This window comes from Pinus tabuliformis, chromosome 7 (assembly GCF_031772625.1).
Source record: "Pinus tabuliformis cultivar Carrire ecotype Pingquan chromosome 7, CPIR1, whole genome shotgun sequence".
Taxonomy (NCBI): Eukaryota; Viridiplantae; Streptophyta; class Pinopsida; order Pinales; family Pinaceae; genus Pinus; species Pinus tabuliformis.
In genome coordinates this window covers 472,614,447-472,902,804 of record NC_142293.1, presented here as the reverse complement: position 1 = coordinate 472,902,804, position 288,358 = coordinate 472,614,447, and the positions used below count along the sequence as shown (strand labels likewise).

The 288,358-nt window shown below is 38.6% G+C and overlaps 2 protein-coding genes across 2 annotated transcripts; both read right to left on the bottom strand.

Moving 5' to 3' along the window:
- Positions 1-102,508: 102,508 nt before the first annotated feature.
- On the bottom strand, positions 102,509-202,402 carry LOC149248001 (soluble inorganic pyrophosphatase-like). The gene is made up of 9 exons (XM_089458327.1): positions 202,201-202,402; positions 192,677-192,830; positions 152,391-152,419; positions 151,437-151,502; positions 151,055-151,162; positions 150,896-150,961; positions 149,837-149,957; positions 103,115-103,196; positions 102,509-102,925 (listed from the first exon to the last, which is right to left on the bottom strand). Exons 2-9 carry the CDS (start codon positions 192,801-192,803, stop codon positions 102,883-102,885), a joined length of 642 nt encoding a protein of 213 aa, XP_089314453.1. The 5' UTR covers positions 192,804-192,830; positions 202,201-202,402; the 3' UTR covers positions 102,509-102,882.
- A 7,398-nt stretch (positions 202,403-209,800) lies between these two features.
- On the bottom strand, positions 209,801-210,268 carry LOC149248000 (uncharacterized). The gene has a single exon (XM_089446900.1). The coding sequence runs from the start codon at positions 210,266-210,268 to the stop codon at positions 209,801-209,803; it is 468 nt and encodes a 155-aa protein (XP_089303026.1).
- Between the last annotated feature and the right edge of the window lie 78,090 nt (positions 210,269-288,358).

Here is a 288,358-nt window from a genome sequence, read left to right as displayed (position 1 = left end):
TTGAAATACACAGTAAAAACTTGAAATTTACAGTAAAAGTATAAAAGCACAGTAAAGGATATTGACAGGTCAACAAGGTTAAAGAGTATCAGATGAAAGGTCATAAGTAAAAAACAACATCCAATGTGAAGACCAAACAACCAAGTAGCTTAAAGGGAAAAAAATCAAAGTCTAAAGGACAGCAGAAGCTAAATAAAAGGAATAGTCACCAACAAAACAGCATCAAAATAGTGACAGATCAGCTAGCACTCTTTATTTTGATTTCATAATAATCTATTTTTGTAAAAATAGTTTAGGATATTTTCTTAGTTCTATTGTTGTATAAATAACTCTCTCTACGAGTTATTATGGGTTCATTGTTCGCCATTGAACCAGGTTGACCACTAAAGAAGGGTTGCACTCTTGAAGAAAGGTTGCACCTTGATGAAGCATTTGTAAACATTTGATGTACTTAGCTTTTCTGGGCCCTTAATACAAAGCAAAGGATTCTGAATTCAGTTTTACACAGTTTGTGTTTCCTGTAAGTTTTTCCAGTGTTACACATTATGTTTTTCTTCATATTCTTATGTCTTATAAAAATAACTAGGTAGGAAAAATTGTGTTTCAATCTATTCCTATAAGCTTTCTGAAGTGATAATATATAAAGAGAATGGATTAATGGACCGTCTCTTTAATTAATTCCCTCTAAATCAATAAATCATCAGCATCTTGTTGTAAGCATAAGCATATTCTCTTGAACCTTCTGAACATCGGTCAGAGGTTTTCATACTTATGATTGTTTAATTTTCTGTCTGAAAACTGTAATAATCATATTATTTTTTGTTTCTGCTCACCACTATTCAAGCTTTATCACTGTGTGAAATTTTATAACAGCCCTCTGCTTTGGGATTAATATTATTCAAAAGGTTAGGCATTACAGTGTTATATATGTTTCATTCATTGGTCCTCCAAATTAAAACAAAACCCCAAAACAATTATCTTAGATGCTTTGGCTTGATAGCTGACCATTATCAACTCAGAGGTACAACAGGAGGCTAAATTGTAGGGTTGCCATAGCAGGTACAAAAATCCCTAACTAGGGTCGAAGCTTCAGGGATATGTGCATGGACCAAAGTATAATTAAGGGAAAAATCATGGTGTCCTTTAGAGGTATGTGATTATATTTTATGTTGATGAATTTTCTAAGTGTTGAGGTCCAGTTTGGACAGTTTTCATAGCAGCTTATGTACGGGAGTAATGGGTTGTTAGAAGATTCTTGAATAATCCCTTAATATAGTCTCTTGTGAAGGATAACAGGGCAAATGGTTTGGGCTCTAGATCACTAATCTCGAGAATGAAATATTGAAGGTAAGAGGGTTGTCATTAGTTCCCTATTTCATTGAGTTGCATAGGTTATCTTCTATGATGTATGGCAGTGATATGATAATGATATGATAGTGATGTATAGTAGTGATATGACAGTGATATATGGAAGTGATATGACGGTGATATGGAGGTAACACTTGTGGTTTCATCTGTTGATCGATAGGAGACCTATCATAGGTATTGTGGAGGTCTTGTGAATGCCTCCTTGACAAATATTTCTAATGCCATCTTATGAGGATCTAGTATGATCCAGCGTTAGCCCTAGGAGGCCTAATTTGATTGATGTTAAAATGCTTTTGTATCATTATAATTGTACATTGTATCTCGATTGAACATTTGATGAATATATAAGAAGAAAAAGAATTGATTTTGGGTTTCCCCCTTCTGGGGTTTTTCCCTAGTCACTAACTAAAATCCTAGTGTCTCTATTTTGTATGATTTTATTCTAATGTTCCTTATTGTTCTGCTACATTTTTAATGTTGATGTTCTCTCTATATAATTTCTTATGATGATATTGGAGTGAATGTAATGTGAAAATGTTGAAATTTTTTAAATTCAATTATCTACAACAGAGAACTATATAGCCCTAAAATTAACATGGTATTAGAGTTGGGTTGAAGAAAAGTCATTCAGATCACCCTTGTGTAGACACCTATGATGAATTTCTTGATCAATAAAATTGAAAGAGATGAAGATGTTGGAGACCTAAAATAATGTTATGGTTTGAAGGAAACCCTAGGAGTGGCCTTGGATATGGAAAAGGCTTAGGTCCTATAGCAATGGAATCCTAGTGTGATTTTATATGATCAATGAGAAGCTATTGACTTATTCAAGTGGTAGATTAGTACCTATGACAGATTCAAAGTAACCATAGTTGGGCATGTCTCCTACCCAATAGGAGATGGTATGTTGCAGATTCAATAGTCATCTTGCACACTGATAGTTGGGCTTGGTTGCCCAAGAAAGAGATTAAGGATCTGGAAATGAGAATGCATGTGGTGCTCAAGAGGAAGCATGCCTTCTTTTTCATAAAAAAATTACATATGATTGATGGATAGTGATGATTCGTGTCTTAGAAGGAGGAAGGATCAAGAGGGAGCTAATTTCTTCCTACTATCCTCATTAAATATTAGTACTTTCAAGTTTTATGTTATTTATTTATGACATTGTTCTTGTTTTGATTTATCTTTTTAGACTAATATTTATTCTTCCTGCATGAGTAATTATCTAACCAAATGCTTATTTCCCTGACTTATTGGATCAAGGAAAGGAGATCCATATTGATGGCCATCAAGATGAAGAGTAATGTAGGAAGCACTAGCTCCAAGAGGGAGCTTGTGCATGAGAATGAAGGAGCCACTCAAGAATAAATTCAATAGTACCTTATGAAAGAACCTTGTAAAATATGATGACAACATGAAGAAGCTCAAAATGTAGAGGATTCTCCTGATAGAAAGATTGGACTATGAAAATTATTACTTCATCATCAAGTACACCTTCATTATGTTTATTTAGTTTGTTATTATCGATCTTGCTCTTGTTCTGGGGTCAACAGGTACATAAGATAGATATAAGGACCAATCCTCAATATAGAGATTTAGGAGGATGTAGAGCAACCTCATGATTAGAGTGGCTCTTGAAAAATAGACAAGAGCTCAAACCTCGAAGGAAGGATTGTAGTCTCCCTAGTTGATTACTATGACTGAAGAGGCTTCCTATTCAGAGGGAGTAGACTGTCATTTTGGATGTATCAGTCAAATGTGATTCTCTAAGATAAGAAGTCTCCAGAAGCAAGATGCCCATCATGAAAGGACCATACTAGAGGACAAATATGTTTCATTATCAAATGCACTATTATCAGATATATGTGAAGATGGATTCCTCCATGATGTATTTAAGGAAGAAGCATACTTGGAGCTACCTCAAGGTTTTGAGGTACATGAGAAGGAGACTCATGATTTCAAAAAGCCCCATATGGACTCAAGAAAGTCCCCTGGGTTTGGTATGCTTGGATTGATGGTTATATGTTGTAGGAACCAATCTCTCTTCTAGGCTAAATATATGTCTTTGATATTTGGTTTTATATGCTCATCTCATCATTCAGTACCAGAGGGAGTTGACCTCTGAGCCCAAGGTGATCTACTTCTTAAGATTAGAAGTATAATAGAGAGATGATGATGACTTCCTTATTAAGGAAAGTATGTTGTCAACTACTTGACATGAAGGATTACACTAAAGAATTTGAGAGACTCCTCTTTAGGTTTAAATTTTGGTGGATCCCACAATGAGCAGGCATACAGATGGATTCTTGCTTTACAATGTATACCCTGAGCTAGATAGAGCCAAGACATGTATATTGGGATGCTACAAAGTTTGTATTGATATAGTCAGTCATGGATTGAGATAGTGTTGTGACTAAAGAGATATGTTGATGCCAAGAAATCCAGGAGCTTTGTGAATAGGAAGAACACATTGAGTATGGGTATTGCTTTGATTTTCTAGATGAGTAGGTCGCAGACTTCCATTGCAAGTAGTGTGGCTTGAAAATCTATCCATGGGATTGTTAGACATGGTGTCACTAATGGAGCATTGAGGCTCCAACACAAAGGGAGAAATGAAGCTGCAACATAAAGGGAGCATTGAGGCTCTAGAATAGAGGGAGAAGTGAGGCTACGAAAGTGACTTATTGCAGAACTAAAACAATGAGGTTTTAACAAATGAGCAGGGTGCATACATTCTCTCCAAGCCTTTTCAGAGAGCATCTTGGAGTGTAGGAGAATGCATCATTCCCTGAAAGGGAACACTGTTGATCGATAACACTGAGCATATGCATTCCCCCTTCTTTATGTCTAGCCATGGACTTGGTGAAGGGAGATGAGCAGTGAGGCTCCTAGGTAAGGGTACTCCTTAGAGCCATTACTTGGCAGAGTACATACCCCAGTATGCATCCTATCCACAAGTCACCTTCATGTATTTATTAACCAAGGTCAATATTGAGATGGTTAAGCTTGCTAGGATTGCCACCCATATGGCCAGCGAGTGAGGAAACTTAGGTGTGTGTCATATTTACCTAATTTCATACTCGGCTACGATGGAATTGGTTATGGTAAATTGATCCCCCTAAGTATTGGATGTAGGTTTTCTTCCACTTTATCATTGAGGATCAAGTTGGGTGAGGATAAGCCAGTGGACAAAGGGTTTGGATGATCTTTACCAAGGTCATTTTATGAATTCCATGGACTTGGTTGTGGTAAATTGATCTCCCCTAGTGTCGTGTGGATCGTTCTTCTTCTTATATGGATTGCGACATCATTTTTCATCTACTATGAGCTCATGGAGCTTGACCTAGAGACCAATAGGGTGTGTGTTATCTTTACCAAGGTCAAATATGACTACCATGTACTTGGTTGTGGTAAATCAATCTCCCCTACTATCGATTGTGGATCATTCTTCTTCTATCAGATGAGAAGAGATGAGATGAGCTTCTATTATGTTGAGACATGTACATTCGAAGATGAGACTTATGGTGCAGACATAAATTCCTCCCTAGCTGAGAGGGAGTGTTGAAATTTGGGTAACTCGGGATGAATTTCCCTAAGAGAAATCCAGTTACCCCAAAGAGAAGCCCAACTTCACCAAGAGAAGCCATCTTGTCCCAAAGAGAGAATTAAAATTGGTTAAAGGGAAATTATTATTATTGATGAGTTTAAATCAACTTGGTACTCATCTACCTATTATTTAATGTGGCATAAATTTATTTGGGCAAGCATCGATGTTGGCTCCAATATCAAGGAACTAATGATCAAATTACAAGGGTCCTCCTCCAGTAAACCTCTCTAAATGAATGGTCACAATGGCACAAAGGTACCCCTTGACTCCTCCATCCATTAGTATAAATAAGAAACCCTTGGAGCTCATTCATGAGTCATCTTAAGTGCAACGCATTTTTGGAGAAAGGAAACTTGAAGCAGTCGCAGACCTAGAGGAGACATTCCAACAGTAGAAAGGACGAAGTTTCATCTATTTTATTTATTTTTGTTTGATGTGATTAGGAGCTTGCTAGTCGAGTTTGGAGAAGACCTCAAGGAATATTTCTATGTAAATTTTTATTGTGCTAATCTTTGTGAACAGGTCACATATGGTTTTGTGTAATTTCAGGTACGATCAAGCTCTTTTATATTTGTTTGAATTTCTCATGTAACCATAGATAGTGCAGTAAAGGGTGGTCAAGTTCCCTTGAAATATAGTGCAGGAAAAAGGGTTGGTTACAATAGGGTTAGCACAGGTATATAAGTGTTTAGAGAGTGAATTGTAAGGTTTTGATAGTAGCTAAAGAAATCCCTAACCAGGGTCGAAGCTTAAGGTATATGTGCATAGGCTGAAGTGTAATTAAAGGAAAAACCATGATTTCCTTCAAAGATATGTGATTATCTTTTGTGTTGATGAATTTTCTAGGAGTTGAGCTCTAGTTTGGACAGTTTTCATAGCATCTTACGTAAAGGTGTAATAGGTTGTTAGAAGCTTCTTGGAAAATCCCTTAATATAGTCTCTTGTGAAGGAAAATAAGGGAAGATGGTTTGGGCTCTAGATCATTGATATCAGGAGACAAATATTGATGGTAAGAGGGTTGTCATCAATGCCTTAGTTCATTGAGTTGCAGAGGTTATCTTCAATGACGTATGGCAATGATATGATATTGATATGCGAGTGATATGGCAATGATGTACAACAGTGATATGATAGAGATATGAAAGTGGTGTACATCAGTAATATGATAGTGATATGGAGGGAACACTTATGCTTTCACATTTTGATAAATAGGAGACATATCTAAGGTCTTGTGGAGGGCTTGTGAATGCCTCGTTGACAAATATGTTTGTTGCCATATTATGGGGATATAGTATGATCCAAGGTTGGCCCTATGATGCCTAATGTGATTTATGTTGAAATACCTGTGTCTCATTATAATTGTACATTATATCTCATTTGAACATTTGATGCATATCTAAGAAGAAGAAGAATGGATTCTGGGTTTTCCCTCTTGTGGGGTTTTTCCATAGTCTCCAACCAAAATCCTGGTGTCTCTATTGTGTATGATTTTCCTCTAATGTTTTTTACTACTCCAATGCATTGTTAATGTTAATGTTATCTCTATATAATTCCTTATGATGATATTAGGGTGAATATAATGTCAAAATGTCGAAAAAAAAATAAAATTCAATTATCTATAATAGAGAACTATCTAGCCCTAAAATTAACAAATAGTCCCTCATTTTTGTCACATCTTCAAGAGAATTTATTCCTTCAAATATTAGTGATTTGAGTCGCTTATCCCCTATCAAATATTGGATCTAATAAATGGTTATTTTTCTAGTAATGAACATGGGTGTGCATGCTTTTCTATTTTGTATATTTGATTGGACTTGTCTCTTTCGTGGAGAAGTGTGCCCTACCCTTGATTCCAATGGGCTAAGCATCAAGAGATGATCATTCTCTATCAATCACATCCCTAGCCAATTAATATATATCTCTCCCCCCTAATATGGTATGTGGTGGTATGTGTTGTTGAGCTCATACTTAGGGAAAGGTATCTCACCCCATAAACGAACATTGTGAACACTCTAGTGCAGATGGTAAGCACTTAGGGCTACCTAGAGGCTCCTGTAGCTTGTATCCAATTGAACAGACTTCACACTATAGGTGGCTTCATCAATGTTATGGTTTACTTATTAGTCTACTCACAACAGGTGGAAGCTCATACACCAAACTCTTAGGTCATAGAATCTCGAGGTGATAATGTATAGCATACTCAACAAACCACTGCGGGTTATAAGAATACCCACAAAAGATGGGGCAAGAATCGAGTTGATTTATTATGATGCTTCATATAAGGCAGTGATTTGATTATCAATGGAATTTCAAAGCAACTTTACTTTGACAACAAAAGTAAGAAGAGGAATACGAAAATATTCTATGCTACCATTACCATAGCATCAATGTCAGAGGGCTTGAAGTCTTTAGGTATTCTATGGCACCTATTGAACACATACCTCAATGCTCTCGTGATCTCGACACAATGGATTTTATATGTTACCATTACCATATCAGAAGCATCAAAGGGCTTGATGTCTTCAAGTATTCTATGGAACGTGCAAAACACCTACCTCAATTCTCTTGTGGTTTCGAATGGACTCGACAAAATAGATGAAATATATCTCTCATGGTTTCGAATGGACTCAACACAATGGATGAAACAAAGATATTGTGGTTTCGAATGGTTCGACACAATGGATGAAACAGATCTATTATATATATATATATATATATTATATATTATATATTATATAGTATATATAAATATTTGAAATTTAAATAATAAATTTAATTTTTATTTTAAGTAAATTTTTACTTTATTTTTATAATTACAATTTTTATTTTATTTTTATAAGTGGTACCCCATCCTTGAATTTAGAAGTGGTAGGGATTTAGTATTAGGAGGGCCCAAGAAAGATAAAGAGGTATAAATATATCAAAAGATGTAAGAGGCCATTAACTTGAATCTTAGAAAGAGAGAAAAAAATTGGTTGACGTCATGGAAATTAGGGTTGAGGTGTTGGTTGGATGTTTTCTTAGGAATAGAATGAGTAATGAAGAGCTAAAGAATTGGACCATGCTTAATTTATAGTTAGTGGTGGAGGCCTCTCCATGCATTCAGATTCTAAAAAAAACGGTCATTTTGTGTTTTTAGTTATAACATTAACAAAGCATAGAAAAATATGGCACTAGAATCGGAAGTGGGCATCTCAATCCTTGTTCTTGAATAAATGGCACGTAGAGTTTGATTCTCGGTGAATTTGTATGGGTATTCTTCTAGTTTGGGTTCATATTCCAAGACTACAATTAATTTCGTGGTCCAAGGGGGTGTTTAAAAAAATGGGAACACTTTGAGTACCTTTTACTCAACAAACTTATCTTTCCAAGAGATTGGGCATTATGACATGGCCCAAATCTTGGTAATGATGGAGGACAACAAATATCTATCAATGTTAATAGATATCAAAACATGGGTAAATATTAATCTAGAGTAAGAAGGGATACCTTTTAAATGTGTACACTTCTATTGTTATGGGCACCTTTCTACATAATGCAAGTATCCAAGTATGCAAAAGAATTGGGTGTTGAGGAAGAATATAAGGATTGAGAGGTCCAAAGGCATTGGGATTAGAAACAACCTAGATAGTGAGAAATAAAGATTAAGGGTTTAAAGGACCTAACCAAGACATATTCAATGACAACAATGAAATTCTAGGTAGGAATCACGAGTATCACTTTATGAATAGAAGTATTTCCTTGGAAAAAAAAATTATGGGACATGGGGAAATGAATTTGGATCCAAAAAATCAAAATACCTAAGTGATTTCCTACCTATTTATTCAATATAAAAGCCATTACCCACCACCCCTTACACCCCATCCTAGAATTATGGGTGTGGATGTTGGACAATTTCCAAAATATTCCATAGCAAACCCTAATTTATGCCTCTCTCTGTATGAAAAGGAACATAAGAATCCAAACCCCTGGAACCGGTGAAGTACAATTTAATATCTAAAAGCAAAATCATGCTTGATTTTTTAAGGAAGGTGACAGGGGTTTTAGAATTTTTGAAGAAAAAAAATTATTTGAAACAAAATAAATGGGAAGGAAATATTTCATGTCTATGGCCCATAAAAAACACACTCAAAAATTAGGTGTGGTAAAAAACTATCTTTAATTGAGGCTTTTAGAGAGAATGCCCTTTAGAGAAGGTTCCAAATGAACTTTTTGACTCTTAATTGTAGACGGATGATCAAACCCTTAAAGAAGTTTCCCATAAAGAGTATAAGATACACCAAACCTTCTAGTATTCTACTATAAGAGAAAATGACAAATGGGGAGAAAATCACCCAAGAACTCTCTAAACTACTTAGGAATTGGGACTTATGTTATATTGATGCATTGGGAGATTGGGTGGGAATATGGCTAGATGGAATTAATGTTGCTACACTCTCCAAAAATCATGGGATTTCACAATAGGACATGGACCTCATTTTTCTGTTTGGACATGGGGAAAGATATCATAGTGCTAAATGTTTATGGTTCTTATATAGACAAGATGAACTACTAGGATAGATTTTTCAAAATGTATAGTGTTCTAAATGGTCTAGTTATGATAGGGAGGGACATTAATTTTACTTAAGGAGCTAAAGGGACATAGGGATTCACTAATCAACTAGATCCTTCAAGATATTTATATTAGAAATAAAAATAAATTGGTATTTTGAATATTAAAACAACCAATTTGTCTCCCACTTGGAGAAACAAGAGAGTTGGGGAAGCTATAATTGCTAAGGGACTCAACATAGTTTAAATTTTTGAAACCTTCTCATATGAACTCATTATAATCAAACAATGGGTCACTATTTTTTGTTTTTGATAAAAAGAAGTTCTAGAAGTGATTTTAGCCTACTAGATATCACTTCCCTAGGTCCTAGAAGGTGTTCTAGAAATGATTAGGAAACTTTGATACAAATTTATTTGGTCCATATACCAAAAACTAAAATAGTTGGTACTAGTCCCTCGGAAAATGTTGGTAATACCAAAAGGTATTAGAGTATCGGGCCTCAATAATCTCTTTTGTATTTTCAAAGGCTCTACCTATAAAAATGTATGGAGTATAATTCAAGGAACATATTTATGGGTTTAATTAGTAAGAGCTAAGTATATGGCCCATAATACAATGGAGGATTAGATTAAAAATCCCCTCAAACAATAAAATAATGCCTCAATAATTTGGAAAAATTTCAACGTTGGCCCTATTCAACTGGGAAAAATATAATAAATAAAAATAAAAAAATTAATTAAATAACAATAAAAAATTAAAAAATAATATATATATATATAATATAATATATATATATAATATATATATATATATATATAATATATATATATATATATATATATATATATAATATATATATATATATATATATATATATATCTATATATAATATAATAAATATAATAATATGAAATAAATAAATAAAAAATGAAATGAAATAAAAAATAAAATAACATAAAATAAAAATAAAAATAAATAAATAATGTTGACCCCATTCACAACCTCCTCTATGCAAGTTCTATTAATTAAAACATAATTTCCACGGATTACTAAATGTTAAGTGAATTGAATATTTACCTAACCTCAAAATCGTCGACTATATAATTTATCTTGTGACCTCTCAATAGAAAATTAAGGTGCTTCGATGATAAGTACTTGACTAATTGAGCTAACCCTCGAGGCTAAATACATACCATGATAAGGACACTAAAAAATAATAAATAATTTCATCTCCTTAACATTTATGTTATAATTTTTTCATTTGATTGTTGAATTCTTTGTGTGAGTCATATTTGAGTCTCGAAACCCTCCCATACTGTCAATGCATGCATCTACTATAACCATGTCAAATTTCAATGCATACAAGCACAACTCTGGGAAAAAAAATAAAAATAATAATAATAATAATAATAATAAATTAAAATTAAAATTAAAAAAAAAATAAAATAAAATAAATAAATATAAAATATAAATAAAAATAAAAATATAAATAAATAAATAATAATAAAATAATAAAATAAAATAAAAATAAAAAAAAAAATAAATTAAAATTAAATTAAATTAAATAATAATAATAATAATAAAATAAAAATAAAAATAAAAATAAAATAAATAAATTAATAAAAATTAATTAATTAATTAATTAATTAAAAATTAAAAAAAATAAATAAATAAAATAATAATAATAATAATAATAATAAATAAAAATAAAAATAAATAAAATAAAATAAAAAATTAATTAATTAATTAATTGAAAATAAATAAATAAAAAATAAAATAAAATAAATCAATGTTGGCCTCATTCACAACCCCCTCTGTGCGAGGTCAATTAATTAAATCATAATTTCCACTGATTACTAAATGTTAATTGAATTGAACATTTACCTGGCCCCAAGAGCATGAAGTGAATTAAGTCCATGACCTCTCAATAGAAAATTAAGGTGCTTTGATGATGGGTACTTGACCAATCTAGCTAACCCTTAAGGCTAAATAAATACCATGACAAGGACACTAAAAATAATAAATAATTTCATCTCCTTGGCAATTTTGTTAAAATTTGTCTTTGGATTGTCTAATTCTTTGTGTGAGTGATGGTTGAGCCTTGAAATCCTCCAATGTCATCAACACATGCATCTACTATAAACATGTCATATTTAAATGCATACAAGAACAAATTGAAAAAATATCAATGTTAGCCCCATTCACAACCCCCTCTATGTGGGGTTAATTAATTAAATAATAATTCCCACTTGTTACTAAATGTTAAGTGAATTGAAAATTTACCTAACCTTGAATGTGTTGAGAGAATTTAACATGTGATTTCTCAATAGAAAATCAAGGTGCTTTGACAATGGGTACTCAACTAATTGAGTTAACCCTGGGGCTAAATACATACCATTATAAGGACACTAAAAAATAATAAATAATTTCATCTCCATGACATTTATGTTATAATTTTTTCAGATTATTTGTGTGAGACATATTTGAGTCTCGAAACCCTCTCATACCATCAACGCATGCATCTACTATAACCATGTCAAATTTCAGTGCATACAAGCACAAACTAAGAAAAATTCAATGTTGGCCCCATTCACAAACCCCTTGGTGTGGGGTCGATTAATTAAATCATAATTTCCACTAATTACTAAATTTTAAGTGAATTGAACATTTACGTGACTCCGAAAGTGTCGAGAAAATTGAACCTGTGACCTCTCAATAGCAAATTAAGGTGCTTTGACGATGGGTACTTGACCAATTGAGCTAATCCTTGGGCTAAATGCATACCATGATAAGGACATTAAAAAATATTAAATAATTAATAAACATTTTTATATGAATTGGAAGGTGTCTCAAGAAAAAAACACACTTTCATTCACATTAATAATTTATAAAATAACTTAATAAAATATTGCAGGGTGAAAATGCATGCTTGCATGTTTATCTTTCAAACCATTTACTAAATCAATTTCCCTCTGCGTAAGATTGGTATATCCTTTACGATGAGTTTTTATAACCAATGTAGACACCCCTTCCCATGATAACCTACCATCATGTTATATACATCTTTCAATCCATATCTTCATCTAGTCAAGATTGTTTGCAATATACATATGTAGTGCATCCCACTCTCGCCAAACTTTATTAGAAAATCATAATTCACCAATAAATATTAGTTACCATGGTAAATATTAATCATTGACGAAAGAATAATATTTAAATAAGTATGATATAAACAAAAATGAAATTTTATATGTATTATAAATCTCCACAAATATTTAATTACCTCTCGCTTTCCTTATTCTACATTTCCCCAATTGGTGCTCCCCTTCAAATTTTTTGATGGTGTTCACATCCTAAATGTGATCCACATGCATATTTTCTGCTAATTTAGGGAGATACTAACTAATGTACACCATGGATTTATACACCATATATCTCTCTACCATAGAACCCTCAAGACGTGCTCTTTGTCTAACCAAAGCCTTCATTGATTTCACGTGCCTATCCACCATCCACATTGAACGTGTATGCACAATTCCACACAATTCAATCTCCTCAAATTAGTGTATGAGTTAGTGTTATTGTGCATTGAAAAATGTCAGAGGTAGATACTTTTGCATTTCACACATTAGTTGATGAATTTCTCTCTTCCAATACTTTATATATTCTTTATGAATTTGTTTCAATGACAACTATCTACAGATGATGCAAGAAAATAGCATGTTTTAAAAAAACATAATACATTGCATTACAAGTAAAACGTGTGTCATTAAGTTGAACAACAAATTGAAAAAGCACATTGCCTATAAATCACTACTTACCTCATGTATTTTCCAAGATCATTTATAAGTAGTTTGACGTTGTTTCCAAAGTCATTTGGGAGAGATAGAGGTAGAATATACAGTAACAATAAAAATCAATCGTTGTTTGTAATCCAAAGCAGACAAAAAAAAACCTATGAATATGTATACCAATATAGAAATATATATAACAAAATAATTACCTTAATGAAGGTATGTCAATCGTGTGTTTTTACCCCATCAAAATCACCTTTCTTTATTAATATATTATTTATGTTTGAAGGAAAAACCTATGGGAAATTTAATTCTTCAAATGACCTCTTTTACATCATTATTTTGTTTCTTTTTTAATAACAATGGAAGGTTATTTCAGTCTCCATTTCTATTTGATTAGATCTCACTTTACATTGCATGATTGGCTTCCTGAATGCCACTACAAATTTTGATGATTTTTACTTTATCCCTTCTACCATCTATGATTCTCCATAGCATTTCTATCACATTCTTCCCAATATGCATTGTATTAAACAAATGAACTATTCTTATGTCCTCATAGTATGGAAACCTCATTAATTGTGTGGGATAACTTTTCATTCCTTGTGAAAGCCCATTATTAATACCTTCATGATGAAGCATAGAAGAAATCACAACAATAATTATCAAATATGGTAAAATAAATTATATAAAAATAAAAACTCAAAACATTACATATATGATACATAAAAAAATTGCAAACCTTAACGATTTTTGTTATATTCCAGCTTTCAAAGGTGACATGTCATTCTTCATGGTTTTAATCCAGACTCTTTTTCCCCACTGAAAATATGTTTTTCGGTAGTGCAATACCAATGGTTCTTAGAGAGGAGGTGCCTATACTCATCAAACACCTCCTTTCCTAAAAAAATTGAATGACAAGATTTTGTCTTAGGAGCACATACTGAACATGCAAATTTACCCTTTGTTTGAAGACCTACAAGAGATGGATTAACGTTAATTATACGAAGGGATTGTTTAAAAACATGCATGGTACCTTCAAATAATTATATACTATTAAAGTGCAATGTCCATAAAAGTATTCCATGGAATTGAAATTTCCTCTACCTTATTGGTTTACAAATGTCATACATAGTGATGTCGACCCATAAATTTAGTAACTCATCGATAAGAGGCTCGATATATACATTCATATCTTTAACTTGGTACTTACCTAATTGTTTGAAATTACACATAATTACTACCATGATATGTATATATATAAGTAAATAAACAAATATAACATATTATGCAACAAACAAGACAAATGAAAATGTTACATTCAAAAAATTAATGTAAACAAATACCTGGAACAATCATTGTCAACATTATGTGCTCCCTCTTTATTGGCATCCAAGGAGGAAAGTTATTGTGATAAAAAAAATGGCCACACTAAGTAGATAGACATGAACTTTCCAAATGGATTAACATCGTTAGCTACTAATGAAAGCCTAACATTACGAGGTTCATCTTTAAAATGTGGCCATTTTTCCTCAATTTATCTAAATGCATAACCATATTCGGGTATTCAAAGAACACCATCTCCACTTCTCTTACGTGTATGTTAATCCATAAACTGTGCTATGCTTTCACACTTGAACAATCACTGCAAATGTGGAATTATGGGAATATGACGAACAACCTTTTGAGGCAACTTTTTTTTTTTTTTTGATCGGTTTGATATTTATTGCTCTGACATTGCAGACAATTTTTTTCAATGCATGGTGTCCATATAATATGATCATTAGGACATGCATATATAGTTTGATACTCTATTCCAATTTCTTTGATCATGGCATAATCTCAGTATATGCGAGGTAAAATATTTGATGATGGTAACATAATTTCACCTAACAATCTATAACATAAAAAATCACTAGTTAGTGTAAGTAATATTAATCGTAAATATTTCATTCTTATTTTACACATTAATTAACACAAAGAAAGGGAAAAAATCAACCTTTATGTAAAATATGTGATAAAACATATTACATACCTTAGGATCTATGTCATACAAGTGTTTGACAAACCATTCAAAACCTTTAAGTTCACCAACATTAATGTAGCAAGAGAATATTTTCTCTTTAGCCTTCATAAAGTGGTGTATTTTATTTTTCTAGTAGAGGATCATCAAGAATATTATCATCATTGTCCTCATCTTGATCATTGACTAGTCAAGTGAACAAGTCTTGGATCAATTCATTTGTCCCATCATATTGAACTATGTTATTATTGTCATCTTCTTCCATAGGATCATTAACTTGATCTTCAATATTTGCTCCATGTTCCTTAGCTTGTACAACATCATTTCTACTACTACTTGGGGCATTCGGACACCAACTAGGGGGGCAACTTGACTTTATAATTACAAACAATCATGCAAAATTAGTATGCATAACAAATATTATAACAATATAAAATTTTACAAATATGATTAATATAAACACAATAAATAATGAATATATAGCTTACCAAGGTGTTATCACTCAGAAGTCTTCCCTAGAAGTTATAAAAACAAGGAATAATCCAAGGTAACCAAAAACCTAATCTTTTAGACTCGGGTTCTTCTCAACCTAAGTCCAAAGAGGGCTCTCTCTTTATAATTTAACTTTGTTTTGGGTGGGATTTCAGGCTAGTTCTTAGTGCTCATGATGTTGTGGTTTTGATTGTTGGTAAGGTAACAGATGGACAGATCAAGTATTCAGTCCATTGGGCTATGGAGTTAATCAAAGAGTGGCTTAACTAGAGCAGATCAATTAGTAAAGGAGGAGTTCACCGGGCAGGCTAGCACAGCAAAAAGCAAATATGTAGGTTCAAAATGGATGAGGTAGTCCTAACCATGGTAAAAGGGCAATGAAGAATCCTTAAATCGGGATTAAGATGATGAAAAGAATGAGATCAGTAGCAAAGGGCAACTAAGCATCCTTTACTATGGACCTAAGGGGGGAAACTACAGAAGTAAGGGAGCAATTAAGAATTCCCATACTAAAATAGTTTAGCAGAAAACAGGGAGAAAGTAAACAATCAAGACAGAGAGCATTAAAGCTAATTCTGAAATATCATTCCTTGTTTACTATTCAGATTTCATAGAGAAACATGTGAATGTTTATAAGCATGATGAGAAAACAATAATAAACATGAAAAGATAATACTTATTTGGTTTCCATTGTGCACAAGAATCCTGTGAAATGTCTTTAGCTTTATTTCATGATCCAGCAAGCCAGTCTAGTCTTGATTACAATAGCTCCTTAACTTGATATGAAATGTCTACAGAAATGTCTTTTAATCCACACTAATTACTTCGAAATGTGAAGTATTTATACAAAAAATGTTACAAAATATCTCATAACAGTATGAGAATTATTCTAGGAAATCAAAAATATCTCCAAGCATGAAGATAGAGACAAATGGAAAATTGCCTTCTCACTGTCCCTTTTATTGTGATTGTGCTAGCTATTGTAAATCGAATTTGGCTCTTTCAGTTGCTTGATATATGTGTGCTGGAATCACTTCATGCCTTCAACCTACTGATACTCTTTATCTGCTAAACTTAGACCCTGTTTTACCAGGCCGCTATATGGATTTACTGCAATAACTTTATAGTAAATCTGTTAATTTTGTCCACCATTCACCTTCAGGTGATTTCATCTTTAGCATCTTTCTATATATCTCATCATCTTTGGTGTACTTGGAAAAATTTGGCTTGTTGACAAACAGGTGCTTTACCTCATGCTCTAGGAAAAATAGATTTTCCAGATTATCATACAATACCTTTCCTGTGGGCAGAGCTTTTACCCCTGAAGTACTAGCTTGGTTGTTGGCCAACTTGTTTAGTATTTCAACGTAGTCCTCTTGGGTCATAAGCTTGTCATGGATGACCATAGGACTGGGGAGGCCCTTTTCCCTCAAAATGCCAAACTTTGTCATGAATCTATCAATATCCGTTTGGGTGCTTTGGCATTTCTTCTCAAGATTGAGCATAAGGTTCCTTTTAGTAAGAATCTTCTTGATTTCTATGATGGTCCCTGTCCTATCTTCTATGCCCAGTTCATCCAGCTGATACCTGTTCTTGCTGTTCAAGAGTGTTATCAGTTGGTTGGCCTCTTCAGGCTTGTCTCCCAGCTCTTCTCTTGTCTTGTGAATTGCTTCGGTGGCCACTTTCACCAGTTCAGTCTGCTCAAAAATTACTTGAATTGATGGCCAAACATCATTGGCAGAGTCAATGATGTTGGCCCAGAGCATTTCCTTTATATCTCCTAGTGGTTGTTGCAATGTCAAGTCCTTTTCAAGGATTTTTATCCTTTCATTCATTCTTTGACTCTTCTGAGCTTCTTCTTTCTACTGTATTTATGCAAGTTTGCAGTCAGATTCCAAACTTGACACTTTTTCTCTAAGCTTTTTAAGCTCAGTAGCCTGGATGGTCATTTCCTCCATGGCTTTTACTAATTCAGTTGTCCTCTCTGTGGAAGTACCTGCGCTTGTAGATGTACTTGTGACTGGCATGGTTGTAGCTAGTGGAACTATTGGTGCTAAGGAACCAGCCAATGTAGAGGGCACTGTTATAGAGACTGTAAGAATGACAGTCTGTGGAGTGGTGGCCAACTCACTCTGTTTAGACTGAATCAATTTGTCTAGTTCTTTCTATGTTTCCTTTAATTGATCATTCGGCTTAAGGACTAAGTCCATAAGATCTCCCTGTTCCTTCTGTGTTTCTAGTACTTCAGCTCTTTGTGGATGATATAGATGAGGGATTTTGAGTTGCTTTTTCAAGGTAGCTATGTCATCATTTTTCTTTTTGATTAGATTTTCTGCAGCCCTTACATCCTTGGGATCATGCCCCAACTCTATGATTAAGTCCTCTAAGGACTTTATCCTGGTATCCTTGGCCTGTGAAGAGGCCTTTTCTAGTTGGAATTGCGCTGATATATTATTCAGCGAATTTTGTAGCTGATGTGATGTAATGGCCTTGTTGGTCAATGTGGAATAGACCATTTCTGCGGTCTGTTTGTGAAATTCTATTTGGTCTATAGGATGTATATCCTTCACTGGCACCTCAAAATCTGTCTTCAAGTAATCTGCTATAGACATGGGTTGTTGTGTGGTGGGCTTCATGAAAGTCATTTGCATATTACCTTCTTTTACATCAAAGGCTGACATTAGCCTTGTTTGATTAGTGGGAGCCATTTTAAGGTATTGTGCATAGCTCTGGGCCTTCAACCTTTCATTTCTGGCCTTTATCTCTTTGTATTTCTCTCTAATGTCCTGGTCCTAGCCAATTGGAGCCCTGAATGAGGATACTTCCACGCTCTATTGTCTTTCCAAAATTTGAGCCTATGTAGTGGAAGGTTCTTGTGTTCCTCCAGAGGGAGTGGCCTTCCTACTCTCTGTTCTTTCTATACCTGTGATTCCAGTTGTTTCCTCTGTGAACTCTTGCTCTGAAAAAGGATTTAACCTTTGCCTTTTGACATAAGTCTGTGCAATAGGTATACTAGAAGGAGTGGCTTCCTCCCTGTCTCTTTTGGGATTCTTTTCCTCATTTAGAGGAGTCTATACAATAGGAGGAGTACTCATGATGTGTTCTAGCTGAGCCAGCTCTTCTGATATGTCTGGTTGCTCTGATTCTTCTTGCTCTTGAGGTCCTTCTTCTGCTTGTTGCTCACTATGTTCTTGTGTTTCCCTTTGGGATTGGGATTCTCTTGGCACCTGTACAAAGGAATCTTCATCAAGTCTTCTTTCTAGATCAATCAACACATTATTGACAGCAACTTCTGTGTTATCTCTATCTACTAGAGTGTTCTCCACCCATTCTAGTTGATTTCCATATTGTTCTATCTCAGGAATTTTGTGGTGGATATAGGGAAACAATTTGTTCTTTTGTCTTTTGTTGTAGATGAAATCAAAAGGGTCATATCTCCATATGAAGCTTTGTTTCAATTTTAGACTTTGAAGGATTTCTTCTGCTTCCTTTCCAACTTCCCTACTGTTTGATATAAAGGGGCCAAGCTGGTCTTTTATTTTGAGTTGAGTTTTCTTCTTGGACTTTACAAAATGTACCTCATCTGAATTAATCATTTGCCTGTAGTACTCCAGAGCAAACAATCTCATGGGGAGGTATCTTGGTAGTTTGTAGGGTGCTAACTCACAGTCGTATATTCTGATTTCAGTGTGATTTTGATACAAGTACCAATCTCCCACTCTTTATTGTTTGGACAGCTGTAGGACCCTCCTAATATCTGCACTAATTCTGGGGGGAGGACTTCCTAACAACATAGTTGCCACTGGGTGCACAAAAAGATCTATGAAATCTGTATAAGTATATGGAGAGTCATATTGGTGGATTAATGGGGTCCAGAAGACTACTAATCTAGGGTTGCCTCTGGTATCAAGATTTTGAAGTGTAAATGGAAATTTATCAGCTTGATAGTGTAGGAAAAGATGATAAAACCGATGAGTACTTGGATACTCTTTCATTGTCCATTCTCATGAATTGATCATGCATTTTATCTTCAATGAATTTGGCATAATTAAACATGATGACAGGGGGCTGTCCAGGAATGTAAATGGACATGAAGGCTATAATAATCTCATCAACAAACTCACTGGTAGTTTGGCCTAACACACTAGATATCATTGCTATGATGTCTCGACCAAGTTCAGAGAATACGGTCCACATGTATGGGGGAGGGTCCTTTGGAATGTATTTCTCTTCCCTAATGAAGGTCTGGAATAACTGAGCAAGTTTGATGGAGGTGATTGTAGGGAATCTGTTAAGTAGGTCTCCAACAGAAATAGGGGTCAAGTTTTGCCTTGGTTGCAACTGCAGTATTTCATTGATGGATTCAGCAGTGATGGTGAATAATACAGAATGGTTAGGAGTCATCACTGCTCTTTGGCTGGGACTGTAGTTCATATGACAATAGTGGACAATTTCAGGGAATATATGAACTCTAGGGAATTGATACTTGGGCAAACCTGATTCCCAAAGACCTATTTTTTCTACATGATTTAAGTACTGGTTTTTGTACCTACAGTATAACTTCAATGGGGATTAATGGACAAAGGTGTCTTTGATTTGAAAGTCTTTGTCTACCAAAGGGAGATGGTCTAAGTCCTGGTGGGAAGTAGTAATTGGTAGGACATTCAATGCAACTGGAGCAGCCATCCTTTGTTCTTGTGGATTCAAGGATTGGGGTGAAAGGTTTTCAGTCAAATTGGGGGCAAATTGGTTCAATTCAGAGTAGTTTAGGATTGTGGGCAATTGTTTTACTTAATTACTTAATAACTTAAAGAAATTGAGTAACATGTTTGGGAATTAAACAAGGTTTCTCAATGATTTTGGGTAAATACGTGGTTTTGGCTCTGAACGGGTTGATGGGCGACTATGCATGGTTTGCAGGAGGCGTACGTGACTGAAGAGTGGTCTGGAAGTTCAGCAGCTTCAGCAGGTTAGTAGTTGGATGTGGGTTGATGATTGCACGTACTCTGGTGCTTGCATGGAGGTCTGAGCGTATTTTTCATGATAAAACTAAAAACAATGAGTTTTTTTAGTTTTATTTGTAAAGTCAACCAATTTGGCGAGTACACGAGGAAAGGTACGTTTGGCATTAAGCGGGGGATGAGACGTTTTGTCGTCTAGCAGGAGGTGGTAAGCAGGTTTGGATCGCACCGCTTTTGGGCTGGAGTGGTTTCGAGGAAGGTCATCCAATGCCATTCATCGGGCACCATGTAGCATCGGGGTCCAAATTGAAACCACCCATATCGGGCGGGTAAAGTTCGACCTTCGAAGGCTGCCCAATATGATCGTCAACCGTCGGATCAAATGGGGCCTAATCGTATGGTGATCAGGGTGGGGTTTTGACATGAGGTTTAATGGAGGGGCCCGATGGAGGTTTAAGAGTGGCGGGATTAAGTTAATCAATGGATTATGGCAGATTAAGGGCATCGGGGGTGATTTCATTGGCGGAGGTCGATTATTAATTAACCGTAGATTGGTTAATTAATTCGTTTTATCAGGGTAGGGGTTTATTATAAAGTTTATGTTTCAAACTTCGGGACAGGATATCAATATTAAGCGGTTTTAATAAATACATGGGGAAAAGGGTTATTTTCTCTAGAGTTAATATAGAAATAAAGTTAAAAGTTAATATGAACGAAGGCTGAGAATTTTTTAGCGCTAAGTGTAAAATGAATTCTTTGCAATTTGTTTTTTCTTTTCACATAGAAAACATAAAAACTTAGGCTAAATGTATATTTGTGGGTTTTTGTGAAAAAGGGGTTTTTATGGGGGTAATGGCTTTTCCTTGGGAAAAATAGTGTTTAAACCTTAGGAAAAGGGGTTTTGTCAGGGAAAATGAGGTGAATTGAAGAAGGGTAATGTTTGTGAGGGGTATTTTAGTACTTAGGATCTATAAGTCATTAGGCCGAGGGTCCAGTCCCTCCAGAAGTTAGAGAAATTCTCTGAGCCCCTTTGACTTAAGATTTTGGGTACTTTAAGACTTTTCTCGGAAATTAGTTAAGTGGAAAACTTAATGAATGAGGGAGGTTAATCAATTGATTTTGTGTACTTTGGTAAATGCTCAATTTTCATCCATACCTAGAAATTTGATGATGAAGGTGCATAATGTGATATTATCTAATCAATCATCACAATTCTGCAACCATTCTTCTACTTACCCATCTACTCATCCTACCATTTTTACTTCTCTTTATTAGGGTGCACTTAAGCTGGCAAACCCTTTATCAAAACTTTTCTTTTCTTTTACAAAAGTAATCTATCTAATTCTAACCTTATTACATCCAAGGGCTCAGATTAAATAGTTGAGCTCCTTTTACTTAATCTGCATATCTACTTATCTACCAATATTAAACAGTTTGGTCAGATTTTATTCTCTATCTCTAAGAATAAAATTGAAAACATGAAATAGCCAAGTTTAAACATTTTGACCATCCATGGATTGTGGCAAAGGTAACAAGCTGGACACAATCTTTTATTTTGCATCAAAAGTAAATAGTAGTGGCATTTTGACTTGCACACTTTCATGGTCTTTTTTCTTTCTTGGGGTTCATCTTTTTTGACCTTTTTTATTCTTTTTGTCCTTTGATTTTTCTTTTAATACGTACCCTCTTTACATTTTTTAATTTTTTTGATTTTTTGAATATGGAAAACATTTACAGAAAGCAAAAGTATGTACATATTATAGATTTTACCTCAGCCATTCAAAAATTATGACTCCTATTGGTATAGGAACATAACACAAGGGACGATATTCATTCGGCCCCCCTTCAATGTGCCCATGTTTCCCTACAATGTATTTTAGTTGTTTCTTTTAAAACTCTTACATGATGTAAGCCCACACATTTAGAATAAGGGAAATAACATCTCCCATCATCCCCTTGATTTTTTTCCCTACTAATGTTTGTTGACATTTTTCCCCACAAAAAAAGTTATGCGATGATTATGTTATAAAATTGAGTGGTGTACTAGATCTATTATATTTTGTAATGAAATTGATATATATATATAAATCATTTTTTTGATCGACAAGGAGATCTTATGACCTTTTAGAATTGTTGCAGTTATAGTAAAAATGTTGCAACGTCTCTTAAGAGAAACATATTTATAAATTTACATACCATCAAAATTTTGACGATAGTTGACAAAGTCAAAATTGACTAGTCAAAAAGTGACCCATCATTCCATTAATAACTCAGCAGATAGAAGTGATTGGTAAAAAAAAGGGATTTACGTCAGTATTGCAATGATCATCGGATACTATCATCCTTATGATGATATGGAGAATTCCATCATAATTACGACAATGTGGATATATGCCATCACAACACTAACGGAATGCAGGCTGATTAAAAAAAAATGAAGAAATTTGACATTAATTCTTATAATTTTCGACGATACATCCAATTTTAGTTGTACCTTCATACTATTTCATCGAAATCTATTACTATATATAGTAGTGTTTGGACTTTATGCATTCTAATGTTTGTGGTCCTATGTTAATGGAGTCTCTAACTGCATACTGCTATCATGTGATATTTATAGACAATTTCTGTAGGGGGGCATGGATATACTTCCTAAAGAACAAGGATGAGGTGTTGAGTCAGTTCCAAGAGTTTATAGATCTTGTGGATAACCAAACAGGGAAGAAGATGAAAGTTCTTATATTATAGAATGGGGTGAGCACATATCTGACGAGTTTAAGAATTTCTACAAGGAGACAGGAATAAAAAAAGGAGTTAACAATGCCATATCATCCATAACATAATGGAGTGGCAAGAAAAATAATAATGTTATTATTAGAGCATCCAAAGATATGATCCATGATAATAATATTCCTATGTTCTTGTGCATAGATGCGTGTAATAAAATCATGTTTTTGGATAATAGGAGTCATCACAATGCATTGAGGAACATGAATCCTAAGGAGACTTTCACAAGAGTGAAACCATAGTTAAGCCACTTTAGCAATTGGTAGTCTATTTTATGTCCACATACCATTATAAAAAGGGAATAAGCTAAATCCCTCAACTAAAAAGGCATATTGTTTGGATACAATGATACTTCATAGGCATTCAGGTTATAATTTCCAACATAGAGGAAGATAGTGGTCAACAAGGATGTCAGAATCGAAGAGAATATGACGTTTAGAAGGTTACATGGGTCAAATCCAATAACAAAAAAGTATCAAGAGCAAGAGGCTCCAAAAATTTAGGTACCAACAACACCAATAGGAGGAAATATTCTTCCGATCAGGAGAAGGAACGAGATATTCCTTCAAGCTTTGTCGGAAGGAGGCAAAGACGGGTCGATCAAACTTTGAAGGATGTCAAGGACCATGTGGAGGCTCTTAGAAACACTTTAGAGGAGACAATAACACCAAGGATATGTTCCAACTACATGGCCTTGATGAGCAACATCAATGATTCTAATCCGTCTACTTTTGAAGAGGAAGATGATGCAAGAGCATCTGCAAGCTAAGACCATTTTTAACCTCTTGGGTCAAAAATCATTTACTAAGGAAGTTGGTTCGCTAATTTGCTTGCCAAGGGAATTTGGGTTCCCTAAGTCATTTCCTTTATAATATTTAGCTATAGTCTAGAAATATTTTAATTTATTAAGAATTTAATTGATTGTAACTTTATTTATGTGTAAAAGGGATAAAATAGCTAAATCATGGATTTTTTAGATAATTTATGAACTAGGTTGAATTTGTTGGATTTGTATGAGAACTCTATGAAAAAAGAGTTATCATATTGTTGTAGCGGCTACAACCACCCTCCAAAATTTTTCCTTAGCTTCGTTTTGGAGCCTCCCTACCAACCTTTCACAGCAGAATGTCATTCTTCGTCAAGTACACAAGCTTCAGTGGTTTTCCTACAGAAAGGCAGTTTGTCTATTAGAGCTTGATGCATTCCCCTCAACAAGTTGTTTCTCTGGACTCGGTCCAGTTGCAGGCTGAGAATCTCCTTCAAGAAATTGTGTAATTCTAAAGGGCAACCAGCCTTCCCTCTAGAAATCGCGCAATTTAGTCTGGCAGCCTGCTAGACTCCAGAATTGCGCAATTCTGCCAGTCAGGCTTCATCCAGAAAATTGTGCAATTATTCCTAGTAGGGCTGCTCATCCCAGGAATTGCGCAATCCTGGGTAGCAGTCAGCTGCTCTGCCCAAATATTGCGCAAATCTCCTGGGAATGCAGTCCAGCTCCCATCCAGAAATGCGCATTTTCTCCCAGCAGTTGAGCAACCCCTTGCATGTGTAGTTGGGTTGACCAGTTCCACCCGGGACCAAGGAAACTTGACTTGCATGCATGGCTTTCTTTTTCCTGGAATATCAAAAGGAAACGTGCAAAAAGAATCCCTTTATTTAGGGATATATTTTTAGTAGCCGCATGCAAAGATCGTTTTGGAATCTTTCCGCCAAGTGTCGCTTTTTCCTAGATCTGTGGCATGCACGTCATGAGCCCAAACTTATTTATTTGATGCATCAGAGCACATTCTTTCACATCGATCTTGGATCTATGACATCCCACAACCCATCCAAGACTCTTTGACACATCTGACTCAGCTATTCATGGGTAAGTGGTCTCAACTTATCTTTTTTAGCATTTCTGTCACTTTTTTTGTTTTCTCTTGTGTGAGTGTTGTTTTATTGATTTATTTGAATGCTTGTTGTCATTTTCATGCATACTAGCTTGTACTAGCACCGTTTCAGTTTTGTTGCCGTCTCAATGCTGTCACGTGCATGAAACTATTTTGCACGAACGGTCGTCAATTCGGCGACTCACTTCACCCACATGCATGTTGTTCCATTTTCTGAATATTTCATTCACTATTTTCATGCACGATCATTTGCTTCTACTTACACTCAGTATCACTATGCATTCACTTTCACATTTGCTTTCAGTTGCCCGTCAGCAGGTCTGGGCAGCCTTGGCCCGGACTCTGCCTCACCAAGAGAGCATTGCACAATCCTGAGAGGGAAGGCTTTGCCTTCCTCTCCAGAAATGCGCATCTATGCCCAGTTGTTATTCCCCAGGCCTTCTTTACGCAATCCTGAGGGACAGTGACTGCTGGCCCAGAAAAATATGCAATGCAGTCACTGAGCCTGCGGCCATTGCCAGCTAGAATTGCACATTATGCAATTCCAGTAGTCAACAGTCAGTCTGGATTGTGAATTGCGCAATTCCAGCAGCCAATCTTGCCTCCCAGACAGCCTAGACTACATTTTGCACAGTTCTGGCACCCAGTCACCCAACCTCCCATAGGAAATTGTGTGATCTTTGCCTATCAATCCCCAGGTATGTGTTATGTCATTCCTCTAATTTTCTTTGGTTTTCGCTGACAGATTTCTTGCCATGCATGTCATTTTGTCTCCAGATCTGGCAGGTATTCAGCGGCCTCTTGACATTTTAAGATCAATGGCCTCCAAGAGAGTAGGTTCAAAGGACATTGATGGAAGTGCAACTGGAGCAGCGGTTGAACGAGCGTCCGCAAGTCTACCGATCTATGAAGATACCAAGGTGATTCTAGACAAGGACATCAAGCTAAAATGGCAAGAGGTCAATGATGCATTTACAGGAACATTTATGGAAGACCTCAAAGACTGCCAGGTGTACGTGAACATTCACAAGTTCGGCTTTTACCAGATTGCATGCAGATACTTGATGCTCCCATGTGCATACATGATACATTGGATCGTCTCACACATTGATCCCAAGACGATGACCTTAAGCAGTGTAAGGGGGACGAAGATTGCAACCTTCAAGGCAGAGGATTATGATGAGATGTATCAGATGTTGGAGCCGTAACTATCGTGGAGACTCCCTTCATCTTACCCAGCAACAATGCCAACTCCAGAGACATTCTGAAGAACTGGGTAAAGGAGTTGTCTAGATTCAGGATGACACCCAACCAGCTCTACAAGACGAAGATACTGCTGAAGTTGTATCAATACTTGGTCATCTTTGCATGTCAACTGTATGGCCACGAAAGCACGAAAACCTTCCCACAGGGTTAGGTGATCATGTTGGATCAACTGGCTAGAGAGGGAAAACCATGCAACTGGTCTGGCATGTTGGCTCATCAATTGAAGGAACAAGTCACGAGGGCTCGACAGCTGCCCAAAGGTTTGCAAGAAGAAATCTACATGCCTTCCTATATCTTGGATGCACTATGTTCCCAACAGGAGTTCCCGGGTTTGAAATGGGAATAGTCACCAACAGAGACTGCACTGAACACTTATTGTAAGTTGTTGTCCCAATACAGCTTTAGAGGAGTTATCACACGGTTGTCCGATCATTTTGTCACCTCGGTTTACAAGATGATATTCAAACAAGATCCACCCTGCATGTCGAAGGCAGAAATGGAGGCACTGACAGACATAGCTGATTGGTATGCCTCACCATCCGGCACCTTCCTATGTATGTACAGCACGGAGAAGCCTTCGCATGTCCTACCGAAGTTTTCCTTGGACATACTTGTCATGTAGGAAGTAGCATATCACATCTCTTCAGGATTGACAGCTAGGCTGCACCAGAAGAAGAAGGCACATTGGCCCACTCTTCCGTTGTGCATTGGGTTATATGAGATCTGAAGTTTCAAGCATGTGGATGTCGAAGCAGAAAAGATGAAGAAGTATCCATTCGACCTCCAAAGTTACAATCCGTATAACCCACATTGTCTTGTGAAAGATCACTGTGCGAGAGTACAATTCAATTAGATCCACGGGGCATTTCATTGGGCAGAGGAGGACCCATGGAGATATTTCTACAGTTTCTCCAAACCCAATGAACAAGTCGGCTTCGTTGTGGAGTGGTTAACGAAGAAACGTGACGCAACATCTCGGAGAGCACCAGAAGTAGCAGCAGCAGTAGAAGTGAACATACTAGTGCACGACAAGCGCAAGAGGAAGATTGTCGATCGCATGGAGGAAGAGCAAAGCTGCAAGTTCTGAACAGATCCACTTGTAGAGAAAGCAGCTATGGATATAGAGGTGAAGAGGCAACATCACGATAAGTGAATTGCGCAAAGGCAGAGGGAGAAACGACGGATGGAAGAAACAGAGAAGGAGTTGCATGAGTTGAAGGAGCAACTCCGAAAGGAACAAGAGTTGTGCAAACAGGAGAGGAAAGCACAGTACAAACAAGTACACCAGGGGTCACAACATGTGCAAACAGATGAAACAACACCCGTACAGGTAGTGGACTCATCAGAACAACTAGCATCAGGCAGATAGGGTGAACCATTACAGGAGCAGGACTTCGCTCGTGAGATAGAGCAAGCACTTCAACAGTTGGATATGGATATGGAGCAACAGGAATTGGAACAGGACATCAACCTTATGCCTCATCACCAAGAGGTCGACTTACCTGCTTCACTGCATCCAGAAGATGAGAAAGTCTCAAGCGACCAAGGAGGCACTGAGATCCTTGGAGATCATCCGGAAGGAGAGATGCACAACATCTCATTCGACGAGTCTCAACATAGAGTTGTGCAATCTCACAGAGTGTTGACTCTGGATGATCATACATCTCCTGAACAAGTTGAGGAATGAGTGATCGTGTATGACATGCGCAAATATCCAACAGCCTTGTCCGATGCTACTAGAGTGTATGTCGAAGCCACTAGCTCAAGTGTTTGCTTTCTGATAGCTGAGAATGAGTGAATGGCTAAGGAACTACAAACGGCCAAGCAAGGAGGAGAGTTGGTTACAGAATCTTCCCGGGCAGAACTAAAGAAGGCAATACTAGATGAAGTGTTGTCCCTTGACATAGTCATGTGGGCATTGTATTCCAAGTTTGGTACCATGAACAAGGCAGTCGTTCATCTCAACAAATGGCAGCAATGATGTGTTAGAAGAGCACATATCTTGGTGAACATGCATGTTATTGTTGATTACATGCAAACATGGACGATGAGATACAAGGGAGACCCGCTTCACTTGCCTAAGATGATAAAGCCCAGATCGATCGAGCTGAAGGAACGTATCCGGAGTCAGATCCAAAACTATAAAGAGCTCTCGTGGCTCATCACTAGTATACAGGCTTCCCATGAACATGTATTCAAGAGTATGGATGTTGTGGTGTGCGCACATGCGATCCCATCTATCAGGACTCTCACCCAAGTGAAGACAAAGGCACAGGTCTGACTAGAGCTTGACTTGTACTTTGATGAGTTGATGTGCATTGCTAAGAGCCCAGACTTGACCATCAACATAGACATCATGCACAAGTATGTTGTTGGTCCGACCGCATTGAAGACAATGATGCGCATGCTTTCAGGCGGGTTGGACAGGGGAGCCCGAGCAGTGTACCCAGATGCTATGGAGGCAAGAGTCAGGTTCCAGAAAGATGTCACCTTGGAGCACAACAACACCATCACGGACTACCAGTATTGGCATTAGTACGCTGCTGTCAACCACAATGAAGATGTCGAAGAGTTGGTCTTCCAACAGTTGTCTGAGTCATAATTATCTGAGTCATAATGACGTCTATCATGGCTTGCTCAAGCAATTTTGCCTCAAATGGGTACATGTGCATTGTAATGTAACGTCTTGTCAAGTGTAAGTTCAAGTGTCGATAGTTGGATGTAACAGTCATAGAGTAGATGAAAATTCATGAGGGTAGATGAACTGTCATAAAGGGGAATGTCAAGGGTCACCCTACCCTTTGCTATAAATAGTCCCTCATAACTCATTGTATGGCCTTTTGGTCAGCCAAGCTTTCAATAAGTCTATCTTGGAGAGAGCTTGGACAGTATTGTAATGAACCTTGGCTTCTCCACTACGCAGAGCTAGTACATCTCTTTCGAGGAGCAGGCCATTGTGGTTGTAATGTTCCATTGTCAAAACTAGCGGTTGGACATGGTTGTATTGTATGACTAGAACTTACACTTCTTAATATAACAAGAGCCAGCACATTTCATGCATATATTTTATTGTATTCTACGATATCTGGTTTACTCTAAACGATATATGTATATGTTTGCTTACGCATGCATGTATAGCTTTCTATGTATGTATGTATGAATCTTTCTTAAATGTGTTGTTGGTTTAACCATCACTTTGGATTATTAGCTAACTTTCCTTCCATGTTGTGATGCATATTTGCTCGTGTGTTCCCTTCTTAACTCCATGCTATCACAAGTTTCCAAGGGGTGTAGTTATCTCAACCCCCGTGTGTTAGAACCTCTCATGCACCTTCCTTGGCTCACTGCATATGTCAAACCCTTGCTACCAACAGAGTTATCTTACTTGCCTCTGTGCAAAATCACGGTCAAGGCATTACCATACGACCCACTACTAGGACTCCTACACCAAATGGTCTGAGGTCTAATTGGGACTTCTTACCGGGGAAATCCCCTGACATGTTGGCGAGTCTAGCACCATCAACATTTTTGGTACTAGAAGGAGGGCTAGATGGCAAGTTGTGTCCTCTCATCTTGCTTTGAACCTTTGCATATCTATCATGGATTCTTGCACTCTTATCCCTCTGCGATGTTTTTCGAATCACGAAGATGTCACCATCACGAGGGAGTTCTTTGATCTCTTGTCCACTTACACATATGACAGTGAAGGCGAAGTGGCATGGCCTGAGTTCTTACATGACTTTCTTTCCAGGCTTCATGAGGAAGATGGATGTTCTGACGAACAAGCCAGCTTGCTACTTGCATACACACTTCGCAAATCTCCACATCAGTGGTTGTGCAACCTACCCACTGACAGCGTGCACTCAATTGAGCACTTTTGTGATCTCATTGAAGACACTTTATATCATTTTGATCCAAACCATCTTAACAAAAAACGGTTGCAACAAAGGAAGGCTCTGCTTGAATCGATTATGGATTTTTGGCAGTGCTTCCGTGATTTGTAGTTTCAAGCTCCGAAGAGCCAGATGAAATTTTTTTGTCTTTGGGTCCAATTCGAGTATTGCGTTAAGAAATTTTCTCGTCCTAAGTAGAAGTTTGAAATCAATCTTCACTCAGCATTCTTCAATGATGGAGTTGTGCAATCACAGACATATTTCATCATTATCATAAGTGACTGTCCTCCATCCCCTCATCAAACAGATCCACCACTGCAGAGTGATGCAGGAGAACATGCTCGCACATCCGTTCAGCTGTCACATTCTCCCAACATCACTCCGCTTAATTTTCGCGCAGATTTGGTTGTGAGTCCATTGAGTTGTCACATGTATTTTGTTCCACAACCTCCATTTGCGTACTTGGTTAATCCTTCGGATGATATTGTCTTGTGTTCTTCCATTCCGGACCCCGCACTTATTGTGAATGAGGATCAAGCCACTAACGGAGTTGGTGTTTTACAACCAACATGCACTATCTTTCATGAAGAGTATGACTGGGAGCTTGAGTATCAACGCTCGGCGAAGGATGACTTCCTTCCGTCTGAGCCTGTTTTGTTCTTTCCTGACATATTTGGTGAACCTGCCATCCATGATTTCACATGTGTATCTTCATCTACGGATGCACCCATTGTTGATCACTCACAGGACACACCGGATGTCATTCCATCATCCAACAATGGAGAGGATAAGTTATTCATTAAAAATCCACTTGATTTTTCATCTGCCTTTTCCAGAAACACAGAGGATGAATTTGTCCACTTTTCATCTACCCCTCTGTTTGATTCATCAGATCATGAGGATGCCAATGAAATCATTGATTTTTATGATCGTGGCTGTCGTGATCCATTTACTCCCATATTCGATCACGATCATGATTCTATCGTAGTTGATTTTTCGAAGCCACTGGTTTATGATGATGTATCTAACGATGAAGTTGAAACACCCCAGACCATTGAGACACTTCAGCCCGAGCTAATGGTTATGTCAGGCCCTCTTTATCTTGGGGTTAGTTTCACTTCCGATTAGGAAATTTTTCAATCACCCAAGGCTCCTCATCACTCATCTGCATGCATTGAAGATCAATCTTACACAAAGATCATGCTTCTTCCACTCGAACTGCACGATCCTATCACTCATGCATTGGAGGAATCTTACATTGCAATCACGCGTGCACGACACAAGTTGTCTTTGTTTCTTTCATTTGCTTGCATGTCACAATCAAGAGTGTGCATATGCTTCAAAGATGCACGCATTGTTAAACAACACCATGATAAGTCCACGGACTGCTCGTCATACACTTGCACTCACTTATTTCCTGTGGACACTTTTAAACATGAAGTGTGTTTGTCTTCATTGTTATATCTTTCTTGCTTGTTGGTCCGCACAACCAGGTTGCTCACAGACCAAGCCTTCACCAACATGGGTCAACCAATGCGTCGGTGGCTGCATTGGAAATATCACTTCACGTGATTAGGCCCATGCACCGTTAGCTTAGGAGTAGGAGTAGTGTTTGCTTTCAGTTGGTTTGCTTGCATGCTTGTTTGCTTACTTGTTTTGTTTGTTTGTTTGCTTGCTTGCTTGTTTGCTTACTCACTTTGCTTTCGCATTTGCTTTTGCTTCTGCTTTGCTTTGTTGTTTGTTTGCTTGTTTTGTTCGTAGGTTAGTTTCGCATGAAACCATGTATGACTCTTGAAACAAGCTGGGTAAAGTACAAGAGGCCTTGTACTACTATCACTACTTGGTTATATGTAATTTTGCCTCTTTATGATGAACTTGTTATATTTAGTCCATGATACGTCGAAGGAAAATACATACTGTTCAAGGTGAACCTTGGTGAAAACACAATGCCTACGCGCTAGCTAGTGTCACCTACTCTAGTCGATTGTTTTTGGGTTAATCCTTGTCATCTCAGTCAAGTAGAGTAAGGTGAGGGGGAAAAACTTAACAAGCACGTCAGAGGTATATAATAAACTACTTATCTGAAGGAACAACCTCTTCTGCTCTTAATAAGTCGGGATCCCTCTTCCGCCTCTGAAATGAATAAGTGCTATGTAAAGTTGTGAAAAATGAAAAAAAAAATGAAAAGTGAAAATTTCAAAAATGAAAAATGAATAAGGCGAAAGAAGAGAAAGGCTTCGTGCACAGAGAGGTGATGCAAGTAACTTTGTCGGGTACTGACCAGGCTCGCTGGCAGTGGAGCAATGCTTGTGTTCCTACGTGACTCCGTCAAGGTACTGTCCATGCCTGCTGGCAGCAGAGCAACACCAGAGATGAAACTAAGACTCTAATGACTATACTGTTTGTGCACCAATATACCCCTCAACCCCAATCGAAACAATTGTGTTGCCTTGGCTTGGAATGTGTGTCAATCGACTAAGAGTTTGGCAGATGCTACATATTACAATCAGGCTAGTGTGAAACCAAGACGAACTAAGAACTGAACAATACTTCCGGAGGTGTTAGACTTGTTTTTCACGAACAAGGTCCATTCAGAGAACTGGAGTTCTACCAGTGTGTCACCAAGTGTTGTAGCGGCTACAACCACCCTCCAAAATTTTTCCTTAGCTTCGTTTTGGAGCCTCCCTACTAACCTTTCACAGTAGCATGTCTTGTTTCGTCAAGTACACAAGCTCCAGTGGTTTTCTTGCAGAAAGGTAGTATGTCTATCAGAGCTTGATGCACTCCCCTCACAAGTTTTTTCTTTGGACTTGGTCTAGCTTCAAGTTGAGCAACTCCTTCAATAAATTGCGTAATCCTAGAGGGCAACAAGCCTTCCCTCTAGAAATTGCGCAATTAAGTCTGGCAGCCTATTGGGCTCCAGAATTACGCAATTCTGCCAATCAGGCTACATCCAGAAAATTACCCAATTCTTCCGAGCAGGGCTAATCAACCCAGGAATTGCGCAATCATGGGTAGCAGTCAGCTGCTCTGCCTAGAAATTGCGTAAATCTCCTGGATAGTCAACCCAACTCCCATCTAGAAATGCGCATTTTCTCCTAGCAGTTGAGCAGCCTCTTGCATGTGCAATTGGGTTGATCAGTTCCACCTGGGACCAAGGAAACTTGACTTGCATGCGTGGCTTGATTTTTGCCGAAATAGTAAAAGGAAACATGCAAAAAGCATCCCTTGATTCAGGGAGCTATTTTTAGCAGCCAGAGGTTACATGAAAAGATCGTTTTTGAATCTTTCCAAGTGTCGCTTTTTCCTAGATCTATGGCATGCGCGTCATGAGCCCAAAATTATTTATTCAATGCATTAGAGCTCATTCTTTCACATCGATCTTGGAGCTATAACATCCCACATCCCATCCATGACTCTTCGACACATCCGGCTCAGCTATTCACGGGTAAGTGGTCTCAACTTGTCTTTTTCAGTATTTCTGTCGCTTTTTGTGTTTTTTCTTGTATGAGTGTTGTTTGCTTGATTTCTTTGAATGCTTTCTGTCGTTTTCATGCATACTAGCTTGTACTGGCACCATTTCATTTTTCATTGCCATCTCATTTTTGTCGCATGCATGAAACTATTTTTCACAAACGGTCGTCGATTCAGTGACTCACTTCACCCACATGCATGTTGTTCTGTTTTCTAAATATTTCATTCACTATTTGTATGCACAATCATTTGCTTTTGCTTACACTCAGTATGACCATGCATTCACTTTCACATTTGCTTTCAGTTTCCCATTGGCGGGTCTGGGCAACCTTGGCTTAGACTCTGCCTCACCAAGACAGCGTTGCACAATCCTGAGAGGGAAGGCTCTACCTTCCTCTCTAGAATTGCGCATTTATGCCCAGTAGTTGTTACCAAGGCCTGCTTTACGCAATTCTGGGGGACAGTGATTGTTGGCCCAGAAAATTATGCAATGCAGTCACGGAGCCTGCAGTCATTGCCAGCAGGAATTGCACATTGCGCAATTCTCGCAGTAAACAATCAGCCTAGATTACGCATTGCACAATTCCAGCAGCCAGTCTTGTCTCCTAGACAGCCCAGACTACCTTTTGCGCAGTTTTGGCACCCAGTCACCCAGCCTCCCAGAGGAAATTGCACAATCTTTTCCTATCAATCCCTAGGTATGTGTTATGTTGTTCCTCCAATTTTCTTTGGTTTTCGCGGACAGATTTCTTGCCATGCATGTCACTTTGTCTCCAGATCTAGCAAGTGTTTGTTTGCCTCTTGACAGTTCAGGATCAATGGCCTCCAAGAGTGCAAGGTCAAAGGACACTAATGGAAGTGCAACTGGAGCAACGGTTGAACGAGTGTCCGCATCTATGAAGATACCAAGCTGATTCTAGATAAGGACATCAAGCTGAAATGGAAAGAGGTCAATGATGCATTTATAGGAACATTTGGGGAATACCTTGAAGGCTTCCAGGTGCACGTGAACATTCACAAGTCGCGCTTGTACTGGATTGCATGCAGATACCCCGTGCTCCCATGAACATACATGATACATTGGATTGTCTCACACACTAATCCTGAGACGATGACCTTGAGCAGTGTTAGCGAGACAAAGATTGCAACCTTTAGGGAAGAGGAATATGATGAGATGTACCAGATGTCAGAGCCCATAACTATCATGGAGACTCCCTTCATATTAACCAGCAACAATGCCAACTCTAGAGACATTCTGAAGAACTGAGTAAAGGAGCCGGCTAGATTCAGGATGACACCCAACCAGGTCTACAAGACGAAGATACTACAGAAGGTGTATCAATACTTGGTCATCTTTGCATGTCGACTGTATGGCCAAGAAAGCACGGAAACCTTCCTACAGATTTGGGTGATCGTGCTGGACCAACTGGCGAGAGAGGTAAAACCATGCAACTGGTTTGACATGTTGGCTCATCAGCTAAAGGAATAGGTAACGAGGGCTAGACATCCACCCAAAGGTATGCAAGCAGAAATCTACATGTTCACCTACATCTTGGATGAAATTTGTGCCCGACATGAGTTCCCGGGTTTGAAGTGGGCATGGTCACCGGTGGAGACCATTGTGAACACTTATTGTAAGTTGTTGTCCAAATGAGTTATCACACGGTTGTCCAATCATTTTTTCACCCCAGTTTACAAGATGATATTCGAACAGGATCCACCCTGCATGTCGAAGGCAGCAATAGAGGCACTAACGGACATAGTTGATTGGTATGCCTCACTGTCTGGAAACTTCCTACGTATGTACAGCATGGAGAATCCTTTGCATGTCCTACCAAAGTTTTCCTTGGACATACTCATCATGGAGGAAGTAGCATATCACATCTCATCAGGATTTATAGCTAGGTTGCACCAGGAGAAGAAGGCACCTTGGCCCGCTCTTCCACTACGCATTGGGTTATATGAGATCCAAAGTTTCAAGCATGTATATGTCGAAGTATAGCAGATGAAGAAGTATCCATTCGACCTCCAAAGTTACAATACGTATGACTCACATTTTCTTGTGAAAAATTGTTGCGAGTGTAGAGTTCAATTGGATCCATGGGGAATTTCATTGGGTGGAGGAGGACCCATGGAGATATTGCTACAGTTTCTCCAGACCCAATGAATAGGTCGAATTCAATGTGGAGTGGTTAACGAAGAAACGTGAAGCAACATCCCGAAGAGCACCAGAAGCAGCACCATCAGTAGAAATGAACATACTAATGCACGACAAGGGCAAGAGGAAGATTGTCAATCGCGTGGAGGAAGAGCAAAGCTACAAGTTATGAGCATATCCACTTGTAGAGAAAGCAGTGATGGCTATAAAGGCAAAGAGGCAACAACGCGATAAGCGAATCGCACAAAGGCAGAGGGAGAAACGAAGGATGGAAGAAATAGAGGAGTTGCATGAGTTGAAGGAGAAACTTCGAAAGGAACAAGAGTTGCGCAAACAGAAGAGGGAAGCGCAGCAGAAACAGGTACAGTAGGGGGCACAACATGTGTAAACAAATGAAACAGTGTCTGTATAACTAGTGGACTCATCAGAACAGCTGACATCAGGCAGACAGGGTGAACCATCGCAGGAGCAGGACTTCGCTCATGAGATAGAGCAAGCACTTCAACAGTTGGATATGGATATGGAGCAACAGGAATTGGAACAAGACATTGACCTCATGCCTCATCACCAAGAGGTCGACTTACCTACTTCACCACATCCAGAAGAGAAATTCTCAAGCGACCAAGGAGGCATTGAGATCCTTGGAGATCAGCTGGAAGGAGAGATGCACAACATCTCATTCGACGAGTCTCAACATAGAGTTGTGCAGTCTCGTAGAGTGTCGACTTCGAATGATCATACATCTCCTACGCAAGTTGAGGAATGAGTGATCGTGTCTAACGTGTGCAAACATCCAGCAGCTTAGCCGATGCTACCAAAGTGTATGCCGAAGCCACTAGCTCAAGTGTTCGCTTTATAATAGCTGAGAATGAGCGAATAGCTAAGGAACTACAGACGGCCAAGCAAGGAGGATATTTTGTTACAGCATCTGCCCGGGCATAACTAAAGAAGGAAATACTAGATGAAGTGTTGTCCCTTGACATAGTCATGCGGGCATTGTATTCCATGTTTGGTACCATGCACAAGGCAGTCATCCATCTCAACAGATGGTAGCAACGATGTGTTAGAAGAGAACGTATCTTGGGGAATGTGCATGTTGTTGTTGATTACATTCAAACATGGACGATGAGATACAAGGGAGCCCCACTTCAGTTGCCTAAGATGACGAAGCCCAGAGTGGTCGAGATGAAGGCACGTATCCGGAGTCAGATTCGTAACTATGAAGATCTCCCACAGCTCATCACTAGTATACAGGCTTCCCATGCACGTGTATTGAAGAGTATGGATGTTGTGGTGCGTGCACATGTGATCCCATCTATTGGGACTCTCACCCAAGTGAGACAAAGGCACAGGTCCAACTAGAGCTTGACTCATACTTTGACGAGTTGATGCGCATTGCCACCATCCCAGACTTGCCCATCAGCACAGACACCATGCACAAGTATGTTGCTGGTTCGACTACATTGAAGACAATTGTAGTGCCCCGCTCTAGTTGACTGGCAATGATATGCCATTAACATTTATTTAGCCCTAAGGCCCACACTTTATTCTTTGAGGACCTCAGGTTGAGGATCCAGAAATATGACTCTATTATAAGTGGTTGTGATGTTTATGTATGTTCTCCATTGATATTATGATGAAGATAGAATTAATGGTTATGTATGTATCTATTGGTATTATGATGATTGTAGCATTTATGGTTATGAATGTTCTCTATTGATACTATGATGATTGTAGCATAAATGGTTATGTTTGGTCTCTATTGAATTTATGATGATGATAGCAGTAAAGGATATGTATGCTCTCTACTGATATCATGATGATGATAGCTTTGATGGATAGGTATGTTTCCATTGATGTTATGATGATGATAGCCATGATGGATGTGCCCCCATGTTACCTACTTGCATTAGTTTTGGTTCACAATGAGCAATGATGTGAATGACTAGGTGAGGTTAATGATGCTATTATGACAATGAATAACACTGAGAAACCTTGTTACTGATGATTATTGAGTATGGCAGGAAACCATCAGAGGCACTCGCATATGACGAGTTGATGACACCTGGTTTGATGAAAATTTATATTATTTTATCTTTGAAATTCTAAGTCGATTTTGAAACCTGCTATATATGTTTATCTATATTCTGATGATATGTTAATGGTTGCAGGCACAGATTAGTTGCTTGATCGAATGACTCACATATGGGTTATGGGGTTGTACAAGTGAATGGAACTACATGGGAGGGGTGGGACAGTGTCCCTGATCTCATCCACGAGCACTCCCGCCGTGACTTGGGCTGGAAAGGTTGAAACACTTTCGCCTTGAAGATCACGATGTCATGAGGGCAGGTCCCAAAGTTGGGTCGCTCATGAGGATTTTACCAGGGGGTGCGCATCAAGGCGGATTCCTTGATCCCCGACACCATTAGTCTCACTATAGCAAGCAACATAAGAGATGATAGTGGTTTATGTCGTTGCACCTATACTTTCCCCTCATAGTCATTGAATGCTTGAAGGGCAAGTGGTGTGGCACCCTTGGCACTTCAAGGGAATTTCTTGAAGGGCATGACCAACTTGGCACCCTTGGCATCACAAATAAACTATTAGGTGTGGCACCCTTGGAACTTCAAGGGAAGTTCTTGAAGGGCACGACCAAACTTGGCACCCTTGGAATCATTAAAAATAAATTAATTGATAAATATAATCAAGAAATGAAAACTAGGTAAATTTACATCAAGGGTAAATGATGTTAGAAACCGAGGTAATTAAACCAAAAATAAAACTTGGGTTAAGAGGATCATAGGAATAAATGAAATAGGTTACCTTAAAAACTCTACCCTTCCCATGTTGAAAAATATTAGGTAGATTATGTAGTTTAATTAGGTAAAAAGGGGAAAGAGGGACATAATTGCAAGGATAAAGATTAATCCTAAAATAGTTAAACCTAATTAAGAGAAGAGGATGGTGAATTAAAATAAGATTAATAAATTAAATTTTAGAGAAATGTAGAGAACCTCCATGTGGCAACAACCAACATAAGAATATCCATCTAAGAGATAACTTGAGTTAAAATAGGGAGTAGATAGGGTATCAAATCTTGACCCATTAATTAACTTTAGTAATGAACACAAATTAACGAGTAACAAGGGGGATCAGGAGGCAACTAAGAGAAGAAATAGGAATCTTGTTGAGGTGAGGAAAATATTAGTTTTAAATTAAAATTTAATTAAATAATTTTGGAGACCGTTGATGAGAGAGTGACACATGGGTGGGTGAATAATCAAACAATTGAATTATAAAAACATAATTAATTATGCATGACATGCCAAGTGTCACTTATGAGGACTCCTATAAAAGAAGGGACAAGCCATGGGAGAGGGGACTTTTGGGAACCCTATTGTTGGATGGATGAGGCTATGTCAAAGTAGTGATTACGAGACTATAGTGAGTTTGGTGAGGTAGAGGATTTTAGAGAGGGGACTCTTGAGCCAATGAGTGCTCTCCTCTATCAGCTATTTCATTCCTCCATTGTACAACCACATTGCAGCTCAGGGGTCCGCGAGGAAGAAGAGTACCCAAGGAGTACGATGGGAGGTTAACCGGTGGGTCATCGCATTCATATCAAGTACGTCGTCATTCACTCGCGGAGGTGACCGACAACAAGGGAAGACAAGTAACGGAAAATCAAGTGGAGTCTCGTCTTCTGGTGAACGGTACATATGTGTTGCAATATTATTTTGTGTGATTTCTTTATGGCCTTAGTTAAATATATGTAAATTTTATGATATGTTCAGTGAAATGAAATTCAAGAATGTGTTAGATAGTGCTAAATAAATTTGAATTCCCAATGTTTTTCTCTTCTGGTTGTATTTTATTGTGATTTATTTTAAAAAGAAAAAAAAAAAAAAAAAAATATATATATATATATATATATATATATATATATATATATATAGTATAGAACTGGTCCTTACACTTGGTATCAAAGCTAAGTTGAACCCTTGAGACCTATAGGCCCATGCATGCATGACTAGTTTTGTTAAACATGATTGTTGAATTTTTTTAGCTATGAAGAATGTGTAATGATTTCCTGTTGTTTTCTTTTGGTTGGCACTGGAGTCTGAGATTTATATGTGAAAGACTTCACCTGTTATTTGTAAGTAAGTTCTAAATAAATTAAATTTCATGGAGAAATTATTAGTAGATATACGGGTTTGGGGTGTTGGGCAGACTCCCATTTTTCTGGTTTAGGAAAGTGCCAATGGAGAGCTAAAAGTCTCGGTCAATGAAGATGATATTTGCAACCAGTTCATGGCTCAGCCTTTCCTTGCTTACCATCCGGATGAAGCGAAAATCTCGTTCTCGCATACAAAAATAGCTCAATCTAAGCAACTGACTAAGGATATAGAAGCTGGGGTAGAAAAAAACTAGGTCTAACTCCTATACCCAAACTAGCCTGCATTATCCTCTCTCCAGGACTCGTAGTGCTTGTGGTTCTTTTATCAGGGGTTCTTGTTCCTTTTATCCTTGCTTCCATAATTTACTTCTTTTGTAATTCCCCCCTTCTGGATTATTTCTATGGCATTCAGTGTTCTCATTATCTTCACGTTCACTCGTCTACATGTCGTGCGTTGTCTCTTTTCTGCAACTTACTTGCAGATGTGAATGGAGTCTACCTAGCTCGAATGCTGGCTTTGCCTCTCCCCTTGAAAATTCTATCCAATGATCTCATTCACTGGAATTATCCTCCTCCAGGTTTTTCGCTCTGATATCATATTCAATAGCAAAGAACCCGCTCAAATACTCTTAAGAGTACAAAGTAATAATTAGAAAGAATGTTATGAAACCAGCTCAAGAAAATATAGAAAAGATAGATCAACGCCTTAGAATTCAACCTCTTCGAGGGGGCAACCTCCTTTACATTACATAAGTGAACAATTCTTTGATGATTCAAATGACAAAACCTCCTTTCTATATATAGGAGTCTAAGGAGTCACAATATAACCCAGCCGACCTAACAATAATAATATAAAGCCACAAAAATAACAATAGAGGGATTCTATGGGGCACAGCAATAACAATATGGGGATAATAGGGGCACAACAATATTAATAAGGGATGCAACTACAATATTAATGGGATAATCACTAGTATTATAGGGACCCAACATGCCCCTCTCCTTCAAAAAAGTGTTGTCCTCAACGCTTGAGTAGTTCTGGATGCTTCTGTATAAAATTCTCATCCTCCCATGTAGAATCTTCAGCGGATAAGTTCTTCCACTTGATAAGATACTCCGAAATTGATCGATTTCGTAGCTCTCGAGTTCTTGTTTCTGTGACTGCTTCCGGTTCTAATATAATTTTTCCTTCCTCGTCAAGTTCTGGCAATATTGTTTGAATTGGGAGCTTGTCGCCTATAACCTTCTTTAAACATGAAATATGGAAAACTGGGTGCAATCGAGAAGTTGCAGGAAGCTGCAATTTGTATGCCATAGTACCAATCTTTTGCAACACCTTGTATGGACCATAATACTTTGGTGATAATTTATTATCCTTCTTAGCTTGCTTGAGGGACATTTTCTTATATGGTTGTAGCCGTAGGAATACCCCATCACCTACATCAAAACTTCTTTCGTTGCGATGTTGATCTGGCTGTTGTTTCATTCTATTATGTGCCAACACAAGGTTATCCTTTAAGAGTTGGAGGACTTGTTGTTGATGTTCGATGTGATGTTCCACAGCTTGAACCTTAGAATTTTCTCTTAAATATGATGTGATGGATGGTGGTTGATATCCATAAAGTGCCATAAATGGGGTCATTTTTGTTGTTGTATGGAAGGAAGTGTTATACCACCATTCAGCTAGAGGCAACCATTTGACCCATTGTGTCTGTTTATCAGATACAAAGCAATGAAGATATCCTTCCAAAAATTTGTTTACTATCTCAGTTTTCCCATCAGATTGAGGATGATAAGATGAGCTATGAGCTAATTGAGTACCAAGACAAGAAAATAATTATGTCCAAAAATTTCCAGTGAAAATGGGATCTCTGTCACTTACAATAATCTTTGGGTTTCCATGTAGCTTTTGAATTGTTTCCATAAATGCAGTAGAAACTGTACTGGCTCTAAATGGATGTGATAATGCACAAAAGTGTGCATACTTGGTAAGTCTGTCAACTACCACTATGATGACACTCTTTCCCTCAGACTTGGGTAAACCTGTGATAAAATCCATTGAAACCTCCTCCCAACGTTGGCTTGGAATGGATAAAGGTTGTAATAGACCCGGTGTCTTAATTGTTTCAACTTTATTTTGTTGGCAAACCAAACATTCCGCCACAAATTTTTGAATATCTGATTTAAGACCATCCCAAAAAATTCCTTCTTAACCCTGTGGTAAGTTTTTAAAAATCCTGAGTGCCCTCCTAAGGGAGAAGTGTGCAATTCCATAAGAATATTTTGTTTTAGTTGGGAATTCTTACAGAGGTATAAGCGATCTTTGTACCATAAAGAATCATTTCGCCAGCTAAATGTATCAGACGTACTGGAATCTTGTTGTAACTTTCGAATAAGTTCCCACACTTCTTCATCATTCTTCCATTCCTCCCTTGCTTCGTTTATCCAATCTGGTTGGATAATAGAAATGGCACACAACAATGCTTCCACATCCTCATCCTTTCTTGAGAGTGCATCTACCACCACATTTTGCTTCCCTTTTTTGTAGATGATTTCAAAGTCATAACCCAACATCTTTGTGACCCACTTTTGTTGCTCTTCAGAGGATAATCTTTGTTCTAAAAAGTATTTAAGGCTATCATGATCCGTTTTTACCTTGAAGTGTCTTCCCATTAGGTAGGGTCGCCATTTCTTAAGCGCATGGAGTATTGCCAACATTTCCTTCTCATAAATAGCTTTGTGTAAAAACTTTCCCTTGATTGGATGACTTTCAAAAGCAATGGGTCTTTCATCTTGCATTAAAACAGCACCAATTCCATTTCCTGAAGCATCACATTCCACAATAAACGTTTTTGTGAAGTCCGGTGTAGCTAAGACCGGTGCTTGGCACATTGCCTCTTTAAGATGTTCGAAGGCCTTTGTTGCTTCTGGAGTCCATGAAAATGAATCTTTCTTCAATAATGTTGTTAGAGGTGCTGCTATTCTCCCATAATTCTTAACAAACTTGCGATAATACCCTGTCAACCCGCGAAATCCTCGCAGATGCTTTATGGATGTGGGGATTTTCCATTCCTTAATGGCTTTAATTTTGCTAGGGTCTACCTTAACTCCTTCATGAGATATAATATGACCCAGATATTCCACCTCTTCTACTCCAAAGAAACATTTGGATCTTTTTGCATATAATTGTTTCTCCTCCAATAGTTGTAGCACCCTTTCAACATGTTCAACATGATCCTTCCAAGACTTGTTGTAGATTAGTATATCATCAAAAAATACTAACACAAATTTTCTAAGGAATGGTTTGAAAATGGAATTCATCAAACCTTGAAATGTTGAAGGTGCATTGGTAAGGCCAAAAGGCATGACCAAAAATTCATAATGACCCTCATAGGTTCTAAATGTTGTTTTTGGAATGTCTTCAGCCTTCATTCTGATTTGATGATATCCTGATCGAAGATCCAACTTGGTGAAGTAAATTGATCCATGCAATTCATCCAGTAATTCATCAATGACAGGAATGGGAAACTTATCTTTAATAGTGAGCTTGTTGAGCTCCCTATAATCCGGACACATGCGCCATGATCCATCCTTCTTGTGCACTAATACTACTGAAGCAAAGAAAGAACTTTGACTCGGTTGAATTATACCAGCCTCTAGCATTTCTGCAACCATACATTCAATTTCACTTTTTTGGGCATAGGGATATCTGTACGGCCTGATGTTTGGAGGAACACTTCCTGGAATCAGATGAATAGCATGATCATGATCACGAATGGGTGGGAGACCTTTGGGAGTCTCAAATACCTTGGAATGATTGTCCAAGACTTTTTGGAGATCTGGAGAAATAGATGATTGCAATGTGGAAACATCTAGCGAACATAATTGTGCAATTACACCCCTTTGTTCCTTTTTTAGAAGCTTTGTCATACCGTTAGAGCTGATTATCTTTCCTGGTTTCCCTGCAATACCCCTTAATTCAACTTCCTTTCCTTCCACAAAAAAATTCATGAAAATTCTTGAAAATTAAAAGCTATTGTACCCAAGGATTGTAGCCATTGGACTCCTAGTACAACATCAGCACCTCCCATTGGAATGGAAAGCATTGGGCTAGTCAATACATATTCTCCCATGGATAGCTTGATATTATGGCACTTTCCAGAGCAATTTATTATTCCTCCATTTGCAACCATCACTTGACACTCTGGTGCTGGATATAAGAAGCAATTCAATTCTTTTGCTACCTTACAATGAATAAAATTGTGGGTACTTCCTGAATCAATCAACACTATTACCTTTTTCTTCTTGATTTGTCCTTCTATCTTGATGGTTTGAGGAGTGGTAATTCCCGCCAATGCATTACAAGATATGGTTGGATTCATTTCTTCTTTATCTAGGCTTTGTTCCTGGAGTATATCCTCTTCTTTTGACCTTTCTTGCTCCTTTTCTTCTTCCTCTTCACAATCTATGTAGAATAATTTCTTCTCAGCACACTTATGACCTTTAGTGTATTTGCTATCACAACTGTAACAAAGCCCTTTTGCTCTTTTTTCTTCCAATTGTTGTGGTGTCAACCTTATAGGTTGTGGAAGATTAGGGGCAACAACACTTCCATCTTTATAGTTGTGAGTGGTATGCTTCCTGGTTGCCATAATTTTGCTTTCCATTTTTCTTGCTAACTTGAATGCCTTCTCTAATGAATCAGGTTCCCAAAGGTGAACATAATGTTGGATATTATCCTTTAAAGTCCCTATGAACACATCAATCCTATGCTCCTCTGGAATATTTTTTACCCTTATGTTCAATTTTTGGAACTCCTCAATGTGCTCCATTATTGAACCCTTTTGTTTGAGACTTATCAATTGGCTAAAAAAAGTGTTGCTTTTTGTATCCTCATAATGCGCTGTCAGTTCTTCCGTAAAAATTGTCCAAGTGATAATTTGTTTACGAGAGCAAAGCCATTGATACCATACAAACTGATTTGGTTCCAAATATAAAGTTGCAATATATACCTTTTGTGTGTTTTGCACATTATTGAGATCGAAAAATTGCTCCATCTGTAATATCCATGTTGCAGGATCCTTGCCATCAAACTTCCTCATATTGATTTTTGGGATATGGTGGGTCTTTGATCCCACATTAGAGTCTAAGAAATCATGATTAAAATTTCTTTTGTTCGCATCATGAGTTTCCTTTACTACCTTTTCACCATTAGTAAGTATTTCTTGTAGAAAATTTGTCAAATCTGTCTTCAAATCTGTCATGTCTGTCTTCAAATCTGCCATGTCTCTCTTCAAATCTGTCTTCAAATCTATCTTCAAATCATCCATCTTAGCTTCCACGCCCTTTATCTTAGATTCCACGCCATTTATATTAGCTTCTGTTAGCTTTTGTGAGAGTGACATTTGTTGCACTTGTTCTTGTAATTTTGATATATCATGTAGCATTTCTTCCTCTTCTTCATGAGTCATGCTAGAGATTTCAGGTTTCTTACTAGGTGTTTGCATTTTCTTTCCTCAGGACATCATTTATTGATAATAATTCTCTACTATGCCCTTTGAATTCCTTCAAAATAAATTTTCAAACCAAGCTTAAGCAAAACTTTAAAAAAATCTACACACTTTTTTTCACTTTGTAGGAGCTCGATATTGCCTTTGATGTATCTTTGTACTTTCTTATCATCCAGTTCTAAAATTGCGACCTGTAGTAGCCCTCTGTGCCCTCTTTCTAATGCCACTAGTCTGACCCAAATTGGATTCTCCAAGGAAGAGTTATGCGAAATCTCCCACAGTGACTTGATTATAGACTAGTTCAGTAGAGTGAACTTGTACGACGTGCCACGAGTCACTGTTTTGACCTTTGGCTCTGAAAAATATCTACAAGAAACTACAGTCCGTCCTCTTTCTGTAACTTCTTACGAAATTTCAATCCGATGCTCAGAGAGAAAGTTATGATGATTTTCCCCAGGTCACCTGTTTGGAATGTAATTCAAGAGTCTGCAAAAAGACCAACTTCCTCAGATCATATCTCCGCAAATATAGCGCGAAAAGCTCTGAAATTCGGATCCGAGGTTCAGCACGATGTCTTCTCAAATGGGTTTTTTTTTAGCTTCTGAAACGTCGTAGAAAAAAATTTATAGCGAAAATTCCACGATGACCTATTTGGAGCAGCGAAACCCTAGAATCCAAAGCTCTGATACCAAATGTTATGAAACCAGCTCAAAAAAATATAGAAAAGATAGATCAACGCCTTAGAATTCAGCCTCTTCGAGGGGGCAACCTCCTTTACATTACATAAGTGAACAATTTTTCAATGATTCAAATGACAAAACCTCCTTTCTATATATAGGAGTCTAAGGAGTCACAATATAACCCAGCCGACCTAACAATAATAATATAAAGCCACAAAAATAACAATAGAGGGATTCTATGGGGAACAGTAATAACAATATGGGGATAATAGGGGCACAAAAATATTAATAAGGGATGCAACTACAATAGTAATGGGGTAATCACTAGTATTATAGGGACCCAACAAAGAACCAGTGCAATAGCCAACAGAATGGAGATCGAAACAACAACAACAATTTCAATTTATTTGCATGAGAGAATTCAAAATAGAAAATTGAAATTATGAAATGGCTATATACTTATTTCCAACAATTGATTTCAATCTTTTTCACCATAGATGTGGATCTCTCATAAGAAATGTGATCTCTTCTTTGCAATTACCTTCGATCAATGCCCAGCTCTGCCATACACCAGCTGCCTCAGGGAATCTGAGTCATCCTCAAAGAACTTGACGTTTAAAACAAAATTTCACCCCTGCTCTGCCAGCGTCTGCAGGGAAATTCGATCTCTCGTAGGAAATTTGATTTCCTTGTTCTCATTCTCTTCTAATCAGTGGATTAATGCCCAGCAACTCTTCAATCGCTCAACGACACAGGAGTTCACTGTTGTCTGCCCACGAGTCTTCTCAATTGCAACCCCGGAATTCGCTCCTCCCTGCCAATGATTTCTGCTGCCTTTTTAATGATCCCCTTTCACCAGCAAATTTTCCTCTCGTATATCCCAGCGGGCTTCCCTTTCCCCTGCTCCAATGCTCTTCCTCAATTATCAGCCTCAGCTGTAAATGATTTTCTCAATTGAATCACAGTTTAGTGATTCTCCACTCAGAGAACTTCATTCTCCTTTAGTGCATGCAACTTGCTCACTTCCAACTAGGTCCTGACTTTCCATGCCATCATTCAACAAGCCATAACTCAAGCAATCTCGATCCTCTTTTTGCTGTCTCATTTTGTCTTTATTCCCTTCCCAGCAATGCACCAACAGCTACCTGTCATATCTGCTAGAGGCTGGACTTGTTTTACTTTCCACCATGGGTCCACGCCTTTCTTGTCAGATCTGTCCAAAAATTTCCTTTCCTAAAGTCAAAGTCAGTGAAAACAAGTGCGACCTCTTGTGGGCTCACATAAATCTCGCGGAGATTGTCCAGATTAGAAAACTCGAGCAGAAACAACAAAGTTAAGTAAACACAGATGGATGCCTGGATTTAAACATGTGTTTTTTATTATGCATGACTGCCAGTGGATCAGGGATTCTCCTGCAGCAGAAACCTTGCGGAGCATATGCAATGTTACAAATGTCATCCAATAACAATTCAAAAAAAAAATGCAGCAAAGTAGATTAAAAAATCAGAAAGTGCTCAAGTAAACATTGAAAACAACCTATGTCTGCACAAATGGATCACTAATCTAAGATAAAATTCACCGTCTTACTAATTTCAATTGTTTTGCGAATGAGGTCATGGTTCAGCACTGGAGATGGCAGTATGTCAAGCACCAACCAAGGTTCAATTCCCCTTAAGGCATCAATAAGCAAATGATGCTAGGTACAAGTCTTGGGTGATTTTGACAGAAGAGCACCTCCCCCTATTGTGGCGACTTAGCCAACTCTAAGTGCTTATGCTTACTAGTTTGTCCCTCAAGAGCTATTTACACTGTGCAAGTGGGAAGCTTGTGCAGCGTGCCTGTCATATTCTTCGCATCTAAGGTTTTGGAGTTGGAAATTTTATAATTTTCCTTGTAAATTTCTTCATCTCCAACCTGGTCATTGCAGAATATATATTTCCAAGCTCCCCAGACAAGCACAGAACTAATCAGTACAACAAATCCAATTTTATAAGTCTTGAGTACAGGAGAAGGATGATCAATCACGGAACTAGCTTGATTGAGGATCCCCAGAAAGCAAGGTTTCCATGTGAAGAGCCATGCATCGTTATGGTGGAATAATTTTGGTTGGATCAACAGAAGAAAGGAAAAGAAAATTCGGATTCGGGACTGGATGCTTGTGTCGATTAATTGCTAAATTTACTAGCGAGGTTGCAAGATTTGAAGAAGATGGAGATGTTGGTAAAGGACTACACAAAAGAGTTTTTCTCGCCATCCAGAATGAGAAGAGCCTTGAATTTATTGCCCAGTATGTGAATGGACTATGCTCTGCCATTGAAGATGAGTTTGTTGTTAGATGAGACCTATCTACTAGCCTCGAGGGTTGAAGAGAAGTTGGCTAGGAAGCAATAGAGTTTGAAAGAAATAAGAAGTCAAGTGGCTGAAAGAGAACAGTCCAGAGAGAGGAGATATGAAGATAGTAGACTATGAATCAATTTACTGGAGAAAGATTTGACGCTGATAGAGGAAAGAGCTCAATGAGAGGAAGAGGCAGAAGGGTAGATTCATTGGAACCTATTCTGAATGTGGAGAACAAGGACACTGAGATATGATCATATGAGTGTCTAGAGAGGTTGAATAAGTGCCAAAGGCAAGATGCAAGCACGCACATTACAGACACAGTAGAGTTAGTGTTTGTGAAAGAAGCTTTCCTAGTGGAGGCTGAGCACAGAGAGAATTTGATGCTACAGAAAGTGTTGCTGCAACCCAAGAAGCATATTAAAAGGAACGAGCTCAGTGTAAGAGTATCTTGAAGATCAAGTACGAAGTGGGAGGTAAGTGTTGCACTTTGATTGTAGACAGAGGTTGTACCAAGAACCCGGTTTCCATCGAGGTCCTCCAGAAACTAAATTTGAATTTTTCCCCTCGTTTCAATGCATACCAGGTGTATTTGGTTGAAAAATTAGGCATAAGGCCCCTCTGTTGGAGCAGTATATGGTTAACTTCATATCAAAAGTTAAAATTACCAGGTGTTGTCCGATGTGTTGCCGAGTGATGCCTGTCATAGTTTGTGGGAAAGACCATAAATCAAGCTAACTTAGAGAAACTGAAAATGAATCAGAAGAGCAGGTTTCAAATACAAATGCTTTGGAATTTGTGTCACCAAAGCATTTGGAAACTGCTCAAGATAAGGCAATGATGGATAGTGGAAATAAAAAGGGTACAGGATTGGAAACTGGGCCGGAAACTGTTATACAGGATGGAAACCATGATTTGCACAGGACGCAGAGGAGTTGGAATCGATGACGGATGAGGTTTTGAGGAAAATCATTCTGAAGGTTTTGAAGAATGAAAAAGCTGGAAGAGAGCCAATGCATGGTTTAGAGAGAATGAAAAGATTGAAAGCTTTATCAGCAAGTCCCTTCTTTCCATACGCAGATATCATGATGTTCCACAAGACTGTCTCGTTTAGACATTCTGTCAAACAATTCTCGAGCCTTGTCTATTCTCCCACACTTTGCATACAAATCCACTAGGGCACTCTCTACAAAACCATCAATCTGGCACTAGCTTCTAACTATTTCTTGGTGAATCTCGATGCCCTGTTCTAGAGCTCCCAGCTTAGCACAAACCGAGAGAACGTTGGCATAAGTGAAGTGGTCAAGCCGGAAAATCGATCTCTGCATCGGGTGAAAGAGTTTCAATGCTTCTTTTGCCAGCCTGTGGGGAGAATATGATGTGATTAGTGTATTCCTAGAGCAGACATCTCGATAAAGCATTTCGTCGAACGATTCATGTGCGTCTGCCAAGCTCCCCAACTTCGCATACATGTTCATAAGGGTGTTGGTCAGAAATCTGATTGGCACAATTCCATTTTTATTCATGTGGGCATGGATTGATTTACCTAAAAATCATAGTGCCTCTCTAATTTGGCCCTGATTACGCAGTTTTTTTTACGATCTCGGGAATGCCGTTATAAGCAATGGCTTTTCTGGTCACAATGCAACTGTCTTGGTTAGCAGCTCCTCCTTGAAGCTAAAGTGATCGCAATAGCCTCGCTTTTCTCTTGCTTGCATCGTCTGATCGAAAATCAAGCGAAGCAAATGGAAATGGCTGCATTATAGCCATCGTCAGGGCCATTACAATGAGGATTTTATATATATCTCATCTTTTTTTTCTTTTTTTTGCAGTAGCCACCATCTAGGGTTTGAATTTTTGTTTTGGGCTTTATTAACCTCTATAACCTTTGTATCTACGCATAAATGAAACTTTAGTTGGAACTGAACGAGGGGCATGTCCATGTCTTCAATTACAGATCCAACTAAGAATCATTTCTTCATTGTTCAGTGTGTTAACACAAGTCATAATACAGCGAGCCTCTCCACGTGTTTCCGTTTGTTAAAAAAAAAATGAATAATGGTGGGCAATAACTATGGGTAAATATGCTTTACCTAAACGTAAATAATAACTCTCTTGCATTATTCTATTCATTTACGCTTCTTGGTTGTGCTAGTTTAACATTGTGAGAACCATTACATTATTTTCATTATTTAATTATTTTTCCATATAAATAATGGAATTTATTATTATATATGATTTCATTATTAATACTTTTTCTTAGATATCTTATATACCAAAGTATATCATTGTGTCATATCATACACTTTTATCTATATAATAACTTATATATTATATCATTAATGTAAGCCCAGATTAATTATTGCTTCGAATTGGTATCCCTATCATACATGCATGTAATATAATAATTACCCTATTCTAGTGGTATGTTATATAACACAATATTTACCTAATCTTAGTATTAATATTAGGGTTTTTGGTACTTCCATTATTAAAATCATAAAACATTAGAAACTTACTCTCTCTCTCTTTTTACTATTGACAATCTCAGTTTATGTTATGATAATGCTACCAACCACCCTACCATTTACATGACATAATGTAGTCTAAGCCTACTATGCTGAGTAGATTGAATGTATTCTTTTGATTAAATCTTATAGGAATATTTGAAATTGATAGGTGAATTATATAATCAAGAACCTATAAATACATAAATTGTTCCTTTGGAAGTATATTACCAAGCTCCAAAGAAAGAACAAAAAATTCATTTGGACTGAAAAATGTGAAGAGATATTTCAAAGGTTAAAGGTGTTATTAACGACAACACCAACTTTGAAGGTGCCGGATATGGAATAAGAAATTTTTGGTTTGTACTGATGCCTCCGAGGAAGGGTTGGGTTGTGTGTTGATGCAAGAAGGAAGAGTCATAGCTTATGCATCAAGGAAACTTAGAAACCACAAAGAAAACTACGCAACCCATGATCTACAAATGGCAGCAATTGTTTATGCACAAAATATTGGAGACACTACCTTTTAGGAAGGAAGTTTGATCTTAGGACTGACCATGGTGGGCTACAACGCATATTCCCTCAAGACCACTTAAATGCAAGACAAAGACGATGGTCTGAGCTAATTAGTAAATATGATTTTGATATCACTTACATAAAATGAACGATAAATAGGGTGGTTTATGCTTTAAGTAGGAGGCCTCAGATATTTTCAGTGATTCCCTTAAAGACAAATTTGAGGGAGAAACTGCTTCATTTACAATTTAAAGACACCTGGTATCAGGAGGTTAACAAAAGTTTGAGGGAGGATGAAATGAGGGTCCCAAAATATGAAGAATGATCCCTTGATAACGATGGGCTACTACGATTTTGGGGAAGGATATATGTACCACCGAATGAAGATATACGCCAGTTAATCATGAATGAAGCATATCGCATAGTATACATGGCACACCCTGCTGTTAAGAAGATGAGTGCAGACCTGAAACCACTCTTCTTTTGGAAAGGGATGAAGAAGGACATCGTGAACTGGGTAGCAAGGTGCTTAGAGTGTCAACGAGTAAAAGCTGAACATAGACATCCAACAGGGTTATTGAAACCCCATGAGATACCAAAATCTAAATGGGAAGTTACATCAATGGACTTCATTGTGGGACCTTTTGAAATCTTAGAAAGGAAAGGGTCGGTGGCATATAGGCTTGCCTTACCTCCATCTTTAGCGCGTATGCATGATGTGTTTCATGTTTCTGTTTTGCGTCATTATATTGCAGGATCCTTCGCATGTTATTAACTTTGGTCATTTCAGGTTTCGGACGAGGGCGAACAATTCACATATTGGATCAATGAACTTTGCAACTTAGACGATTGTTAGTGGACCAGGTTAAGGTCTAGTGCGACAACTATAGTCCCAATTGAGCTACTTTGGAGGACACAGAAGAGATGCGTCACCATTTTCCTTACCTATTCCAAGGACTTCGACATGAAGACCATTATTAAGAGGGGGTGTATGTAGTGCCCCGCTCTAGTTAACTGGCAATGATATGTCATTAACATTTATTTAGCCCTAAGGCCCACACTTTATTCTTTGAGGATCTGGACATATGAGTCTATTATTAGTGGTTGTGATTTTTATGTATGTTCTCCATTGATATTATGATGAAGATAGCTTTAATGGTTATGTATGTATTTATTGGTATTATGATGATTGTAGCATTAATGGTTATGAATGTTCTCTATTGATACTATGATGATTGTAGCATAAATGGTTATGTTTGGTCTCTATTGAATTTATGATGATGATAGCAGTAAAGGCTATGTATGCTCTCTACTGATATCATGATGATGATAGCTTTGATGGATAGGTATGTTTCCATTGATGTTATGATGATAATAACCATGATGGATGTGCCCCCATGTTACCTACTTGCATTAGTTTTGGTTCACAATGAGCAATAATGTGAATGACTAGATGAGATTAATGATGCTATTATGACAATGACTAACACTGAGAAACCTTGTTACTGGTGATTATTGAGTATGGCAGGAAACCATCAGAGGCACTCGCATATGACGAGTTGTTGACACCTGGTTTGATGAAAATTTATATTATTTTATCTTTGAAATTCTAAGTCAATTTTGAAACCTGCTATATATGTTTATCTATATTCTGATGATATGTTAATGGTTGCAGGCACAGATTAGTTGCTTGATCGAATGACTCACATATGCGGGATGGGGTTGTACAAGTGGATGGAACTACATGGGAGGGGTGGGACAGTGTTCCTGATCTCACCCACTAGCACTCCCGCCGTGACTTGGGCTGGAAAGGCTGAAACACCTTCGCCTTGAAGATCACGATGTCATGAGGGCAGGTCCCAAAGTTTGGTCGCTCATGAGGATTTTACCGGGGGGCGCGCATCAAGGCGAATTCCTTGATCCCCGACACCATTAGTCTCACTATAGCAGGCAACATAAGAGATGATAGTGGTATATGTCATTGCACCTATACTTTCCCCTCGTAGTCACTGAATTCTTGAAGGGAAAGCGGTGTGGCACCCTTGGAACTTCAAGGGAATTTCTTGAAGGGCACGACCAACTTGGCACCCCTAGCATCACAAATAAACTATTAGGCGTGGCACCCTTTGAACTTCAAAGGAAGTTCTTGAAGGGCTCGACCAAACTTGGCACCCTTGGAATCATTAAAAATAAATTAATTGATAAATATAATCAAGAAATTAAAACTAGGTAAATTTACATTAAGGGTAAATGATGTTAGAAACCGAGGTAATTAAACCAAAAATAAAACTTGGGTTAAGAGGATCATGAGAAGAAATAAAATAGGTTACCTTAAAAAATCTACCCTTCCCATGTTGGAAAATATTAGGTAGATTATGTAGTTTAATTAGGTAAAAAGGCGAAAGAGGGACATAATTGTAAGGATAAAGATTAATCCTAAAATAGTTAAACCTAATTAAGAGAAGAGGATGGTGAAATAAAATAAGATTAATAAATTAAATTTTAGAGAAATGTAGAGAACCTCCATGTGGCAACAACCAACATAAGAATATCCATCTAAGAGATAATTTGAGTCAAATTAGGGAGTAGATAGGGGATAAAATCTTGACTCATTAATTGACTTTAGTAATGAACACAAATTAAGGAGTAACAAGGGGGGTCAAGAGGCAACTAGGAGAAGAAATAGGAATCTTGTTGAGGTGAGGAAAATATTAGTTTTAAATTAAAATTTAAGTAAATAATTTTGGAGACCCTTGATGAGAGAGTGACATGTGGGTGGGTGAATAATCAAACAATTGAATTATAAAAAAATAATTAATTATGCATGACATGCCAAGTCTCACCTATGAGGACTCCTATAAAAGAATGGGCAAGCCATGGGAGAGGGGACTTTTGGGAACCCTATTGTTGGATGGATGAGGCTATGTCAGAGCAGTGATTACGAAACTATAGTGAGTTTATGAGGTAGAGGATTTTAGAGAGGGAACTTTTGAGCCAAGGAGTGCTCTCCTCTACCAGCTATTGCATTCCTCCATTGTACAACTCCATTGCAGCTCGGGGGTCCGCGGGGAAGAATAGTACCCAAGGAGTAGGCTGGGAGGTTAACCGGTGGGTCATCGCATTCAGATCAAGTACGTCGTCATTCACTCTCGGAGGTGACCGACAATAAGGTAAGACAAGTAACGACAAATCAAGTGGAGTCTCATCTTCTGGTGAACGGTACATATGTGTTTCAATATTATTTTGTGTGATTTCTTTGTGGCCTTAGTTAAATATGTGTAAATTTTATGATATGTTCAGTGAAATGAGATTCAGGAATGTTTTAGAAAGTGTTGAATAAGTTTGAATTCCCAATGTTTTTCTCTTTTGGTTGTATTTTATTGTGATTTATTTTAAAAAGAAAAAAAGAAAAATATATAGTATAGAAATGGTCCTTACAACAATGATGTGCATGCTTTCATATGAGTTGGACAGAGGAGCCCGAGCAGTATACCCGGATGCTATGGAGGCAAGTGTCAAGTTCTAGAAAGATGTCACCTTGGAGCACACGGACACCATCACAGACTACCGATATTGGCATCAGTATGCTACTATCAACCACAATGAAGATGTCGAAGAGTTGGTCTTCCAATAGTTGTCCGAGTCATAGTGATGTCTAGCATTGCTTGCTCAAGCCATTTTGTCTCCTATGGGTACATGTGCATTGTAATGTAATGTCTTGTCAAGTGTAAGTTCAAGTGTCAATAGTTGGATGTAACAGTCATAGAGTAGATGAAGAGTCATGAGGGTAGATGAATTGTCACAAAGGGGAATGTCAAGGGTCACCCCACCCTTTGCTATAAATAGTCCCTCATAACTCATTGTATGGCCTTTTGGTCATCCAAGCTTTCGATAAGACTATCTTGGAGAGAGATTGGACAGTATTGTAACGAGCCTTGGCTTCTCCACTATGCAGAGCTAGTACATCTCTTTGGAGGAGCAGGCGGTTGTGGTTGTAACGTGTCGCTGTCGGAACTAGCGTTTGGACATGGATGTATTGTATGATTGAAACTTACACTTCTTAATATAACAAGAGGCAGCACATTTCATGCATATGTTGTATTGTATTCTATGTTATCTAGTTTACTATAAATGATATATGTATCTATTTTCTTACGCATGCATGTATAGCTTTCTATGTATGTATGTATGAATCTTTCTAAAATGTGTTGTTGGTTTAACCGTCACTTTGGATTGCTAGCTAACTTTCCTTCCATGTTGTGATGCATCTTTGCTCGTGTGTTCCCTCCTTAACTCCATGCTATCACAGATCAAGGGGCGCAGTTATCTCAACCCCCGTGTGTTAGAACATATCATGCACCTTCCTTGGCTCACTGCATATGTCACACCCTTGCTACCAACAGAGTTATCTTACTTGCCTCTGTGAAAAATTGCGGTCAAGGCATTACCATATGACCCAGTGTTGGGACTCCTACACCAAATGGTCTGAGGTCTAATTGGGACTTCTTATCGGGGAGATCCCCTAACATGTTGGCGGGTCCAACACCATCAACACATATGTAATTAAAAAAAAATACAAAGAGAGAGAGAGAGAGAGAGACATAGAATGAGATATTGATTCTGACATATGAAGGAAATCTATGCAGAATTGTGTAATTGTTAATTTCATTTTATTTTAGAAATAGCGTTAAAAATAAATTCCTCTTGGTGTCGAAGCATACCTGTGTATGCATTAGATTGTGCAAAACAACTAGATCAACTTCATTTGTAGGTTAACTAGATGGAGCAGAGCGGCAAGTTTCTAGCACAATGATAAAGGCTCAACAAACAAACACTTAACCAATTTCAGACTTTTCCCAGCCTTTCATGAGTTGACAATGATCGTAATCATTCTCGTCAACCCTTTTCTACATATCATCCATCGTCCATAAGGGTTAATGAAGTCTTAGTGCATACAAACCTTTCTAACGCTAATTCGACAGTCATTTGGAAGTCACACTAACTAACAAACATTTTCCTATATTTTTTTCCCATCTATGGGCCATCAATCATCGAACGACAACAAGATTTAGTAAAACAACTTTTCCAGCCCAATCCAATAAGCCTTGGGAACTTCTGTCAACTAACAAGCCCAGAAAGAAAAACATTTCATGTTTGTTGTAGTTTCTTCTGCTGCCATTGCCTTATCGAAAAAGTCCCAAAGGTTGAAGATAATTCAATGATGCATCCCTTTTGGCTACTCTCATAATTCCATCCTGTTGATATTGTTGGGCCTGCCAACATGTCAGGGGATCTCCCCGGTAAGAATTCCCAACTAGACCTCAGACTGTTTGGAGTAGGATTCCCAGTAATGGGTAGTAAAGTTATGCATTGATTGTGATAGCGCGCAGAGGTAAGCAAGATATCCTTGTCGAAAGCAAGTGCATGGGGAGGTTCTAATGCACAAAGGGGGAAAAGAAGTGTATCCCTTAGAAGCCTGTAATAGTAGGCAGTCTAAAAGGAACACACTAGTTGAATCACATCACAAACTGGAAAGAAGAATAGATGAAAATACAAAGTGATGAGTTAAACCAACAGCACGCTTAAATAAAATTCATACAATCACATATGGAATAGTCCATACACAAATGCGTAGGTTAAAACTACATACATTGCTAAAGTAATTAGAATAGTCGAACTACAATAACAACATATGCATGAAACGTGTTGGTTCTGTTATATTATATAAAGTGAAAGTTCCATCCATACATACAACCATGACAGCCACTAGCCCCAATAGTGGAATGTTACAGTCAACACCGCCTGCTCCTCCAAAGGGACGTACTCGCTCTTCATTATGGAGAAGCCAAGGCTCGTCACAATACTCTCCAAGCCCTCTCTAAGAAATGCCTAGAAAAATATTGGCTCCCAAAAGCCTGTTCTATGAGTTATGAGGTTCTATTTATAACAAAGGGTGGGTTGACCCATGACATTCCCCTTTGTGACTCTTGGACTACCCTCATGACTCTTCAAACTTCATTACATAACTCTCTATATTACATATGACTGTTTGAATTCCACTAATGGCACTTGGAATTTTCACTTCACATCATGTTTACAAAAATGATACATTCTCCACATATACCAATGTGGGAAAAAATTGGCTTGAGTCAGCCAAACAAGACAACACTAAGACTCGGACAGTTGTGGGAAGACCAACTCATCAACCTCCTCCCCGTGATCCTCAGTGATGAACTAATGCCATGCTTGGTAATGTGCAATGGTGTTTGTGTGCTCCTTGATGATGTATTTCTAGAAACGAACTCTTTCATCCATTGCTTCCAAGTATACTGATTTGGAACCTTTGTCCAACTCGTCATGTAACATGCGCAGCTTAGTCCTGAGCAAGGTCGGACCGACGATGTACATATGCATGTTATCTACGCTGACTTGTAAATCTGCGCTGGTGGTTGTGAGCATCAACTGATCAAAGTACACGTTGAGCTCTAGTCTGACTTGATTTTTCTCTTTGGCCTCAATGACTGTACCAATCGACAGGGTGCTATACCTTCTCACATGACATCCAAACTCCTGTACAACCGTGCATACGAAGCCTCAACATTGGTGATGAGAGGTGAGAGTTCCTCATAGTTTCGGATCAAACTCTGGATGTGTGCTTTGTCCAAATCTACCTGCGGCTTCATCATCTTGTGCAAGTGAAGCAGGGCTCCCTTGTACCTCATTGTCCATGTTTATACATGATTAACTGCGGCATGTATATGTGTGAGAGTTCACGCTATCTTGGTACAACGTTGTTGATGATCATGTAGGTGGGCAACTACCTTGTGCACAATGACAAATCTGTCATACAGTCTCTGTGTGACTTTCTCAAGAGCCGATACTTCAGTGAGTATGGAGTTGTTCATCTCTGCTCTAGCGGATCCTGTTGATTATTCCTCTCTCTGCCTGGTTGCTTGCAACTCCTTATCCATGTGCTCATTTTTTTCTATCAAGAACTTAACACTCAAGCTCATGGATTCGGAAAGGCCTTTGTAGCATTGACCAAGGCAGTTGTATATCTTCGCACATCTGACACAATCACCCGTTCTTCAAAGTGCACAGGTGAATGCTCATCCTGGGTGTACTCTCTATGTGTTTATACAACTCTGCGTTGTGACTCATCATAGGTTATGTTGTACACATATGTTCTCGGATTATCCTTAAGGAGAATGGTATCCTCTTATTTGTTGGATACTTTCTTTGTTTTTGGAGATGATCAAGCATGTGGAGTGACCTCGGTTGATTTTGGCATGAGGTCGATGTATTGATCCTGTTACGGTTGCTCCATCTCCATGTCCATTTGTTCTACTATCGGTTCATCGTACAGAGAAAGTTCTTGTTCCTGCAACTGATCACCCTGTTCCTAATTTGTTGTTGGTTCAGAGTCTTCAACCTGTATCGGCGCAGTTTGCATTGTCTGTGCGCCTTGCACTTCCTCCTGTTCTTGTTCCTATTCCTGTTCATGTCCCACTTCCTTCTCTCTTCTGCACAGCTCTTGTTCTTCTTTGAGCTTCTGCTAGACTTCCTGCAACTTCCTCTCTTCATATTCCAGTCTTTGCTTCTCCCTCTTTCTTTGTGTTATCCTTCGGTCGTGTTGTCACCTCTTTGCATCTATCTCCAAAGCTACCTTTTCCACAAGTGGGTCTTCCTTAAACTTGTAGCTTTGCTCCGTCTCTGTGCTTTCGACAATCTTCCTCTTGCCTTTGTCTTGCACAGGTTTGCTACTTGTTGTTGTTGTTCTTGTTGCTACTCCCTGTGGTGTTGCTACCTTGAGTGTTGTTAGCCACTCTACTTCCATGATGACTGGTTCATTGAGCTTAGAATAGTTATAACAATATCTCCATGGCTCTTCCTCTGTCCAATGACACACCCCGTGGATCCAAAAATAGTACATCCTTGCACAGTTGTCCCTGAATAAACTATGTGGATCGTACGTATTGAAACTCTTGGTGCCGAACTTAAACTTCTTGAAGTCTCTGACCTCGACATCCGCTTTTTTCAAACTCTCAATCGCGTACAACCCAATTCGCATAGGAAGCGTAGGCCATGGTGCCTTCTTATTCCTATGAATTCCAGCTGATAACCCTGTCGAGATGCGGTATGCAACCTCCTACATGACCAACTTGTCTATGGAAAACCTCGGCAACACATGTAGATCTTTCTCCATGTTGTACATCCTGATGAAGGTTCCACCATGTGAGACATACCAATCTGCAATGTTCAGCAATGCCTCCATTGTTTCCTAGGACATGCAGGGTGGATCTTGTTCAAAGATCATCGTGTACAAAGGGGCGATGAAATGGTCAGATATTCTAGCCATTACTCCTCGGTAGTTGTAGTCTGAGAGAAACTTGCAATATACGTTCACAACACTCTCTGAAGGTGTCCATGCCCAACCCATGCCAAGAAACTGTTGACAGGCATAGATTGCATCGAGCAAGTAGGCAGACATGAAGAATATTTCTTGTTGATCCTTGGGCAAACTCCGGGCATTGGATACATGCACTTTCAACTGGAGAGCCAACATGTCCAACCAATTGAATAGTTTTCCTTCACTTGCCAGTTGATCAAACATAGCAACCCAACTTTGTAGGAAGGTCTGTGTACTCCCTTGGTCATACAAGCGGCATGCAAAGATGACCAAGAATTGGTAAGCCTTCCTAAGTGTATTCGTCCTATACATCTGGTTGGGTGTCATCCTGAACTTTGTTGGCTCCCTTACCCAACGCTTCAATATGTCTCTCGTGCTCATGCTGTTGTTAAGAGTGTAGAACGGTGCATCCATCTTGCTCATCGACAGTGGAAAATGATACATCTGTTGATAATCTTTCATCCTAAAGGAAGCAAGCTTTTCTCCACTGGCACTGCTCAGTATCATCGTCTTAGGATCAGTGTGTGAGACAATCCAGTGGATCACATCTGTGCATAGGAACACGGGAAACCTACATGCAACCTTATACAATCCTGACTCATGGATGTTTACATAGACTTATCAGTTCTCCATGTTCTCCTTAACGCTACCTGAGAAGATAGTATTGTTAAGTTTAGGTATGTTCTATGTTAGAGCAATTTATTTGAATTTTCACAGTTAGCAATCACATCAACATTAAGATAAACTGCAGATAGAACATAAATATAAATCACAGAAGACATGCCAACACAAGAGGACACAAGATGTGGCGCAAGCCAGGGACAAACCCCACAATGTGTGGGGAAACCCATTGATCAAATCTTCTTTTCTTCAAAGTTTAGCAGAGAAAGAGAGAGAGAGTACATTTACAACAGAAGTCAACACTTTGACTTATCTAGATCTAGCATAGATAATTTCGTATAACGATGAGATCAGTTGAAGACATTCTGCTTCAACTAATTCTCAAGGTGACTCCTTCACCTATCATTGTGCTGCATCTGGTCCTCTTGCTGCACCACTGCATACTGCACCATGCTGCACTAATCATGATAATCACCATGCTGCCCATGTCCATGATCTTATCATGCTGCCCTTCATGTTCATGATCTTATCATGCTGCCCATACTAATATGCATCATCATCATGTTGTTGTCCTTACAAATGTGTGTTATCATTATGTTGCTGCCCATGCTGATGTGCATAATTATCATGCTACCCTTGTCATAATACATTGAGTTTTATATCTCAGGATGTTGTGTGTAACGTAATCCCTTCATCCAAGATTTTCATCTTCATATCACTATTGTATTACACTATCCAATATGATTAGAAAGATTGCTTCTTTCACAACCTTGGATTTACCACGCTGTCACCTACAGCTTTGTATATCTGTGGCTTCACTTCCATGCTAGTTTATGACTTGCGTATTATGCTACAGGTTTGCGTATATATGTTTTATTTACCTGAGCATATATATATATATATGTGTGTGTGTGTGTGTGTGTGTGTGTGTGTGTGTGTGTGTGTGTGTATCTTGTTGCGTAAGCTATCTCAATGACTAGCATATATATAATTGCTCTGTTCATTGCCTGAGTATATATGATTGCATGATATTCATGACAGCGTATCTATGTTTTATTGAATACAAAGGGTATCATTGTTTCATTGACCACCGTATAGTCCCATTGACCTGCGTATGGGTGCTTCATGAAGATCGTAGCTAGGTCCTGCGGCTATGGTTATGACTGCGGCTAGGTCTTCAATGAGCAGCATAGTTCCATATGCTTTGACTGCGTTTTACTTATGGATAGTGTATTGTATGTGACTGCGTTCCATACATCATGAAGTGTATAAATATGACAGTCTATATGACTGTGTTCCATACAGCATGAAGTGTATAAATATGACAGTCTATATGACTCTGTTCCATACAGCATGAAGAATATATATATATATATATATATATATATATATATATATATATATATATATATATATATATATATATATATATATATATATATATATATATATATTGCTTATGTTGTGCATGACAGTTTATGTGTTTCCACCTGCGTGTATATATATCCATGAATAATGTGTGATTCCTTCGACCACATACATTTGTTGCGTATGACAACATATATGTTTCCACCTGCGTATATTATATGGCCAGCATAATGCTATGCGTATGGCCAGCGTAATGCCATGCGAATATGTATGAAGTGTTTCCATGAACGGCGTAGGGTTTCACTTATATTATATGGCCAGCATAATGCTATGCGTATGGCCAGCGTAATGCCATGCGAATATGTATGAAGTGTTTCCATGAACGGCGTACTGACTGTAATTTAGGGCATCATCTACGTGTGAGCTAGGGCATCATCTAGGCCAGCATATTCTATGTTCTCTGCTTCTCAAAAAACCCAAGACGTGGAGAGGAGATCACCTCAAGAATACATGTGTGAAATGACTTCAAGTCCTTGCCAATTTATACTAAAATGTAAGTGATGAATAAACATGACGTTTGGGCTTCTAGAGCCTACATAAGAGCTGGTCGGCTTGATAATAATTACATAAACAAAATAAATTCATGTCTCCATAAATACTTATCGGAATCGGATGATCTTTGGATCAATCCTACACCTCTCGACGAGAGGGATCCAATAAAATATCAGCTGCCATAAATAAGCTGACCCACATGGAGTTTGGCCGTAGTTTCCAATTTAACACTCCCTCTCAACTAGGGAGAACTCCATCCATTGATCCATAAGTCTGACTGTACTATCTTTTCCATCAATGCCCTGCACTGCTTTGCCCAGCTCTGCTGGCTCTACTAGCCCTGCTCAGCTCTGCTGGCTCTACTAGTTTTTCTTAGCTCTGCTCAACTCTGTTGGCTCTGTTAGCTCTACTCAGCTCTGTTGGCTCTACTGGCTCTGGCTCTGCTCAACTAGCTCTGCTGATCTATGAAGAAGAAGAATTGATCGAGAATGTCTCATACCATTCTCCACTGACCCAAATTCAGTCTCAGAGTGCGTACCACTAGTCCCAGACCAGTCTCAACTGACCCAAAGTCAGCGTCATAGTGGGTACCACTCTTACCACTGGTCCTAGACTAGTATCGTAGTCTCAGAGAGTGTACCACTGGTCCCAGACCAGTCTCAACTGACCCGAAGTCAGCATCATAGTATGTACCACTCTCACTGGTCCCAGACCAATCCTGCACTAACACAAAGTCAGTCTCGGAGTATGTACCACTGGTCCCAGACCAGTATCGCAGGCTCAGAGAGTGTACCACTGGTCCCAGACCAGTATCAACCGACCCGAAGTTAGCGTCATAGTATGTACCACTCTCACTGGTCCCAGACCAGTCCTGCACTGACACGAAGTCAGTCTTAGAGTATGTACCACTGGTCCCAGACCAGTCTCAACCAACCCGAAGTTAGCGTCATAGTAGGTACAACTCCTACCACTGGTCCCAGACCAATATCATTGATCCCAGATCAATGGAGGTCATCCTAGCATAAGGAGTGCGATAGATACAGCGATGCGTCCATCAGTACTACTATGGTCCCTAACTTCATTTCCCTGCTCATTGATCAGATGAGAGGTACTTCCCATCAGTCCCAGACTGCATGGGTAGGATGCCTCGACAGGAGAACTAATCAATCCTGTCCTCACAGGAGAAAACATCAATCATGCTACAATCACCATGGAGAACACATCAATCCAGGCCTCACAGGAGAACTAATCATCCTGCTACACAGGAGCGAATCATCCTATTCCACAAGAGAGCGAATCATCTTGTTCCAATACGCACCACCGGGGGAGGGTGAGTCACCCTGTGGTCGTATGTTGCTCCAATAAGAACCGCAAGCCCACAGAGCTCCCAGATCTCAATGTATACAACATGCAGGACCCTTGTACAAGGGTCTCTTGACGACTCCAAATCGTTCAGGAAAATCACAGATTTGATCTTTCCTCTGGGACTTTAGCGACCTATACATCATCTCAGTGCGATGGAGCTTCCTTGCTCATTGACTTACCATATCCTAGATAAGGTAGTATCTGATGTCTATCTTTTGGAGCAATCGTCGAATACGGGATTCCTCAATAATCGAGTCCCACCTCTGGTTGTTACAGAGAATCACAGTGGTATTCATCATGTGTACAAACATCTCACTGAAGATCTTCCCCAACCAGGCAGCTTCATACCAGATCATACTCGTAGATATGTATCTGGTACTGCCGGTGCTTATAACAACCAACTTCTGCTTCCTGCTCATCCATGATATCAAAGCAGAATCCAAAGAGAAACGGCACTAAGAAGTGCTCCAGTGATCCTCCACACTACCTGCCCAATTAGCATTCGATAATCATGCAATTTCATATTTCCGGCAGTGTATCTCAATCCATGAGAGATTGTTTCTTGAAGACATCTCAGAAGATTCTTGGCACCAATCTAGTGAGGCTCAACCAAATATGAGCTCACCATGCTAACTGTAGCGCATGTGTCCGGACGAAGGTTCTCTAAGAACATCAACGTGAATGAGTTTATGAAACTCAAAGGCATTTCCCAAATCTGGTCCGACATTACTACCATATAACTTCTTGAAAGTTGAGATCCTCGAGGTAGTCACAGGCTTGCAATTTATCTTTCCACATTCGAAATCCAACTCCCTCTGTCTTCTACAAATGAGAGGATCTGCACCTGTCAGATATAGGTGCCAGTATGAGAGGTCTGTCATCCACAACGTTCGGATGGTTTGGATCGATTTCACTCCTAGGGAATCTCAGCTTCATCAGACAGCTGTTGATCCTCTCATACTATGCCCGAGGTGTCTTGCTTTAAGCCATAGAGGACTCTCTATCACCTGCATGCATGAGATTCCCGATCATGAATCAAACTCCTCGGGTTGATCCAAACCTGTGGACTTGTGGCATGAGGGGGATGGTCCCCTTATAAGATTTTCCTTCGGTACATCTCAGACATGTACTTTCATGCTCTTTTTGAATTCAGGCTTCCCTGTCACCATCTGACTTAAAGACCTCTAGTGCTATGTGTCAATGGACATGGTCCCCTAGTGAACTTCTTGTAACTTAATGCAACCCTGAACTCAAAATCATTTTTGAAAATTCTATTTTCAAACACGTACCTTTCCATAGACGAATGCCACCTTAAAAACTTTCGACTTCCATTCCTGGGGTTCCTTGCTTCCTTGAAGATTCGGTTGTGTCCTAGATGATCTTCATCTCTGCCATTCGGACACTCCTTCGCATAAGGGCCGAACTTATAACCAATACATCTACCTTTCCTTCCACCCTTAGATCCGAACTTCCCAATGAAGTGATCTTTAGATGGGCCATCAGAAACTTTCGCTGCGCCATTCTCTGCTTCGACTTCACCCTGGGTGAATTATGAGGAACCCATTGATCCTTTTGACTTGTCCCAACTGTCTTTGGTGATTGCTCTTTCACTCTTGCTTGGGCATTGTCTTCACCTCAGCTCTGATACCATGTTAAGTTTAGGTATGTTCTATGCTAGAGCAATTTATTTGAATTTTCACAGTTAGCAATCACATCAGCATTAGGATAAATTGTAGATAGAACATAAATATAAATCACAGAAGACATGCCAAGACAAGAGGACACAAGATGTGGCGCAAGCCAGGGACAAACCCCACAATGTGTGGGGAAACCCTTTGATCAAATCTTCTTTTATATTCAAAGTTCAGCAAAGAAAGAGAGAGAGAGTACATTTACAATAAAAGTCAACACTTTGACTTATCTAGATCTAGCATAGATCATTTCGTATAACGATGAGATAAGTTGAAGACATTCTGCTTCAACTGATTCTCAAGGTGACTCCTTCACCTATCATCATGTTGCATCTGGTCCTCTTGCTGCACCACTGCATACTGCACCATGCTGCACTAATCATGATAATCACCATGTTGCCCATGTCCATGATCTTATCATGCTGCCCTTCATGTTCATGATCTCATCATGCTACCCATACTAATATGCATCATCATCATGCTGCTGTCCTTACAGATGTGTGTTATCATTATATTGTTGCCCATGCTAATGTGCATAATTATCATGTTGCCCTTGTCATAATACATTGAGTTTTATATCATAGGATGTTGTTTGTAACATAATCCCTTCGTCCAAGATTTTCATCTTCAGATCATTATTGTATTACACTGTCCAATATGCTTAGAAAGACTGCTTCTTTCACAACCTTGGATTTACCACGTTGTCACCTACAGCTTTGTATATTTGCGGCTTCACTTCCATGCTAGTTTATGACCTGTGTATTAGGCTACAGGTCAGTGTATATATGTTTTATTTACCTGAGCATATATATATGTGTATCTTGTTGCGTAAGCTATCTCAATGACCAGCGTATATATAATTGTTGCATTCATTACCTGAGTATATATGATAGCGTATCTATGTTTTATTGAATACACAGGGTATCACTGTTTCATTGACCACCGTATAGTCCCATTGACCTGTGTATGGGTGCTTCATGAAGATCGTAGCTATGTCTTGTGGCTATGGTTATGACTGCGGCTAGGTCTTCAATGAGCATCATAGTTCCATATGCTTTAACTGTGTTTTACTTCTGAACAGTGTATTGTATGTGACTGTGTTCCATACATCATGAAGTGTATAAATATGACAGTCTATATGACTGTGTTCCATACAACATGAAGTGTATAAATATGATAGTCTATATGACTGTGTTCCATATAGCATGAAGCGTATATATATATTGTTTATGCTATGCATGACAGTTTATGTGTTTCCACCTGCGTGTATATATATCCATCAATAATGTGCGATTCTTTCAACTACATACATGTGCTGCGTATGACAGCATATATGTTTCCACCTGCTTATATTATATGGCCAGTGTAATGCTATGCGTATGGCCAGCGTAATGCCATGCGAATATGTATGGAGTGTTTCCATGAACGGCATATGGTTTCACTTCCTGAACAGTGTATAGAGATTCATCATGAACAGCGTATAGGTTTGCATACTGACTGTAATTTAGGGCATCATCTGCGTGTGAGCTAGGGCATCATCTAGGCCAGCGTATTCTGTGTTCTCTCCTTCTCCAAAAACCCAAGACGTGGAGAGGAGATCACCTCAAGAATACATGTGTGAAATGACTTCAAGTCCTTGCCAATTTATACTAAAACGTAAGTGATGAAAAGTGACGTTTGGGCTTCTAGAGCCTACATAAGAGCTGGTTGGCTTGATAATAATTACATAAACAAAATAAATTCATATCTCCATAAATACTTATCGGAATTGGATGATCTTTGGATCAATCCTACACCTCTCGACGAGAGGGATCCAATAAAATTATCAGCTGCCATAAATAAGCTGGCCCACATGGAGTTTGGCCCTTGTTGCCAATTTAACAAGTATTGATGTCTTTCCATGTGATCTTGATGTCTTTATCAATGAACAAGTTTGTGTTTGTGTACACGGGCAAGCTCATAGACCCTTGTTCAACCACATCCCCAGTACTGCTTTCAACTGTTTCTTTTGATCCAGCTCTCTTGGAGGCCATGATACCTGTACTACTGAGAAGATGCTCAAAAACCTGTGGTACCTGGAGATAAAGAAGACACTCACAACGAGACAATGTCAGTTGAAAACATCAAGCAACTCAAGAAACATTCGGGCAACAAACTGGTGACTGCTGGGAAAGATTGTGCAGCATTAACTCCGGGAAGCTAGGAGACTGTCCGTTGAAACTACCATTGCATAGTCTCAGTTGCCAATGAGGATGGGTGCCGACTTGAACTGCACAATGTGTAGTCCAGTGACGTTGACTACTGACTGGAACTATGGAATGCACAAAACATTCAGGTTGGGTTGCTATCAAGAACTTTGCATTGCACAGTTTCAGTGGGCAGCACTAAGCACTTCCTTCTAGTATTGCACCGAGCATAGTTGGGAGCTTGTGTGGGAAGCCTATGAACAATTCCTAGAGGCAAGGTGGAGCCTTGACTGCCAGGGACACGTAGAGCATGCTAGGAGAGACAAGATCTGGGCCAAGACAGCCCAGATCTGCCCAATGGCAACCTGAAAATGTGAAGGACTAAATGTGTGTGCAATGTTGGTGCAGATATGAGTGAATCAACGTTCATGAAATTTAGGAAAGTGCATAAATCAGTCAGACGTAAAAACCAAGAAGCTCATCAAGCGAGTCGCCACAACAATGACTATGAGTGCAGAAACAGTGTTATGCATACAACATTAAGGAAAGGTAGTGAAAAACTTGAAACAGTACTTCGACAAGCTAAAACAAATTGAGACGTCAGTGGTCATTCAATAAAACCAAGGAAAAAGCACTCATACAAGCCGAAAACTAAAAAGCGACAGGAAAAACGGCAAAAGGCATGAAAAGCAAAACTTACCTGGAAAATTTGCACCAATTAAGCCGAAGGTTCCTAGATTCCTTAGGAATGCTAGAGCTCCAAGATCGAATGTGAAGAATGCTCTCTGAGGCATCATTTAAATAGATTTGGTGAAATTAGGGTTTATGACGTGCATGCCACAAATCTAGGAAAGAGTGACACTTGGCGGGGAGTTTCTAAAAACAACTTTATATGTAACTCCTATTGCTAAAAATAGATCCCTAAAATCTAGGGATGTTTTTTCACTTTTTAATTTTTTCTTTTTTTCAGGAAAAGTTGCCCGAAATGCAAGGATTGAGCAGTTCTGGAGGGAACCGAGCAATCTAGTGACACATGCGACGGACAACCACTGAGGAGCAACTTTTGTGTTGTTTCTGGGCTAAGTGGCCCTAGTTGGATGGAGAACTCTGTGCAAATTTCCAGAGCAGTGATGTTAGGCTACTCTGCGCTTTTCTTGAGAGCAATGCAGCAGGCCAGTTTTGCGCATTTCTAGAGAATGGTGCAGCTGGCTAGTTTTACGCATTTCCAGAGGACAATGTAGCTGGCCAGTTTTGCGCATTTCTGGAGAACAGTGCAGTTGGCCTGGGATTCTCTGTGCATTTTTGGAGGGCAATACAGTTGGCCTGACCTGATCTGCGCAATTCTGGAGAGAAGTGCTAACTAGATGGAACTGCGCATTTTTTGAGAGCAATGTCGATTGGCCTGCTCTGTGCAATTTTTCAGAGCAAGGTTGGCTAGCCTGCAATGTGCAATTTCTGAGTGCAGGGAAATTATTGGACTGCTCTGTGCAATTTCTAAGGGGAAGAAAGATTGTCCTCCAGGTTTGCACATTTTTCCTGAAATTTGATTGACCATATGTGAACCAAGTGTTGGATGTGCTTGTGGTTAACCGATGGGACAAGTGAGTGAACACAAGTTGTTAAACGACAAATGAAAACAAATAAACATAAGTACCTGATCAATGCAGGATAGCTGCGATGATTTCGAGGAGGGATGCTCGAAAACGAAGTGAAGGAAAAATTTTGGTGGGTGGTTGTAGACGCTACAACACATCCTTGAACACAACTAATCTGATTCCATTCCCTCATTGTTCTTGTAATGGATTCAGTGCTTCAAGATTCAGATCGCTCACTGTGCAATAAAATTCTCATCCAGTATCAATCACCAGCGTTTGACCTCCTTCCTAACTATGTGACCTCACTAGGTCTATTCGATGATCTCACAGGTCGTATGATAAATCACATCATTATTTCCCTTATCTCAATTGTGTCCCCTTCTATCATTGTCCATGGCTCTCTATGATTAACAAGAATTAAGGTTTGAAGGTCGCAAATTTAAACTTGTGTCTTTAAATAGCTAACAAAACCCCTTTCAAATCCACACACAAATGGAGTAAATACCTATAGTGTGCCTCCTCAACAAACGTCATATTTATGTCAACAAATAATTGATCTTGATCATGCAATGGAAAATTGACAGACAAGATCATGTCAAGCCATAACATAGACTCTAGTCCTAAACAATTCTCAGAGTCTGATGAGTTTTCATTGGCTAGGGATCCAACGGCTGGGATAATCTTATTGGGGATCGACGACTATCAAAAATTAAACCCTGGTGGAATCAATTTTGGCTAGAAAATTCACCATTGACTGTCGAGACTTACTTAGATCTAGTAATCAATTTCATGCACTAGAATAACAAGTCAGGTGTATTTTACCCTTGGTTTTTCTAATCTAACCCGATGCAGCTCTCTTTGTGGGTCCTAATTGGCCCCTGTGTGCTCAAACTTATATTTTGGTTACGTTCCCAAATTTATTTGATCGATTTCTAAAATGCACAGGTCTAACACTCGCCTGGATCCACGCTAAATTCAAATAGGCACTTGTATCCTTCAATCGTGGTCTATTTCATCACACCACTCCCATTGCTCTCATCAAAAGTCATGGATTTGCACACACAAAGGCAATTTCCCGTTTTACCTAGGGCATCGATACACATTCAAAGAGAAATAATAACACATAGCGAACAAACTTAACATATTCAGGTGTTGAGAAGTGTAACTAGTATCAGTCTTCATAATTGCTACTTGGATCATGACATGATGTAATTTCTATGTATTTGTCAAAAGAATAAAAAGAAAATTATTTTTTGTAAAAGAAAATTATTTATTTAAGCATGGGTTTCATGCTCAAGGTCATTGGTCACTAGGTCAAAGCACCCATTGAGTGCTCCTAGAGTTTTGTTATGAGTCATGATCCTTGTCATATTATAAAATACCCAATTGGCAGATGTAACAAGAAAGAGGAATATTGTTTTGTCTCTAGAATGATCTCAAGTGCCCAATACCAAGTCGGCCAACTATTGATGAAGTCATCCTAGAAATGCCTAATCGTGCACCTTAGAAGATTATATAAGGAAGAATAATTCAACCTCTTAAGTACATATAAGAAAGTCACACATATCTCTCATTTAGGTTTGTAAATAGAAGGAAGAAGAAGTACGAGGAAACCTAAAGGAGGAAGAAGTCTAGCCAAGAAGAAAAGAAGGTGTGGATGTCTGAAATTTTTCCTTTCCAAGCTCACACATGCAAGTTCACTGCAATTTCTAAGGTTTCCACAGGTTTGAAATTTGCAGAAAGGGACCAAACCTAGTTTGAAGGTTGACCTTCTTGATTGAGGAAGGATCTTGTTATTGGTGGCTAGCTTGGTCTTGGTGGTAATTTTATTTTTGGATCTTGGGTCTTGGAAGTTTCCTTTGAAGTTGTTTCTATAAGAAGAGAAGTTGTTTTGGGTTTTCCCCTTGGAGGGGTTTTTCCTTGGCTTAGAGCCTATCTCTGGTGTTCTCTCTTGTCTTTGTGATCTTTATTTTATTGGAAATTGTCTTGATGATAAGAATCTAACAATCTAAAAGAAGAAGCAATAATAAGTCACAAGAAATTGTCAAAGTAAAAGAGAAATAAATCTAATAAAGAAACCATAAGCTTCCCTAATTGATTTCTCAACATGGTATTAGAGTTAAGGATGGTTACATAAGGCAGCTAGAAGATCACTATTTGGAGGACAAAAGGCTTCAAATCTATCGAAAGAGCATTGGGTTCATAAGCCTTGAAGATTGAACCCTAAAAAAAGCAGTACCAAACTTAAGAGCATATTTCTGGGCATCTTTATAAGCCAAGATTGTAGTGATTAGGCTGCAGACCTAGGATAGAAGGCTAAAAAGAGTAAAGGTTCCAAGAAGCACTCTTTGGGCATTATTTTTCATCACTTCCAAGGAATCTAAATAGTAAAGATAAGATCAAAGATCTTGTAAAGAAATCTGAAATTATGAGCATAAGAATAAATGTCTTTACATCATATCATAGATATGAAAAAGGTCATGTGCATATTAATATAAGGAAGTTTGAGACCTAACTACGGCCTAAAATCCGACTTCAATCCAGCGAAGAGATATTCTTGAAATATCAGTGTTTGAAAGGTGTATTAGTCTTATTTACAAGGTCTCTTTTGGTGGGTTTCAAAAACCCTAATCAGAGAGACATAGTCACATACTTATATCAGTCATTATCAAGGCCCACAACATTCTTATCATTCATCTAGTGGTGGCACATTGAAGAAGAACCAAATCTGAAATTTTCATAAAAGATCCAAGGTCATTTGTGACCGTTGAAAGTCATATCTTAATGATCGAAGTAAATAGTGAAAGGATACAAGTATCTCATAAATCAAGTGACCTGAAATACATATCAGTCTTTGATTAACTGTAATTAAAGTGACATGTTAATTAATTACCTTTAGTTAACTGTAATCAAGTGACCTGTGTAGAGAATTACCTTGTGTAGAGTATTTCTCTTGAGAATACCTTCACATCAATGAAATTTGCAGTACCTTTAAGGGAGTCCTTAACCTCGGCATCCTTGAGTGTTCATTCCTGAAAAAAACAAGAAGATCATGGCATCTTGAAGAAACCTTTGCAGTAGACTTCTTGTGATCTTGGAGAACTAAGGTATGTAGTTCTTAAGGTACATATAATTGTTTTTATGTATATAAGGTCTCACTCAAATTGGATTAGGGTTTTGAGATCTCCTTTTTGGTTTCTAGGATTTATAGCCTTCATATTATTGGAGGTTGTTGGCATCTAAGTACTAGTAATCCCTATTTGGTATTTGGAAACCCCGGTCAAAAGAGGAACCCTAAACCTATTCTATTTTGTTCCCTCATAAAAACCTAGCTTTTGGTCTCTATGGTTTGTAGGTAGTCTAGGGAAAAATGGAAAACCCTAGTGAGGGTAGAATTGGATTTGAAATTCAAACCCCAGGGTTGATGTTTCAAAAGGTAACATCAAGAAACTTAGGTTTTAAATATGGAAATCCTAAGAATTCTTCCTCTCTAAAGATTCCATGAAATCCCTATATTGTCAAAATCATAATCATGCTACTTGTATATTTTGCTTAGTGGTACTTGTCGATGAATGTTGTGGGTACATAAATGTACGCTAATCTTATGCTATGGAGAGCATGATGAATGAATGGAATAGTAACTTGGTAATAAAGTTGAATCCTTGGGAATTCTGATAAAGGTAGAATCATATGAATATGGACCATATAGATGGTTATGCTTAATTGAAGAAGATTGTCATGGTGAGAGGGATTCCTTCAAGAGGGATCTATTCAACGTTTGTAGTAGAATCAACTCAACGTATGTTTAAAATTATAAAATTTGTAGCATGTCCCCATCATATAAGAAGGTACGATCATTTTGTCTTTCAAATTTGTTTTATATTAATAACCCTCTCATATATAGGGTTTTAAAGAATCAAAAGATTATTATACTAGGGTGTTTTGATTTGTAGATTAAATCAACCCTTGTAGTATTATCATTCGATATTTGTTCACTTTGGTAAAACCCTAGATTTTTAGGGTTTGATAATAATATCTAGGGTTTTGACAAAACCCTAGTAAAGCTTGATATAAGAGCTTAGGGCATGAAAGTGAAACCCTATGTGTAAATATGGTTGAGACCCTAACATGGTTTAGTTGTTGGATATCTAAGGTTTAATATTTTGTTAACCCTAGATGCTCTCATTGTGATGGCATGATAACACTTGATTGAGAAAGTTAACTTCATACTCTTGTACATATATATTTGTGCTTGGTTGTACTTGTTGAAGAGATTTGTAGGTACATAGTTTTCAAGAGGTTGTAAAGTTGTATGCCTACCTCATATTAGAAGATGACTTTGTGATGATGTTGAGCACCATGGAAAGAGGGAGTTGTTAGAACCCTGATGACATTGAAGTTTACACTGATTATTAATGACATTTTTTCCATATGAAGAAAAATAATGATGTTCCTAAAGGTCGAATTTTTCCGATGATATGATGATGCAAAAGAAAAAACCTGTGTAGATGGAATAATAAAGTTGTTGATGGAATTATCTCCCTAATTGAGAGGCAGCTTGGATGTATTTCTTCTAAGAAGGAAAGTGTATATCCTCCATAATTGAGAGGGAGGACATGATTATCTATTTCATGTGTCATGCACTAGGCCTTGATGAAAGAATGAGATCAGAGAATGGCTAAAGCACTACTAATGGTTATTCTTGTTTGATGAGTCATAAACAAGACTTGGTTGTTTTGAGAAGTTTTGTGGTTGAGTTTGGTGTTGCTTGAGGAATTGAAAAAGGAAGCTTCCATCAAGATTTGTTTGGATGTTATGATGACATAAGAAGCCTTAGAATGGTTGTACGCCTCGTATTTTATGCTATAATATTGATAGTAAGAACCAATATATTGGAAGTTTGATACTGGTTAGATTCGTGGAGCTACAATAGGTTATGATTGATGAACAAGTAGTTGGTCTCTCCTTGAGAATTTTGAATATTTGATAAGCGTGCTTGGATTGATGGATATGTCTGATTTGGTTGAGAGGAGAGATGAGTACCTTAGGTTGCGTGCCCGTATGATGATTTTTGGGAGGACATATTGGCCTAGTTGGTATTGAGATCTAAGATATAGTTTGGCCTTGATGATGTCTAGATCCCTCTGTGGGAGGGTATCTTGGTCTTGATGAAATGGAGACCCTATCTTAGGGCTGATATCTTAACCTATATGATACCTAGATTCCTGTGAGGTTTGGTGTCTTGGCATGGAGGCCTAGATGGTATCTATATCTAGTTGGATTGTTACCAGGGCTGTTCATGACATGGTGTAATTTTTACGTATTGTCAAAAGAAGAAAATGAAAACTATTTTTTGTAAAAGAAAATTATTTATTTAAGCATGGGTTTCAAGCTCAAGGTCATTGGTCACTAAGTCAAAGAACCCATTGAGTGCTCCTAGGGTTTTTTTATGAGTCATGATAGAACCAATTGGGCACATGTGACAAGAAAAAGGAATATTATTTGTCTCTATAATGATATCAAGTGCCCCAAAACCAAGTCGGAAAACTATTTATGAAGTTGTTGGATTCAATTTTATTAACCCATGAAGTTGATTGGGTTTGAATTTGACTAAAAATACCAACCATTGATGTCAAATAGTTAATGAACGCTTCTTAGAATTGTATAGATTACATCAAGTTGAAGGCTACACTATTGGATGGTTGAAAACCCAATTCCTATGGTTTGGGTTCCATGGAACTAAGGATGTAACCAGAATTTGTCGAGGGTTTTTGAATAGTCAAAACATTAACTTTAGGTTGGATATCTAGGTCATTAGATTCTCCTCAAAGATATGTTTTTTTTTTATATGTGGTACGCCCCGAGATGCCTCTTGGTTTGAGATATATTCACTTTTAAAGTTAAGGACCCCAGTTTCTGGGCTAAAACCCCAAGGGATGTGACATGGAATAATTTTATTGGTTGTGGGTATAAAAAATCAATAAAGAAGGGTTACTCATGATTAATTGTGGAAAACTAAGGGTTCCTCATCATAATTTGTGAAGTAAACTTCTTAGATAACCTAATTTCCTCATTAATAAGGCAAGTAGGCTTTGCTTAGGGTCTAAGTAAACATATTAATTATGTTAATTATTAATTCAAAGAAATTAATAATCATAAAATCTCTTAAATACTACCTCTAGCATTCACCTAAGAATACCCTAACTAGCCTAACCTATACACTATAAAAGAAACAGTCATCAACTATCTAAGTCAAAACATTACACACTAACACTTGTTTGAGCTTTGAAATTTTCATCCTACTTGAGGCAAGGGAAGCGAAGAGTTTTGAGCTTGTTTAAGGTGTGGCTAGGGAAGCAACTTTACTCCAAGAATCCTACTTCCACTTAGTCTCTAAGGTAAGTCCCTGTTTTTTTTTTTTTTTTTTTTTGGTGATGTGTATGATCAAGCGAAGTAGGGTTGTTTTTTCCTGGTCATAGGCCTATGTTTTCCTTAAAAAGGCCTCAACTTTTCCTCCAAAATACTTCAGCCTCACCATCATAAACTAACCGAAGGCCTGTTCTCTTATTAATTCGTCATTCATACAATAGTAGCCTATGTTTTCCTTAAAAAGGCCTCGACTTTTCCTCCAAAATACTTCAGCCTCACCATCATAAACTAACCGAAGGCATGTTCTCTTATTAATTCGCCATTCATACAATAGTAATTTATGATCATGATCACAAACACATGTGGCTAGGGAATCAAAACTGAAGTCTGGAATTATTTCCAAGACTTGTGACATCTTAATAGCTCTAAAGACTGGTTCTGTTCAGAATCCTTATCTGAAAGGTGAACTACCATACAAACCTACTATAGGACTTGAAGATAGTGATAAGGTTTTGATGAATTATCATACTCATACATGTGGTAAGGGTTTGAATATTTGAAGGTGCCTCATTAAATGGGAGTCCTCGGTTCTATAATACCTTTGATTTCCTTCTAAACAGTGTGAAACACATTAAGTGTGTATACCTTTGTGAGTTGCTTCATATAATAGCACAGTCTTCACCAAAAGTTGTCAATATATGACAACAATTCACGCCTCAATCTCTCTCATTGTGTATAATTTGAATAACTTCAAGAACCAAAGACAATAACCCAATCATTGACTTTGAATTTTATTTTGTGCAATTGTAAACCAAAGCACATTGATCTTCTTACCTTAACATTGACATAATAACTTGACATTGATGTTTAGTGATGAGATTCATGTTTGAAGGTAACAGTAAAAGACAATGACATGATATTGTCTATCAACCTATGTGTGTTGTGACAATGATGTAATTTGATGATAGACTTGAGCATGATTTAACATGTAATATAAATTTGACATATGGACTTGGAAAACTAAACATACAAGTGTAACCTCTGAGTAGTGGTAATGACTTCACATATAGAACTTGTATGATTGCGATTTGCACATTGAGCTTCTTGACATACTTGTTCTCGTAAGAAGCCAACACAATATGTAGTAATCACTACTTGACAATAACCTGTAATACAATAGTCATTCGATAAAAAAGTGCAAGTAATTTAATAAGTAATCTATGGTATTGAGAAACCTTACTCTTATTACCTGAGAACCTCATAGTGGCATAACATTTGAGTTGATAATGTGATAATGATTATTTACATTGTGAAGTTGACAGTGATATTGCGTACCTACAAATGAGTTCGGGACTCTTAGTAATAACTTTGTGAGTTAACACCTTGACAGTGTTGTTTGTGAAGATAGATGATAGTGAGTTTTTTTATTTCATGTGGTATCTATGTTTAAAGACATAATCTTGACTAAGGTCCATTGTTTGAAGGTTACAAATTACAAAAATAACATTGACAACATAACTTAACATACAGTGATTTGACTTGACATATAAGTGAGACGATTAGATGACTTTGACATGACCTATTGACTTGACTCATATATTGGAACAATCAGCTTACACTTAGATTTGACAATTGTTTTGACTTTGAAAATTAGTCTTGATATTAAATTGGTGATATTGGCTCTGTCAAGAATGTTGTAGCATGATGTGATGCATTGATATGACAATAGTTCTTGTGTATGTATAGACTTGACTACTAGACATAACAAGTGATTTGACACTTTGACTTTGACTTGATGTCAATAGAACTATGGTTAATATGATTTCACATACTGACACACTACCTTGATCTAACCTTTACATTGTAGTGACTACGATAACCTAGAGTTCATACTAGATGTCTTGTAGTAAGTGACATAATTGTGACCTTACAGAGAAATAGGTCTTTGATAACAATATCATCTTGTTGTGTAGTTTATTGACGTGAAAATGGACAGCAATATATGATTAGTGATCAGTAGTGAAACAACATATGTTGATATCTCTCTGAAGACAAATCTTGAGAGAATTGGTTGTATATCATAGGGATGACCTTAGGCATCTTGGTTTATGCCATCATTTGATAAGCAGTGCTATTTGTTTGTAACAGCGTGAGAAGTTTGGTATAGTGTGACAGTATGATATTTTGATTGTCTCATGAGCATATGATGATTATCCTTACATGAGTAGTGTGGTACAGTGATAATTGCAGGTTGATTTTTTTGGTACATCTTGGACACTGATCAACTAGATAGAATTGTGCAGCGATCAGTGGTTGGAACGTGCAATGATCAGATTGAGCAGGGTTGTGCAGTTTGAGTAGGATTTTACAATGTGATCAGCAATGTAGTTGTAGGACTTGACAGGATATTTATCTTGAGCATAGAAACATTCTCTTATATACTATCTTCTATTGATTCAATGCACAGGGGGATTTCGTATGGAAATTGTAAAACGTGGTCTGTCGGATCTTTAGGGTGGCAAGGTAGTGCAAGGCAGGTGATTGGAGTCACCTTCAAGTTGTGGCCTGAGAACACTTCAAGGTGGCAGGGTGGTTCTAGGGCAGGTCGTATCTTTCACATGGCATTAGGGTGTCCTTTTAGTTAGGGTTGATAAACTATAGTGTGATGAATCATCCTTCCAATAGAAGTTGGCAAATAGAGTGTTGGGGCACTCGTCAGGTTTTAGTCTGACTTATAGGGCGTTGGGAAATCCTTCTGGTTATAGCAGCTTATTAGGGTTAGTAGCATCCTACAGGTTGTAGCCTGTGAATTAGGGGGATGGAGCCTCCTTCAGTTGTAGCTGAAATTTTGATGTAATTACTTTTCTTTTAAAGAGGAGGAGAAGACAATTATTAAAAAGTGTTCAGTGGTTTTTGACACGGAGGGGGTTTTCCACCTAAAAATATATGTATCCATTGTTTTATCTTTATGCATTATTGTATGGTGTTGTCTACTGTTGATTATTGTTTATGATTATCTGAAGAATAACTATAACAATAACTTAAGATTAACTAATGCTCTAAAAAAGATTGAAAAGTACTAATTGGTAAGAAATATTGATTCACCCCCCCCCCCCAGAATTTCCAAAAATTGGTATCAGAGCTTGGTTCCTTCAGTAACAGCTTAACCATCAAAAGGCATATCTCAGAGCATAGAGATGGAAAAATCAAAGAAGTGGGTTGTCAAGAATTCCAAGGATGCAAAAGAAGGTTCAAGTCTAGTAACATCTGATGAAAATCAATATTGTGCACCAATGCCCGAATTTAATGAAGATAACTACTGGATATGGGAATTAGAATGGAATTACATTTGCAGGCTCATGATGTATGGAAATTAGCTGTTTCTGGAGACACATCTACCGACGAAGCTAAAAGGTACAATTTGAAAGCCATGAATTTAATTTTTAATGTTCTACTAAATTTATAAAAGAAAAAGTTGGTCAATGCTCAACAACCAAAGTTCTTTGGGAAAGGCTTCGTAATATCTACTCAAAAAAACATCCAGTTCAAGATGTATATGTTGATAATCAAGTGGATCCTGGTATTAAGGAATCAAACAAGGATTCTCCTGAGGAAGAAGTTGAAGAAATGAGTGAAATTGAATTTCAAAATGAAGTTGTCAAAGCTATAAAGGAAATCAAGAGTGAAAGGGAGAGGGCTAAATTTCTGGAAGAAGAACTGAAGATAGCAAAAGGACTTCATAAGAAGAATGAAGAATCCAAGGATGTTATGAGTAGTCTTAGAATCCAAGAGTCAAAAATTCATACACTCAAAGAAGGCATTGCTCTATTGAAACTCCAAGTGCAGGAAGTAGAGCAGAAAGAAGGATTGGAAAGAAAATTAAAGGGATTTGATCAAAGGTACATATATGTGGTTGACCAAAAGCAAAAGGAATTAGACACATCTTCATCATAAATAAGCAGGCTCGGGGAAGAAAATGAAAAGCAGAAGGAACGAAAAAAGGTACTCAATAGAGAACTAGAAAAGGCCATTGTTCTAAAGCTACAGGTTAAAGAGGTAGAAAAAATAAGGGAGATCTTGAAAAGATGGTTTCGAAAGGACCTTGCTCAAAATAAATAAGAACTTGATGCAACTCTCGTGGAAATCAACAATTTCAAGGAAAGGCAAAAAGAACGCTTGCAAGTTATTGAAAAGAAAGACCAAGAATTTTCTTAATTGAAGATGAAGGCGGAAAAAGAAGGTAAGGCTCAAATTGATGAAGTTACAAGCTCCACATGTCCGCCTAGTGAGATTGAAAAGAAGACTTATCAAAGTAATGAACCAAAGAAGAATGTTGCAACTCCAACGAATGGTGTCAAAGCAATCAAGGAAAAAGGACAACAAAAGACTACGACACCGCCTCTGAAGAAGAATGAGTATGGAAAATCATCCAAGTACATTCACCCATTTAATAGTTATTTTTTTTGCGTGTGCTAACTCTAGACATATGGCTACAGATTGTAAAGTGGTTGATAGGTACAATTCTCAAGGACCACCGCCTCCGAATGAATAATCCAGGTACACACATTCATTTAATGGTTATTTATTTTTATGTGCTAACTATGGACATATGGCTAGGGATTGTGAAGTTTTTTATAGGTACAATCATTATCTGCAAAACCCTACAAGAGAGTTTGTAGGATCATGAGACAGGTTCCAAAATGATTTTTTCAATAGAAAGTACATGTCAGATTAGCTAAAGATTGAATGTTTCAAATGCCATAACTATGGCCATATAGCTCGCGATTACAGATATTAGATGGAATCTTCTATGGATGACATCGAATGCTTCAAATGTCATAACTATGGACACATAACTCATCATTGCATATACAAGATGGAATCAAACATCCATGAAAATCTTGACAACGAGAATAAGAAGGTTTGGAAACCAAATAGGAACAAGATGAGCAAGAAGAGCAGGAAAGTAAGAAAGTCTTAGCAATGATGCTTTCAGGATTCGTAAAAGGTCATGAGGAATTAGCAGTTGTTTCAAATAATGACCCGAGTCAAGATGGTACATTGGGTGAATCACTATTTTGAATGATTCATCTCGTCTGCTCCTTGAATTTTGAAGAGGGGAAGTCTATCCAGTAGTATGTGCCACAGGTCTATCATTGACAGACAAACAACATGGACAGAATGGCAACTTCAGGACAAATGTATAACAGGTTTAGGGGGAGAATATCAATTAAAGGATTATATTTCCACAGATATATCTAGTGACAGGTGAAGGCTTCTCGTCAGGGGGAGCACATCCAAGTTACATGCCCACAGGAAGTAGGCAGATTCTCAGGGGGAGTCACCCTTTTCCATTTATGTCAAAGGGGGAGAGAAAAACCTGAGAAGGAGATTGACATCACGACAAAGAGATGAAGCATGTTTTCATGGGGAGTTGTACTCACATAAGGAGTATGTGTGTTTCCATCAAAGAAAAAGGGGGAGATTTTTTGATAGTGTTGTCATTGATGTCAACCCATGAAGTTGAATGGGTTTGACTTTGACTAAAAAAACCACTCATTGATGGCAAATAGTTAATGGACACTTCTTAGAATTGTCTGGATTACATCAAGGTGACGGCTACACTATTGGATGGTTGAAAACCCAAGTCCTGGGGTTTGGGTTCCTTGGACTAAGGATGTACCCTGACTTTGTCGAGGGTTTTTGAAGGGTCAAACCATTAAAATTTGGTTGTGGATCTAGGTTATTATATTCTCCTTGAATATATGTTTCTATTGATATGTGGTACACCTCGAGAGGCTTACTAGTTTGAGAGATATTCACTTTTAAAGTTAAGGACTCCTATTTCTAGGCTAAAACCCCAAGGGGTGTGACATGGCATAATTTTATTGGTTGTGGGCATCAAAAATAAATTAATAAGGGTTACTCATGATGACTTGTGGAAAACTAAGGGCTCCTCATCATAATTTGTGAAGTTAACTTCTTAGATAACCTAATTTCCTCATTAATAAGGCGAGTGGGCTTTGCTTAGGGTCTAAGTAGACATATTAATGATGTTAATTGAATAAGTCAAAGAAATTAATAATCTTAAAATCTCCTAAATAACTCCTATAACATTCACCTAAGAAGCCCCTAACTAGCCTAACCTATACACTATAAAAGAAACATATTCATAAACCATCTAAGTCACAAAATTACACAACGAACACTTGTTTGAGCTCTGAAATTTTAGTCCTACCTAAGGCAAGGGAAATTGAGATTTTTGAGGTTTTTTAAGGCATAGATAGGGCAGTAACTTTAATCCAAGCATCCTTCTTCCACTCGGACTCCAAGGTATGTCCTTGTATTAGTTGTGTTGCTTTTTTTGTTAACAGACCCTGTATGACCAGCAAAGTTTTATTTAAGGTAAGGGTTGTTTTTGCTTGGTCACATGCCTATGTTTTCCTTAAAATACCTCAAATTTTCCTCCAAAAACCTTCATCCTCACCATCCTAAACTAAATGAAGGCATTTTCTCTTGTTAATCCCTCATTGATACAACAGATCTTTATGATCATGATCACAAATACATGCGTCTAGGGAATCAGAACCGAAGTCTGGACTTCTTTCCAAGACTTGTGACATATTAATATCTCTAAAGACTAGTTATGTTCAGACTCCTTATCCGAAAGGTGAATTACAATACAAAACTACGGTAGGACTTGAAGATAATGATAAGGTTTTGATGAATTATCATACTCAAACTTGTGGTAAAGGTCTAAATATTTGAAGGTGCCTCAGTAAATGGGATTCCTTGGTTTTATAAGACCTGTGATTTCCTTCTAAACATTGTGAAACCTATTAAGTGTGTGGACCTTTGTGAGTTGACTCATATAACAGAGAAGTCTTCACCGACAGTTGTTAATATATGACAACAATTCATGCCTCGATCTCTCTCATTGTGTATAAGTTAAATAACTTCAAGAACCAAAGAGAATAACCCAACCATTGACTTTAAATTTTATTTTATGCAATTGTGAACCAAAACACAGTGATCTACTTACCTTAGCATTGACATAATTACTTGACGTTGATGTTTAGTGATGATATTCTTGTTTGAAGGTAACAATAAAAGACAATGACCTAATATTGTCTATCAGCCCCTGTGTGTTGTGACAATGACATAATTTGATGATAGACTTTACCATGATTTAATATGCAATAGAAATTTGACATATGGACTTGGAAAACTAACCGTACAAGTGTAACCTCTGAGTAGTGGTAATGACTTCACATATAGAACTCGTATGATTACGATTTGACACATTAACCTTCTTGACATACTTGTTCTAGTAAGAAGCCAACATAGTATGTAGTAATCACTACTTTAAAATAATTTGTAATACAATAGTCATTCGATAAAATAGTGCAAGTAATTTAATAAGTAATCTATGGTTTTGAGAAACCTTACTCTTATTACCTGAGTACCTGATAGTGGAATAAAATTTGAGTTGATAATATGACAATGATTATGTACCTTGTAAAGTTGACAATGATATTGTGTACCTACAAATGACTTAGGGACTTTTAGTAATAACTTTGCGAATTAACACCTTGACAGTATTGTTTGTGAAGATAAATGATAGCGAGTTCTTTATTTCATGTGGTATCCATGTTTAAAGACATAAGACTGACTAAGGTCCATTGTTTGAAGGTTGCAAATTACACAAATAACATTGAAAACAAAACTTAACATACAATGATTTGACTTGACATATAAGTGAGACGATTACATGACTTTGACATGATCTATTGACTTGACTCATATATTGGAGCAATTGGTTTACATTTAGAGTTTAGAATTGTTTTGACTTTGACAATTAGACTTGATCTTAAAATGGTGATATTGGGTCTGTCTAGAGTGTTGTAGCATGATGTGATGCATTGATATGACAATAGTTCTTGTTTATGTATAGACTTGACACTTAGACATAACAAGTGTTTTGACACTTTGACTCTGACTTAGTGTCAATAGAACTATGATGAATATGATTTGACATAATGACACACTACCTTGATCTTACCTTTAGACTATAGTGACTATGATAACGTAGAGTTCATACTAGATGTCTTGTATTAAGTGACATAATTTTGACCTTACAGGGCAATAGGTCTTTGAGAAAAATATCATCTCGTTGTACATTTTATTGATGTGAAAATGGACAACAGTATATGATCATTGATCAGCAGTGAAACAACATATGTTGATATCTCTCCGAAGACAGAACTTGGGTGCATTGGTTGCAGGTCATAGGGATGACCTAAGGCATCTTATTTTGTGCCATCATTCGATAAGCAATGTCAGTTTTTTGCAGCAACATGAGTAGTTTGGTATAAGGCAACAGTATGATATGTTTATTGTCTCATGAGCATATGATGATTATCCTTACATGAGCAATGTGGTACAGTGACTATTGTAGATTGATTTTTTCGGTACAGCTTAGACAATGATCAATTGGATAGCATTGTGTAGTAATGAGTGGTTGGACAGTGCAGTGATTAGATTGAGTAGGGTTGTTTAGTTTGAGCAGGATTGTACATTGAGATCAGTAGTGCAGTTGCAGGACTTGATAGGATATTTATCTTGAGTGGAGTAGCATTCTCTTATATACTATCTTTGTATATTGATTCAAGGCACGGGGGGATCCAGTCTGAAAATTGTGAAACGTGGTATGTTGGTGCTTCGGGCTGGCAGGGTGGTGCCAGGAAATTGATTGGAGTCATCTTCAATTCGTGGACTGAGAACACTTCAAGGAAACAGGGTGGTGCTAGGGAAGGTCGTAGGCTACATAGGGCGTTGGGGCTTCCTTTTAGTTGGGGCTGATAAACTACAGGGCGACGAAGCATCCTTTCGACAGCAGCTGGTAAATATAGTGTTGGGGTACTCACAGGTTGTGGCCTGACTTATAGGGCATTGGGGCAACTTTTCGGTTGCAGCAGGTTATTAGGGTTAGCAATGTCCTATAGGTTGTAGCCTGTGAATAAGGGGATTGTAGCCTACTTAAGTTGTCGCTGAAAATTTGATGTAATTACTTTTCTTTTAAAGAGGAGGAAGAGACAACTATTAAGAAGTGTTCGGTGGTTTTTTACGCAGAGGGGGTTTTCCACCTTAAAAATTATGTTTCCATTGTTTTATCTTTTTGCATTATTGTATGGTGCTGTCTACTATTGATTATTGTTTATGATTTACCTGAAGAAGAACTATAACAATAACTGAATATTAACTAATGCTCTTAAAAAGATTAAAAGTACTAATTGGTAAGAAATATTGATTCACCCCCCCTCTCAGTATTTCCAACAGAATTCAACCTAGAAATGCCTAATTGAGCACCCTAGAAGATTATATAAGGAAGAAAAATTCGACCTCTTGAGTACATACAAGAAAGTCACACATATCTCTCATTTTTATCCGTGAATATAAGGAAGAAGTACAAGGATACTAGAAGGAAGAAGTCTATCCAAGAAAAAAAGGTGTGGATGTCTAAAATTTTGTCTTTCCATTGCCACCCGTGTGAATTCCCTACAGTTGCTAAGGTTTCCACAGGTTCGAAATTTGCAGAAAGGGAGCAGACCTAGTTTGAAGGTTAATCTTCTTGAAGGATCTTGTTATTGGTGGTTGGCTTGGTCTTGGTGGTAATTTTTTTTGGATCTTGGATCTTGAATCTTGGGAGTCTCCTTCGACATTGTTTCTTTAAGAAGAGTAGTTCTTTTTGGTTTTTTGGAAAAATTCCAAATTGGAATCCTATTGCAGCAATTTATATTATTTCTCCTAATTGTTAATTAATTAACAATTTATCTGCTACGGAAAATATCGAAATAAATACATTGTAACCTTCACAAATAAAATTCTGCAGAAAAATAAACATTGGAAGCTGAGAAATGCTAGCACACACACATAAAATTAACACAATTATTTTTGGACTAAAGTCCTCAGAAAAACCCAACTCGAGAAAACGGTGAAGCATCTGAAGGTTTTTATTATTATGCAGCAGCAAGAAATTCTAAGTACAACTGGATGTCGAAGTCTGGAAATCCTACAGAAAAAAATACTGGCAAAATTCTAGTGAGGAATTTTCCTCACCCCATAGGGAAAATCTCAGCACAATTTGCCTTTAGAAACTCAGCCCTTTAACCCTCTACATCAGCCTTCACGCTACACTAAGCATCCTGGTGGACGTCAAGCCCCTGAATGGTCTCTGATGAAGTCATCATGCCTTCTGTTGACTGGAAAGATGCTTCTCTGGCACTCTTGGACTCCTTCCTGGCCTCTGGAACTGAAGACGTCTCTCCCTCTCAGCAAATCGATCTTGCCTCTAGAAGTTGTTGTGATGCCTCTGCGTCATCTTCTATGTGGCTCTGTTGCCTCTCTACAAATGCACTCACTAGATCTAGAATTTCTCCTCCAGCCTCACTGTCTTTACCCCTCACACACTACTTCGATCTCTAGCTCTCTCCAACAACTGATTGTTGCTACTCTGGAAATCGATCTACCAAGAAATCAAACTAATCAAGTGTCTTCTCCATCACTACATCAACCTCCTCTTATAACCCTTTGTTGGAGCACCAATGACCAAGATTAAAACATAATTGATGGCTAGGATCATCTCTAGATCGATCCATGTGAGTTTCTAGATGATTCTCGCCTTAACTTAATTATATTGATTAATTAACCATATTCCCTAAGTTTAGACTTAGGAAATATTTAAAAACAGGTTAATACTCTAATTAATTCATTCCTAGGCGGAATTTTTAGAAACGATGTTTCGGTTTTGGAGATCTCATTTATTTTAGCCTCTCCACCAAATTTCGTGGCTATAACAGATCTGATGCTACAAAAACTAAAATTTCCCCTTGGAGAGATTTTTCCCTTGCTTAGAGCCTATCTCTGGTGTTCTCTCTTGTCTTTGTGATCTTTATTGTATTGACAATTGTCTTAGTGATAAAAATCTAACAATCTAAAAGAAGAATTAATAATAAGTCACAAGAAATTGTTAAATTAAAAGAGAAATCAATCTAATAAAGAAACCATAAGCTTCCTTAATCGATTTCTCAACATGAGGTTCTATATTAATTAGAACATAAATATATACATAAGTACACAGACTCCCTGTTATGCGGGATTTATGACTGTGGACAGAAATATCTCCCCTAGGTTTGGTGGCTAACCTAGAACAACAGAATGACAAAGGACCCAATGTTTTCCTTAAAGTAAGTAGATGAGGGGAAGAAACCTACTTGGAATTTGTCGTATGTTTTGCTCCTTCTTTGGCTTGAATGCTCCAATCCTAGCTCTAACTACCAAAATTAGAACCTACACAATCAGACAACACAAGCCAAGAAAATATGAGATCTATGTAGCATCATTTATCTACTTTATTCAACATATCAACATGGTATTGAAATATATGAAATAACGACATCACATATGGGAAAACAAAAGAACTCTTTGTATTAATATAAATGGAGTGAGTTACAACCATAAATAGGTGTCGATCTTGTAGAAGAACTCCTCCAAGTTGTTGACTTGTCCTTCCTTTGTCACAAAGTGTTACACCTCCAATCGCCCTAAATGCATGAAAGGATAACTCTCATAACGGCAGCATAAGGGTAGAATCAATTTCCAAAAACCAACCCCTTGCATATGGAAAGATGTAAATATATAGAGGAGTGAGATAAGTTGGGAGTTCTTATCCTTTTACCAATATTGGGATTGAGATCCACTCTTTATGGGAGGATGATATCTAAGGATAAGGGATGGAAATTCCAAGGTAGGATAGGATAGGATTCGAGAGTTTTATCTAAGGTAAATGGTTACAACAGATCCTGGAAGCTTTTGGAAATGGAGGCTTCAGGATTCTCGCACTTTTTCCTGAACTTCTAGAACCAACGCAGATGCAAGGAGAGCAACATGTAGGTGATCAACGTAGGCCAAAGTGGAGAAACATGTAGGTGAACGTTGTCTAGTAAGATGCCAAGTTGTATTGGTCCTAAAACTAGCTCAGATGATGCAGTTTAGGGTAGAAACTGTGGGGAATAATAGAGTCATGCATAGGGATTTATGCAATGACGATGTAAAAGGGGAATAGGATGTGAATGATCCCATTAGGAGGTTGATTGATCAGATGAGACAAAATGACCTATGACAGATTGCCCCGTAAAGTGAAAAGTCAGAGATGATGACTAATGACTGAAGTGCTTTACCTTGTGACAAGTTGGGATCAAGAACAATCGCCGAGCTTCAACTTCTGTTACAAAACATTTACATCATGACATCTTTTTGTTGAGGGAGGCATACCCATACTCAACACATAAGCTAGCATTACATGTATAGTGATCAAAAGAGATGTCCATTGATCACTGATGGTGGACCCATGCATGGATGATTGTCAGTATGATCATTGCCATCATACATAGTGATCTTTGTATAATGTTGAAATTGCAACCCAGATGGCGAAAACTAGATCTGGGGTCTTCTATCTCGTCCACACAACCAACCAATGTATGAGTCTAAGAATGTGAATCAATGAACTAAGGTCGAACGTGGTAGACACCATCTGATTATCGTCCAATGATGTAAGTCGTTAACATATGTGAGAAAAACCATCAATGATGTTAATGTCTCTAAAGGTACTCAAGTACAATTCATATGGTGTGAATAAATGAGTTGATGTCGAACACCACACATAATCTTTCGGTCGAAGGTCAATGATGTAAACATGTCGCTGAGAGCTAGGATATTTTCCATTGATGTATGCAAGCACCAAGGTACCAAGGGGTGTTTCTAATTCAACTTCCTGGATAATGTGTTGATGTCGAGAGGAAGCGACCTATCGCAAGAGGGCCTTGATGTATCCCCCATCAATGACACGAAATGGGTATGATGATTAAGACCAAATGATGCTAATATGGAACTAGATCAGGAAAGGCAAACATGAAATGAAGGCTTAAGAGTATTGTAACAGATATAAGTTGGATGACTTCCCTTGAACACAATGGCAACACTAAAAATGGAGTTGGCAGCATTGACCCAAAACTGAAATGAAGGTTCTGTGAAGGTATGATGAACCGAAAGACAAGCAGATTACCCAACCCAACAGCCATGGAGATGAAGTGGAAGAGTGTCATGTTCAAAAGTGACTCGCTGCCATTAACAAATGGAGTACCCTGTTTTCCCAATTTTCCCCAACCATATTGGTCAGTACCTCTTTATTTTTTAAAAAGCTTGAGGAGGATAACATACGCTTGATCTGTAAGTCCATCCTTCAGATGAATCCCTCTGAGTATATTTAACGAACCTTGAGAAGGAGTGGTTTGGCCTTGTCATGTTCAACAAGTCCATCGGTGTTTGATGTTTTAATGAGTCCAGCGAAGGTAAAACTTGACATATTTTTTCATGTTTAGAGAGTTTGAAAAGAGGCGAAAAAGAAAACTTTGGATATCCAGTGTCTTGCATGTAGGAGAAGTCCTCTTTAGGTGGCTTTTTGAGAGGAACAACTAATGTAATTTCTTTCCTATGTCTAACTTAGGAAAAACACATTTATTAGTTTGATTAATTAATGTTGGATAACTGGCAAATTTCTAAGGATACATATTTAATTATTTAAGTGATTTAGATCTAATCTCATCCGTTGATCTAAGTGGGTTAATATTTAATCCTAGCCATCTATCACTTTGAATGTTGAGGGTTAGGGGTTTTGCTCAATTTGAAATTAGGAGCCTAAGGGAGAGGATGAATACACATTCATTTGGGGAAATTCCAATAGACGTGAGATATAATTGTAGGTTTTAAAGGTTGAAAACACAGGAAAAGATTTGCAGAAAATTACCAAAGCACGGGGACAATGTTCAAACACATGTGAGGGTGAGTGGGGTGTTTTTCCAGGTGTGGGAAAAGGAGATTGCTCCTACTGGAAAATTTCTCAATATTTCCAAGATTATTTCTATTGTAATGCCAATGTTTTTGAGAACCAATTTCCCTAGTAAGGAAGCCCCTAATTTTCTAGACAAAAATTTAATGAAGGAGAATTTGTTTAGGGCTATTTCATTGTGTTTTTGTGGTTTTTTTTGTTACTAATTTTCTATAAAATTCCACTGCTTATTTTATGAATTAAAAGTGCCAAAGTATTTTTGTTTTACAGTTTTCAGAGTTTATTTTACAACGAAAAATTTATTTGTTGAGTTAAAGTAATTTATGGGGATAAATAGTTGTAGGAAACTTCAATTTTGACATAGTAGATAGAAATTAACAATCATTATCACCTAATCTAGATATCAGGTGATACCTTATATTTCCTTTTACTCCATTCCAAAGTATTATTTCACTTTGGTGTCGAGTTAACTGAGCATAGATCTTATAGATTATTTTTTATTTTATAGGAGTGGCATTCCCACACCCACTATGTTATACTATGATGTAATAAATTTTGTTATACTCCATTCCAAAGCATTACATTTATTCTTGGCATTGAGTTAGTTGAACATAGATCTTATATATTATTTTTTCTTTCATGGAGTAGTCTTCCTACTCCCCAGCCAGATTCGATAAGCCTTACGGGATTTTGTCAACTAAAGAGCCTGACAAACTAAACATTTCACGTCTCTTGTAGTTCCATCTACCACCACTGCCATACCGAGAAAGCGCCAAAGGTTGAAGAGCGGCGACAAGTGCAAGGTGATGCCATCAATTGACAAACTCAGGGAGACATAAATCATTTACATCAATTATCATCCATCACTGCCACTACCCTTTCATGGAGGTATTGAAAGTTGTGGGTGTCGATGAGCATAGAGCAGTCTCGATAACAAACAAGCCCAACAAACATAATCTTTCACAATAATTGCAAGATTGTTACTGTCATTAGTGCATCAGTTTTGTTCACTGCCTTGAGTTAAAAGAGGAGAGAGTCGACAATTATGGGGAGCTGACAAACCTAGTGCCTTTGGTCTTGAACCCTTGGTCACAACATTGGTATTATGGACCATTCTTATCAGCACTCGAGTGCTAGGAATTTAGGGACAAGTGGGACTATCGACATCAGCAACAGACAAGCAAGTTTGGAGGGATGCCATGGTGGAGTACAACTCCATCATGAAGAATGATGTCTAGGATATTTCACCGAGGCCTAAGGGGAAGTCAATGGTCACTTCTCGATGGATCTACAAGATCAAACATGCAGTAGATGGCAGTGTTGAGAAGTATAAGGTGAGTTTTATGGTGAGAGGGTTCTTCCAGAAGAAGGGAGTAGACTATGAGGAGACTTTTGCTCTTGTTGCTAGATATGCATTGATAATGGCGGTCATTTCCATTACTTCAGAGATTGTGTGGAGGATACATCAGATGGGTGTGAAGACTACATTCCTCAATGGGGTAATTGAGGAAGAGGTGTATATTGAGAAACCTCAGGGATTTGAGGTGCATGGGAGAGAGTACCATGTATGTAGGTTAAATATTGCATTGTACAGACTTAAGTAGGCACCTTGAGCATGGTACTCAAAGATTGATGGGTACTTGCTTGGCTTGGGCTTCACCAATAGTGAGACAGATTCCAACTTGTACTATGTATGTGTTGATGGCAATCCGCTCATCATAGTGCTCTATGTGGATGATCTCTTTCTAAGGGGATCTCTTAGGCTCATAGTGATCTGTAAGGAGGACCTTGCTACGAAGTTTGAGATGAAGGACATAAGAATGATGCACTACTTTCTGAGATTGGAGGAGTGTCAATAGTCACGAAAGATATTCCTTGGGCAGGGAAAATATGCAATTGATATCCTGAAGAGATTCAAGATGGAGAATCGCAAGCCAATGTCAACACCTGCGATTACCAACTTGAGGAAGCTTAATGCTTCTAATAGTGAGTTGATGGATCCCACTTTGTACAGGCGGTTGATCAGGTCCTTGATGTATCTAGTCAATATAAGACCAGATATTTGTTTTACTATTAACACACTCAGCAAGTTCATTGTGGAGTCGAGGAGGGTTCAATGGGTGGTAGTTAAACACGTGCTCAGGTATCTTCAAGATACAATGGAGTATGGACAAAGGTATGTCAAAGTTAGTAGAGTGTAGTTGCAGGGCTATACAAATTCAAATTGGGTTGGGAGTGCAGTGGGCAAGAAGAGTACTTAAGGTTGTTGCTTCAGATTGGGATCAACTATGATCTCGCGGTTTAGCAAGATGCAGCACTCGATGGAACTTAACTCAACATAGATCAAGTACCTGGTTATGAGTCTAGCAAGTTGTGAAGCCATATGGCTTCAAAAAATGTTCTCAAGGTTGTTTGGTCTTGAGATGGTGCCTATGATGATTCACTATGACAACCAAAGTTATATCAAGCTTTTGGAGAATAAATGTTTCATGATAGGTCCAAGCATGTAGAGATCAATTACCACTTCATCAAAGACAGGGTCCAGAGAGGTGTTGTGAAATTGCAATACATATCCACAAATGAGCAAGGGGCAAATATTATCACCAAGCCCCTAGTGAAGGGGAAGTTTGTGTTCTACAAGGACAAGCTAGGGCTGGTGGAGAATCCCTTCCTTATTAGAGGGAGTGTTGATTTTGTAGCTTCGAAAGATCTTATGCATATGCTAGTGTCTTGCATTCAGGAGAAGTCCTCTTTAGGTGGTTGTTTGAGAGGAACAACTAATATGGTTTCTTTCCCAAGTCTAACTTAGGAAAAATGCATCTATTAATTTAATTGAGTAATGTTGGCTAATTAAGCAAATTTCTAAGGATAAATATTTGAAGATTAAAAGTTATGGATTTTGTTCAATTTGAAATTATAAAAGGAGCCTAAGGGAGAGGATGAAGACACATTCATTTGGAGAGATTTCATAAGACTTGTGAGAAATAATTGCAAGTTTGGGAGGTTGAAGACACAGGAAAGAGCTAAAAAAATTTACCAACGCATAGGGACAACGATCAGCGGCATGTGGGAGGCTGAGTAGGGTGTTTTTCCATGCATGGAAGGAGTTTGCTACTACAAGAAATTTTCTGAATATTTCCAAGATTATTTCTGTTATAATTTCAGTGTTTTTGAAGGCCTATTTCCCTAGTAAGGAAGCCCCTAATTTTCTAAAGAAGAATTTAATGAAAGAGCTTTTGTTTAGGGTTGTTTCATTGTGTTTTTGTGGTTGCTTTTGTGACTAATTTTCTGCAAAATTCCACTTTTAATTTTCTGAATTAAAAGTGCTAAGGGTTTTATATTTTATAGTTTTCAAATTTTATTTTACAGCGAAAAAATTATTTGCTCACTTAAAGTAATTTATGGGGATAAAATAGTTGTAGGAAACTTAAATATGGACTTGGTACATAGAAATTAACAATCATTTTCACCTGATCTAGGTATCAGATTATACCTTATATTTCCTTGTACTCCATTCAAAAGCATTGGATTTTTCCTTGGTGTTGAGTTAATTGAGCATAGATCTAATAGATTATTTTTTCTTTTATAAGAGGCATTCCCACACCCACTATGTTATACTATGAGTACGCATTTTTGTTATACTCCATTCCAAAGCATTGCATTTTTACTTGGCATTTTGTTCGTTAAGCATAGATCTTAAAGATTGATTTTTCTTTCATGGAGTGGTCTTCCTACTCCCGCTATGCATCGCCACTTATGTATTTACTATTGAAGAGTTTTGTTGTTGTATTGTAATCATTTGATAGGTATTACTAAACTAATCCTATCTTAACAATAGATATTGTGAACCCAAATACCTATCAAAATATTATGATAACAGTGTATTATAACTTAGTTTAGTCAACACTATCATAACAAGGGCTTCAAGGTTGATTGTTATCTAGTTATATATATGGATCTCTAATTCTCCTCCTAAGTCTAATGCATTCTTTAACTATTAGTCCCTCGAGAAACTTTTGGCATTAGCAAATTTGGAGAGGGATATTCAAATTGTATATATGTCCCTTCTGTTTGATGGAAGAAGAATCTCAACCACTATTGTAGATCAAAATCCCTTTTACATGATTCCTTACTCTTAGTAAGATATCTTCTACAGAAAACTTGTTACTATATACTAAAATATTCCTAATGTGATATAGCATATAATTTTTAAAATGAACCCTGACATTCGGCTAGGAAATTAGTGTTTTTAACTAAAATTTAAAAGAAAAATTACAAAATAATCAAAGAACTTTGAGACATTGTTAAGATAGAAAAATGGAATCTAAAAACTTAAAACATAAGAGATGAAACAACTTGATGCAGCTTCAACAAAAATATAGTGGAAAGAATTCACCCACTCTTCTTTTATGCTCAATGAAGTGAATCTACTAGTAGAAGGGGTCTCATTAACAACTTGAGGCAACAAGTGTGTTACATTTCCTTGACACTACCCATGGAGATAGGAGTCAGCATTTAGGGCTCCATTCTTATTGTGGTAACCCCACCTAAATTGCATAGTGTTATACAAATGGTGGAAGTTGGGTGGAAGACCCGAGCAATTTTGGCGAGATATATACACATCAAACCATGGCTTGGTGAGATATGTACACCTCAGACCATAGCTTCTAATCTTATAGATGTTTGTGTCATGCAACATAGGTGTGTTTCTAAAAATCACTTTCAAAACTCTGCTTAAAATAAACACCAAAATAATATTGTTGAAGCCTGGACACCAATAAAAGGTATGTCTTTGGCAAAGGAATTAAGAGGCCAATAATCAAGGTGCATATGGGACTCTTTAATTATTATTAATATTATGAATAATGAGGTTGATGCAAAACACATTTGGCCCTCAAAGGTAAATTCAAGATGTAAATTAATATAAAATAATTTTGAACTTCCATTTATTTGCCTCACACAATAATAACGAAGTGAATTATTTAACAAACCAAGGGGCATTAGTTAGGGAGGATCAAATTGGGTGGTCATTCAATAATCCTTGCCGCTCACTAGAGTTCAAGGTTTCTTAAAAGTTTAATGGGGAAGACTCACATATCCCTGGTTCAGGATGCATCGTAGGGTTGTCATCTAATAATGCCTAACACAGTTTAGTGCAGGGCTTCTCTCTTGTCCCTTTCATTATTAGAGTCATTATATTTTTTACTATTTAGCGTTAGCATTCCCTACATCCTTGTGTGTATTGTTTTTATTGAGAGTTCATGGCTCCAAAAGATCATTTCTTCTATTTAACCCTTCTTTGGGAAGAAACTTAGGATATGTGGACAAATGTTTCAGATCGAAGGGTGTACTTGGATACCCCTCATTATAGAGATCAGAATGTTAGTTTGACAATGATTTAGTCGGTTTAGTAAATTTAGGTATAGACAGTTCCTTGTAACGAATAAGTTTGTAACGGTTAATTAGTTATGTAACTATAAAACAGGCATTTGCCCATGAAATGAAATGTGGTGAAACTCATTGTTAAATCAAAACAGTCCGATCCAAAAATTCAGTTTCGGTTTCTTGTCTTGTTTCGGTTTCTTGTCTTGATCCTCTGTTTCTGTTTTCCCTTCATTTGTACAATAAGTGGTATCAGAGCCAGCGTGTGTAATCAAGTCTGCTGTGGGAGCCTGACGTAGCTGCTGCCTGGAGAAGTGAAAGACGCTGCTGCCTGGAGAAGTGAAAGACGCTGCTGCAAGTGAAAAACCTTGCTGCCTGGAGAAGTGAAAGACGCTGCTGCCTGGAGAAGTGAAAGACGCTGCTGCAAGTGAAAAACCTCTGCTGCGGACGTGGAATGCAGAAGTGCAAGACTTGCTGGTGAAACAAAAAAAAAACCCTCTGCTGCGAACGTGTGTGTGCCTGACGTAGCTGATGCAGAACTGCATGTTGCCTGAACCAGTTCTGCGTGTTGCCTGAACCAGCGCTAGACCTGCGTTTATTTGCTATCTGAGTGGTGAGTGTTCGTTGGTCGAGGAGGAGGCGTGTTTGCTGCCACAGTTGCAGCCAGAAGTGCTGCCAGATCTGCGCATGCAAGAGTGACTTGCCTGTGTGCAACCCCATCAAGCTGCTGCTGCCTGTTGAACCCGGGTATTTATTAAAATTTCCAGAACGGTTTTTTATTTTCAGCAGATTTTTTGTTTTGAAACAAAACAGCAGATTGAAATATTGAAATCAGATCAAGTTTTTTTTTTTTTTAAAGTGGTGGTTTTTTATACAAGTTGGAGGAAAAGAAAGGGTTCAGGAAGGGTTTTATTGTGTGTTTAAATCACCAGAGGCTAAGATTTTTTTTTTTTAATAAGCAAAAACCCTAGAAAGACTGAAACCCTAGGAAGGAGGAAAAATGGCCAAGATGTCAAATGCAAGATTCGAGGTGGAGAAATTCACCGGAAAGAGCAATTTTGCTCTTTGGAAACTGAAGGTTAAGGATCTGCTTGTGCAACAAGGGTTGCACAAGGCATTGGATGGGGTTACTAAGAAACCTACAACCATGACTACTTCAGACTGGGAGGACTTGGATGCCCGAGCTCTCAGTACCATCCGGTTATGTCTAGCGGATGAAGTTCTCTTCAACATTGTTGAAGAGACTACGGCGTCAGGTTTGTGGGAAAAACTTGAAAACCTTTATATGACAAAATCATTAACCAACAGAATTTATCTGAAACGACAGTGATACAGTCTTCGAATGAAAGAAGGTTCAAGCGTTGCAGAGCATTTGAATGTTTTTAATACACTAATTTGTCAATTAACAGATATGGAAGTCAAAATACAGGAAGAAGATAAAACCATAACCTTGTTGTGTTCTCTGCCTGAATCATGGGATCACTTCGTAACCTCAATCAGCTTCAGCTCTGCTGATTCTTTGAAGTTTGAATCAGTCGTAGGAGCTCTTCTGTCTGAAGAAGTACGAAGGAAATCCAGCACTGATACAACTGCATCAGAAGCCATGGTCGCTAGAGGACGCTCAAAGGAAAGAGGAGACAAACCAAGGGGGTCTTCCAGGTCGAAATCGAAGGGCAAGAAGTGTAATGCAAAATGTTGGAACTGCGGTAAAGTTGGACACTTGAAGAAGGACTGTTGGAAACGGAAGGAATCCGAAAACCTGAAGAACGAAGCGAATCAGGCTGATTCAGGTATGGTAGACGAAGTTTTATCTGCTGAAGAATTGTGTATGATAGATGAAACTTCACCTGAATGTAATGTCTCTCAGAGTTTTGATAGCAGGCTGTTAAACTATGGTGCTTCGCATCATATGTGCCCATATAGAAATTGGTTTACTTCGTATGAAAATGTAAATGGTAGTTCTATGTTTATGGGTAACAATATGTCATGTCAGACTGTTGGGATGGGAGATATCAGGATTAAGATGTATGATAACACAGTTAGAACATTAACTAGTGTTAGACATGTACCTGATTTGAAGAAAAATTTAATCTCTTTGGGAGTGTTGGATTCAGATGGTTATAAGTTTACAGGTCAGGATGGCATCTTGAAAGTCTTCAAAGGTGCCCTTGTGGTTATGAAGGCAGAAAAGGTCAGAAATCTTTACAGGTTAAAAGGAAGTACTCAGGTCGGTGAAGCAGCGGTTGCGTCAGAAAAGGAAGAAGCAGGTACTCGTCTGTGGCATCAGCGTTTGGGTCATATGAGCGAGAAAGGTCTTCACATACTGATGAAACGTAAATCTCTTCCCGGTCTGAAATCCTTGAATTTAGATTTCTGTAAACATTGTGTGTATGGAAAACAGTGTAAACAGAGATTTAAAGTTGGCAATCATAATAGTAAAGATGTTTTAGACTACATTCATTCTGATCTGTGGGGGCCTTCCCCTGTTATGTCATATGGAGGTGCATTGTATTTTTTAACGTTCATTGATGATTAATCTCGTAGAGTTTGGGTCTATATGCTAAAAAGAAAAGCTGATGTATTCAATGTCTTTAAACAATTTAAAGTAATGGTAGAGAAAAGAACAGGCAAATCTATTAAATGTCTAAGAACTGACAATGGTGGTGAGTTCACTTCTGTTGAATTTGAACAATACTGTAAGGATGAGGGCATTGTTAGACACAAAACTGTTGTTTATACTCCTCAGCAAAATGGTGTTGCTGAGCGTATGAATCGGACTCTTATGGAAAGAGCCAGAAACATGATCAGCAATGCTAACTTGCAAAAGGAGTTGTGGGCAGAAGCAGTATCTACTACTTGTTATTTAGTTAACAGATCACCTTCAGTAGCAATTGATTGTAAAATTCCTGAAGAAGTTTGGACAGGTCAGTCTTGTGACTATTCTCATTTGAGAATATTTGGCTGTGATGCTTATTCTCTTATTCTGAAAAATCAGCGTTCAAAATTAGATCCAAAGTCAAAATGTTATGTCTTTGTTGGGCATGACTATGCAGTGAAAGGATATAGGTTGTGGGATCCTACATTGCGGAAGATAGTCATTAGTAGAGATGTAACATTTGATGAATCCTCTTTGTTAAAATCAAATGTTGAAAGAATTGAACAGGAACAGGTATCGCCGAGTCAACGAGTTTAGTTGGAGGCTAGATCTTTCGGTGACAGTCGAAAGGAAGGAGAGACTTTTGGAGACAAAGGTGTTGAAGACACAAAGGAAGCCGTTGAAGCTTCTGAACCAGTTCAACAACCAGTCGCTCTGAGAAGGTCTACAAGGGAAAGGAAAACTCCCAAAAGGTATGAAGATTTTGCTTCATCTGTTGCTTTGGTTACTGAAGATGGAGAACCTTCGTGTTATCAGGAAGCAGTAGATGATACAAATAGCGAGAAATGGAAAATGGCTATGGAAGAAGAAATGAACTCCTTAGCCAAAAACAATACCTGGGATCTTGTAGAGCTTCCTGAAGGGAGAAGTGTTGTTGGATGTAAATGGGTCTTCAAGCTGAAACGGAAAGTTGATGGTAGTATTGAAAGGTATAAGGCGCGACTGGTAGCGAAAGGGTATTCTCAGGTTGAAGGTATAGACTTTCATGATATTTTTTCTCCAGTTGTAAAACTTGTTTCTATACGTACTGTGTTGGCACTAACTGCGTTGCTTAATCTTGAGTTAGAACAGTTAGATGTTAAAACAGCGTTTCTACATGGTGATTTGAACGAAGAGATATATATGGAACAACCAGAAGGTTTTGTACGAGGTTGCAGCAGAAGATTAGTTTGCAAGCTCAGGAAATCATTGTATGGTCTGAGGCAGTCTCCCTGACAATGGTACAAGAAGTTTGATTCCTTCATGGTGAGCCAGAACTTTATAAGAAGTGAGTATGATCATTGTGTGTACTTCAAAAGTTTCAATGACATGTTCATTATCTTAGCTTTGTATGTTGACGATATGCTTATTGCAAGCAAAAGCATGGAAGAGATCAACAGGTTAAAGGCTCAACTCTCTAGGACGTTTGATATGAAGGATCTTGAAGCAGCAAAACATATCTTGGGCATGGAGATACACAGAGACAGGAAAAATGGTAAGCTTTGGTTGTCACAGCAGAAGTATGTGGAGAAGGTACTTGAAAAGTTCTCTATGAATAATGTGAAACCTGTTAATGTTCCTTTAGCTTCCCATTTTAAGCTTTCTTCGGTTTTGAGTCCTAGAGCTGATGAAGAAAAGCAGTGTATGTCTCATGTACCATATGCAAACGTTGTAGGCAACTTAATGTATGCGATGGTATCTACAAGACCTGACATTTCACATGCAGTTGGCTTGTCAGCAGGTTCATGGCAAATCCAGGTAAAGAACATTGGCAAGCAGTGAAATGGGTGCTTCGATATCTAAGAAGCACAAGTGACCATTGCATCGTCTTTAATGGTAGTGAAGGATCAGTTTGCGGATATGTAGATGCTGACTATGCAGGTGATTTGGACAAAAGAAGATCTACTACAGGTTATGTCTTTACTCTTGCAGGTGGAGCAATTAGTTGGATGTCAAAGCTTCAAGAAACAGTTGCGTTGTCCACTACCGAAGCTGAATATATAGCTGCTTCAGATGCCAGTAAAGAAGCAATCTGGTTAAAGGGTTTGCTTGATGAGATTGGAAGGACGCAAGAGAAAGTGAATGTACTTTGTGACAGTCAAAGCGCTATTCACTTGGCTACAAACCCTGCGTATCATAGCAGAACCAAGCACATTGATGTAAGGTACCATTTTCTGAGACATGTGATCGATGGCGGAAAAGTAGCTCTTAAAAAGGTCCATACACGAGAAAATTGTGCAGACATATTCACAAAGTCAGTTACAGTGGAAAGTTGCGGTGGTGTTTAGCTTCTCTTGGCTTGCAGGAAAGATGATGAATGGGAAAATTGTTGTCAAGGTGGAGTTTGTTAGTTTGACAACGATTTAGTCGGTTTAGTAAATTTAGGTATAGACAGTTCCTTGTAACGAATAAGTTTGTAACGGTTGATTAGTTATGTAACTATAAAACAGGCATTTGCCCATGAAATGAAACGTGGTGAAACTCATTGTTAAATCAAAACAGTCTGATCCAAAAACTCTGTTTCGGTTTCTTGTCTTGTTTCGGTTTCTTGTCTTGATCCTCTGTTTCTGTTTTCCCTTCATTTGTACAATACAGAAAAGGTAGAATGCGAAACAACATAGTCAGCTTCGGTTGGTGAGTTTTCATTAATAACTTTCATACAGCCCCCAATCACTGAATGTCTCAACGCCTAATCCCAGCGTGAAAAACAATAAGAATTAACGTTGGAGAATTCAGTGCTTTGTTCAGTGAAAACGTCACCCGATAGTATTTCATTCCTAGAGACGGCTCATTGTAATTATAGATTACCTTTGCGAACTGCTGATAAAACAATTATTAATGCACCCAATACAATCATCAGAGTCAAAACAGTGAGCTGTGCAATAACTTCTAGATCCCAAGTGGAAGCATTTTAAGGATCATAAAATTGCATTACATAGAGTGAAACTACAAGATCTTTGTGAGAGGTTCCGACTGATTGTCTCAAAGAGCAATTGGTTTCTCCATCAGGGAATAAAGTGGCCATGTCAGTGCAGCCACTCTTTTGGTTTGAGCTCTCCCATACCAATCGAAAATTCCATTTTTTATTTGAATGAGGTAGCAGACTTAAGGGGGGCTAACATAACCCATTGAGAAACTGCAAGTCTGTTTTTTGAAGAGCTTCCAAAACAGTGCCGAGGGTAACACAAGCTTCTTCTGCATAGATGTCAAGTGTAAGGGGACAACACAACACTTCATCAACCTCGCCAATAAACCAAGGCCCCATTGGTAAGTTACAAGTTATTTGAACCTTCATTTTTATTCCTATGGCAGTAATGGAAAGTCTTTGTATTAGTATGTTCCAAGGTTTTTGCAACAGACCTTGCTCTAATAAGCAGCTACTATAATGGGGTCTCTTATGCTCCCAGACATCTTTAAGAAATCTTTAGAGTAAATATATTAGGAACATAGATTTGCAGTATCAACCCTCCACAAAGTGGCTGAACTCTGGTTTTAGGTCGTCTTGGACATAGCAAACATCAGAAAATTCCATGTTATTAGTTCACTATCCAGTTTACCTTGTGCTTCAGCTATGATGAATTTGGTGTAATATTGGCAAGTTTAGAAGCTGGATATACTGTTCAAATGATATTACATAACACAATAACTACAATTTAAACTTCAGAGCATGTGAACTTCAATTCTATCTTTACCCATCTTGCATTAACAAAATTGTATTTGTAAACGGAAAAAAGGCTTGCAAGAATCCAGAAAAATCCATGTTATTAGTTCACTACCCTCTTTACCTTGTACTTCAGCTATGATGAATTTGGTATAATATTAGCAAGTTTGGAAACTGGATATACTACTCAATTGATATTACATAACAAAATAACTACAATTTAAACTTCAGAGCATGTGACCTTCAATTCTATCATTTACCCGTCTTGCATTAACAAAAATTCTACTTTTAAAAGGAAAAAGATTTGCAAGAATCGATAATCCCAGCTTATGATATTTATAGAGAAGGATGCCTTGAGCAAATGCAAATGTAAATCAAAATTCAAATACGTAATAAGCAAAACACAACTTCCAAGGCTTACTTATCACACTCAACAAATACGGCATCATTATGAACTGAAAGTAAAAGGACATTTAAGAACATCTAAGCTAATGAGGTAATGGAAGCAGAATGGGTACTGGCCAAATTTAGAAAGATCCCTATGCTAATGTAACACCTACAGTCTCATTTTAATAACGGATTAGCTACTGACTTCAACTCAGCAAACCTGACATCATAATTTTGTTTATAATCACTTCATCCGTTTGTATTCCAACCCATTGAAAAGATAACCATTAGTTAACAAATTTTTCATGCCAGCATTTTGTGGAATATCCAAAACTAGGGTAAGTACAGAAGGGTTGCAATAAATTGTTTTCACCAAACTCATCCACTCAACTTGAACACCACCTTGCTCCACCACTTTCAAATACGATTGCAATGCAGTTTTTGACAGAAGCAGCGGAAGCTGAATCATACGTAGGATCATACAAACATCCAAATATTTCTTAAATTATGTAGGTTCCGTCATAATATTTAAAGGTATGATTCAAACTTCTTAATTTGTTTCTAGTATCTACTATGCAGGCATTGCAGAAAATCTGCTATAATATATACTCCACAGAGCATAGGCATACCTCAAATAGGCTTTTAGATTGTGTATGCTAGAGCATGCAATACAAGATTGTCTAATAAAGATGAACAGAATCCTGTTTAAAATGTTGATGAATGATCTCGTCTTGTGCCAAATGAAGTCAACATATTCTCCTTACTGCCTCAAACTTTCCACGATGTATGAGGCATAAAGGTCCCTGTAAAAAATACATAAAAAAAACGATCTTAGTAATTTTATGCGAACAGAAAGGCTCTTCAACATAAAATTTCATCGTTTTGTAATTTGGGAAATCTATCAATAAGCATTTATGTAATTTCGCAGAACTGAAGAAATGATAGTATTAGAAATTCAGGAAAGGGCCGGGGAAAAGAAAGAAGAAACTAACATAGAATATTTGATAGCTTTTTCAGCAGCTTCTGCTGGAAGAAAATCATTTACAGCCACTTCCTTGTTTTCATTCTTTTTGTCTGCAACACAAGTCAAGGCCTCTCCAAAGACATGAAAACAATGCAAAATCCTCTATTATGCATACTGTCATTCAGAACAGATACCACAATTCCAATCATTTCTACCGTCTTCCATGCATCAACAACTCTAATGATACAAATGCATGTCTACAAATAACTGCATACCCAATTATAAAATCTGGAAACAGGAAATGGCAGGAAGTGGGTTTCAAGCAACCGGTACAACAAGGGTCCAAACTCAAAGGTATTGGAAACTTTCGGGTAGTCTGCGAGGAAACCACAGGAAATTGGGCAACACTAGGAAACAATTTCCAAAAATGGGAACAATTTTTTTAAAGAAAAGTCGGCCTAAAAAACACTGCTGTATCACTCTTCTTTTTGTTGGTTTGTTTCTTCTAAAAACCCCGAGAACTTAGAAGATAGTTTTTAACATTTTTCACTTCAAATGACTTATGTTTCACATGTTAGGGTAAGTAGCTCACTCAGGGTAAGCAAGGCCTCTTTTTTTGTTCTTTTTCGTTTTGGAGCTCTAAAACAAAAGTGAAAAACTGCTGGAAACTGCCGGCAGTTTCTGGAAATGTTCAGAAAACATCCCTAAATGTTTCCAGAACCTGCTGGAAAACATTGAGCAGTTTCTGGGTACGGTTGAGCAATTTCCATAAGGGTATTTGGCATCTGGAATAGTTTTGGAAACCGGAAACATGTTTCCAGCATGCCAGAAACCATTTCTTGAATCCACTGACGAACAATGCATGAAATTGATATAAAATCGTTCATATATTATGGAAAACGAAAGTTGATCACATGTGCAACAGATGTTAGTGTTTATGTTATCTAAACCGTACCAATAAAATGGACTGGAAATTTGTGATCAATAAAATGAGAAGATAATTTCCGATGTGCTCAATGAGTTATTCACAGTACTCATTAGTAGTGAGTCAGTGACATATTTAAGTCATCCAATTGTAACAAGCAAATTTGGTTATTACAGGAATGCCTTTATGGTTCGACAGGCAAAATGCCGTTTGGAGTACACTTAAACCTACAAAATGCCATGTTCTACATCAGTTACTCCATTGATTTTGCAGTTGGGCATTACCTGCAGGTGACAAAGATATCAGAAATTTCAATCACTCTCACTTTCAGAACCTTCAAGGTCAGTCATGCAAACCCATGGGTATAGCCAGCATATGAAAGCCCTAGCTGTTATTCCTTCTATTGATAACAGAAAATGAAATAAAAACAGATTGGCTAATTGAACGAAAAAATAAATAGCCACTCATATTTCTCGAACGATGAATAAAATTGAGATGCATTTTGGCAAGGGAAACTCTTGAGAATTATGATATTCTGATTCAGCTCTATATCTGCTCACTAGTTATTTGGATTGTGATGTTTTTCATACCATGATCCAAAACTCGTGCGCTTAGAGGAGATAGTGCATCCACAGCAACAGCTGAGATGTAAATAGTTTCACATACACAGAAATGAAGCAGCATACATGATTGACAAGAAGAATTGAGCAGAATATCAACTATGAATTCTTATTAAAGAAATAAATATGTACAACAATGATATGAATATAAACGACATGAAGCTTTTACAACACTCCTGTCTATTTATCAACCATCACAAACACTAAACTGACATAAAGCTCTTACAACACTCCTATCAACCATCACAAACACCAAACAGCAACCCTAGTTCAATCCAAGTCGCATCCCGCCCATCTCTTCATATCCAAAATAAGTTGTGTAACTGTGCCTAAGGTTGTGCACTTGGGTTAACATTTGGGTGTGTGCAACCAAAATATAAGTGTGTCCATAACACAACTGATGCACACCAAAGCTACCGCCACTATGCATGCTCATACTTAGACACCTTCTAGGCACCTCTTTTTCTAAAATGGCTTAGTTAAAGATATTGACTAAGTTCACCGCTTAGGAGTTAGTCCCCAACTACTGTCTTCTCTAAGGAGTAACTTGCTAACTGTTAATTTATAACCCCAGCATCTAGTTAATTACTTCCTAGCAGATTAAATTGATTGAATAATAACACGGCTGAGATTTTAACACAAATGAAATAAACCGCAGAAGCAAAATTAAACACCAATCTCACAATCACATGCATACAAGATTTCTTCCCTTCAAATCAGTCCATTCATTAAATTCATAACTTACAAGGGCTCCCTTCCTAGGAAAATGGCCTGCTAAGAAAAATACATATAACAAGAACCTGGAACTGATCAAGCACTTTGCAAATCTTGCTCGCTGATCTGGATTTCCCTTGCTGCCCCTTGCAGCTTCCTCAAAACCTGCACACTTGAATGGAAATCCTTCACCAAATCACTGAGATATCACTCTCACTATGACTTGCACTCAGGATGCCTTGTGTCTTCTCCCTTAGCCTATCCTTCCTTTTATAAGTTTGAGGAATTGACTGAATCCACAACCCTAATCTCCAAAAAGATTGACAATTGAAATTAGATCTCATCACTTAAGATCAATGGTTGAGATTCATCTAATTCACTAATGCAAATAACTTTTGCATTTCATTGGATTAACTCTCTTTATAAAAGTGATTACTTTAATAACTAAAGCAAGTTGTAAGGTTAAGGGTCTATTAGACAACTTTTGCATGCCTAGACACTTAAGCTTGTGTAGAAGTATATGACTAAGCTACTAACATCAACACTCCCTCTTAGCAAGAGAAGTTACTTTCTGAAGAGCCAACTAGAACTAGTTGTCCCCCCAGTCTTGGCACAATGTCCCATGCATCATCATTTATCATGGCTTTCCTTCGAGCCTCTTGGTCTGCTGCCTCTTTAAGGACTCTACTTGTCAGTGCCATATAGTTCAAAAACTTCTTTGGAGGCATGCTCTCCCTAAATGTGCTCCTAGGAGCTTCCACATGCTCCTAAGCATCCCTCAATGTCTACTCAAACCACCAGGATCTCCTGACAACACTCAAAGAAGCTACCAGCTCCACCCCACCTGAAGGTTGACTCCTTGAATTGGAAACCTCTGCATGCTTCTCTACCTTCAAATCCTCTTGCTCCTCAACCTCTATCCCTGCTAATGGAAACTCATGAGACTTCTTGAATGCCAAATTTCCTCGAACCTAACACCCCTATTAACAATGGTCTTCCTCTATGTTGATATGAAAATCCTGTAAGCCTTTGAGGTCGTGTTGTACCCAACAAATATACCCTTCTCTCTTTAAGGCTCTAGCTTCAATCTCTTCTCTATAGGACCATGGATGTATAATGGAAAACCAAAGATGTGTGAGTGCTCTATCTCTGGATTCACCCTTATGAATGCCTCCTCAATGTTGAAAGTTGGGGCAACTATAGGATGAATTTCCCAAAGACCCCAAATGAAGCCCATCTTGCCCCAAAAGAGAAAATTCGAAAATTAGGTAAAGTAATATTATTATTAATTAATGTAACAAAATTATTTGGGGCAACCCATCATCAAATCAATATGGGCAACCAATCTTTAAGGCACGTGAAAAATATATTTGATATTGTTATAAGCAAATTTGAATTTAAAAGAATTTTCCTCCAAGTCTCTAACTTTGAAGACATCTATTTTTGGACCACATGAAAGGATATAAATGAAGGATCACTCCATCTCCAAAAGCGAACTCGGATATCTCATCTCTATTGTTCTATGGTTCGTATTTTTCTATTTGAGGCTCGTATCAAATCTCGGTGATTCGCTCCCAATTACAGTAGCTCGCTCATATAGCTCTGGCTGGTCCGATTGGTATTCCATGTGGCATCCATTATAGAGATTCGATTTGTATTCCTTGTGGCATCACATTACAGAGGTCCGATTTGTATCACCTGTGGCTTGCATTTTTTATATACCTATGGCTAGTGAACCATATCTCTTTTACAGTGGCTTGCATTCTACAATGGCTCGCTATAAGAGTGACTCACATTCTCATTGGCTCTGTGGTATCGCATTATTGTTGCTCGTTTTTCTTTGTGACATCGCATTACAATGACATCATGGCATCTCTATATTTTGTATCGCTATACTCTACGCATCACATATATTTCTATACCTTGGTCTTTATGGCTCATTTCTACAGTCTCGCATTTATTTTTGAGTAGCTCCCACTCTATACAAGTGGTCTGCATTCTATACAGTATGGCTCACATCCTCATAGTGGTTAGCACTATATGGCTTGTGGCTCGCATATGAAGTGTTGTGGTTTGCATCATATTCTTGGTATGGCTCGCATCTATTTTGAGGTTCACACACTTTATGTTATGGTTCGGATACCTTAGGTTATGGTTCATATGATTTATGTTATGGCTTGCATCTATATTATGACTTGTACCTTGTAGCTCTTGTGGCTCGCAACGTGATGTATGGGCAATGAACTATATACATATTACAATGAGACCGGGACCCATATAACAGTAATAACATAACTAATTATGTGACCGAGAAACATGAGAAGTGACCTCATCATATAAGCCAGTATGTTGTATGGCTATGACATGTGTTGACAGTGATAATATCATTTGACAGTAACCTTTGTATGACAATGAAATTTGATATGACAGCAATTTATATGACATGACTGTAATTTATATGATGGTGGCTTGGAGACATAATAATGACCGTGTATGGCAGTATAGCAATTACTTTGTTATATGGCAGTAATCTTGACATGGCAGCAAACCTTGATATATGACAGTAAACTAGTTGAATGATGGTTGGTAGTAACCCTATATAATAGTGATATGGTAGTGACCTTGAATGGCAGTGATGTGACAGTGACCTTGTATGGTTGTTATAGTGTCTCTTTGACAATGATGTTGTGACAGTGTCTTTTTGACAATGCCTCCTTGACAGTGATATGTGACATTTCCTCTATGATAGAGATGTGTGGCTATTACATTGATGTGTGGACAATCATCTAGTATGATCCAGGATTGACCCTTGTTGGTCTAATGTGATTTATGATGAAAGACTTATGTCTCATAATCATAGTTTTAAAAATCAGTCGGCATCAACCAGAAACCGGTCAAACCTGCCACTTCATTAGGAAACCGGGTCGAACCGAGCAAAAAACCCAGTTTAAGGGCTGACTTCGCCCAAAAATCACAAAAGTCAGACCAAACCAGCCGGTTTATGAAAAAACCAATCGATTTATGGTCAAACCAGTCAGTTCTATCATAAACCGATTGGTTTATTGTCAGGCCAGCAACAGACCCCACATAATGCAGTGTTGTGAGTTTTGAAACTATTTTGAGGGAAATTTGGGGTTGTTTTCCTCCAAGAAAAGCATGCCTACCCTCTCATTTAGCTGACGCATCTCAACCCTAGCAATGTTGGCAATTAATGGTAATGTTAAATTCTTAAAGTAAAAGTGGCATTTCTTTTATTTTTCATTTTCATCCTTTTACTTGAATTTTTAACCTTACCATGAAATGACTTAGGATGTTTGAGAGTGGTCTCAACCTCATTCGATTTCATATGGAGAAACTAAAATTTTAGATTTCACTCAAAATTCAACAGACTTAATGGTTTTCAGGATTTCATGGTTTGGGGGTTTGCAATGTTTCCATTTGATTCTATCATGCGTGAGGGTATGAGATTGGCATTTGATCAAGAGCATGCAATCCTTTAAGAACCTTGATGTTGGTGGCATTGATTGTTGAACTTTGTTGATGTTGGTGGTATTGATTGTTGAACTCCTCTACCATGGCCTTAACAAGAATGTACCCTTCACTCAAAGGAAAATAACTGACTAATCATGCTAATTCTTTTCTACCACATTATAAGGTTGAGGAGGTGAACCCTTCACTCAAACCAAAATCATTGGTTAGGTATGTTAAACTTTTTCAATTTCTATCATGTTATAAGGTTGAGAAATCCAAGTCTAAAGACTTTGAGCTAGATGTTGTTTATGTATCTCTTGTTGATGATCCCATTTCTAATAGCGTTGAATCAATGATGAGTTTCATGAGTGACCATGTTTATCAGTGATTTGTAGTTTTGATGTCTATTTTTGCTACTACTACTACTACTAAAATTGTAGATGAGTTTTAGGAGTCCTCAAACTTTGAGCCATATTATTTATGTAGCTCATGTTGATGATCCCTTGTCTAGTAGTGGTGATGAGTTTGATCATGATGAGGAGTGATCATGTTGTTGAACATTGATATGTAGACTTGTAGTAGGTCAGTGGCCCCATAGCTTAGAGCATTGTTTTCGGACTCTAGAGGCCCTTTATAAAAGAATATTGAATGAATTAATTAGGAATGAGCAAACAGCTCAATGATAATACAGAGATATTTACAATAATAGAAACATCAGGTTTCTATGTAGAATATGGAAACAATCAGTTTCATCTTAAGAAACTGCTAAAAGAATAAAAATAGCAACAGCTAAAAGAATGAGCATTAAATACTAAATAGAAATATTCTAATACCCTCCCTTAATGCTCAATCTATTTACAACACCAATAGACCCTCGGAATTTTACAAATTTATCAGGACCAAGAGGCTTGGTGAAAATGTCGGCGGGCTGCTCTGTTGTGGGAACATATTGCAACTGAACTGAGCCGTCTTCAACCAGTTGGCGAATGTAGTGGCAATGAGTTTCCACATGCTTTGTTCGTTCATGAAAGACTGGATTCTTGGCAAGTTTGAGCACTCCTTGATTATCACAGAACAAAGGAGTAGGCCCTGTCTGGAAAACATGCATATCTGCAAGCATACGTCGAAGCCAAACTGCCTCACAGGATGCCTTAACTGCTCCCCGATACTCAGCTTCTGTTGAGGAGAGAGCCACTGCCTGTTGCTTCTTACTAGTCCAAGTAACAGCACCAGATCCTAGACTAAACACATACCCAGCTGTAGATTTACGGTCATCAACCGAACCGGCCCAGTCAGAGTCAGTGTAGCCACTGAGAATAGGATTTGAACTGCGAGTATATAAGAGGCCATAATCAGAAGTACCACGCACATATCGTAGCACCCGCTTTGCTGCTATCCAATGATCAGCTTTAGGAGCTGACATGAAGCGGGAAATGTAGCTTACTGCAAAACTGATGTCAGGTCTAGTAGCAGTAAGATAGATGAGACTGCCCACTAATTGCCTGTATAAAGTTTCATCCACAAGGGGAGAGGGTGACTGTGCTGAAAGTTTGAGCCCTGGTTCCATAGGAGTCGTGGCCGGTTTGCAATCCTGCATTCTGAACCTTTCCACAAGATTTTTGGCATACTTGGACTGAGAGAGAAAGATCTGATTTTCAGTCTGCCAAACTTCAACCCCCAGGCAGTAATGAAGAAGTCCCAAGTCTGTCATCTCAAAAGTTCTGAATAGATCTTGTTTGATCCCATGGATCAAATGTGCAGAGCTGCCAGTAATGATAAGGTCATCCACATAGACAACCACAAACAAGATATCACCACCAGTATGCTTGATATATAGGTTTGCATCAGATGGACTCCGCTGAAAACCCTGATCTGTCAGGTACTGATCAATTTTCATGTACCAAGCCCAAGGAGCTTGTTTCAATCCATAGATTGCTTTAGCTAACCGACACACTTTCTGTTCTTGACCAGCAATCTTGAATCCTGGAGGCTGCGTCATGTAGACTTCTTCTTGGAGATCACCATTTAGGAAAGCACTCTTTACATCCATCTGATGAACTTTCCAATTGAACTGAGCTGCTAGAGCAAGGACAAGCCTTATGGTACTCATCTTGGCTGTAGAAGCAAAAGTCTCCTCATAGTAGATGCCTTCCTTCTGTGAGAACCCTCGAGCCACAAGGCGAGCTTTATACTTGTCTATGGTTCCATCAGCTTTGTATTTCACTTTATACACCCATTTGCAGCCTATGGGATTTTTTTCGGCAGGAAGATCAGAAAGTGTCCAGGTGCGATTCTTCTGAAGACTCTGGAATTCGGCTTCCATAGCCTGTTCCCACTCAGATGTACCCTTAGCCTCTGAATAGGTTTGAGGCTCAAAAATACTGTGTAAGTTAGCCATAAGAGCGAAATTGACTGTAGACTGTTGTCTGTTCTTATGTCTAGAAGTTCTACCTTCAAGCAGCTCATCATCCCGGAGATCACCAATGGTTTTAGCCCACCATTTAGGCCGAAGAGTAGAAGAACCAATATCAGGAGGAGGTGGAGAAGACTCAAGAGCAATAGGGGTAGCAAGGGGAGGGTTATTTTCTGGAGGAAGCTCAGATAGAGTATTATCAAATACTGATGCTGCATCATCCCTCCCATCAGGTGAACCAACCGGAAGAAGAACACTGTGAGGCTGATCCTCAGAACGCTGCTCAGAAGAAGAAGACTGAAAGAATCCTCTGTCTTCATCAAATACTACATCTCGACTGAAACTAAGACGACCAGTGGCTATATCTATCAGCCTATAGGCCTTGTGATGATCATTGTAACCTGTCATCATGAGTTTCTGGCTTTTGGAATCCAACTTAGAGCGCTTAGCAGGTGGAATCCAAACATATGCAACTGAGCCAAAAACTTTGAGGTGATTGATCTTAGGCTTACGACCAGACCAAACTTCTTCAGGAGTCTTCCCTTTAACAGCCTGAGTAGGTGATCGGTTAAGAAGGTAAACAGCAGTAAATACTGCTTCAGCCCAAAATTTGTTTGGAACACTCCTGTGTTGTAACATGGAACGAGCCATTTCAACAACCGTGCGGTTGCGACGCTCGACAACACTGTTCTGCTGGGGAGTGTAAGGTGTGGTTAATTGACGTTTGATGCCATGAATATCACAGAAGTTGGCAAAAGCTGAGGAACAAAATTCCCCCCCATTGTCGGTTCTAAGGGTCATGATATTACACCCAGATTCTTTTTCAACTAAGGTTTTAAACTTCTGAAAGGTACTAAGAGTGTCAAATTTATTTTTTAAAAAATACACCCACATCTTTCTACTGAAGTCATCTACAATAAGTAAAAAATATTTGCAAGCAGTGATAGAAGCTGTATTCATAGGACCACAAATGTCAGCATGAAGTAACTGAAGTACCTTAGATGCGCGCCAAGATTCTCCACTTTTGAATGAAGACCGATGTTGCTTTCCCGCTTGACAGGCGCTGCATACCTCCGACTGCTGAGTCTGAATATCAGGTAATCCTGACACAAGTCCCTCCCGAGAGAGCTGAGAGAGATACTGCATATTTAGATGCCCATATCGCTGATGCCATAGAGTGCTGATGGGAGAGACACGTGCTGCTAGAGCCACTTCTGGAGAGTCACCGGTGTCAAGTAGCCTGTATAGACCATGGTCCTCTAGGCCAACAGCAACTGTTAGACTGGTCTCCCTGTCAATGATGGAGCACTTGTGTGCACTGAACAAAACATCGAGCTGAGGAGAATTCCTCATAATCTGGCTGACAGATAGCAGATTAATCTCCATACCTTGAACATAGTATACATTCAGAAATATGAGCGTGCGTCCACCAGACTGAATTTGAACTGTACCCCTGCCAGCTACAGTGTACTTTTCACCTCCACCAAATACCACGGAATCACTGAAAGGTGAGAAGTCAATGAACCAGTCACGCCTGTGAGAGAAGTGGCGTGATGCACCAGAATCAATGTACCATGCAGAGGAAGGAACATGTTCTGAAGACCTTTTAGCCATAAAGGCGTAAAAGGCAGACTCTGTCTGCTCGGAATGTTCTGCAACATTTGTTGTCTGATGTGGCCCTCCCTGTTTCTTCTGTTCAGAAGCAATCCTCTGTCGGCAATCTTTCTTCATGTGACCGAACCTGTGACAGTAATTACATTGCACACTTTTCTTCCTAGCAGGATCAAAAGGCTGAGAAGAGCCTTTCTGCTGAAAGAACTGAGAGGACTGGTATTTTGCAGCAAATGCATTTTCCGAGGACACTGATGACGCACCACTACCAAACTGCTGTTTCCACCGATCCTGCTGCAGAAGTTTGGTACATAAATCTGGAAACTTCAGATCAACATTTGTGGTTGTAATGTTGAGTGTTTCTATGAAGTGTTCATAAGATTTCGGTAGACTTTTCAGAGTAATGACTACCATATCTTCTTCCTCCATGGTCCGACCAATGGCTTCAAGCTGATCTCGAATGTCTTTAATTTTGTTGAGATGTTCCTGTAAAGACATATGTTCATCCATCATGATGGAGAACAACTGATTTTTGAGAAAAAATGCTCTGCTTTTGTCAGATGTCTCGTGCAGTTCTTTCAACTGTTGCCAGATTTCGGCAGTGGTCTTGCCAGAAGGAATCTGTGGTAACTGATCATCAGCGACAGAGAGCTTGAGAAGCATAACAGCCTCTCGATTTCGATCATCAAATTTATCTTGATCGGTACCAGCTGTACCGGGACGAGGCTCTTTGCCCAAAATGAGCTGATCAAGACGCCTGTATTCAAAAATGGTCAGCATTCTTTGTTTCCAAATGTTATAGTTGCTGCCATTAAAGCGTTGATTTCCTTCTAACATCAGATTGGTGAGCGTGGCCATTTTCCCAAATACAGAAGTTTAACACACAAAAAAAATGTAGCTCCCTGCTTAAAATTCCTCTTTCAAGATGACTGTACCAAACCTTAACAAATTCTGCTTTGAAAGAAATAGTCTTGCACAAAAACTCAGATCTGTATCTTCATAAAATTAAAGCTGATTTGAAGAGAGAGAAAAAAATACGTAGACTGAAGCTGTCCACAATTATATATACGTTGTTCTGGTCCCACCGCTTCAAAAGAAAATCACAATAAACTTTAATCAAATCGCTAAGCAAATACGTGAATCTGGAAAATGCCGTCACTTGAAAATATCGTCACTGGAAAATGCCTGGAAAATGCGTGATATTTTTAATCCCGTCACTATGATCTGGAAAATGTCGTCACGTGATGCAAGCGGAGCTTAAATCTCTGGAGGATCTCGATCTGATAAATACGTGAGCCAAAAATACGTGAGGGGAAAAAAACAATTTAACTGTAGCTTCGGCTTTGGACGCAAACGCTTCGGCTTCGGTTTCCGCTACCGCTTCCGGTTCTGATTCAGGCCCTCGATCTGACGTCAAAATCTTCGCACTCCGCTTCAGTGTACAGACCCTGCCTAATTCCTTGAATTCAGTATCGAATTACGCTGGGATCTTCGCAAACTTCGATTGCACCAAATAATCGAAACGCTGGCCGAATTCAGTGAGTCGTGGGCAAATTCAAAAGCATACAATGAGACAATCAATAGATTGACTCATTGGAGACGCAACCTTTCATAAAGACTGTAACTTTGATATGATTCGGACGTGCGATTCCCGTGTAGCGAAGACTGTGTGGGCGTCGGGCGTTAACTTTGATATGATTCGGGCGTGCGATTCCCGTGTAGCGAAGACTGTGTGGGCGTCGGGCGTGTAGACTGTGTTGCCACGTTCCCGTGTGGCAAAGCAAGACTTCAGCTGAGCAGCGAACACTGATATTCTCAGTGAAAAGGGAAGGGTTCCGGTGGCAAATTTCGAGAGTGGCTAGGCTTCAAGTGCCACGATGAGACAACAGATCTTCAAACAAATAAACTGATCAACTCGCCGACAAATAGACTGCTGCCCCGGGATTCGAAATGCCGGATTTTAATTTCAAGGCAATTTCACGATTCCGCCACAAAGTTAATTCCTCATAAAATGACAATGCAGGAGAAGAATCCCTTTCTGTATCGAGATTGACGACTGTAAGCTTTTATCACAGTGAGCAAAGCCGAGGCTAAGACTCAGTGAAGGCTACCTGGCTTACAGAGGGCTCGACCTTAGAAAGGAATGAAGGAACTACAGACCCTGAGAGCAGTTTCGAAATGAACTACTGAATTTTTCAAACTATGAAAAATTATTTCGAAAAAAAAATCCCTGTGCTCTGATACCATAAAAGAATATTGAATGAATTAATTAGGAATGAGCAAACAGCTCAATGATAATACAGAGATATTTACAATAATAGAAACATCAGGTTTCTATGTAGAATATGGAAACAATCAGTTTCATCTTAAGAAACTGCTAAAAGAATAAAAATAGCAACAGCTAAAAGAATGAGCATTAAATACTAAATAGAAATATTCTAATAATTTAGAGCCTCATTGATTATGTATTTTGTTGTTGATATGTATTGCACTCGGTGCCATTTTGATATATTGACCTTTACATGGTATATAGATGAGCAAACATGGCATATTTTGTCTCTATTGGTTTGGAATCATGGTCTTAAATCTTAAAAATAGTTTTTTTTATTAAAAGCTAATTATTTCATGTACTTTTTTAAAGACCGGTTCATTGAGATCTGATCAGTCCCGGTTTGACCGGTTCTAGTTTGAAACTCGGTTTATTAGGTGGACCGGTCCGGTCATCGGTTTCGGTTTTTAAACCTATGCTCATGATACTTGTACATTGTATCTCAGCTAAACATTTGATGAATATCTAATAGAAGAAGAATTTGGTTGGGTTTTCCCCCTTGTGGGGTTTTGCCCTGGTCTCTGACCTAAATCCTGATGTCTCTATTGCGTATGTTTTTCTTCTATTGTTTTTTTAAATTTTGTTGCATTGTTGATGTTATTGTTCTCTCTACATAATTGCTAATGATGTTATGATGTTATGGGGTGAATGTAATATGTAAATGATGAAAAAGTTTGAAAATGCAATTATCTACAACAGAGAACAATCTAGCCCTAAAAATTAACACTTGGGAGTCTTGTCCCCCAATATCTTGTCAGGATTCCTATTCTGCACATATACTACAGGGTTACACGCCTTTGTTAACCATACATAAGCCCCATGTTAACCCTATAACCCCTATTAAGCCCTAGATATTGAATGATTACATTTCTATTGTTATGTTGTTATGTAGGATAGAACCCATCATGGTCCCATTTTATTATAATTGTACCCCTTCTCTCCTATATATATAGTAAGGAGACCTAGTCTTAGAATCATCAAATATTGTCTTTGTACATTGTATTCATTGTGAAAGGAGGTTTTCCCCTCAAAGAGGATTGTAGTTATTGGTTTCTTATCATTTTTAAGTCGCAAGGAACATAACATTTGATATCAGAGCTCATGATCCTAGGGTTTTGCTGCGTAAAACAAGTCATCATGGCTTTTTTGCTATAATTTTTTTTTGGGAGGTTTCAAATGGTGAAACTTGGAGAAGATTGAGAAGACATCTTGAGCAATCTCTAGTTCAAATTTATGATCTCGGTTTCGCTATATTTCCAGGGATATGTTGCAAGGAAGTTAGGGTTTATAAATACTCCTACAACTTGTCTCAAACAGGTCAACTCGGCATTTTTGCTATAACTTTTTTTTTCTGTGAGGCTTCAGCCAGTGAAACTTGAACCACATTGAGACGAAATTATGGTGAACATTTGGTTCAAATTACAAATCTTGGTTCACTATAATTTCGAAGATATGCTCCAAGAAAATTAGGGTTTCTATATGCTCCAAAAAATAGTCTCAAACAAGTCAGTTTGGCCTTTTCACTATATTTTTTTTTGTAACACTTCAGAAAGTGAAACTTGGACCATATTAAGGAGAAATCTCGGGGAATAGCTAGTTCAATTCATTCATTGTACTTTCGGAGTTATACCCTATGGAAGTTAGGGTTTGTCAACATTCATGAAATAAATTTTAAACAAGTCAACATGGTATTTTTGCATATACAAGTTTCATAATTATATTTGAAGAATTAGACACGTGACACGCTATACAAGTTTGCTTGTGGGATGATCCAAGTGGATATTGGTGCCCACCCACCTATTTCACTTGGACCCCCAACATTGTTTCCTTTCAGTTTCCTTAATTCTAGCACAACTTTCTATTTTTGGTACTTTTTCAGGTCCTAAACTTCCAGAACCATTTTGAGGTCCTAGAAGACGTTTTCTAGGAAAACGGAGACATTAGAAAAGTGTTAGAATTTGTTTCACATATTATTTTTTTGCCTCCTCGTGGAGATCTTTGAAACGAGGTATTATGATAGCCAAACGGAGATCGTATGCCAAAGTTACGACCCCGGGAATTTGGCGGTCCAAGGGCCCAAAACCGTTGGCATTTCATCTCCTAGGGTTAGGGTTTCACACTTCTTCTTTATGATAAAAAGGCCTATGAGCTTCATTGTAACACAGGTCAGAAGGCATGTAGCCATCACATCTCTTCTCAGAGATAAGCTACCATCACCCAAGCTAGTTTGTTCCATTCTGCATTAAAACAGTTTGCACTACTTGTTAGTGATGAATTGAAGTTTTGTTCTTTCATTGTATCTTTGTGTTTTGTTTAAATTTGTGTTTCATTTTGTTCCTTCATAAATCCAGATCATGGGAAGAAGCCATAAAATTAGCAAGTTTTGGGAAAGTTACCATAACTTTCAGTGGACAAATCAAATTGCAAAAAATATATAACAAAGTATTACAAAACAAATTTTTAGATCCAAAAGGCCTCAAATCTTAGAGGTATATCAATAAAGCTTCAACCATTCTGATATTCTCCAAATTAAGGTATGTAACTTACTAGTGACCTAACTGTTGATTAGAATATCCCTTTTTTGTTGTTGAAATAAAGAGGAGTGCTATTATTATTTTCCAACATGCCTCCAAAGAAAGATACTACACAAATTAAATCTACTGAAGGCTCATCCTTAACTCATGAAGAAAATGAAGACTTAGAATTTAGGTTATCTCAATTAAAAAAGAAAGTTAATGAAATAGATGGTAGTATGTTGAAAAAGGTGGATTTATCAGGTTCTCAAGAAAAGCTTAAAAGAGAAATGGAAAAGAAGATGAATAAAAATAAGGAAGAAATGCAAATGTCAAGGAAGATATACAAAAATCCATCACAAAAGAAATTAAAGAATTACAAAATAATTTATTAAAAGATATCCCTAAAAGGGATGCAGAGATCTAAGGAAATCAGGAACATAAGGACAAACATGGCGTTGAGAATCAATTTCATATGGGGAGTATGCTATCATAATTGGAGAGCACAAATATCGAATAGCAAAACCATAATCATGAAATTTCAATCCAAGATCCATGCTTCAAGTCAGCGCCAAGGAGCTACTACATTCTGAAGATTGATATGAGGAAGTTCAAAGATAATGATCCTATAACATGAATATATCAAATGGAGCAATACCTTGATCTACACCATGTGGCATTCTTACAAAAGGTAAATATTGCATCCATGTTTTTAGAACAAGACCAACATATATGGTATCAATGGCTTTGTGAAAGGAAAAAGGATTATGTTATATCTTGTTCCATTTTTATAGAGGAATTGATAGTACATTATGGGGATATTAAGAACAATACATTCTTTAGTGAATTGACAATCTTCGACCAAAAGGTCCAGTTACAGAGCACATTCAACAATTTCCAAAATTTGAGTCTCAAAGTAAAGAATATGTGATAGGATAACCTGTTAGACCTATTTATGGGAACTTTAAAGGAAAACATCCAAACATGAGGTGTGTCTCTTTGAACCTAAATCTCTAGAACATGCTTTCAGTCTAGCAAGGAAAGTTGAAAGTAAAAATATGGCAACTAGAAAATCGGTCACTAATAAAAATACTAAGATCATGCTCCCTCTTCTAAACTAACAAGGTTGACTCCTCAACAAATGGATGAAAGAAGAGCAAAGGGACTATGTTTCAACTGTGGCAACAAGTATAGTAAGGGGAATGAACGCAGTGAGAAGAAATTACTCTACATTGACTCTGAACAAGAAGAAGATCAATAATTGGAATAGTCACAAGATCTAGAGCTACAAGAGACTACTCCAACAATATCCTGTCATGCATTGACTAGCATCAATACTCCACAAACCCTCAAGATAGAAGGATATATCAAAAAGAAAAAGGTAATAGTGTTGATTGATTTGGACAGTACCCATAACTTCATCAATTACAAATTAGCAAAACTTCTCAATTGTTTCATATATCCAGCACCAAAGTTTCAAGTAATGATTGCAAATGGAGGCACCATAAATTGTTCAGGGAAGTGCCATAATATTAAGCTCAATATGGGGGAGTATTTGTTGGACAATCCCATGATTGCAATACAAATGGGTGGTGTTGATGTTGTATTAGGGGTCCAATGGTTACAATCATTGGGAACAGTGACCTTTAATTTTCAAGATCTCTTCATAAGATTTACCTCAGAAGGAAAGGAAATTGAGCTTAGAGGTATCCAAGGGAAACCCTCTAAAGTGATAAGCTCTAATGGAATGACAAAATTACTCAAAAAGGGGCACCAGGGTGTAATGGCACAATTATGTTCATTAAATGTTCAAATGTCAATATCATCTATGTCAAGGAATCTCCATAAAGTTGTCAACAATCATCCCAAGGTATTTGGATTAATGCCTAAGGGTATTCCACCTAATCAAGATCATGACCATGTTATTCATTTGCAACTAAGTAGTGTACTAAAGATAAATGATGAAGGGAAAATTATACTAGAAGTAGAAACAATCCTTGAAACGAATAAGCATCTAAGTGACCCAGCAATTGTGGGGTACATCATCAAACAAAAGAACCTACCAATGGAAGAAATGACATGGGAAGATGACTTATTCTTGCAGAATCAAGCCATTAGGCAAGCATTGAGGACAACACTTCTTTGAAGTGGAGGGACATGTTAAGCCATATATAAGCACCATGTTAACCCTATAACCCATTATTAAAGCCTAAATATTGAGTGATTACATTTCTATTGTTATGTAGGCTAGAACCCCTCATGGTCCCATTTTATTATAATTGTACCCCTTGTCTCCTATATATATAATAAGGAGACCTAGTCTTAGAATCATCAAATATTGTCTTGTACATTGTTTTCATTGTAAAAGGAGGTTTCTCCCTTGAAGAACACTGTAATTATTGGTTTCTTATCATTTTTATGATGCAAGGATCATAATAGCCTCTACCCAAAAAAACATAGGCAACTCTTTGTCATCTAGCTATTTTGTAGGAAACGCCACCCCATCAGCCGTACCAATACCTGAAATGTTGAAACGGCCCCAAAACATCATTGGTTGTACCGTATGATGTTTCACGATTTGGAAATGTCATATAGTATAGCTAACGACATTTCGAGGTTGTTTTGGCCCACTTCCCCGATATTTTGCCGCATTCGTTGAGTTGTGTGGCCTTGCTCAACCAACAAAGAAGGGCATGACGGCCTTCTATGGCCCAAGAACAGTAAATTTATCATTTTAAATAAATTTAATTCACTCCTAAGCTAATTTCATTTAAATATATATATATATATATAGAATTTTCTAAAAAAATAGAGTTCTCTACAAACCTTAAAAGTCTCCTTACTATAAAAGAACATTTCATTAACTCATTTCTCACACATTTTTCAGCAAGAGGAGCTTCCTACAACAACAACAGGGATTTTAGTTGTGTTTTGGAGCATCAAGGGCAAGCTTTGGTGCATTTCCAGCAAGAGAACATTTGTGGGAAACAATTTTTTTTTATGAGTGGATTTATTTACTACTTTTGTAGCATTCACGGCTTCTCAAAGTGGTGTTTCAAGTACCCCTAGAGATTCCCAAGCAACTAGGAAGCAAGAATACTATCATGTTTGGAAGTATGTCACCAAAGTCAATTAAATGGGTGTTGGGGGTACATGGAAATTGAGGTCCAATTTATGTAAAAATTGACAGTACCTTCAAGGGCTCTTAACGAGAGTCAAGGCTCACATTTTGCATGAAGAAATAAAGGGCATTGAAGTTTGTGCACATGTTAAAAACCCAAAGGTGAGGGCTACATTTAAGAGAGAGCGGGATGATGCTCAAAAGTTGAAGGATCAAAGGAGCAAAATTGGTATGGTTGGCACTAACAATCCTCACTTGGGTGTGAGCAATGAGCCAAGGATTTTTCATGAAGCAAGAAAGAGGAGAGTACTAACTATAGAAGAAAATATATCCAAAGCATAAAATCCAACTAAAGATAGTAGATTGTCGAAAATGCTTGACAATCAAGGTTCCATTTTATGATGTAATGGAGCAACATGTGCCTAGGAACCAGGTGATTGTCATAATGAGTGAGGTAGAGCTCATGCTAGGCTTTTGCCCATGTTTTAATGTGTATGTCCTTCGCCATCTTTTGCATTTGGATATTCTTTCTTTTAGTTTTGTTATGGCCATGACATGCTCTTTTTGTCTCTTTTAATGCATCAACCTCCCAAGGCAAAGTTTCCAAGCCCTACCCAGGTATGTGAATGTATGGGTGCCAAATCTCAAAGAACAAATGGTCAGTTGAACCCAAAGAATGGAGGTGAGATTAGGGCTTGTAATGTATGGTGGAAAGTGTTAAGTATGACATAGGGATAGATGGAACTATGTTATCTCAATTAGGACTTACCAAGTATTTCCCCTCCTAAACCCATTGGGCCATTAGGGGAAGATCTCACTAGACTAGGATCGAAGATTAAACCCCCATTTAAGGTGAGACAACAAGATCACGGTCAAAGCCCATCCTTCTTCTAGATTACCCCATAATCCATATCAAATCCCTAAATACAAACAAGCATAAGCACCCTATTGCAAAATGGTTACAATATCTTTCGAGAGGAAGCCCACCTCCATCCATGTGATCATGTTGGATGGGTGAGAAGCAAATGGTTGATGCAAGTGGGGGAGATATAATGCCATGGCATCAGCTAGTGGTGGCTATCAACGATTGTTGGCTATGTAGTTGGTCGGTCAACTATCAAGAATAGGAGAAAAGTTTTCTCCTATAGGATTACCTATTTTGGTGGGTAACATATGGCTCCTACTCGGGAACATGGGCTTACCATAGAGCGCATGATCTATATGCTTGAACAGGGAATTCATGAGAACTCCAGCAATCCCCAGGCTCACAGACCTGTAATCCGCACATTGCAATGAACTAGTTTGGGAGCATGTGCACTGGGTGTAGGGTATCACCCATGTTTTATATGAAGATAATAAATCCATACAAAAAGTAAAGTCTATTCTAAATGCAATCTATTTTATCAAGAAACATAATATGAGAATGCACGATTTTAGGATGCTCACGATAGGCAATGCAATTAACTACACTATGTTAGCATACAATACATGATCTAAGTATATTCATATAACCAATGCAGCCAACATATCATTAGATCAATGTCACACATCTTGCCCCTGTGGTTAATCATGGGATAAAACCAAGAATAATCACAATAATTATAATACTCACATGTCAAATCACAATGGTGGGAGCTAGGAAAATAAATAGACCATGGATCATGAAGAGAAGTTATGGACGAAGAGGGAAAAGAGGAATCCAACTTGCACCATTGGATCCTTTCTTACAACCTAAAAATGAAGAAATCAATGATCAAGTTCAATAATTTTCACTCGAGAGCTTTCTCAAGCATACAATTGTCCCTGATGTCCTTAGGACATGTTGCAAGTCACATGAGATAGATTGTTGCAGTACAAGATCTGGACACCTATGCTACTCATCACAACGATTAAATTCAAGAGGGTAAACCAATGTTGGTTCATTATGTTCAAAATTTACACACCATGAATGTGATTGAGAGACGACAACAAGAAGATCTAAGGATGGCTCAAATACATCAATAATCATGTTTTCTTGATTATATGGAGCGTAATGCAAGACAAGGTCATTGATAACATCATCATCAGTATCATAGATTAGATCCTTTTCAAAATGATAGCTATTAATATCCAACTTACCTTCTTCTATATGGAAAAAATCACGAACGTTAACTTCCAGGGAATTGATTCGATCATACTTTTCAAGATTTTGAGGAAGAATATCATCAAGCTCAACATCCATGAAAAGGGTGGGGGTCACCTCAACTTCACTTGCCAAAGTGTCATCTTCCTCATCACAATGCTCCCTTTCAAGACCATCTTCAAGATCACTTTTAATGTGGTGTGTGAAATTTTAATATTGTTGCAGTTAGTTGGTGATTATTCTCCTATCAATTGATTATTTGTCTTCTGCAATTATTTGCGGCAAATACTAAATAAAACACCACTGCAAATTCACTGCAAAATAATTAACCGCAAGAACTGAGAAAATTATACACACACAAATAATAGACACCAATATTTTGGACAAATTTCCTTGAAAAACCACCATGTGGGGAAAACCAGTTCTGCAGATGAGTAGTTTTATTATTCTTCAACAAATCTGTGATGGAGAAAATTACAAAATCATTTTCCAAAATTTAGCAATCCTCTATAAAAATATTTTTATCACTTATGCAATTCGATTTCTCCTCTAGGAATCAACTCGACCTCCTCTAAGTAATTCGGCCTCCCTCTGTGAAAATTCCTAATCCTCAAGGAACCCCTACTACAGCAAATCTGAATCTACTTCACCTACTTGATTTTAATATACATTATCAAGTTATTTTCTGAATACTAAGAAAATTACTTCTACAGCCTACACTACTTTAAATTTGATTACATGAAACAAAAAATTAAGCAAAGAACAAGATACATAGGACACAGTTATTTTTGGACAAAATAGTCCTCGGAAAAACCCAATGCGGGAAAACCAGTGCAGCAACTCTGAGGGTTTTCTATTATTAAGCAATAGTTCTGAATACAATGTTGGATGCCCTCTTAGCAATCCAGTGACAGAGAAAATACAATGACAGAAAAACTGAGTGAGTTTTACCTCACTTCACCAGGCAGATTCTGACTACTCCGTCAGCAAAACTTGCTAACCCCGACTATCTCTGCGCTGGCCCTACGTAGGCCCTGCATCAGCTTTTCAGGCTCTGTGTCAGCCCTGCGTTGTCTCTTCAACCCATTGCATCAGCTTTGCTAGCTATTTTGGCAGTTCCCCGACAGTTCCAGCTTTCTGCGTGGAGGGCAGCTTTAGCTTCTGCGCTGGCCCTTTTGGCTCTGCGTCAAGCCTACGTGGGCCCAGATTGGCCCAGCGTCAGTCCTCTTGGCTGATGCGCTAACTCCCTCCACAAGCTCTTCTCTGCCTCTCTGTCAGTACTCCCGAACTATCCCTACCCCTATGCTGCAATTGATCACCTAGTTCGAATTTGTCAGCTTCCTAGCCCCAGAAATCGAACTCCAGATCAATTTGTTCTCTTCGTGTGTGTTTCTAAATGAACCCCAAGCCTCCTTCTTATAGTTTTCTTGTTGAGACTTCAACGGCCGAGACTAAGTCTCTAATCAACGGCTAAGATTCAAACATGACTTGATCCACCTTCTAGATCATTCTCACCCATATTTTGATTAATACCCATTAATATTTTAATTTTCCTAAGTTTAGACTTAGGAACCCCATTAAAAATATTAATTATTTTAATAAAATACAATCTGGGTGGAATTTCACCAAATGGTTTCTGGGTTCTTTAGAACCCATGTGCCTTAGCCTCTCCACCAATTTTCATGGCAAGAGCACATCTGATGCTACCAAAAACTAACAACCTCTGGATTTAGCTCAGCTCACACTTACGGCCCTCTCACTGGCAAACTCACACTGCTGAGGAAATAACTCATCCTCCCTCTGGAATTCGACCTTGACTGGAAAATCGACCTTCCTATGCACAAATTGATCTCTCCTGCAATTTCTCCTTACTCCGACACTTTGTCCTCTCTGAGCAGTTTGCATTGCAACTAGGGTAATTCACACCCCTTCTCTGGAGCAATTCGCACCACTGGAAAATCGACTTCCTTCTGCAAAAAAATTGATGTCCAACTCTCTCCCTAGAAATCGTTGTGACAAAATCCTTCGGCAATCTTGTCTCCAGGCATTGTTGAACTCGCTCTGTTGATGCCCCTACGCTCTAACTATGCCCTTGTTATCACTACAAATTTGTGTCTCAATCTCTCACTGATCTTTTGTTGTATTCCCCAAGTGTCCATCGATCTCATCTCATAATATCTCGTTGATGAATCAACGGCCATGATCTAGTCTCAATCGATGGCTAAGATCATCTTGACCCCTTCTCATGACTTTTCTGGAAGTCTCTAGAGGAAAATCAATTTACCCCAATTAATATTGATTAATTAACCCATTTCCCTAAGTTAAACTTAGGAAAATTAATTAACTAGCTAATTAATTCTAATCAAGGCCTTTTCTTATGAAACATTTTCTAGATATTGGAGAAAACGTGTTCCTTAGCCTCATAGACACAATCTAAGACTAGAACACCTGTCCGAGCTACACAAACTAACACTCCCACTTAGTGAGGAAGGTGTTTTGCATAACACCCAACTTGTGTCTAAAGAAGATGAATCTCACCTTCCACAAAGCCTTCATCAGTATATCTACTACCTACTCATCCATGGGTATATACTATAGCTGGACAATCCTGCGCTGCACACAATCTCTGATGAAGTGGTATCTAATGTCTATATGCTTGGACCTATCGTGAAACACCAGATTCTCTAACAACTTAATGCAACTCTGATTGTTGCAGTGTATTACTGTCATTTGAATCCTCTGATCAAGCAAGGCTACTAGCAACTTACGAAGCCAAATAGCCTCGCACGTAGCCATGCCTGCTACTATGTACTCTACCTCTGTAGAACTCAGTGCCACAGAGCTCTGCTTCCTGTTGTACAAAGAAGCAACTCTTGATCACATGCTAAAGCAGCTCCCTCAAATGCTTTTCAGATCCACTATGTTACTTGCCCAATCTACATCAGTATAGCCAACCAACCACTCACTATCACCACAAGCATATCTGATCTCATTCTTGATAGTGTCGCGTGTTGAAAAATGTAACTAGGTTCGGTCATCATAATGACTTGTGTAGTCATGATTTTATGTAATTGATGAAAAGAAAAAAGAAAAAAATTGTAATGCCTGAGTCATGGGTTTCATGCTCAAGGAATTTTATTTTATAGTTAAGGCTCCCATTGTGAGTCTTTAGGGTTGGTCATCAAATCATAAAGTCTATGAAGTCAATGTCATGTATTGAAGGCATGTTACATATTGTAAAAAGTAATTTGATTGTGTCAATAACCCTCCAAGACCTTGTCACAAGCTATTACTCATGGTGGCCTTCTAAAAGAATGAAGATGTTTCTAGACAAGAATGTCAGCCTATGTGCAAGGAAAAGTCGACTTATTTTGAGTGACAGACCACTATATATAAAGAGGACTCGGTCTCCATTTGAAGTCTCATTCGATCAAGCATAAGAAGGATAAAAATGGGAGCGAAGAACACGAGAAGAGAAATCTCATCCATCAAAGGAAGAAGAAGAGAAAGCCAAGTTGTTTTTGAGTTTGTTTTAGGGCTAATACCTCCACAAATGCGAAGGAAGGAAGAACCATCTACTGCAGAAAGGTCGAAGGTCTTACTGTTGTCCAAGAGGTCGAATCAAGGAGAAAAATAAGCAAGATTACAAACCGAATTGTAATAAGAATTCATACCATCCAAGTGAAGAAAATCAAGGTTCAAAAGTTGGTCAATCACACGTGCTAGGGTTTCTGAAGTAGGGTCGAGAGTTGCAAATCTAATCCGAGGGATTAAAATCTTAAGGATAGTCGAGCTAGTGGGAGAAGGAAGAAGTTTGACCATCGTTGACTCAAGGAAGAAGGAATTGAATCAAGAAGGCTTGTGACTTGGCCTTGGAGAGGTTGTTGTGTCAAGGGTATTGGTCTTGGTATTTGTCAATTGAAGTCTCTATAAGAAGAAGAATTCATTTTGGATTTTCCTCTCAAATTGGAGAGGTTTTGGCCCTGGTTGATCACCTACATTTTGTGTCTCTTGTCTCCTTATTGTTTATGCTTTGGTAGTTGTTTGATGAAGAACACTATAATAATCTAAGAAAAGAGAAGAACCTAATCTAAAGAAGTAAAAAATATTCACAAACAATTATCATTACAAGAGAAATCATCTAATTGCTATGCCCTAGATTTCTCAACATGGTATCAAAGCTAAGGTGACAAATCAAGGAAAGGGCATCTCATCAAGGGACACACAAGCACTCAAGGATCAAATCTCGAAGGACATCAAAGCAAAATCAAGATCTACAAAGAAGTGTCAAAACCCTAGATCGAAGAAGAAGTCTACACCAGAAGAAGTCTTGGGATCCTCAAAAGACCACAAAGACCCTACTCAAGTTGAAGAGACCTACAAATCAAAGTATCTTGAAGACTATTCATCCAAGAGAAGCAAGATCAAGGACGTTGTCATCATCTTCAAAAAGTTCTAAGGCAATCTCCCTTTCGTTGAAGCAAGGTCCTTACCATTGAAGAAGATCATCCAAGAAGCATCAAGACATCATCAAGAAGTCATCATTGATCATCATCAACAAGGACATCACCATCAAAGGATCTAAAGTGATCTCCCTCTTTGTGGAGTCAAGGATCACTCTTGAAGAGAACTATCTTCATCAAGGAGTTCTCTATTATCTATATCATCATCAAATTCAAGGAGGCAGCAAGTGGAAGAAGCATCTTCACAAGTAAGTATATTTATGTCTACATCTGAATCTGTCAAAATGTCTTTTTGCAAGGAAAGCAACAAATTGGTTGGGGCTTCAAACTTTCTTGCATGGAAGAAGAGGACAGATCTGAATCTCATTGAAAATGAGGTCATGGAACATGTCAAAGGCTAAATCATGAAACCTCTAAACGAAGATGCTCAAGCACTTGCAAGGTTTATGAAAGGGGAAGTAAGAGCTCAAAGGATTCTCATAGAATCCATCAAGGATCCCCTCATCCCATATGTATCTAAACTCGAAACTTCAAAAGAAATATATGACAAACCGGTAAAATTGTTTTCCATAAGCACTGCAGGAGAAGTTATCTTGTTAAGGCAAGAAATCTACAAGCTAAGGATATCAAAAGAAGAAGGAATAGCCTCATACTTTATGAGGATATCTGAAATAAGGGATCAACTTCAAGATCTGGGAGAAATAATGTCTGACAAGGAGATGACCACCGTAGTACTAAATGCACTACCAGAGGAGTGGGGTAACTTTACTTCAAGTATTTATGGGAAGAAAGAAGCTACTCCATTCCAGGATCTATGGTCACTATGCAAGATTGAAGAAACCAGGTTGAAGGCAAAAATTGATGTAGGATCAAATGAGCAAAACTCAAGCATATGCTGCTATGGCAAAGAGAAAAGGGAAGTTTGGGAAATTTGGTCCTTAGAAAAGAAAGAAGAACATGGCAAAGGTTCAATGCTATGGATGTCAAGAATATGGGCATTACAAGAGAGATTGTCCTAAACTCAAGAAGGACAATAACAAAAGAGGTAGAGAAGAAGCCCATATCACCGAAGAAGTGGAGGACGCTGAAAGGAAGATATCCAAGAAAGAGGAAGTAAAAGATCTCTACTATGACTGAGATGGTCTTCCTCACCTAGTTCTTTTCAAGTTTTTATGTTGTAAGATATGGCTATCATGAGTCACTAAGAAAGCATGATAGATGCATCATGTTAGGAGATGGCATCATAGAAGCATTAAAAGCAAGAGCTCGTGACATCATCATAGGGAAGCATGATAGATAGCTGAAATAGAAATCTATGGCAGTCACCTATGGAAGGATAGAACTCTTGGTAACCTCATTAGAAGCATAAGTGATACTTATGGAAAAAAAAAACCATCTAGAATGAAGCTCATCATACATTAGTTAAAAGGAAACATCTGTTGGATGAGCATACTCAAGATCCTTTGTTGGAATCTTCATCAGAAGGTTCACCAATCAAAAGGAAGCAAATTTTTCATCAAGAATTCCAAATTGTAGGAATTCATGGAAGGATGGTATGATGTCAAAAGAAGTAAAGCAAATCAAGGAATTGAAGATCTTTCAATCAAGGAAGCTGCAGAAGGAAATCTAGATGACCTGAAGGAAAATGAGGTATGTATGCTTGTATTTGATACAATAGAGTCATGTCATATAGTTGCAGGTAACATGGATAAACGCTCTATCTCGAGAGCATGATCAAAAGGAAGGATCTCTTGAAAGAATGTAGGAAGGCATGGGTCACACACTGCCTAGATGAAATCAACATAATATGTCCTCATATGAAATATGACGTGGTTGACAATATTTGTAGGAACTCTAATTGAAAGTTCCTGGAAAGGAAATGTGTGAAGAAAGAAAGAGATCATGAAATGTGCAACTATGAAGAAAGCAATCAACATCCAAGGACTAAAAGATTTGACTATGATATCTCCATGAAAGATACGAAGACCTTGATGAAATCTAAAAAAAAAAGAGACCCTTGACAATATATATCTTTTGGAGATGTGTCAATATGCATGCAGGATGTTGATGCTCACAGGAAGATGTGATGATGAGAGACAATCACAAAGGTAATTTTTCATAATATGTTCATTTCTTATTTTTTAATAATATTTGGATGGGCTTATGCAGGGCTACCAAGGGAAGAGTTGTGGATGTCTTCCACAACTAATGCCCATGTAGCAGGATCAATGTTTTAAGACTCCGACTCCGACTCCGACTCGGCCGAGGATCGACTCCGACTCCGACTCCGAAACGGTAATGACTCGGCCGGCTCGATTTCAATGACTCGGTCGTTGTAAAAAATACATTAAATATTTATTTTTTTTATAAAAAAACATAATTTTAAAGATTTTCATTCATGTTTCCAAACACACAGCATTATAATATAGATGGAAGACAACATATGATCAAAGTAGGCTCATGAACCAATCCATTAAGGAGCATCATGCTTGAGGCTACAAAAACTCTCCCAATTACAGCCTGCACAAATCTCTCTTCACATTCCAAGACAACAGTTTAATCTTTATGCACAACTCTCATCGAGTCCCTGCTCAAGGAGGAATCAGGACTGCAAAGGGTTTTTAACTGCAAACATCCCATCCATCTTTGGCTTTATATGCACACCTATGAGACTCAGCCTCATTGACCTTTAACCCATTTGACTAATTAGTTTGATCTGAATATGTAATTCATTCCAAAATTAAAAAACTTGTGCAGACCTGCTGGTTATATCTTAGCAGCATTTAACCAACTTCCAATTTTTCATGGAGTCATCCTACTTCCACAATCAGACATAAATTTGTTATGTTCTAGTGCCAAAAAGGTGATACCCGAGTAATGTTAGGGAAGACCCAAGGGAGATAGTGAGCAGTTTTCCCTCTGATACCCATAGCAAGCATATACAAAAAACCCAAGGAAGATGGTGAGCAGTTTTCACTCTAGGATGATCAAAAATTCATAAGTAGCCAATACACACCACCTATATCAGAGTGAGAACATGGGTGCACAACAAGTATGGAGTTACATTTGAGCATGAAGTGGGATCCAATTTTCACTCTGATTTCCATGGTACAATTTCTCTTTGATTCCCATCATTCGGATTTAATTAAGATGAACAAAAATTCGGAATCAGCCAATGCAAACGTCCGAAATCAAAGTGAGACCATGGTTGCCCAATAAACATGGCAGCCAGTAAACTACAAACCTCCCAAATCAAATTGAGAACACGGTTGCCCAGTAAAGATGGAGTTAGATTTGAATCTTAAAGACTGCCCCAATCACCCAATAAACATGACATTATATTTGAGCCTTGAACTTGGCTAGACCAAAATCGAAAACTAAACCAAAACAGTATAAGAACTGATCGAGCATGAAGAAATTATTGATTAGGAAGCTTACCCGTGGCAGCAAGCGTTTGTAGCACAACAGTGCTTTGTATTTTTACAAACAGTACCGGGCCACTCGAGAGATAATACGAAATAGTCGAACTCTCTGCTCCGTCCGTTTTGCTCATACTGTCGTTTAGGCCATGAAGTATCGTTTCTACCTGATACCATTGCGATGAAGCTTACTACAATGGAAACGGCCGAGTCATAACGGAAACGGCTGAGTTGGCCGAGTCACCCATGACTCGGCCGAGTCATGGGTGACTCGGCCAACTGAACCGTTTCAAGGGCCGGGTCATCATTTTTGCTATTGACTCGGATCAACCAGGCCGTTTCGGTTTCGAAACGGCCGTTTCTTAAAACAATGAGCAGGATCAAAGATCCTTAAGAAAACATGGCAAGAAGGAAGACCAGATATAGACTAATGGATCACTTTCCAATGAAAGGAATGATGACATCACTGACTCATGGATGAAAGTGATGGATGTTATATGCCCTACGAAGAAGTCCCGAAAGATGTAGACTCTATAAAGAAAAAATTCATGGCATCAAAGGAAGGAGTTCTACAAGCAGCTAGTTTGTCAATTTTAGATAACAATGGTATGTTCTTATTAGCCCAATATCAATTTCCAGATTAGCAATCACATTAACATCGATAGTAAATGTAGATAGAACTTAAATACTAAGAAAAAGACAAGCCAAGACAAGAGGACACAGTATTTGGCGGATGCCAGGGAAAAATCCCAATGTGGGGAAATCCCTTTGATCAAATCTTCTTATTATTCTTCAAAAGTTCAGCAGAGAGAGAGTGTACAATATACAAAATTTACTTGCCCAAACACAATCAAATCTGTTCAATCAAACTGCAGTCAACAGGATGCCCTAACCAGAAAGTCAACGTTGGTCAAATCAGCAGAATTACTCCTCCAAATTAGCTCGACCAAACCTAGTCAATTCGGCCTCCAAAAACAGTCCAAATCAGCCCAAAACAGTCTTGAAGAAATCGGTCAAACTTGGTCAATGCATAGTCAGCTTTGCGGTCAACGCTGGTCAACCTTCCCATAAATCCTCAAAATCTATGCCAGAGAATGCGGCTTGCCCAAAATAAATTCTCCCAAGAAAAACGCAGTCAACCCTTCGCACGTGTGGAGGAGAAGAAGGTTGCCTGAAATTCGTACGACCCAATCAGATGAGGAGAGAGAGAGATATGTGTGAGATGATGAATGTCCAAATGAGGTAGATGCTCCTTCTATTTATATGCAACGTTGAGGGTGAAGAGACATGACTTTTGGGCTTCTTGAGCCTACATTAGATTACTGGCCGACCTTGACAATTTGTCCATAGAAGAAATAAATTCATAATTCCATTTATACATGTCAGAATGAGATGATCTTTAGATCAATCCTACACCTCTCAGAAAGAGGAATCCAACAAAAATATCATCTCCATCATATGAGTTGTCCAAGGTGGAGTTTGGCCCTAGTTTCCAAATTTAACACTCCCTCTCAACTAGGGAGAACTCCACCTGCCAAACCATCTGACAATCTATACCATCCCTGTCATCCCTGCTCTGCTCTACTGAACCATGAAGAAATGATCAAGTGTATCATTCCACTCTCCAATGACCCGAAGTCAGTCTCCATTGATCCCAAATCAATATCAAACATCCTAGCATAGGGAGTACAGTAGTACACGATGCGTCCATCGGTAGTACTATGGTCCCTATCCTCATTTCCCTACTCATTGGCCAGATGAGAGGTACTTCCCATGAGTCCCAGACTGCATGGGTAGGATGTATTGGCAGGAGAAGGTGAACCACTCATCCTGCTCATATGCCATAGGAGAAGGTGAACCACTCATCCTATGCATATCTCAACCATCATGGGGTATCATAGGGGAAGGTGAACCACTCACCCTGTACACAATGCACCATTAGGGGGAGGTGAACAACTCACCCTATGGTTGCTCATAGCTCTAAGAAGTACCCCAAGCCCCCCAGAGCTCCCAGAGCTCAATATCCAACTCAAACGGGACCCTCATAAGAGGGTCTCTCCACGACTCCAAGTCGTTCACAGAAGGTTAAGAATTTGACCTTCCCCAGGGGCTTCATAAGAATATTTGCGACCTGATCATCAGTCCCAATGTGACGAAGCCTTATTGCTCCCTATTGTACCATATCCCAGATAAAGTGGTACCTGATATCAATATGCTTGGAGCAATCATGAAACACGAGATTCTCAAAAAGACGAATGCCACTTTAGTTGTCGCAGTAGATCATGGTGTATCCAGCACATGCCCAAACAACTCAGTAAAGAGCTTCCTCAACCAAACAACTTCACAGGAGGCCATACTAGCAACAATATATTCAGCCTCGATGGTGCTCAAAGCAACCAATTTCTACTTCCTGCTCCATACAGGATATCGAAGCATAGCCTAGTGAGAAGCAACATCCCGGTGTGCTCTTATAATCCACCACACTGCCAGCCCAATCAGCATCAAAAAAAACATGGAGCCTCAAATTCTCGGCAGTGTATCTCAGTCCATAAGTGATTGTGCACCGAAGATATCTCAGAAGATTCTTGGCAGCAATCCAATGTATGTGATGAGGCTCCACCATAAATTGGCTCAACATATTCACGACAAAGCATATGTCCGGACGGGATCTCACCAAGAACATCAAGGCCCCCACGAGTTGACGATACTCAGAAGGATTTCCCAAATCGTGCCCTGTTGTCGCGCAGATTGACACGACAACGCTCAGACCGGGGGTTGTCACTCTGATCCCCGATCCCTCCGTTTAAGCCTGTCTCCCGCGGCTAAGGGGGGTAGTCCCTGTGAGATGATGAGACCAACTGTCGACCAGTTGGTTGGGAGACACGAGATACGATATAAAAAGGACTTGATGGATTTGATTAATTTAGCAGACCAGTGCCTTAAGAGATTGTTATTAAAACGATTACTTGTTAGATGATGTAGAAAAATAAACTGTGAACAGCAATCATTTGTCATCAAAGGCATCAGCTAAAACACAATGCTTTAAGAATAACCAAAACGATATCCAGCAACTGAAAGTTCCGAAAAGATAAATGCTTTAAACCACCATGAGAATCATAAATTATTAACTAGATATCATATTTCGTATCTCGACTCGAAAATTTAGATCTCAGCATGAAAGAATAAACATGATAATAACTGAATCTGGCAAAAAATAATTTTCCACAAAATTTTAATATTTTTTCAAAATTTTTTATATCTTCTTTTCAATTTTTTAATTTTTCAATATTATAAAAATGAAAATTAAAAATCTAAAAATTTGAAATTTAAAATCTATTCTAAAACTAAATTATATTAAACTAAACTATATAAAACAAAACCTAAATAAATCTTTTTATATTTTTTTTTTTTAAACCATAATAAAACAAAAAATTTAAATCGAAAAGTCTAAAACATTAAATCTAAACGTAACTATACAAAAAATCTAAGGACTAAACTTTAAAAAAAACTATATTAAATCTAAACAAAACTATACGAATTGAAATCTAATTATAAACAATAACTACAAACTATACGCTACCCTTTTACAATTAAAACTTAAGAAATAACATTCGAAAAAGGCTATACCCTAACTAGAACGTAACTGCGAGTTTCAAATCGAAAACACACTAACACGATACCTGACAAGCCCTTACTGCGATTTTTTTTTCTTTGGCGTCGGACATCTGCTATTACCTGCGGCGATGAATTGATTCTTCCTGCGGTGATGAACTAAAACCTTCGACCGATAGCTGGAAAGATTTCGACCTGTCGGCGGCATGAAAAGACTCGATTCCAGCTTCGGTTCCTCACCACGCACGCAGATATTTCAAATGTGTAACCAGGTGATATCTCCTTCTTACAGGGCGTTGGTGAAATGAGAATGTGACGTGGAAAGATAATCCCTCGACCGGGACAAGCTAGCGACAGCGGATCTTCACAGTCGACGGCGGTAAAATGCATGAATCGATTTTATATTATACCTGTGCGGCTTGCTTGCGAATGACGGAAGGGATCGTGACTAAGCTCAGGCACAAACGATGAACACATACTCAAACAATCTGAGCGATTCTTTCATTGAACGATTTCGGTTTTGGATCAGATTTGTTGACGGATCGAAATGATTGATCATGTCGAAAGCTGTCACTGCACCTCTTATCTGACTTTTTCACAAGTTATGCCAGGCATTTGCTGTGAGCTGTTTGGAGATAAGCAGACGGCTGATAGCAGATTATAATATTTTTAGAGCCTGCAGTTTCCAGACTCAGACGACGGATAATGATCTTGCAATCCCACGAAGATTTCTCAGATATGATGGCAAAAATTTTAAACCCTTGAGAGCCGAAACAGGGAACCTGCAAAAAGAAATTATCTAAGGCCTGCAATCTAAAACGATAAAATCTCCCAAAATAATATGTACATAAAACCAAAGTCAAAACCCTAATGAAAAATTTGAAACCCTAGAACAGCTGATTAATGTACAAATTTGGCCCCTTAGCAGCCAGATTCATCAATAAGCACAGAAAATATTTAAAGAACAGAAATTTCAGATTGTCACTGTGAAAAACTTCAGAAAATCTCTCATGCAGATCAGAAAAATAAAACTGAATGATAGACCCAGGATCAAATCCAACTGGGCTCAGCAAAAAATGCTTGCGGGAGTTGGCTGGTTCAGCCGAGAACTTCCCCGAACGCCCACAAAATTCCTTCAGAAAATGTTTTCTGCACAACTCAAAACAACCATCAGTAAAGAGGGCAAAAATGCTGCTAGATCTCAGAGAGTAATGGAGATACCTGCCATTACTTCAAAAACCCTAACAGCACCCAAACCCTAGCAAGTGAACAAGATACCTGTGCTCACAATACTCTTAAAAAAAGCTATTATCAATGACTGAAAATAAAATATGCAGAAACTAAAACAATCTCACAGCATTTTAAGAGAGTAACACCAGCAAGATATGGACCCCAAAGTCTTCTTTTATTAACCAGAAAAAGATTTACAAGAGAGCTTCTTTAGTCTTAGACTCACAGATCTTATTCCATCGTCTGAAAATGACCCCTAGCACCCTATTTAAAGGAAATGATCCCAACGGCTAGTTCGAGTGATCCATGTAGAAATGATCTCGACCGTTGATGAGGATCAAGACATCTCTTGATCTCATCCGTCGATTTATTCACTTAAAATATTATTATTTTATTAGTTAGGGTTTTTGCTTTATTTTTTTAATTTTTTTATTATTTTTTATTTATTTCATTTTTTAATTTTTATTTATTTTATTATTTTATTATTTTTATTCATTTTTTAATTTCTTAATTCATTTTAAAATGGATCATCGAACTAAGCCTTCGGAAACATCACCTAGGACCTAGGACTTAGGACTCATGAGGGGATTTAAAACATTTTTCGACCCTCAGGACACATTACATCATGACTTTTACAATTTACATCTTAAGGGAGAAAACCCCTTTAACATAGACCCTCACAAATCACCCAGTTCTGCGACACAACTATAATCTAGCAGATCAACACACTAGGATTCTCTTAAAATTCCAATGATAAAATCCATCCCGGCTTTGGGGTCAGGTTTGAAGGAAAACTCTGCCGATCCATGGATCGGTGAGACGAAAAACCTTCTGGGATGTAGATTACCACTAGAAAGTTAGGTCCACCTAGGCAATTCACATACATGACTCATATCTGCTAAGATTATTTACAATTAATACATGCAGACTGGGTTTACAATTAGATTGATCAAGCTGCTGATGACTGCTGGATGGCACGGACACGCTGATCAGGTGCTGCCCCTTTCTTGCAAAGAAAAAGGGGGTGTACTGCATGGGTAGTTGACCGGTAGAGGTCAACAGTGCCCAATAGCATTTCCACATAGCTTCTTGAAGTTGAGTTCCATCGGAGTAGTTATGGACTTAAAATCCACCATCCCAAATTTTTCAAGTAGCTTCACAATGCATTTTCCTTGAGAAAGGAAAATCTCACCTTGCTTTTGCCAGACCGCCAACCCTAGGAAATAATGCATCAGTCCTAGGTCCTTCATCTTGAACTTGGAAGCCAACTCCCTCTTGCATTGATGAATGAGAGGGTCTGCACCCGTCAAAAAGAGATCGTCCACATAAAGTACCAAGATGAGAGGTCTATCATTCTCAACCTTAAAGTAAAGGTTCGAATCAGCTTCACTTCTTGTAAAACCCAGCTTCATTAGATAGTTATCGATCCTCAAATACCAAGCCCAGGGTGCTTGCTTCAAGCCATAGGGGGCTTTCTTCAACCTGCATACATATGTCTTTCGATCTTGGACATCAAACCCCTCGAGTTGTTCTACATAGACTTCCTCCTTAAGTGAACCATGCAAGAAGGTGGTTTTGACATCCATCTGGTGTAGGTTCCATCCTTGTGAGGCAGCAAGGGCTATAATCAAACAGATGGTGGTATATCGGGCAACTGGTGCAAATATCTCATCATAGTTCACACCTTCCTTTTAAGAGAAGCCTCGAGTAACAAACCTCGCCTTGAACTTTTCATCACTTCCATCAACTCCATGCTTGATCTTGTAGAGCCATTTAGAGGTGACAACAAATTTTTCCTTGGGTCTAGGGACCACATCCCAGACATCATTCTTCATAATCGACTCATACTCTTCGTTCATAGCATCCTTCCATACTTGGTGCTTCACAGCTTCTTCGAATGTGCACGGCTCAGTTTGAATGATGGTGCTCATGGCAGTTAAGTACCCTTGGTACCTATTCGGCTTCTTACTTTCATAAAATGTCCCCCTTGGTGCAATATGTCTCTCGGCATCTTCGAGAGTTTCCCTAAGCCATGAGGGTCTCCTTTTTGAGGAGGAGGGCTCATGAGGAGGTGGATCAATGGGATCCATTGGTCCTTCAACATCAGGCATCGGCTCATCCTGCGGTTCTCCCTAGTTTCCTGTATTTGCTTCTTTGTCCTTCCTTGGAATAGGAAGGTTCCTAATCTTCCCAAGGGCAACATCTTCATCGAAGGTGACATCGTGACTTATCTCCACTTGTCTTTGACCAGCACATAGCTTCTATATGCCTTAGAAGTTTCACTGTAGCCCACAAATGTTCCTTTCTTCCCAAATGCATCCAATTTGCTTCTCTTTTCTTTCAACACATGAAAATAAACGAGGCTTCCAAAAAATTCTAAAATGAGAAACATCAGGTTTCTTACTAATGAAAACTTCTTCGGGAATTTTGGAGTCCAACGCTTGATGAAGGCATCTATTTTGAACGTACACGGCAGTGTTGCCAGCTTCTACCCGTAGGAACTTCAGAAGGCTTTGATCATGTAGCATGGCACAAGTGGCTTCTATAATGGAACGATTCTACCTTTCGGCAACACCATTTTGCTTAGGAGTATATGCGGTAGTAGTCTCCCTCTTAATGCCAGCTTCTCTACAATAGTCATTGAATTCATTTGACTCATACTCAGTTCCATTATCGGTCCTCAATATTTTGATCTTCTTCCCTATTTGATTTTCAACCAAGGCTTGGAAAGAACGGAACCATGTGAACACTTCATCCTTCTTCTTCAAGAGATAAATCCAAGTCTTGCGAAAGAAGTCATCCACAAAGATAACATAATATAAGTATCCTCCCAAAGATGTCACGGGAAAAATGCCAGATAGATCAGAATGAACCAATTGCAAAATGTCAGTAGTCTTGCTATCACTTGAGGGGAATGGTCCCCTTGTATGTTTTCCTTCGGCACATCCCTGACAAACACCTTCATGTTCTACTTTAAATTTGGGCATACTTGTCACCATCTTCCTTGCATCGGGTAGAGCCTTATAATGCAGATGAGCAAACCTCCAGTGCCATAATTCGGATTGAAGAGATGTGTTGCAAGACATAGCTCCTAATGGACTCCCTCCAACTTGATATAGGCTATCAACCTTGAATCCAAGAGTAAATGCTTCTTTGAAATTTCTTTTCCAAACACGTACCTTTCCATCAATGAATGCCACCTTGAATCCTTTGTCTTCCATCGCCGAGATAGATACCAGGTTCTTCTTTAGATCAGGTACATATAGTACTTCTTGTAGATGAATGGTGTTACCTTGATTCAATTGAAGAGTAACATTCCCAACTCCCTTCATGGGATAGGTGGCATTGTCTCCAAGAATGATTTCCAAATTTGTATCCTTTTCTATCAGATTTGAAAGAGTTTCCTTATACCCAATGAAGTGCCTTAAGGCACCACTATCAATCAACCAATTTCCCAAGGTATCCGGAGGGGAGGCAGTAGAGAGGGCAGATATAAGATAAAATTCTTTTTGTTTGTTATCTACAACATTAGATTCATCATACCTGGAGTTTCTTGATCTTTTGGGAGGTCGACTATTTCCATGTTCAGTAGCAGGAGCATTCCTTTTTCCTTTGTTGTTGAACCTACCATTCCTTTGATTGTTGTTGCCCCGGAAATTGTTGTGGTATTTGTTGTCATCATCCCGAGGTGTATCCCTTCTATTAGGACACTCCCTAGCATAGTGTCCAAACCTGTTACAAATGAAGCATCTTCCCTTCCTTCCATCTTTGAATCTCGGTCTTCCTTGACATTGCTTCTTTGAACCTGCATTATTCTTTCTTTTAGCATGAGTGGAGAATGCAGTAGGATCATTCCTATTTGAAGGCATGTCTCTCTCCATCATCCTTGTCTCTTCTTGAGTACATCTAGTCAGCAATTCATCAAAACCTGGAATCCTGTCATTGTTGAGGATAGTAGTGTTGAACACATGCCATTCATGAGGGAGACCTCCAAGGGCAATGAGAGTGAGCTCCCTGTCAGCAATAACTTCTCCAATTGAAAGAAGATCATTTTTTATCTCGGTAATCCTCATGAAGTAGGATTGGATATCTTCACCTCTTCCCTTCTTTATGTCCTTTAACTTGTTTTTGAGAAAGAGGACTTGGTTTGCATTGCTAACTTTGAACATGCCAACCAACCTGTCATGCATCTCCTTAGATGTGTTCAAATCAAAGATGTATGCAACCAAATGCTTATTAATAGAATCCATGATGATCTTCTTAGCTTTGACTTCACCTTTCTTGTACTTTGTCTTAGCGGAAACCGGTGCATTTGAAGGAGGTTCAGTAATCTTTCCCTGCACATAGTCCATAGCATCTTGCTCTTCCAAAGTCAAGTCAAGAGACATCTTCCATGCATGATAATCAGATTTATCATTGAGCTTGTCATCAGATTTGAAGTAAGATGCAAAGGCCATTGAATCTTGTCCTTGTCCAACAAATCTCAGTGATTGCTCTTCTCACTCTTGCTTGGGTTTTGTCTACACCTCAGCTCTGATACCATGGTAATTTTAGATAACAATGGTATGTTATATGCTTTAGAGCAATTTACTGCAATTTTCTTATTAGCCCAATATCAATTTCTAGATTAGGAATCACATTTCTTTGATAGTAAATGCAGATAGAACATAAATAATAAGCAGAAGACAAGCCAAGACAAGAGAAAACAGTATTTGGTGTATGCCAGGGAAAAACCCCAATGTGGGGAAAACCCTTTGATCAAATCTTCTTATTATTCTTCAAAAGTTCAGCAAAGAGAGAATACAATATACAAATTTACTTGCCCAAACATAGTCAAATATGTTCAGTGAAACTCCAGTCAACTGGATGCCCTAACCAGAAAGTCAACGCTGGTCAAATCAGCAGAATTACTCCTCCAAATCAGCTCGATCAAACCTAGTCAATTCGGCCTCCAAAAACAATCCATATCAGCCCAAAACAGTGCTGAAGAAATCAGTCAAACTTGGTCAACGCACAGTCAGCGTTGCGGTCAAAAGGCATGTGGTCAACGATGGTCAACCTACCCAAAAATCCTCGAAATCTGTGCCAAAGAATGCGGCATGCCCAAACAGAAATTCTCCCGAGAAAAATGCAATCAAACAAGGTCAAATATTTCCCAGTGAACGCGGGTCAAACTTGCTACAACTTGGTCAACGCTGGAAAATAGAAAACACAGTCAACCCTTCGCATGTGTAGAGGAGAAGAAAGCTACCTGAAATTCATACGACCCAATCAGATGAGGAGAGAGAGAGATATGTGTGAGATGATGAATGTCCAAATGAGGTAGATGCTCCTTCTATTTATATGCAACATTGAGGGTGAAGAGACATGACTTTTGGGCTTCTTGAGCCTACATTAGATTGTTGGACGGCCTTGACAATTTGTCCACAGAAGAAATAAATTCATAATTCCATTTATACATGTCAGAATAAGATGATCTTTAAATCAATCCTACACCTCTCAGAAAGAGGAATCCAACAAAAATATCATCTCCATCATATGAGTTGTCCAAGTTGGAGTTTGGCCCTCATTGCCAAATTTAACATGGTTGTCCCATGATCCCCACCTAAAGAGTTGTTGGAAGCAAGTCCCTGGTTAAGAGGAAGCTTGGGTACATTCCTTTCATGGAATGGGTTGGTCATCCTTGGTTAAGAGGGAGTGACAGGTATGGTTTTGTACTTCATGTGTCATGCACTAGACCAGGACTAACAGTGGTAAGTCTTAGTGAAGGCCATGATGGGAGATAGACACATAATTCTTGTCTTCACCTGGGAAGACAGAATGGAGGATTGGGTAAACATCTGGCATCCGATACTCTTTGAGGATGAGTTAGGGCATCCAAGATAAGGACCGATATTCTTTGAGCACTGGGAATCCAAGATAAGAATAGTCTTGGTGGAACATACTCTGAGCAAACCCGGGTGGGGTATGTTCCGAGAGAGACAATGATGAGGGTGTCTATACATCATTGGTCTCGCCAGCGTTGAGCTTTGATCTTGTGGAGAGATAGAGTTGCTAGTCAAGGCCTTGCTATGTGACAATGTTGGATGATATCTATACAGATGGGTTACCAATCAGACTCTTCTTATGAGAATTCTTCAGCGTGAGAATGTCCAAGTACCTTGTATGGATTATGAATACCTCCTTATTTAAGAGGGAGTGTTGAAAAATGTAACTAGGTTCGGTCTTCATAATGACATGTGTAATCATGATTTTATGTAATTGATCAAAAGAAGAAAAATAAAATTATTTTGTAATGCTTGAGTTATGGGTTTCATGCTCAAGGAATTTTATTTTATAGTTAAGGCTCCCATTGTGAGCCTTTAGGGTTGGTCATCAAGTCATAAAGTCTAGAAAGTCAATGTCATGCATTGAAGACATGTTACATATTGTAAAAATTAATTTTGATTGTGTCAATAACCCTCCAAGACCTTGTCACAAGCTATTACTCATGTCAGCCTTCTAAAAGGATGAAGATGTTTCTAGACAAGCATGTCAGCCTATGTGTAAGGAAAAGTCATCTTATTTTGAGTGACAGTCCACTATATATAAAGAGGACTTGAACTCCATTTGAAGTCTCATTCGATCAAGCATAAGAAGGATAAAAAGGAGAGCGAAGAACACAAGAAAAGAAATCTCATCCATCAAAGGAAGAAGGGGAGAAGGTCGAGTTGTTTTTGGGTTAGTTTTAGGGCTAATACCTCCACACATGCGAAGGAAGGAAGAACCATCTACTGCAGAAAAGGTCAAAGGTCTTATTGTTGTCCAAGAGGCTGAATCAAGGAGGAAAATAAGCAAGATTACAAGTCGAATTGTAATAAGAAGTCATACCATCCAAGCGAAGAAAATCAAGGTTCAAAAGTTGGTCAATCACACATGCTAGGGTTTCTGAAGTAGGGTTAAGAGTTGCAGATCTGATCCAAGGGACTAAAATCTGAAGGATAGTCAAGCTAGTGGGAGAAGGAAGAAGTTTGACCATCATTGACTCAAGGAAGAAGGAGTTGAATCAAGAAGGCTTGTGACTTGGTCTTGGAGAGGTTGTTGTGTCAAGGGTCTTGGTCTTGGTATTCGTCAATTGAAGTATCTATAAGAAGAAGAATTTGTTTTGGGTTTTCCTCTCAAATTGGAGAGGTTTTGGCCCTGGCTAATCACCTACATTATGTGTCTCTTGTCTCCTTATTGTTTATGCTTTGGTAGTTGTTTGATGAAGAAGATTATTATAATAATCTGACAAAATAGAAGAACCTAATCTAAAGAAGTAAAAAGCATTCACAAGCAGTTATCATTACAAGAGAAATCATCTAATTGTTATGCCCTAGATTTCTCAACGCCGCGCAAATATCTCAGCACATGTTTTGTTGTTGTCCAATGCACTCTCTTCATCTCCACCATGAATTGATTCAGAGAGTTTATTGCATAGGATATATTTGGCCCGGTGTTGACCAAATATATGAGAGAGCCTATTAACTACATGTACAAGGTGGGATCTACCACCTCCCTAGATGCATCTATCTTCCTCCAATTCGTGATCATGGGTGTAGACATGGCTCTACAATCCTCCATCCCAAACCTCCTCAAGATCTCGATGCAGTATTTCCCTTGTCCAAGGAAAATATCACCATATGTTTGCCATACCTCCATGCCTAGAAAATAGTGCATGAGCCCCAAATCCTTCATCTCAAATTCAGTTGCAAGATCCCTCTTGTACTCCTCTATGTGCCCCAGTGAACCTGTCAAGAACAAGCCATCCAAATATCAAACAAGAATGAGTACACCACCCCCAACCACTATGTAGTAGAGGTTAGTGTCCGCGTCACTCTTCACAAAGCCCATGCCCTACAAGTATCTGTCGATGCGCTCATACCACACCCTAGGAGCCTGCTTGAGCCCGTACAAATCTCTCTTCAACTTCCACGCATGGGTTTCTCTGTTGTGCGCACAAAGCCCTCAGGTTATTTAATGTACACCTCCTCCTCCAGTTGACCATTCAGGAACGTTGTCTTGACATCCATCTGATGGATCTGCCATATCATCTGTGTTGCTAATGATATCACGATTTGCATAGAAGTGTGCCTAGCCACAAGAGAAAATGTCTCCTCATATTCTATCCCTCCTTTTAAGAGAATCCCTCAGCCACGAACCTATCCTTGTATTTCTCGATGTTGCCATTTGCACCGTGCTTGATATTATAGATCTAGTGTGATCCAACCACTGCCCTATCTGTCGGTCTGGGTACAACCTCCCACACATCATTCTACATGATTGAGGAGTATTCCTCAACCATAGCATCCCGCCACACCTATTGTTGTGCAGCCTTCTGATAGCTGGAAGGCTCGTTATTTACTAACTTATCGATGCCATGTAGCTAGTGTACCCCTCTGGTTGTTTTTGCTCTCTCTTGCCCGTCCTAGGAGCCACCACAAACTCCTGAGCATCCCCGAGTGTCTGATGAACCTCGCGGTTCCTCTTGCCAATAGTGGAATTAGGAATATCCACCTCCATATCTTCCTGATGCATTTCCCTTATATGTTGCATCTTTGCTCCATGCTCTACAACCTCTCAAGAACACCTGCACCTGAGCTAGTGCTCGTACTCGTGACTATACTCGTGCTCTGTTGCCCCTAATCCTACTACTCAACTCTAGGAGCTTCTTCTGGCTGCTCACTCTGATCTTCAACTGCTGGCAAATCTCTGGACCTCCTATACGCCTTGTCCTCCATGAACCTAACATCCCACCTAACTATAATCCTCCTAGCCCCAACGAAATAACCTCGCTCTGCAGTCTTATCTAACTTCGAACATGTCTCTCTTGCAATGTGACAATATGCTAGGCTTCCAAATATCCTAAAGTGACCGACATCTGGCTCCTTTCCTGTGAATGCCTCTCTAAGTGTCATTTTTCCAAGCGCTCTATATGGGACCATGTTCTGAATATAAACCGTCGTACAGTATGTCTCTGCCTATAAATAATGTGGGAGATCCCAGTCATAAAACAATGCTCTAGCTGTCTCCGAAATAGAGTAGTTCTTCCTCTCAGCAACCCCATTCTTATATGTTGTAAGGAACCGTCCACTCTCTCTTGATTCTTGCTTTGGTACAAAACTCTTGGAATTCTTTGTTGGTTCACTCACCTCCATTATCTGACTGAAGAGTCTAGATCTTCCTGCCTATCTCATTCTCCACTACAACCTTAAACTCCTAAAAGTGACTAAAGACCTCATCCTTGGTCTTCAAGAAATAGATCTGGGTCTTCCTGGAGAAATCATCAATAAAAGTCGCAAAGTATTTGTATCCCCAGAGACCTTTCCAACGACGCAAGCAGTGCGTCAATCAGAGTCTATATGCAAAAGTTATGCCACTCAGAAGACGACCTTCTTGTTTTCACACCTATAGTTTGGGAGAATGTCGCGTCAACCCCCATTATTCATGGAAAAGGGGCTAGCCACATGTTTGTGATGTAAAAGACTCTAGAAGAGTCTATTTTGTAACTCTAGTTAAGAGTTGATGTAGTCAAACTTAACCACTAGTAGGCTATTGGGCTGTGTTATAATTGGGCTACTAGGGGAAGAGGCATTCCATTCTTTCGAGAGCATTTTGTTCCATAGATGAGCAAAGATAGCCAGGAGAGATAGGTGGTAGAGCACACACAAAGGATTTGTGCACTGTAGCGTCCCACAAGCCAGAAGCATTACTTCTTTGTACCTGCATCCATATTTCCAGACAGAGAAAGAGAGCGAAGCGACCTCACCTTCTAGCTGGGTTTTCTCCCGAAAGGGTTTCCCAGAGAGCATATATTGTCTTATGTGTATGAGAGCTTATTTTGTTGTTCTCTACTTTTCTGCATAATTTCCATTTGCATGCATGCACTAATTACAGTTAAATCCACAGATCTTAAAGTTTAATAAATTGTAATAGTGTAGAATTTTCAGAGTTTTAATATAATGTTATTAGATTTGTTGTGACAAACTGTCCAGTGAAAAATCCATGGCAGTTTATGGATCATTCAACCTAAGAGGTGCCTCTAGGAACATTCACCCACTAGCTTAATGTACAACGCATGCATTAAATCACTTATTCAAGGTTCCCAAAAGAATTTTGCATTTACTTTAACCCATACAAGAATAATGATAATCATAACATGCAGTAAACCAGTAAAATAACAAGAATAGCATCAAAATTCGACTTACATGAGAGAGAGAGAGTATATCCATTCATCAACTTCGCATTAGAAAGAAGCTCCAAAGACAATAGCGAAAATCCAAACATCATAATGCATCAAGAAATCTCCAAAAACTTAAAAGTTTACCCAACAAAAGTGCGAAAATCTCTCAAGAGATACTAATCCAATCCAAGAGATGATGAAAATGAATCATCTCACTTCTATTTATACAATCCTCTAAGGGATTTGAATGGCTTAATTTGGACTAATAATGCCCCTAAAATAAAATAATGTGCATAGTAACAATATTGTTGGTGACAAGCCTACCAAAATAACTTAATAAAACAAGAATAAGCCTCTCAAGGGAGCAGAATTATCATGAGTCGTTGGGCCTTTGAGGAGGCCTAATCAAGTCCTAGGGGTGCCATGATGTAAAATTGGACTCCAAACATAGTGGACAAGGGGTTGGCCCCTTGTTTTCCAAGCAAAAACATGTGGTGCTCCCAAGTGGGTGTGGGGGCACAAAGACATCCTCATGAGTCTCCAAGTGGATGGGAAATTCCTGTAGACCATATGTAAGCGCTAGGATGATGACATAAACCCTCCCTCTACAGCGGAAGACGTCCTCTGGACCTTGGAACACCTTCCAAGTGTATGGTGCACGTGTGGAGCCGGTTGGGCATGGTGAACTAGGTGCATCATCTTCATCCAAAAGGTGGAACACGAACAATCAATGAGTGTTGTTGGGGATTCATGAAGTACTCTCTACTATGGTGGAGGCTCATGGCTCTCGACGCTCACTCTACAAGTGCTAATGTGGCCCTCTAGAGGGCTAAGACTCCGTATAGGGTAACCAAGCCCAATACGAAGACCCACTTGCAATCCTGCATAAGATCCAATGCGTCCCCTTGCCCTCCAATACAACAAATAATTTGAATAATCAAGTAAAAAAACTTAAAAGTCATGGAATCGATGGGGCAATTCATGGTGGCATGCCCTTCCAGAGTGGGCTTTCGCATGTACAGGTGTTCCAAGCTCAATAAGGGTAATCAAGGACCCTATTAGGTAGTTTCAACCTTTAAAGGGGGTGATATGTCCATGGTACATCCCTCAAGTGGTAGGTGGAAAATGATATAGTAATGGAACAGAGTGGGAATTAGGGGATTCATCCAGACCACATGTCATGGTACAAGGGTAGCTATAATAAGGGAAGCCTACACCTGGGTGTATGAGTGTAGGAGGGATCAAATCGTGGTACATGAGTTACCCCAGCCTTTGTATTTCCACCCTTCTTCATATGCCTTTTGCCTTTGATTGATTTTTCTTCATAACTGCTAGGGGCTCCAGGGGATGAGAGCATGTTGTGTAATATAGAGCAGTGGATACCCCCTTAAGGTAGGGCAGTTCATCACCCACAAAAGGTTGGACAATCTTAGGTTCCTTAATGATGGAGTGGGCTCATCTAGGGCCCATAAGAACCAGGGCAATGGCCATGGATAAGGACTAGAGCTCATGTTTGGCTTTTGCCCACGTGCTAAATTTGTATGTCCCGACCATCTTTTGCATTTTGTGGTACATTTCCTCGTTGAGAGTGGCCAAATTATGCTTTTCCTTTTTTAGCTGCATCAACCTTCGGGCATCGTTCCAGGCCCGACCCAAGGTGTGGACAAGGGGAGGGGGAGGCTAACCCTATGTGTACCCATTGGACACATGTGGACCTGGATGGGAGAATAGATAAATGGGGCTAAAATGAGTGGAAGGGAGTGATGTATATGGTGTCGAGAAGCGGGACCACGCAACCAAAATTGGGATTTCCAATGTAGTGCCAACCCTAAAGCTAATGGCCAATAAAGGAGATCCCACGGGACTAGGATACAAGGCTAACAGCGAAATTGGGAAGTGGAGACAAGAGTACAAACCTAGCCCACTCTTTCTGTCGAACCCCCCCACCAATCCATTCCCAAAAGTGTCCATGACAAGTAAGGAAAATTACCCAACTATACCAATGAAAAGCCATACCTTCGGGGTCGGGAGGCCCACCTTCAAGCATACAATCATAACAAGTAGGTGAAGGACCACATGGTTGGCTCAGGTGGCGGAGATAATGGCCAATCGAGCTATCTGGTGGCTACAAGCTGTCGGCTGAGGACCATCTAAGAGAAAAAAATTCTCCAATATACACTACCCACAGGTGGTGGGTAACAGGTCCAAGAGCAGAATTATATATATTAAGGTTTTCTTCACTTTTTGTGCTAGTTACTATTTCTTGTTATCGAGATGCAGAGAGATGTATCCAAAAGGATCCAAGTCCCTTGATATCTATATGCTTCTCTTCACATCGATAGACTGGAAACTAGGCCGACTTGTAGCTAGATGGATTTTAGACTTCTGTGGACATTATTACATGACACAATATACCCAAAAGGGTTTTACAAATTATATTGACTCTTCATGACAATTCCTATAGGCATGCAAATGATGCCTTGGCCTATTTGACCAATGACACAAGCATTAAACCCATGCTTTATAAATAAATAATTTTCTTATATTCTTTACATCACACTTATATTTAGCTGGACTCTTAGGGTGCACTACTTAAGTTGTTGCATAAAAGCATGTGAATGAGTGATTGGCACATGTGGGACAAACTGCTTGAGTTGGTTAACTGGCAAAACATGTTTAGTTACTTGAAGAAATGTGTTTGGCACAAGTTGTCATGTAATCACCTACCCTTAGCAAATGTAAGGCACATGAGATGGTTAGGGTTGAAGAGGAAATTGTCAAAGTGGGGTGCTCCACTTGTGAAGTCATTCTCTTAGGTGGACACACTACTTAGATTGTAGTCACTTGTAGTATTGTACTAGCAAGGTGCACTACTTGCGTTGTTGCAGAAAAATATGTGGATTGGATGCTTGGCACATGAGGGGCACACTATTTGAGTTAGTTACTTCGAGAAGTGTGTTTGGCATAAGTTGTCATGTAATCACCTACCCTTATCACATGTGAGGCACATGAGTTGGTTAGGGTTAAAGTGGACAATGTCAAAGTGGGGTGCTCTGCTTTTGAATCCATTCTTTTAGGTGGACCTAGTCTAGAGTTTTTACTTGTAAAAAACCTCTCTTATTCTATAAAAGGGAAGGAGGGGTACATTGCATCCAAGTATGGGAGCTAGTGTGAAGAGTTGTGTGATGTGATAGAAGGATGTCAAGTTAAAGTGTTTTGCTTTATGAACTTGTGAGAAAATGGTTGGTTTTGCATTGTAAGCTTGGGAGAAGCTGATTTGTTTAATGTAATTTACTTTCTGCTGTAATACAAAGATATGTGATTGCTGCTGCTTATTAAGTATGCTTATCTGATTTATCATTTAGATCTGATTTTAAGACTTCTATTTTCTTAGATCTATCAGTTATTTTCTGTTTTAATGATCTAACCTCTTGATATGTGGTGTCTACACTTTTGAATCTCCCTACAACATTTTTATTTATGCAGATCTCAAGTTTTCATAGGTGTTTCAGAGGTTTTCAAATTCATATGCAGGGTTTAAGTTCTATGAATGTAGATCTGTTCTGATGAAATGAAATTTTAACAAACTAGGTCAGTCTCCCAGCAATCAATTGATGGTGGTACAAGGCTAGAAAAGAAACCACCAGGGTTAACTGAGGGGATAGACCAATGCAGAGCCTAATACATTGTATACAGAGCTGCAGTTTACCAGACTCCAACATTCCAAGAACTACGTGGATGGGAATGCATTAAGAGCATATTCAAGAGAAGGTAATATATACTCAAATAAATATTTATGAAAGCATCCCCTAGATTACTATCAACAGCATAGAAAATTAACTCATGTCCACTTTGTTTACCAAAGTAGACACACTATTTTGACTAAGAATAGCATTGCTTCATATGCGGTTACGTTCATGATCATCACCAAAGCTGAATGGTTTTATTATAAAACTAAAACAAGTAGCTCTAAGAACAAGGGATACAATCTTCAAAAAAACGACGTATTTCAGCAAGCCTGTGTGGAGGAAGCTCTTTGATATCACGATAATGACGAAACTCAGGATCATCAGCACAGACAGCAATAATCTTGTCATCTTTTTCACCCTGCAATCCAGAATGAAATGAAGGATTTTAGAGGAATTCTTGAATTTTTCTGTAAACAATCTCAAAAATGAGTTTCAGTAGAGGAGCCAGAAAGAACTAAAAGGAATAAAAACGGTACTCGCTTCATACATTATGATAAAAAGAAAATTCTGATATAGCATTAGCCCATTACAACAATAGGCTGCAGTTTTGGGGAAAACCTTATGTAACCTTGTACATTTTAAAGCCGTTGTGTAGTGCACACAATCTGCTTCTATTGACACCATGGAATGGAGGAAGTGCACAAAGTTGATATTATTTCTTTGATTGGTCATAAATTATTTGAACTTTTTCTTTCCTGAAAAGGATGATTTACCTGAAGTTATGGACAAGGAATGTGCATGTTGTTTATTCGCAATGCACAAAATCATCCTCACTTCAACATTTCATCCTCTAAAATCAAAACACAATAAACAAAAATAGGGCTGAGGAAATCCTGATATCAAGGTGCAAAACTGTTAGATGAACCTCAAGAATGACCCACAGGCATGTGGGTTGTATGTTTGAGAATAAAGGAGCATCTAACAATTACAGCCACAAACAAACTAGACAAATTGAATGCCAGAATGGTTTCCCATAGATGGAAAGCTCCTAAACGAATGAATGGAAACATGTTGAATGGTTCACAAAGAATTGCCACATGTACACCTCGCATTGGCATAAATGTTTAGCACTGATTTCTAAGGTGCCTTTGGATTTTTGAACCTCTCAAAGGTATGAAGGAGTCGGACAGTTCAATACATAGTGATGATGTATCGAAAAAAGAGGCAATGTTCTATGTAAAAGCACATATTCTTTACGACTGGAAGAAGTGTTCCAAAATGGAGCCCTGTATAGTCATTCTTTGTTTTAATTTGCAAGTGTAATGTTTAAACAAAATTCTAATCATAATATAATACCTGATCAATCATAGGCATCAACCCAATAGCTCTGGCTCTAAGAAAACACCCTGGCATTATTGGCTCCTACACAGTAATAATAAAACATGACAATTAGACACAATCCTCTTCCAAAGACATTGCAAACAGACATCATGTCTAATTATGCCATGTATATACCTGCATCAAGACAAGCACATCCATGGGATCACTATCTTCACAAATGGTGCGAGGGATAAAACCATAGTTGTGAGGATACACAACTGAAGAGTATAACACACGGTCAACCTGGATTCCAAATATATTAGAAAAATAACAACATGACCGTTTTATTAAAAAATGACTTCTAACATTACTATTTTATTAAAAAAAGCTTTCTTCGTGATTATAATAATTGTGTCACAAATAAATAATTAATGATTATTAGATAATATTATTTTATTAGTAAATAATGAATGCTGGTATGCTGATCTTATCAGCATTCCATAAGGCACTTTCTCAATGAATCCATATAAAGCCTCAGGGAAACCGTTCTTATATATCTTAAGTGATTAAATTTTACCTTTATTAGTCCAGTTTTCTTGTCAAGCTCATACTTAACCTTGCTACCCTTTCCGATCTCCACAACCTGCATACAGTCCTTTCAGAACGATTTTTATTGCATTATATTGTCTAATTCCAAACTGGTAAACAGAAATACAGCGCTAATAGTGAAATCAGAGATTCAAAAGTAAACAAATGTAACTTGTAAGACAGATTTCTACAAACAAACAAAACACATCGGAAAACAAATACAAAGAGAAAACAACTATAAACATTAATCTGGTCACTTGAATGATTAAATTCTGCATAAATTTGCATGGTGTATTGAGGTCAACATATTCAAGTGCTATCTGAAATATAAACATGATGTCTTTCTGTTAAATTTCACTGGAGGTAAAGTAACTGAAGAAGAAATCTGATGCAAAGTAAGTGCACAATGGATAGTTGAAGAGAAACACCTTCTAAAGGCTCAAGCAATAAAATAAAATAATATAACACAGTTAAACTAACGCCTCGAAAAGTATTCTCCAAACATGCACTTCACATTGAATTTCCATTGAATGTATAGTATATACACCATTACAATTCGTACAAAATTCTAAATACACATTTAACAGATGTCAGAATGTTTTGTCATATTTATAGCCTGGAGTTCCTGAGTAACACTAATAACAACTTAACACTACAAGAAAAATACAGAAAATTAGAATCAAGGTATAAAAAAATATTATGAGAAATTCTTTACGCAAAAATAGTGTTTTAATTTAGTGTCCCTTTTAACACCGTGACAATGTTCATATACCAAAAATTTCTTCAATGTCTAAAACCGAAGACATACGAAACACTTTAGATATCCTCTTCAATGGTGACTGCCCTTTCCTGTCCTATTATTATTGTAAAGGCAGGCATTTTGAATCTAATTAATTTGTATGACATAAAAATAAAGATCTGAACTTTTAGAAACTGAACTCACACAATTGAAAACTGAAGGAGCTCCAGGTCCTGCAAGTCCCATGTAACCACAATGTCAATGAAATAGTCAGAGAGAAACGCTAACTTATAAAAAACTAAGAAAACACATTTAGAACAAGATTATAGTCCAGGCAGATTTGGAAAGTGTAATCAAGCAAACACCTTGGTATTCATCCTTTATTCAAATAAGTAGACCGCAAAAAGGACAGGCATTCACTTGGACCATCTTGATATTCACATTCTCCTAATGTTTGACACACAAGCAATGTCCAGAATTCAAGAAGCCTGCCACTTGGTTATTTAAGCTTAAGTTTTGAATGAGAAAAATAATTTGTAGAAGTGCTTGCTTATGGTAATTATACTTTTGTGATCCCAAAACTGAATCAGAATTATTTTAGCAAGAAAAGCTTGAGGATGACTTTGGAAATCCTGCATGATGGTAAAATGATAGCTACAGCTGGAGCCTGCAGATACCTCAGTCCATTTCTAACATTTTTCATTCATACTTTATAGTTGGCTGGACACTTTTATTGCATGGCCTCTGAAGGATTCTTTCATTGATGAGTTTGAAGCACCTTAGCACATTCTCCTAGGGCACACTTCACATGGAGAATATTTTATGATTGGTTGAGTGGTTGAGGTAGTTACATGGCACATTTTTTCTAGGGCACACCTCTCCTAAGTGCTCTCTCCTTTATATTGCATGGATATTTCAAAAACACTAGGCATCTTTAACCTTCACTGGAGAAAGCCCTCAGCTTTTTGACTTGTCATGTATCTATGATTTTATTTGGGGTCGTTATGGAGGTTATTATTGGGATGCATGTGGCACATAAGGTGAGTCATATCTGTGGCTTAGCATGCTCTTCTACTTAGTCTAGTCCTATTTTTGGTGATTATTCTGAGAGGGCACACCTGTGGAGAGTTTCTTCTTGCTATTTGTGGATATTGTTGGAGGCTGCACTTGTGGAGACATCTCTTGCTATTCTTGGAGATATATATATTATTATTTCATGGAGTTTTGGCATGGTCGAAACCCTAATTCGTCTTCATCCTTTGGATTTGCTTTGTGGAGATGGTCCACTTGCTATATTGGGGTTTTGATTACATCTTTTCCTGTGGAGCACTCCATCCGCTTGGCATCTTACATATTCATCCATGAAGTTGATTACCTTGTAAATCACACATGTGGAGTGGTTGCATGCACGCATACCTTTGGAGGTTGAATTCGATGTAGACACTTGGTATTTGACTTGGTTTGATCCGTATAATTGGTGGTGTGCCCTCTTCATAAGAAATATTTGGTCCATAGTACTACTATTTCTGGATGGGGTCCAATTGCCTTAGAGAAGCTATTTTGCACATGTTGTAACATGGTCAAACGTGGATTTGAGAGGATATTAACTACATTATTATAATATTTCTTTAACTTGTTATGGAGTTAGATAGAGAGATAATATATGTTATTGTATGAGATATTTAACTCACTCTATATAAAGAGGAGTTTCAACTTTCTCTCCATTTTATTTTATAATTAAAAATTTTGGGGATTGAGGAGCTCTCACCTTGGATGGGGTCCAATTGCCTTAGAGAAGGTATTTTGCACATGTTGTAACATGGTCAAACGTGGATTTGGGAGGGATATTAACTACATTATTATAATATTTCTTTAACTTGTTATGGAGTTAGATACAGAGATCATATCTGTTATTGTATGAGATATTTAACTCACTCTATATAAAGAGGAGTTTCAACTTTCTCTCCATTTTATTTTATCATTAAAAAAATTTGGGGATTGAGGATCTCTCACCTTGGATTTCATTTTGTATACCACATGCATGCAACCTAATTGAGAATTGGAGGTGCCTTTTTCATTTGATGTGAGGCTTTATTGTGCACTTATACTTCATGTGTTGATTTTGTTTAAGGAAACCCTTGTAGCATGTTGTGACTGCCTTTATAATGAACCATATTTTGGATAGAGTAATGTGAGGTTTCGACCCTCTTATTCTTATTTTTGTTATGTTAGCCTAACAAACAATAAACCCATTTTTTGCTAGAATAACATACGCTCACATTCATGACAAATGCTTAAGTACGGCACTTATAGCCTTCCAAGATAGTTTTCTGTTATAAAAATCGGCAAGCTAAGGCTAATTTGCGGCATGCATAGCATCCCATATTGCCTTACATTCTCACGTACATGCTCTCTTTGATTTATGCTCCCATGGTGTGATTTGCCCAAGGTGTGATTAGGCACTTGGTCTAGGGGTTTATAACTTTATACCATTATATTCCCTTCTCACACCACTCATTGCACTTCTACTACAACCATTTGTTTTGCTTAGGATAACCTTTGACAAAATCACTTTGGGCCTCCACTCTATAGCCTTAGCAATCCTATCTTTGGGGAAGCCCACCATAAGTTGGAGAACAGCCAACCAAACTACAAGGAAAAGCCAGTGGGATGACAATGGGTAGCCTTCCTGAGTGTACACAAAACTAGCTCCTTGAAGCTTAGGACTTTACATCATATGGGGGTGCTACATTTTGTTGTAACAATTTTGGCGTTGTTGTTGAGGATAAAGTCATTTTTCCATACTGTGTAGATTTGCTACATTGTTTTATGAGCACTTGTCTTGAAAATATCCTGCTCATATTGAAACTCCATATGTGATGCCTTTCTGTTTTGGAGGTGATGATAGCGAACAAACACTTAAAGAACACACCTTGGTGACCCCACATTTCAGATTTTGCTGAGCTATGATGATTATGTATATTTCACTGAGGTGCTAGGTGCATGTGGGGTTCTCATTAACCCAAGAGGGGATTTCGAATGCTCCTAAGCTTGGAGTCTAGAAATTCTTTCTAACAATCTCACAAATGCATATGCCCTTCTGCAAGGATTAAGGATTGCTGCTTCAGTAAAGATCTAGAATTTGACTTTGGTTGGAGACCCAAAGAACGTCATTCAACGTAAGGTTCTTGACACAAATCGCATGGACTATCTATTAGCATTGGTGTTCATTAGAATTCAATCAGCGTTAACCAACATTTTGAAAGAAAAATTTTTTCATGTGTTACGTGAAAACAGCCAACTGGCAGAAAACTATGCTAACAAAGCCACGTGGGAAAATTGGGAAAATTTGTTTTGTCAATGGAAGGACTTATTTTCAACCAATCCCATGATCAAGAAACAAACAAAACAGCACAATTGGAAATTGTTATGGGCATCCTGGTTAAGTAATAGAGGCATATCACCAAGTTGGACGTAGAATGCAAAGCTCTATGTTGCACTCTTTGTAAATTGTCTTGGGAGAACCAAGTTGGCCTCTCTGTGATCAAAGAAACATTGGCAACTAATCAGAACAATAATGGACCAGTGCACATTCTTCCATACTTGAATGAGCAGGTCCAAGGCAATGATAATGCAGCAACGGATGGAGTAGTAGATTAAGTCAGCAACAACCCTATCTCCAATTAAGTTTTTATGTTTTTTAGAAGAATAAGGCTTCTAGGGACTTTTTGTAGAATCTATGCAGTCAAGTTTCATCTTGAAATTTTGTCTACAGAATCATTGGAACTAGATACTCTCTGGTAGGATTCAAGTTACATTATGATCTATAGCTATAGGTATTTAGACTTTCAAATGTAATCTTGCTACAATCAATTGATGCAACTTTTTTGCTTAATAAAAATATATCTATTAGTTCTTGTTATAACCAAAAATTGATTATGTGTATTTCAAATTTTTTTGAATTGAAATAAAGAGGCATGGCTCCATTTTGTAAGGAATTTGAAACAAAATTGCTTGGTCCTTTAGATTCTCATGTATTCATGAATATCAACCCGAGTTCTTGCTACCCACCAAAAGTGGGTAACCGATAGGAGAAAAAATTTCTCCCATTTACCAACCAGCCAACGAACAGCCCTACGATGGCCCACATGTAATATTCATAAATGGAAATTAACAGCAAATACCAAAGCAATGTACTAGGAACAGCAAAATAAATAAAAACCATAGCCACAATCAGTACACAATAGACACCAGTGAAATACTCTGAACTAATTTATTGAATAAGTGGAACTGGGTACATAGAATGAGCTGAAATGATAGAACATGGTCTTGCTAAGAAAGCTATGCAAAACCCTGAAGAGACATCTCTAACCCAGATGAGGAATGGCCTGGAACAAGAAATGTGCACTGCCCAATGAGTAATCTATTGTTGGATGGAACAATGATCTCAGGGCTGAATACTCCTCAAAATGCTCTGAAAATTTAGCCCCAGACTCCTCTCCCAAAACCCAAAAAACTCAGAAAGGGTTTGACTCCACTCCAAGCAATGAGGAAGCCCTCCAACAGGGGCGTACGACCCAACTGGTCTACTGTGCATACCCTGTGAGAAATATGTTGGAAACAATCCCCCAACTCTAGCTCTGATAAATCCTCCCCAAATCAAAAAATCAGCCTTGGAAGACCCTACTCCTTGGCACCTCAAGCTCCCAACAGCCCTGCTCCAAAGCCTGTGCAAACTCTACCTAGTAAGGTCCACGCACTACCAGAAAATAGGAAATTCAGCCCTCAGAAAAGGCCCAAAGCTACACCAGCAAAATGTCACCAGAATCCCGACTCCAAAATAGGAAATACTCCTGCAAACGTTGTCCACCCAAATCACTTAAGCTAGCCCGGGAAACTACTAACTACTAAGTCGATTTGCCTCTGCGCCAAGGAAATGTGCACCACTGGTTCAATCTGCTGGAAATGATGCGCTGTGGAAGCCTCGGAATGAGCTCCCCAAATTCACAACTAGGGAGACACTCGAAGTTCTTCGAAACTAGTGTGGATTTTTCTTGAAATCCTTGTGCTCAACAACACTCCAACCCTTGCGTTGAACAGCTCCAAGAGAGGTTCGATTTTGAAGTGCAACAGTCAAAAGATGAGGAGAAATGCTTCCTTGTTGCCTTATATAGTAATGGGCCCCATTATCTCCCCTTGGTGCCCCCCACAATCCACAAACTCATCCCCCTTCCTTGAGGTCTGAATTGCCTCCTTTGGTGGCCCCCACATTCCATTAAGAGTTCAATTTTCCCTCTTGGTGTGTATTGCCATCTGTGGGTGGTATCATAGGAGAAATTTTTTTCTCCTAGATGGTCCTCAGTGGGTAGCCAACAGCCCCTTGCAGCCACCAAATAGCTCGATATGCCTCTATCTCTGCCACCTGAGCCAACCATGTGGTCCCTCGCCCATTTGTTATGATCGTATGTTTGAAGGTGGGCCTCCCGACCCCAAAGGTATGACTTTTCATCGGTATAGTTGAGTAATTTTGTTTACTTATCATGGACACTTTTGGGCATGGATTTGTGGGGGGATTCGGTGGAAAGAGTGGGCTAGGTTTGTACTCTTGTCTCCTTTGCCCGATTTGGTGGTTAGCCTTGTATCCTAGTCAATGTTGCACGAAGCGGGAGCGAAGCGGAAGCGTTTTTTGGAAGCGGGGACGCCGAAGCGTCATTTTCCAAAAATCTAGGAAGCGAAGCGTCCGCGGAAGCGTCTGCTATATATATATATATATTTTTTTATATTTTTTTGCATTTATACTCAAAACAAACATCCCAAATACCAAATTAATTGTAGAAGACATGAAAACATGCATATTTTTGCATAAATCAAGATAGATATGGCATCCATGATTCCATTGTAGTTACTAGTATGTACAACAATCATCTATATTCTAGCTATTACAAACATACATCAAATTTTTAAGCATATTATAAAACATAAAACATTTAAGCATATTATAAAACATAAAACATAGAGCATATTATGATTTATCTAGCAAGTGAGCAACTGTCAACATTTGTCATGTCCAAAATTCAAATAATAATGTTTACAAGATATGTCACTTGGTCACCGCCAAGCCAAAAAGGTTCAAAATTCAAATTCACAAGTCTACAAGTCTAATGAGTAATCTATGACAAAAAGTAGTAGATTGTGAATATATCTACTAATCTCTCCTCCTTCCACCACGAATAGAACGTGGTGGCGGGCCTCCACGTGGTGGCAATGAAGAAGATGGTGCCTGTGGAAGTCGTGGCACTGAAACTGATGAAGAAGAACCCCCTGCTGATGGTGTTGAACCATGGAACCTAGGAACCAAGGGACCAGATGGGGGTGGGGGTGGTGGATATCAACACGGTCATCATCATCCTAGAATCGCTCAAAAAATTCATGCAAAAAAAAAAACACTAACAAAAAAATTAAAAACATGAATTAGAGAAATGCTTTATAAGGGAAAATTGGAAAATTCATACCACAATGGACATACCTGGATAAGAGCATCCTCTAATTGCTCTAGTCACAACACTCCATCCTCCAAATTGGGCTCCTCTGGATTCTTGTCCCAAATCAACAAGTCTTTATTAGACTTTGCATCTTCACAGTAATGGGACAACAATCGCAAGTTGTAATGAACATAAACCAAGCTCTCTGCCCGGTCTAAACTCAACCTGTTCCTTTTAACACTGTGGATGAAAGAATAAGAGCTCCAACACCTCTCTACAGAAGAAGTGTTTACCACCTGTGATAGCACCCGCAATGCCAAACTCTGTAGAAGTGGAGTACCCCCTCCATGCATGTTCCACCACTCAAGAGCAGAAAAAGTCTCTCGATCTTTAATTGCATGCATGCTCCCAAATGGACCAGTGTTGAGCGTATAGTTGCTCACCTGTCTCCGTACCAATGCAGCCTCCTCCTCATCAGGGATTAATTTACTCAATGCAGCCATATATTTATTGTGAACCTCTTGATCTTGGTGTGGTTTTCTCCTGCTTCCCCCCCCAGGTGCTGGTGTTGAAAGCCATGATGGATGATAGTATTTAGGTGTCAAAACATATGCTAATGCATGTAATGGAACATTTAGCATTTCCCATCGGTTTTCCACCTCTACACGAATATAATTGTACAAGGTGGTATCTCTAGGCTCAACAATGTCTTTAATCTGCCCCAACATGCTATCCATTTGCTCATACACCTCCCCAATTACTGGTCGATCTGAATCTGCAAACTTGATCATGTAATAAATTGGTTTGGTGAATTGCAAAACATATTTAACCTGTCCCCAAAAGTAACTGTCAAGAACAGTGTCCTTGACTGCATTAGCACCATCTATGTCAGTGTTAATTTCATCCCATGTTTCAACACACACCAGATTAGTTAAAGCTTGTCTCACCTTCACTAGCCGCCTAAAGGTGAGGTAATAACTAGCAAATCTTGTCTTTGCAATTTTAAGCAATTGCAACTTGGAGTAAGTGCCATAGAAGTAGTTTACCCTTGTATGCCCTGTGATGAATTTAATGAGCTGCTTCCCTTTCCTGTAAACCTCAGCAATCCACCCACATTCTTTGTGTTTCACAATATCATGCATCAAAAGGTTCAATGTGTGAACCAGGCACCCAGACCAAAAGATGTGTGGATGAGTACACTCAATAATTTTTCTTGTTGCCTTACAATTTGCTGCATTATCTGTGATCACTTGAACCACATTATTCAGACCAACATCTCTGATTGATTTCAATAGTAGATCTGCAATGTTTTGTGCAGATGCAGTGATGGAGGAGGAGTCATGACATGCAATAAATACTGCACCACTAGAAGAAACACCAAGAACATTTATCAAATGTTGGTTTCTAATATTTGTCCACCCATCTGATACAATGGATACCCCAGAATCTACCCACTCATTTGTAAAACGTGTCAAAGCTCTTTGAACCTTAGCTTTTTCTCTTTCTAATAACATTGTTCTAGCTTTCTCATAGTTGGGGGCCTTGTATCCTTTTGGGGCTTCATTGATGACCTTTACCATTTCATGCCAATAGGGAGAGCGAAGCACATTGAATGGTACACCGCAAGCACAAAGAAAATGGACTATCTTTCCATCCACATCATCCCTCCCAGCAACATTAAGGAAATCCCCTATTGTTCTTCTACCTCCAGAGCTTGCAGAAGTACCATGAGGAGATGAGCAACTACCAAATTTAGAGGTTGCACTTGATTCAGAATGAGTTTTTTGTTTCTTGTTTTTTTGTTGTGCAGCCATCTCTATTTGGATGTATTTTCTTCTTTCTTCAGTTGAAATGTTTGGGCAAATTTGTACCCCCACAGAACCCTTTTTTTCATCACTGTCCAGCACCCCACAAAGATGCCTCCTCAGACGGGTATATGAACCACAATATGGTTTTCCTCCATGACAACCATGAGGGCACACAAATTTGTAAGATCCACCACCCTTTCCCCCATCAAGTTTGGTCACATAGTTCCACAAGGGTGTTGATGTAGCTTTCCCATCTTGTGTTTCAGTGTCCCCTTCAAGTTCATCCCCTTCCTCTTCAAACCCTTCCTCCTCATCATACATTGGGTCACTACTATTAGGACCATCACCAATGTCCTCTTCTGTTTCTTCCCTTCTATTCCTCACCCTTGCCATCATTAAAACCAAGAGTGGAATGATACATAGAAGCCAAAAGAACACCATCTTGGAATATGGATATAGGTGGTGGACAACGGCAACCTGTAAATAAAGGAGCAAGTAGAAACAATGGGAAAGAGTAGGAGAGGGAGGAGAAAAATACAAAAAAAAATTCAAAAAAACAAGGGAGTTTGGGGTTTGAACCTACCTCTTTAGCTCTTGTAGATGAAGTCCTCCAAGCTCTTGCTCCAAGCTCCTCCTCCTTCTCCTAGCTCCTCCTTCTTCACTCCTCCAAGCTCTCCTCTCTTCTCCTCTCCTTTCCTCTCTTCTCTTCTCCTCTCCTCTCTTCTCTTCTCCAACTCTCATAAACTCAAAGTGAGAAAATGAGGAATGAATGGGGGCTTTATTCTTTTCATTCCTCACCTTAACCTCACTCTAACCTCACCCTAACCCACCCCCTTAAGGTTGAGTGAACATAACTTAAAAAAAAAATTAAAAAAAAATTGTTTTTCTCCCTTGGGCGCGCCCCTTTCCGCCGAAGCGTACGGAAGCGTGCGTGAAGCGCACGCTTCCTGCTCCGAAGCGCCACGCTTCGGCGGCCCGAAGCGCCGTACGAAGCGCGCTTCGGAGCCGGCGCTTCGGAAATTCCAGGAAGCGCTAAAAATTTCACGAAGCGCGCTTCCAAAATTCCGAAGCGTGCTTCGTACGGCGCTTCCGTACGGGGCGCGCTTCGGAGCTTCGATCCGGGGGGGGGGCGCTTCGTGCAACACTGATCCTAGTCCTATGGGATCTCCTTTACTAGCAATTAGCTCTAGAGCTGGCACTACATGGGAAATCATGATTTTGGTTGCGTGGTCCCGCTTCCCGACACCATATACATCACCCCTCTATGCTCATTTTAACCCCATTTATCACTTTTCTCATCCAGGTCCACATTTGTCCACTAGGTCCACAAAGGGTTAGCCTCACCCTCCCTACCCACACCATGGGTTGGGCCTGAAACGATGCCCTGGAGGTTGATGCAGCTAAAAGAAAAGAAAAGAAAAAGCATAATTTGGCCTCTCAACAGGAAATGTACCATAAAATGCAAAAGTTGTTTGGGACATGCACATTTAGCACGTGGGCAAAAGCCAAACATGAGAACTACCCCTTATCTATGGCCATCACGCTAGTTCCTATGGGCCCTATATGAGTCCCCCTCCACATTAAGGAACCCATGATTGTCCCAAGCCTTGGTGGGCAATGAACTACCCCACCTTAAAGGGAGTATTTATTGTTGTTTCCTGCACATCATGCTCTCATGCCCTAGAGCCTCGACTAGTTATAAAAGAAAATCAACAAAAGGCAAAAGGCATATGAAGAAGGGTGGAAAAACAAAGGTTGGGGTAACTCATGCACCACGATTGCTCCTTCTTACACTCATATACCAAAGTGTGGGCTTCCCCTATTATAGCTACCCTTGTACCATGGCATGTGGCTTGTAGCCTTCCCCTGATCCCCACTCCATTCCATCATTATATCACATGACAACTACCACTTGATAGATGTACCATGGACATGTCACCCCCTTTAAAGGTTGAAACCACTTAATAGGGTCCTTGGTTAACCCCCTTATTGAGCTTGGAGACACCTGTACATGCCAAAGCCCACTATGGAAGGGCATGCCATTATGAAGTGTCCACTTGTGTTTCATGATTTGTAAGCTCATTTACTTGATTACTCTATTGATTTGTTGTATCAGAAGGCGAGGGGATGCAATGGATCTTATGCAGGATTGCATATTGTTCTCCATTTGGGGTTTGGTACCCCTATACGGGGTTCAAGCCCTCTAGAGGGCCACAGTGGCACGTGTAGGGTGACCGTAGAGAGCCATGGGCCTCCACCATAGCAAAGAGCACTTCATGGATCCCCAGCGACATTCAATGATCGCTCATGTTCCACCTTTTGGGTGAGGATGATGCACCTATATCACCACGCCCAGTCGGCTCCACACTTGTACCACACTTGGCAGAGGTTCCAGGGTCCAGATGAGGATGTGTCTCACCGCGGGAGACAAAAGGAGGGCATATGTCATCATTCTAGCCCTTACAGATGGTTTACAAGCATTATTAATCCACTTGGAGACCCATGAGGATGTCATTGTGCCCCCACACCCACTTGGGGACACCACATGTGACTTGCTTGGATATCAAGGGGCCAACCCCTTATTATGTTTGGAGTCTATTCTCACCTTAGCACACTTTGGACTCCACTAGGCCTTCTCAATGGCCCAACGACTCATTATGTTTACTATTTTGCCCTCTTGAGAGGCTTATCTTTCTATTTTGGAGCTATCTTGGTGGGCTTGTCACCAAGGGATGTTATTATTGCACATTATTTTATTATTTGGGGCTTAATTAGGCCTAATTAGGCAAATCAAACTCTTTAGGAAGGATATAAATAGATGAGAGGCTCATTCATTCCTCTCATCATCACTTGGATTGGATTAGTATCTCTTGAGAGATTTTCGCACTTGTTTCTAGGATGAGATTTTTGGAGTTTCTTGATGCACTATGATGTTTGGATTTTCGCTATTGTCTTTGGAGCTTCTTTCTAATGTGAAGTTGATGAATGGATATACTATCTCTCTCATGTAAGTGAAATTTTAATGTTATTCCTGTTATCTTATTTGTCTAATGCATGGTAGTATTATCACTATTCTTGTATGGGTTAAAGTAATGTGAAATTCTTCTAGAAACCTTGAATAAGTGATTTAATGCATGCGTTGCTCCTTGAGAGGGTGGGTGAATGTACTTAGAGGCACCTCATAAGGTTGAAAGACCTTGAAACTTCATCTCCTTTGCAAATTTGAGGTATAAAACCCTAATGACCTAGTTGTTGCACTTAGAAATGCTAGCGAAGGTGAATTAGGGCTCCTTAGCATAAGAAAATCTTCGATCTAGGTGTATCTTGACTCCATTAAGCCCAAGAAGCAATGCATTGATCCTCGCATCCCTTTGGTGGTCAAAATTACCTTTCTTTTCTTCATCACCTCAAATTCTAGGCCTAACCCTAGTAGGTCACCTAGGGCATCAAGCAAAATTCTTTGTAGCCATCCAAAACCCTTGAATTTTGGTCCACTACTGTGCTAGGGTTTTCTCAAGAGGTCCTCCAAGTTTGAGGCAAATCCAACAGTGGAATCCCGAGATATAGCAAGCCCTAGCCATAAGACCATATCTTTCCCTAGGTTGATTTGGGTTAGTGTCCTCACTTGGATTATTGCATTGAAAATTCAAAAGAGAATTTGTCCTTTGATCCTATTCTCCTCCCTAACCTGGTCAAGCCCCTCTAGTGTTGATCAACTCCACATCCTTGACCTAGTTTGGGTCCACTTTGATTCTTTGTGGTCCCACACATTTATAACTCAAATTCCACAAGGATTGCATAGAAAACATTTCTCCACAAGGATTCCTAGGTCAAGGAAGCTTCTCGTCAAGGGATATTCCTAAAATCTAGGGTTAAGTATCCTCTTAACCCTTCCTAGAGAGCCCATCACCTTGCTTCTTAAGCAAGTAAGCCATTTAATTGAGTCTCTCTTGTGAATAGGTTCTAGGGATCACTCTCCACCCATTCATTGATCTATTCATCCTTGTGATTCCTCTTATATCGTGTCTCCTCCCATCGGTGAAACTCCGTAAAGAGGAGGGAGCTATAACTGAGGTGACAGTGGGTTATTGCTCCATTGTTGCACCTTGACCTATTAGTTGCTTTATAGGATCCCCTCCTAGGACCCCTGTGAGTTTGAGCAGTAACAAGACCTACTTACCCACTCCTCCTAAGTCCAAAATTCCCAAAATTGTCTCCAACGCCAAAAAATACAAAATTGTGCTATACTTAGCAATTTATGGGATAGGGGATATCACAGTCCTTCCTACCAAAATTTGCTTATCCTCAAGCAACTGCAACGTTGGGTGTTGTAACACCTGCTCTCCCTCTCATGTAGCATCCTCCTCAGGTAAGTCCTTCCATCTAACAAGGAACTCCCTGATGACCCTGTTCCTGAGCTTCCTTTCTCACACCTCCAGAATGGCTTCGGGAATAAGTACGAGATGTCCTTCCCCATCCAAGGGAGGTAGCTCTGTAGAAGTTGATACCTACTGCCCCAAAGCCTTTTTCAGGCATGACACATGGAACACGTTATGCACCTTGCTCCTTGGTGGAAGCTCCAACTCATATGCCACCTCTCCCACACGTCTAGTCACCTTGTATGGTCCATAGAAATGAAGCTTGAGCTTCTCAGCCCCCATTTGCTTGAGAGTCTGTAGTCGATACCGCTGTAGCCGTAGATAGACCAAATCTCCAACCTCAAATTGCCTCTCAACTCGGTGGTGATCTGCATAGACCTTCTTTTGATTTTGCATAGTCCGTAAGGTGTCCTTGAGAGCCTTAAGTATCTCTTGGCTCTCTTAGATCCAATCCCTTAGGGCCCTGCTATCTCCAAACACCATGTCAGCAAAAGATAAAGCATCATAAACATAAAGAGCTCTGAAAAGGGACAAATTTATGGACATATGTAGCCAAGGTGTAGCCACTTCACCCATGCATGTTGTTGCCCTGTCACATACATTCTCAAGTAGCCTTCCAGCCACTTGTTCACTTCCTCTGTCTACCCGTCTTATTATGGATGATAGCTCATGCTAGGAATGAATTTTGTGCCCACCAATCTAAAAATATCTTGCCAAAATCCCCCCATGAATCTGCTATCTTTGGCACTTACAATGGTCTTAGGGAGACCATGGAGCCTGAACACCTCCCTGAAGAATAGTTCAGCCACTTGTGAATTTGAATAACGGGCAGGAATGGCAAAGAAATGGGCAAATTTGGTCAACAACTCCACCACCACATAAATACAATCTCGCCCTTGCACTGTTGGAAGTCCTGTGATGAAGTCCATGGAGATACTCACCCACTTCTGCTCCAGAATAGGGAGAGGTTGAAGCAACCCGGCTAGATGTGTATGCTTCACCTTATTTCCTTAGCAAGTGTCACACTCCTACACATGCCTCAAGGCATCCCCCTTGAGGTCCCTCCATGTGAAACGCTCCCTGAAAGCCCTATAGGTCTTCAGGAAACAGGGATGACCTACAAGAGATGAATCATGTGCTACCCTCGAGATCTTCTCCCAAAACTGAAACCCAAGAAATAGATAAATTCGGTTCTTGTAGTATATCACCTCACCCATGACCCTATACCAGTCATCCCCAAAAGTACCATCCAAATCTCACACGCCTGTTGGTTCTTGGAGTACTCTACCAAAAGTTGTGCCCTCCAATCCTGCATGATATCCATAAGAAATTGTCGCGGGTCTCCTGGAAAACACATCAACTACCACATTGTGCTTCCCCTTGACGTACTCTATCTCAAAGTCATAGGCTTGGATCTTGTTGACCCACTTTTGTTGTCTGTCATTGAGCTCCTTCTGCTCCAAGAAGAACCGCAAACTATTGTGATCAGTCTTCACCCTAAACTGATTCCCCACCAAGTACTGTCTGAACTTGGCCAATGCATGCATTATGGCCAACATCTCTTTGTCATATACGGAATACAACCCCTCATAGTCCCGGAGTTTCCGACTCTCATAAGTAATAGGGTGACCACCCTGCATCAAAACTGCTCCAATGCCCTCACTCGATGCATCACACTCGGTATGAAGGGTTGTGAGAAATCTGGTAGTGTTAATACGAGGCAGGAACTCATCACTATCTTAAGGCACTCAAAAGCCTCTTGTGTTGTATCTGTCCACTCAATGCCCCCTTCTTCGTGAGATCTGTGAGGGGTGCTACCAACTGTGAAAACCCCTTCAAGAACTGTCAATAATATCTGCATATACCCAGGAATCCTCTCAGCTCTATCACGCTCCTAGGAGTAGGTCAATCCAAAATGGCACAGATCTTCTCTTGGTGAACTCGCACTCCATCCTCGCCAATCAAGTGGCCTAAGTACAACATCTTTGTCAGGGCAAATTCGCACTTAGCCATCTTGTCGTACAATTGTTGCTCCTTGAAAATGTGCAACACCTCCTCCAAGTGCTGCAAATGCTCCTCCCAAGTCCGGTTGTATATCAATATATCAAACAAGTAGCCTAGGGCATCAATGTTAACACATATAAATAAGAATCCTAAGGGTACCCCTGTCGAATGGACCGACCTTACAAAATCTTTTAGGCCAAGGCACTAATCACTACAACAAAAGTAAACTCATTAGTGAAAAGGGTATTTACCATAAACATGCAATAAGAACCAAAGCCTAAGCCGCACAGCATCTTTGAAATGAACGACTACTCCACCTAATCATAAGTTTTGTTAAAGACAATTTTGAGAAAAAGGGACTATTGGCTAGTCTCTCGAACCCACTCCACAACCTCCCAAGTTGAAACCGTAGTGTCAAGAATAAATCTCCCCTAAAAAAACACATATCTTGCTAGGTGATAGGATGCCATGATTTTATAACACATTATGAGCTAGGTGATAGGATGCCATCCCCCAATAGCTTACTGTGAGGCATTCTTCTAAATCAATTTGATCAACTCCTAATTAAGGAACTTTAAAATTCTACCAAAAGCAAAAATTCAATGACCAAGCAATAAAAATTCTCATCAATGGTATCTCACATGGCCTTCTAGAACTCACAAGACCATCCATAACCAATGACTTGCCATTCTACATGGAAGTCAAGGCAGCATACAACTCCTCCCACAAAAGTCTTCATCTAGTCTATTGCAATCACCATTAGAGATTTTGAGGGGAACAACCCTAAAAAAGCATCTCTAGCAACCACCACCTCATCTATTAGAGAATATGTAGTGTCCTATTTTTTTCCTAGTATAGTTTTATTACTCCTATCAAGGGTGATTTTTGACAAGTTATATATATGACAGGTTGATCACTTGATTGAGGAATAATGTTTTATATACACAGTTATATTTCCTTTTATGTTTATGTATGGCAGATTGATCACTGGATTTGGGAACAACGTTTTATATAGTTATATTTCCTCTTATTTGTGGCATCATTGATTATCTGTATTAGATAGTTTTGGTTAAGTAAATGTTATACATATGTTTTTCTGTTTGTATCTGATTTATGAAGCAGGTGTATGACATGGATGTTAATCAAGATTGAGACACCTATACCCATGGATGCTCATGGTTATGCGGAATAGATGGTTAATTATGATTTATGGATGATACGTGATTTGTGTGATTATATATGTCTAATATTGTACTAAGCAAAATGTGGTAGGGTACCTGGTCATTTTCCAACAAGGATGTTCAATTATCAATGACTGTGGAAGTCATTTCTTCAAAACCAAAATCATTGTGGAAGCCATGCACCATTCTGGGTAAAATGTGATTAAATTAATTCCATTATGAAATTCATTTGATTCCTTTGATCTATGAGATTGTAATGTGTGCAGGTCTTTGAACAAGGCCTTACCAGTGAATCATCAGATGGGTAAAAGCTCATAATCAGTACCATAAGGAGAAACACAAAGTTTCAAAGCACAGTAGATGAGAGGGCATGGAAATTAGGGCGTGGAGTCCTAAATCCAAGAAAGAAAAAGACGTGGAGTCTTGTATATTTAGGGCACGGAGTCCTGAATATTAAAAAGATCAAGTTGTGGAATCTTGGATCTTTGGAGTAAATCAAGGCACGGAGTCCTCAATGTACTAAGGCACAAAGATGCATGAAATAGGGGTGCGGAATCCCTATTCTCCAGAATAAAAATACCACTCATGGATGAATTTCCTTAAATAAAAATTCATTCTCACAATTTTGGAATGACTTTTTAAAAATAGAAAGTCATGTCCAGCATCTCAAACACGACTTTCCAAAAATAGTAAATCACCTTACATAAATTGGTAATCAAGCAGAGTTGAAGAAAAACGACTTAACTTATCATTAATCAATCCTAATAGTTCAATCTTGATTGAATCCTCAATATTATTAATATTATTATTATGTTTTATGAGACTATGATATTATTATTAAAAAGGAATTACAAGTCAATTTTATCTCCTCAATCAATTCACACATCTCCTTCATGACTCTCATGGCTCTATGTAACTCTCTCTCTCTCTCTCTCTCTCTCTCTCTCTTTTAAATAATTCATTATACTCTATTTTATGCACTCATCAAAGAATGGCATATTCCTTTTCACTCATTAAAAATATGTCATAAAATATTCCTCTTACGCTCTCTTTAATGCATATGTTACACTCTCCTTAACTAAGGCATGCATACCTCTCCTTAATGGCATAAGTTACACTCCTCTAAATGGAATCCAATGCATGCACATTACTCCTCCTTTATGACAAGAATTGGTTGCTCCTCCTATGTATGAGTCTCATGAATTCTCACTTGGGGGGATTATTATGAGGCCAAGAGTGGAAGAGACATGAGGAAAATAGTGAGAGGGAGAGATATGGAGTGTAGCCAATTGCTTCCATATTAACTCTGAAATTCTTATTAAAATCCTAAGATCTCTAGCTATTGAGGTTGGCCATGAGTGGTAGTGAGAGGAAGTGAAAATTTGCTTCCTTAGTTTGCCTTGCAAATCTCTCTACTTTTGTCATTTGGCACTACTTGTGAGCTTTTGCAGGTCGGGGGTTCCATGGGAAGAATTTCTTCCTGGATATGGTTGGGAGGAAAACCGAGTGGTTCACAATGAGTTGGTAAGGATATTGGAGCTGGAGCATACTCTCATTGGAGCTGGAGCATACTCCCATTTTTTTGAGTTGTATAAATTCACTACCAGATATGTTGACAGCATTATATTGTGTTTCTTTTTGAAGTTCATCACATGGTTTTTGCTTATTTGGTTGTTGACTGAAACTTAGATGTATATCAAATGCTGCACACTAAATGTTGAAGGAATTTTGCAATCACTGTAGTTTATCTTATGTAAGTTTTTTTTTTGTACAGTTTCATTGCAAGTTGATTGACATCATGTCTTAATGGTTGAAGCATTCAGGCTGCCATGAGTTTTATGAAAACATGTTAATAACATAAATTTGGTTTATCCTTCTCTTTTTACAGCTGTAGATAAGTTTGCACAGTATATGTTTGACAAAAGGAACAAATGAGATAGTAGGAATTTGTATTTGGTTGTGGTTTTAAATAATCGCGTTTCTGGGCATTTCTGTTTTGACTCATTTTAACTTCAGGGGGTATCTGTACCTTATGGCCATGTCACCCCAACTTTGATTTCAAAAAACAGTTTTAGAATCTAGTTCTGTAATATGCTATATTTTACAGATTTGTCGCTGTTGCCTAGTGGTTTATCTTGTTGTTTTATTTTTTTAGCTGTGATTTACCTAGTAATCTCTTTTTATGAAACCAATCTGTTATATAAACTTGGAATTCTTATTTTAAAGTCTCAATGGTTAATACATTGATAGTTTAAATAACTTGTGACTGCTTGTTTGATAGTTTAATAGCTAGCAGCTTGTTTTGTGACTGCTAACCATTGTTCAAAATTCTCCAATGGTTGTAGCTACATCGCTGCGAGCTATTTGTAAAAATTCTTAAATATTTATAGTCATTATGTGCCTAAATTTTTGTATATGCAGCAATCAGTTCTACTTATGTATTAGGTTCACTTATTGGCATTACTGACAATGAAAAAGAAGTTATGTAATCTTAGATTCATGTTAGTTAATTGTGGTGAAATCGCCTTAAGGGTTATGGTTGTAAGTGTTTGACAAAATGCCTCAATGGTTGTATGTTTCATGTTTGCAAACTGTTTGACATAATGCTTCAATGGTTGTAGCTAGTTACATCTATGAATTGTCTATAAATATGACTAAGAGAATTTAGGATTTTCAACCAAGGTGTTTTTGGAAATAACTCAAAGAATAAGCATGATGATTCCATTGAATTAAAAATCCAAGGAAGGCAAATTGGGTAGGTGAATTGTTGTAATTGTTAGCTCACATATGAATTCATAATAATTGGAAACCACTCCTTTAGAAGTTGAATTATCTTGTTTTTCTTCCCTTTGTTTTTCCAAAGAATTCGTAGGCATATTATCTAGAACAAAATCAAATTAGTCACTCTTAAACACTTTTATTTGCAATAGAATGAACTATTAGCTTATTGGAAATTGTGGTTTGTAAAGATTGATATTATTTATCCCACTAAAGACTATCATTTAAATGTGATTTTAAGACTTATGGTTGTAAGTTTTGGATCTTGAGGAACCATGACCCTGTAGCCTTAATGAGAAGTTTAGTATTACCATGGGTTAGTTAGTTAGTAGAAATTAGTATGTAGTGCAAAGAATACCAATGAAAATAAAAATAAAAAGATAGATATATGACCTTGTATTAACTTTTACATCTTAGAAACTTAAACTTAAATCACATTTTGGGTCAACCTTAGTATAATACTGATGGTTGGTAAGGTGGGACCTTACAGAATGCGAAAAAAAATTACTCTGAAAATGGGAACTAAACATATCTTTGATTTCAACGATAGCCTCTATAAGGTAAGATAAGATAGTTATATTGGTCCAATAAATGACCACAAAAGTAAGACAATGGTATTGTTGAGTACAATGGTGTCAATACAAAGCAAGAGTACTAAAAAGTCTCTCATATAAATAACAAGAAGTAAAGTAGAAACATGAAGTCTCTATGTGAGAACATGTGAAAACCCTCAAAACAAAGTGCAAGCAGTCGCAAAGGGAGGGATATGTACAAAGGCAAAGTATCTAGGGACTAGGTCATGATCCACTAGATCTACCTCTCCTAACATCCAATGTCGAATGTGTTAGCTTTTGTAGCATCAGAGGTGTTCTAGTCTCGAAACCTTGTGGAGAGGCTAAAACACATGAAATCTCCAAAACCCAGAAATCGTTTCTGGAAATCCCACCAAGAGATAGCTCAATTAGATTATTAGTCGATTTTTAAATATTTCCTAAGTCTAAACTTATGGTATATGGTGAATTAATCAGTGTTAATTGAGATAAGGTGAGAATTCTCTAGAAACTCACATGGATTGACAGAGAATTAATCTAGGCCCTTGATTAAGTTTTAATCTTGGTCATTGGTGCTCCAACAGAAGATTATAAGAATAAGTCGATGGATAGATGGAGAAGACACTTGTGAGAACCACAGAGAGTTCGATTTCCTTGGAAGGTTAGATTTTCATAGAGCCAGCAGTGTTGGAAGAATTCGAGCTTCAGTAGGGAATCGAAGACAGTGAGGGGCAGAGACAGTGAAGCCAGAGGCAGATTTCCAAATCCGGCGAGTGCATTTACAGAGAGGCAGAGATTTCTCCAGGAGGTTGCGCAGTCCCAGTGCAGAAGCTTCAGTGGGCAATTCAATTTGTTAAGGAAGGAAGACGTTTTCAGTTCCAGAGATCGGGCAAAGGTTCCAAAGTGCCGGAGAAGCGCTTTCCCAGTCAGCAGCAAGCAGGACGGCTTGATTAGCAAACGATCTGGGCATCACGTGTAGCAGGAAGCCTCAAGTTGACACAGAGCCTGCGTAGGCCCAGTTGGACAGCTTGCTTTTCAGTAGCAATCGAGTGTCGGGATTGCTCAAAGTGAGGGTAATTTCCCTCAAGATATTTTTGCCAATATTTTTCTCTGCAAGATTACCAATTTCAACATCCAGATTGTACTCAGATAATTTCACTGCTAAATAATAATAAAAACCCTCTGATTTTGCACTGGTTTTTCTAAGTTGGGTTTTTTCGGGGACATTTGTCCAAAAATAACTGTGTTAATTATTGTGTGTGTGTGCTAGTATTTTCTTAGTTTCTAGTGCTATTTTTCTTCCGTAGTTTATTGGCGAAAATCACAGTGTGAACTATTTGATATTTGTCATAGCAGATAAATTGTTAAATAAATTAACAATTAGGAAAATAATTTCCAGTTGTTGTAATAGATGAAATTTTCACAGAATGAGGAAAACTCAAAATAGGATCATGCCCTGAAGAAGAGCTAGGGGAAGATCTAGACCATCTACTACGATGTTGTCTGGCCACTATAACTCGTCATTGATGTCTTGGTGATTTGATCTGCCCGTTGGTAAGGGATCTAGTTTAGCGAAGTCTCTAAGATATCTAGGAAGGGGGGATGCTCCCTCTGGTCCGCATTGATCTGGAGCTAGAAGCAACGTTGTCATCAACCTGTTGCTTAGTGCCCCTAATTAATGGCAGCACTGTAAACGATGTAATCTATTGAATAGGATCCGACCTAGGAGGAAGTTGGAGAGTTTGTGTACAAAGTCTAAGGGCCTCCTGCATGTAAAGGGCTCGACAGCTCTGATCTATGTACTAGACAAAACTAGGAAAGTCTAGATACCTCTGAAGAGGCAATGGAATCTCCCACAAATCTCATAATAGATAGGGCAATGAAAGATGAAGTTCTCCTCCAAGTAATATATCGGTGATGATATAGCTGGAAAATCCTGTCTAAAAGTGTATCTGGTGGTCTATCTCAATTCGAAGTCGATGACTTCCAGCTATGAACTATCTTAAAGGAATCTAAAGGACGTGCATCCAAAGGCGAAGCATGTAATGGCGATGAACAGTGAGCCCATCCCTCATCATCATGAAGTGTTCAACATAAAAGGCCATCTTCAGACGTAACCCACTCTAAGGGTTTATCTAAGTGACCTATACATATTATCTATAGATATCCTCATGAATTATTGTATTCATCTCATGTTTGGTTGGTAAGAGGTGGTCAATTGCACATAGGAATATCTAAATGGAGGAAGTTGATCCAATTATTACCAACTTGAGTAAGGAGATCTGAGACTCTGATGTACCATCATTGAGATCGAGCCAAAGGACTAGATATTGCAATGAATTCTGATGAACAGTGGGCCTTGTATGGATATGTCTCACGCCCCTGTGTTGTGTCAACAAAGAGAGCCAACAAAGACCAAGCACCCAATCAACAAAGACCAAGCACTCAATCTACCCAACAAAGACCAAGCACCCAATCAATAACCACCTTCTACTTAAGGACATCAAACTAAAAATTCGACCGTTTATCCACCCCCCCCCCCAAAATCCACTAAAGACGAGAGCAAATGCAAACACCTATAGTAATATAGCCCTCACCCCTATACACTACCATCTCCAACCTCACAACCTCCTCCTAAAGAGAAACATTATTAAAATCCTCCTCAAGAAATATGTGAAGTCCTCGACCTACTATGAGCTTCCCATAACTATTTTCATCAAGTGTCAAACAATGATGCTTTAAACCAATGGTGCCTATTGAATCCCAAAAAATTCTTACTAGGCTCTAGGTTTAAGATGTGTTTGCCTTTTGTTCAACCTAGATGATGTGACATGTAAAGTATTATAGTTTGGTACTTGAAATATTGTTGGATCTCTTACTTATGCGCAATCATGGAGAGTGGATTTTCGTCCAAAGGATCACGGTCAATCCAAATATTATCTTTGAATAGAGTTTCTAGCTTTGCCCATTGATATGTGCCCATTTGTTGATATGTTTGCCAAACATTTTGATAAAGCTTTTATTCCTCATGACCAACAGAATTATTTTAGGGCTAATCCAAGCGTGTGTGTTGAGGAGGATTTAAAGTGGAAGCTTTCCATTGAACTATTTAGGGCATCGGAGCACCACATTAATATAGCTTCATTTCAATTCTCTCTTTTTATGATGGCTTGACTTTTGGTTTATTAGAATATATAAGGGCTTCTGCTGGAAATATCGAGAGGGGGGTGAATCAGTGTTTCTTATCAATTAGTAACGTATTAATCTTTTCAGAGCATTAGTTAATCTCCAGTAGTATTCAAAATCAAAAATAAATAGTAGACAATGAACACAAAGATTTTAGGTGGAAAACCCCCTCCGGGTCAAAACCATTGAACGTTTTTCTTATAAGTTCTTTAAATCTTCAGCTCCAACTAAAAAGAAAGCTACAACTCCTTAGAACTCTAGAAAAACATTTTTCTACAACACCCACCGAAAGGACGCCCCAACACCCTGGGTTTTATTAGTAGTCAGCTAAAAGGATGCTCCAACGCCCCAACACCCTGGGTTTTATCAGCAGTCAGCTAAAAGGATGCTCCAACACCCTAGCAAGCTCCAACTTGCCCTAGCACCACCCTCCCACCCTGAAGTGTTTTCAGGCTCCAACCTGAAGGTGACTTCAACCACGTCCCTAGCACCACCCTACAACTCTAAAAAAGACAAAATTGTGGACTTCCGTACCAAGGACAATGATCCACTTACATTGATATACAACAATTTTTCTTCAACTAAACAAACAACCCTGGGGCCTAAACCCTTGTCCCAACTACAAACCAAACCCTTGTACCAACCACAACCACTATAACCCAATGACTTTACACTTCTTGTACAAAATTGCCTTTACAAAATTTTACAAGACTCTAAACTTTACAGACAACAACCTGTACACAATGCCTTTGATATGATTTGATGTTGATGATGAAACTTGGAGTGTCTTATTGTTCTTCTTGTTTTACCCTTGATGATGTTGCTTCTGCCCTTACTGTTCTGTACAGTAGAGACCCTAGCTGCTCCTTGTCAGAAGATTAGGTTGTTGTTGCCAAACTGATGGAGTAATCCACCTATGTAGATGATGCTAATGTTGATGATGAGATTCAGTGAGACTTCTTGCTACAGGTGATGTAACTACCCTGTCCTTGATGATAAGGTTGTACTGAGGTGGAGACACTCCTATAGATGCCACTATTTACTTCTGAAAAACTGATGTAGATTATCTTCTCTAACAGTGATTATGACATTGGGTAACAACATTGTTGCTTCCTTCAGGAAACCCTTACTCAAGTGACTGCTTTATGAAATCTTGGACAAGAATGCTGATACTTTTGGAGTAAGAGAATATTGTTGCAAGAATGTCAAGGAGGAGAATACATCCAACTGCAAGAACCACTCCTGCAGTCAACAACCTCGAACTGCTTCAATGTTTTCCAATGTTGTCTTATGTCAACAAGTTTTCTTGAAAAGGTCGGCCTTCACACTAGATAGATGTATATTTATGGACCTTGATTCATGTTTGTTTACAAGTGTGCTCCTACCACAATTCAACAAAGACTACAATCCAAGAAAAAATATTTCGTTGTTTTTTTAGAAAAGGAAATGGAACCTTTGTTCATCTTTCTAATCCAACTTGTTAGCTTAGATGCAAACCACTCGAATTGCACACTGGTGATTTCCTTGCTGCACAAATGCACACACGAAATTGTTATATCTTTGCAGTGCTAATGTATGAACCTTGTGCCTCAGACTTGCTTGGATCAGATCAGGCTACAAGGAGAATATAAGTGTCCAAGCCATAAACAATTTATGTGGAAGTAAGCCTGTGATGGAGCTTGCTGAGAAACCGAGCCTTACCTCCAATAAATTTTGTGCTTCGATGCCCCAACCACAGGAGTTTCGAATCCCATAATAGTTAAGCTACAAAAGAGATTGTGTCCTTTACTTGAACCTACAAGAAAATTACCCCAACGAATCCAAAAGTCCCAAAAGAAAATGCAGTAAACCCTTACTCTATAACAATTTCACAAGGCCAAAGATTTTTTTTGGATAATCACAAGTCCAAAATTGTTATCAAGCTTCTGCAACAAGACTTTTCAGGATATGACCTTTGGTCTTCCTCCTACAAGTCAAACAAATCTCCAACAGACCACCAAAATAGGAGACAAACAAAAACCCTAACCCTCTATTGATCTTTGTGTTATTTCCTCTAGGGTCGAAAATTTTAGAGAGGTTTTCTAATGATTTTTCATTGCAAATGCATACCTTTGGAGGGTGTAAGGTGAGTCTATTTATAAAACATGGAGGGGCTTCAAGAAGGCAACGACTACCTTATTTGCACTGTGCAAAAAAAATAATTAAACTTGAAATTATTAAAAGGGTGATCCCTTTTGAAGTTAAAGTAAGTTTACTTGAGGCTTAAGGATGAGGTTGCTAGCCTTTTAGGAGGGAGGTTTTAATGTTGAAGGTTGAGTCAAAACCCCATGATGCCATAGGTCAACATATTATAATGTGTTATCTGCCTACTTCCTATGGACCTCTAACATGCCTTTGCTCCCCTTGTCTGCCCGGTTGGATGAAAGAATATTCTAATGTGAACTTGGGAGAATCCCAATTTTTGGCGAAGATACTCAAATGTCTCATGCGGTAATGGTTTGGTGAATATGTCATCTATTTGCTCTTTGGTCCCAATATATTCCACCTCGATGTTCTTCTCTGCAACCTATTCTCTAACAAAATGGTACTTGATCGGAATGTGCTTTGTTTTTGAGTGCATGGCAAGATTCTTAGAGATGTGTGTGGCGCTAGTGTTGTCGCAGAACATAAAAATGGGCTCACCAAACTTCACTTGAAAATCCTGCAAGGTTTGTTTCAAACAAAGGACCTATGTACAACAAGTTGTTGTTGTTGTTGTGTACTCTGCTTCCGCTATGGATAAGGAGACTAAAGATTGTTTCTTGCTCAACCACAAAACCGGACAACCACCTAGATAGAAAGTTGCTCCACTAGTGCTTTTACGATCATCTAACACTTCCTGCCCAATATGAGTCTGTGTAAGTTGTGATGGTTAACTCATTCCCTTTAGGATACCATAGGCCAAATTTTGTTGTTCCCTTGAGATATAATAAGATTCTCTTCACTGCAAAGACATGGGATTCCTTTGGTGCTGCTTGGATCTGTGCTACTTGTCTAGATGTGATGCGACCGATCCGAGAATCCAATTTTCATGATCAGTCGAAACACATTGTTATCAGATGTCACTTTATCAGAGACTGTGTTTAGCGTGGGGCAGTACAACTACAGTATGTTCCCACAGGAGATCAGGTAGCAAACGTACTCACAAAGGCTCTAGGAAGAACTAGGTTCATTCAGTTCAAAGAGCATATGGGTATGGTAGAGAATCTGTCTCAGTAAATAGGTAATTTCTTAGTTACAATGGTAGGGAATGAGAGAGAGTTGCAGTACAGATGCAGCGTTGGCAGTGACAGAGTCAGCAACAATACAGATGCAGTGTTGGCAGTGACAGGGTCAGCAGTAGTACAGATGCAGTGTTGGCAGTGACAGGGTCAGCGACAGTACGGATGTAGTGTTGGCAATGACAGGGTCAGCAGCAGTACAGATGAAGTGTTGGCAGTGATAGGGTCAGCAGCAGTATAGATGTAGCGCTTGCGCAGTAGTTGATGGGCAATGATGTCAGACATCAGCAGCGCAGAGGGAGATGTTACAGAACAGGGTGATGCTTCAGCAGGTCACATTGCTAGAGCACATTCCTCGCTAAGAGAGAGTGTTGATTTCTGGTAGCATCTAATGTGCTCTAAGTCTCAAATTTTGCAGGCAGGCTTAGACATATGTATTCCACAATACCAGAAATCGTTTTGGGAAATTCCACCCGGAGACAGTTTTATTAAAATAATTAATTCTTTTAATGGGACCCTAAGTCTAAACTTAGGAAATTAAAATAATTAATGGGTATTAATCTAAATTGTGGGTGAACTTCTAGAAGAAGACAAAAATCAAGTCCAAATGATCTGAGCCATTGATTAGAATCTAATATGGGTCGTTGGTTCTCAACTGGAAGATTATAAGAAGGACATTGAGGGGCATTTGGAAATACACCAGAGGCAGATACTCAATTACCCGAGTAAGTTTGATTTTCTCACTGGTCGAAGTTCGGCAAGAGAAAATCGAATCGGAGGGAGAGTTGCAGGTGAGAAGGAGAGAGAGAGGGTATCAGCATCAGTTTGAAGGTTAGGAGAAAAAGACGCAAAGCAGACGGAGAACAGCGCAGAGGCTATGACGCAGAGGACAACGCAGAGGCAGTGTGACGTTGGGATAGCATAGTTCTCACGTAGGGGTTGACGCAGTGAGACGCAAAGGGAGCAGCAGGTCCTCTCCTGGATCAGAAACTCGTCAAGAAGTGTCTGTAAAAATTCTCACAGAGAATCCTCTTCTATTCTACTGGTTGTATCTTGTACATGAGATTTTTGCTGAAGAATAATAAAGAAACCCTCATCTGCTACACCGGTTTTCCTGCATTGGGTTTTTCTGGGGACATTTGTCCAAAAATAACTGTGTCATTGTGTTGTATCTTTTCTTGTTCAGTTTCTTGTTTCGGCATATTAATTTTAAATAGTGAATGTTGCAGTTGTATTTACTTTGATATTTACCATAGAACACAGTAAATAACTTGTATGGTTTAACAAGTAGAAGAAGTAATATCAGTTGTTGCAGTAGGGATTCTGGGTTTAGGAATTTTCACAATCCCTCCATCAAGTCCACATAGGATTAGCTCGCCCCTTCCCCTTGCCCACACCTTGGGTCATGGCCTGGAATGAGGCCCGGAGGTTGATGCAGCTGAAAATAAAGTTAAAAGCATTTATGGCCACATTTAACAGGAAAAGTACCACAAAATGCAAAAGATGGTCAAGACAAAAAAACATTTAACACGTGGGTAAAGCCAATACATGAGCTCTACCCCATCATCATGGCCATCACCCTGGTTCCTATAGGTTCCATGAGCCTTCTTCATCATATAGGAACCCATGATTGTCCCAACCCCTGCTGGGCAATGAACCGCCCCACCTTAAAGGGGGGAATTCACTGCTATATCTTATACATCATGCTCTAACCCGTTGAGCCCTGAGCAGTTAATCAAAGAAAATCATAAAAAGGCAAAAGGCATACAAGAAGGGTGGAAAAACCAAGGTCGGGGCACCTCATATACCACGATTGCTCCCTCCTACACATTATAAACCCAAGTGTGGGTTTCCCTCTTATTAGCTACCCTTGTACCCTAGCATGTGACCCAGGGCTGCCCCTTCTCATCCCCTACTTCATTCACCTATTTGTCACATGCCACCACCTTTTGACAAATGTACCTTGACTATATTATCCCCTTTAGAAGTAGAAACCACTTAATAGGGCACTTGGTTAACCCCATTCGAAGTCTATGAGACATTGGCACACCCCGAAGCCCATTATTGAAGGGCAGGCCATTATGAAGTCCCCACCTATGGTCCATGATTAGGTAAGCTCATTTACTTGATTTCTCTAATGACTTGTTGTACTGGAAGGCTAGGGGACACATTAGATCTTATGCAAGATTGCAGATGGTTTCCATTTGGGTTTGGTCTCCCTATACAGGGTCCTAATCCTCCAAAGGACTACATTGGCACATATAGGGTGAGCGTTGAGAGCCATGGGCCTTCACAGCAGCAAATTACACTTCATGGATCCCCACAACCATTCAGAGATTGCTCGTGGTTCACCTATTGGATGAGGAGTATGCACCTGATACATCATGCCCAATTGACCCCAAATCTACACCATACACTTGGCAGATGATCCAAGATTGTACAATGATGTGGCATCACCTACATTATCATCCTAGCCCTTGCGAGCAACCTACAGGCATCTTCGATTTGTTTGGAGACCCATGGGGACACTTGTGTGCCCCCACATGTCATTTGGAGCACCACGGGTTATTACAAGGGGCCACCCCTTGTCCACTCCTTTTGAGGGTCCTATTCTTCATTGTGGCACCCATGGACCTCATTAGGCCTCTTAGAGGACCCTACGATATGCATAGATTATTATTTGACCTCTTGAGAGGCTTACTTTTTCATTTATGAGCTAGTTTGGTGGGCTTGTCACCAAAAGGATGTATTATTAGCACATTATTTTATTTTTGGGGCTTCTGTAAGCCAGGAAGGCCAATTCAAACTCCAAAGATGTGTATAAATCTAAGTTGCAAGAAACATTGGAGAAGGATCTGTTTCTGGCCAGAAACGAAACAGAAACGAGGAAACTTGTACCGTACGGCCTGGAAACGCGTTTCCAGTTGTACTAGCCCGTTTCTCGAGGAGGAAACGTGGCCAGTACGACCGGAAACGAGTTTCCAGGCCGTATGGCGGAGTTTCCTCTTCTAACTTGACTTTTTCTTGTATTTTTTTTATTTTTTCGCTTCTAATTTTTTATTGGGCGACTAAAATATCTTCTGGATGCTTCTAGATGCCTCTCAAGTTATAAAAAAGAGGATTTTTTTGAGTGGGGCAGCCTAATGTTCAAGCCTATGGCCCTAGTGTTGATATGCAGTTCATGGTAATGTTAAATTCTTAAAGTAAAAGTGACATTCTCCTTTATTTTTCATTTTCATCATTTTACTTAAATTTTTAACATTACCATGAAATGACTCAGGATGTTTGAGAGTGGTTTCGCCCTCATTGGATTTCATATGGAGAAAGTAGAATTTTAGATCTCACTCAAAATCCAGCAGACTTATCTGTTTTTCAGGATTTCAGGATTGGGGGGATTGCAATGTTTCCATTAGATTTTGTCATGTACTAGGGTATGAAACTTATATTTAATCAAGAGAACCAAGCCCTCTATGCAGGGGAGACTCCCAATAATCAAGAGCACGTAGGGTACTAGGGTATGGAACTTGTATTTAATCAAGAGCACTAAGGTTGTTCGACTATGTAGGAGGAGACTCCCAATCAAGCACGAGACAAGAAATTAGAAATTTCTCGTGGCTGATTTTGGATATTGCTATTTTCATGATGTGATCATTCATGAGTAAATGTGATGTAAATTTAGAGACTTATAGTTTATGCATTGACCATTGACAATTTAATCATAATGTAATAAATTAGAATGTATCATGTATGCTTTATGATTGCACATATTTCTTAAATGTCCTAATATATATATATATATATATATATATATATATATATATATATTGTGTTTCCTCGTTTCCAAAATTTGAGGGGTTCACGTTTCGTACCCGTGCCAGTTTCAGAAACTCGTACCCGTTTCCCCGTTTCGTGCAACTTAGGTATAAATACAAGTAAGGTGAGATCATTTCTCATCATCACTTTGGTTTGGATCTCTCTTTTTTAGAGAATGTTGCACTTTTTTCTAGAGGATGAATTCGAGCATTTATGGATGAATTGGAGCATTTATGGATGAATTTTGATGTATGGTCATTGGTCTATCTTCTCTTGGAGCTTCTCTATTGTCATTTGTGAATGGTTGGATATACTCTACTACATGTAAGTACAAAATTTTGATGTTATTCTTGTTACTTTTGTCATATATGCTAGATTGGGATTTTCGTTGTTTTAGGGCCAATTGCTGCATGCAAATTATTGCTTAATATTGTGGGATTGTCTCTATGATAATGTTCTCTCCATGTATGGACCATGTAGTGAGAGTGAAATCTCATAGGGATAAAATCTGACCTTGATAAGTCGTTCCTCTTGTGCATTTGAAGTATAAAAGTTGCAAGATTGCTTTCACTTGACCTAGAGGGTTTGTGAAGTAATTTTGAGGCCTCCTTGACTGGGAACCAAGAAATCTTACACATAATCAACATAGACTCCATTCTCCCAAGGATTAAGGCACTGATCGACTAAAGGTGGTCACCAAAACTCTTATTCTTTCACTTTCTCCCAAGTCTAGCCACATTGGGGTGCCTAGGCCATCAATTTCCCGACAAGCTAGCCACTGAAAAAATTTGATCTCTTAGGATTTCTTGCATTGACCTTTCCTCTAGCCCTCCTCCAAATTTGAAGACATTCCGACAGTGGAATTGGGAGAAAAGCCAAGCCCTAGCTCTGGGACCAAAACTTGCCCTGCCATCCCCAAGGCTAGCACTTCCCAGGGTCAAACCAACATCTTTGAGTAATAACATTTCTTTGATCCTCTCTCCACCTTGTCTAGGGTAAGAATATCATTGGTTGCTACATTCCTTCCTCATACCCTAGACTGGGTCCACTTGGCCCCATTTGATCCCACTCCTTTGAAAGACCATTCTTCAAGAACCATCCGGGATACCAATTCTAACAAGGATTTTAGGGATAAGTCAATGGATATGCGTGACCCGAATAACCCTTTTCCTTGACAAGGATTTTAGGGATTTTCGGGTCACGCATATCCATTGACTTATCCTTCATGGGTGACTCCACACATACCGGGTCTCCTCCCATTGGTGAAAGTCCGTAAATAAAAGGGAGCCTTAGCTAAGGTGGCAGTGGGCTAAGACTCCATTTGTTGCCCTTGGCCTAGCATTTGCCCTTTAGGGATTCCCCTTAGGTCCCCTACTAGTTGGAGCGGTAATACTAACAACATTGTTGCTTACTTAAGGAAACCTTTACTCAAGTGACTGCTTTATGAAATCTTGGACAAGAAGGCTGCTACTTTTGGAGTAATAGAATATTGTTGCAAGAATGTCAAGGAGGAGAATACACCCAATTGCAAGAACCACTTCTGCAGTCAACACCCTCTAACTGCTTCGCTATTTTCCAAAGTTGCCTTATGTCAACAAGTTGTAACTGCCTTCACACTGGATAGATGTATAATTATGGACCTTGATTCGCGCTTGTTCACAAGTGTGCTCCTACCACAATTCAACAAAGGCTGCATTCTAAGAAAAAATATTTCATTGTTCTTTTAGACAAGGAAATGGAACCTTTGTTTATCTTTTTGATCAAACTTGTTTCCCTTTTAACTTGATGTATGATGAGCCTTGTCCTGGATCACTTCTTCCTTTCCTTAAGTTTGCAATGAGGTTCCCAAGAGCTATATCCTTCATATTTCACTGACATGATTTTGTTCTAGACATCCTTCATGTTTCCTATGGTGATGTCACAATCTCTTGTTTCTAATGCTTCCATGATGCCATGATGCATCTTATTATTTATTATAGCCATATCCCATAACATAAGATTTAGAAGCTATGTCAAGACCTTTTGTGAGGGAGACTATCTTAGTCATAGTAGAGATCTCTTACTTCCTCCTTTCTTGGACTTCTTCTCTTTGGCTTCCTCCACTTCTTCGGTGATATGGGCTTTTTCTCTTCCTCTTTTGATATTGTCTCTTTAGGACAATCTTTCTTGTAATGTCCATAACTTTTTCCATCCATAGCATTGAATCTCAGCTATGCTCTTCTTTCTTTTCTAAGGAACAAATTTTCCAAACTTCCCTTTCCTTCCTGCAAATGTTTGAGTCTGTTAACCTTCAACAATTTTTCCCTCAACTTGTCTTCTTTTATCTTACATAGAAACCACAAGTTGTCGAATGAGGTAACTTTCTTATCCCCATAGACATTTGTTAACCTTGTTCATCTGTTAGTGCATTTAGAACAATGATGATTATCTTCTTATCATCTCTCCCAAATCTCACAATTGAGATCTTATGAAGATATTCCTTCATTCTTTGATACCTTCAATTTTTTGTAGATCAGATCTAAGTCATGTGACCTTCTTTGTCGCATCTTTAGAGAATATCCTTACGAGCATATCATATACATCTCTTTGGTGTCTCTAATACTGCTATATGAGGGGTCCTTTCATAAGAATCCCTTTCCATGAATTCAAAGGAGACCTTTTTCATTGATGTGTTCAATGACTTCACTTTCTTCAAGGACTATGTCTATCCTCCTTTTTCATGCAAGGAATTTCGATGACCCAACCAGCTTATAGATCTCCTTGCAAACACAAAGTCATTTTACCAAATTTGATTAAAGAATGAAAGATACTTACTTGACAAGTGAAGATGAAATCTTCATCTTGATCACTTTGATGATGGTTGAAGAAGATGTATTAGTGCTCCCTTTTGGATGATCTTCTTCCAAATGAAAAAGCCTTTCTTCAATAAAGAAGACAACGCCTTTTGATCTAGCTCCTTTTGATGATGGTGATTGATGAGGATTTCTTTGCTGCTTCCTTGGATGATCTTCTTCAAGGGCAAGGATAGGATCCTTGCTTCAATGAGAGGGAACTTGCCTCATAGCTTTGAAGATGATGATAATGCCTTCTTGCTTTCAAGATACTTCAACTACTTTGGTAGTGAATGAGTGCAAATCAGAATTGCTTCTAGGGTTTCGACTTTCTCCAAGATGATGTGATCTTCATCTTTAAAGTCCTTCAAGCTACCTTGCCTTGTAGATAACTTGATGATGACTAGAGGATCCAAAAACTTTTGTTGTTGTAGACTGCTTCTTCGATCTAGGGTTTTATTCTTCAATGTAGATCTTGATCTTTTGCTTTGATAACCTTCGACTTGCTTAGATGCCTTTCTTGAAACTCAATCCTTGAGTGTCTCTTTGATTAGATGCCCTTCCTTTGACTTTATCACCTTAGCTCTGATACCATGTTGAGAAATCTAGGGCATTTGCATTAGGTGATTTCTCTTCTATTAGTGACTACTTGTGAATGCTTTTTACTTGTTTAGATTAGAATCTTCTTCATGTTAGATTATTAGTGTTCTTCTTCATCAAACAGTAACCAATGCATGAACATAAATACACAAGAGACACAGCTTGTAGGCTATAAGCCAGGGCCAAAACCTCTCACCCTTTGAGAGGAAAACCTGCACAAATTCTTCTTATAGAGATTCCAATTGACGAATACCAAGACCAAGACCCTTGACCTATTAGCCACTCCAAGACCAAGATACTAATTCTCTAGACTGTCTTCTCCTTCCTCTTCTCAGTTCCTCCTTCACTTTGACCTTGAGATCATCTCCTCTAACTGTGGTATATATACACTCATCCAAATTGTATCCTTCTGCTATAGCAACGAGACTCTTTCTCAGACATCTGAACCCTTATTACTATTGTTAGCACTCCTTAGTTTCCCAAGGCTGAAAAAGGAAGCCAAGGAGGTAACCTCAGACCAACTTTTGACTTGGTAGCTAGCCCTACCAAATCAGAGAGGGCTCTCTCAAAAACAATCTCACAGTCAATGGAAGTGACTGAAGAATATGTAGATCTTAGGCTAGGTATTTGGCACAGTAGGGTTTGATTTAGGGTTTGTTAGATCAAGGTCATAGATCTAGGAACTAGGTCAGGGTTTCGAATGATCAATTGCAGGGATGAAAATGAGGCAACGTAGGTATGTTTAGTGACATATTTGGGTTGTCATTGTGGTATAGGGTTTAAAAATGAAGGATCAAAATGAGCATATGACTATGAATTCATTCATCGGAAGAAATGGAACATAAACAGGAAGATCTCATCAAAACAGAGCATAAAATTTATGAATTTTGCTTAAAAACTAATGAGATGATCACATGAAAGCATACATATGGTTGCAAGGAGAAATAAACATTCAAATTGATGATAAAACTAAGAAGAAACATTGTCAATAAGCATACCACAGGAATCCCAAGATTATAGTTGCAACTGTCTTTAATATCACTGTAAAATGGTGTACACTAGCTCCACACTATGATTACCAAGTATCCAACCCTCTCTATCAGTTCATTCTGACTACATATAGATGCAAAACAACATTCCCCCTCTGAGGGGTTGAATCCTCCTTCCTAGGAACTAATTACACAATCTTCTCTAACCATTGCCAAAAAAACTAGGGAGGTTAGAAACCAATTCCCTTTTTACACTAACTGACTTAGTTTGACTTTGAAAGCATTTATTACAAGGAAATTAACTCTAACCATCACTAGAATATTTAATTACATCATGTAAAATCATTAAAAGACTAATTACATCTACCAAGGTCAACTCTTGACCATCAAAACGCAGAAACAGGCCTCCTCCACAGAAGCGTAGCGAATGATTGCAGAAGCGTAGCGAACTTTGGCAAGATGTTTTGATGACCTTGAAGTGGTTTTGAACTTCGCTGATGACCTAGGAAGATAGTTTAGGATGTCTACTACACCCTAGGACCTTTAAGTCACCAAAACTCCATCATTAAGACTCCTCAAAACTGATTTGAAAACAAGTACTCCAGAAGCGCAGCGAGTCCTCCAGAAGTGCAGCGAAAAGATAGGGGTCAAAGATGAATTGATATCTTCTTAACCATAACAATTTTTACAAAACTGGGAGAGGTTTTTGTAGATAAGGTTGTTGTAAAGAAAAACCTCTCTCAATGTTGTGAAATTCATTCCCATCTTCTTGGAATTCGTGCCAAAAAAGAATGACTAAAACAGGCAATTAAATAGGAGAATTTGATTTTCTGAAATATGCCTCCAATAAAGTTTGAATATCTCCCAATCCATGAAAGTTTGAAATATGCCTCCAAGAAAGTTTGAATATCTCTCAATCCATGAAACCTATGTAGAAACTAAAGGAGGTTATTGTGATTCGATCTGTCCTTAACAAAAACCTCCTTTGGTTTTCCAAAATTCATCTTCATTTGGTCTAAAACCACTTTTGAAAATGATGACCAAAAACAGAGTCAAAAGCGAAGTGACTCTCTTGTAGCAACTTGTATTTTGAGCATATCTCCCAAATCATAAAGTATATTCAAAAACTGAGAGAGATTATTGTTTTTGGGTATGTTATGAACAAAAACCTCCTCCAGTTTTCAAAAATACTTTCCCATTTGTTCAGAATCCAATCTTGAAGTTGGTGCAGCAAGCAGTTGCTAAGTTTCTACACTGTGTGCACCGAAATTCAAAATTTCGAAATTTTCAAAACTTTTTGTTTTCTCCTTTGTTGTTTACCTTGTCTTCAAAATTGCTCAACATCAATTGGAGCTTTGCCCTTTTGATCTACCTTGCTTGCTGATTGGGGGTCTTCTTGTTGTTTACCTTGTTGCATTAGGGTTAACATTAAGTGCATGTTCTCTTGTCGTAGGAAAGCTACCATGAAGTTTGCTTTTGCTAGATGATCCTTCAACTCTTTAATCTGTGCATCTTTTTCTTACATCATGTCATGACTTTGATTTTGATAAGAAGCCCTAGTTTGAAATAGGAAAAGGAAAGGGAATGACGCTGCAAAACAGGAGAAAAGCGTAGCAAGTTGGGGGAGAGAAATGAAGGGGAAGGGGAGTGAAATAATTTGTAGGAAAATTTTGGGAGATGGGGATGAGCGTTAGGAAGAGGAGGGAAGTGGAATTTCTTAGAATGTGTGAGGGAAGAAGGGGAAAAAATGAAAAACACAGTGAAAACCCAGAAACGTAGCAAAAGAGCAACAAGGGCTTGGATTTTTGGGGAAAAATGATGGGATGAGGGAAATATGTATGGGAAATGGTTGGGGAGGGTTTAATAAGTGTATACAAATATATTTGGGCAAAAAACTAGGGAACTTCTCCTTGGAATGAAGCAAAGACCATGAAATCTTAAAAACGCAGCATAAAACCCTAAGAGAGGGATTTCATCATTTTTTGAAAGAAATCACTGCATGAGAGCACTGATGAATACTTCACTTACTTGTTTAGGAGAGTTAAAAACTAGTTGAATGAGAAATAACCTGTTGCTTGCTTGCTTTGACCTTCAAACTCAAAAACGTAGCGAATGTCCAGAAGCACGGCGAGCTGATGGGCAAGGTGTTTTGATGATGAATATCGATGCTCTGAAGGCTGAGATGAGACACAATAGTGGAGAAGAACTCTTGGAGGATGAAATGAAGCTGTTGAATGCTTGGATGGTCTTTTAATAGCTTGAAACTCGATTTTTTGCTTTGGTGGTGGTGTAACACCACATGTACTTCTCAGAAATGACATGATGAGGTGATTGTACTGCAACATAATTTCTTCACAAGGAAATGGTACCTTGATTCTTTTTGTCCCTAAGTTGCTAACTCCCATGATGGTGACCCAAATGATGAACATGACTCTCTTTTTGCTTTTGATGACTGATATAATGATGACAATCAAAGGTGAATCCTAGACCATGACCTATATGATGATACATTAACTCTTTTGATGACCTAGGACACCTAAATGATGACATGACCATGATGAGTGATGATGACCTTGAGCAAGTGGAGGGAGTAGCAATGACCTAGACAGAAACCAATGACCATTTGACAACTAAGAGGTATCAAATTTTATTTGAAAATATAACAATTTGACCTAATGACCCTATCAATCACATGGAAAGAGTACATTTGATCACCAGAACTAATGGACACTAACAACTGTGATATCCTTTCATCACTGATCTGGGTCCTTATGTACTTTGTCACTGCAACTGTGATCTGAATTCCTTGACCTTCAGAGATCCAAACTTCTTGTGATCCGAGCTTCTGTGATCTGCATTTATCACTGCCTCAGCCCACCCGAAAATCTCAAAGATGTATCTGAGCTTCATTGTCATTTGTCACCCAAAATATCAGAAAGATCTAAATTCTCTGCACTGTGTTAATATCTGAATTGTTCATTGTACCCATCTGAATTCCATCTGAACCTCTAACAATAGATATTATCCGAAAATCTCAAAGACAAATCCGAATTTTTACTGTGGAAATGCGAAGAGTCTACCCACGTATTTATAGTGGTTTGTCCATAAATAAGTCGACTTGTACTTATGAAGAGGTGTGTCTTTATATAAGTTGAGCCGACATGATTTTCTTATGCATATTGAGGCCGACATCAAGAGGAGTATTAGTTCTTGTCATTGGAGGGCTTTCTAGACATATTATAGACTCAAATACATTGTTATATCCCCAAGAAGGGTTCTTCATACATGACATAGACTCTTTGACTTTTAATGACCAATCCTAGGGCTCTCAATGGGAGCCATCTAAAAAAAAATCACTTGCTCATGAAACCCATGAAACAAGGCTTACAATAATAATTTTATTTTCTTCATTACATCATTTACAAAAGTCACAATTACATGTCATTATGAAGACCGAACCTAGTTACACTTTTCAACACCCCCCTATGCATCTCCTTCCACCCACGTCCCCCAATCCTGGAGTCTTGGTGGAACCTAGCTTTAAATGGCCCTAGTTGCAGGCATTGACTAAAAAACAGAAGTTTGGCCAACCTAATTCTAAGTTCAAAATCAAAATATTGAAGAAAAGTAATAGTGTTCCAACTACTAATGATCTAAGCTTTCTTTATGATCTATTTGAGAATATGGAAATAATTAATTTAGAATTGGAAGCTTTCTCCCTCAAGCAATGTATGTCAGAGCGCCAAGTTCAAGACCAGTGATAGCCCAGTTTATTGCAACCTTTACTCACCTAATATGTAATGCGAGCAAATAGCATTGATTTTGTTATGCCAATTGCATCTAACTCAAGTAGTTGGGGAGGAGATACATTATCCTCCCCACCTTGTTGAAAATGGTTGCGAGAGAAGGTCTTCTCTGGCTTGTGCCTTGGCCAGAGAGAGACCACAAATAGTCTTCCTTTGACCATGGACAAGTTCGTGGAGATGGACGAGTCTGCAGAGATTGTAAACTCATGCATGGAGTTGGATGAACAATTAAGCGGACTTTCAACAGGCAGTTCGAGTTTGGAAATGACGAGTTGGAGAGCCTCAATCTTGATTGAGAAAAGGACGAGTTAAACTAGTAGTTGACTTAGTTAACAAGTCAATCTCAACTCGTGTTCTAAATTTGTACTTGCCAGATTTAGCATGGATCGAATCAATAAAAGGAGGACGAAGGCACAAGTTTGTAATCATTATTGTTGCACGAGTTTGTGTGTGAGAGCTTCTTGTTGAGAGTGCGTACCTTGGAGGAGCCAATATGCAGAGCATAGAGAGACTTTCTTGCTGCCAGATTGCGCTAGGATTTAGGAGGTCCGTCCTAAATAATAGGGGCCAGACTGCGCTAGGAAATAGGAGGTCTCCTGCACAAGGAAAGAGGACCAGGCAGGCCGCAAGGAAGTGGGAGCTGGGTCAAGGTCTTTGCAGGGTGTTTCTAGCTAGTGTAGCAGTGAGAACAAGTGAGTTTTCAAGTGAAATAGTTCGCCTTGTACGAGATCTAATTGCTCAAACTCTATCAATAAAATTATACAGCAAGGAGACCGTTTTTCCAGTTGGGTTTCCCGAGAAAAATTATTGTGTCTCTTGTGTGACTGTGTTTTTATCTCTGCGTTTTATTCTGCTGCTTATCTATTGTTAAGAAAATTGTGTCATGGTGAAATAACATTTAGTTTCAGACTATTCATATAAGCAGTTGCAGGATTTCCATGGAAAATTAACACACCCGGGTTCAAACCCCACTTGTGACATGTTTCAGTTTTTGTGAATTAATTGTTGCTGAGGCTGTCAGCCATGAGAAATTTCTTATCTTCCTTACAAGAAGGATAGTGGGGTGAATAGTTACGTGTAAAAAAACATTGATTTCATTATGTGCCAACCCAAATCTGAGGGTAAGAATTCTATTTATGCTGTGCCGACCAAATAATAAAATATGTTTATGCTGTACCTGTAGATGCGAACGATAAGGTCAGCCAAGTGGCTGATTGTTTCATGAAGAGGGAATTTATAAATTGCACAATGCAACCTATGCCTAATTCCTGAGTTTCTTTGGATTTAAATTCTTAGAAAGGTTTACAACACTTTGTCTCATAGCACAAGCTACAATGCTCCACTCAATATTCAACAGAAATTGTGAACAAGGGGCTGGTGGAAGACATAGCTGCCAGGTGGGTGATCGGCAAAAATCAGTGAGAACATTGGCTCTGCCTTGCTGAAAATTGGTATAATCAAGTGCATTACTCATCCATTGGTATATCTCCTTATGATTATGAACAAAAGAGAATCCAAATATCAAAAATTGGCCTCAAGATGAATTTAAGGTACTGGCTGCCCGGGAGTTATTAGAAAAAGTCAAAATATTTCAGCTACCTTAAAGATCATCTTGAAGGTTGTCCAAAAAAGGATGATGTTGCAAGTGAATAAGAAGTAAACTGATAAAGAATTTGAGATATGAAGATTGATATACCTATGCTTGAATCCTTACTAGGAGAGAAGACTTACTAGTCTAAGATTAGAATCTAGGTTTCTTGCAAGAAAAGTCTCACCATTTGATATTTTGATTCAAAATCTATCATAATGTTATGTAAAACATACGAAACGGCATGCACTTTATTCTTACGAGAATCCAATCCTGTTGTGAACTATGTCCAGCAAGCTTCATATTTCTTGCTTAGCTAATGTGGGATCTAGCTTTTATGCAGGCCTAATTTCGTTGAACAGTTTTACTTGTATAAGTAAGCGTTAATATCAGTATTCCACAGTATTTTCAGCATAGTTCAATAATAGAAATTTGAGACTGCAGTCTCTTCCCTATATTATATTATTATTTTTTATTAATACAAGGGATCCAAATATCTTCCTGTGACATCTTCCTGTGACCAGTCTATTAATCTGTATCCCATCCAAGGAAAAAAGGCTGTAAACGCAATAAGTAGTGTATAAGTAACCGTTACATGACAGGTAACAAGGAAGAAACCTAGCAAGTCATTAACAGTTTTACCAATTGCCTTTTAAACTGCAGATCCTTCCACATATGACATCATTCTTAGTGAAAGAGAAGCCACTTAAATGCTTATGTTAATCATATCATCTCTTAACTGCAACGATATGCACAGGCATTCCAATCCCGTTATCCCTGATAGTATTACATGATTAAACAAGGAACCAACTGCACAAGACTAGATGGTTATCGTTTCTAGCAATGCCATAACCCATAATGCTATTTCAAGCCAATCTCTGATCTGATCAGACCATTTTCGAAAAGTAAAATATTTTATTCATGCAGCATATATCTTTGTAACCATATGCCACAATGCCTACATAGAATAAACACCCACTAACAGATCCATTACAAGCTCGGGGTTAGAATTGCCAATTAATTTATGGCATCAGTGCTAGAACAGATATAGTGTGTTTAACCTTATAATGCAATTAGGTTCTTCCACAACGAAAATTTTGTGGAAGCCAATTACTATATACTAGAAGTCAGAATATCAAAAAGCAATGCATCAGATCAACAGAAGCATAAGGTTCATAACCGAGATCATGTCATAATACTCCTACAAACCTTGCTGATATAAATAAGTACTCACCAATTTCAAGGTCATGCCATGGATGTGCTGCAACTGATCGCCGAGTCATGGAAGAAAGAATGCGTTCATTCAACACAATGTCAGGAAACCCAGAGCTCGCACTACAATCTCCATGAGAAGTAGCCATAGCTCAACAGTAGCAAAGGCCCCTTACCTGTTTCAGAGACACTCCAATTAAATTATTGCATATAGCCAATGTTATAATTCAGCAATTCAGCAATACTGAAGAGAATCAAATTTTTCCATAATTATACAGCATTGACCCATACTAGTCCCCATACCCTCCATAGATTTTTTTATTATATTGTTTTAACAGATTGTTTAAAACTTACTAAACACTTTTTTCAATACAACTTTGAACTTTTCTGAAGAAACTTTTCAAGTGCACAAATGGAGACAAGTATGCGTGGACTAGCTTCCATGGACTTCATCCTTAAGTAAATTAACTTGGATGTTTAAGATTATTAAACATACAGTATAATTCACTTTGGATCATACGAGATAGTAATGTCTCGATACTGTTTTGGTCCAAAACATATTTTTATTTAAATAAAAATATACTTACTATCAAAACATTACTAATTTTTCTCTTAGCTTGAAAAAAAAAATTCCCTTGGAACCATGGTACAGTGACTAGAAAGTCGAAACTACATGATAATATAATGATCCCAGGCATTGTTTCTTGATGGTTGCCTATTTGGAATTCCGATTTTTAAAAAAGTTCGAAAGGTTTAGAGAGGTAAAATGCGTAAAATTATACTTAAAATTCTACATATTACTTATAAGTTCAATTAAACATAGAAAAATACATGAACATACAAAGTACTTTTTTCCTTTGAAAAAGAGGTTTTAGGTTTTTTTTTGTTGCTGGTTTTTAAGAAAAGGTTCGAAGATTCAGTCCAAAAGGTTGATGGTGTAGCCGACCATGAGCTAGGTCTGGCTGAACCTGGCAACCATGATCGAAAGGACCATCTTATTTGTGGACTTCTTTGGATTTGTATGAAAACAGTGCTGAGGCACCATAAACGCTGATGATAAAATACAAGAATTGAAACATTAAATATTCACTTGCATGGATGCAATTATGACCAGGAACATTTTAGGAACCATTTTAGTAGCAGAAAGCGCTGAATTCGACTCCATGAAGTATTTTCTGCTGTTTTGATAAGAATAGTATGCTGGAAAATTAATCATACGAGAAAAATAAATTCTAAAACAAGCAGCATCTCCATTGAACGGGTCAATTCAAGAGGCATATACAAATGAAATTAAACGAAATAAAGTAAAACAAATCCGGAAGGCGGGAAGAGAGCGGAAAACCAGGGTTGAGGGTTTCTGCGCGGGATTTTCTCCATGGACGGGTGCAGAGGAGGGAGCTCCACTCCCTCCTACAGTGAGGTAGTGGTTAACAAGAGCAAGACACCTCCAGATTCAAGCAGAGGTAACACGATGGAAGGAGGAAAAAATTGGGAAGAGGAAACAGAAAGTAACAAGGAGAAGGAGAAGGATGGCACAAAGGACAAAGAGGAAAATGACAAAAAACAGGGAACAAAAGACAGGAAACAACAGGGACCGTGCAAGCCCAAAGCTGAAGTCACTCCTAGAGTAATCTTAAATAACCCTGAGCTGCAGGCCCACAGGGAGCACATGCAGACTTATGCAATCATATGCAAATTCATGGGACTATGGCCCACCGAAAAGGCTTTACAAACATGGATCAGATACCACTAGAAGCCTAAAGGAAGCATTGATCTTCATCTAGGATCCAAGGGTTTTTTCACTATGGTGTTTGCAAACATTGAGGACAAAGACAGAGTGTTTGAAGGTGGGCCCTACTTCTATGCAGCAGCAGGGCTCTACATGCGGTCGTGGATGATGAACTTCGTGCCGGAGCGGGAAACCTTTACCTCAGTCCCGGTTTGGGTAAGACTCTATTCGCTACCTCTGGATTATTGGCAAATAGAATCACTAACAGCCATAGGAAATAAATTAGGGAGGTATGTCAAAACTTCTGAAGCCACAAGAAGGGGAAAATATACCTCCTTTGCCAGGATTTGTGTAGAGATGGACCTATCTGGAGCACTTCCGGACGAGGTCATATTGGAGGTTTATGATGAGGAATGGGTGCAGACGGTTGACTACGAGCATATTCCATTTAGATGTCGAAAATGTCATGAACACGGGCACCTTCTTAGAGACTGTCCTCTCAGTAAGGCAGAGAACAAAAGCAAACCTAACACAATGAAAGAAACAGATGGCTTTCACAAAGTAGCTCACAAAGGTAAAAACGGAAAAAAAGGGCCAAAACATCACCAAAGTGGAGACCAAAAAGTGAGGCCAAATCAGTTCCATGTTCTTGAAGAGGAGGAAGATGCAGCAGTTGAAAATCAAGTTATGAAGGATGGAGATGATAAGCAGGAAAAGGAAGAAGAACAAGATCAGGAACAGGTAAAGGAAAAACAGAAAGGGATCATGATGAGTGAATTAGAGATGGATATGGATCAGGAAATGACCCAGAGTGAGATGGAAATGGAAGACAATGAGTTACAAGAGATTCTCGACAGAGAAAACCTAGATCTAGAAGGGTTCTTGAGTAAGGGAACAACAGGTGGAGTAGAATCTCTACCACAAGAGGAATGCAATCGAATAAAGCAGTTATTCTTATGGAAAACTCAGACAAAGGGCTTGGGAGAAGATAACAACATTGAAAGACAGGGCAAGCAGGGAATGAAAGCGGTAAAATCAACTCGAATTGGCTCCAAGAAACCCGGGGAAAAAAAGGGGCAGAAAAAAGCAGAACGAGCTATTAATGGAATGTGGAAAGCTCATGATAGACTCAGGTAAGATGAAAGACCTAACCAGTTACTCCTTTACCAATCAGTAATTATGAAGTTTACAACTTGGAACATCAGAGGTCTAGGAAGCAAAAGAAAACAGAGAATGTTGAATAATAGAATGAAACAGGTAGCCCCGGATATAAAAACGAAATGCTCTGTTCAAAAGATAAGACAAATCCATAGTAAGTGGCTCAGCAGATATGAGTTTATAGAAGTCAAAGCAGAAAATACAGCAGGGGGTATCCTCATCCTTTGGAATCCCCAAAAAATAGGTATTATTGATGCGGAGGCATCAAGGAATTATTTATCAGTTGTTATACAGCCAGTAGGAGACAGGGACACTTATCTTGTAACAAATGTTTATGGCCCTCAAAGGTTAGATGACAAAATCAAGTTTATTGAGTCCTTAGTGGACCTTCGAAATAGATTTGCAGGGCTACCGTGGGTTATAGGAGGAGATTTCAACATGATTAGATCTCTCTCGGAGAAAAAAGGGGGCACAAGAGCACTAAACAAAGATTCCTCAGCTTTCCAATGTTTTTCAGAAAACATGAAGCTGGTAGACATTGAGACAAATAATGGTCTTTGCACTTGGAACAATAAAAGAGGAGGGGATTCCCAGGTAGCTTCCAAGCTAGACAGATTCATGATCTCTGAAGAGCTCATGCTTCTAGACAAGGAAATAATAGCAGATATTCTTCCTTTTGGAGGCTCAGATCACTGGCCGATTCAAATGGAGATCAAGGGCATTGGCACCCCAAGAAACAAACCGTTTAGGTTTGAAAATATTTGGCTTTCACACCCGGATTTCATCAGCAACATTGGAAAATGGTGGGCTGAAGACCTGTAGATTCAGGGATCATCCATGTTCATACTACATAAGAGATTAAAACACATCAAGCAGAAGCTAAAGGAATGGAACCAGAAGGAATTTGGCAATATTTTCACAAGTAAAAAAATTGTGGAAAACAATCCTAGAGACCAACCAAGCTCTGATCAAGAATGGCTTTGATAAAGACAAAAATGATCAAGCAGAGAAATATCACCAAGAATGGGAAATGTTGTGTAAACAAGAAGAAATTTTTTGGAAACAAAAATCCAGGGTTCTATGGCTAAAAGAAGGAGAACGAAATACTAAATTTTTCCACAGATCTACCATTGAAACAGAACTCACAACAGAATCTCTTCGATCAAGGACGAGAATGGCCAAATTCTTCAATCCCATGAGGAGATAGATGCAGTGTTAGTAAAGCATTTTCGGGACATTGCCAAGGAAAACTTTTCAGGAAGAGAACCTTTCATTAAGAACTTAATTAAACATATACCTAAACTAGTATCCAGAGAGGATAATTGTAATCTCAACAGACCTGTGACTGAACAGGAGATTAGTGAGGTCCTCAAGGAAATGCAAAATGGCAAGGCACCAGGTCCGGATGGATTTAATGTGGATTTCTTCAAAGCCTGCTGGAATATTGTTAAAAGGGATATTGTCGAGATTGTCGAAGACTCTAGGCGGAACAAGACCATTTTGAAAGCTCTCAATACCTCCTTTATTGCCCTTATTCCAAAACAGGATAATGCTCAAACACCAGAGAGATACAGGCCCATCGCCTTATGCAATGTTGTCTACAAGATAATTTCCAAGGTTGTGGCTAACAGACTCAAACCCCTGCTGCCCACGCTCATCTCCGGGGAACAAACAAGGTACGTAGAAGGAAGACAAATTCTGGACAACATAATTCAAGCTCACGAGGTGGTTCACTCGTTAACTTGCAACAAGAGAGCGAGCATGATCATGCAACTGGACATAGCCAAAGCATATGACAAAGTAAATTGGATGTACATCAAAAAAGTGCTCACAGCGTTTGGTTTCGATCATAATTGGGTCAGATGGGTCATGGCCCTTGTGACTTCTTCCAGCTTTTCAATTTTAGTGAATGGCTCTCCTTCTGAACTTTTTCTCCCTTCCAGGGGTCTTAGACAGGGAGATCCACTTTCTCCTTTTCTCTTCATCCTCATGATGGAAGGGCTGGGGCGGTCCATCAAGCATGCAAGAGTAATGGGAAAAATTCAAGGACTCCAACTTTCGGAGAATGGGCAAGTTCTGACTCATCAACAGTTTGTAGATGATACCATGTTACAGGGAATTCCCACAGTTAAAGAAGCACTTGCTTACAAACAAATTTTGAATGACTTCGCGAAGGCTACAGGTATGGAAGTAAACCTTTCCAAATCAAAAGTCTTTTTCTTTAACACTCATATTGCCATCCAGAGAAATGTCTCCAGAATTTTAGGCTTTCAAAGAGAATCCCTTCCCTCTAAGTATTTGGGAGTTCCTCTTACAGCTAAACCCCGACACAAGAGTATATGGGATCCTCTAGTAACTAAAATGCAAGACAAAGTCAGGAAATGGACAAATAGATCTTTAAATTTAGCTGGTAGATTGGTTCTTACTAAAGCAGTTCTCCAAGCGATCCCAATCTTTATGCTATCAGCCCTCCCAACTCCAATAGGAGTCTTACAGCAATTTTGGAATATTCAACGAGATTTTCTTTGGGGCAAAGAGGAAACAAGGAAAAAATGGGCTTTAGTCTCATGGGAAAAGATCTGCAAACCCAAGAACCAAGGAGGCCTGGGTTTGGACAATCCTGAGATTCTCAACAAGGCTCTTGGAGCCAAACTTTGGTGGAGGTGGGTTAAGGATCCTAAAGCTCAATGGGCAAGCATCTGGAAGGAAAAATATGCCAATGCCTGGCCGGCTTCTGAAATCATACGTATGACTGGAACAGTGAAAGGCTCCCCCATATGGAACAAGGCCTGGGAGAATAGAGAAGTGGTTCAAAAAAATAGTTTCTGGGAAATCAGAGAGGGAGATCTGGCACTTTTCTGGGAGGACAAATGGCAACAAGAACCTAATCTACTGAAGGAAGAATTTTTAGGCCTCAAGCATGAGACTGACAATCAAGGTTTAGTAAAGGTGAAAGGCTTTCGGGAGAATCCACATAATGTTGGAAAATGGAGAATTTGGAAAAAAATAGAGGGCAGAGAGGATATGACCCTCAACAGTAAAGCAGAGTCCCTTAAGAGAATGTTGGACTAGAGAATAATTTCAGTAACGGAAGGGCAGGACCAACTGAGATGGGGTAACAACAAAGAGGGCAATTTTAATATTAAGGAAGCTAAAGGTTTTCTCCTTGATCAGGAACCCCAAGCTCCAAATAAAACTTGGCAGAAGCTTTGGAGACACAAAGGTTGGATGAAAATCAAACTCTTCATGTGGTTAGTTCACCACAGGAAAATTTTAACCTGGGACAACCTTAAAAAAAGGGGCATGTTGGGACCCTCCAGATGTCATCTCTGTGAGACCCATGAGGAGACTATCGAGCATCTTCTCAACAGTTGTATCTTCACCGACAGGATATGGGATTTTTTTACCAACATCTTCAAACAGTCTGATAGAGACAAAGAAAGTATTGCTAACACTCTTAACAATTGGAGGAATAATTTTTCTGATAATGAAGTTCTCAATTCAGCCTGGGATCTCTTGCTGAGCTTCATTATTTGGAATGTGTGGAAAGAAAGGAACAAAAGAATATTCAAAGAGGTAAAGACTGACTCACTTAGCCTGGTGAAGCTGATCGTAAAACAACTTAAGGAGACAGTTGGCACCACGGTTAGGAATCTCCCCAAAAATCCTCCCTCAGTAGAAGAGTTAAGAATCCTCCAGCTGTTAGACATGCAGGGGCTTATTCCTCAAGGTCTAGACAGGAAAGCAAGCATGAGAGATAAGGTGGAGGAATTCTGGCATCCTCCCTTGAAGGTTTTTTAAAGTACAACATTGATGGAGCTTCCAAAGGCAACCGGGGGTGGCTGGCTTTGGGGGAGTTCTAAGGGATGATACAGGTAGCATAATCTCCCTCTTCCATGGACACTTAGGAAAAGCCACTAACAACATGGCAGAACTAATGGCCTTGGAACAATGCTTAGAATTTTTGATACAGAACAATTGTCAAAATGTCATAATAGAAGCGGATTCAGAGTTAGTCATAAATGCAACCAAGAGAATCAGTAATGGAACAGGGCCGGAAAAGGTCACAAAACACTGGAGGTTAACTCAGGTTCTACATAGGATTCAAGTACATCTACAGGAACTTCGTACTCTCAGATTTATTCATGTGAGGAGAAAGGCCAATAAATTGGCGGACATTCTAGCCAATCAAGGTGTCAGCTGCAAGGATAGCACAATTTTAAGGAGGTGGAGCACAATGGCACAGAGCGATCTGAAAAAACTCTGTCATAACCAGGCAGAGGAGGACAAAGAAGAGTATAGAAGCAAAAAGATAGAATCCAACTAGTTTTGGACAGCGGTCAGAGGGCTTCACAAGGTTGGACTGAAAGGTACACGATGGGAGGTAAGACAAAGTTGGCGGCATTGTTGACCACGATCAGGAATATTCTCCGCAACTGGCGACAGAGTTTCCCTGACCGAAGAAAGCAGCATCTAAACTTCCGGATCACCCAATTTTTTCATTGGCTAATGTCAATACCGCCCAGGGAGCGGTTTCGTAGCAATCACACTGCTTTTATGTCAAAAGTGGTTTTAATTTTTTGGCAGCGATGCCATAGAGAGCAGGACACGTGGTGGAGGGCCCGATCCAAAAACCACTCTCCCCGCTCCCTAAAGGGCGACGACTTCGGGCGCGCGATTTTCAGCTCAGTCGTCCGATGGAGCGAGGGAAATCAACGCTCGGGATCGAACGAGCAGTTTGGTGGGGCCCCATCGCACGCTAATGTCTGGCATTCTTGGTGGGTGTGATATGTCCCTTGACCGTCGGATCCAATTTTACAAATCAACGGCGGCGATAGGTCGAGCAGGTTGGAGGTGATGCCAGTTAAGCGGCGTGCTTCTCTCCTTTGCGATTTTGTTTGGAGCCGTTGGATAGGGCCCGACGGTTCTTCACTGCAGATTCTGATGAAAGATTTGTTTTTCGGCGGGTTTAGCATGGGCCCCTCTTTGTTGTATGGTTTCTGTGGGGCTCGATTCTCTCCAGGTCTTGGAAGGCCGGTGGGGCCCTTTTTTCTTTCGCTCTGGTCCGTCCACTACTTAGGTTCATTTTTGGCTTTTTCCTGTTTAGCTTTGATGTGTTGAAAGGTAAGTTTTTTGTGCCTAAGTCTTCTGCCTAGGCCCGTTCTCGGTTCCTTTGGGAGGCTGATCTCCTTCGCCACTTTTCAGAGTGGCTTTTTGTAAAGTTTGTATATTATTAATGGTAAAGAAGGTCCTACTCTTGCTTCAGGAAAAAAAAAAAGAAATTAAACGAAATGATGATTGTCGTAAGCCAATTACGACCAGGAACAATTTTAAGACAACTTTGGCAGCAGAAAGCACTGAATTCAATTCAATAAAGTAATCTCTGCTGTTTTGATAGGGACAGTATGGTGTAAATTAATCGTACAAACAAAAATCCTAAAACATGCAGCATCTCCATTGGACAGACCAATTCAGCAGGCACATACATATGAAATGAAACGAAATCCAACGGACTAAATGCTCATTGCTAATTGCAGTAATGCAGTTAGAAGCAGGAACATTTTTAAGACCACTTTAGCAGCAGAAAGCACTGAATTGGATTCAATGAAGCATTCCCCGCTCTTTTGATAGGGACAGTACGGTGGAAATTAATCATACGACCATAAATCCTAAAACAAGCAATATCTCCATTGAGCAGGTCAATTCTACAGGCATATACATATGAAATTAAACGAAATCCAAAGAAATAAATGCTGATTGCAGTAACAAAACTACGAGGAACGTTTTTATGACCAGTTTAGCAGCAGAAAGCACTGAATTCAACTCAATGCAGTATTCTCTGTTCTTTTGATAAGAACAGTATGGTGGAAATTGATCATAAGGGCCGAAATCCTAAAAAGACCAACATTTTCATTCAACGGGTCAATTTAGCAGGCATATACAAATGAGATTAAACGAAAATATCCAAAGGACTCAATGCTGATTGAATAACAGAATTGAAAGATATTTTCAGCGGACAAAATGGCATTTCAAGAATATTATAAAGAAAAAAAATGTATATCTCAAAGCCCTCAAAGGCTAAACAAGAACATCCTACGAGTCGTTGAAGACCTTAATATTGTCTTCCTACACAGAAAATCAAATTATTTTCGTTATTAAGGACATCAAAAGAGAAATAAGCTTCGACAGAGGATCGGTACCTTTACAAGGCCATTCAGGGAGTTAAAAACGTAAAAATCAAACAACAACCTTGCAAAACTTAATGTATCTTCAATACGGACAAATTTCGGCTCAATACGGACAAATTTCGGCTCATTTTAGTAGTAAAAGAAAGAATATTTTCTGATTAACTTGTGATAGCAAGAGTTAGTCAGTTTTAAGGAAGTTTCAAGGCAAAAAACCCGAAGTCTCTACACGAATAGCTGAATAACCAAACCGTGCTTAGACCAGTGCACTCATAGGTTGTTTCATGGGTGAAAAAGCAAAAAATGGAAGAAAAATCTGCAAAAAATTGATACCTAAAAAAACAAACAAACAACTATTTAAAGGTAAAAAATCCTAAATATCGAGCAAGAAACTCAGTAATGCTGAAATCAGTGCAAATTAAGGTCATCTAGCTGCCAAATAACACTAAAAAAATAGAAGCTCTCATCACTTACAGAAATGCTACTTCCTCAAATCGCCCGGCCGAATTATTCGAGTTTGAAGTCGTTCTACTGAACTAGACCTCCTGAGATAGAAAACTCGCAAAGCTCAAGGAAACATTTGTTTCACTATTTTCTGGTACTCTGTTTCAATATTGTGGGAAAGGCTAAAGCCGAACAAAGTTGTCGTCTTCCGTCAGACCAACGTTGAATAGACTTAACGACGTTGACGAACCGTTGGAAGTGGGATCTAATAGACAGGTCACATGGTAGGCTCCTTGGTCACGGAGGGCTCCTTAGCCGGCAGTGAGAATATTACTGTGGATATCATATCACCAATGTTGGTGGCGAATGGTTGCTAATTTACAACATTGGCGAATGGTTGCCAATTTTGTAAATGAATGAAATCTCTGTCGACGAATTTAGTGTGTGTTCAACAAGGTATGAGGAAATAATGCTACCAATTGGTCAAATTAAATATTATTGCATGGAGTTAATTTAATGGGTGATGAATGTTTTTTTCATTTGAATATGAATTTTTATAAGATATATTATATAAAAATAAAAAGCATAATTATCCTCTAGATGTTGGAGATGATATAATTTTTAATGAAATTTTAATTTTATATTATTTAAATTGTATTTTGAAATATATGTATATATAGTAATTTTGACGGGTGAAATCTATAAATTTAATTATCTTTTAAATTTGTAATTTTAAATATTTTCAAAAATTATCATATATACTAAATAACATTGATTTGAAAAATATATTAAAAATATAAAAATATTTAGATCATAGTTAAATTTTAAAAAATAATAATCATATCACCAGTTTAGATTTATTTTAACATTGGATTTATTAAACGCCAAGAAAATTTGAGGAAAGATTTGCATCTCGAGAGATTTGATCCTTCTCGTTTAAGACGAATCTGGGCTGGTTTCAGTGTGTGCAGTCATACAAAATTTGTTGAGCATCTAATTATTTTGATTATTTTAAATATGTGTAAGAAATTTGTTGAACATCTAATTATTTTGATTATTTGAAATATGCTAAATATGTGAGATTAATTTTGTCAAATTTAATTTAAAATTTGATTAATTACCGCAGTTTGTTGAGATGGGAAAGACGTTAGTAATTTGAATGATGAAATAAAAATTTTGAGTGCAAAGTGTCAATGTAACAATTTCGATTGATAAAAAATGTGAATAATAAGAATATACTCAATTAAGAGTGGTTTTCTCCAAAGTTAATCATTGTGACTTATGGAGTGTTAACACCAAATAATTTTCAATGGTAATTATTTTCTATTAATGCAAAGTAATTAACAATGTTGAATGATGGATAATGGGAATAATAAGAATATAGCTAATTATAAATAGTTTATAGTTTCAAGAAGCAAACATTTCGGGTAAGCAAACTTTTTATTTAGCATGAAAAATGTAAGTCAATGCACATCATGAATAATTTTTATGTGCTTACACTGAGGGAGAGTGTGTATGTTTTGGCCCTGAGAAGGAGAGACAAGGGGAGATATAGAAGGGGGAAGAGGGAAGAAGAGAGAGGAGATATAGATTTGGAGAGACAATGGGAGATAGAGATATAGATGGAGCAGACAGAGATGTACTTACACTAAAATCAATGCACATTATTAATCTAATTACTTTGAAATTAATGTACATCATACATCTAGTTGCATCAAATCATAAATCAACATTTACATTAAAATCAATGCATCTTGTGCAAACAATCAAATAGGATTAGAAATCAACATATATACTGAAATCAATGCATCTAGTGCAAGCAATCAAATAGGATTATAAATCAATATCTACATTGAAACCAATGCAACTAATGCATACAATCAAATATGAGTAGAAATCAACATCTATGCTAAAATCAATGCACAAGCAATCAAATATGAATAGAAATCAACATCTACATTATCAATGCATCAAGTGTAAGGTATTAAATAGGATTAGAAATCGATCTCTACACTGAAATCAATGCATCTAGTGCAAGCGGTCAAATAGGATTAGAAATCAATATCTACAGTGAAACCAATGCATCATGTGCAAGCAATAAAATAGGAGTAGAAATGAACATCCACACTGAAAATCAATGCATCTAATGTAAGGTATTAAATAGGATTATAAATCGACATCTACACTGAAATCAACATCCATTTTAGTGAAAATCCAAAATATTCATGACTTTCTATATTTAACTTCTATGTTTGTATTTGTCTTTGTGTGTCTCTTTCTTATTCCCTCTCTCTCCACCTTCCATTCCGTGTCTATCTTCCTCCCCCTCTCCTTCTCTCTCTTCCCCTCTCTCTCTCCCCCATCTCTCTCTTCCCCTCTCTCTCTCCCCATCTCTCTCTATCGGCCTCTCCCTCCCTTTCTCTATCTTTCTCTTCTTCCCTCTCTCCCCCTGCCATCTATATCTATACCTGCCTCCATCTCTCCTTATTTGTCTCTCTATCTCAACCCCCTAAACACATGTCACACACTCACTCTCTCTCCTTGCCCCCTCCATCTATATCTCTATCTCCCATCTATCTCTCTTGCTCCCTACCTCTCATTACCTCTCTCTTCTACCCTCTCCCTGCCCCATCGATATCTCTATCTCCCCTTGTCTCTCCTTCTCACCCCAAAAACATACACAGTCTCTCTCCATATCTATTTATCTCTCTCTCTCCATCCTTCTTCCTCTCCCTCCCTCTCTTCACCTTCTCTCTCTCTCTCTCGCTCTTCTCTCTCTCGCAGTGACTCTCCATTTCTCCCTTGGCGCTCCCTCTCCACCTTTCTCTCTCTATGTCTTTCTTACCCTTCTAACTTCATCTCTCTCTCCTCTCACTCAAGTCCTCTCTCTTTTTCCTTCATCTCTCTCGCCCCCCCCCCCCCCCCCCCCCCCCCCCCCCCCCCCCCCCCCCCCCCCCCCCCCCCCCCCCCCCCCCCCCACCTCCCTCTCCCTCTGTCTCTCCCCCCATCATCTCTCTCTCCACCCTCCAACTCTGTCACTAACTCCCTCCTTGTCTCCTTCTCTCTCTCCCCCTCTTCCCCCCCCTCCATATCTATGTCTCCATGTCTCCATGTTCCCCTTTTTTCCCTTATCTTTATCCTCTCATTTTCTCTCTCTTCCCTCATCTCCTCTCTCCCTCATTCCATCTTCATCTCTCCCTTGTCACTCCCTCTCTCTCTCAATGTCTTTATTCTTCACTCCTTCTCTTCCCCCCTCCAAATACATCTCTCTCCCTCTCTCTCTCCCCCTCCTCTCTCTCCTACTTTCTCTCTCTCATTGTTTCTCCCACCTATATGTCTCTCTCCCCCACTATGTTCCCTCTTCCATCTCACTCTCTTTCTTAAATATGATCCCATTGTATTGAATTTAAGAAAGTATCTAAATTAAAAAAACAAAAACAAAAAAAACAAACAAAACATAATTGGTTGTAAAATAGTAAACATATATTTTGGATCAATCATGTTAAAGAAAATACAATAATAAAAAATTAAAAGAATCATGCACTATCTTTCCTCTATCATTGTTAATCACTTTGCTTTCTCTCTTTGCTTGGATCCTTGGTTAAGATGCATCTATCTTGGTTCTTTATAATATTATTTATATTATAGTGAATTTCACATATGTATATATAAAAGTATTGTCATTTTTTTGGTTTATTAAAACTTCCATTTAATCTCTATGGGAATATTGTTAATAGGCCTGAGGATGGAGGGTTTAGATATACCTCAAAAGTAATTATAACATTTTTGCTCTTATATTTAATTAAAAAATGTTATAAAATTAAATTAAAATAAAGTATTTGTAAAATATTTTGATTTTGAAATAAGTTATGGTTTTTGGGCATGTGGTATTGATAAGCCATGGTATTGGCCCATGGTATTGTAACATAATAATTAAAAGCTTAGATCCATAACATAATAATCAAAAGTCTAGATGACCCATTATATTGATAAACCATGGTGGTAACCTATGGTATTATAATTTTCTTCCCTCCTCTCCCTCTCTATCTTTTTCTTGTGGATATTGGCCCATGGTATTGTAAAAAAAACCTACTTAGAAGTTAATAATATCCATGGTAAATATTCATGATTAAAAATCTTGTCATATTGTATAGAGTGAATGGGTGAGGGGAAATATTACATAAAATATAACATTACAATATTATATGTTACCCAATATTATAACTACCCCCACCTAATAAATAGTGGCCAGGGTGGGGGTAATACTAATTAAAATGTAATATTTTTAAAATTCTACCTAATATTTCACGTCACACCCCACCATAAATATTACATTCTATCCAATATTTCTCCTCACTCCTAATTTTATAGTTGAGTTTGTTTACTTTTAAATTACAAATATAAAGAAAAATTACAATAAGAAGTGGACCATTTGAGGGGAAATATTGGGAAAAATGTAATATTATAGCATTATACTTTATTTAATATAACTTAGTAAAAAGTGGATGGAGGTAGGCAAAAATATTAGATAAAATGTAATAATTACATTTTTCCTAATATTTCCCCACCTTTGCAAACAAATGTTGAGTGCCAACATATCCATAAAAAGATTTACCTTTACAGGGAAGCTTTACCTTTATTGGCTACATGGATTCAACGCTTCATGAGTCAATACCATGGATTTTTAAAACCATGGGTCAATACCATGAGTCATTTTTTTTATTATTATTATTTAATTTTTATAGGGTTATTTTTTATTTTGTTATTTTAATTTTATTTTCACGAAGTTACAATGTTTACATTACATTAAGCTACACATCTCTACCATATTTTAATTTTATTTTATTTTGAAGTAGTCAAAATGTTAACATTATATTACTTTACCTTACACATTTCTAGCATACTATAGACATTAGACATGGCTCAATGAAGAATTTACATTTATCCCTCATACTAAAAATTATTTTTTTTAAAATTATTTTATCTCATTATATAAAGTTTGAAGTAAAATAAAAGTGAAAATTCAAGTATTTAAAAATGGTTGACATTGATTTTTAAAGTAGCATTATTATTTATTTTTTAAAGTAACGTTACACAACATCTCTTGTATATACATATATTAGCCTACACACACACACACAAATATATATAGGAGTTGTCCTTAGTGCTACTTTTTGGAGATTCCGGTGACGAAATCTGGTGGAAAAAATTGAGGTTAAATCTTAATCTGTATTATTTAAAATGGTTTTTTAACTGCATATTTGGATTCAGCACCCTGAAAAACCCCTCGGACGCTTTGATTGTGCAAAAATTAGCTATCAAACTTGCGATTTCAACTCCATATATATCTATATTATTTTTTTAATGTAACATTACGTGACAACATCTCCCTCACGTACTTGGCGCATATACTAACATATAAATTTAATGTAATGTTACGTGACAATATCTTCCTTATCTACTAGTCACATATCCCTCATGTACTAGCTATAAAACACCTCTAGCAATAAAAATAAATTTCTTGTTTATTTTAAAAAAAAATTAAAACTTTATATATTATATTTAAATCAAATGAATATCATATTATTAATTTTTTATTATTCAATGAAAAATAAAAACATAATTTCCCCGGATGCGGGTGACACGACAGCGGAGAAGGCGGTGCCACATGGTCACCATGGGCAGCCCCAAGCATAAGACTCGCATTTACTGCGATCCGCCGCCATGGAGCTCAAGCGTGGGTGCAGGGGCGATAAGGGACGGCAATTCATTGCTCTGTCCGGGTTTCAATCGCGCATTCAGAGTGCAGTTATGGCTTGTGGAGTTCGAGGAAGAGCAGAGGAGCATAAGAATGGTGAGGCATTGGAATGTAATGTGTTGGGTCGAGTTCAGATTTCGGGAGTGGGCTTATGGTCGACGGCTCACAGAGCTGGAGCTCACGTCGCCCCTTTGGCAATTGACAGTGGTTTCAGGTCTGAGAGGGTGGTTTCAGGTCTCAATTTCTCTGACTCCTCTTATCCTGCTCTGTTTCGTTTTCCTGCTAACAGTGGAAACATGGTCAGGCCCCGACAACGCCTCCTCAGTCGTCAAGGCACTAGCAGAGGCGGGTCCTCTCGCCCCTCAGTGGCAACTCCCCCCTCCCGCTGCTGTAGATGTCTATGCCACCAAGTTGCGGAGGCTAATCCCATCCAGTCGAGACACTTCCTGGACACCAGCAATCCAGATCCGGATTCGGCTCCGCTACCTGCGTTTGGAACCGCAGTCTTCTCCTTCAGCGATTCCCAGGGCAATTCTCGCATCAACGCCCATGTCTCGGTCCTTTTTCTTGAAGAACCGAAGGAAGAGGGCGAGGAACAGCCCAGCACAAAGTTGCACCAAGCTAGAAGCTCTGGGGACGCTAAGGGTTTGCCAGAGGTCCGCCCAGAGCATGCTGACATTCCACCTTCGACTCAGGCAGCACCTCCGCCAGAGAAGGACAAAGCCGCATGGGACCCTCTCCCGGAAGGTATGTGCTGGATCATCGAGGAGGAACCGGACGAATAGTAGTCCGTTCGCTCCGGTTCTCCCCTTCAGACGCTGCTCAGGTTCTCTTATGTTTTGCTTCGTTTGCTACCATGGCCCTCTGTATACTGTGGTTGTTTCTGTTTGGTTCGAGAATTTTCATGTTCAATGTTTGTCAATGCCCATGCAAGGGCTCCATATGATAGTCTTCTTTTCCTTTTTTGTGCCCCTGCGTGGGATGTCAATTTTCGCTTTTACTGCTCCTCAACGGTTTATCGCCCCTGTGTGGGTGATCTGTCTCAGTGGTGGCGCCCCTGCGTGGGTGGTTTTTCTCAGTGGTGATACCCCTGCGTGGGTGATTTGTCTCAGTGGTGATGCCCCTGCGCGGGTGACTTGTCTATGTGTTAGGGCCCCTGCGTGGGTGATTTGTCTTGATGTTGTGGCACAGGTGTGGGAGGTTTTTCTGATTACTGTCAGTCCAGAATGCCATTCTTGGCCTCTGGCAACATGACCGCATGACTGTAACTGTTTTCCTGTTTATGTACATAATAGAATAGCATAGTCTTAACGAGAAAAAAAAATTAAAAAAAATAAAAAACATAATTTTAAAATTTCCCTTTAAATCCACTTAAATTTTATATAGTATATTTAAATCAAACGTATATTACATTATTAATATTTTTAAGAAAATAAATATATGGTAAATATTAAATTTTATATATTATATTTAAGACAAATATATATTATTTAACATTCTAATCCTTCTATTTTTAACGAAATTTTTAGAAATTTTTTTTTTGGAACTATAAAATTTGATAGGTATTTTTTCAGCACGAAAAAAGCTATATTTTTGTATTATATTCATAAGAGAAAATTTGTACAGCAAAAGATTTTTGGAGATCACAAGATATAGCCGATATATGTGGATCAGAACCACAATCATGTGGAGTGGACAAAAAACCAATATTTTTGTTCTTCTACAGATAGATCATATGGAGAAATATGATATAGACAAAACAAATAGGCAGTATTCGGACCCAGGTGCCAAATATATAAGAATATTTTTCAAAAAGGAAATCAAATTAGTGGGAACCAGATACATACCAGATTGACAACTATGAAAAGGAAATTATGTACCCGGCAAGCAAAAATCCTGGATCTGGAAAGTGTTGTTATCCACCGTTATCTGCAACATCCAGACTTCTTGTGGAGATGATAGACCCTTTTTAGATAGAGCATCTGCCCTCCTGTTTTTATCCCTGTCAATGTGGATTAATGAGTAGTCCCTCCTGCAGCTCCATAAAGCCTCAATCCTGTTCAGCCATCCTGAAAGGTTGATATTTTTTATGATATGTTTTGACTGAACATGATCGATGATGACTTTTGAATCTCCAAAAATTTGGAGCTTTTGTATGTCTAGAAAGTCACAAAAAGATAGAAGACTAGCAAGAGCCATAGCCTCTGCTTTATTGTTGGATCTGGCCCCTCCATTCCAATATATTTCAATCTGTTGTCCAACTTCTGGAATAATATAAACATCGCAGGCGCAAATACCGTGTTGAGCCGCACCATCAAAAAAAGCACGCGGAATCCCCATGGGATCCCTTGTTAGAGTCCTCCTCCGACTTCTGTCTCTGGAATGGCAAGACAATCCAAGCTCGTTGTATAAGCGAAGGATGGATTCAAATACAGAAAAATGAGATTCCCTTTTGGAGTTGAAAATAGACCCATTCCGCCATTTCCATATGGCCCAAATAGTCAATAAAGGAATGGGCCTCCAATCAATGTTCATGTCACTCCACCCTTTGAAAGCCTCTGGAATGGAAGGGAAGGAGATTCTGTTGAATCCAAAATGGGCTGCAAGATTCTGCCAAATCATCTGAGATTGAGGACATAGAAGAAAAATGTGTAAGTTGTTCTCAGTGTTTGATCTACAAAGGGGGCACATGGCAGGCCCACACCAATTTCTCTTTTGAAGATTCTCCCATGTGAGATTCTTGTTATGGAAAACCAACCAAGCAAAAATTATGATCTTAAGGGGTAGCCAGATTTCCATAAAGAAGTTAGAAATACATATCTTAAGTTTTTAGTAAGTATATATGTTAATTTTTTAAATTATATTAAAAGGAGTGTTGGTATTTAATTGAAGAGTTTATTCCATTTTTGAAATTCTATCTAACATTCTAATCATTCCATTTTTAACGAATTTTTTATGACATTTGTTAAAAAAAACAATCTGGAAACTACAAAATTTGATAGGTATACGTATCTTAGGATTTTAGTTGGTATATATGTTAATTGTCTAGATTATACTAAAAGGAGTGTTGGTATTTAATTGAAGAGTTTATTCCCTTTTTTAAATTCTAAAATCATAAAATTTGTTATTCAGATTATAAATTTTAATATTTAAATCAATTTAAAAAATTTGTTATAGAATATATTAAGATTTTATTTAATAATATTTTAATTACAAGTTTTTATTACACTGATATAATATTAGGTATTTCGTTTTTTTTTTATTCCATATTAGTTTGTCTTTTACCAAAAATTTATGTTACTTATTCATAGTTTAGCATTAGGAATTTATTTTTTTTATTCTTTTTTATTATTTAAATTTATTTATTTGTAAGGTGATTGGTTGAGGTCTTATTATAGGTTGTTTAGTAACTTCCATTTCTATTAGTTACTAATTTTTCATCTTTTTTTTTTTTTTTTCATCTTCTTATTATTTCTATTTTCATGACTTATAATTTGCTCTCCATATTTTCAATTTAAGATGGCTTATGATTATATTAAAAACTTATTTTAATAATTTTAATTATAAAAATAGCCCCAAGGGCCTCGCCACTTGGGAGGTCAGGGGTCAAATCTCCTCTACGCCCTTGGGGTTAGGCCTTGCTTATTTGGTCGGTGGGTAGATCCCCTCGAGTTGATTTGTCTGGATTTTTCCCATGGATGTAGCGGCAGTGTGAGTGAACCACCCTTAAAAAAATTTATATATATTAATAAAAAAATAAAACACACACACATACAATAAACATATATATTAAAGTGTATATATGTTAATATAAGCAATATTAGTTAATCATATTTCTTAATTTTTGTGATGACATTCAACAATACAATATTTTATTAGATGTTTTATTTTTGTGTTTATTGTTTTTTAGTTTAATTAAGCTATATTTAAACTAAGCTGCATGTACTAGCTACTATGTAGTCCTTGTTACAATGACTTTTACAACCATGGTCCTCCCACTTTTGTGACATAATATGCAATGAGAAGAGGAACATTATGATTGATCTTTATTTGGTATTCCAAGAATGTATTGTTGGAAATATTTTAGTTTAGTTTAAAAAGATTGGATTTTTTAATTAAATTATTATAATAGATTTATTTTAATTTCAGATTTATCAAGTGTCGAGAGATCATTTCTCTCAAGGCGCAAACTTTTTTTAGTGCAAAATTTGAGGAAAGATTTGCATAGTGAGAGCTTTGATCCCTTTAGGTGGTTGACAGAAACAGAGTTAAGATGGATCTAGGTGGATTTAATTTTTAATTTTGTTATTTTATTTTATTTTATTGCATTGATACGCCCTCTCCAACCCAATATGGAAGAGATGTTGTCATGCCCTATCATGTTATGTTATGTAAACATTTTCACTTAGTCGAATTACATAGAAATAAAAATAAAATTTCAAATAATAATAATATTATTATTATTACTATTAATTATTAATTATTCATAAGGGGTGGCAGGAGGGGGAGGGGTCACCATTGGCCTCGATGAACAAGTGGAATCACAATGCAACACCTGTTCTACATAGGATCGCCAAGCAAATCAAATTTTTTAAACAAACATATTTTTTTCATATTCTTTGTGATCTTAACACAACAGTTGATTTGTTGCCCAACCATGGGGTCAATTTGGCTCAGGTTGAATTGTAGTTGAATCAAGGTAATATAATACCTTCACCAATTCCATGACAAGGGTGAATTATTAGTTTGATCATTGGGATTTTAATCCCATATACTGCTCATGAAGGGGAAGCGCTAATTTTATGAATATAAATGAGGTCAAATTATTGCAATGGAGTGAAGGGACATGACCAAGCCTAACAAAATTTAATGCTTGGGCACGATTTTTAATTCTTTTGAAAGCGGTTATATGTGGCGAAAGGTCAATGCCAACAACATGTTGGAGGCCCTCCCTTGTGTGAATCATATTGAGGTTATCTTTGCAATTAAGATGGGAAATCTCGAGCTTCATTCTTTGGAATGCTCAGCAGGTGAACTAGCATTCCTTGTGTTCGAGTGGTTAATTGGCATGGATTTGCATGCGCGAATGGAATATGTCAGAGCCCAGGAACATGTAGGCATGGAATGGAAGATGTCAGAGCCCTGGAACAAGCAAGGATGGTTCTAAGTATGTAAGGATAGGCAATGTTTTTTGGTGATGTTATAAGCATTTGCATAGTGGGGTAGAAATAACTAGGATTGACAAAAAAAACTTTTGCTCCCCTTTGTTATTTTGGAGTTGGGTTCTATGTTATATTTTGTATCAACTGTAAGGGTACTAGCCCTATTACCATTTTTTGTTTAATATAAATGCAAAATGGCAAGGAGAAGATGAATGTAAAGTTATATAAGGAGATACTAAAAAGGAAAAAAGATGAGTTCATACAAACAAGGCGAGAAGAGTTAATATATCTAAGCAAGAATAACCCAAAGCTTTTCTGCCCCAAGAACTTCAACCAAGGAAGAAGCAAATCGAAAATAATATTACAGTCAATCAATGGTTTGAATATGCAAGACAACTCTACGAGAAAGAATTAGAGGCGGAGCCTCCCCCCAGGATCAAAACAACTACAAAGTTCTTCACGTTACAAGAGGTGGACATTGGAATTAAGAAGTTGAAAACAAGAAAAGCAAAGGACTTGGTTGAACTTCAAGCAAAGTATCTAAAATGGGGAATGAACACTCCGCACATCATGGAAATATTCAACAACATCATTCAGCAGGGATTCCCGAGAGACTAGACAACTAGCCTATCAATACCCCTTTTAAAAGTGGAGAGATTAATAATCCTTCCAACTATAGAACCATTATGATCAATCCTTTGTTTACAAAACTTTTCGACAACATGGTAGAAAATAGAATCAGTAAGTGGGCATAAGTAAAAGAAAAGAGGGCAAGAAGGCAAGCAAGTTTTAGGCTGAAGCATTCTATAGTGGATCATGGTATCACGTTGAGACACATTGTTGAAAAGGTTTGAGAGGGAAAAGAAGAAGTATTATGTTGCTTTGTTGACTTCAAAAAGACATTTGACACAGTCCCTAGAGATAAGTTGTGGCGTAGAATGGAAGAACTTGAAATTCCTTTGCATTATAGAGTTGTTGTCCATAGACTTTATGAAGAGGTGAAAGTCAAAATTAGAACCTCAGCAGGTATTTCAGAAAGCTTTAGAAGTGACATTGGAGTCAAGCAAGGTTTCCCTCTATCCCCTACTCTTTTTGGTTTATATATTGATAAACTAGAAGAATGACTAAATTTGCAAGGTGGAGATGGTGTTCGGTTGGGGGAGTTTGTGGTAAAGCTTCTTTTACATGTTGATGATCTTGTATTGATTTCTAAATCGGCCCATGGATTGCAAATGCACCTATATGCCCTTGAGAATTTTTGTAGAGCAGTGGGGATGCAAGTTAATACTAGCAAGACCAAAATAATGATTTTCTCTAATAAAAGGAAGTAGAGCCAACATACTTTCTTATTTGAAGGCAACATTCTTGAAGAAGTAAATGAGTATAAGTACCTTGGTATTGATTTGAAAAACAAACTTAATTGGGAGGATTGTAGAAAAAAGAGAATTTTAGGAGGGTGGAAAGCATTATATGCTCTTCAAAACAAATGTAGAGAGGCAAAGTTATGGGATTGGAAAATGATTAAAGTGATTTTTGGACTCCTAGTTTGTTCAGTGATGCTATATGGGTGTGAATTGTGGGCTAGCAACACCCTCGTCTCAAAATGGAACCAAATTGAGAAAATCCAAAAACGCTTGATCATGAGCAAGTTCAAAATAAAAAGTTCAGTACCTTATGAGATAATGTTGAGTGAAACATGAGTAACTCCCTTTGAAGCAATTGTTATGGTGCGGCTCATAAGATATCTAAAAAGAATTGAGAAAATGGGAGTAGGTAGATGGCCTAATGTTATCTTCAATGAAGACATGAGTGAAAGAAAGAAAACAAGGATGAAACAAAACTACAAATGGATGCAAAAATAGAATATCTACCTCAATGCTTGTCCCACAAATAGCAAGGAGCTAAAGTATTTTGTTATGGAGAAGTGTCGTAAACTGGTATGGGGAAAAGAGTTTGGTAGAAAGAAGAATAATTGCATTGAGGAATTCAACCCTACGTGTGATGTACAACAAAAAGGGTTCATTGGAGCTTGCATTTCGTGGAGGGAAAAGGTTCTTATTGCTCAATTAAGAACCAACTCGCATCAACTTCGATGTGAAACAAGACCATGGAAAAGGCCTAAAGAAGCTTGGGAAGAACATGTGTGTACATTTTTCACATTTGGGGCAGAGGAATCGGAAAAACATTTCATTTTGGAATGTGATGCATTCAAAGACATCAGAGAAAGTTATAGGAATATGTTAGCATTAGTTTCTTAACATTATATTTTCGGCGAGGGGATTGTTGGAAGGTTGGGTCAGCTCCTCATCAATTTAAATAAGAAAAGGATTGAATTGCATAAAGCAAAAAGCAAGGAACTAAAGGTCCCATAGACTATTTTTAGTCTCGTGGACGTTAAAATATCATTTCATTTCATTTTAATTTCATTAAATGATAATTGTTATGTTAAAAAAAAGTTATTAATTATTCATAAGTATTAATAATTAAACTAGCCTAGATCTATCTTAACTCTGGATCTACCAACCGTCGCAAGAGATTTGATCCCTCTTGGCACTTCGTAGATACATAGTTAAGATGGATCTAGGCTGGTTTTATTTATTTTTATTGGACCAAGTCAAAATGTTTACATAATATAACATTACAACATATCTTTTATCTGGGCCATTTTTTTAATTTTATTTTTTGATCGAGTCAAAATGTTTACATAACATAACAGGACATTACAACATGTCTTCCATATTGGGTTGGAGAGCGTCTCTCAACACAATAATTAAATTTTTAAAAAAGTATTAATGAGATGTTCATATAAATGGTTGGTGTAGGAATTTTAACTTGAGGTTCTATTGCAATATTACGATGGAGAGAATGACACGCATACCTGGAAAGTTGCATAACAAGTTTATACTTTTGGTAGCCTTAGTTACCAACTCTGATGAGGTGTGAGACAATGAGGATGGTGTATTATCGCATAGTCTAGGAGTATCATGAATGCCTTGTCACGTAAGATAAATGAGCTATTTGTGAGGTGTCTATACGCGGGCTTCATTGAAGGACACCATAACTTGGTGATGTGGTAGATTGTGTGTCTCCCATGCCAAGACAACAATGTTGATACATCCATAAAAAATAGATGGGTGCCTTAGGCGTAGGAATGTGATCTTGGTGACTATCATGTGTAAACCTAGATGGATGATAACATGGTTACACATTAGTCAGTCATTTGTTCAAGTAGATGCTTGGCTCAAAGGAGTCAACAACAAGTTACATATGGTTAGGTGGTGATGGTGTAGCATTGTCTATGATGAAATGAGCATTCCAATATTGCATGTGGTTGAAGATGTTTGGCTTAGATTTAGTCGAGATATGATGGTTAGGTGCATTCCAGGTGATACGAGTGATTGATGGTCATGCTCAACTCGTGAAGTCATGCTAGTGTCGTGCATCCACTGGGCTTCTTGAGTGGTATGCGATACTCAAGCAAAACAAAAAGTCTATTCATGTGATAGTTGGTCTTTCATCATAATCTCAAACACAAAATTTGAGACACAGGCTCTAAAACTATGTGCTTATGGCGGTATATACAACAAATGTTGTAGATATTTTTAGGGCACAATCCCTTGAAATGAAATCATTAGAGTCATTACCTCCAATTACAATGGTATTCATAACGTGTGGAGTGATGACTATTAGAACATAAAGATCAATACATATAACTTTAAGCTTTGAGAAAGTACATCTAATCATCTATATGCAGAGTTTTTTAGGATGTAAACCATTAACATGAATATTCTTGATGTGAGGTGCTCAAGTATTAAAGTAAGAATCAACACACAACCTAGAGTTTTGAGGTGATACAGATGTAGTTGTTCTCTATGTCTATACTTCAATTTCAATTAAGAAAAGTGTTACCTTTTCCACTTAAGAAAACCTATTAAAAAATATTACCCATAGCACATTTTCATTTAAGACATTTTGTTCCATGTCTCATTATGAAACATATAAGAAAGAAACACATAAATTTTGGCAACTTTAAAATAAATACTTAATATTACATATTTTTTTACAGTGTTTATTTATTTTTCTCAATAATTATTTCTTTAATTTATTTATTTTTTACAATATTCACTTTTTCTCGATAATTATTTCTTTAATTTTAATATATATATATATATATATATATTTTTTTTTTTTATTTTTTTTTTCCAAAAACACATAACATCAAACACTTTTTCTCATTTCTAAAAACTCAATGTAAAATTTAAACTTTATTAGATCACTCACAAGATTAGAATATTTTTTTACAATGTTTATTTTTTTTTCTCAATAATTATTTCTTTAATTTAAATTTTTACAATATTCACTTTTTCTCCATAATTATTTCTTTAATTTTAATTTTTAATTTAATTTTTCTATTTTCTAGAAACAAAAAACATAACATCAAACACTTTTTCTCATTTCTAAAAACTCAATGTAAAATTTGATCTTTATTAGATCACTCACAAGAATAGAATCTGAATATAAACTTTCATCACATAACAACTTATATTAGAGTCAATGGAGATTTTTAATTTATTTTTATTTATTTATATCTTTAAACAAAAAATAATTATCTTTCTTTGTATTTTTCTTTTGCGGTATTAAGAGGTTAAAAATGAAAAACATTTTCTTTTAGCTTGTTTCGCTTTTACTTTCATCTGTTTTCATTTCCAGGACATTTGTCATACATTCAACCTCCCTAACTTGAAAATCAACATAACTATAATGATCTTGGAGTGTTTCTTTCCCTTTTTTTCAATCTAAAAAATAAAATATTAAAAAGTCACAATTAAATCTTTTATAGATAGACCACATTAATTTCAGTAGACATTAATCATCATCATTAAAATAAATTTATTTAACTATACAAATATGAATAATTAATATAATATAATTTATTTCATTTATTATACAAACGTGAATGGTTCCAAAAAAACTATACATTTTATTTAGTTGGTTATATTTATGTAAATTGAATATTGTGAACAACAAAATTATAAATATATTTTTTAATAATAATAAATCGTAAAAAAAATTAATTATAATATATATATATAAATTTTAAGTTTAAAATTAATTTATATAAAGTTTGATTCTTTATAAACATTAATATTAAATAAATAAAAAATGATTAGATTTATACTTTTTAAGTGGTGTAAATGGTTCACCCAAATGTAATGTTAGTATGACTTACCATCATACGTTGGATATCTATTGGCAACGAAATCATTACCTTCATATGTTGGATATCTATTGGCATGTGAAGTTGCTTTTGGGGAAAGGTTTGGTGGACATACGCCAAATTGAGGACAATCTGCTACACAAATTAGACGAGCTAAAGAATTTACTAGTAGATGTAGATGGTTGCTTAGCCAAACTTGAGATGGGCTCGCATCCAAGTTTTCCTATTCTTTTGCCTTGCAAAGTTGAGGAACAACCCATCAATTTAGACACTTCTTTATAATCTTAATGCACAATTTTTTCTTAATGTTTATGATGTTTAATTTTTGTAATTCTTGGTCAATTTTCACTCACTTTTTACTAGGGATTCTCCCTCTATCTCTAAAACAAATTCTATTTTTTTTGGTATTAGTTAGAGCTCTCTTGGTTTGCAGTGTTGAATGAGTACTCTTTTGGTTGTACTTAGTTGTTGGTTTCCCCATATATGGGGTCGCTGATCCATAAATAAATAAATAAAATCCCCCTAAGATATTACCATATATTCCAAGTTAATGATATGATATGTTATCAAATTTATGAGTACTCCTTTGATTGTACTTAGTTGTTGGTTTCCCCATATATGGGGTCGTATATCCATAAATAAATAAATAAAACCCCCCTAAGATATTACCATATATTCCAAGTTAATGATATGATATGATATGATATGTTATCAAATCCCCCTAAGATATTACCATATATTCCAAGTTAATGATATGATATGTTATCAAATTTATGAGTACTCTTTTGATTGTACTTAGTTGTTGGTTTCCCCATATATGGGGTCGTATATCCATAAATAAATAAATAAAACCCCCCTAAGATATTACCATATATTCCAAGTTAATGATATGATATGATATGATATGTTATCAAATTTTAAGGTCACAGCCAATCCAGACATCAAATTGGTGTATGAGGCAAAGTTTAAATATTTTAAGGTCACAGCCAATCCAGACATCAAATTGGTGTATGAGGCAAAGTTTACGAAAACATACATACTCTACCACTCTCGTTTTGAACCTTTGACCTTTTATGAGGAAACACATACTCTTAACCATTAGACCCACTCAAGCTATATAATAGCCACATAATATATCACTTTTAATTCATAAAAATATGTAATTTAAATTTAATTTCTTAAACAAATTTAAAATTTAAAATAAAATTATAAATTTTAATATTTAAATCTTAAAAATATAATAATTATAAAGTAGCGTGAATAACTAAGGAATATTAGATCTCATTTTTTGGGATTCAACTATGTTAAGAAAGTCATTCACCTATGACCATTTCCATGAGAGGTAGTCGTAACTGACTAATTTCTCATGATTTTTGAATAGTCCCCTTAGCACTCATTGCATCGGGTGATGCTCACACGGGTGAAGAAGTGGGATTGAAACTAGTGAAATGAATCGCATAGCATTAATTATCACTTCTGGGGCTTGCACCCGGTAACTAGGACTTCCCGGGAGGTCACCCATCCTAGATCGCCTCTAGCTCAAGCACAATTAATTTAGATTTTAGTCTCATTGCTTTTTGGCTTTGAATCGAGGATCATTTTTTAAAATAATTTATCACATTAAAGTTTGTGTTCTTTCTATTAAAAATATATATTGTATCTAATTTTTTATTATAAAGGAATTTGTATAGATTTGGGATTAGATAGCAAACGTGGTTAGGTTTTTTTTATTTTATTTCGTGTATGGAGATAAGGTTTAATGTTGCTTGATAGTATATGATTTCATCATTATAATTTTAATGACTCTAGGAAGGAATATTGAGGTTATTTTAAAATTATTTAGGTTTAAATTGTTGTTGTTGTTTGTTTTTGTTTTTGTTTTTTGTTTTGTTTTTCGAGTATAACATTATATTGTTTTTCTTTTGAGATAAAATAATAATTAATTATTCAAAACTTAAAGGCATCTAAGGTGAGTGGAAGTCTACTCACTTATGGGCTACCAACAAGTTATTGTTTTGATTGCACCCAATGATATAACTATAAATTATGATTTTTAGATTGTGTTATTGGAAATTAGGTAGATTGCCCTAAGTGAATTTATATAGCAATATATTATTGTGTTGCTATTAACTCTACCTTTTATAAGAAAAACAATCTAGAGACAATTGCCCTTACAGTTAGTTAAAACAAGATATTTACAATATAAGAAACAAAGGCAATGTCCTCTTGATAAGATACTTTAATGTTAGAACAATGGCTAACCAAGCCATTATCTTAAGCAATGATTTCAGCCCTCCTCATCTATGGCTAGATGATGGCCTTGTTTTAGCTAGTACATACAAAAGAAACTTTGAAGACTTGATTAAGAATTTGTTCAGTATTATATTGATTAAGCTTTGCAGTTCTCAAAACCTAATAGCTTGCAATATCCTAACGAAGTGGTGATCTAGATCTTAGGGTCTATGATCTAGAAGGCTTGACTGTTGAGAGAGGAGGAGATAAAACAAATTGAACTACCATGAAACTAATCACAACAACCTTGATAAAATGAAAAAACTAAATATGTCACAATAATATGAAGAGAGAGAGATTGAAGAAAAAGGATTACATTAGGAAGAACCATTACATGCAATGAGGCTAATTTTGGTACGTATTATTCTCAACCTTCACTCTCTTCCTATTGCCTTCTTGTAAGGTGTCTCGTTGATGAATTCAAATTTGCTTAGGTTTGACTTCATCAATTGCATATCTATCAAGTTCCCTTTTACATAAAAATATGAGTTTATGACTTTTACATCCAAACTTAGAGTCTAAGGCCCATAAGATTCAAAACAAGTGGTCAAGATCCAAGCAAATGACTTGTATTGGGCTTAACAACAATGTTGTAGATTATACCCGGATACGGGTGCTTTTACTTGTCATTAATAATGCAACTTGCCACGACACCTGCGGCGATGACGGATGGCAGGCACCTGTACTCGGAGGTCTGCAAGGGAGGTTATCAGTTAATGCTCAAGGCGGATGAGCGCAATTTGGATCAGAGCCGAGGGGGCTGTACATTCATGATGAGCATGGCAGCTCTGGACTCGATGCGGAACAGGTTTATGGCGATGCCTCCTCCTCCCACGATGGTAATTGTCTCTGTTCTATTTATTGTAACTTCTATGCCAATTCATGACCAGAATTCCTCTGTAGATGCTTGTGTTGTGAGACGGGACACTCTTGCTTCCAGTATTCAAAGGGTCGAAAGGCTTTTCGGGTCTCTGGCATTCACCATGCCGCGTAGTAGAGGCATTCCGAGAAGAGGAGGGCGGTCTGGCATTCGAGTTGGCCCTGACATTGAGGATTTGCACCCTGTCCCCCCTATGGCCTCTGTTCCCCCCTCTTCCCCTAGCTCGGAGCAGGAGAGCCTTGTCCCGCAAGGCACTTATCAGACATTCCGTCTTAGGTTCCCGAGCAGGCTTATCAGACCAGAGGTGGTAGTTAATCTCACTGTGTATATTTTTGAGGAAGAGCTCGACGATCCCATTTCGACCTATCATGCCTCCGCAAGCGCTCAGGACAGTGACATTCTCCTGGGGGATATGAATGGTTTAGTTTACAGAGCTCACCGCATCGAGGAAGGCCAGGGTCAGGATATCCCAGTACAGGATGCCCCGGTACAGGAGGTCCCGGCTCAGGATGCCTCGGTTCAAGAATTCCTACCGCCATCTAATTATGCTATGGAGATGGACGCGCTCAACGACCGCTCGCAGCCTGGCTTGGGAGAGCCGATTCTGGACGAGGAAGGCATCGTCATTTGGCTAGACTCGCCCAGTCCGGTGAAAGAGAAGCAACCAGCGTCGTCCAGTCAGGTGGCCTAACTTTCAATGGGTGCATTTGTCAAAGATTTTGAACGTCTTCATTCTATGTTTAGGGAGCGTCTTCATTCTATATGTCTCAGTCTAATGTCTCAGTCTTTCTACTCCTGTCTGTTACAGTCTATTGTAGTCAGCTTTATCTGTGTTAGAGTCAATGATGTGAACTGGTTTTGCATACCTATTATCACTGATGGTTTTGTCAGTACAAGTCCAGGTAGTCAGAAGGCTAGGAAAAATCAGAATTATGAAATGGTTTTTGTAAATCAGAGTGAACGGATAGACAGTATGGTCCAGATTTTACTGTTTGAGGACTGGCCTCGGCCTCCTCGAAAGTTCTAACTCCATGTACATATTTTTATTTTCTTTAATATAGAACTAGCCTTTACATAGAAAAAAAAAAAAAAAAAAAAATGTTGTAGATTATGTGATATTTGATTTCCCTGCTTACAACCAAATAATAAATTTGACATCTTAAATGACCAGGAGCACAACACTAAGCATACACCTTTAACCCTTGTTTTAAAAAATTTCATGCATAAAAGCCCCGTATAAGAGAATTCCAATAACCAAAAGCACTTGATCTTCAACGAAAACAAAACTAATAGTCTTCAAAAGATTTAGTTGATGGATTAAATATCATATCAAATGAGGACTATATTGAAGGCCTCAATCATAATTTCATGACAAACTTCTCTGTTTCCACTAGCAAATTCTCTATCGAGGTGTCATGCAAAAAAGAGAATAGAACGACCAACCCTTGGTATAATAAAGAGTGTGAGATTGTTAGAAAGGCCATTAAAGATGCTTCTAATGAGTCATTAAAATTCGACAAGATAAATAGGTAGAAAGTCCTAATTAAAATGAAAAAAGGCACTATATAAATATATTGCAAGAGCTTAAGTTTTTGCACCTCTCTGAGCAAGATCCTAGAAAATTCTAGAGGCAAGTTCTAACTCGTAAAACTAAAGAAAGAAATTTGATTCCCTTGAGGGATTGGAATTCCTACCTTAAAAGGCTTTATGAATTCCCTAATGTCATTGACAACATTAAAACCCTCTCTAAAAAAGAAGACAATTTTTTTCTTTAGAAGACAATATTTTGGGTTAAGAGGCCCTTCAAAAGGGAAAGCTAAGGACATTGAAGGTTACTAAGGAGGTTACTAAGGAGAAATATTGAAAATTGGAGGGTTTTTCCTCATCCCTCACATTCGCAAGCTCTTCAATTTAGTAATTAAGCATGGTTTCCCTAAACCTTGGACTGAAAGCCTTATCGTTTGAATTTTTACTATCAAGGACAAATAAAATCCATCCAATTATAGGACCATTATGATTAGCCCTTTTTAAGCCAAGTTATATGGAAGTATTTTGGAAAAGAAGATCAATGCATGGCTAGAAAGTCACCGAAAAAGAGGTAAAGACTAGGATGAATCTAGGAGATATAATTCTACCATGGGCCATCTTGTCACACTAAGGATCATTGCAAAGGAGTACCATAATAATAAAACAAATCTCTTGTGTTACTTCGTTGAATTTAGAAAAAAATAACACAATGCCCAAAACTAACCCTTGGAATAAATTAGAAGATATAAAAGTTCCTTTCAAGTTGAGAGAGATTGTGGTAAGGCCATATAAGAAAATTAATGTCAAGTTTAGGAACATCAAGAACTAGTCAAAATAAATTGATCATAATTTTGCAGTTAAGTAAGGGTGTCCCCTATCCCTTACCCTTTTTAACATATACATTGACAAGTTAGAAGGTTGTTCTGAAGAAGAAAGTTGTGTCAACACAACTCTAGTTGGTATAGTCATCATCCTTATTCCTTATGTTAACATTATCATTCTTATGTTGATGAGTCCTTATGATCTCGACAAATAACTGAAAATTTCAAGGATTTATGCTCTAGTACAAGTATGATTTCTAACACTGACAAAACAAAGGTTATGATAATCAAATATAAAAAATTCACTTATGGTAATTCTATGTATGAGAACAATAGCTCAAAGGAAGTAATTTCAAACAAATACCTTGAGATGAATCTTCAACACAAGCTTAACTTGAACAATAGCATTGAGGAAAGAAATTGGAGGGTGGAAAGCTTACTATGGTCATGAAAAAATCAATAAACCTCGGACTTTGGGATAAGAAGAAACCACTATTTGAGACTCTTGTTATTCATGTTATCTTATACATGTGTGAAGTTTGGTGTTGCAACATCTCTATAAAATCATGGAGAAAGATAGAGAAAATCCAAGTTTTTTATAACTTATGATCTTAAAATTTAAGCAATATACCTTATCCTACCCTCCTCATAGAACTAGGTATTTCCCTCATTGAAAACATGGACATGACTAGGTACCTAATGTACAATAACAAGATAAACAATATGGAAGACAAGAAGTTTCCTAAGACCACTTTAAACTCTAGCCAAAACCATTTTAAGCTCAAGCTATGTTGGCATAAAGATGCCAAATCTCAATTAAGGATGAGGTCACTTTGCATAATAATTATATATTAGAAATATTATTACATCCAAATTTAAGGAGAAATTGTGGCTTGATAATAATTAGAGGATAAGTTAACTTAAGATATTATAAAGAGGTGATCAACCCTAATCTAAAATATTAAAAGTATCTCTCTATTGTAACTAGTGTAAAGAAGAAAATCAACATTGTTAAAATAAAAATAAAACGAAGCAGATTATAATGAAGGTTGCAAATAGTACTGGTAAATTTATGTTTTTTTATGAGATGACCCTTTTTTCTTTTGAAAAAAGAATCCTTTAGGTCCTTGCCAAGATGGACATGGAAAAAGGGTTACCAGAGGAGTTGGAAATATCCATGGGGGACAATTCATTTGTTCAAAGGCTCTATTTCTGGAAGGTACCCTTCATATGTTCGATTTGCCATATGACTAGACATCTCAAGGTTGGTTGTCTCTCGATAAAGGAAAATTTTTGTAAGGGTCCTTTACCAATGGCTCCAACCTCTCCTCTTTTATCTTCTAGTCTCACCCCATTTGTAGGTCTATCATTAGAAGGCAGCGGGGCTCAAGCAAAGGATGCAATGTTTCACTGGATTCCTTCCCACTTAACTATTTTGAAGTTTCATTTCCTTGTCCATAATAATCAAGGGTTTATGGGGGAGGCCTATACAACAAATACTTGAATGAGTTCTGACCATGAAATTAAGTTGAGAGCTTTGGGGCGACCCTTAGTTGACTCCATGTTGATGTTGAAACAAGAAAGGTATCCCCTAGAAGGGACAATAGCTCAAACAAAACAAATGCAGGCTCAAAAATGGAAGGACAACGCAGAACCTAGATTCTTAAACACAAGCCATTATGGAGTCAATCTCGAGTAATCTTCTTGATACGTTGTCAAATGGGGATATTTTTATTCTTGATAGTCTTAGTTATAAGTTTTCTTCATACTCTGTCAAACCTATAGAGTCCCATCCCATAAATTAAACCTTTGTTTGGGATGCATAACCCGTTCCACCCTTTTTTCCACATGTCTAGGCCCTACCATCTCTTCATGTTTAGTCCCTTCTGCTAAACCTTCTTTAACCTCATTAGAATCTTTGGAGGGGTTTTTTGATTCGAAGGATCCAGGTTCTCTAGTCTTATCATCTTTGTCTTCCCTCGGCCTCACTTCCATACCAACCTTCTCTAGTCCTTGCCATGCGACTTCTACCCCTCCAGAATCAACCTCCAATTTTTAGAATGTCACAATTAGGAAGAATAGGTTGAATAAGAAGGATCTAGCCAGAGATGTTTCTCCTCAGGGGGATTTGTTTAAAGAAGTTTCTTACACAGAGGATCTTTCTAGGCCCTTAGAGCATCTAAGCCCTCCACCTAGGGCCTTCCATGATCATTGTTTCGTTAAACATCAGGGGAGTTGGGAGGGCTCCTACGCTTCGAGCCCTCCACAGACTTGTGATGACTCAAAGACCATCAATTATTCTCTTACAAGAAACCATGGTTTCTGTTGACAAAGCTAGAGAAATCCTCATAAATATTTGTCTGTCCTGGTGTATCTGTGTTGTTGATGCAGTCAGTTGCTTTGGGGGTCTCTAGGTGATGTGGAACCTTAGGGAGGTTTACCTTCAACCTTTCTCCTCCATTGCTGGAATATTGTTAGAAGGTACTCTAAGACGTTTTGAAGGTCAAGTAACTATTCTAAATTGTTATGGCCCATATATGGACCACGATAATTTTTGGAACCATATTTCGCATAGTGGATTACTCAATACACCAAATCTAATCCTGACAAGCGACCTGTTAGTGTCAGTCTTTACAACCTTCCTCTAGTGATCGAGAAACAGATTGTGACGAGGAAAAACATGTTGTTCCGGATCTCATAGAGAAGAATTGCATTATTGAGGCCGCCTCAAATGAAGAAGACAGAGTTACAGACCTAACTGCCCTCATCTCATCAGAACACAACCTTCCTAACGAGGTAATTCAGTCAATTCATGAACAACAAGAGGATATCTTTGTTCAAGTAGGTGAAAAAGTTTCTCTAGATGAATTTATGATAGAGGACAGAAAGGTCATGCTTGAGTTTCACGAAGCATTTGAAGTTTCTTTTCTTATGATTAATGAATGTAACGAGAATCTGGTTGTCATATCATATGAAGATAACCTGCAAGATGTTCAAACTACCGAAGATTTGACCATTCAGGATGCCATTTTAGACTCTTCTTCCTATGTTTCATGTTTTGAAATGTTCTTTGAAGAGGAAACCACTCATCTGCTTGTTCAGAAATTTTTGAGGACCAGGAGCATACTTTTTCTGAAGTATATTGTGAAAAGAGATCAGCATCACAAGAAATGGACCCCTTGTTTTTTCAGCAGGAGGTCAATCTTCATGTTTTTCATGATCCAATGGCAAATCTGTTACAGTCAGCAGTGAAGGTCATTATTGCAGTATTCAGTGATGAAGGAGATCATGGTCAATTATGTTTTTGGAGGCCCAGTTACCAGTATCTGTTGTTGACCAGAAGATTTGATCCGGAGAATCAATCAAGGAGGCATCTACTTGATTGGTTACATTGGAAGACACATTACACATGATTGTACATATTGCATTAGTACGCAGGTGGTTGTCATCATGATTTGAAACCCTCGAATCTTGATGGACTGCTGCCATTGAATAAGTTTTGTCAGTTCTTGTTTTAGTTAAGTCAGTCATGAGTCATTTCCTTTTGCATAGAGTCAAGTTTTTTAGTCATTTCAGTTCGCATTGAGTCAGTTTGAGTCAAGTTTCAGTCAATAAATTGAGTCATGTTGGTTTGTCGGAATAATGGACTCCATAGCCCAATGGATGAAGGCACTGTCTGCTCACCCAAAGATCTGCAGTTCTTGGCACCTCCAAGGAGCTGCCATCCCTATTGGAGCCAATGTTAGTGTCAGTCTTTACAGCCTTCCTCCAGTGATCAAACATGCTCTTACAAAGTGATTTTAAGGTGTCAAGGTCAAATTTTGTCATTTCAGTGAGTCTTCAAGCAAAATTTGGTCACTAGGCATTAGGTCTAGGGTTTGATTTTACCCTTGTCAAAGTTGTCCAAATTTCGGTCCATGTCACCGTTCAGCTGAGTGTACCATCATTCATAGAGTTTTCATTATCATGTCAAGTCCCACTGGGTCATTTTACACCTTGTTCATGCTTCAGTTGCGCCTAGGTAAGGTCATTTCTCTCTCCTAGGGTTTTGAAGGCAGTTTCTCTTGAACGGCCAAATCATCAGCAAAAATTGTATCCTGATGTTCATACACCTCCCCCTATCCTTAAAGTACCTTATCAAACACTTACCATCACTGAGATCCCCCAAATTCCTCATTTTCGCACAAACCCTAGTTTCTTGCTACAACCTGGCAATTTTCTAGGTTGGACCTGTGTTTTGCCTTTTTGGACCCCTTCCCCTCACTCAATTTCTGAGATTCCACTTTTCCCTACTTCCTAACATCCCTCCCTACTTCCCAAAATTTCCTCAAGAATTTAGAAGCTCCCTATCCCTGTCATTTCGCTTCATTTCGACAAATCCCTTGTTCCACACATCGAGATAGGTTTCACTCAAATGAGGTTTCTGAGCAATAAAAGATGAATTTGGGAAAACTGAGAGAGGTTTTTGTCCACAACATGCCAAGGAAGAAAAAATTCCTTCACTTTTTACACAGGTATCATGGTTTTGGAGAAATCTCAAAAATATAGTTGCCTCGGGAGAATTGATGCACCTCTGAAGTGACCTTGGGAAAATCAAATTTTCTCCTAGCTCAGTTGGCCAAATGACTTGCTTGATGAGTCAAATGATAACTAGACACAAATATCTTTCCAATGAGCTACCATGAGCTCAATTTGGAGTTGAGGAAGGCATTCAAAAGTTGACTGCAACAGCACTCTGCCTTGAGGCAGCCTCATTTGGCACATTTTGACCAGTCTTGGGAGATTTGATTTTTGATAGGGAAAATGAACTCCAAATTGAAAAATTCTGGTTGAGTTGGAAAGTAGACTCAAAGACCTTTCCAACGAGCTATCCTGAACCCAATTTGGACATCGGGAAGGCCTCAAGGGAGCGGCGCATAGAGGGAGCGCGACGCACTGGGAGAAAATTTCCAGTGTAAATTTACACTGGCGCGGCGCACATAGAGAGCGCAACGCATAGGGAAGAAAAGGCCTGAAATTGTGCCATTTTGCCTCAAATTTCTTGTGAAGCCCATCAAATTTCAAGGTAGGCTCTATAACATCACTTGTTTATCAAATTTTATGAGTGATATGGTGGTTATATGCCTATGATTGAATGCAGCAAATTTCATAAAGACAACCACAAGAAGACGCCTATTCAGCAGGAGATAGAGGCTGATTGAGAGATTTGGCTCGAGAGGATCCACATCCACTAAGAGAAGCTGTTGGCAAAAACAAACAAGAACAGGGATCACCATCACATCATGAGGCTTCTTTGCATGATGAGGAGCTCATTGAGCATGATTTTGACCTAGTTGACTTGGAGGCACAAGATGAGCATAAATCCATACAACAAGTCATCAAAGAGAAGTATTCTCAGATCATGTAGGTCAAGGACAATTTGATAAGGGCCAAATTTATCATTCCATGCCTTGATCAAGAAAACAGTCAGCTTAAAGCACAACATCTACCTATGGAGAAAGAACAATTCAAAGTCAAGAAACAAGAGATGAAGGGAAAGGAATTGGTGGACCATGATAACATTGAGCACCTTGAAGAACATGTGGCAAGAAAAAGGCCAAGAACAAGTTTTTCACCATGAGCATCTAAGATGTATATTTCCCTCACCTTGATGGAAGACAAAATCACCATTGCAGGGAATGATTTCATGTTTTCAGTAGATTCCATCTCTCAAGCTACAGGCATACCAAACCATGGTGAAAATTGGTTCAAAGACATGAACCTAGACCTAGAAGAGTACAAACCCTAACTGAAATCATAATATAAAGAAACTCACTCACATGTTTTCCCATTCAGATATTTTTTGGAGATATATGCACCATTAATGAAGGCTGTCATGAAATTTTTCGCATGTGAGGGAAAATTTTCCAGGTTGCATCAATATCACATAAGGCTGCTCATGCACTTTACAGCAACCAAGTCGCTCAATTTGAGTAGTTACTTGTATAGGAGCTTAACCAAGATGTCTAAAAAGGTGAAATTGAAAGGAAAAGTGCATTATCCCAGTCTCTTTAATCATAGCTTGATAAAGGTTATGGTTCTCCATCAGTTGACAAAAAATAACATGACATGGGACACTTTCATTGAGGCAGCTTTGAACATGCATATAACTACTTCACCAAGCCAGCACCAAACTATGTCAGCACAGTCAATGGAGGTTGGGTCATCAAGAAAGAATGATGAGGTTCCAAGGCACCTAGGACTGAGGTGACCAATACATATCAAAGAGGTAGAAGGATTGTGTTTTCTCCTAAAACAGAGGTAAGGATCCAGCGCATGATGAGGGGCCTTCAGGAGAGCCATCAGGTGAACGAGAGACCGAGTTCGTTTTCCTTCACGATGATGAGACTGATACAGAGCCAACAAATGCAGAACTTGGAGAGGTCATCCAGGAACAACAATCAGAGATGGAGGCCTTGTCCCTTGACTTGGAGAGGGCCAAGTGGAACATGAAGTACCTAGAGTAGAGAAACAAGCAGCTTGAGGACCAACAGGCGATCATGGAGTTGCAAAACATTCGAGAGCATCGCCAAGCTGCTCAAAGAAGAAGGGTTGAGCTCACATCTTTGGAGCAAGAAATCAATGAGGATAGGGAGGCCAACCTTGAGAGGGTCAACATGCATTTGGAGAGGCTGCTAGACAAGGCCGACAAAGACCTTGCTCTGTTGAGACACATGGCATTTCATTACAGGGCACGAAACATGAGCGCCAAGGCCCGAATAAAGAGTTTAAAAGCAAAATTGAGGAAAGCAACAAGGAGGGAAAAAGAGGCAAAAGAGCAAGATAGGCTTAGAATCTTGGTTGAGGCTTCCTTGGCTCAGCATGGCACCCCATAGAGAACCTCCAGCCCAAATTTCAAGAAATTTGGGGAATTTTTGGTCACATGGAAATTTTTTGGGCAAAAAACAGGGATTTTCTCCCTGTGCGCCGCGCCACTAGCGCGACCCTAAAATTCTAGAGCTCCAAATGAGGAATGGCTTTCATTTTTGGATTCAGCATGGAAAATCATGACTACTGGTGTCCGGGAAAGAAATTTTGACAAGATCTGAGTCTCCTAAAGGTCAAAAAACACCCAAAAATGGCCTCTCTGCCACTTTTTTGACACACAGAAAGCAGTCTTGGGAGAATGAAGATTTGGAGGGGCAAATGAGCACCAAATTCAAAAATTCTAGTGGGGTTAGAAAGTAGACAGGACATGATTTCCAACAAGCCCACTTGGGCACATTTTGGACACCTGCAAGTGCCCCAAAACAGGCCCCAAATTAGCGCGACGCACAGAGGAAAAATTGCCAATTTGCTTCTGTTTCGCGAAATTTCGGTTCCCGACTTCTCCAAGTGGGCCCGCTCATCTACACTTCGGTTTTTTGGCACCAAAGGTGGCATTTAAAGTGCTTTTTCTTCAGAATGGCTTCTATCCAAGTGGCGAAGGAAGGCAAACGGTCACCCCAAGCCAAATGTCATGTTTGCAGCGCTGCACCTGTAGCTGATGGTTGGCTCTCCATCTCCATTTTGTAATGATTCGAGTAACTCCCCAAACCTTGGGCATTCTATCTCTTCCTCACATATTCTATATATTGTATGCAAGCTATTTGCAAAGAGTTGGTTGGCTTGTAACTTTTGGGAGACTTGTGGGAAAGAAACTCTGTTTCTTCATTGTGTAATTTTGACGGAGAATTAATGAAAGGCAGCGGCTCTGTTTCATCAGATTCTTGTGGTTTTGAGTGTACCAAACGTGTCTCTTATGTTTTCATATGTATTTCATTATGTTTCATAATTCAAATCATGTTCATTTCCAGTGAAATTTTCTGAGTGAGATTAGGTAGAATTCAATTTTATTGCTCTGTCTGTGGGAAAATTTCATTTTCAGTGTTTTTCTTCTGTTGAAAAGGATTCATGTAACTATGCCCTTTTCACTTTCTTCAGCAATCTATTCATTCCGCGTTAACTCAAACTAAATTGCTACATTTTCCACCTGCCTTGCCTCACGGAATAATCTATGCCTTTGTATTAAATTCTCTGTTCTTCGCTGAGCGTTGGTCCCATACCATCCCAGAAGCTCGGTCATTCATACAAATTGTTTCTTGCATCCATATTCACTTACTAGCCTAAGATAAATATTTCATTGTAAGTCATCTCAGACCGTTTTTTGCTTACCTATTTACTGAGCGTGACTCGGAGAGAGCCCTCTCCTGTTCTGGTAGGGCTAGCTACCAGACTGAGCGTGGTTTGTGGTTACCCTGATTTTGCCTTCCTTCAGCCTAAGGCAGATTTAGGTGCTAACACGACCTAAACTTCACTACCTCTATTAATGAAGTTGGGGGAGGTGCTTCTTAACCAGATCCTTTTAGTCCCGTGATTTCTCAATTGACTTCAAATGCAAATTTAGCTGACATTCGCCCTTGTTCGATGAGACCGAACTAGAGTAATGGTAGAACTAGGGTGGAGGGAGTGGCCAAGTGATTGGATAGGATTTTGTTAGCTGACTCTTTGGTCTCCAAAATTGGAATATACTGATCTTGGATCTTCCATGAATCAATATGAGACAGTTCTCTGATTGGTCTCCAACTTGGTTTCGATATGCTGAATCCAAGGACTCCTTTCAAATTTAATCATGCTTGGTTAAAAGAGGAGTCCTTTTGAGGCTTATTTCGTGACTGTTGGTTGAAATTTACTCCTATACAGTCTTCTGCTATGGAAAACTAGTACCATAGAATATCTTATATCAAAAAATAGGTTAAGCTTTGGGCTGGAAAATACTAGCGGGATCAATAAAATGAGCTAATTTATTTGGAGGAAATGATTAATAATAATAAAAAAATTATTTCATTTCTTCAGGTTTCTTTGTTGATACCAAAATTTCCCTATGCTCCTTGGCTATGAAGAAGGCCAACATTCTCGAAGTAGAGGAAGAAAGATGGCAATTGAAAAGTTGTGCCATCTAGCTCAAGCAGGGCAATAGAAACACAAACTTTTTTCAAAAATATGCCTCTCATCGAAGAAATAGGAATGTCATCTGGGACCTTATGGACAATGAAGGAAACCTGATCTTTAATAAGAGGGATCTGGAATTGGCAGCTAGGGATCACTTTTCTGCCTTATTTAAAGACATAGGTGTTGAAAATACTATGGAAATGTTAAAGGTCCTTAAATTTTTCCCAAATTCTTCATAGGGGAGGAATCACAAAGGATTGAACAACCTGTATATTTGGAAGAAATCAAATTAGTCCTTAACTCCTTTGCCAGAGATAAAAGTCCGGGGCCAGATGGATGGACTGTCGAATTTTATTCAACTTTCTTTGATTTGATTGGTATAGACCTTTTGAAAGTTGTTGAAGAGGCGCATATATTTCGTAAGGTTTCAAGGGAAATTAATGCAACTTTCCTAGCTCTTATTCCAAAAAGCTCAAAGTTTTCTTCTTTCAATAACTTTTGTTTGATTTCTCTGCGCAACCTTATTTATATAATGATCTCTAAGGTGATTGCTAACAAATTGAAGAATTCTCTTTCTTCTAATATCTCCTTGGAGCAGTTTGCTTTCCTCTTTGGTAGATTTATTGATATTGGAGTGGCACAAGAGGCCATACACTCCATTAAAACCAAAAAACGCACAATCTATATTCTCAAGGTGGATCTCTTAAAAGCATATGATAGGGTAAATTTGGGTTTCCTCATACAACTATTACATATTGGTTTGGACGTGCAGGTAACAAATTGGATTATGGCTTGTATATCCTCTGCTAATTTTGCAGTCCCTATCAATGGTTCACCTTCTGCTTTCTTCTCGGCAACTAGAGGTCTGCGACAAGGCTATCCACTATCGTTGTTGCTTTTTGTTCTTGTTATTGAAGGTTTAAGTAGGATGATATCCAAGGCAAAATCTGAAGGTTCTTTGAAGGGTGTTAAGATCTCCAAAAACATATTTGTTACCCATTTTCTCTTTGTGGACGACGTCCTAATCTTTGGAGAAGGATTGATAAGAGAATGGAAGGTTTACAACTCCATATTTTACTCTTTCTGCCATTGGAATATAGATAAGCCAAGGTAAGTTCAACTTTTACATGCACAAAATCAAAGTTGATATCTCAGAGAGGATTAGTACTTTTCTCCCATTCAAAGTGACACTTCTAGAGCATGTACTTACATATCTTGGTTATCATATTAAGCTAAATTGTTATATATTGAGGGTTGGAATTGGCTACAAAAACGCTTTGAGAGACGCATTGACAACTGGCGTTACAACTGCTTTTCCATAGGTGGCAGGGAAACACTGTTAAAATTGGTTTTGGAGAGTATACCAACTTAGTGGCTCTCTTTGTTAAAGGCTCCCAAAATTGTTATCAATAGAATTAGGCAATCTTTCTTCAATTTTTTGTGGGCCAGTAAGAAATAGTGGGTTGGATTCCACCTTGCAAAGTGGGAGGTGTTGTCCCAACCCTGGAAATGAAAAATTTGTGGCGAGTAATTTTCGGTGTGAGTATATGGAGCTCATTAATTACTGACAAGTATTTGAAAAACATACCCTCTAAAGAATGGATATAAGGAAGGGTCTGGTGGCTGGTGTGCTTTGGATAAAAAGATGGCTTGTGTGGAACCTAGGTGATGGGAACAACATCAATATTGGAACACAACCATTCATTGGAGGATCAACCTTCTTCAAATTATCACAGTACCTAATTAATCAACTTAACTTGGATGGCATATCAAGGCCGAGTCATGCTTTCATACCAAGCTCTGAGGGCAATTTTAATGGAATATGGAAATCCTCGGTGGACTTGGGCCTGCAAAGCAATTTTGTTATGGAGTTGGAGAGCTTCACCCTAAAATTGTCCTGGAGTGGCCTCATTCCTAGTGATAGGAAGGATGCCATAGCCTGGAAAATGAATATAGAAACAGGCCAAATCTTGGCTAAACTAGCCTATGCAACAATCTCGACTAAAAATATGGTCTCACAAGTTAAATTGTGGTATCATAAAATTTGGATTTGGGACATCCCCCCAAAGCTTAAATGATTTCTTTGGTTGATGTTGGAAAACATAATTATAACTTGGGACAATTTGTCCATGCGTGGTTTTTTGGGGTCGAAGGCTTGTACTCTATGTAAACAAGGCCCTGAATCAGTTGAACATTTATTTTTCCAATGTGTTTTTGCAGAAGCCTTGTGGCAGAAAGTCATCATAAGTCTCAACCTTAGGGTTTCCAGTCCTCTGAGTTATTTGGAGACTTGCTTACTCTAGTGGGACAAAAATAAGGGATTCATAAGTTCCTTCCAGCTTATGTGGCTTGGGGCATTTGGAAAACTTGTAATAAATTGATTTTTGAAAATCAATTGTTTAGCATCCAAAGATCCTTCCTCAGACTCTCAGCTTTTTTCATGACTATCTGAAACAGAAGAAGCCCAATCCACGACGCATTATAGCCTCTCCCTTAGCATTCTTGGCGAACAACTCTGGTTTCTTCGAGAGCTCAACATAATGGAGGTTGTGGTGGAGGTGTTGGTATTTCTCTCCTTGGAAATATCTTGATGCAAATTTATCTAAATATGGGATCGGGTTCCAACGCAAAAGCATTATTAGTAGCTTGTTGGGTTCTTCTTCTGGTTGTTGCTTCCATGAAGCGGACTTTAATTCATGTGCAAGGAGATTCTTAGTGTGTGGTTGGATGGCTCCAAGGAAGATATCAACTCAAAGATATAGACCTCCTATGTTAGAAGGAGAGAATCAAAACTGTGAAAGAACACTTTCAACACCTCACTTTCCAACATGTCCATAGAGAGTTGAATTGCAGGGCTGATGCCTTATCCAAAAGAGGCATGCTGGAGGATGAAGGTGTTATCATCGTGGAAAAATTTCAAGACAAGTATCTTCAGTGGAGAGGGTGATTCACGATTCCCTCCAAACATCAACTTCTTTCTCTTTAACTTGCTCAGTCACTTTGCTGTATGCAAGTCCATATTTTAGTGATCTTGTCTTTTGATTTTTCATGGATAGTCAATTTTGTCTTTGGTGGTGATCTCAGTTTTTGTTTAGAAGTCTTTGTCCTCGCAATCACAGTTATAATTTCCTTGTTGTATCTATTTTGCAACTATTGTTTTTATAGGAGTATAGATTTGGTACATGTTCTAACTTTTCTTAGCAAATCTATTTATAGATTCTTATCTCAATGTCCATTATTCGGCTATACATGTTAAATCTATTATTAATGATTGTATTTTTTACTTTAATATAAAAAAAAAAAAAAAACTTTCAAACTCCATAATGAAACAAGAGAATGCACAATTAAAACATCATGTGTCTAAAATTTTTGTCATTTATATAACACTAAAAATATTAAAAATAAAAAACAGTCTCTTATAATGCAATCCATATAATTTCTAACACATTAAAACTAATGTAAAATATTTTTAAAAATAATTATAATAAAACAATACCAACCAACTTAATCCAAATGTTGAATATTCCAAATGCCTCCCCGTGGTTGTGAAGGTTGGAAGGGTAGTTGGTATCTCCAACATTTCTTTTTGGTGGAGATGAAGACCATGTGGCTCACATTTTTAAGGAATATCTACACATATTTGTGGAATAATGCAAAACATTGCTGTCAGTGTTACTCTTTGGGAAAGAAATTTTGAATTGCGTGTTATATTTAAGTTGGAATGACCGTAACCTTTGAAATTCGATGTGCTCATCACCTTTACCTAAAGTGAGTGGCATATACCAAACACGCGTTTACTTTTAGGTCAATTTGTGGTATATCTCTGCCATGTGGTGCAAATAACTAAAATTTAATATATGGGAATTCTAACCCTAAAATCTTCCAACGGCTTTTTGGGTCCAGCATCAAATCAAATCAGAAATTGGGTAAAAGGTAGTGTTTATTAAATTTTGGTCAAGCATCAAATCAGAAATTAGGTTAATAATGCAAAAAAATTGGATGAAATTAGGTTAATAATGCAAAAAAATTGGATATTTAATAGGGTATTGGTAAATATGCTAACAACATAAGGGAAATTTAATATATGGGAATTCTAACCCTGAAATTTTCCAATGGCTCTTTGGGTCCACTTCCAGTGATATACACATCAACACATATAAAAGACATTGTTTATTTAATTTTGGTCAAGCATCAAATCATAAATTAGGTTAATAATACAAAAAAATTTGGATATTTAATAGGGTATTGGTAAATATGCTAAGAACATAAGGGAAATTTAATATATGGGAATTCTAACCCTAAAATCTTCCGATGGCTCTCTGGGTCCACTTCCAGTGATATACACATTAACAAAGATAAAAGATAGTGTTTATTTAATTTTGGTCAAGCATCAAATCATAAATTAGGTTAATAATATAAAATAAAATGGATATTTAATAGGGTATTGGTAAATATGCTAAGAACACAAGGGAATATATTGGTGGATATGCCAAGAAGAAGAGAATATACTTGGCAACTTTGTAAAAGTGATTGGCATGACGAAGGGGTTGTGGTTTTTTTTATTAATGTAAGGTGGTTATCTCAATATAGTTATTTTTTTACTATATTATATTATTTATTGGTTTAGTATCAATTTTTTATTTAAAAAAATATTATAATTTTTTCATTAGTGAAAATAAGTATACAGAATAGTTATATAAATTTAATAGTTAATAAATATTTATAGACATTAATTTATTATAAGTATCAAGATATTTATCATATTTATTTTACAATGTCAAGACTAAAAAATAATAAAAATTAACTAAATCATAATTTTATTTTCTTTATTACTAATACTTAAAAAAAATTAATATATGAGTTAAACAGATATATAGAACAAGATTCTTAACCATGAAGATTCATCCTTATTTTACTATGGAGATTCCAAACTTGTAAATATACTTTGTTACAATACCATGACTTTTTAACACCACATGTCCAAAAAACCATAACTCATTTCATACTCAATATATATAATACCATGACTTTTCAATACCACATGTCCAAAAAACCATAACTCATTTCATACTCTATATATATATAATTTTATTTTATAATATTGTTTAATTAAATTGAAAAGTCAAAAGGGTATAACTATTTTTGACATAAATCTCAACCCTCTATCACTTACGCCTACTAAAAATATTCAATGGATATTCCCTAGAGTAGCTGCCATCAACATACTAAATAGTGATAATAAATTAAAATTCCGGAAGCTCTATTCCACCAAGATAGATTGATCTTAACTTTTGAGCTACCAATTGCACCTGGAGAGATTTGATTCCTCTGAACTCTTGGTAGATCCAAAGTTAAGATGGATTTGTGCTAGTTGTTGATACTATTATTTAAATTTATTTAAATTTCACATCTCAAAATATATAAGCATTGATTATATATATATATATATATATATATATATATGCCCTTAACAAAATTTTTATATGTTTCATAGTTTTTTTAATATATATAGCTTAGGAAAAAGGTTTATTGTAAATATTAAGGTTTTATATGCTTATTAATTTAATTTAAATATGAAGTTGATTACTAATATGATTTATTATTTTAATTTATATGGTAAGATGGATCTTAATTTATATCCACTATACTTTTTTTCCACACACTTTGTTTTATCAATTTTGTCCAAAATTCGATAGAGATTTTAAAGAATTATAAGTTAAAGTTGTTTAATTTGCAAAGTTTGAGTGTTTGAGGAGTTTTTTAGGATGTTGAATCTATTTATACATTGAAATGTGCATTTTAAACAATAAGAAATCACAATCTTGCTTAAAATTGTATTGCTAGATTCCGACCAAAAAAGTGAGTTTGTCTATTAGCTAGACAACTCCATATATATATATATATATGTGTGTGTGTGTGTGTGTTTATTAATGAAATTTATTAAGTTTTTATGTGTTTATTAATTATATGTTTTGAGGCTGAAAAACTTGGCGGAGGACTGACTGTGAGGAGGGAAAATGCACAGTACTAGGGTTTGTAGCAGGATTTCGGTGTTGGGCACCATGGAGGGGCTTGAAGGGGGGAGTTCTACTCCCTCCTACAGTCATGTAATCTCTAATCATTTAAAGAAGCCCATGGAAGTGGAAATCGGGTGTACAGAAAGAGGAAAAAGAGGAAAACAGGAAAATAGCAAAGCACAGAAGATGGCAGAAACGCAAGAGGACTTCAGAAGAGAAAAACGTACAGAAGTAGACAGTCAGAAAGCTGACCCCAGAATTCGGATAGGACCTTGTAAACCAAGGGCATCCATCACACCCCTAGTGGTGTTAAGTGATCCAGCACTACAGGCGCACAGGGAGCACATGACAAGCTATGCAATGATATGCAAATTCATGGGGGTATGGCCAACGGAGAAGGCCCTACACGCATGGATAAAGAACCATTGGAAACCCAAGGGAGATATAGATCTGCACCTTGGATCCAAGGGTTTCTTCACAGTTGTGTTTGCAAACATAGAGGATAAGGACAGGATGTTTGAAGGAGGTCCTTACTTCTATGTAGCTGCAGGTCTCTATATGCGACCTTGGGTGATGAACTTCATCCCGGAGCGTGAGACATTTACTTCGGTGCCGGTATGGATAAGACTTTATTCCCTACCTCTAGATTACTGGCAGCCAGAATCATTAAAGGCCATAGGTAATAAACTAGGGCATTTCATAAAAATATCAGAGGCCACACTGCGTGGAAAATATACCTCCTTTGCCAGAATATGCGTGGAAATGGACCTCTCTGGGGCTTTGCTGGATGAAATAATTCTAGAAGTTTATGATGAAGATTGGGTGCAGGCGGTGGATTACGAGCATATACCCTTCAGATGTCGCAAATGCCATGAACACGAGCACCTCTTCAGAGACTACCCGGTAAATAAAATGGAGAGCAGCATCAAAGCAACCTCAGGTAAAGAGACTGAAAGCTTTACTAAAGTGGGAGGCAAAGGAAAAGGGGGGAGAAAGAACCAAAAAAAAATCTATGAGGAAAAGAAACCTAGTCATAATAGGTTCAAGATATTAGAAGAAGAAGAGGGGGTTGAAAGAGAGAAGTAAGTAGTGAAGGACAATCCAACAACGAAGGAAAAGGATGACAGTAAAGAGGATAGATCTGACAAAAGCCAACAAAAGGAAGATTAGCCCAGCACGATGGAACTTGATAGGGACCAAGAGATGACCTCAAGTGAAGTGGGAATGGAGGAGCAGGAACTACAGGACATACTAGAAAGGGAGCATCTAGATCTAGAAAAAATCCTAGAGGAAGGAACTACCAAAGGAGTGGATTCTCCACCTCAAGAGGAATTTAATAGAGTACAACAACTATTCCTCTTGAGAACTCAAGCAAAGGGTTCGGGGGTGAAAAGGAACCATGATAGTCAGGATAACGAAGGGGTCAAAACTATGGAGGCAACAGAGGAACATGCTCCCAAGAACCCAGGAAGGAAAAGAGGAAGAAAAAGGCAAAGAGCTGCTGATAGAATGTGAAAAACTCATGATCAACTTAGGTAAGATGAAAGACCTAACTAGTTACTCATTTACAAATCTTTCTTAATGAAACTTACAACATGGAATATTAGGGGTGTTACACAGTAATTTGTCACCATTGGTCATCGTCCCTGTTACCCCTTTCTCGCACTTTGGAGGACTCATTCCGGGACCTGTGAGAAGTGACATGGCTTGAAAACACTTGCATTATGTTCCCCTAAGTATGGATTTCATATGCCTTGAAGACATCTCCTGCAAATTATCCTTAAAAAGTCCCTTTTTTCCATTAGCGCGGATCCACAGTGTATCACCCGCGCCAATGGGGGAAATTCTCCAAAGAAGGCGCGCCAGTTGGCGCTCTGTCTCAGAGTCTTACCCGCGCCAACCAAGTTTGGAAAAGTTTTTTAACAAACGCACGCCCGAAAGTTTTTTCCTTTCGACTCATGAGGCTTTTCAAGGATAATGCCAATCTCATGGATGTCGAGATTCATCCATGAGATTGGCATTATCCTCGAAAAGCTATTATGGATAGAGATATGATCTATCCATAATAGATTTTCGAGGATAATGCCAATCTGATGGATGAATCTCGACATCCATGAGATTGGCATTATCCTTGAAAAGCCTCATGAGTCGAAAGGAAAAAACTTTCGGGCGTGCATTTGTTAAAAAGCTTTTCCAAACTTGGTTGGCGCGGGTAAGACTTTGAGACAGAGCGCCAACTGGTGCGGGTGATACACTGTGGATCCGCGCTAATGGAAAAAAGGGACTTTTTAAGGATAATCTGCAGGAGATGTCTTCAAGGCATATGAAATCCATACTTAGGGGAACATAATGCAAGTGTTTTCAAGCCATGTCACTTCTCACAGGTCACGGAATGAGTCCTCCAAAGTGCGGGAAAGGGGTAACAGGGACGGTGACCAATGGTGACAAATTACTGTGTAACAGATGCCCCCTAAAGCATGAGGCCCGAGAGAGAGAGAGGGGTGAAATGCTTTACAGAATCTTGGAATGTGTCGATGCGTGATAACATTGTTTGATTGTTGCTAGATCCATTTTGGGCTAGTGGGGATCGCCTCCGTCCGCAGAGGGGATTTACCTCTCCAACAATTTGGCGACTCCACTGGGGAAGCTATTTGTTGTTTGATTCGTAAACTTTGGATGGAGCTTGAAGTACGGCCAGGTAGCCTTCGAAAAGCTTTTGTTCTACATTAGCGAAGTAGATCAACGCCACTTCAATCAATCTCCAGTTTGGTTTACAAACTAAACAACTTGGAGTTTGTCTTGTCTCTTTGGTTTTCTCTTGTTTTGATTGCTTAGATAGCTTTCTGGGTTGGATTCTTTACTGTCTCTTGCTGCCTAGTCTGTCTGGATACTGCTGGCCTAGTCTTGGATTGCTTGTTTTTTATTTTAGCATAGAAAACTTGATTGGCGCTCTTTTTTGCATGACAGTCGCGCCAATTAGCGCCACTTGTCAATGTACAGCTCGCGCCAATCCTCAATTGGCGCTACTTTTAGCATGAAAGTCGCACCAGCCCAGGGAACCTTTTAGAGTTTGCTTGTTTTGAGCCTTCTAAGCTTGGTTTTTGTGTCTGGATACTTCCTTTCAATCACTTGAATGTGTTAGAGTCTTGTTTGATTGGTTTTTGGCCTTTACCCTTTGGGTGTTTGCTTTCTTCTACCGATTTCACATTTTAGCCCTAGGGCATCTAGTGGCTTTGTGCAATCGAGCCTTCCTTAGGAGTTTTGGTCTTCTATTGGTCCAGTCGACTTTTTGGTTACTCTCTTGCACTTGTTCAGTGATTGCTAAAGCTTTTTATTGTGTTATTCGAGCGATTTACCTCTTTTTCGCTTGGATTTCGCTTAGCTTCGTTTGGGCTTAGATCACATAGCTCATTGAGGTCTTTGTGATTTTTTCTTGGTTTGAAAGATTGCCTTGGTGTTTCAGGGACTTGATTGTGTTTTCATTGAGTGAAATTTGTCTTTTTACTCTTTGTTATTATCTCTCAAAATTTGTTTAAGTGCATTTTGCCATTGAAAAGAAAACAAACAATTTTTTTTGCATTGCATTAGTTAATGGAAATTAGCGTTCTTCATTGCTATTAGCAATTAGTCACTTTTAAAAAAAAGAAAAGAAAAATAGTTTCGTTTATTGCCATTAGCTGCATTAAAGTCATTGTTTATTGTTTCATGATCATTTTGTTTGATTGAAAGATTTCAACTCTTCTGTAGTTAGCGTTCATCGAATGGAATGATATATTTTGGCATATAGCTTGCATTTAGGAAATTGTGAGAGATTACATACGGTAGGACCTAGAAACTGAAACCTAATCAAAGATCAACTGTAAAATGAACTGAATGAATCTAAAAATGCATTGGAACTTAACGCATACATCTAGAGGTCTAGGCTAGAGACGTGTTCCAGCGTCGTTAAACCTAGTCACTGTTGTTTCACATTATGGTTGGGTGATTCCTCCTTTTGTGACTCGATAGTGGTCTAGCACGGATTTGTGCTCCCACGTACCGTCGAGTATATGTGGAGACCCCACTAGGTTATCATCCTTTATCCACAGGAAGCCGTGTCTGCCGCCTTACAAGCCGTAATGCACTGAACACAACATTCGGGAAGATTGACTGTCGTACGGGAAGTCCTTGGTTTTCATCTGATTTCCAAGGTGTATATGCAGTTTTACGAATTGTTTGGTAAACCTTTTGCCTAGTTCTCCATAGTAGTCACTTTTGATCCTTTTCAGACTCCCTAAAAGAAAAGGCTCGGCTGAGCATTTTGTCACTTCGGGCTCATTAAACATTCGAAGGCGACTAGAGTCATCTTTTTGTCCTTTTCTCGACTCTTAAAAAATGAAAAGGTCAAGTTATGTCCTTGCATCTTAAAATTTATTCGGCCACGATTCACATTTACCCGGTTAGATATTGTTTGTGTTAGTTTGAGTAGGGTTCTTTCTCGTTTGTGATGGCAACTTTTCCGGAGTTTACCAACCCAGGAATCCCCTCTGATGGGAATCATGGTCATTTCCCTCCTTTTGGGAATGTTGGTGCTCCTTACATGGCAACGTTGTCCCTCCCAGGGTTAACTATTGGGTTGCCTGTTTGGTTGTTCTCAACCTCTTTGGTCCCTGCCGTTTCAACTTCTGGTCAATCAGTCCCTCCACCTGAACAACATCATGTTGATTCTAAGGTGGAACTCTCCCCTTCTTCGCCTGTTTCTACGTCCTCATCTTCTACTTCGCCTTATGAAAGTCTAGATTCGAGTAACCAGGTGACTAAGAAGAAGAAGAAGAAGACAAAGAAGAAGAAGTCTCCTAAGGGAGAGGCTAAAAGTGCAGCTACTCCCTCGAGTACACCTCCAACCGGGCCACCTTTTGCTCCTTCGCGGAAGGTCAAATTTCCTTGTAGATTATGCAAGGAGGACCATCTTCTTTGCGATTGTCCTGGCATTCCCAGGGTCTTAGAAGTATGGTCTCGTGATCTGGCCCGCCCCTCATCGTCCTCTGGAGCTCACGGCGATGTTACCCTATCAGTTGGAAATGGTAAGGGAAAAGGGAAGATTCGAATCCCCTGTAGACTCTGTGAAGGCAATCATCCCCTTCACCTTTGTCCACTCATGGATAAAGCCTCAGTTGTCTTGGAAAGTCTCACAGCTCCTTCACCCCAACTACCCGTTGGTTATCAACGTCTCTCTGTAGCCACAGATCGTTCCCCTGCTGACAAAGAGATCGACCAAGATTCCTCTCTTGTCCAGCCTCCTCTTCTTGAACCTGGCTCTGCCAAGCCTGTTCCAGACCAACCATTGATCGGAAAGAGTGTTGACTCGAGTTCACCACCCGTCGACCACTCTTTTTCGGAAGAGCATCATTCCCATGTTCTTCTCATCTCCTCAGATTCTCCTACGTCCAGAAATGATTCTCCTATCCCAGCTGCTCCCGAGAGTCCTGCTTCGGTCCCTTTAGAGCAGGGGGGCAATCATACTATTCCCCCACCAAGTAGTTTAGACGTTTCCTTCGACTGGAGTCATTTGACCACCTCCCGCCTTCCATCCCATGTGCCTTTCTGGGTCACGGTACACGCCTATAATAGGGCAATACCTGGCACTATTTTGGATGAGGGTGCATCTGTCAGTCTTATGCCTGCCACTACTTGGTAAGCTTTGGGTTCCCCACAGCTTGTGCCAGTCGCGCCGAATCTGATGGCTTTTGATGGAGGAACTAGTCAACCATTAGGGATCCTTCTAAAGTTCCCTATTACTTTGGGAGGCAAAACCGTCTATATAGACGTATCGGTTACCCAAGGTGCTTTAGATTTCAGTCTTCTCCTTGGCCGTGACTATGTTTATGCCATGGGGGCCCTGGTCTCTTCACTTTTCCGTGTGGTTTTCTTTCCACACGATGGAAGAATCATGACTATAGATCAATTATCGTTCGTTCGTCCCCGGGTCCCTCCTGCGCAGTCATCATCCCCTCCTGGTTTTCATCCACCAGTTGCATCTACCCCACCACAGATCAACTACGTGGCCACTTATCCCGTGCCTGGATCCAGTGATGCCGCCATCGTGCATAGTGTCCTGGGGGCATTGGGTCCTGACTTCCGAGATATTACCCTTCCACCCGGAGTGGCACTCTTGGAAGCCCCGACTTCCTGTTCATTCTAATGAAGTTCGGGCGGAGCATAGTTCGTTTTCCTATGTCAAGCTCCTTAAAAAATGAAACTAGGTCTGGCGGAGCATAGTTCGTTTTCCTATGTCAAGCTCCTTAAAAAATGAAACTAGGTCTGGCTGAGCATAGTTCCTGATCTTGTGTCAAGCTCATTAAAAAATGAAATAAGGGTTATGAGGATAGTTCTTTTCCTAGGTCAACCTCATTAAAAAATGAAACATCTCCTCCTTTCCAAATCGAGTCTTTGATTAAGATCTCGTAAAATAAAAGTCGAGTCTTTCATAGATCTCGATAGTGAACCTTCATTCCATCCACTTTGTTGAATGCAATGAAGCTTGGGGGGCATGTACCTCATTTTGCGTCATTATGCTGGGGGCATGCGAACTCATAACAAGCATAGTTTTTCGTTTCAAGCTTGTGTAAACATGAAATCGAATCCAAGCAGAGTTCTCCATGGTTCAAGCTTGTGTAAAAATGAACCCATACCTAATTTACATCTTGTGATTGCCGCTTATCCGCTACATTTTGCTAGATGAACCTTGGTTGTTTCATTCCATCGACACCATCTCTTTAGCTGATCATATGCTTTCACTTGGTTGTTTATCTTTTCCTGAGGAACTGCAGCGATGAGTGGTTTTATTAGCCAGCATCTTGACCATTATATGTTTTGAGCAATTCCACCATTTCCGGAACCAGTTGCTACCCTTTATACCACTCATTCCTCCAGGATGAGTCTCCTTTTAAGCTCTTTTCTGACTCGTAAAAAATGAAAAGATTGCCGAGTATTTTTCCCTTTTTGACTCGTTAAAGAGAATAAAAATGGAGGTCTACTTTCAGCTCTTTTCCGACCGTTTAAATGTGAAAAGATCACCGAGTTACCCCTCTTGACTCGTTAAACGTGAATAAGAGGCGGTCGTCTTTAAACTCTTTTCCGACTGTGTAAAAAACGAAAAGATTGTCGGGCCCTTGTCATTTCAGGCTCGTTAACGGTTACGAAGCGACGTGGCTTCGATCGCTTTTTTACTTTTTCAAGTCGAAATCACTACTCATGAAAAGTACTCCTCGATCGTAATGGTCGGGCGGTTCTTTCGAGCATTGTTTTATACTTTTTCGGGCTCGAGAGACACAACTTTACGAAAAAGGACACCCTTGGAGTTTTCTTTTCTGCTGTCTTTTCAAACTCTCTAAACATGAAAAGACGCTGAGTTCTTCCTTTGTCAGACTCGTTAAAACTTGATGACATTGGAGTCCGTGGAGATGATGTTACAAGAATATGCTATCCCCATCAAGCTTGTTAATAAAAATAACTGGGGTACTCGCCAGAAATGGTGGGGGAAAAATGGAACCATAATTATTGTCGTGTCGGTAATATGTTGCTCTTGAACATGGCACTTGTCTGCTTTCGTGTCTGGGTGGGGACATCTCATCTCGTTTTTCACTTGCCTCCGTGGATTTGGGTGATCCTGTTTGACCTCTCATCTGCTCATTGCCTCGTCACCATGACCTTTGATCCATTGATGTCAAATACTGCCAAGTCCATTATCGTGCCGCCTATATGTTCAAGAGAAGTTGACCTCTGCAGAATAACAACCTCCTTCTGATAGCTCACATAATTCTGATCCAACACGACATTCTTTCTCTGTCTCGTGTCGATGATGTGGGAAACACTATGGCCCACCTTCGATCAAGGTCACTTCCTGTTGACTTCAGCTCATTATCCAGGAAGCTGATCTAGAGACTCCCTTCCGGTGCCTTGGAGCCTGCATGCCTCAATGGAAGGTTCTTCGTGTTCGACGTGAGGTTTTCATCATTGACCTCCGATCGAATGATTCTATGGGTGTTCGACACCAACTCACTGATTCACACGCCGTAGATTGTACCTATAGTACCTTGAGGGCCATTGTCATTATTAGTGGTACCTCTCGCGTCTGTTAACAGTTTTCATTATTAATTGGTAATCAGACGATGTTCATGCATGTTTGACTTCAACTCATATATTCACATGTTTGAAGTTGTACTTTTGTTTGGGTCGAGATGGAGCGCAAGACCCTGGATTTTGTCTGTTGGAATCCAGGCTGCGATTTTGTGGATTATTGTTACATGACTCATTCATTGGATGGATGCGGCCATACCTGAGTCTATTCATCGATCCTCACCGGATGGCTGCGCCCATACCATGGATCTAGATTATTATGTACTCTGTTATGGATCGCTGCGCCCATACCACATATATCATGTACTTGAGCTATCAGTTTTATCTCTCTATGCAGATTCTCGGCGGCAGCTGCATGTGTTCTTGTAAAGCATTTCACCCCTCTCTCTCTCTCGGGCCTCATGCTTTAGGGGGCATCTGTTACACAGTAATTTGTCACCATTGGTCACCGTCCCTGTTACCCCTTTCCCACACTTTGGAGGACTCATTTCGGGACCTGTGAGAAGTGACATGGCTTGAAAAAACTTGCATTATGTTCCCCTAAGTATGGATTTCATATGCCTTGAAGACATCTCCTGCAGATTATCCTTAAAAAGTCCCCTTTTTCCATTAGCGCGGATCCACAGTGTATCACCCGCGCCAATGGGGGAAATTCTCCAAAGAAGGCGCTCCAGTTGGCGCTCTGTCTCAGAGTCTTACCCGCACCAACCAAGTTTGGAAAAGTTTTTTAACAAACGCACGCCCGAGAGTTTTTTCCTTTCGACTCATGAGGCTTTTCAAGGATAATGCCAATCTCATGGATGTCGAGATTCATCGTATCTCTATCCATAATAGCTTTTCGAGGATAATGCTTATCCCATGGATGTCTGGATTCATTGTATCTCTTCCTCCTCCTCCATCTATAAAAGCTTGTTCTGGTGCATTTGACAAGCTAGTTTTTGAGCATAGGGAGAATGATACTGTCAGAAGTCTGAGAGATTGTTGTTGAGTCTTCTTTGCATTCATAATCAAAGAGAGAGAGAGGCTTGTTCCTGATCCCGACAAGCTTTGCAAGACATATGTAGCTGATCACCCAGCCAAAGGAGGATTTGACGTCAGAACTTCAGTTGTATACTCCTTTGTTGATTATCAATAATAGATGACTATCATTATGGTTCCATTCTTGCTGTTCATTATGATGATGATTGAATTATATCTTTTCTGACCGATATATAGTTGCATCTATTGGATTTTATGCTTGTATTTGTATCGTTCTTTGCATGTGCAGGTGTCCATTCATGGAGATCGTGAGGATCGTGACCAGCCGAAGCAAAGGAACGGGAGTGTCAACTCTTCTACAACACTAGCGTTGGAATCCAAGTAGGTTCTCATAATCCACCTTTAATTTGCAATTAGGAACTTGCGTGATAGCATTGTTTGATTGTTGCTAGACCCATTTCGGGCTAGTGGGATCGCCTCTGTCCACAGAGGGGATTTACCTCTCCAACAATTTGACATCCATGGGATTGGCATTATCCTCGAAAAGCTATTATGGATAGAGATACGATGAATCTCGACATCCATGAGATTGGCATTATCCTTGAAAAGCCTCATGAGTCGAAAGGAAAAAACTTTCGGGCGTGCATTTGTTAAATTTTTTTTCCAAACTTGGTTGGCGCGGGTAAGACTCTGAGACAGAGCGCCAACTGGCGCGCCTTCTTTGGAGAATTTCCCCAATTGGCGCGGGTGATACACTGTGGATCCGCGCTAATGGAAAAAAGGGACTTTTTAAGGATAATCTGCAGGAGATGTCTTCAAGGCATATGAAATCCATACTTAGGGGAACATAATGCAAGTGTTTTCAAGCCATGTCACTTCTCACAAGTCCCGGAATGAGTCCTCCAAAGTGCGGGAAAGGGGTAACAGGGACGGTGACCAATGGTGACAAATTACTGTGTAACAGATGCCCCCTAAAGCATGAGGCCCGAGAGAGAGAGGGGTGAAATGCTTTACAAGAACACATGAATTGTCTCCATAGTTCTGACGTCGAATCCTCCTTTGGCTGGGTGATCAGTTAAATATGCCTTGCAAAGCTTGTTGGTATTGGGAACAAGCCTCTCTCTCTTTGATTATGAATGCAAAGAAGACTCTTACAACAATCTCTCAGACTTCTGAAAGTATAATTCTCCCTATACTCGAACTAGCTTGTCAAATGCAACAGAACAAGCTTTTATAGATGGAGGAGGAGGAAGAGATATAATGAATCTAGACATCCATGGGATTGGCATTATCCTTGAAAAGCTATTATGGATAGAGATACGATGAATCTCGACATCCATGAGATTGGCATTATCCTTGAAAAGCCTCATGAGTCGAAAGGAAAAAACTTTCGTGCGTGCGTTTGTTAAAAAACTTTTCCAAACTTGGTTGGCGCGGGTAAGACTCTGAGACAGAGCGCCAACTGGCGCGCCTTCTTTGGAGAATTTCCCCAATTAGCGCGGGTGATACACTGTGGATCCGCGCTAATGGAAAAAAGGGACTTTTTAAGGATAATCTGCAGGAGATGTCTTCAAGGCATATGAAATCCATACTTAGGGGAACATAATGCAAGTGTTTTCAAGCCATGTCACTTCTCACAGGTCCCGGAATGAGTCCTCCAAAGTGCGGGAAAGGGGTAACAGGGACGGTGACCAATGGTGACAAATTACTGTGTAACAAGGGGTTTAGGAAGTAAAAGGAAACAACAAAATCTCAGCAATAGAATGAAGGAGGAAAAACCAGATTTGGTATTTATCCAGGAAACAAAATGTTCTGTAGACAAAATAAGAGAAATTCATAACAAGTGGCTTATTAAGTATGAATATTTAGAAGTTAAAGCAGACAATGCAGCAGAAGGAATTCTTACACTGTGGAACCCTCAGAAACTTGGAATCCTAGATGCTGAAGCATCCAGGAACTACTTATCAGTGGTCATCCAACCTTTGGGGGACAAGGAAGTTTATTTGATCACAAATGTCTATGGTCCACAAAAGCTTGAGGATAAATTCAAGCTTCTAACCTCTTTGGAGGAGCTAAGAGAAAGACATACGGGCATCCCATGGATTCTGGGAGGGGATTTTAATATGATCAGATCTCTCTCGGAAAAAAAAGGTGGGACTAGATCTCTAGGCAGAGATTCCATAGCTTTTCAGAACTTCATTACCAACATGAGGCTAGTAGATACAAAAACCTACAATGGTATCTTCACCTGGAACAATAAGAGGGGAGGGGCTGCTCAAGTGGCCTCTAAACTAGATAGATTCATTATCTCTGAGGACCTTATCCTCTCAGGCCTTGACTTGTCAGCTATGATTCTCCCTTTTGGAGGCTCAGACCACTGGCCCATTCAATTAGAAGCATCCTTTATAGGAACGCCAAGAAATAGACCTTTCAGATTTGAAAACATTTGGCTTACCCATCTGGACTTCAACAACAATATTGAAAAATGGTGGATAGAAGATTTGAATGTTCAGGGTACTAAAATGTTCCTTCTGCAGCGGAGGCTGAAACACATCAAACTTAGGCTTAAAGATTGGAATAAGAATGAGTTTGGCAATATCTTCGAAGCCAAAAAAGTAGTTGAGGGAAAGCGACAGGAAACTAACCAGGAGCTCATCACAAAGGGATTCACCGAGGAGGGTAAGAAGCAAGCTAATTCGCTTCAACAAGACTGAGAAGGCTTATGTAAGCAAGAGGAAATCTTTTGGAAACAAAAATCGAGAGTTCAATGGTTAAAGGAAGGAGACAGGAACACAAGGTTTTTTCACAAGTCCACTATGGATCATCGGTCTCATAACAGGATTCTAAAACTGAAAGATACGCAAGGAAAACAACTCAATACCCACAAAGAAATAGAATCTTCTCTGGTTCAACATTTCCAAGGCATAGCAGAGGAGCCCCTCATAGATAGATCACATTTCATCAATGACTTCACTAAACACATTCCTAGGCTTGTGACAAGAGAAGATAATTATAATCTTAACAGGCCAGTGAATGAACAGGAGGTTAGCGAAGTCATCAAAGAAATGCAAAATGGGAAAGCTCCTGGCCCGGATGGTTTCAATGTTGACTTCTTCAAAGCATGCTGGAATATAGTCAAGCAACATATTTTGGAGGTGGTAGAGGACTCAAGGAAAAACAAAACTGTTTTGAAGGCGCTTAACACCTCTTTCATAGCCTTGATCCCAAAGCAGGAAAATGGTATGACACCAAATAGATTCAAGTCCATATAATTATGCAATGTGGTGTACAAAATTGTTTCCAAAATAATTGAAAATAGGCTTAAGCCCCTTCTTCCAACTCTAGTGTCTGAGGAGCAAACTGGATATGTGGAAGGTAGACAAATTCTAAACAATATCATTCAAGCTCACGAAGTGATCCACTCTTTGAAGAGCAATAAGAAGATAGGCATGATCATGCAACTTGATCTTGAAAAGGCTTATGACAAGCTTAGTTGGGCATACATCAGGGAAGTTCTAAAAGCATATGGCTTTGACCATAATTGGATAAGATGGGTAATGGCCCTCATTACCACCTCAAGCTTTTCAATACTGCTGAATGGCTCACCATCTAAAACCTTCAAGCCTACAAGAGGTCTTAGACAAGGAGATCCACTCTCACTCTTCCTCTTTATTCTCATGATGGAGGGGCTAGGAAATGCGATCAACGCTGCCAAAGTAGAAGGCAAAATTTAGGGGCTCAAACTCACCATGAATGGGGATGCTTTGACACATCAACAATTTGTGGATGACACCATGCTGCAGGGCACACCTATGGTTAAAGAAGCTCTTGTCTTCAAACAAATTCTGAGAGACTTTGCTATGGCTGCAGGTACAGAGGTAAGCCTTACCAAATCAAAGATTTTCTTTTTTAATATTGATATTTCTATACAAAGAAACCTCACCAGAATTCTAGGTTTTCAAAGAGAAATGTTACCCTCCAAATATTTGGGAATTCCTCTAACAGACAAACCTCTAAGCAAGATAGTTTGGGAGCCTGTTATTAATAAACTTTAGGGCAAAATCCAGAAATGGACAAACAGGTCTTTTAATTTGGTAGGAAGACTAGTGCTTACAAAATCCATCCTACAAATTGTTCCAATTTTCATCTTTTCAGCACTCCTAGCCAGCGTTATAGTACTCGCGATAAAATCGTGATTTTATCGTAAAATTGTAGTTTTTTAAATCCAACGATAATATCGCCCGATAAATACAAACTTTTTTTCGTAAAAATCCAAAAAAATTACGGAAAAATAAAAATAAAAATGATATATATATATATATATATATATATATATATCTATATATATATATATATTATGAGGAGGAGGAGGAGGTGACACAACCCACCCAAGCTATCCCTGTCACCAGCAGAGGACGTGGTCTACCTCCTGTAGCTTCTAGTTCTTCAGCGTCTAGAGCACAACAGAGTCCACTGCCAACTCCACCAACATCTACATCTAGAGGGGCAGAGGAAATCAATAGTATTAGACTTTAGTTATTTGGTTCATTTCATTGTATATGACATTATGACTCATGATATGAGATACATTATTATATTTTTTGTTGATATTTTGAGGTTGACTTGGGACTCAGGAGTCAGGACTTACTATTCAGGACATGATTCACTGTTATGTGTGATGTAACACTAGAAATGATATTACACATCTTATATAATAGTTCTTTTATCATATTTATGTGTCAATGTATTTATTTTATGTTGTAGATGCTTTAGATATTAAAAAAATTGAAAAAATATGAATATTTTTGTATTTTAGGATTTTTTCCTGATTTTTACCGATTTTTTCCTACTTTTTTCGATTTTTTTTGTTTGTTGATTTTTTCCCCTCGTCGATAATATCCCGATAACGATTACTGCAACATTGCTCCCAGCTCCTAAAGAAGTTATGCAATGCATTAGACATATTCAAAGAGATTTTCTTTGGGGCAAAGGGGAAGAGAAAAAGAAATGGACTCTGGTAGCCTGGGAAAAGATATATAAACCTAAGACATATGGAGGTTTCGGACTTGCTGACCCTGAGATCCTAAACAAAGTTTTGGGGGTAAAACTATGGTGGATATGGATAATGGAATCAAATGCCCCTTGGGCCAAGGTTTGACAATAGAAATATGCAAACAATTAGCAAGAGAGGGAGCACATCAGAATGTCTAGAATAATCAAAGGCTCCCACATCTGGAACAAAGCTATTGTTCAAAAACATAGTTTCTGGGAAATCAGAGATGGAAGCCTTGCTTAGTTTTGGGAAGATAATTGGCAATAGGAACCAAAACTGCTGAGAGAAGATTTTGACAATCTTAAGAAGGATACTGATGACAAAGGGTTACATAGGGTAAATGATTTCTAAGAGTAGGATAGAAACGAAGGAAAATGGAGAGTATGGAAGAATCCGATTTAGAGTGAGGACTCTCCATTAAAGGCCCAAGCAGAAGCTCTCATAGCTATCTTGGAACAGAGAAAGATTCTAATCTCAACATCTTCAGACCAACTGAGGTGGGGGAAAAACAATGAAGGGAACTTTACCCTTAAAGAGGCCAAGCGAATAGCCCTTGGGCTTGACTTTCCCAACCCTAATACGGTTTGGAAGGGCCAATGGAAGAATCAATTTTGGATGAGAATCAAACTGTTCATGTGGTTGGTGCAACATAAAAAGATTTCAACTTGGGAAAATCTGCGGAAGAGAGGTATAATTGGTCCATCAAGATGCCAGCTTTGCAAATTACAAGAAGAAACTATGGAACACCTTCTCAACCTATGCCCATTCACCTCCACCTTGTGGAATTAGGTAGCTTCAATCTTCAGACATTATGATAGGGACATTGGCAGCATCAAAAGCACATTGAGGAATTGGAGGAGTAATTTCTCTGCAAATGAAATAATCAACAAATCTTGGGAACTGGTCCTTGACTTTCTAATTTGGAATGTATGGAAAGAATGCAATAATAAAATCTTCAATAACAGGAGTGGTTCTTCCCAGAGCATTATGGATTAGATCATAAGACAACTCAAAGAGATTGTAGGAAGCCTTATAAAACCCCCCCCCGAGAACCAACCTCATGAACATGATAGGCAGATTCTGCTATAGTTGGACCTTCAGGGGCTCTTCCCCTAGGGAATAACCAAGAATGTAAGTCATATATTAGCTGATAAGGATCTCTGGAAACACGCCGCGCCCCCCCCCCCCCCTCCCCCCCGCCCCTTGGTTTTATGAAGTGTAATATAGATGGGGCCTCAAAAGGAAACCCTGGCATTGTTGGGTATGGAGGAGTAATAAGAGATGATAGGGGTTTAATAAAAGCCATCTTTCACAATCATCTAGATAAAGCCACTAATAATATGGCAGAGCTCATGGCCCTGGAGCAATGCCTAGGAATCCTAAAGGACTCAAACTTACATAATACCATAATTGAAGCTGATTCTGAACTGATAATTAACTCAGTCAAGAAAATATGCAATGGCATAGTGCCAGGTAAAGTTTCGAAGCACTGGAGATTACTGCAAGTCTGTCAACTCATTCAATCCCACCTGCGTACCATGAGAACCCTTAGTTTCACTCATGTGCGAAGAACAACCAACATGTTAGCGGATATTATGGCTAATGAAGGTGTTCTATGTGCCAAAAGCAATAAAATATATGAATGGTCAGAGACTCCTCAAGGTCGATTGAGGGATGAGTGCCACAAACAGGCAACAATAGACAAGGAGATCTGCCAGAACAGAGGAAATAAGCAGGATGATGTATAAGCAGAGTGTTCTTCATGTACAGAGGACTTTTAGCCGACATGAGGAACAAGTATGAGCAGGAGGTCAAGAGCGAAACTAGGGGTTTACTCTGGTTATCTAGCAGGAATTTGGACACGGAAATATAAAGTTATAGGTTTCTCGGGCGGGAAAATTATTATAGAACAAGTCTTAAGAAAAGCATTAACGGTGGCCTTTTAATTTTTGGCGCCGAGAACCTCTTTAAAGAGTGGGCAGATCAGTGTAATCACGAAAATACAATGCATTTCGGGCGGTAAACTGCTTGTTGGTTAACCTTCCAATCGGACTCGAAATGCGATTGAGAATTGACTCTATAAGGGCTTCGGGTCTGCAACTGGTGTTAATTTCTATGCTAATTGCGAGCTTCTTTAGGATTTGCTCGCATCTCATGGATTAGATAAAAATCTCCTGAGTTATCTCCCCAGGCGGACCCGAAATGGATTTAGAGACAATTTTGAAATCTTATCGGGTCTGTTTAGATTGTTAAAGGGTGTGCTAGATGAGCTCCCGAAATTACCCCTCGACCGTTAGATATTTGGAAACAGATCGCATGGTCGACGGTGGTTGGTAAAGTTTTGTGGGCCCGATTTTCTTGTGGGCCACAGTGCTGTGTGTTGTAATATATTTTTGTAACTTTTTTATTCAGTGGAATAGAAGGAAATACTCTTGCTTAAGCAAAAAAAAATTATATGTTTTGAAATCCCTAGATCTGGGTGGATAAGTGATGAGCGAAGGTAATGATGGACTTCACGACAGTCCGGTCTAGATCATTTATGGCACGGGGATGACGGTGCATCCCACCTACCATTACCACATGCCCCATACATTGCATGAGTTTGGGTTGTTGGATGATAATGAATTTGAATTCGATGTTGAATTGGGAAGTGAAGTTGAACCTTATCCTGTCATTGGTTGTCCGAATTGTCATTTGCATAGCTAAAAGAGGAGAGAAGGTTTTTGGCGACGGAAGAGAAAATTCATGTATGGTAGCCATGGTGTGAGAGCATCGTTGTCACAAGGGAGGCGAAGAGGAAGAGGACATTAACCTCCTCCTCCCTGGCATGGTCTGGGAGTGGAACGGTTCGATGAGGACCTATCGTGGCGCATTTGGGGAATGATTTCTGAAATGGGAGTGGAAGAGATACGAAACACAGGGCACGAGCAATGGGTGTTGAGGAAATTGCTCATATGAAAATTAAGGGACTAGGAAGATTTTTTTTTAGTGGTGGAGGGTTGAAACATTGACTTAGACTTTCATCTTATCTAGGCTAATTCTGTAGTATGCATTTTGGCTAGTGCTATGGGAATTTAGTTCCCTCCACCACCCTTGCCTCCCGCACCCTCCAATTCCTCAGACAACTCAAACTCTTCTTCTTCAAGTCACCTAAATTTAGTCTCTCAAGGGGAGAAACCACCCAATCCCCAAAAGTTGAGGTCTGCATGATGGGGGGATAAAGCCTCTAAAAAACCAGGTCCATTAGGCAGTGGTGAGAAGGAGCATGCCACTAGCAGCAGCGCAGCAGTGAAAGACAAACAAAAGGAAGAGGAACTGCAATATGATGTATACATTAGCTTTGGAGGGATGCTAATTGAGTGGGAAAGACCATCATGGCTAAAAGAAGGTCAAGATGATCCTTTCAGTTAATTCTCAACATGGCTAGGAACGCTATCAGGAAATTATATGTTCTAAAATATCATGGTTGCTAATATGAATAATTATTATTTAAATTTATTTTAATGTGATATGTATATTTTAATTTTTTCTTCAAAAAAATGGTTTTTAATTTTATTAATAAAAACAAAATTACAATATAACAAATTGAATTAAATTGTTTTATTATTTTTATTACTTTTTACTTATTATTATTATATTTTTTAATTCAGCCGACATTATGTTTTGTTATTGTTATTTTTGTTTTTTGTTTTTTTATATAATGCTTCATTTTACACACCACTACAACATCTCCCCCATAATTCCCTATAGAGAGGCCCAAAAATAGACACACCTATCTGCATAATAATCAAAATGAATCATTTGAATATTTACTAAAAAAATATGCATTATTTAATAAATAGTTTTAATGTAATGTTGATGGTGCTGGACCTACCAACATTCAGGGGGTCTACCTGATATGAAGTCTCAATTAGATCTCACACGTTTGGAGTAGGTGCCCCATTTGGAATAGAACCAGATTGTCAAAGTAGTGGGTTTTAATGATGTGCCTTGGCTGCAATAACACATAGAATGGTGTATTCGTGAATATGGTGAAACAAGTGCGTGACTCTATGAAGGGTCAAGTGCAATGTATGAAAGGTTCCAACACAATGAAGGGAAAGTGAGTGAGCCCCTTAGAAGCTTGTAATAGTACACAACTTGGAAGGAACACACGAGCATAGAAAGGCATCACAAGTTAGCCTGCAAAATATTTCAAAAGTTAACCATGATGGAAATATACAACAACACACATTCAAAAAGATTCATACTAATAAGAACGAAATAGTTCATAAGCGTTAGTGTAAATGAAATAACATATATTACAAACACAACAATAATAGTCCTACTATATTCACAACATATGCATGAAAACGTGTTGACTCTGAGCTTTTATTAAAGTGAAAGTTTCAAGCATACATGTACCATTGACGAACCAGTAGTCCCAATAGTGGAACATGAAGTCTACACCTACTCCTCCAAAGATAGATACTCCTTCTATGCTACAGAGAAGCCAAGGCTCTCAACAAAACTCCCAAGCTCCTAATCCTAAGCCAAAGCCTAGACAAAAGATTGGCTCCCAAAAGCCCTTTACATGAGTTATGAGGACATATTTATAACAAAAGGGGTGACTATTCATCTCCCTTTTGTGACTCTTGGACTTCCCTCATGACTCTTCAACTTCATTACAAAATGACTCTTCACATTCCACAATTGACACTTGGAATTTCACTTACAAATTAATTACAAAAGAATATTACAATATACTCATACCCATATAGGACAAAATTAGGTAGATCCAACTAGACAATCTAATAAGACAAAACAAGTTAATCTTGAGTTTGGGGAAACTCCAGCTCAACAACTTCAACTTGTAGTTTCTCGGTCGCAAGACGGTGCCAAGCTTTGTTCTGCGCAATGACTTCCCCAAATTGTGCAATGGGACCAAGTTGGAAGCGGACTATAGCTTGTTGGTAGGCTAAATTGCTCCATTTTTCAAACCCTTTTCCCTTCAAAACCATAACCTTATACCTCTATTTTAACCTTGCAAACTCCCTTATTCCCGCACTAGTCCAAGAATCGTATCCCTTCCTACACTAGCTTTATGTTTCATGTTTAAGGGTTACGAATGTGCTTAATTAATCATTTTCGTAGATTTTATACCTTTAAATCTTTGCAAATAATAATTCTCTTCCTATAAGTATTTGATGGACAATGAATTAATTATCTCGTTAGCATGGTCAAGTGCAGGTAGGATTCCTGCATCGTTGGCAAATCTTCAACTACCATGACAGCTCACCACTCCATGTAGATGCCGTGTTCTGGAACGATTAATTCAAGTTGGGCTCGGAGCATGGAGGAAAATCAGGGATATGGTGGAGATTAGGTAGCTGGATGAATACTTAGAATAATGTTTTGTTATAGCCGAAACGCTTAGCATGAGCTGCTGTTGTTATTTTGTTATAGACGAAAGGCTCAGATTGGAACACTTGTTGTAATTTGGTTATAGACGCAAGCCTGAATGAATGTATAAAACGTAGGACTCAAATAGAAAATGGTAGTGAGCGATAGATATAGAAAGGATACTGTCATTCTATCCTTTTGTAATTCTGCTTATATCGCCCTCTTTCTGGGTTGGATTCGAATTCATGATGTACGTTTGTTGATAATTCATAGAAAGGAACTACGCCATGTTTTCTCAATCTTTCACTGTAACTATGTGTTGATGCGTTGATTAAAGAACTGAGTCTTTATGTTTCCTAAACAAGGAAATGAGCTAGTTGGCTAGGGCCCAACCAACCCAACTTGTTCTCCCTTGTGTTCTTCTCTTTTTCGATTAAGGTGTGTTAATTATTTTTAATGCAAAGTGTGAAGTAAGAAGATGTTTCTTTTATCTTTCTGCAAGGTTTAAATATGATTTCATTATAGTGTGACGGATCCGTGGTGTGTGAGCTCGATTGAAGTTTAATCTTATGATTTCCTTCTTTGAAGTTTAATCTCGTTTTCTGCCTGGATTGTGCAAGCACGCATTCTTGCACTAGTGCATTTGCAGTTTCGCATATTGATTCTTCTAGTTCATTATAGTAATGGTCTTTTTTTTTTATTTGATAAGTCTTAATGTGATCCTGAAGAGTGTGATTTTTATTAAGTCTTAATGCGATTTTGAAAAGCGTGATTTCCATTCTGAAGTTCTTTTGATATTTTGAATTAAATACACTTCTGAAACAAAATGTTGTTGCGACACACACTGGTCTGTGCCTGCACTTTATGCTATTTAGGAAAGATCCGATTCATGCGTAATAATTATTAAAGGAAATCTTTTTGGGTCTAAAAGGTTATGCATGCAGATCAGTAGTGTGGATAGCTATTACAGGATTGAAACCTTCTGTCACATTTAAATGATCTCTTATGTTACATGCAGAAGTTCCTCAATTAAAAGTGTGCTTTGAATTTGGAATTAATTCTTATTTTAGACATTAAAAGATTAGTTGAAGCATCTTTCAGTTTGAGGAATTTACTTTAAAAGTTATGTTCACCTTTGCAAGTTATTTTTCTCAGTTAACACATTCTTTATTTTCTCGAAGGAGTCTACTTGACAAAAATTCTTGCACCCAACATTTTGGCGCCGTTGCGGGGGAGGTGATTTGAAATTGGTAAGAACTTTCCATTTTTCTGCAATAGGGGTAATTTTTCTATTATTTTTTCTACAGTATGCTTCTATTATTTTGAGGATTTTACAAGTGGTGATTTTCTTTTCTATTGCAACAATTAACAGATTCTTTTTCTTTTATAAGCATTTGAATTTTCTTTTTGGATTTGATTTTTTTAAAATGAATGCCTAAGAAAGGTAGGGTCTGAAGACCAATAAGGGTCGACAAAATACTGAAAGATCCAAAAAATATTCTCATATTGGACCTTCTTTTGCAGGTAGGAAATCCAAGTTAATGCAAACTCATCACGTCGAAATAGTCTACCTGGATTCTGGACACAATCTGAAACAGGGAAGAAGGAGGCTAAAGGTGATTGGAAAGTTCAATTTAGCATTAGTCAACCTTCACCTTCTAGAAGTAGTCCGATTGGAGGCACAACAATGGCTGATCATGAAGACCATGCAGAGGGGTCTGGCGAGAACCAGGTAAATGACGAGCAGTCCACTTTTGGATTTCCAATAGTGAACTCGGAAGAGAATGTACAAATGAAGAATATTTCACCTTCAGATCTTCCACACTTTCATGGTAAGGTGCACGAAGACCTAGATTCATTTCTTTTTGATTTTGATATGTTATGTCGGAGTTATGGTTATTCTTTTGATGCCCATAAATTAAAGTTATTTCCTTTAACTCTCAAGAATTCAACCTTGCACTAGTTCATGGGACTAGGAGGAAACACTGTAATTTCTTGGGTCCAAATGAAGAGAGTATTTTTGAATAAATATCAGGAATATTGTAAAACTAGAGAAATGCAAGATGAGATCTTCACCATTGTACAAAGTGGTGATGATACCTTGGAGGATTATTTAGAGAGATTTCTGTATATACTCCAAAGGTCCAAACACAAATTTGATTTAAGTACTATTCGAACCTTGTTCCTACGAGGACTTACTATGGATTCTAGACATAATCTAAATTTGTTAGGACAAGGAGACATTGCTCAGAAAACTTTTGAACAAATTTGTGACTTGTGCTGGAAGTTCTCTAGAAACCAATCTAGCTCCACTAGAGGAGGTCGAAGCAAAACTAACAAACTCAGATCTATAGATGCTATGATCATTGGCTTAGAGAATAAGATGGACAATATGAAAATTAAAATAATGAATACTATTAGCAAAAGAAGCATCCTTTAAGAGAATGTCCTGTTGATATGAAAGTGTTAATAAATGTGTGATTTGTGCAGAGAAACATGTTGCCAAGGATTGCCCCTCCATACCAGGATTAAAAGCTGTACTTGAAGTAGAGCATTCCGAACCTGAATCTTTACATGCCATGGGAGCACGAAGGAATTGGCCTCAGGTAAGTGCAGGTATGGCTCCTGAACCACCATTTTATGGTTGTAATGCATCTCCATATTCCTATAATAATAATAATAATCACTCTCAACATTGGTAGCATGGGAACCATTTCCATCATGGACAATCCTCTCAACATTGGCAACAAGGATGGAGAGGGCCAAAACATTCATATCATTCCTATCTTGCTCAGATTCCATAAAATCATCCTTCTTATGCACCACACCATATGTCACAACCATCTTTTCCCTCTCTACCTCAGCAGAGTCAATAATTGCCACCATTGCCTTTGCCACCACCATTCAGACCACCTCAACTACTTGCTCAACCGGTACCGAATCCTAATAATAAGGCGGTACAACTGATTCATTCAGTTGGACCGTCCCCTCTCCCTACCTATCAAACCTTGCCAGTTGGGATAAATGAGCTTCAATTGAGATCGGGAAGGGTAGTTAAACCAGAAAAACAAAAATAGTCCACGATGATTATTGAGGAGAAAAATGAGGAGGTAACTCTTGATCATTCAAAAAATAATATCACCCTCCAGCCCATTCTTGTACCTTCAGATTCACCATCTTCTTCAAACCAACCTCCCTATCCAGAGTGGTTGGCCATGGAGAAGAGCGACCCCAAGTCCACCTTGGCTTCTAAATTAAGGAATCTTTGTATAAATGTTCCTTTACTTCAAGCTATCCAAGAAATTCCCATCTGTACCAAGATCATTCGGGAATTATGTCTTAAAAATCCAGGGAGGAAGAGAGTAGAACCTCAGACCATTCAGTTTGTTGGTAGAGTAGCTGAGTTGATGACTGATGCGTATTGATGGAGAAATATACAGATCCTGGAAACCCAGTTGTTTCTTTAAAGATAGGTGATATCCTTGTCTCTAATGTATTAATAGACCTGGGGGTGGCCATCAATGTGATGAATAGGCAAACCATGGAAAATTTTGGGTTGAGCCACATTCATCCTACACCCAACATGCTTGAACTTGCAGACAGATCTAAATTTAAGCCCGATGTAGTATTGGATGATGTGGTTGTCTCTATAGATTCATGGGAATACCCTGCGGATTTCATTGTGCTTCGGCCAAAGAATCTCATGGGAGGACATCCTTTGATTCTGGGGCGACCATGGCTTGCCACAACTGATGCATATATTGGATGCCGCTCCGATGACATGTACATTTCACATGGAGACTCTAAGAAAAAGGTCACCTTATATCCACTTGCTAGATTGATTTGGGAAGTCAAGGATACCTTATGGTTATATTATGACAGTAGTGATGAGGGGACCTGGCCTATTTCTTCGATTCAACATCATACCGAGTTTGCTCAGGATGGTGAATTGCAAGATTTCTTAAACGACACTATGCCTAGTTTTGATACACTTCATCAGATCTTTAGTCTTGATTTTCAAGAAAACTCTGATTCCCAACCTTCCTTATCCCATACTGTGGTATCATCTTCCTACGCTCTTGAGCCTGAGACTACTCTTTTTGAAATCAGTCCAAGAAAATCCTTACACATTAGTTCAGACCTGGATTCATCTCAGCAAGAGCATCTTGTTACCTTGTTGCAAGATCATTTGGATGCATTCGCTTGGAGTTATGAAGACATGAAAGGCATTCCTCCTGAGACTTGTACTCATCATATCTATATCCAGGAGGGAGCCCGACTTGTCCAAGAACCCCAAAGACGAATGAATTCCACACTAAGAGATATTGTTAAGGAATAATTACAAAAACTCTTAGATGCTAATTTCATCCACCCCATTTCTGACAGCCAGTGGGTCTCTCCATTAGTGATAGTCCCTAAGAAAGATGGGAGATGGCGTATTTGCATTGATTATCGAGAATTAAACAAAGCCACTCTCAAGGATTACTTTCCCCTTCCTTTCATTGATCAGGTGCTAGATACCCTTGCCATTAAAAAGTACTTTTCATTTTTAGATGGCTTGAGTGGGTATAACCAAATCCAGATCACACCTTCAGATCAAGACAAAACCACCTTTACATGCCCTTGGGGTACATTTTCCTACCGAGTGCTTCCTTTCAGGTTGTGTAATGCACTCGCTACCTTTCAAAGGGTTGTGCTGGATATTTTTGTTGATCTTGAATGTGTTGAGATTTATATTGATGACTTTTCTGTGTTTGGTAACTCATTTGATGAAGCTGTTAAAAATTTAGAAAATGTGCTTTTATGTTGCCAAGAGGCCCATCTTGCTTTGAGTGATAAAACATGTAGATTAATGTGCAAAGCAGGAGTGGTTCTTGTTCATTTGATTTCTAACAAAGATATTCATGTAGACCCTGCTAAAATAGAAGTTATTATTCGTCTACCTACACCCAAAACTCAAAGGGAAGTGAGAGGTTTCCTGGGACATGCTGGTTATTACTGGAGATTCAATGATTTTTTTTCCCAAGATTGCTAACCCCATTTTTCGATTACTAGCTAAGGATAGTGAATTCACTTGGTCCACGACTTGCCAATAGCCGTTTGAAACATTGAAGGACAAATGAGTACAATCACTAGTTTTGAGAGGAGCAAACTGGTCCCTGTAATTTCATATTTCCTCCGATGCTTCAGACACTGCTATTGGCACAACCTTAGGACAAGAAGAGAATAAATAGTCCTATGCCATTTACTACATTAGTAAAAATTTGTCACCTACCAAATTTAACCATATAGTGGCTGAGAAAGAATTTTTAGCCGTTATTTTTGCTATTAATAAATTCAGACATTATATTACAGGATATGAAGTTTATGTGCATACTGATCATTCTACTATAAGATATTTAATGAATAAACCTTTAACTAGTGGTAGAGTGACTAGGTGGTTACTTTTATTACATGAATTCAATGTTACAATTGTTGATAGGCTAGGAAAGTCTAACGTTGTAGTTGATTATCTTTCCAGATTAAACAATCCTAGCGAAGCAATTCCTGTTGATGATGATTTCCCTAACGAACATCTTTTTGCTATGTCAGCAAAATCTCCATGGTTTGCTGACATAGCCAACTATTTAGTCACCGGAAAGACACCACCTCACTTATCCGCTCATGAAAAGCAGAATATTATTCATAAAAGTGCTTCATATTCTTGGATACAGGGAGACCTCTTTTACACTAGACCAGATTTTGTTATTCGTAGATGTGTAAGAGAGGAAGAAATGTTTGATATTTTAAAATCTACCCATGATGAACCTTGTAGTGGCCACTTTGTTGACAAACAAACTGCATATAAAATTTTATGCACTGGCTATTTTTGGCCTTCTTTGTTTAAGGATTCCAAACAATATGTTAGGCGTTGTGATAGTTGTCAACAAATGGGTCAACCTATTCAAGCCAATGAAATGCCTTTATTTCCTCAAGTCATGATTGAGCCCTTTGAAAAATGGGCTATTGATTTTGTAGGACCCATAAATCCCACATCTTTAAATAAAAAGCATATCTTGGTTTGTACTGATTTTGTTACTAAAGGGTAGAGGCTAAAGCTGTTTCTTTTTCCACTAAAAAATTTGTTTTTTTTTGTTTAATGAAATTTTTACTAGATTTGGTGTTCCTAGAGAAATCGTTTCTAACAATGGCTACAGTTTGTTTCTAATTTGGTATAGGAAGTCATGAATCAATATAAGATTCGGCACAGGAAATCTACGTCGTACCACCCGCAAGAAAATGGCTAGGTGGAATCCACAAATAAGGTGATTGAATCCATCCTCACCAAAACAGTAAACATGCACAAGAAGGATTGGGTTAGTTGGTTGCCCGAAGCCTTATAGGCTTATCGAACCATGTGGAGGAACAACATGGGGCATACACCATATGAGTTGGTGTACAGAAAACAAGTCCTTTTGCCGATTGAATTTCAGATAAATACTTTCAGGACTGCAGTTCGGTTGGGTCTAGATCTCTCGGAAGCACAACAGAAGCATCTATTGCAGCTAAACGAATTGGATGAATTCCGAAAGGATGTTGTTCAATAAAATATTTTGGTGCAGTAACAATGCAAGAAATGGCATGAAAAGTTTATCAGGAAAAAGTAGTTCCAACCAATTAATTGGGTACTTCTCTATGATTCTAGATTTAAACATTTTAAAGGGAAGTTCCATACTCGTTGGATGTGACCGTATGAGGTGATTCAAGTCTTCGACAATGGGGTTGTAGAAGTCAAAACCATTGATGGGTGAGATTTCATCTTCCTTGTGAATGGGCATAGGCTTAAAGTATATTTTTAGCCCATCACAAAGGAAGACTTCATGCAGCAAGTGCAACAACAATCTGAACTTCAATTGGTAGGTGGCTATGCCAGCCTATTGTGATCTGATTTCTTCTCTCTTGAAATGAAATTTAAGGAAAATCCAAAAAATTATATAAATAATTAAAAATAAAAAGAAAAAGATTTTTTCGTGTGATTGTGAAAATCAATTCTACTGACATGATTGCAGAAGGATCAACCTGAAAACCAACTTTCTGGCAGGAAGATCAGTTCTAATAAAATGGGAATGTTGCTTGATCTTTAGATGTGTTAACTGTCACCAAGAAGAAGCAGGTTCAAGTACAGGAACCGGGCCCTTATCCAAGTTTGGGATAGTTGGCATGAAATTTTTTATTTCAGGCAACACTCAATTCCCGCTGCATTTATTTTACGGATCAGCACTATGCAGGCAGATATCATGTGAAATTCTACCTTTCTTCTATTCTCATTTTCGAAAAAAAAATCCCCTTATTTTCTTCTTTTTATCCCAAAAGTTTACCATCCCTTTCTTCAAAGAATTTTCCCTATCCGATTTCGTATTTCCTTCTTTTTCCTTGAAATTATTTCCCCAAAATCCCTTTTCGATTTATCCCTCTTGGTGGTTTCACTCTTGAATTCCCTGTTGTAATTTCCTTCCCATTCTAAAAACTTACCCTTTTCCCACTTCTTTTTTCCCTCATGGATTGACTGGGGGATCTGATGTGAACCTACAAATCAGATCAAAATGCATATGTTAACACCAAGGAATGGCAAATAAAATCTCCTTTGTATATTCAACTAATATTTTTTAATCCAGTCTATGAATTGTATTCTATCAGAATTCTCTTTTGGCCCCTATTATGCTACAAATACCCCTAGTGCAGGAATGTGTGTTCAAAATGCAAGAAGATTCGGTGCAGGCATAGGTAGTGCAAGCATGTCTAAAGTGCAATCACGCTTGGTGCAGGCACGATTAGTGCAAGCACATTCAAGTACAAGCACGATTCAATGCAGGATCCTCACTGTTGAGCGCACCCAATTCAAAGCACATGTTCTGGTGCAGGAACACCTGGTGCAGAAAAATTGTGTAGTGAAGTTTATGTTTTGTTTCACGAACCTTTGTACAAGCAGAAAAATTGTGCCACTTGCAGATCATGACATTCATATTATATTATGATTAATGCTTTGTTTCATCAGTTACAAGATTAGAGAGAAATCATTTAAGTGCAAGGATATTTTAGGCTATAAAATCTTATCTTTTTAATGAGTACTAAAGTATGTTGTATGTGAAATCATGGAGTAAATGCGGAGCAGTACGATTCTCTCGGAATTTGATACTTACCTTCCCTTGAAAAACTCATCACCTGATAATAATAGCCTCACCCCATGTCCGACCTTGCATGACCGTTATGTGAAATTATTGTCTAAACCACCGCCTCTTCCAATCATTATAGCCTGCCTGTATCGGCACCAATTCATGTTCACATCCGTGTAATTTTAATGATGAAGCATGACCCTTTGGGGAATTGTTGATATAATGGTGGGTGTGTAGCTCGATCACCATTTGAGTTCTTTTTGCTGTAATATCTTTTTGAAACAGGGAGTGGGTGAATTTGAATAGACATGGCGCCTGTAAGGATTGAGCCACGATCCATAGAGATGGAACAGACAACTGAGTACAAGAATAGTCTTGCAATGTTGTAGGAATCTGAGTTCCTCCTGTTCCTGCAGAAGTTCGATGGGTTTGACTTAGCTGTGGCAATAGCATTTGCCCGGACCTTCGATGGGAGCCGAGCCAAGGTTGGTTCATTAGAATTTGTAGTAACAAAAGAATTAATATCTCAGGCTACAGGGTTTCCAGCAGTAGGGGAGAAATGGTTCAAGAAGGAAAAGTTAGAAAAAAAATTGTGGCATTGGTTCGTGGTCAACCTAAAGCAAAAGGTAGACTGGAAGAATGGCCTCCAACGAAACACCATGATAGGGAAGTGGAAGGATCTCTTGTATGTGTTGCAGAAGTTCCTTACTTGCGAAGGTCGCTATTCACTAACTTTCCTCTACCACATACGCCTACTCTTACACTTTGAGTTTGGTAAGCTCATCAATTTCCCATATTATTTTCTCAGAAGTTTAGAAAAGATGACGAAGGGGGTTCAGAAAGGAAAATCCAATTAGGTCGCATGTAGATTATATCACCACTTGTTGATCACAATCTTAGTCAAGAAGGAACTGGAAGCTAGAAGTATGACTTGGGAGGAATTCTTGGAGGAGTTTCATGGGTGGAGCATAGAGAAGTCGACTCAAAAGAAAAGTGTAGAGAAGTCGACTCAGAAGAAGAGTGCAGAAAAACTGAAGCCGGCTCAGAAGAGGAGTGCATGCAGAAACAAGAAATCAGAAACGATGACCCCGCATCCTACTGAGACCAGGAGATTGTCTAGGTGAAGAACTGCCTCCTCAAGCATGGTTCACGTTTAGTAGACCTCTCTGATATTGTTGGATGACTCACCACTTGCTTCACCAGGTAAAGATAATCTTTCGGTTCTTGTTGAGGCAGCAACTCACACAATTCTTGATGGTGACTATGTGGAGAAGGAAGACAACACACCCTTGTCGGTCCTCCTTGGCAGAATGAAGAAAAGAAAGGTGATATCAAGTAGAAGTAAGGACCCGATAGAAGGTCAGCTGGATGACAAGGCACAGGGTGTTGAAACCCCCAACGATTTTGAAGAGCAGGGTACTAAAACCCTTGACATGATGAATGAGCAGGGTACTAAAACTCTTGGTGCGATGAATGCGCAGGGTGCTAAAACCCTCAATGGTTTTGAAGAACAGGGTACTGAAACCCCTGGTGAGATAGATGAGCAAGGCACTGAAGCCCTTAATAACTCTGAGGAGCAGGGTACTGAAACCCCTGATAAGGTAAAAATACAGGGCACTAAGACCCTTAATAACATTGATATTCCGGGTGTTGAAACCCTTAATGATATTACAATGCAGGAATTGAAAGGTGGCCAGGTTAATTTAGACCTTGACAATGATGGCACATGTCTGGAGTTGATTGCTGAAAATTCGGTGCCTGAGGAATTAAGAATGGAGAACTCCACCCTCTGCTTGAACAGTTGTATAGAAGAACTCAAGCAACATGTTTATGGCTTGGAGGTGTTAAACCGAGCCATGAAGGAACAACATACAAAGAATAAATGAGAAAAAGCAAAGTCGGGAGGGGAGGCGAAGGAAGAAAAGTGACAAGTTAAGATATGGAAGTATCGGGCTTCAAAGTGTTATGAGCATCTTAAGAAGGTGACCAAGAAACTTAAAAAGGTTCGAAGCAGGAAGGCAAAGATAATGAAAGCAGGGATCAGTATACAAGTTCAGAATTAAAGGGAGGCCCTTCTGTTTTGGTTTTTTTGCAGTAGGTAAGGGTTGTGTGAGGACCCACAACAACTTAAGGAGGGGAGGATGTTGGTAGGCTAAATTGTTCCATTTTTTAACCCTTTTTCCCTTCAAAACCATAACCTTATACCTCTATTTTAACCTTGCAAACTCCCTTATTCCTGCACTAGTCCAAGAATCGTATCCCTTCCTGCACTAGCTTTATGTTTCATGTTTAAGGGTTACGAATGTGCTTAATTAATCATTTTCATAGATTTTATGCCTTTAAATCTTTGTAACTAATAATTCTCTTCCTAGAAGTATTTGATGGACAATGAATTAATTATCTTGTTAGCATGGTCGAGTGCAGGTAGGATTCTTGCACCGCTGGTGAATCTTCAACTATCGTGACAGCTCACCACTCCATGCGGACACCGTGTTCTGGAACGATTAACTCGAGTTGGGCTCGGAGCATGGAGGAAAATCAGGGATATGGTGGAGATTAGGTCGCCAACTGAATACCTAGAATAGTGTTTTGTTATAGCCGAAAGGCTTAGCACGAGTTGTTGTTGTTATTTTGTTATCGCCCTCGTTCTGGGCTGGATTCGAATTCATGATGTATATTTGCTGATCATTAATAGAAAGGAACTACGCCATGTTTTCTCAATCTTGCACTGTAACTTTGTGTTGATGCGTTGATTAAAGAGTTGAGTCTTTACGTTTCCTAAACAGGGAAACGAGCTGGTTGGCTAGGGCCCAGCCAACCTAGCTCGTTCTCCCTTGTGTTCTTCTCTTTTTTGATTAAGGTGTGTTAATTATTTTTAATGCAAAGTGTGAAGTAAGCAGATGTTTCTTTTATCTTTTTGCAAGGTTTAAATCTGATTTCATTACAGTGTGATGGATCTGTGGTGTGTGAGTTTTTTTTTTGTAAGCTAAAGTAGGACCCTTAATTTTTTATTGAACCAAGTTAAAATAAGTACAAGCTATTGGTGGCCTCAACCCGCCCCGAAGGGAAACCGAGTCTGTTGGCCACCTTAAGTCTTTATAAGCCGACCAGTAGCAAAAAAGAATAAGTCTGTCTATCCATGCCAGATGAACTATACTTCCAAAAATGCTTATCTGATTTCTTATCAACATTAGAGACTATAAACAAAAAGGAGAGCTACTTCTTGACTATCTATCAAGGAAACCATGAGCACAACTTGAAGGATTACTCTACCGCATGTTCAGGAGAGATGTCTTCATCTTTTGCTACTGGAACTATCTTCTTCAGTTGTTGTTGAATCTCATCTAACTTGTTGTCCTGCATGAGCAGAGTGATCTGGAGGTTCTTCATTTCTCTCCTTAAGTTTGGGATGCCCTGAGCCATCTCTGCCATTTCCATTGCCACTTGTTCCATAGCTTTTTCCAGTAATCTCTTTAATACCCAGTATACATGAAGGGCCTGCTTGTAAAGAGATAGGCATCCCCTGGTGTTACCCAGGTCCGGAATCAAGTTACCCCAGTCCTCCATCTCTGGTTCTGAGTCCTCCTGCAGTGCATTGGCCTCTAGTTCTTGGATTATCCTGCGGATATCAGCGTTGGTGCCTTCATTGTAAGCTTTTTTGGCTTCCTGTACCATATGCTTCATAGTTTTCCGGCCACGTCTCTGGCCAACTGGAGATGCTGGTCTCTGTTCCTGTCTGTCAAGTTCACGACCTCTACCTCTGCCCCTGCATCCTCTTCCTCGACCTGGGCGCGTGGGTTTGTTCCGGGCAGCTGTCCTGCTTCCCTGTCCAACTTCGAAGGATATATTCCCTGTAAATTCCTCACCCCCAAGCCCTCGAGTTTCCTTTTCCAAGTTTGTTTTCTCCTCTTGCTGGTCTTTCCCGAGGTTTCTGACTTTTCCTACTCCTCCTTTCCTTGAGTGAATTTGGTGAAAATTCTTTGTGGTCTTCGCTTCCTCCATAAACATCTGTTCTTCTGTTTCCGCCTAGCCCTGATCTATGTCCACCTGCATTCCTTGCATGGTTCTATCCTGACCTGTCCAGCTTCCTCCCTTGCTCTTGTCGGCCTCTGCCTTCCCCATGCTCTCACACTCTATCTTCTGACTAATATTGAAATAGGTGAGCTCCCGGTTCTTCTCCTTTCGACGGTCTTCTGCAATTGTTAAACCTCTTTCCATTTCTATACTCCTGCCTGTAATCTCAGTGTAGGCAGTGGATTGATTCACGTATACATTCCTACTCCCAAGGCAGGTTGCAGATCGTGCCACCCAGCCTTTAAATCCCTGCTTCTCCTTTCTTTGGCACATGCAGTCCTTAGGATCACCCTCTCCTACCCTTATTACTCCTGTGCCAGCTACTTGACACCCCATCGTTTGATCGCCGCCGGCCTTACCACCTTCCTTCATCATTTGATCACCGCCATTCTTGCCACCTTCCTCCTTCATTACTCTGTCACCTCTATTCCTCGGGCTTCTGCCGAACCTGCAAACCGTCACATCATCCTATCTAATTATGTTGTTTCGTGGTGGCTTGCATTGCCACCTTCCTGCCTCCATTATGTTGCGGCACGTCGCCACCTCTTCCACCTCGATCGGGGGCCATCTGTAGCTTTTATCATGAAGTTGTACTCTCATATTCAACCTGGGTAATGATTAAGGAGAGCGTCTCCCATCGTGGCTTGTCCATTTGAGTTGGCCATATATTATCTACCTTTCCATCCTGTTCATTGCATCCCCAATTAGCTAGGAAGTCTGTTGCTTTATTACCGTCCCTTCTAACATGGTTAAAGATTTTGTAGTCTATGCGTTTCATTATGTTTGCTAGGTCATGTATTAGTCCTGCCGTTCTCCATCTCTTTTCTACCTATTCCCAATCCTTTCCATTATTCAGTTTCCTAAGAATCTCTATAACTAACTGCCAGTCTCCTTCAATCTCCAACTGTGTGTATCCATTTCTTATTGCTATTCTGATTCCTTGGTAAACTGCCATCAATTCAGCTTCATTATTACTCATTATGCCTCCCCGATCCGCATAAACCCGTCTGGTTCGTCCTTGATTGTCTCTAAAGATGCCTCTGAATCCTACTGGTCCTAGGTTTCCTTTAGAAGCCCCATAAAAATTTAGTTTGATGAAGTTTGCTCGAGGGTATTTGAACTTGGATGGGCTCTGGTTCTGGATGATTTGGTTTCTTCTCATTTGAGGATAAACCATGCCATACTCCAAATTTAGACTGGCTAAGATTCGACCCTCCTCTGGAGTTGTTTTCCAGTCCTCTTCCTCCCAGGTCTACGCTAGAATGGTTTCTCTTATGAGATTTTGGTTTCGCTTCCATATCATTTCAGGAGGGTTGGCTTTGTCTTGAAATATTCTGTGATTTCTCTCTTTCCATATTAGCCAGCTTTGCCTTGAAATATTCTTTGATTTCTCTCTTTCCATATTAGCCATATATTAAATCCCATTGCTAGACTCCAGGCTCTTCTAACCACCGGACTTGAGAATTGACCTTTTCCCCAATGGAGGATGGTTTGTTTGATGTCTAGGGGATCCCTGTTTGATTTTCCAAGGAGGTTCCTGACTTCTTCCCATTGTTGTTGGGCAATAGGGCATGAGTTCAAGAGGTGTTCCTACGTTTCTATGTCCCGTTTGCAAAGGCTACATCTAGGAAGTCCATAGAATCCTCTCTTCTGTATCTGGTCCCAAGTCAGGATTCTTCCTTTTCTTACTAGCTAGGCGAACAAAGTTACCTTTGGCCACCAATTGTTCTTCCATAATTGTTTCCACATTGGTGCGTCCTCTTCTTGTTCCTGACGATTGGTTAGATAGTAGGCTTCCTTTACCGTGAAAGTTCCCTTTGTGGATCTGCCCCATCGAATTATATCCGGGCCAGTTCTAATTTTGATCCTTCTTGATTCCATTTATTTTACAAGTAGCGCTTTCTGATCAGGGTCTATGTTGCTGTCCCATTCTTCTGGATTCCTCCAAATTCGCCAGGTTTCATCTTGCCTTTCTTCTTTCCAATAGTTGTTAACATAATGTAACCCCTCCGCTGTAGCCTTTTGATATGTATTTTGAAGGGTTTGTATCCATATCATCCTTTCTCTTTGCTGCCAAGATTCCTCCCAAAATTTGGTTGTATTTCCGTTTCGTATTTCCCAGAAAGCATGCCTGTCTATAATGTCCCTGTTTTGACTGGCCAGATCTCATATTGTGGAACCTCTTGGAACTTCCTCCAATCTAAGAATGTCTTCAACAGTTCTGGGCATAAAGTATTTTTGGGTCCAAATCTTTTTCCATAGATATTCTCCTCCCCTCAACCATCTCCACCATAGCTTCGCTCCTAGAATTTTGTTCACAGTACCTAGATCCCTAAGACCTAGGCCCCCTTCTTCCTTATGCTTTGTTAGGCCTTTCCACGATACTAGGGCCCATTTCTTTTGCTGTTTTGGACCTCCCCAGATGAATTTTCTAAATATTTCTATCATTTTTGTACATACTCTTTTGGGGGCCACCATTACCGATAAAGGATAAATAAGAATCGCTTGAAGAATTGATTTAAGGAGCACTAGTCTTCCTGCTATGTTCAGCGATCGGAAGGACCAGTTTGCCAGTCTGTTCTTGAGTTTCTCCACAGTTTGCTGCCAATTTTCTATCCTTAGAGGGTGTAAAGCTAATTGATTTCCAAGGTATTTTGTAGGTAATTCTCCAGATCGGAAGCCCAGAGTTCTGGTCAGGTGGGTTTTGACTGCTTCTGGTGTGTTGAAGAGGAAAGTGCATGATTTCTCCCTATTAATTTTCGTTCCTGAAGCTTCCATGAAAAAGTCTAGAATCCGTTTCACTCTCTTAACTTCTCTTAATGAGACAGCACAAAAAATCATAATGTCATCAACGAACTGTTGATGAGTAACAGGTAAGTTGTTTCCCCATGGCCTCAGTCCTTTGATTTTTCCTTCCCTCAATTCTTTTTTGAGATAACGTCCCAGACCTTCTGCTGCAATTATGAACAAGAATGGGGATAAAGGATCTCCTTGTCGCAGTCCTCTTGTGGCATTGAACGTTGAGGTTGGTGACCCATTTAAGAGAATGGAGAAATTGGGGGAGGAAATCATCTCATAAATCTAGTTTACCCATCTATTGCAAAATCCAAATGCCGTTAGGATTGTTTTGAGGTAATTCCAATTTAGATGGTCATACGCCTTAGAGAGGTCCAATTTTACCATCATTCCCATTTCCTTTTTTTGCTTCAGAGAATGAATCACTTCCTGAGATACTACCAAGCCATCTAGAATTTGACTCCCTTCCACAAACCCAGTTTGTTTCGGGGAGATTATACTAGAGAGGATTGGTTTCAATCTCTTAGCCATTAAAGTAGCAATAATTTTATATATTACATTACAAAGAGCAATAGGATGGAATCATTGGGCAGTTTCCGAGTGAGAAGATTTAGGAATAAGAGATAAAAGAGTTGAGTTTAGACCAGGCCATACCTTATGATGTCTTCGTGATTCCTCTACCACCTCTAGGATGTCTTGCCCTAGGAAGTGCCAGCCTGCTTGGTAAAATTCCGCTGTAAATCCATCCGGGCCTGGGGCTTTATTTTTTTCATCCCTTTCACTATTTCCTCTACTTCCTCTAGGGTTGCTGTCCTCATCAGGGCTAAGTTTTGGTCTCTCGTGATCATTCTTGGGATTTCATTACATACCCTTCCTATAGCTTCTTCTCTGTCCTCTTGAGGTTCAGTAAGGATTTCTTTGAAGTATCTGACTAGAGTCTATTCCATTCCCTCATGCTGAGTTATACGCTGCCCTTCCTCATTTTTGATGGAGAAAATTATATTCCTTTGTCTGTGCTGGATCATGGCTTGGTGAAAAAACTTTGTATTCTTTTCTCCCTCCCGAAGCCAGTTTATACGAGACTTTTTCTTCCATAATATTTCTTCCTGTTTTCTTCGTTCTTCAAGTTGACTTATCAATATTCCTTATTCTCTGCTTCTTTCCTCACTTCTGCCTTCAGATATAATTTCTTGTTGCAGCATTCTCATTTTGTGCTCTAATCGATGCTGCTCCATGAATATGTTCTCGAATTCATCTTTATTCCATTTTTTTATTTTTTCTATGAGCTCTTTTAGTTTTAGTTGGAAGTTCTGCATCTTGCTTCGTCATCTTTGTTGGCTCCGGGTCCACCATTCCTCCACCTTTGGCATGAATTGTTGATTCCTAAGCCAGAACGCTTCAAACCTGAAGGGCCGTCTTTTTGGACTCGTTTTGATATCGATTTCTAGTCTAATGGGCCAATGATCTGAACCTATAGCAGGGAGGATCGTGGTTTCTAAGAAAATATCTCCGTTTATAATTTCTCCGATATTAAAAATCAGTCCAGTCTCGATGCAATTTGATTTTTGCCCCCTCTTCTATTGTTCCATGTATGGATCCCATTTATTGTGGGAATATCTACTAGTCTTTGCTCCGTTATCATTTCGCTGAAGGCTTCCATATCTTGGTATTGTCTTCTTAATCCTCCTCATTTTTCCGCTAAGGTTGTAATCATATTAAAGTCCCCCCCTGCTATCCATGGCATCTCTGGGAACAACCTTTGAATTGTTTTCATATTTTGAAGAAAGCTTCTGCGCTCGCTTGATAAATGCGGCCCATATACCCCTGTAAGGATTAACCATTCTGACGAACCTATCATTCTGAAAGTTCCTGAGAGGATTCGAGGGAAGCTAACCCAATTATCAAATTGAACTTCCTCAGGATTCCATAGGATTGCTAGCCCTCCTGCCATGCCTCCAGCATCCTGACCCATTATCTCATAATGAGTATTAAATTTTCTCATTACTTCTTCCATTTTCTGAGTGCTAATCTTGGTTTCTTGAATTATCATTATACTAGGTTTATCCTTTTTCAACCTATCCCTCAGATATCTTTGTTTTCCTTTGCTGTTGAGACCTCTGATATTCCAGCTTGTAATTATCATTTTAATATTTTTGTCGGTTGTTGAAATACCTCTGAGAGAGGTATGACTCTTCCTGAGTTAACCAACATCTCCCCTACCATCTGAATAGTTTCACTCATTGGCCGTCGACCTCTTTTCCTTCCTCCTTTTCCAGTACTGCCCATTCCGATACTTTGAGACCCTTGCGCTTCTGTTTGCTCTAGTTGACTTGCCGAATGTGCTCCTACCTTTTCCTTGTATCTTTGGAACATGTCTTTGTATAATTTATTTTATTCTTCTGGTATAAATCTTTCATCTAGGTACCTCCATTCCTGTAGAAGTCTTTTCATTATTCGCTCCTCGTCACTTTCTCTGTCTTTTTGAAGGTCGACCTCCATTTGAGTTTGTCCATTGAGCAGATCGATGTTCACCTCTTCCCCTCCTTGTTCCGTGTTTATCTGAACTGAATCTTGTTCTTTTGTTTCTTTCAATAGCTCCATGGGTTCCTCATCACTTTCTTCCTTTTCCATTTCCTTTTCCTCTTCCTAGAGAGCCTTAAACTTGTTTTGATTTTCCAATGGCACTGTTTTGACAGGTGGTTGCTTCCTGGGCGGTCCTTTTCCAGGTTTTCTTCTTGTGGGCACTTCTTTAAAACCCTCTTCCGTCCCTTCAGTTGCCGCTGTTGACTTCTCCTCTTCTGCTTTCTTCTCCGTTGATTCCTCTGTGGCATTTAACGGGCATTGTTTGAAAAGGTGGCCATATTCATGGCATCACCTACAGCGAAATGGGATGTGTTCGTAATCCACAGGTTGCTGCCATACCTCGTCATGTTATTCTAACTCAATAAACTCTGGTAGTGGCTCTATTATATTCATGTATACACATATCCTTGCATAGGATGTGTATCGCCCTCTTTTGGTGGTCTCTGCTATTTTAACAAATGTTCCGATTGTATTACCTATTCCTTCTAGGATCTCTAGATCCCAAAACTCCATTGGTAGTCCAAACAGTCTGATCCAGATGGGAGCTGCCAACATTTTTTCCTTGTCTGGGTTATAACAGTCCTCCCAGTGCCGCATGAATATGCCCACATTGGTCATGAAGTATGGTTCTCCCTCGAAGACTCTTTCCATGTCTTCCAGATTTGAGACTATAACTGCAAAAAACCCTTTGCCCCAATTTCAAGTCTACTTGCCCCTTAGGTTTCCACCTCTACTGAATCCATTTGGATAGATCCTTCTCAGATGGCCAAAACCCTACGAACTTACAAATTAAAGCATGATCTCTCATATAACTTCTATAATCTTCGAGTTTGTTATTCAGAATTACGAACCTGGGTTTTTTCAGTGCTCTTGGAAGACATTTTCCATTTAGTCCCACTTGCCATTGAGCTCCCAATACTAGAGGATCTTTGTTATTTTTCCTTGAGCCGCTTTGCATTCCGTTTCTTCTTGACTCCCCTGCTGTTATGTTTTTGTAGGAGGGGATCTCTCCCCTCCCCTCTTCGACTATCATTTCACTGTCAACTCCCTCTATTTTTTATTCCTGCTCTTCGCCATTTTCTACAATCTCTGATCTAATCAAGCACAAGAGGCGCACATCCCCTTACCCTGATCTTTGTTACCCCTCTGTTCACAGTTGCTCTGCTTCAAACCCTAGTTCTCCAGAAACCCTCACCTCCCCGTGGTGTGTGAGTTTGATTGAATTTTAATCTTATGATTTCCTTCTTTGAATTTTAATCTTGTTTTCTTCCTGGATCGTGCAAGCACACATTCCTGCACTAGTGCGTTTGCAGTTTCACATATTGATTCTTCTGGTTCATTATAGTAATGGTCTTTTGTTTTTATTTGATAAGTCTTAATGCAATCCTGAAGAGTGTGATTTTTATTAAGTCTTAATGTGATTATGAAATGCGTGATTTCCATTCTGAAGTTCTTAGGATATTTTGAATTAAATACACTTCTAAAACAAAACGCTGTTGTGACACACACTGGTATGTGCCTGCACTTTATGCTATTTAGGAAATATTTGATTCATGCGTAATAATTCTTAAAGGAAATCTTTCTGGGTCTAAAAGGTTATGCATGCAGATCAGTAGCGTGGATAGATATTATAGGATTGAAGCCTGTTGTCCCATTTAAATAATTTCTTAGATTACATGCAGAAGTTCCTTAATTAAAAGTGTGCTTTGACTTTGGAATTAATTCGTGTTTTAGACAATAAAAGATTAGTTGAAGCATCTTTCAGTTTGAGGAATTTAATTTAAAAGTTATGTTCACCTTTGCAAGTTATTTTTCTTAGTTAACACATTCTTTATTTTCTCGAAAGAAGGATTGGAAAGCTTGGTGCAGGAACCTCTGTCCCGGTACAGGAATCGATCTCCTGATACAAGAATAGAGTGCTCTAGCCTTGAGGCTTAGAGTTCTTGCATAAAGACATAAATATTCAGTACAGGTGTAAAATATACTCCCAACACTTAAACTTTGTTCTGGTACTAGTGCAAGCACATTGCAAAAGTATAGGAATAATAACTTAGTACAGGGAGGAAGATCTAAAAGGAGCCAGATATCTTCAAGGGTCCAATTATTAATCTGGAACACAACTATACTGAAGATAAACATAGATTTACATTTTCAAAGATTGTTGCAAGAGGTTTTGAGAATTCCTTTCATTTGTTTTCCTGCAAAAGTACTTTCTTTCATATTCCAGCACTAGAATATCTTTGGTGTAAATTGTCGGGTGATCTTTTCTTTTTGATTTTGCAAGATTGTAATTAAGGAAGTAGGAATAGAGTTTGGAAAAGTTCATATCATTTCTGGCATTTCCTGTGCTTCGTCTCTAAGTTTACGAAACCCCCAGGTTGACAATTAAGTGTTGAAGGAGTCTGCTTGACAACAATTCCTGCACCCAACATAGCCTCCATGGCATCATGGTACACCGATTTGGAACTAGTCTGAGTTTCCTTCTTGAGGAGGAGATAAATGGTATAGATGGATAGGGCCATCGATGTAATTATACATATGAATACAAGAGATGCGAGATCATCTAGAAAATGTTTCTTCCTTGCTTGTACAATCTTCTTCTATAGTTCATCGTAACTCAGATTGTACGTGTCCATGACCAGACCATCATCAAGAGGAACAATTCCCTCTTCCTCGCTTGATCTTGCTCTATTGTTGGAGGGGAAGACTGAATGGTGACTTGCTGAGTGCTCAACATGAGATAAACATCTTAGTTCAACAAATTTAGTTCCACCTCCATGTATTAAATCAAAATCAACTCCTCAATTTCTTGAGCGGCGTTCTTTTTCTTGCAATTCTTCGCTCTCCTCTTCTAATATTCAATTTTGCTCTTGTTCATTAACTTGTTTCTGTGTTGCTTCTTCTTCTTCTTCTATTCTCTGCCTTTCTTCTTCTTCTTCTTGTATTTTCCTTTCTTCTTCCAATCTCCTATGCTCTTGTTCTTTTCTATGCTTCATATCTTCCTCCCGCTTCCTTAGTTTCCTCCTCTTTTCTGCTAATATGGCCGCTTTCACATAGTTGGATATGCTTTCATCTTGTGGCTCTACTCTTCCATTGGATTGTGTGAAAATTTCCTCGTTCCCTTTTCATGCACTGGGTTGCGCCTTCCTGCTGGTATTGCCTCTGGAGTGACTTCCTTCTTTGGAGTAACCGTTGATGTTCCTGTGAATCCATCTGGTTCTCAGGACTTGGAGGCATTATAACAATTGTTCATCTCCTCCTCGGGCCTATAAAATGTCCTGCTTGGCCATTGAAAATGAATCCTTTCAAATTGGTCTTTACGAACATTCCTAGGATCATACAGATTCAAGTCCAAATGATCAAATGTGAATTTCTCCATCTCCTTGATTTTGGTGTTTGCAACTTTCAAATTCTTGATTTCGTACAATCTGATTTGTAAAGGAAGAGTGGGCCAAGGTGCTTTCTCCTTCCTGTGTAAAATTGTTGATAACCATGTGGAAAGATGGTAAGCAACTTCTTGCGTGACCAACTTATCAGTGGCATACCTCGATAGAAGATGTGGAGACTTCTATTTGCAAAACACTTTGAGGAAAGTGCCATCCGGAGAGGTAAACCAATTTATTATTTCTAACATTGCTTCCATTACCACACATGACATGCAAGGTGGTTCTTCCTTAAAGATTAATTTCTACAATGGAATGAGGAAGTGATCAGTCAACTTTTCCATTACTCCTTTGTGGCTGCACTCCAAAATAAGCTTGCAGTAAATGTGCACGGTGGGCTCTCTTGGTTTCCAGGACCAATTCATGCTAGGCAATCATTTGTGAGTGAATATTGCATCCAGTAGGTAGGCATACATGTAGAATTCGTCTTGTTTTCCCTTGGGAGGATTCTGGGAATTAGCTACATGGATCTTCAGTTGTTGAGCTAGCAAGTTTGACCAGTTGAATGGTTTTCCTTCGTTCGCAGTCTGATTAAGTAAGAACGCCCACCCTTTGGGGAAGATCTCAGTACTATACTGATCATAGCTCCTGCAACATAGAAATATCAAGTACTGGTAAACCATCCTAAGATATTTTTTCTTTTAGGTGTTGGTGGGTGTCTGACGGAAATTTGCTGCTTCTTTCACCCAACCTTTGACAACCTCCTTTGTGCTCAAGCAGTTAGTGGCTGCATAGAAGTAAGAATCCATGAACGATTTTGGCTCTAAAAAATGATACATGAGATGGTAATTTGGTCCCAGAAAAGAGGTAAGCCTTTGTCCACTGGCACTGTTAAGAGTCATAGTCTTTGCATCTGTTTGAGACAATTTCCAGCTAACAATTTTTGTACATGGGAAAGTTGGGTACCTGCATGCAATATTGTGTAACCCTAACCTTTGGACATTGATATACACCTGCTGGTCTTCAATATATGATTTGAATTTTCTTGTTGAGAATGCCTCATTCACTTTGTGCCATGTGATGTCTGACTCTTTCTATATAAACAATTGAGTATCTAAGAAAATTGGCAAGTTCATTGGAGTACTCTCAATTGCCTCCTCAGTGCTTCTTTTTGTAGTGTCTTTTGAGGTAGATCTCTTGGGGGCCATGATAATAGTGATTGATCAAGAGAAGTGCTCAACAACTGCAATACTTGTAGGAGGAAAATTCACTCATGGAAAACATGAATTAGCTTCAGAAAAATGACTCACAAAGCAATATCAAGGAAACAATGACAAGACTGAGAGGAAAAATTGTGCAATTCTTGAGTTGGGGAAGAGGTTGGCTTCAAGAACTGCACATTTCATAGTCACAACAACCAAGGGAGAAACTTGTGGATTGAGACTGCACATTGTGCAGTCTCAACAACTAGGGGAGCAACTTGAGGCTTGAGAGTGTGCAATGTACAGTATCAGCCTGGGGAGATTGAGGGAGAGACTGCGCATTGCACAGTCTCAGTGGCCAAGGATGAGTCTTGATTCCTAAAACTACACAATGCATATTTGGGAGAGCCAAGGACTGTGTCAAAGGCCAAGCATGAGGCTTGAGCCTTGGACTTGCATAATGCCCAATTTAACATGGCAACTGTTGGCCAAGTGAACGACAAATATGCCCGAAAAGAGGATTGGAAAGTGGAAGATATGAGTGATAATGCAAGTTAGAGTGTAGGTATGACTAAGGAAATATAGATTAGCGAAAATCAAGTGCAAAATATCAACATGCAAAAGAAAAAAAATGCACGGGGAGTCGTCGAAACGACGACCACTAATGGGAAAAACAAGAATGTTGACGTGACACTTGTAAAAGGTGAACAACAGAATGAACGAACACTTGTACAATATAATATAAGTTAAAACACCAACAACCATGAAAATAAACAAGCAAAACAACACTCAACAAAGTGAAACAAAAAAAAGCGACATGAAAAGTCATAAAAGACGACAAAAACAAAACTAGCCAGGAAAAGCACTGCAAACTCCATCGAAGGATAGAGCTCCAAGATCAAATGTGAAAATGAGCTCTAGGGGCATTTATTATATAGATCTAGGTTGGTTTTGGTTTATGAAACACATGACTAAAATCAAGGAAAAAGTGACACTTGGAGAAAAGTTCAAAAATAACAACTTGTGTCACTCTTCAGGAAACTAATTGGTCACTCCCTATTTTCTAGGTATTGCCATTTTATTTTCTCTTTTTTGCTTTTTCGACGAATTGGCTGTTCACACTGCCAAGAAGTGTAATTCCCGACCACAAAGGACTAGGAAATTCCTTGACTCAATGAATTGTGTGGTATCTGTGAGCAAGGGAAGATTTGCGCAATTTCTGAGCTCAAGGTGGGGATGTCTCCTAGAATTGCGCAGCTTCTGAGCTCAAGGTTGGCCTGGCTTCCAAGATTGCGCAGTTTCTGGAGGGAAGACCGACAATGCTGCAAGGTGCAGGAAAAAGCTTGCTTGCGATTGAAAAGATTTATGTTGGGATGAAAAGATAAGTCTTTAACATAACATGAATATTTGACGTTGGTAAATGACAGACTCCTTTGGAAAGAAGGGAGGCTTGAAAATCAAAGCATGGGCAAAATTTTCGAAGGTGGTTGTAGCAGCTACAACATGTAACAAAAATAATTATTGTTTACATAAAGTAATTTTTTTTTTTTATCTAACCAGATGGCACATACATAGAAGTTCATGGTTTCCTTCGTCTCCCACTTGGGAAATCAGAATAGCGCCAAAAATTTAAGCTTTAATGATCTTATCTTGCTAGCTAAAAATATATCCAAAGACCAAAAAATATCTCAACAAAAGTTGAACACTGTTTTAAATATAAATTAATAAATACAAGCACAAACATAGAAAGCAGAGATGGAATATAAAATTCAAAGGAGTTTTCCAAGGACCACATCAACGAGATCATTGCCATGCAGAGGATAATTACAAAAAATTGGCAGAATGCCCAGGTGGTATTTTATCCTATTCATCCTCATGTCTAATGTCTTCATGTACAATTTGAGTTCATCCAACATTAACGTGATCTCTCCCTTTGCCTCATTTTTTTTCTAGTAAAACATGAGTCAACAAAGTTTTCATTTGCCAATATAGTTCAATCATTTGCATGTATTGGTTATACCTGCCTCTAGTGTGACCTACATTTAGAATCTAGGAATCCAATTCATTTAAAATTTTAGTGTCTGACATGCAACCGTGTTTCTTGAGATGTCTCTCTTACCGACATTCAATTCATTTTGTGTAGATTGTGTAGCATGTTCCATGCAATGCTAAGCTAATGACTCATTCTATTGACGTGTATGAGACTCTATAAGGCCTCGATAATGAGATATACCCTAACTATTGTGAGAATATTTCCTTGTCATTCTAACACACAAAGTTAAGGGAAAGTGTCGATGTGAGAGAATAAGGACAAGCGAAGGGTGAGTATGAGTCTAAAAAATCCCAATTCTAGATACAAGTGACAATTTGTCACTAACAGGGAGGGGAGAGTAGGAACACAATGAGAAAAGTTTTAAACACAGGGTGTAGGCCAAAGAAGTGAAATATAGGTCAAGATCTTGAGTCTAATAGAGGGCTAGAAGACTAAGGAAGAGCGAGATACTTTGAAGGCTAGGTAATGGAGGGGTGGGGAGAACACCATACAACATTGCATGCAGAGCAAAAACTAGCTAAAAAGGAAAAATGAAAGTCTAAAAGGAAAAGTTCCATAATTGAGTTAATGGAGATGGGAGCAAACTAAAGAAACAAGAATGTGAAGGATGAAAGCATCAGTAGGAATAATTGCTCTGTCATCAATGGCCCAAGCTGCAGAGAGCCCAAATTGTTATGTGTGATACGACCATCCTCCAAGACTTCTAACTTTTCCACCTTGTCATTATGTTATAGCATTATTCAACACCCCTGTAGTTATGATGCTCTTATATGGCCTTGGGCAACCCTTTCCCATTCAGACTTGGTCATTTATTAAAAAACATTTTTAAAATTCCATATGCAACTTTGCCCTTATAAAAGCGCGTGTACATGCAGGTACCATAATACCAGGCCCGCGTACATAATTTAAAATATGAATAAAATAAATATTTTCCTATTTCTCAGGTGGGGTTTACGGTTTTCACTAAAAGCCCACCTATAGGAGCCCGTGGCCTAACTGAAGCAACTTATTTCTAGTGGTATTTATACACCTCATGGGAAGGCCTAAAACAGAGGAGATAGGATATTGACATTATAGTCCTTTTGTCCCTAGATCAAGTTTGATTTTCCCTATGCCTCTTGCACTCTCAATCATAGGAAACCCTTTTTTCCTTTCAAAGATGTTCATCCTCCATTATATGACATCCTTTTGCACATGTTGAGAGGTGACCTATGAGGCTTGGGTTAGACGGATCCAAAGGAAGGTTTGTTGGCGCTGTGGTCAGATCAGGTTGTATTCTTCTAGTCCTATTTGTTGATATCAATAAAGAAGCTCTGTCTTGTTCTTGAAATGTTGTGATCTCATTTTTTTATAATTCATGTCTAATATATCATGCTTTATATATCTATACTTAATGACATAGCATGTTTATTATGCACATTCTTTGAACTACTTGCTAGGTATATGCTTCTCTGGTTTGTGTTATAGGTTCGAACACTTTGGAGGAAGCAGAGGGTTTGGACCCTACGGGATCAACATCAAATGTAGGACCTCCAGGTATTATTCACAAACCCAACTTTAGTATTTTTCATAGTTTTCTTGCTTGAATGAGTGCTTCTTGTTGATAGTCTACCTTCGATCTGTTGAGGTTGTCAACCCTTACCCAAGGGAGGTTTCTCTTGCAAACACATTATAGTCGAGCATGGGAGGAATGGAGATGAGTGAGCTCACTAGAAGCTCCATATCCCTATACCTAAATGACCATTAAGATCTAGTGCTCCAACTAAGAAGAATGATCATGTCATAATTCATCCCCAATAGGTGATTATATAGAAGGGGTGGTAAAGGATGCATTCAATGACTGAGAGGTCCTAGTAGCACGTCCTTGGCTATAGTGGTTGAGTGGGATGATGATCAAATACCCTCCCACCTCTAGCTTCCCTAATCACCCATTAAGAAATAACAATAATAAAAAAACATCTTAAGCTACCTAAATTCATCCATCCCAAATTAGTAAATTAAAAATTAAAAATCATAAATTGCAATGAGGTTTCCCCTTTACTTACTCATGAATATCATACTCTTTTGGAAGAATCTCTACATCTGGAAAGCCTAATCAACAACTAGGTAGTGCAAGACCTCGCGGAGCTGAATAAGGACCAACGAGAACAATATGGGAACACATATATTGCTTGGAAAACTAAAATTGCATAGTCCCATTAACCGGTGTTGGGAGATGTTTTAATGGAAAAGGAAACATATATATTACTTAAAGACCTAACCAAGGAGGTTAAAGAAAAGGGAAAAAAGAATCACAATGAGACAGTGCCATCTATGGAACATTGCATAGCTTTGTCTAGACAGGTAACACCTTTACCTAAGTTGTTGATCAAACCTACCACCTCATGCCAATGAAAGTTTTATCATGGAACATTCGAGGGCTAAATAGAAAATGGAAGCAATGACACCTTAGGGAACAAATCAGCAAAGAGAAGCTGACAATTGTGATTTTATAAGAAACAAAAATGATGAATGATAGATTGACCAATGTTTCATCACACTATTGGATAGGGTGTCAATCTATGGCAATAGAAGCAAGAGGAAGTGTTGTAGGGTTGTTTTTCTTCTGAAAATTCTAATTTTTTTTTTTTTATAATCTAAATAAGGCTACTTCTATATTAATACAAAAATATTTTACACCGAGGCCATGACCTCGTAGAGCTAGCCCAAAATTGCGGCATGATTACAAGCAAAGCAAATCTGTATGCCAAAATCCAGTAGAGTATTGCCCTCAAGAACTGTAGAGAGCCTGATCATGAGTAAGGAAAAAATATAGAAAGCCCCATAGTTGTACTTGGAATTGAGAATTGAACCGGAGCTATACAACAACCAAAACTTGGAATTGTGAATTAAACCGGAGCTATACGACAACCCAGACAGTAAAACTAGACTTGGTAGCTGTGACCAGCTACACGACAACCCATAACTGAAAATAGAGGTAACTGTGACTGCGACCAAAAATGGAAACTGAAGGCTGGCAGAGTGCCCCTTGCGTATGAAAAACTGGCAGTATGAGCTAATGCATTTGTCAACATATCTAGGACAGTGGTGAGTGTACCTTCTCGAGCTGGCAGAAGTCCAAAAAAACCAAAAAGAACCAACCTGCTTAAGCATCAGAAGAGGGATCAGGTGGCTCCTCGGTGATGCGGCATCCATACTTGTAATCATCGTCATCATCAGAGGAGCTCGCCTGATTCTTCATGCCTTGAGAAGCTTTGCCTTTACCAGAGCCTGAAGCTTTACTATAATCCGGGTTTATTTTTCTGGATGGGGCCTGGTTTGTCTTCCGTCGGTCTGTCCGAAGTCACTCTGAGGGAACCAGCCCCTTGACCTGAATTGAGCTCGCTAAGCTTAATGGTGACCGTGGCCATAAAGGAAGAAGTGCCATGACTGCAGGGAAAACGTAACCGAGCGGCGTTGGTCATGGATTGGAAGGAGCTCGGAGCTGTTATCTGTAATCCTCTGCCCCTACCCCATCCACTTCGAGTAGTTGGGTACCTATCTGAGCGGAGGTCCGGGTAGGAGGTTGAAGAGTCTGTCATGGAGGAGGCGGCCTGGCGCCTAATTTTCCCGTGAGAGCTGCCCCTTCTGCAACTCATCTGCTGTCGCAGTTTCAGCATAGCTGGAGGGGCGGGAAGATCCTGGCTTCTTGGAACACGAAGGAAGCAGTGAAGGAAAAAAACTAACTCAACTTTAGTGCTCAGGGCAACAAGCGGGTGGTGAGCATATGAGCAGGGGTAACAGAGGATGGCTTGAGGGCAAAGCCAGAAGCTCCTCCAACGAGCCAAAGCCTGGTTTACTCCTGAGAGAGGCTGAGAACAAGCCGCTGCAATTGCAATGGAGCAGGAGCTAGAACGGAGAGGATAAACGTGATTATGGCGAGTTGATAGCGCCATGATCAAGAAATTAACCGGCATAAATGGATGTACTGGCGTCATTAAAGGCTCATTAAGCTAGAGCAGAGGAGGAGTAATGACCAGAGCCGCGAGAGGATGTGTGGCGGTGAAGATCAACCACGCGCCCATCCAAACCACTGGCCACGTGCCTATGTTGTCGTCAGACACCTGGATCCGGGATGGATAGATCTTGTTGCACCAGAAGAGTGCAGTCGCTTTTGAGTTGTGGATCATTGGAACAATTCAACGGACCAGAGAAGAAGGGGAGCTGCTGATCGGCCCCTTGATTAGCCAGTCTATCTGCAACCTTGTTAGCTGTTCGCCGATGTGCTTGAAGGAAATGCTGCGAGGAGTTTTGAGCCATTCTTCGATTTGTTCCAGTCTACTGAGAAGCCTCCAACTCGAAGCTATCTTTGCAGCTGAGGATCCTGATTGTATCCGGATGGCAGCTTCTATGAGAATTTGAGAATCCCCTTCAACCTCTAAAGGGAGCAAGTTCTCTGTTTCTGCTGTGCGTAACCCCTGCCATAAACCTTCAATCTCAGTTGCGTTGTTGGTATCTCGACCCATCGAACCGTGATACATATGCAAAACAGAACCCTCAGTGTTCCTGATGATGCCCGCATATCTAGCCGGCCCAGGATTGCCCTTAGCCGCTCCGTCGAAGTTCAGCTTGTAGGTATGGATGATCGGAGGAGACCAAGAGTGTGCAGACTCAATTGGCCTTGATGAGATCTACAGAGTTGAGATCTAAATTCCAGTTGGCAAGAATGAGGCGTTCCTGAGGGGAGACTGGCATGTCTGTGTCTTGCCATTGACTGAGAGCTAGAGTTTCTTGAAGATTCCACTTGAGAAGAAGCCAAAGAGTGTCCAGAGGTGAACTGTGATTTTTGAAGATCCTGTTGTTTCTTTCCTTCTAGATTATCCAATAAACGAAACCCGGTAGGAGGTTCCAGAGAGAGTTGAGAAAAGGACTTTGGAAAGGCTTCCGTGGCCAGGTTCTGATAGTGTTTACGATATCTCCCTCTCTTCTGCCTGTTCTTCTATTACACTGTGCTGTTCTCTCCCACATTTGAGCTGCTAAAGGGAAAGTGTCCAAGAGATGATTAGTATCCTCTGAGTGAAGATTGCAGTTGGAGCATCTAGAAGGCCCGATAAATCCTCGCTTTTGTAAGTTATCCCATGTGAGGATCTTTTTTTGCTGAGAAGCCAAAGGAATGTGGAGACCTTAGGCCATATTTTTGGTTGCCAGACTTGATCCCATAGTTGATCTTTTATTATCTGAATGGGGTGATGAAGGATTTGATATGATTCCTTGGTAGTGAACATACCCTTGGTAGTATATCCCCATCTCAAGCAGTCTTTTTGATCAGAGAGTTTGATTTTCCTGAGATTGAGCTCTTGATCAATCTCATCATAGGTTTCCTCCTGCCAATTGGCCTGCCAAGTGTTTGCCGGTTTCCATAGATGAAAGCTTTGGGGAGATTGCTGCTGCCAGAATTGATGAACATGGATTTGTTCATTTTGTTGCATGGTTGCTTGCCACTTGGGTTTGTTAAAGAGAGAGGCAAGTTTGGGAAGTTGTTGCCAGGAATCTTCCCAAAATCTCGCAGTGGTGCCTGAGTGAATTTCCCAGAAGCTGTGTGCTTGAACAAAAGCACTATGTATCTTGGCAGCATTCCAAATTAGCGAGCCAGGAGTGGTTGGACTGAAACGGATTAACTCCTCTTTTGAACTTCCAATTCCACCATATGCACGCCCCCATGATGTTGTTGCTGTGTAGGGGATCCCTTAGTCCTAGTCCCCCTGCCGATTTCGAAAGACAAACTTCTG

What these genes read in the sequence shown, in the direction of transcription:
- LOC149248001 (XM_089458327.1), bottom strand. Translation starts at nt 192,803, where the DNA reads ATGGCTACTTCTCATGGAGATTGTAGTGCGAGCTCTGGGTTTCCTGAC. An exon ending in ACGTCGTTTTTTTGAAGATT is followed by an intron (nt 103,197 to 149,836) that starts GTATCCCTTGTT and finishes CTTGTGTTGCAG; the next exon opens with ACAAAAAGAATGAAAACAAG. An exon ending in AAAGCTATCAAATATTCTAT is followed by an intron (nt 102,926 to 103,114) that starts GTTAGTTTCTTC and finishes TATTTTTTACAG; the next exon opens with GGACCTTTATGCCTCATACA.
- LOC149248000 (XM_089446900.1), bottom strand. Translation starts at nt 210,268, where the DNA reads ATGGGGATTCCGCGTGCTTTTTTTGATGGTGCGGCTCAACACGGTATT.